The sequence below is a fragment of the Danio aesculapii genome, chromosome 19 (genome assembly GCF_903798145.1).
Source record: "Danio aesculapii chromosome 19, fDanAes4.1, whole genome shotgun sequence".
NCBI classification, from domain to species: domain Eukaryota; kingdom Metazoa; phylum Chordata; class Actinopteri; order Cypriniformes; family Danionidae; genus Danio; species Danio aesculapii.
This window is the reverse complement of record NC_079453.1, coordinates 27,612,123-27,866,307: the sequence shown is the minus strand read 5'-3', so window position 1 is coordinate 27,866,307 and position 254,185 is coordinate 27,612,123. Positions and strand designations below refer to the sequence as shown.

Genomic DNA, 254,185 nt, shown 5'->3' with positions numbered 1-254,185 from the left:
CAACGCCCATCAACAGCCCCACTATTCCACCATATTGGAGTGAAAGCGATCGGCCGTCCATTGGATCTTACTGCTGTCGCCATGGCAAGCAGCTGCTTTGTTTTTATTTATTTATTTTAAAAATGCATTAAAGCTGATACAACCTGAAAGATGACAATACAACACTTACAATCCCAATCATCAGCACTTTTAACAGTTTATTTTACAGACTTAATGTTTATATTTTAACTATACTTATTTTCTTGGAACTGTCACTTTAAGGTTAAATGACTTCAAGTTAAATTACTTTAATAGTTTACGCACTGGCATAATACAAATTAATACTGACATGTTCAATTAAATTAACATGACTTTTTAAAATGGGATGTTGATAACAGACTGACAGTACACTTTTTGTTGCAGTATTATGTTATAATTGTATATAGTATTATTTATAATAATACGTTATGTCAAAAGCCATTTTGTCCAATATGATTGAATTCTGACACAAATTCATCATATAAACACACATACATATCTATGGTAATATTATTATAAATATGTCTCCTGATATGAATCCAATTAAACAATGGGGAATTCTGAAGAGACATCATGTTGAGCATCTCTTTAAACAACTCTAAAAGAATCAGAATGGAAAAGATATGTTTAATACTCAAATCAGGGAATTAGGGGGATGCAGAAATAAGTAAAACTTAAAAATGTGTAATTTAAGTCATTTTGTTAACCTTACTTTAATAAGTTAAACAGATATATTAAACTTAGTCTTGTCAAAATTTTGGAAATAGTTTTCTTTTCATTAAGATATTGTTAAAATGTTGGGGGTGTATGAATATATAACATTTTAGCTCATATTTAACTTAAGATTTTAATCCATTCTGTCTAACGTTAGTTATCCGTGCTGTTATTCGATTGAAATTTTCATTTCATAATGGCCGCTGCGTGACACTAGCGGCATCTAGTGGCTGTTTCCCAAACAGCAACAGAGTGTCGCCTCTTGGTGATTCTGTGCTTTTTGGACAAACACAAAGCACCCAAACATCCAGTGCTTTTTAATTTTCTCCATAAATAAAACTTGTTTCAGAGCTGGAGCAATGTTTTGTTCGTTTGTCATCCTCTGAAAAATGGTTGATGGTCACCTAGCAACAACAAAAGAGCACAAATCGCATTGACAATGTAGAGGGAAGCGATGCACCTCGCACTTTACACACACTTGTAGATGCGATATGTGAATGACAGGTCTTACAAATTAGTTAATGTTTTTACTACTATGAACTGATAATGAACAATACTTGTACAGCATTTGCTAATCATAGTTGACATTGTACCTGGTTCTGCGATAAATCAGCCTTCCTGTATCCAAAGTAATCCCACACAACAGATGTTGACTTTGCAGAACTCATCATTCCTGTTTATGCAATGCATTTGACCGTCTCCTGTTCTTGCGCTCTGTTTACTGCGTTATGATTGGGTCAAATAGCATACTGCGGAAAATTGTGCTGTGAGGCGATTTAGAAATCGTGCATGTTTAAATTGCAATTTCGATACGACTTCAAATAATCGCACAGCCCTATGCTCGATTATGATTTCTTACTGAATTTCCTGTAACAAATACTGACCTTTAAACATTTCATACTTCGCAGATTTAGTGATAATTCCAACATTAAATAAAAACATTGTACAGATGACTTGAGTGTTTGGCTGTTTTTCTATATAATTCATGTTTAGGTGATCACTTTTAGCTCAAAGTCAAATCATTATATTTTTTCTTTATATTTTGAAATGATACAAATCCATATTTTTATGCAAAGAATAAATACTAGAATTTGCAGATTAACCAAGACTGTTGAATCACTAAAAAAAATGACAAGCAGCCAAGATCAACAAGCATTTGTGTTAAAGACTTACTTTTCTCTGCGCAACTGCAGCAGCAGGCATGACAGAGCCTCAGGATGCTCTGTGAGTGAAGAGAGAGGAGAATTATGGGAAATGTTGGTGGTGTTGGAGTATATGTAGAGTGCCGGGGAAGAGTGATGCTCACCTTTGTATTTGAGGTGTTGTAAAATGGGGATGATGGTCTCCAGAGGGATACTGTGTGCCAGGAAAAGCTGCCATGTGCTGTACTGCTCAAACGTCTCCCAGTCCAGAGACTGAACTGTAACACACAGCCAAACACAGCATAATGAGAAGCCATGGAGAAATGCTAACATGCTAGATTTCGATTCCATCTGTGTTTCTTGTGTTTGTGTTTTTCTGGTGCAACATACACTCAAAAAAGATTTTCGCTGATTGTTCAGACTACATGTTTTAAATGAGCTTTAACAATTATTGAGTTTTTTGGGGAAGAACTTAATTGATTTAGGTTTGATCCACTATGTTATTTGTTAAATAATTTGTTAAAACAATTAACTTAATCAATTTGTGTTGGGACAACATGAAGGAATTGTGTGAAACTAAGCATTTTTTTAAAGTGTAGTGCTGGGCAAAAAACATTCATTATTGTGATATCATTTTATAGAGGAAAAAAATGTAACTCCTGTTTGATAATAATGTTTATGAATAAAAGTGGAACCATCATTCCCAACAAAAGTCCAGCAAGATTTTAGCTTCTTTACATGATGACAGATCTTGAATCAACAGCATTGATGTTCTCCAAGGCACTGACAAACACTGAGCCATGATCAATCCAGTTAAAATGCGATTCATGGATTTACCATGGTTTCACCTTCGAACAAGTAAGTGCACTATAGTTTGTGGCAGGACTGGGAGATCTATGAATTCTGAGGAGCTTTATGCATAGGTTTACCTATACTAATAATGATCTGAATCGTTATGAATGACAAAGTATTAATCAATGAATTTACTTTTTGAAGATACTCTGTTTCACTATTAATTTACATCCGAGTCATTTGACCATTTAAACATGCAGGAACTAATTAGCAATTAATTCTCAGTTAAGATATTGGTCACAATTTACAATAAGGTTTCATTAGTTAATGTATTTACTAACATGACCTAATTGTGAACAATAATTCTACAGAATTTAATAATCATGCTTCAACCTTTACTTATGCATTATAAACATTCAAATTCATGCTTGTTAACATTAGTTAATGCACACGAACTAACAACTCATTTTCATTACCTATTATCAGCAAATAAGTGTACTGTTCTTTGTTAATTCATGTTAGTAAATGCATTACTAACATGAACTAATACAACCTTATTGTAAAGTGTGAACAAACTATTTTGTTAAGGAAAAGAGCTGGCAAATTATTTAAAATTTACTTAATAAAGCTTCAGAAATATTTACCATCATAAATACAACACCTCAGAATAATGAAATGTTCATCTGGTTAATGTGGGTTTGTCATGTTCTGACAATAAAAGAGCCATTTAAATGAACAATTAACTTGAACTCAAAAGCAAAAATCTACCATTAAATGTCCAATCTCTGTTTCATTTTAGTTTAAAGTAATAATTGCTGATATCAAAGTGTAATAATACAATTTGACTTAAACCTGGAATCCTTGAACTTACTGAGAATGTTGAGGACTGAGTCTTTACGAAACATGACCAGATTCCCCATCATAACATGACACATGAGCTCCTGAAGCTGTGAGGCAAAAACAAAAGAGGTAGAGGTTATTGGAGATTTGAATAATAAATCCTCCTGAATATAATCTGTGCCAAAGGTGTATATCAGAAACCTGTGCTGAATCAATCACAGCCACGATCATGTTAAGGAGCTCGCCACTACGAAGAGTCTCATCTGGAAACTGTACAACATAAACACACAGAAAAACTAAAGGCCTGTTCATATCAAGACACAACAAACATGTCAATGAAACTCTGCTAATATAATCTGCCAAACACCAATGTCTGAATGCCATTAACACATTTTTACCATGTTCTGATCTTTTTTTTTCCTCAATTACACTGCAATGAAAACTCACCAGCCGATTAGATTTGCACCAAGGGTTTCTTCTCTAAGCTACATGCTAAATTCTCTGACTTTTCCCTGACTAAAAAGCTGAATTTCCATGATCTATAATGAATAGAAAAACAGGCAGCTGTTGTGTTGAGCAGTGAGCAAGAAAAAAAACAACAGCCCCAGGTAGTATTTTAACAGCCTGGTGACTGCATTTGACTTAAGTGACTGCCGGTTGACAAAAAAAAAGATACTGAAAAAAAAAGCCTGGCAAAAGGCATTAAACAATGCAATAAAAAATACCACAGTAGAGAAAAATACATTTTTAGAAACGCAAAGTAAAATTGAAAACAAATTAAAACTAAAAAACTCCTTGACTTTCAGTTTCTGAAATATATATATATATTCTATGATATTTCAGAAATTCCATGACCAGTGGTAACCCTGTTTTATGGCATGTAGAAATAGTGTCCGTTCATCCCAAAATGAAAGTTCTGTAAGTTTTTCGGTCCCTCTATTCAAGGTCTATTCACTCTGATGCTACAAACCACTCATTAAAAGATTCAAGTCAACATGATGAATTTTACAGTATTCAAATTTGGACATGGAGGTTCGATTATGCTTGCTTGATGTGTGAGATCCAATGATAAACATTGACGTGCATCACACGGCATGTTTGAGATTCTGTCTGGACTGAGGAACTAAATGAAGATTTTGATCACTTGATCTGACAGATCTTACAGGAGTGTAAAAATGCAACAGCTCTGAGAGATAGATTATGGGCTATATTATGAAGGCATTTAAATACCAGTAAAAGCACTTTAAAATCAATTCTGAATTGGATGGGCAGCCAATAGAGGCCCCTTAGAAGAGGAGTAATGTGGTCATGTTTCCTACCATTACAGATGAATCTAGCAGAAGCATTTTGAACCAACTGACGATGAAAAATTTGTCATTTCAGTAGCATTTACATCAATTTAATCAAATAATCTCCTTTAAAAGTTTAAAAGTCATATTAGGCCATAATATTCTTTCATTTGCAAAAATATTAGCAAATTAATAATTACAAATGATTACATATTAACAAAAATATGTTAAAAACTGAAACAAAAGGCATTTTAAAAACCCAAGACGACCCTAATTTGGTCACAAGACCAGAACTGCTGCAGCTTTTAAATAGAAGCATAGTTTAGTTGTACTCTCGAACAGCTTTTGTCAAGAAAAGACTATCAGAGGAAAAAACAAAACAAACAAACAAACAAAAATCGATAACCAGCTTTATGTCTGAACAGTTTAGTGTTGTCTGATAAACCCCACAGCGAATACAAAAGCAATTACCTCTGAATAGATGGAGGGGGTCAAGTAGCACAGTAGTCTCACGTCATCCTCCTGACAGGCCTTCATGTCCATCATCAAGCAGGTGTGCAGGTCTCCCAGAGCTGTAGCCTGAGCGAACGATTCGTACAGGCTCATCTTCCCTGATGCTGCTTTGCTGTAAAGACATACAAAAAAGGGTCAACTATGAAAACACTAAGATTTCACAGCACAGAACTCGGCAAACAAAAGGAGAACAACAATTTATAAATGCCAAAATATCTATATAAGGCACTCAACAAATCTCCAGCTTTCAGTAATTATTGTCTGTGTTTGAAGATTGATTTCAAGCAATATTTCACCACAGGTCTAATATTATTTCTGTATAGATTCAGATGTCTTCAAAATGCATCACTATTCCCTCTTGAATGGATGCTGAAGTTTTACTGTTTTTAACAGCAGATGGTGATGTGTGCTTTTGGTACCACTGATGGGAATAACGGTGTAATAAATAGACAACGTTACTAAGGGAATTACTTTTTTCTTAGATAAGGAGTAATCAAATACATTTCTGGTTCCTCTGTTACAACAACATTACCAAGAATAAATTATATATTATTAGCAATTGAGTTCACTGGTCTGTCTACCTCTTTCTGTCTAAACTGCTTTGGTGTGCGCTTTGAGGGGGTGAGTGGGGCACATTACGAATAAGGATTATCATGTGTTTGTTGAGTGTGGGACAACCACATAACTGATGATGATTGGCTATAAACGCAGGTGACACTTTCACAGAAATAGATATAGGGCTGGGAGGTATATCAAGTTCTAGAGATATATTGATATGATTCCCCAAAGCGATGCAGGATTATCCAATATCTTTCATATCAATATGGCTTGAGGCCACACATGTGGTAAACAGACCACTCCAAGGTAGCACATGAGCTCCACCTGCACAAAGGTGCGCATGTGCCAACAAACCAATCACTTCCTGAGAGAACTCATCGTTCGAGTCATATAAAAGATTAGTTCAAAATGAATGAATTGTTCAAGAACGACCCATAACTACACGCAAACATGGAGGTACGTGTAGCCCCGGTCAACACAGAAAAGTGGCACGATATTCTTAATGCGGTAACGCATCTCATTTTTATTTGAACCCATGAACCATATGCTAAGTGTCAGTAGTAAATGATTGTTATTCTAGTAAAATGATTGTTTGCGGCAATGACTGTTTACATTTATAAGCTTAATCAGCATTTCATCACAGTACTCTAAAAATATGAGATGTAATGAAATAGTTTCAGTCTATTCGTTTTTATCTCTTCATTTAAATATTTAGTAAAACAAGTTTAGTCAAAAACAAACAGAAGTGTATGAGTTATGGTTTTGTTTACTTTGTTTTTTGCACAGCAGGGCTGTGTATAGTGTTAAGCCGGAATAAACCCTGTAATGTATTTATTTCTAAAAGATTTTTTATAATTTGAAATGTTGTGCAGCTTATAGTGTTAAGCAGGAGAAATACCTGTACTGTATTTTATTTTTTTAAAGATTTTGTGCAGCTGTTTATTTGTAAACAGGTTTGGAAACCCCTTTGTTTGAATTCAATTTTGCTCAAAAACAGTTTAATAAAGGTTCAATGAAGGCTTTGACTCAAGAAACCATTTATGGAGAAAAAAAAATTATATATATATATATATATATATATATATATATATATATATATATATATATATATATATATATATATATATATATATATATATATATATATATATATATATATATATATATAATATTTATTTTTTCTCCATAAATGGTTTGAGTAATAAATAATAAATATATATAAAGTATACCGTCATTCCTCCTAAAAATACAGAGATAAGAATTTGCCCAGCCCTAGCAACTAAAACTAGTTTAGTATTGCTCTGACATGCAGAAACAATCAATAGTAACAAAACAAGTCAATCATGTCAGTAAAATTTTGGACTAAGTACTTTACAATCACATTATAATATCATCAGTTTGCTGAGAATGAAGGAGGGATCCACAAATCTTCTGTGGACATGCATATTTAAGTCATTTAACCAACTAACATGACTCAGGTGTACTAACAAGTGCTCTTCCTTGTGGGCATTTGAAATGTACAATTAAAACTAAAACTAGCCTAGAATGTCATCTGCTGCTAAGCTCTGAATCGATTCAAGAGAAAATAGCCATGCACTTTGCAAAGCCAATAACTGGAAGCCAAATTGAAATCAAAACTGAATTTAAAATGCCTAGGGTCTCACTTGCAAACGTAGAATGTGCGCAGCTGTAAGTAAACTAAGTAAATATATTTAACTTAAATATTTATTTATTTGAACCACTTTAAAATTACCATATGTGCCATAATCATTCATAAATTAAAAAATATAATTCTGGTGTATGTTTACTTTTAGGAAAGTTTATACACAATTTTTATAAGCTAAATTCTACACAAATTTTATATAACGCTTAGTTTGAACCTGGCATAAGACAGATTGGACAAGCTAATTGGATACATTTCGGACTAAGCAATGAACATTTGCGTCTACCTGGCTTTGAGGTAGTACAACAGATGATATCCGATTTTCGGCTGTTTCTGGTAGAGCTCAGCGAGCAGGTCCAGCAGAACAGAAAAGCCGCTGTTGTCTTCCTGCATCTGACACAAGTTCCTGAAGATCAGGCACACCGGCTTACAGACAGACTCCTCCAGTGACCTGCAAACACACGCACACAGCAACCTATTAGCCTTAATCAGCATTTAGAAAAATGAACGGGGCAACATGGGAAGTCGGATCAGAGCACATTGCAGACAGAAACCAAAAACAAAAGGTTAACATCCAACCAGACGGGAAGTCAGACAGAAACATACTCTTCTGTGATCTCCTCAGGCAACACATCTCCTCTGAAGTGACTCTTAAACAGTTCAGCCAGACAGGAAGCCAGAGTGGACATCTGCTCAGAGTCAAAGTCCTCCTAAATGAAAAACAAAATACATTTGAATTGCCAGCCATATTTACAGTACAAATTGAAGTGTTGTCAACGAGCAAACAAACCTCTAAAATGAGATCCACAATTTCCTGCATGACCTCACAATGTGTTTCTGTGTCACTGAGAGAGAAAGAACAGCATAAATTAGGCTAAAGCAATTTAGGCTTTTATACAACCACAATACTATCATTAATCCTGTGTCTCACCTCCCCTTCTGCAGCAGCAGGACCCTTTCTTTAAGTGCCTCGTCCAATTGATCAACGAACGGTGTGATGTCAGCAGGTTCGTCAATGTACGTTTCCTTGAGCTGATGGAACCTGAATTCTCGTTTTTTACCTTGAGATAAACAAGGGTTCATATAATGATGGCACTAAAATGAGCTGAAAATACAAAAGTGGGTCACGGGCATCATTCAGAGCCAGACTCACTGATCTAGATCCTGAACAACAAAGCAGAGCACATGGGCTCAGGTGAACTAGTGCTTTTCTATTTAATTGGCTGGTCTAAAGTGCATCTGCTATTACTTGCAAGAATCTTACCCTTATTGTTCAGCTCCTCCTCATCGTCACTAAAGGTAGCATCTGTGTTGTCATAGCAACCATCCTCCTTATCGAGCACATGATTGTCCATCTCCAAAGGAACAGATTCCTCCATTTTTACTACAGAATATAAGAGGAGAAAAATGAAATGCTTTTAGTAATTCATTTCCACCGACTTCTGAGATCATAACTTGTTATATATTAATGCATTTGTTGCTATATTTTATATCTACATGACACACTTAACTAGGGGCTCTAAACCAGTAGAAGGCTTCAGCACAGGGCTGGGCGATTTGGTCTAAAATCAAAATCTCAATTAATTGAACATTTTAACTCGATTACGATTAATGAACGATTATTTTATTTACTTATTTTATGTTTTTGCCCTCATAGTTCACTGACAAGTTTTGTACAGTAAAAAGGCTCACATATTGCAAGTGAGAGATTTTTGAATTAAAGGTGGATTACTTGATTTTAAAATAATAAGTAAACACACACTATCTATTATCTATGATTATTTATTGAACACCAATGCTGAAATTAAAACACACATTGATTAAAACGCGGCTCTCTGCGCCGCACACCCTCGTCACCTATACCTAACTGACAAAATCACAAAGCTTGTGCTTTGTCATTGAGACGAGTAGTTACATTTGTTTTGAGAGGTGTGCAGGTATGCGAAGGCTGCGCCAGACTGTACATGTGCGCTTGGCAGAAGTATAAATTCAGAATAATATAAAAAGTATATATCATAATATAATAACTATAAATTAGCCATGTGACTCCACACACGGTAGGGAAAGAAATCGAAAAAAGTGAACCGGAAAAATTTGATTGATTATAGGTTCTAAATGTCGATTTCGATTACTTTTCGATTAATCGCCCAGCCCTACTTTAGCATAGATTCTAAGATGAAGCAAAAGGACTTAAATTGTTTAAAATAAATCATAGTGTTCTTACAGAGATGTTAATTATAATGTTTATAGCAGTAATTTACCCATTCGTAGACCCACAAAGAATCTGCGCACACAGAAATCCACAGATTTTTAGCCCATCATTGAGTCTGTATTTACTCGTGTAAATGTGTGTAAATTTATATTTATTCAGTTTTTAAATTCATTTCACTAATATTATTGTGATATAATAATAGTAATAATAAAATCATCATGATTTGTTTATAATACAGTTTGTTAAGTCATATTTTCTGTCTTTCAGTAGACATGTCATATGAGAGACTTGCTTTATTTAACAAATATGTTGATCTAATTGGATTTGCATTGTAAGCATTAAATAAAAGTTAAAAAGGTATTATTTTTTTTATTTCATATGTTAAGTTATTAGTTATGATACTCCCAAAATCAATCCGCATAAATCTGCAGATTTTTTACAAAATTCTCTGCAGAAATACTGTAGCTAAAAATGCCCACAGATTCTGTCTGGCCTAAGCATTAGTTACTACTTAAAGCATTAACTAACATTAACTAATAAAGATCATGTTAACATTTTCTCAACTTTCAGTTTCTATTTAAAGAATTTGTCAATTAGTGGTGTGTTTTGTCATTTTTTATTAATGGAATATGTCGATTTAATCTTTAATTCTGCTCGTCACAAATGCAACAAAGAAATGTTAGCAATCTTTGAAAATTTACTCTTAAAAAACAAAAAAACAACTGGTAACATTTTACAATGAGTTTGTAATAGTTAACGCTTTTACTAACATGAAACAACAATGAACAACACATTTATTACAGCATATATTCATCTTTCTTAATGTTGGAACTGTTGGTAAACTGTTAGTTCATATTAACTCAGTGCGTTAATGACAGTTGTTGAACTATGATCAACAATTAATAAATGCTGTACAAGTTTTGTTCATTTATTAAATTACTAACATTTGACAGTTTCTTCTTTTATGCTGATGTGTGTTAAATGTATAAAATATTGAATGATCTTGCACCACCACCTCTCAAACAACGTGTGATTGTCTGCAAGGACATTATAAGATGGACTAGGTCATCGGTTATAGGTGATTGTCAAGTTAAACTCAAAAGAACTGCCAGTCAGAGCAGCAGAAAGATGGAATAAAATACCAGTGCACATTAGAGAGAGCATCACTTTTAATAATTTTAAAACTGTTCTTAAAATTTGGCCTAAAGAAAATCAAAATACGCAACCACTGATTTGATTTCATTTTATTGACAATGATGTAGTGTATGTATTGTACTATATTGTACCATTTAAAAAATGGCTAATATAGCTAACTTTGCTTTATAGCTAACTTTGGCACAACATGTCATGCTGTACATTGTCCCTGTATAAATAAATAAAATAAATACAAATTAAATAAAATTCTTAGATCATGTTAGTAATTATATTTACAAATATTAACTAAAGAAACCTTATTGTAAAGTTTGACCAAAATGTCTTTGTTTATTTTAGTTAATGTTAAACTGAAATCATATCAAATGCTTTTTAAATTCAGAATAATAAATGTATACCTGGAATATGTGACAATTAAACTAGGACAGTTTTTAAATGTAGAAATTTTATAGATGCAAATTATACATCCTGAATTTAATGGAAATTAATAAAACTATTAAAAACAAACTTCCTTTTTCTAATAAACCTAAATATTTCTAGTCAACCTCCAAAATGTGTTATTAATAGTGTTATTAAAAATACCAAATTCGTTATTAATATAAGTGTAAACACTGAAAAACATTCAGTTACTGAAATTTACTATTAAATTACATTAAGAAAGTTTTTATTAAACATATATTAGTTATTACATATAATAACTACTACATGGAATTATATTAATATTAAACAACATTAGTGTTTATGTAAATATTTATTTGAATAAAATGTTCACATCTTGTTTTTGTAACTAAAATCTTTTGAAATGCTGTAGAAATTCCTGTGAGAAGCCTTCTACACTATTTTCAGTTGCATTTCAATAAAACACTGCTGGTATGAAGCAATATACATATTACCCTATCAGTATTGCTTAATATAAAAACTATTAGACAATTTCAGCTCCTCTTCAATCTCAGTATACTGAAAAGCATGCCAGAATGTGTGGTTTTTATGACATTCGGGTTTGATGTTTGATTGAAATGATGGTGTGCAGGTCTGACCTTCTGTGGGCGGTGAGGGGGAACTGCAGAACTCTGGGAAACGCTCTCTTAACATAGACCGCAGCTCACGGTCCAGTTTAGGGTTGTCAAACAGAGGTGCTAGATGACTGAGAGAGCAAGAGAAATTCAGGATACTTATACAGAAAGAATCTCTACACACGAGTGCTGTTCGTGACAAAGTGTGTGTTATACTCACGCTAGAACTCTCTTTTCCATGATAAAGTTGAGAGAGTTGAAGACGCCCTGTCGCACTTGACCCTCAAGAGGTGGGAAAAAGTGTGGGATGATCTAAATGAGAATAGGAGAGCAGGTGAGACTTAAAAACAATAGCTGCTATTCAAAATGCACTTAACTTGAATTAGGCTACTTATTTTTGAGTCAAACAGAATATACAGTAGAAAAGAATGTAGGGTGTAACTTTATTTGACAGGACTAGACTGGCCCTGCGACTTCTGTGATGTGGAAAATGTGGGTGGAATCAAGTCGTAAAAACAGAATTAGCTGTATAATGTGAAATGTGCTTCTCAAAGTAGTGATCATAATTACAACATTAATGAATTATATATACACACACACACACACACACACACACACACACACACACACACACACGAGTGTGTAAAAAAAATACATAAATACATACACAAACACACATACAAATATACATACACACAGTTGAAGTCAGAATTATTGGCCCCCATTTGATTTATTTATTTATTTTTCCCCAAATGAAGTTTAACAAAGCAAGGAAATTTTCACAGCATGTCTGATAATATTTTTTGTTCTGGAGAAAGTCTTATTTCGGCTAGAATAAAAGCAGTTTTCATTTTTAAAAAAACATTTTAAGGACATTTTTTAGCCCCTTTAAGCTACATTTTTTTTTCAATAGTCTACAGAACAAACCATCATTATACAATAACTTGCCTAATTACCCTAACTTGCCTAGCTAACCTTATTAACCTAAGTAAGCCTTTAAATGTCTCTTTAAGCTGTATAGAAGTGTCTTGAAGATTCTTGGTTAATATATTATATTATTATTGGTGTCTTGGTTATTATAAATGAGTTATTAAACTATTATGTTTAGAAATGTGTTGAGAAAATCTTCTCCGTTAAACAGAAATTGGGGGAAATAAACAGGCAGTCTAATAATTCAGGGGGGCTAATAATTCTCACTTCAACTGTATATATACACACACATATACACTTATTTTTGTTTTAATTTTGTTAAAATCTATTAAACAAATTTATTGAATATGATTTCCGAGTACTCAAATTTATGGTAAACATTACAATTAAAAACAGGAAAAAAACAATGCCAATTTAAGAAAATTATTCAGAATTTAGGGAAAATGGATTTAATAGGGCCCTAATTTACTAAATGTATTATTAAAAATCAAATGCTATATCGGCTCACATTATTTAATGAACCTGAGCTAAGATGAAATAAAGCCTGTTTACATTAGGGGTGTCAAAATGAATTGTTTCTTCGGTACACCTCGATGCAGACATGGACAATTCGGTATTGGTTCAGTAATAGATCATAACCGGTTTTTACGTACGGACGCCATTTATCTCATACGTGCTATATTACAGTAGCGTATTATGGCGAGGAAGATGAGGGTGAGTAATTAAAATATTCCAACTACTTAACGCAGAAACTCTGCACAATTCACTGTGTTAGTGTTTGCTGGACAGTCTGAAGTTACAGCAGAAGACCCTATTTCACTGCTATGGAGAAAATGAAAGTAACTGTTACTCATCGGTAGGGTCAGACAGAATCTGCGAACATGTTTTCCTATTTCTGCGAAGAATTTTGTAAAAAATCTGTGGATTTATGCAAAATTATTTTGGGAGTATCATAACTAAAAACTTAAAAAATAATTTTTTTTTAGTTTTTTAACTTTTATTCAATGTTTACAATGCTAATCCATCTAGATCCACTTATTTGGTAAACAAGTCTATCACATAATATCAACTAAAAGACAAAAAATATTACTTTACAAACTATATTGTAAATAAATCAAATGAACACTTTCATATTAGTCAATATTATTACTGAAATTAATTTAAAAACTGAATAAATATAAATTTACACAAATTACACAAGTAAATAAATAGACTTTATGATGGGCCAAAAATCGGCAGATTCCATGTAGGCCTACTTATCGGTGAACAGCGCCACAGCGTTAGAGCCAATTGCAGCCCTTTCAGTTGAGTGCGTGACCAATCACAGGTGTGTAAGGACTCGCTCGACAACACTCAGAAAGCAACTGGGATATTTACATTTGTTTATTTGCTATAAATGCAATCTGTGCTTTTAATTTTGTGTTTTTAAAAGGTACAGTTTAAATATCTGACTGTTTTTATTAAAGGACAAAATTGTATTACAAATAATATATAAATATATTTATAAACTTTAATACAAGAATTGTTGTGCTGTAAAGTAAAATTTTTACATTTTGTATGGACAGCATTGTCAATGCACCGTGATGTCAAATTAAACCGAATCCATGGCATGATAATCGTAACCGAACCAAACAGTTAACCAGTGTAGGTTCACGCCTCTACAATTCATATTGTAAAAAAATTAACTGCTTATTGTTACAAAACATGTATAAAAGTTTGAACATGTATGGATGAATTCTGCACCATTTAAAAAAAAAAAAAAAGCTACTGCTTAATTCTGGTGATCTTATTTTTGTGGTCATTTCCCACAGTAAAGTGAGTGAAATGAACAAGCTCCTAGATGCAGTAAAAAGTGAGAACGTGTTACTCACCCGACACATGAAGTCCAGTAGTGTGGCTGTAATGGCAGGATGTGGCTTCATGGAGTGATGCATTACCAAAATGGCTGGCTCTAAAAAAAGACAAAGAGATAGAGAAGAAAGAAAGAAAGAATCTAATTAAGAATCTGGGTTGAGGCTAAACATGTGGTTTATTCTTATCTGTTTATAAAGTCAAAGCTAAAATGACAAGAAGGACTTCCTTGCTCTCTTACCGATGTTCATTATGCTGTCTTTCTCTGGGTTGAAGAAGAGCCAATCATAGAACAAGGCCAGTTTGGCATTGGATGCAGCAACATTAGACTGCAGGGAGAGATGTGATCGCATTAATATGAACTCCAAACATAACGAAAAAGATGTGCTTTCTAGCGATTCTGGAGTAGTTGCAGATGTCGTATTTTTGAAATTGCTTTCAACAGCCTATTACCGTGCAGGTTGTCAGAAGCCAGCCAATGATGGCCCAGCGGGGCAAAATATCCGAGCTCAGCACTTCATTGGATGGATGAACCACGCCGCATATATAACGAATGAGGTCACAGCGCAGTGATTGGCTCTCAGCTGTGGACAGATACTGCCGTTGAAACCAGTCCTGATAGCGCTTCTGCTGACCAAACCTAACCTGCAGACACAGAAAGGAAGAGCGTTCGACATACAAGTCACAATTATTAATGTGTCAGTTTTTTGTGTGCATTTTTACCCGTGAGGTCATGAACAGCAGCTTGGTCTCCATGTCAGGGGTGAGTCGGCAAGCCAGAAACTTGCGTGAGGTTCTAGAGGTAAGGAGCTGCAATATACCTGAAGGATGGGAAATTTTTTTTTATAAATGTTCATTATTTTAATACTCAATAATCTTGTGTATTCTGTCTATGAATTGCGCTCTTGCACACCTGTGAATTGTGGGCTGAGGGTTTGAGGACTGTGCAGCAGGTCTCGCCACACCAACTCCATCTCGGGAATACGAGCCACATTCTGTAAGAGTCTGACCAGATCCCTCCCGATGATAAAACACTCCATGAACTAAAAATAAAAGAAGAAAAAGAACTTAAACACTTGAAACATATACAAAAATTAGTTTGTTATGGGGGCCAGTTCATGAAAAGCATCCCAAAAGAGGGTCCGAAGAGATGACTTGCAATATAAGTGATGAGATGACAACAGCAATATAAGAGCCCATATGCTGTTTTGACATAGAATATTAGGCAGAATGTAGAACAACATGTTTTCCCAACAAAATGGAGAAAATTAAATACGTGGCTGATTATTTAATTATCGAAATGATTGCACGCAGCCCTAGTGCGCTAAAAAGACCAAAGAACATTTACATAAGATTTGCAAGGTCAATTTTGATTCAATGTTGTCTTTAAATCTGTTGAATAATTGCTCGCAGCCTAATTTAATCACAGCTGGTTCAAGCCCAAGTCACAAGCTAAATCCCAAGTGTTCTCTTGGGAAGTGCTGACCCAGATAAAGACATCACAATCCTGCTTTAGTGCCCTTGAGCGAGACACTTCACCTCAGCCAGCTCCAGAGGGAGAGTTCTCCAAATTAGTGGACGATGAAAAAACTATTTATATTTCATTTTAATTCAGGCTCTTTCTTTTATCTTTTAGTACATTTGGTGAATTTGAAAATGTTGGTATCAAAGTGTTGTATCATGGCTCAATGTGTGTCTAAATCAATGCCAACGTGTGCAAATCTTGGCCAGTTTTTTTGCACAGAAAATATGTGCATATTGTTTTTAGACATCACTGTACTCACCCTCTCTCGGAGCAGCCCGATGCAGAAGTCCACCTCCCTTTGTCTGAGGGGCAGCAGGTTTGTTGTACCATGGTCCACTATGAGCCGCAGGTACGTGTACAAAGACATGGCCACTAACATCCCGCTCTTTAGCACCCACTCCCTGTCCATCACACAGACACAATCTTGAGACTGAATAATAAGCTCACACTGGTCGATTTGCATGGACGTAGTTCACTCCTACAGTGCAGCAGTCACGTCACATGTTGTTTAACTCAAAACTTCTCACCTCTGGTCCACTAAGATGTCCAACACATTCTCTGCCAACCACAGGTTTTTGCTGGAAATGTCTCCCCCTGCGGAGTGACGTATGTTAGATACGCACACATAGGAATACGCTGTAAGTACATAGCATGATTTGCATTTGTGTGTGAACATACCAGCGATCTGTTTCATGAGCGTCATGAGGACTCCATCTGCTCCAATGACTCCACTCTTCACTAGCTCTCTGACCAACCACACCAGCTGCCCACACATAGAAGACAAGCGTTAATATGATGTTTCAGATGTTGCATTTCCTGCATTTTGTGAATGTAAAAAGTTTCACAGATTAAAGTACACAATTTTAAACAGTTACCAACTCCCAAAAGTAGGTTTGAACTGCCTGAAACTTATTTATTTATTTAGGTTTTAATGCCATATCAGCAGCATTGGCTATATTCATGGCAAAAACATATAGTAAATATACAAAATATAATCATATCAGTTTCTTAACAAACATACTTTGTAAAAAATAAAAAATACACAATATATGTCATATACAATCTTTTAGTTTGATCAAAGATAAATACTCTAAAACTGCACCAGAAGACACCTTTTCAAACATTTCACTCGAATAAAAACGTTCTCTATTATCATTTAAAATACACATTCTATTAAAATATGCTTTATCGTCAAAATATTCTTACACAAGTCACAAATCATTTTTTCTTCCCCTTTCAATAAATATGCGTGTGTGAGTCGAGTGTCCAATTTCACATCTCATATGTACTACCTGGTCATGTCTGTTTTCAAAATTATAATCATTTTTTTCATTTACAAATTGATTCCCTTCATACAATTTGTTATTCCTACATTCATCCCATTCCATTAATTTCTCATTAATATACAGATTTAAAACAGGTTTAAAATCAGACACCGGAATTTTACATTCTGTTATCTCTAATAACAGAATGTTCTCTTCTGTTAGCTGCTTTGAACTGCCTGAAACAATTAATCAGTAATTCAATAGTATATGAAATGTATGGGGACATGCTCCCCTATTTTTTTTTTTTTTTATAAAAGATAAATTCCTCCCCCGCATTTTGTTATCGGACAGTTCATGATCATGTTATGCTGAGGTTTTCTTGGAGAAACGTATATAAATGCAGAATGATTTAAAATTCAAAGAGAGTCTATACATGACATTCACGTTTTTATGACAATCAGTCACTCAGTCATGACTGAGTCAGTCATGCCCTATCTTGCACCCGTGCTTCATTCACTATTAATAGAAGTACATTTGAGAGGAGTTCAAATCTGCAAAAAAAGTTCTTCACTTCTTATTCATGAATAGGTCAAGGAGCATAAAGTGGCATGTGGTTTGAATTACTTGAAAAAATACAGATTTTTTTAAAATTGTGGTCTGCCTTACAAAACAAAAAAAAAGTGGATTCATTCCTTTGTGCCATTTACAGTATACTGTATATACACAAAACATGTCAACTATACATTTTAATAAAATATTTGTAATAAACTGCACCTTTAGTGGTACAAAAGCTTGTCACTGGGGTAGTACCATTAAAAGGACACCTTATCCTTTAAAAACGGTAACACAGTAGTAAATTAGACTACCATTATTCACTTTAAAATTAAGCTGTGAAGCTTTTTGTGAAAATATATCATAAGCATACATGCTGATGTACCTCTAAAAGGTTACATTTTTTAACAGAATTCTTTTTTTTTGGAGAGTGCGAAATGCAATGTGCAGTATACAGTACAGAATGTCTATTTCTTCTTTTCTCCGGTTTTGATTCATATTTTTACATGATATTTCACCCCCCATTTTAAAATTATGGTTAAAATCCTGATTCCATACTTCCTTCCAGCATCATTCTTGTTAGTAGATAGCAAATTTGCATAATGCCAATGTCTACTTTGACCCTCAAACACAAGAGATTGAACTGATAGGAAAAAAAACACTGCCGTCATTACAGTTCATAGCACTGTGGTTATAGGTGCTGAGGAAGCATCCAGAGCTGAAATTCAGATATCAGATTTATTCAGATATTCACGTGTTGTAAGCACTGGACCAGACACAACAGACTGGCCTGTCAGTGCGAAGTAGGCTCTCAGTATTAAAATGACAATACAGATTTATGAACTGCAGAATATATTATTTCGGAATCAATATCGCAATGTGCACATACGCAATAATCACATCATAGGTTATGCAATATTGTGTCTGGATTATAGTTGTCCAGCAGCCACAGTTCAAAACACTTTAATTTTATTGAATTGCTTATACAATTAAGACTGTTTAGTGTTATTTTGATTAATTATTTCATTTATTTCTTTATCTGAATAGCAATACTCCCCAGAAAACCATAAAGCACTGTTCATTTTATTACTGTTTAACTTTTTTTATTTATCTACGCGTGTAATTTGCTTGCTATATTTTTTTGCAGTTTTTTTTTAATTCAGTCACCTTTAGAATCATTCTGAAAATAGTGAAATATTTTCAAACAGCACTACCTAAGCCATCTGGTCAAACTGTATTCATATTGCAGTGTGTATGTATGTGTACATGTATACATATATTCTAATATCTTGCACCCTAATGCATATACACGCATATATCGTTGTTTGCAAATATCATTATTAGAAATGGCATATAAAAGCTAATTAAATATATTAATACATTTTGTAATGGAACATAAAATTTTATGGACAATTTACATCAAGCCGGTTTTAAAATAAATCAGGTTTATCATTACAAACAAATCTCATTAGTTTAGCTGTATATCTATTGTAATGAGTTATTGGCACTATTATACAGCTCCTTGACACATAGGTAAATAATATAATATAATATAATATAATATAATATAATATAATATAATATAATATAATATAATATAATATAATATAATATAATATAATATAATATAATATAATATAAGGCTCTTTAAACAAAGCCAACTGGTCAATAAGAATAGAGCAATTTCAAAAGCCAGCTCATTTCTTCCCCACCAGTGCAAATGACATCCGACTGGAACCCACCTGTGTACGGCACACATCCTGCAGCTTAAGAAACTTCTCCATGAGGATCTGATTGATTTTCATGAGTACCACGTTCATGCCGTCACGATTCACCAATGTCAGGTCCCTGTAGCACTGCAGAACACAACGCCATATTAAAGTCATCATAAGAATCAAAACGGACAGGGTTTATGTTGTCAGCACACACTGACTTTCTTGAGGAGAACAATTTATCAGTGTTAATCAAGTTAACTCACAGAAAAAAAAAACGGATTATTTTTAATCAAATCTGAAAATTTGCTTCCACTCTGGAATAACATTCCTTCTCTGATGACATCAGTTTAACAGCTTGTTCAGAATGTCCTTAAAGTTTGCGTGAACAGGAAGCTGCTGAATTTTCATTACGTTTCAGTATGTTCAACTACTTCAAACTGAAACAGAATATTGAGTAGGGGGTGGGGCTTTCTTTGCACATCATTCACTTGTCGGGTGTGGTTAAAAATAATGTGGCTGACATAAACAGAGAAGGACCACCACTCCAAACGCAGAAGCGTATGGTCAAAGTTTGATTGAAGATCATTACCAAAACAAAAACAAAAAATAAAATCGAGTGGATCAACTTACACAGATTAATTATTCACCTAAAGCATAACAATGTGCCATAGCAAAGCACAAATTGTACATTATGCTTTTACGCAGACTTTGACCATTCTCTTAGTTTGCTGAGTGAGACTCTGAGGAATAGCACTAAAATAAAACAAGACCACTGAATACTAGTGAAGTCGTTACAAGCGATCCAGTTAACACAGACTTTAATAGTGGGAAGTGCTTTTATTGCATGTGTATGATTCAAATGTCATGAGCATACCCGCTGTGCTTGTGGAGACTCTGTGAGAAGAAGCATGAAGAGACCCAGACACACCTCCTCATGTTGCTGTGGACCCTTACACACCTGCACACACAATTAGCAAACGCTTTCATAAAAAAAGATTCATCATCATCATCACCATCATCATCATTATCATCACCATCGATAATGGTTCGAAACAAAGTCAATGCATGTAGAATTTTATCAAGTAGTTTTCAGCCACATTTTATTGATTTAATTTTGAATAGAAGACATCAGGGCAATAGCAAGTTACAAGTTTGATTGGAACTTATGTACCTCAAATGATCATCATCGCTCAAATTCATTATCCAGTAAGCCGTGGCTAAAGGTCATTCCGTTCTTCTGTCTAATAAGCCCTAGGCTAAATCTAATGCAGCATACTACTGTTTGAAACGTTTATCATTATATAATGGCCGCTGTTTCGTGTACTATTTTTAAACAGCTGCATGCAGCGTATAGGTCAAAGATGTGACATCACATTTATGGGCCACATCAAAATATATCTGCAAAAGTGTATTTATATACATAGAATATATATTAAATTTAAGTTTAAGGTTTCAAACTACTTTTGCAAAAAAAAAAAAAAAAAAAGAAAAGAAGAAAAAGGTTCCATCTTTTGTTAGCATTGCATGTAAAAACAAAACAGCGTACTTATTTTGACAAGTACTTGTTAAATATATATAGATAGTAATCAAGAGACAAAATGTATCATATGTAAAAGTACAACTAATTAGTGTTTTTTGGCTCCAAAGTAATCTTTAAATAAAATTTTTCAACAGTTCTTGTCCTAAATATGCCTGGACAGATTTTTTTTTTGGTATATAAACTAGTGTTACACAAAATTACATGTTACTTTGTGTCTTCTGTAAAGTCTAATATCCTTATTTTTGTTTATAAGAATTAAACAGGACACATTATTATATGCAAAAATTTGTAAGGTGTATTTCACATTGTTTTTTCACAACAGCTATGACAAACTATAATTGCAGATTTTTAAAAGTAATAATTATATTCATCTCGAATCTATTTGTTTAAAATATATTCAACATTTAGAAAAGATTAAGTGTCAAATCAGCATATAAAATAATTTCTGAAGATTGTAAAATTATCATTTAATAAAGCATTTTACTTTATTTAAAGTAAAATAAAGTAATGAAGTAAATGAGTTATTTTAATTAGTAAAATATTTTACACTATTACTGTCACCAATGTATTTGTGACCAAAAAAGTTCAAAAACATCTAGAAATCATACTGATAGTTAATTTCAAAATTCAAAGTGTAATAGGTATTTATTAAAACAAACATTGGTGACAAATCTTTGAGTGCTTCATAATATGTAGTAAATGTTTCACTGCAATAATCAATAATGCAGTCTGGTATGCTCTGAAGTGCATGTAAAACTAGACCCTTCTGCCACAATTATATTCTTAGTATGGTAAACTAATGTTTAAATTATAGCTGCATTCTATGCCAAGCAATAGTTATAGTACTTTTTATACGCATGTTGACAACACGAACATGCAGATATAGTAAGTTATATGGACAAAGAGTTTTCTCTATTAGAAACCAAAAATACCTTTAAGTAGGTAATTAAATATTTTAAAGGCAGACAAATAAACTAGAAACAAAAAACTATTCTACAGACATTTTTACTAACATCACATTTACCAACACTGGGTTGTTTGAAAAGTTCCCTGAAAAACATACACTAAAACATTTTAAAATGTTGAATATTCATTGATATTTATATTACGGTGTTGTATTCTGATTTTTTAAAGACTCATTTGTTTGATCTATTGTGTTTTCAGTTTGAGAAAAGTCCTTTATACATAAAAGTGAATTATTATTAATAAAATAAGTCTAATTTGAAATTCCATTTTATTTCTAGGTGTTTATGATGTGTTATAATAAGAAAGTATAATTGATAAACACTCACATGAGCAGTGAGGGCATCATTGGCTTCCCGCTCTGACAGTCCATTGGTTATAGATGTGGTGATGCTCATACACCTCTCCAAGCGCTGAAACACACACACAAACAGAGGTGAGCACATTGCAGAGCAAAATATGTGCAAACATGCATATTATGCCAAAAAAATAACACTGCAGATCTCAACAAATAATACATAAACACCCTAATCCCTGAGTAAGAACATGACTTTCTAACAGTTTAACAGCTTTCCAGGCAGATGCACAGTCAGTGACACCATCAGCTGTCATGTTCTACATGTATGACATGATAACATCAGCACACATCATGTTTACATCGCTTCCACAGCTCCTCTTTTTCCATTTAAATGCTCTTATGTGGTATTAAAAGGCTACAAAGGGCATTCCTGGAACTATGCTCCCTAGTTCTGACGGATCTTACAAGTCTGATAGTGTCAACTTCTCCATTCGGGCTGTCTCTTTTGTTATTGCACTTAGTTTTCGGTATGTTTTTCTTCGCAAGTGTGTGTTGTGAAGGACGAACTGACACATGTATGCTGATGGCCGATGGGAATGAGTCGATCCCTACCTCCTCCAGCTCATCTTTGGCGTCCAGGCTGGTGGACACCAGAAGGCGACCCTGCGCTTTACCCTTAGCCGGCGAGGGCTCCATCTCCTCCCGCCTCGCTGCGCCCACACACACGGGACCAGACGGGGGTTTAGGGCGCTGTTTGAACCCCTTCTCTCACTGTTTAGGTGGGTCTGTGGGGCTTATGAAATGGTTAACCCTCTCTCCGCCCAGTCCTAGGCGCCCACAGTGTGTTTACGACTCTTATTTCGCCACCTTCGCGCTACCACTCCAGTGTTTCCACAGTGTCCGACTGTAACAATTCAACTTCCGCAGGGCATGGTGGCCTAGCGGAAGTGTTCCGATCGCGGAGGGAAGGCGGAGCGATACGACTCATTTATACCAATCGCGTGCGGGATATTTTGATTGGCGTCGTCTTTGACCAATCTGAGGAACGGCTCTGTCAGAGAGACCCGTTAGACAAAAAGAAGCCCGTGCAACTTGACATGAACGCCGCTTCAGTATAAACATGTGGAAACAAACTCAGACAGACTCAGTAAACAATGAGGACAGGATGTAGTATCTAGAACCTGGAGAAATACGTATAGACTTCTAATTTTGTATGCAACGGACGTTTAATCGCAGGGGGTCTCCTCTAAATAGCAAGCAGTATTATTTGAATACTTTTTCATAAGAACACATTAACAACAAAATAAGGAAAATATATATCTATACTAATAATAATGTTAACATAAAATTTATTTATAGCCTAGACGACTATTTAAAGTGGTTACATAAAAATTATTGTTATTAGTAATTTTAATATATCTATACTGTATGCCACAGCTTTCTAAAAAATGGATAAATAAAAAAACAACAACAATATTCATCATCAATTATGTTTAATAGGCTATTTTTAAGTTAAATAGTAGGCCTAACTAAGACTAACTTTAAAACAAATGATATAAAAGCACTATATATCTAGTCTTGTGATGATGCCACTAAATATAAACATTAATATTAAATATAATCTACCTAATGTGCATATACTAATATTGTAACTTATGTATTAACAACAAAAGAAAAAGAACAATAATAATCATGTAAAAAACATGCAAACTCTACACAGAAACAATGAGGCTGGAAGTAGTATTTAGAACCTGGAGAAATACATATGGACTTGTAAATTTGTATGCAAGACATTTCATAGCACGGGGGTCTCCTCTAAATAGCAAGGAACATTATTTGAATACTTTTTCATGTGAACACATTAACAACAAAATCAGGAAAATGTATCTGTGCTAATAATAAAGTTAATATAAAAGTCATTCATAGTCTAGATGAATTGTTACATCAATATTATTGTAATTAATAATTGTGATATTAGTAACATTGTAAAATCTCTACTGTATACCACAGCTTTCTAAAAAAGGATGAATAAAATAACAATATTCATCATCAATTATATTTGATAGGCTATTTCTAAGTTCAATATTAGGCCTAACAAAGACTAACTTTAAAACAAATGATATAAAAGCCCTAAATATTGTGATGATGCCATTAAATATAAACATTAATATTAAACATATTGTGTATGTTTTTATACTGTAACGTATGTATTAACAGCAAAAGAACAATAATAACCATTTTATAACAATTACATGAATAGAGCTAATATAGAAAACCAATTGAAGATTTCAGATGCAAAAACCTCTACATGCCATCTGAAATCTTCTTCAGAAATTAGTATTTTTCTCAACATCCTGTGTTTATGTTCAGTTATTTCAATTTAAATGCAATGAAAATAAGCTATTTTTTGCCATAAAAGTGAAAATACTGAACCTACACACAGGAGCCTGAGAAAAATGCTACTTTTAGAAGAAAATCCGCATCTGAACTCTTCAATTATAAGCAAGTACATTACAGTTATTCCTGTACATCAATATTGCAATGAACCAATGTGATATCAAGACAAAATTCCATACATCATTCATTTTCCTTCGGCTTAGTTCCTTTATTCATCAGGGGTTGCCGCAGCGGAATAAACCACCAACTTATCCAGCATATGTTTTACACAGTGGATGGCCTTCTAACTGCAACCCAGTACTGGGAAACATTCATACACACTCATTCACAAACATACACTATGGCCAATTTAGACTGTAGGGCAAATGGAAGGAAACCCATGCGAACTCGGGGAGAACATGCAAACTCCACGAAGAAATGCCAACCGACAGCGACCTTCTTGCTGTGAGGCGACAGTGCTAACTGCCATCGCGTCGCTCCCTCTATACATCACAGTTTACTAAAAAACTAATTAATATAATAGATAATAATAATAATTTTATAAATACTAACTTATTATCTGCAGATATTTAATTTCAGTTAAATAATTCTGAAGCCACTAAATATAATATAAAATTTACAACTATATAAAGGCACTATAATCCTATAAATATAGACTTTTGCTGAAGCCACTAAATACATCTACAGTCTCAGAAATAAAGGTATGCGAGCTGTCACTGGGATGGTACCTTTTTGAAAGGTACACATTTGTACTTAAAGGGTCCATAATGGTACCTTAAAACTATTTTTTAGTACCTACAAATTTTAAGAGGAACACTTTTGTACTTTTTAGGTACTAATATGTACCCTTGAGGTATTAATATGGACCTTTTAGGTACAAATTTGTACCTTTTGAAAAGGTACCACCTTAGTGACAGCTCGCGCACCTTTATTTCTTAAAATGTATATATTTTTCATTCATTCTAATTTTAATGTATCTCATATTTTATAATTACATATATATATATATATATATATATATATATATATATATATATATATATATATATATATATATATATATATATATATATATATATATATATATATATATATATATGCTAAAAATCATTTAAAGTAACATTTAAATATAGTTCAAAGAAATTTAAATACATTTTTGGCAGTGTTCAAATGATAAAACAAGACACATTAATAACAAAGGTTTCATATATTAACAAATGTCAATGTCTCAATATTAACGGTCTCTCGCTTAATATTAAACATAATCTATCTAATGTGTTTGCACCAATATTGTAACTAATGTATTAAAAACAAAAGAAAAAAAACAATAATAACCATTTTATAACAATTACATTGACAGAGCTAACATAGAAAAGCAATTATAAGCAAGTAATACTTTACAGTTAATCTTGTACATCAATAATGCAATGAACAAATGTGATATCAAGACAAAATTCCATATATCAGTTAACTAAAAACTAATTAATATAATAGATAATAATAATAATTTTAATAACTTTATAAATACTAGTATATTATCTGAAGCTACTAAATATAAAAATAACAACTATATAAAGGTACTAAAGATCTTATAGCTTTTTGCTGAAACCACTACATAGACATCTATCTATATACTTTTCATAAAATTATAATGAATGTTTTTCGTATTATATAATTATATATTAACAGTATAAGATATATAATGTAAAATGTATTAATATAAATATAATATAAAATGTATTAATAATATGCTAAAAAGTGACTTGTAGTAACATCTAAATATAATTCAAATAAATTTAAATACATTTTTGGCATGTTTAAATGATAAAACAAGACGTATTAATAAGACTATAAAGAAAAAAGGTTTCACATATTAACAAATGTCAATTTATCTCAACTTTAACAGTGTCTCTCTTTATATCTTAAATGACCAGTACTTACCTTCTTAGATGTTTATTTTCATTAAAAGAATACAACTACCACATTAATGTACGCCACTGAACACACACAAATCTTTTAAGATGGCTCAGTGTTTTTAATGTGTTTATTTTACATAAACCCTCCAACATAAAAAACAATAATCAATTTAAACTTCACTTGAAGACTTTGTAGTAATATATAGCAATATCACCCACAGACCCAGCAATTCAAACCGCGCACAGAAGACAAATAAAACAAAACAATCATACATATATATGCCTTCCCAACAGGAAAGCAAGAAGAGCTGCTTCTTAAAGACTGTACACCTGATATGTAAGGCAAACAGTTTAAGACCCAAAATATTCCTAGATTTACTCATCATAATTGCATTTTTAAGAATTAAAGTAACAATTACAATAGAGATCTCAGCAGTTTTTGCTAGTAAGAGTGCAATTTAGACAGCTTTACAAATCAATTATACTAGTAATTCACTGCTCCACTTGGCTTGTACTGTATCTGGTTAACTTTTTATATTCTCATATCATGTCTAAAACCACGTTTCTTGATGAATTTAACACGTTTGTGAGCTTGCGATCCTCTGCCGTTTGTCGTTGCTATGGGCACTGTCAGCTGTATCTACATATATGCGGTGGTCAAGTTTCAAAATAGTTGAACCACACACGTTTCAGGCACACACAATAGCACACACGATGGTAACTAACTAATTCCTAAGGAACATTATTGCCACATATTGAATTTCACAAATATGGTTTCCCATTTCAGTCATTTCATTATTATATCGTAACAATCATTTTAAGATCTGTGCAGTTTTAGTCATTGGTTAAATGACTTTATTCAGGTGTCCACATACACAAAGAAAACATAATAGACCGTCTAATTGTAGGATTAAGTGTAATAAACTTAGGATCTTAATATTATCATACTTGGCTTTGTTGTAAAATATAAAAGCAAACAACATTGCGTCACATTAAAATTAATTACTATAGTTAATCATTTAAACAATTTATAATATAGTTATAAACTGATTATCTTAACTGATTATAAACTACTATGTTTAGCTAAGCTGTAGAAACTGTTAGTAATATATATATATATATATATATATATATATATATATATATATATATATATACACACACACACACAAACACACACACACACGCACGCACGCACGCACGCACGCACGCACGCACGCACGCACACACACACACACACACACACACACACACACACACACACACACACACACACACACACACACACACACACACACATATATATATATATTATTAACAGTTGCTACAGTTTAGCTAAATATAGTAGTTATATGTTATATATATATATATGTATATATTATTATTATTTTTTTATTATTATTAATTATTAGCAGTTAATTTGTTTGTATTGCTAAATTTATTACAACTATAATTATAAAAAATTACCAGTACTTTATGGTTTAAAAACAATATATTTCTTACTATAAATGGCTATAGTATTTAATGTGGAAATTGGGAAATCATTATTAAAAAGTTATTAGGAAATTAAGCAAATAAATACTATTAAATCACTTAAGTAAAATATTAATATATGTTATTTATTACATGTAAAAAGATTTTTATTACATATAAAGATGTATTATTGCCTATATTAACTTGCTATCATTTCCTTCAATATAAATGAATCCATTATATAAATTAAACCAGTCCAAATGAGATCGTTCAGCAAGGTCAGCACACGAGTATCTGCTATATTGACTCTGTCAGATAATAATGACTGATCATATGATGACTGAAAGAAAACTGTTCAGTCATATTGAATGGCGATCGGAAACAACGCTCCCCATTCGCCCGTCTAGATCGCAATATTTGTGAAATAGTAAACACTATTGTTTATTGTGCGCAATATTTATTAACAGTATATATAAAAATATATTGATGATGATGTCTGAGAATACGTTAATAACATTAACATCCGTCGTAACCATATAGGGTTTGCCTAGATCGTGTGTGCTTGATTGTGTGTGCCTGAAACATGTGTGGTTCTGCGGGCCTGCAGCTGGATATTATTGGGGAATAGTTTAACTTTTGCCACTGTGTGGATTCTGTCTCATGCTAAACGCAGTCGACCAATTTCAACAGACCAATCCTGCAGATTAGCATCGTGCTAAGGAGGTGTTTGGGAACAAATGAATTGCTGAAGAAATCATATGAGAATCTTTGGGATAATCAGGTAATACATGCATATTGTAAGACAATGAAAGTGTTTTTTGACCTTGCATGCATATCAGCCTGTTGTTGGAGACCCCTAAAACCAAAATTATCAATTTTTAATGCAAAACAGGGGCTCTTTGAGTCAACGAGTTTACTCACTTTTTTTTTTTTTTTAAGTAAAGCATCTAATCACTTTTTACAGTGTCAAAATTCCAATTAAATTACAATTAAACAGTAATCGTTATAATTAGAGAGCTCTCTAAATTAATTTGTATTTATATTAAGATCTATTAGACTTCTCCATTCATTAATTTCAGTTGTTACCAGTGAAAATTCTAATTTCACAGCTCAGTTCTTACTAGTGAAAACACAAATACATTTGAATTAATAAAAACATGAAATATATGAATATTTGCAGAGCTCTGTACCTGAATTATAGAGCGCTTAAATTATAATATAGTTATTAATAAGTAGGTATGCATCAAATAATTATCATCTGAAACCTGAAAATGGCCAAATAATCATTTTTGGCATCAGAAAATTAGGTGATTCCATACTTATATACTCTAAAGCAGTGTTTCCCAACCCTGTTCCATGGAGACACACCAACAATACATATTTTGGCTGATCTGATCCATTCATTTCAGGTTTTGAAGTCTCTTCTAATGTTCTGATGAGTAATTCAGGTGTGTTTGATTTGGGAGAGGTTGAAAATGTGTACTGTTGTGGTGCCTTCAGGAACAGGGTTGGGAAACACTGCTCTAAAGAAGATAAACAGCCGACAATATAAGCCTAATATAAGTACATCGTCGAAAGTTTAAAATAGCTCAATATTCTGCTCTGTGGATATTCCGCCCATACTTATCTATGCAGGAAGCATACATCCCGTAAAATGACACCTCCTGACTTGAATAAAATATTGTTTTTATTTGTTTATAATTTAAGTTATTGATTAAAAATTTTAAAGTCTTACAAAATTACTTTTATTATCATTATATTTATTATTAAAAAAATTTAAGAAAATATTAAATAATTATTTTTTAAATTTCAGAATTTTCAGTTTGGCCCAGAATTTTCATCTGGGTGCATCCTTACTAAGAAGAATTGATTTTTAGAGTTCTCTAATTGCCATTGTTACTCGGAAGAATTTGATTGTTAGGGTCTCTAATTTAATTCTTACTAGTAAAAATGCTGTATTGACAAGCAACGCTATGAACATTTTAGGCTAAAACGGCTTGTAATAGACATGATCAGTCAGAATGCTCATGACACTGAATGTCCATACGGCGCATTGCTACAGTTTGACTGACCGCTGAAGATAAATGATGCGGAAATAAACAACAACATTGTTTTTATTTACATCTGGGCTAGACGTTCATGTTTATTTCAAAAATTGAGCAGCGTGATAATCAGAGCTTTTTTAAATGCCATTGGCCTGTTTCTAGGGCGTTCTAAAAATGGATCAAAAGGTTTGGGATTGTGAAAATGTAATGGTTCAGCTTGTGTCATCGCAACTGGAAAAAGTTTCTGTCTGCATCCTCATTATCTGGTGGATTTAGACAGCACAATCTGTGAAAGGTTTTCTGAAATGTGCGATTTGACTTGATTTTAAACTTGACATTTGCTTTGTTCTGGATTGAGTTTGGCATTGCTGGGATTTTATGAAGCACACTGCTGTGAAATATTAAGTGCATATACATGTTGATTTGATAGATGATCTACACAACACAGTGAGCTGATAAATGTTGAAAAGTAAGGATGTTTTTGATGATATCATACTGCCTTTCAAGCTCTGAACCAGAACCCTGATATTTATTATTATTAAAACTATGTATCACAAATATACTGAATTAAAGTGGACCTATTAGTCAAAAATCCCTTTTATAAGAGGTTTAAGAGGTTTACACTTGATAAAAACAGTCTGTAAAGATTCTCCCTTTGTACATGCCATCAGAGGGGACAAGCCCCGCCCATTAGTGACTATGCTTCCCTCATTAGTAGAGGATGTTAGTCTTGTTTTTGAATCTGCCCCTATGCTGACACGTAAGCTTTTGTAGGGCTGGGAGCACAATCTCATTTGAATTTAAAGCGACACTCATCAAAATGGCACCATTAGGATCAAAGCCTAAATGGGGCAGTTTATAAGAGTTATAAAACATAGTTTGTGTGGTATTTTGAGCTGAAACTTTACATACACACACTAGGGACATAGACTTATTTTACATCTTGTAAAAAGGGGAATAATAGGTCCCCTTTAGGGCCTGTTTACATCAAGTATGATAATTATTAATATTGAAAAAGTTTCACAAAAGTGTTTGAAATGTTAACGTAAGAACACTGTGAGTCAACAGCTTGTTGTAAACTTTAAACAACCCCTAACTTTCTGTGAGAATTTGTTGTTTTGTATTTAAAAGACTGGGGATGTAGCTGGAAAAATCTAAATGATAATTCAGTTTAATGACAATAAAATGAAAGCTTATGCAATCCTAATGATAATGCCAAAAGAGCTATTCAGTATTAAAGGGGATAGTTCACCCAAAAATGACAATTTACTCACCCTCAAGTGATTCCAAACCTTTATGAGTTTCTTTGTTCTGTTGAAAACAAAAGAAGATGCTGGTAACCATTGATTTCCACAATATTTGTTTTTCTTACTTTAGAAAGTCAATGGTTACTGGTTTATAACATTTTTCAAAATATCTTCTTTTGTGTTGAAGAAAGAGACTCAAAGAGGTTCTTGAAAAGTGAAGGGTTTGTAAATGATGACATCATTTTCCATTTTGGGTGAACTATCCCTTTAAATGGCAATGTCAGTGCAAAGAATTATTTCAAAATGTTGAATCAAATTAACTTTACAAGAAATGTCAACTGACATTGCACTTAAATATCAATTGTTATTTCATATAACTTAAAAATTAAGTTGAATGATGATTTACTCATTTCTTTAATCATTATTGTTGTCTATATAGTTATCGTTTTTTGTGTGAACAGGCATTAACTCCTTCAGCAAGTAATAACTGATCATTGGTCCTTTATGTACATATAATTCTAAGCAATAAATGTGGAATTTGAAGAGACAAATGTTCAAATGCCAGCAGCTTTAACAGATAAATGAAGTATACATTTGAATTGTCTACACATTTTGCTGTTTGCACCATTATATTATTTTAATATAGACTGTGAATCACATACTTTTTTGTTCTTGATATTTAGAAATAGATTAAAGTGATTTTTTTTAATCACAACCGACACTATTGTTCAAATGTTTGGGCTAGGTAGGATTTTTTAAATCTCTACTAGAATGCATTAAAAGCAAAACTGTAAAATGATTACAGTTTTCAGTTTGGATATACACTGACCAGCCACTTTATTAAGTACACCTTACTTTATTAAGTACACCTTACTTTATTAAGTACACCTTACTTTTGCCTTCAGAACTTTCTTAATGCTTCGTGGCATAGATTCAACAAGGTACTGGAAATATTCCTCAGAGATGTTGATCCATATTGACATGATAGCATCACACAGTTGCTGCAGATTTGTCGGCTGCACATCCATGATGTGAATCTCCTGTTCCACCACATCCCAAAAGTGCTCTATTGGATTGAGGTCCGGTGACTGTGGAGGCCATATGATTACAGTGAACTCATGTTCAAGAAACCAGTTTGATTACTAGTCCAACATTGGCTGCCTCCACATAATTTGGACACGTACAAGTGGTTGGTAAAACTTCAGGACATTATAATGTTGGAATTATCCACAGCTCGAGTGAACTTGGTAAAAATGAGTACATTAAAGATCTGGACTTCAGCTGCTGACAAAATCTCCTTGTTTATTGCACAAAGCAATGATCAGGATCCAGAATGATAGCCTTACTTTCTGTAATTGATACTTGAAACTGTTTTTAGTTTTTCTGTTAACTTTTATTCATTAGATACCCCAGTTTCAAGAGACCGCAGGGGAGGGGGGTGTGGGTATTTGAATTGATATATTTCATTATATAGCTTTTTTCAACCTGGATGTTTTGTTAACAATTAAAAAAAAAAAAAAGAAACCAGTCTGAGATGATTCATGCTTTATGACATGGCACATTATCCTGCTGAAAGTAGCCATCAGAAGTTGGATACACTGTGGTCATAAAGGGACGGACATGATCAGCAACAATACTCAGGTAGGCTGTGGCATTGACACGATGCTCAATTGATACTAATGGGTCAAAGTGTGCCAAGAAAATATCCCCCACACCATTAAACCACCACCACCAACCTGAACCGTTGATAGAAGGCAGGATGGATCCATGCCTTCATGTTGTTGATTCCAAATTCTGACCCTACCATCCGAATGTCGCAGCAGAAATCAAGACTCATCAGACCAGGTAATGCTTTTCCAATCTTCTTTTGTCCAATTTTGATGAGCCTGTGTGAATTGTATCCTCAGTTTCCTGTTAGCTGACAGAAGTGGCATCCGGTGAGGTATTCTGCTGCTGTAGCCCATCCGCCTCAAGGTTCAATGTTTTGTGCGTTCAGAGATGCTCTTCTGCATACCTCGATTGTAACAAGTGCTTATCTGAGTTACTTTTTATCAGCTCAAACCAGTCTGGCCATTCTCCTTTGACCTCTGGCATCGACAAGGCATTTGTGCCCACAGAACTGCCGCTCACTGAATATTTTCTCTCTTTCGGACCATTCTCTGTAAACGCTAGAGATGGTTATGCGTGAAAATCCCATTAGATCAGCAGTTTCTTAAATACTCAGACCAGCCCGTCTGGCACCAACAACCAAGCTACATTCAAAGTCACTTAAATCCCCTTTCCTCCCCATTTTGAGGCTCGGTTTGAACGGCAGCAGATCGTCTAAACCATGTCTACATGCCTAAATGCATTGAGCTGCTGCCATGTGATTGGCTGATTAGAAATTTGCATTAACGAGCAGTTAAACAGCTGTACCTAATAAAGTGGCTGGTGAGTGTATTTTAATGGAACTTTATTCCTCGGATGCAAAAAGAGACAGTTCACCCAAAAATGAAAATTCACTGACTATTTACTCACCCTCAAGTGTATCTAAAACTTTATCCTTTCTGACAATAAAGACAATATTTTGAATAAAGCTGAAAACTGTCATCCATAGCAGAAAAACAGATATGAATGTTTTCCAGCTGTCTTTAAAATATCTCTTGTGTTTAACAAGAAAAAAAAGGTTTGCTTACTTAAATGTCTAACACAGATGGATTTTTAACTAAAACTCTGCTGACTTTTAATAAGAATTATAAAAGAACAAATAAAGCCTAATTTGTTAACTTTTGGAATTTGAAAAGGTTCAATTTTAGCAGATGATTTTACCATCACTGTCACTATCTAAACATGCTAATCCAGTGCATTCAGTATCTAGTTCACATTCGTGATTTTACCACATACTCTATATGTTTTAATATCACAGACAGCTTCTTCCCTTAATCAATTATCATGAAACAATGACATGTATATTTGATGATGCATAAAAATTGGTCTGCAGTAAAGTTATTCAAGCCATTTTAAGTTTTGCTGATGATATTGTTTTGTCTTATGACTTTGATAATTATAAGTGAAACACCACACCATATGTATCAGACATTTCTACAAACAGGAGTAAGATGATTGAGTCTTCATTAGCTATGTTTCCATCCAAAGATGCAAATTTAATTTTATTTGCAAAACTGGAATTTAGCATAAAAGAAAGCAGCGTTTCCATTCAATGAGTCAAAGAGAACTAAATCGCTACTTCCTGATATTTTTAATCTAACTCAGTTAAAAAAAATTTTTGGGAAACAAAATATTGAAAATGCGCATTTTTTTTAAATTTAGGAGTCTCTTGGATTTTCCATCAAGCATTTTCTTATGCGCTTGGAAAACTAAAATGCTTACACTGTTACAAACATTGGGTCGCTAGAGCCTACATAGACTTTTTACACAAAAATTTATTAGGAATCAGACATTCTTTAATGACTGGATTTTTAATATCTTGTTTTGTTGTTTATAATAAAGGAATTGAGTAATACTAAGACGGTGAGTGTCTGAAAAAAAATAATGATAAAGATGCACAAGGAATTTATTGGTTAGTTCCTCAAGAAACATTACTACCCTTGTAGAAATCACATATTCCACTTAAAGGTGCAGTATGTAAGTTTGATACCCAGTAATTGAACTAGGTATTGCATTCTCAGATCAAAACAAACCAAGTGCAGGTTGCCAGATTGAGGACCAACAGGAGCATTTAAATCGTGTTCTAAATAAAAGCTAAGGTACATGATAGAAGGAATATTTTACATATCAAAAGGAGTTTTTGACCTAACCAACACCTGGAATATTAGAAACTGCTTCTATTTCTTGCAGCTGAACAACAGGATAAATTGATAATGATCCCCTCAGGTACACCTCATGTGCTTTATTCAGTGTTAAATGCTAATAATTTGAGTTTGAATACCATTTTACAGGACATTTATTGCCATACTATTGAAAGCAGCAGCAGATAGTTCACCTCAGATCTTGAAGATAAAATAAACCTTTTGAAATGGAAGTTTAGAACTTTAGACACAAAACTAACAGATATCAGTGATTCAGCATCTACATTTAATAATGTTAAGGAGGTTTAATATGTATTAATTAGATTATAAACCTTACAATTCGTTGGAGTGCAGTAAGTGCACTATTCTGTGCTTCTAAATGGCTGTATTTAAATTTCTGTCCTGATCCGTCTGGTGCAAACAGCACAATTGCTTATTACTGCAAATCTCGTCACGTAGCATGTTGTTAGGACACGAGGTTACAATGTAACATGCTCACATAATGTTTAGATTCGTAATATTTATATTATTTGCTAAATAACCACCTCATGTGGAACTCTGAATCTGCGTCTTATTTCAGAGTCTGCTACTGTCCACCGGTGGAGGCATTTTAATCGTGGAAGCATGCTTTGTGAGCCTTCCTGACTGAATGAATCAAATATGTGGTTTTCCAACAAGGCAACCCAGGGTCCTGAAATATAATTGGCTAAAGTGGCAGTGGGCAGGTTAAAAGAACCAAAACAAAGACAGCATTCCGGCATATAACAGACATTTTCAAAGCAGAATATCTGACTTCAGCACTGTTTTTCAGATAAACAAAAATGTTCACTTGGCATGTTTCTTAAATATCTGCAAACATATTAAGGTATTTTTCTGTCTTTAAAAGAGTCAAAAACTTACATACAGCACCTATAATATTTTAGTGGAAATTGTGATCCATAAATCAAGAAAAAACAAAACAAAACGAAACTTTATTCGAAATGAAATATTAGATGTAATATTAAAAGTGATATAAACTTCCAGCTTTTACTGATGTAATGTATTGACTTACAAAATTTTACTGACCTCAAACTTTTCAGAGTGAAATTGTAATTAATCCCAATGTCCTGAGACATTTGTTTGTCTTCAGAAGACAAATGAAGATATTTTAGATGAAATCAAAGACCTCCATAGACAGAAACGATCTTGGGATGTTCGAAATTCAAACACCAAAAACAATCCTCAAAACAGAGCTTATGCTTTCAGTGCCTTAAGCCGCCTTTCCACTGCACACGACAAACCACAAGCGGCAGATCGAAAGTGATTCATTTCCAATAGAGAATAGTCCAGGAGCTGCGTGGAGTTCCGATCATCTCCGTATGCAGAAAATTCGTATTGGATTTGAGCTGCGGATACATTGAAATATTATATAACTCCTGCGACTAGACCGTATGCAACCAGCCAGATGTGATGTATTCTAGTGTTGTCCAAGCAGGTACGAGCGGGAGAGATAAGAAATAGGAGTTTTTGTTATTTTTGGAATCAGAAAGCTTTTCAAAAAAAACTTTTCAATTCATAAATGAGTAATACAATTATTATTATTTTTAATCTTGTTTCCACATTCCCTCCAAAATTTTTAGCAGTCTATGATGAGTTTATAGTATTCATTCATTCATTAATTCAACCATGGTAAACACACGGAGAATAAAGGCTCTTGCTTTTGCACTCCTTTATTTTAGACACCACTTGAATCAGCTTCCTATGGTGCATGACAAAACTGAGTATTCTGTGCGACTGCCACAAGGGGGCATATTCTGACAGTCGTGTCCGAATGTCATGTGCAGTGGAAAGGCGGCTTTATAATGACACTGAGGAAAAAAAGAAGACATTTTTTATTTCTATGTGCACGAAAGTATTCTTATAGCTTCATAATATTCTGATTGAACCACTCAAGACACATGGACTGTTTCGATGATGTTTTTTGCTTCTTTGAACGAGACGGGAACATTGCTGCATATGGAGAATAAGAGAGCTCTCAAATTTCATCCAAAATACCTTCATTTGTGTTCTGAAGATGAATGAAGGTCTTGGGGTTTGGAACAACATGAGGATGAGTAATTATTGACAGAATTTTGAACTAATCCTTTATCATTAATCACTAGCATTAACGTAATCTAATAATGATGGATGGAAAAAAATCTAAACAAAACTCCATTTGTCTATTAACAAAAAACAAAATCAAGCCTGTGCTGGTTTCAGCTGAAACACTATTGCAACATCAATACTCGTGTGTGGATTTCTGCAGGGATTCTGAGAACAAAATCCATCATTGCACACGTCTAATCATACTTGACATGTATTATTATTTCTTCTAATGTGCGTAACTTTCATCCCAAAACCCTCTGGATCAGATTTGGCAGAGAAAAGAGTTTCAAATTGACCTGCGTCCCAGAAGAAGAATCCAGAACATTTTGCATGGCTAAAAAAAAACTACAGATCTGTGTCTCTGTATGAAAAATAAACATACCCAAAGGACTCCTGACGGAAAATCTGGATGAAGACCTACGATGACGAAACAAAAACTCCTACAAGACCCGTAAAAACACTGGTTGCGCTCATCAGACCTTCATCTGGCTCTGTGTTATACCATCTTCCATTTGTCTAAAGGATTCTGCTCAAGTACTGTTTCTTTTCTCGTGCGTTTACTTGGCAAAAAAAAAAAGTGATATTCCTGTAAAGCAAGAATGTTAAGCTCTGCGTGATGACAGATGAACAGGACCCAGTTTTTTAAAGAATTACTGGTCTGGTCTTTCAGTCCCAGTACTTGTTTAGATGTGTTTGTTTTGTTGCTCTTTCTGTCAGTAAGTCATTCAGTTTTTTTAGGCATTGTTAGAGCTGATTTCTCCTAGCAGCCAGTACGTCCTCATCCGACCCTTTCCCTTCATCTCCACATCTCCTCTGAGCTCCAGCTGGAAGCAGTTGAACTCCTGCAGGACGGCCCGTGTGGCTTCTGACACATGGATCTTTAGAGCTGAATGAAGAGCAGTCAGTGTACACAAGATTATAGTAACACACACACTCCATGAAAACAAAACATAACAACAATAACCGCTTGTTAACCACCTCGCTGCTTTTGTGGAACACTAGAAATTCCACTTTTCTTTCAGAAATCTTTGGTGAATAGAAAGTTAAAAGAACAGCATTTCTTTTATAATAATCTTTTATAAGAATATCAATCAATAAATGTCTTTACTGTCAGTTTTGATCAAATAAACGCAACCTTTCTGAATAAAATGTACAAATATCTTAAAGTAGTTTGTCCAAAAATGAACTTTCTAAACATTGATGAATTTCTTTCTTCTGCTGAACACAAAGCAAGACATTCTAGACAAAAACTGCCACACGTCAATAAACAATGACAAAAAATGAAAGTACTATGAAAGTCAATGGTTGCATTTTTCCACCATTTTAAGTAGAGGTGTAACGGAACTCAACCCACAGTTCGAAACGCATGCGATCTGTGGATTAATAACTTTTTTGAACTTGAAGGTTAATCCAACATTTATAACAATTGCAGAAAGATCGCCTCCTGAGTCATTCAAATCATGTGTATGAAAGCATTTTGGCTTCCCTGTAAAATATAATGATGATGGAAAACGTTGTGGTGGGACCTAAAAGCTTTCTTAGGTTATTAATTAAAGGTGTTTTCTGCCACTGCTTGTTTAGCCTGCATTAATGCATTCAGTGTTAAGCTGCACAATTAAACATTAAAAGATTGGGATCTCAATTCAAACCCGCTCAACATGAATGATAAATGATAATGATTTGCATCTGTTTATTAATCCTTCGAAGTGCTGCGTTCAAATCTGCGTTTGATTGAGAAAGATTTATTTTTTCTTCACTTTTTTAGTTAGTTACAAACAGTTAAATAACATAGAAGTACTGGGATAACAGTTTATAGTTCAGATATATTCACTGATGTTTATATGATTATATGATTAAAATCAACATTTAATGAAACTTGACGCTGGTGAATGTTGTAGCAATTACACTGTTTAACCAATAGATGGCGACAAACTATCAAAATTATATCACTGAATATGTTTTCAAAAATAATTCACCGATAATGAAACGTGAAGTTTTGTGTGTGATTTGTTGAATCATTAATTGAAAACAAATGTGATCTGTTGTACAAAATGTTAGATTTCTATATTTAGCATTATTAGCAACAGTAGCAAATATAATTTTTCTTATTGAATATTTTCCTTTTTTTCAGCTGGTTCTTTCTTGATTTGTACATTTATTAAACTTACAGATTCTAAGTTCTGTTTGTTAAAACCAATGTTTTTGCAGTAATATTTTTGCATAAATAGAAAGCAAATGACATTTGTCTCCTCCCTTTTTTGCTGATTCGAAAAATGGTCTGATCCATGACTCAAAAACAGTAGTGTGATCCGAACCGTGAGATTTGTATATCCTCCTTTGTGTTCAACAGATGAAAGAAACTCAAACTAAACAGGTGAAACTAGTGGAGGGTGAGTGAATCATGACTGAATATTTATTTTTTGGATGAGCTATCCCTTTAAAAAGACAGTGACCCACCACATAAATATAATAACAGCTATTTAGAATTCGAAACTACTTGAGGAACAAGTTTTCTAGTAATTTGTCATGATTGAGTCATATTCATTCATAGACTCATAGACCACAGACTCTTGTATGGTGTTTCTATTCTTCATTTTTTAAAATAGAAGTTAGTACTTGATTATTAAAAAATTTGAAAAATCTAAAGTCTCAGTGAAGACATAGTAATGTTATAAAATATTTCTTTTCTACTTATAAATATCAATAATAATAATAATAATAAATAATAATAATGAGAAGAAATATTAGAAAATTAGAATGATTTCTAAATGTTGATAATAAAGACTGGGGTAATAGCTGCTAAAAATCCTGCATGGTTCTTTTATTTTACAACACATTTTATTTTAAGGTGTCTGTGTTTCAGTATGAATATTCATGTAACTACAGAGTAATATTAATTGCACATTCTTATGGTTCAGGTTAGAATGTGGGTTAGGTTTAGGGTTAATCACATGCAACTATGCATAATTAATTGTAAATACTATAGTACGTACATGGAACATGTGCAACACGGACACCTTAAGATAAAGTGTAACCCAATATATTCAATTAGAACATTTTAAATCATAATTTGAATTGAAGATTAACAATGTTTTCACTGTATTTTGGATCAAATAAATACTTCATTTTACAAGATCGAAATTCTCATCAACCACAAACAGTGGCAACTATTACAGTACAAAACAACAACAAAAACAAAGGCTAATATTATAAATCATATGTATAATTATATCTAAATAATATAAATAAAATTTCACAAAATTGTAATACAATACACCTGCTTCATTACACTAGATGCTTCTCACCTTCTCCATTGGATTCCATGCGCGAAGCTGTGTTGACTGTATCACCAAACAAACAATAACGAGGCATCTTTAAACCAACCACCCCCGCACACACAGGACCTGCACACACACATAATAGTCAAAGAATTTTAAGGAGGGGTAGCCTACAGCGAGTACATCACTCCACAATTCTAACAAACAAATAAACATGAATGAATGAATGTTTCCAATTTTGTATACAATACACTTGTATTTAATTAGGAGTAATATGCATGAACATATCCCTCTGCAAAACCTTCAGAATGTATATTAACAAAACGGTTTGGTGCTGCTGAAGTGAAGATTTACAGCTCATGCAGACTAAAAGGACACATTGTCTGAAAGCTGATTAAGCAAGCTTTCCATTGATTTGTTTGTTAGCATCAGACAATATATGTCTGAAATAAATACAAAATGTCTTCATGTAACATGATCTGTACTTAATATTAAAGACTGTTTGGTATTAACGTAAAATGCATCATTTTGACTATTTTTTCCCACAAATATACGCATGAAACAAGATGGTTTTTGATGGGCCAGGGTCACATTTTAAGAGAACAGCCTTTAAAAATATTGTAATTCAAATTTACAGGCACAAATTGATGAAATGTGACAAAAGAAACTCTTAAAGGAGTATTTTTGTGGCTTTTTGGTGACTCTTCAGTGTTTGGACTCTCAGCTGTGAATATTAAAACACATTGAACTGAACTGAACGAATCTAAACTGAACTTAAACTCTGAAAACTGAACTTACACTGTTTCAATTCACTATAATCTTCTATGTGAAGCTGCTTTGACGCAATCTACATTGTAAAAGCGCTGTACAAATACAGATGCATTGAACTGAATTGATGATCCTCACCGCTGTGGATGCCGATGCGCAGACGGAGCTGCAGGTTTGGTCGGTGGCGGATTCTAAATGAGTGAACGGCCTCCAGCAGAGCCAGAGACATGCGGGCGATCTCACGGGCGTGCAGTTTGCCGTTCCTCACGGGCAGACCTGACACCACCATATACGCATCGCCGATGGTCTCCACCTGGGGGCGCCACACAAAAACACATAATTCCCCTTGTGGGAAACAAGTGTGCTTAATTCAACAGATTGTAAAAATAAGATTAATAATAAAAAAAATAAAATAAATAATTAATGCACATTTTTGTACCTAATTTTTATTTACTATACTTTAGTTGTAATTAAAATGTAGTTACTATACTTTTATGCAATAAAGTAGAATAGTACATGATACTTTATAGATTTATTACACTATTGTATGTACACTATTGCACTATTGTTTTATTATTAGTATGATTACTAATTTTTCATTAGCATATGTGCAATGCAATACTTATGTTTTGAAGTAATATGCATAGACGATACTTATCAGGCAGGATAAGCGTATTATACACTTATGATACACTTTTATTTAAATTACAGTTACAAGACTACAAAATGTATTTGCACATGGCATGTGCCTAATAAAAGTTCAAATCAGAACACAAAAATTACACATACAGTTGAAGTCAGAATTATTAGCCCCCCTGTTTACTTGTTCCCTGTTTATTGTTTAACTGAGAGAAGATTTCTTCCAACACATTTCTAAACATAACAGTTTTAATAACTAATTTCTAATAAACTGATTTATTTTATTTTATAATTATTTTATTTTCACTATGATGACATTAAATAATATTTGACTAGATATTTTTCAAGACACTTTCATACAGCTTAAAGTGACATTTAAAGGCTTAACTAGGTTAGGCAGGTTAGGGTAATTAGGCAAGTTATTGTATAGCGATGGTTTATTCTGTAGACTATTGGAAAAAAAAATTAGCCTAAAGGGGCTAATAATTTTGTCCTTAAAATGGTGTTTAAAAAATTTAAAACTGCTTTTATTCTAGTTGAAATAAAACAAATATGACTTTCTCCAGAATACTTATGTACATCTGATTTTTCTGATTTTTATTTTTAATAAATTTGCAACAAATCCAAAAATATCTTTTTTCACATTGTCATCATGGGGTATTGTGTGTAGAATTTTGAGGAAATAAATTAACATAAAAAATGTGGAAAAGTGAAGATCTAGGAATATTTTCCAGATGCACTGTAAATTTAAATATAATTTTTTAACAAGTATTTTAAATGACCTACCTTGTATACGTCGAAATTGTCAATGATTGCATCAAAGCAAGTGTAAAGATCATTCAGCAGCGTCACCACCTGTGACAGATAATTCAACACAAGAGTCATCTATCTGAACTCAATAACGCACTTGTGATTGTTGCAGTAAATGATAAATTAGCCTGTAAAGGCAAGCGTCTAATTTTTTGTTGTATTATGTTGTATTAACTTGTATGAGTTTTTGATTACTATCTGGAGAAGTCGCGTGGAAAATGTAGATGCTCTAATGGCTCAGCTCGTACTGTGTGAAAGGAACTTACGAGCTGAGCCAAGCAGCTCACATCCTTTATTAAAGCTCACGATCATTTTTTAACATATTATAAAATGTTCGGAGGCTGTCAGCTTTAATTTGTCAGGTATATGCCGTTAAATGATCTTCAATTCATCTGAAGTTGACTAATCGGGAGGATAAACTCACTGAAAAGTGAACGCAGGATTATCAGAGATTAATTTACAGCAGACAAGGCTTTATATTTCAAACACATAGAATAACCAGGCATCCTTGTGCTATACACACTGTTGATGATTTTTGGAAATTACACAGTATTTAACTGTAATATGAACTCTATTTTACAGTTATGCGGTAGGTTACTGTATTTTAAAGTTTTACTGTGAAGATTACTGTATATTTTTAAAGATATACAATACTGAAATACATACACAGCACAAGATCAATTAAGTTGTAAGTGTAAATACAGTATTTTTGCTGTAATTTATTTAGAGTAAGTTAATGATGAACTGCCGCAAGTAAGTCTCTGTAGATTCTACAGGAAATTGTTAACAGTGTATGTGCAGGAAGCATTCATGGCTCATATCAATAGCTGTTATGCGAGAGAGAAAGAGATAGAAAGAAAGAGAGATTTGCTTTAAAAGTAATGTCTTCCTCTGTCCATGTTATTGGTGCAGAATTTCACACCGTTGCTTCTGAATTCTCCAGGTCATAAAATTGTGCTGTATATTACTGTGTTCTCATGACATATGATCTTCCAACCATTAGAATTGGCACTGTGTACATCCGCCTTATTTCATTCTGTTTGTCTCCTTGAGGAGTGTTTGAATGCTCTGGGTTTTCTGACCTCCATAGGTGTGCTTTCAGCGGATAATGCTGTGAAGCCCACGATGTCACTGAAGTAGATGGTGACGGAGTCAAAGGCTTCAGCCTGAACCATCTCTCCTCGCTTCAGCTGCTCGGCCACTGAGCTGAAACAAAACACGCACACACACAGACACACACACAGTCACATACACACCTGTGAAAACACATCTTCAACTGAAGACAATAAATGCACATCAAGTTCTATGAACTATTGAAAACATCCTGTTCAAAATAACAACCCTGAATCAGTACAAGAAGCCTATAATAAGTGTTTATATTTTAGACCTGTTGAGACAGATTTGGCAGAGATTACCATAAAATTGAAGTTGTCACACTAAGTGAGAAATATTGAACATGGAAACAAGTCAGCATGCAAAAGCAACAGCTTTAAAAACAAACAGACTCAGAATAGAGCAAAGTCTGAAAGCAAAGAGGGAAGAGTGATTATTAATGTATTAAAGTAAGCAAAATAAAGTAATAAAACATAACTCAACCTTGTTTTTCAGAGGTGACACAAAGTTTGAGATCTGTAAGAAGAGCTGAGCGAGTGTTATAACTATTTAACCTTGATAAATCAATAGCAGTTGTTGATGAATAATTGATTTGATGATGCTTCACTAAACAGTGCTGCCTGTTTGCATGCAGCAATTGCTGTTATTAGGCTACAGCATTTGTCAGTAATTGATGTATTCAGTCTAATGTTTTTAGAAACCAAATATAAATATTTCAACGTGGTAATGAGATTCTATCTGAGTGATTTTAACAATGATTAAGAAGATCTTACTGGTGACAAGGCTTTACCATGGTATGGTATATGGATGTCAATGTTGCTTCAATTTTATTACAATTAAATTCAGAGCATTTATACTAATTTGACAGATCATCTTGTTTTATTGAAAATAAAAATCTGCAGCATGTCCTCAAAAGCAGGAAATAATAACCTGCTTCACGATTTGATATATTATTATTACTGATATAATTTACAATCACCAGTAAGAACAAGCAGGAAAATAAATTATTATAATTTTTTTGTTTTGGAAAAAGTATTCCAAAATATTTTACATTTACTACATTTGTAATGTTCTGCTTTATTTTTAAAATTTTGACAACAAAAAAGTAGTTTAAATGAATAATTAGCTGACTAAAAATGTTATTGTAAATTGTCTGTTGGGCATATCCCCCATTTGAAAAAACTCACAACCTCGATCATCAGATTAGATTTTTTTTTTGAATCAGCAACTGTAAACCAGCATTTTATTATGCAATATATTTTGGGGCTTCCAACGAAGCGGCAACATCCTGCTCTCCCCCGTGAAGCTAATATTGAAGTAACTGAAACTGCAATTGATTGAAATTCCATTGTCTTGGCTCCATAATCGAGCAGATTTCTATTGACCACAATGTTAAAATGGCCAACTTTAGAGAAGACAAAGAGGTGTTTACAGCCTGGTACAAAAATGATTTTGGGGTATATAGCTAATATTACCCTTCATGACAACTGTGAGGGGGTGACTTTTTTTTTATAACTCATCGATTTAGTTTATATTAAGTTATATTAAGTCTGCATAATTGAGGGCGTGGCCACTTGAATGACAGCTAGGTCTCGCTGGTTCGTCATTTCTGCTGAATCCGGCTGATTAGCAGCTGAACTCGGCATATACATCGTATTTTTGTTAGTATAATGTGGCTTTACACAGTCAATTGCCTTTTGTAATTATTTCCAATTATCGGATAATATGGCATGCTGTGCACTTTATTGTGCTCACAAACTATTCACGTGGCCTCCATTCCCCAGGTGAGTGAAGTTATATACTTATATATCATATCTATAAATGTATTTGTTTTATTTAAGATCATTTATCATTTATAATTTCTTTAGAACTTGAATGCACTCCAGAATCTGACCGATTAATTAGCTTTAGGCTCTAGAGCAGTCATCTAAAATGTTGTCATACAGTGTTATGTCTGGATTTCATAAATATCCTTGCATTTACTAACACAGATTATATTTGAAGTATTTGGAAAGCAATTGCATTTTCCTCCTGTAAAAAAACATCATAAGAACAATGTTTAGTGGCTCAATGTGTTACAACAGTGTTTTTAAAGACTAAACACTTTATTGATATAGTGTACAACCAAGCACATGTGGTCAGAACACAAACGAGTCGCAGGTAATGAAGTATTAAGCGTTTCTCTCAAATAAAACCTGTCTAAGCATAAAATGCTAGCAGGCATCTGTAGCTCCGCTCACGCCTCTTTGCCCTTTTTTGGTAACCCTTGGTGGGCACAATGACGGCCGAAAAAAAGGGGATGGTTGGCTACGCCCACTTAGCTTAATTTGCGCTTTAAATAAACCCATGGGTGACATCACAGATACTACATCCATATCTTTTACAGTATATGCTTAGAACAATTTTTGAAATAACACTTATTGAAATATTTAAACACAAACAAACAAATAAAAAATAAGTAATACATGCATAAATAAATGGTTGCAAAAATAAAAGTGATTTGTAAATTTGCATATTGTAGACCGACAGAAAGAGAGACAGCATGCATGCACGTATACGTAATTTATCCCATAGGAAATTCATGCATGATGTGTGTGGGACTCACTGTGGGAGAATCTGATAGAGCAGAGCTTCAGCTTTTCGTTTCTCCTCATGGTATGCCTGTGTCCTCTCCTCCACCAGCTCCTCCAGGTTATTGGCATATTGCTCCATACGGGACAGGAGGTTATCCAGAATATTAGAACCGTATCCACTGAGGGCAAAACAGAGAAGGAGAGGCAGGGAAATGAAGTGTGAATCTGTGACTGACATGTGTGAGGACTAAGCATGCAGGTTTTCATAACCAGGTCAGCATATATCCACCCCCCCTCCACATAAATTACATAAATACTTTTTCTTCAACATAATTAATAAGTTACTATTCAAAACTATTATTATATTATAGTAAACTATTATTTATTATTTGTATTTGTATTGTATTATTTATTTTTATATCAATAAATCACTATAAATATTAAATTAGAGCATTTTTAAAACTGTATAACTTACACAAATGCTTAATGGTGCCAAGTATACTGAAAAGTCTAAAAATAAACAGTAAGATTTTACAAGATCTCCAAATGAATCTATATTCAATTTCAACCAAAAATGTTGACGTTCCTATTATTTGTTAAGTCAATTAAATTGCTGGGTGTGAAATGATAATCACTTGATTGTGCGTGTGTGTGTCATGTACCAGTTGTTCTTGCGGAGCAGTACTTTAATCTGGCTGAAGTCTGGCCTCTCGTTGACGTCCTCTGACCAGCAGCGCAGCATCAACTGTCCCATCTCTTCACTGTGACTCTGAGAACACAGCAGAGGACGCAGGTATGGCCAGCGGCCCTCCACAACACGCTCGATGATCTCTGAAACACAGAACCAAGTCACAACATGTAACAAACAGTCCCTCCAGGATTTCACAGGACATTTTTATGGATTTTTGTGGCCTAAAATGACTTTTCTTTTTCATTGTTCTCAGCTTTTCCAGAGAGTCGTAGGTATGTTTGCAGCAGTTCTTGTGTTGTTTAGCAGTAAAAATATACAACCACAATATAGTAAAATTTGTAAATCGTGGAGAGAAGCAAGCAGGGAAACTTAAGGGCTCTTTTTTAAACCATTTTACAAGATGTAAGATGTCTAAAGAATGTGTCTGTAAAGTTTCAGCTCAAAATACTCACTTTATTATACAATGCAGAATGTGCCCATTTTAGGCTGAGAGCAAAATGTAGTTGTTTTTGTAGCCTGTGCCTTTAAATGCAAATGAGCTGCTTCTCCTCGCCCACTGTTCCCACATGCATGTTTGCTTCTCATGCGTTATGTCAGATAAACAGCAGACAGTGATAGAGACAGACATGGATGAAGCAAAAATAGCAAGTTAGTTTATTTTAAGTATTTTTGGTGGTGTTTTTTTCGAGCCTTTCTGAGCCACACATAAATGCCATTACAAAGTTCACAGTACACACACCCACACATTTTGGCACTGCTTTTGCTCCTCACATACTGTTGTACTGTTTCTTTGCAGATCCTGGTCTGTGGACATGTTTATATACATTACTACAGAGACACCTTAATATTTGAGAATCAGTCTGGACTCTCACCTTACTTATTGTGAGCTTGTTCAAAATGTCTATAAAAAGCTGAAACAAAAGCTATTTGTTTACGGGAAAATTAGGGCAAATTTGTGTTTTTCTGTTTCTGAAACTTACTTTCATGCCATAATTTTGTCCACATTGTTATACTGTTTGGTCACTCACAACAAATGATATCTTGGAGTCAATAGCTAGACTGTATAATAGGGCCTGAAAGATCCACAATAGACTTTCTGGATGGACACATCATTGTTTTGCTCTATCACTCTCTAATGCTTTATCGTTTTAAAATTATATTTTATGAACACAGGGTTTAAACTGCACTATCAAATTGTAAATAGTGCTACCTCAGCAGCCCTTTGTGCTTTGGTATCAAAACTTAATATAAGGACTGGTTGTTCCACCAGATCTGCAACAAATTGATGTTGGCCGTTACCAGCTTTTAAAAACTGTTATGGACAGATATTTCTTTTATATATTCACAAAAGCCTGGAATGCGATCACACAACGTTCTAAAAACAATACCAACACTGAGACTTTTTAAGAAATCTCATGCTTGTCATCTGATGGTCAACTATTGCTGTAGCTACTGAGATAGCCTGTTCCTCTTTATTTCGTATGTTTGGTGATTTTTTGTACTGTTCTCATGTGTTGATGGATGGGATGTTAAGGTTGTCAGTATGCAGGAACCTGCTGAAAAACAGCATTCATGCGGAGTCAGGCCTGATTATCTTTTAATCTTTTTCTGTTTAAAAATTATATATATATATATATATATATATATATATAATTTTTTTTAAACAGGAAAAGATTAAAAGATAATCAGGCCTAACTCCGCATGAATATATATATATATATATATATATATATATATATATATATATATATATATATATATATATATATAAACTTGTTATGTTTCTATCACTCCAATATGAATGTGGACAAACTATACTGTATCTACACACAGTTCTGTCCAAAAGATGATTTTGATTTTGCATCATAGGTGCCCTTTCAGTGTTTACATCCTAATCCTTTAAATGCTGAATCAGTGGAAACAGGAAAGACTTTTGTAAGCAAATTAACAAACAAAAATATCATCAAAAAATTATGCTAAATTATATGAATCAAATATTCTTTAAAGAGCCACTATTATGGGTTTTTGAAAATGACCTTTCATGCAGTGTGTAACACGGCACTAAGTGATTGAAAACATCCAGCTGAGGTTTAAATCTAAAAGTGCACTGTGTTTAAAACTAATGATTTATTAATCTTATTTTTTAATTCAACTATAGGGGTACGGCCAGGTAGGGGGCCTACAAGACATTGTGCCCAGGGGCCTCTGAATTCTTAATCTGGGCCTGCCCCAAAACTAAAATATGACCTTTTATAATGCAAAATAGGGGCTCTTTAATTAATGAGCATTGTAGGCTTGCTGCATTACATTGTGTTTTGCCCACATTTAAATTAGCATTTTATTATCATAAAACTAAGCTTTAACATTAATTTGACCATATGCAGATTATTAGGAGATTAAGAACAACAAATCATTTTAAAAGCATTCTATGTAGGTGTGTTATACTATTTTCACTATGTAATTGACTGATTTGCATATGTGGCCATATAAATAACAAGTGCAGCAAATTACTATTTTTGCTCCGTTTGACCTACTAAATAAAAGTCAGCTGCCTATTTTGCCATGTACTCTGTATCACACGGGTCATTAAAAGCCTGGTGTATCAAATATAACAATAAAAAACCAAAAACACTTTTTTTCTGGCATGGTTTAGTCCAGATTGAAATGCTTAAGTTTCAGCAGGAGCGGGTTTATAGTTTTACACTAACTGGGCCTGACAGATGCATATTAAAGCAAGTAGAAGTGTAGCGACTGATTCAAAGCTTATTTCAAGTTTGGCTGAATGTGCATTTCGTTAACACCAAAACGCATCTGGCTACTACAGTGGCTGAGAGAGCTCAAACTCAAATAGTTAAGAAAATTGCATACAGAAATCAGAAAAACACATTAACACTTTATTTTGATGGTCCATTTGAGTATTTAGTATCTGTTGATACTGCTCCTTTAACAGACATTTAAATGACTATAAGAAACTTTGCAAGTACATGTCAACTTACACTAACCCTAACCCAACAGTTTACTTATAATCTAATGAGAATTAGTTGGCATGTATATGCAACGTAACCTAATTCAACAAACAGACCATCAAAATAAAAAGTGTGACCAAAAACACTAACAAATTGAGAAAACATGTTCATCAGTTTGACAACACACGCGCAGACAAATTCTCCCAACACAGAAAATATTGTAGTAGTGCATTCCACAGTGGAAACGTGTTGGTGGATCCCAAAGGGTGATGAATCCAGCTGTTTCTGTTTAGAGCAAGAAGATTAAAAAACTCACCTCTATGATCTCTGACAACACAAAAAACAATCTTCAATTGATGTACAAATCGCACTTCCGGCCGGCCGCATATCTGATCTAGACTTTACCCCTTTTGGACGAACTAGGAAATATGACAGTCGTTTTTATGTTAGCTGAGTAAGATATATTAAAAAATTATGTGATTTTCAACAAGTGAAGCACGAGCACACATTGCTTTGCATCTTATAAACACAACCAAGCCTTAAAATTGCACTCTGGACAACCCCTTTAATTTCCTTAACAGGTTTAGTTACTTTTGAAAAAAATGTATTCTCAATTTGTTAATGTTTTTCAGAATTGCAAAAATGACTGTCAAAACAAGGCATTTCCAGACAGCGCCTTATCACAACACTCAGTGAATAACATACACAGATTAACATCCAGAGTTAGCATATCAAAATCTCACAGAAAACAGTACGAGCAACTGGAATAAGTGCTGGTGTGAAAAAAGAGAGAGAGATACTGAGAGCAAATATGTGAGAAAAAGAAAAAGAGACGAAAGTGTCATTCGCAAGTTTTGAGAAGACCTTGGATTTAACAAATGTCTTCACAGCAATCAAGGGGAGTGATGATGACATAACGCTCTCATGACCTTTCTGTCTCACTCACATCTCACTGCACTCACGATCATGGCAAAGATGAGCTCCAGCATCTTGATGCCTGTGCCTATCACTGAATAGATGTCACTAAACACTGCACCAAAATAGCGCCAAGCTACTACAAAAAGCCAGTTTACAGTTTTGAAATAATTTATTGTGAGTCTTATTATTAACGTGGTCTATCTATCCATCCATCCATCCATCCATCCATCCATCCATCCATCCATCCATCCATCCATCTGTCTATTAGAGGATTCAGATTTATACCATCCAATCCATCTCAGCATGAATCAACGTTTATCCTTTCCTCATCATCCTGTTTCTCATTATTTTTATGAAATATGTATATTTGAATGAGTATTTAACTTTGAATTGATTTGACTTTTTATTCAAGATAAACTTTATTCATTTATTTGAATCTCTGAATCTAGTCATTCTTTGGGTGAAAATTGTAAATTACCCCTTACACTATCTATCTATCTGGTATATATCTGGTATTCTCTCATTGCTCTCTTTGTTCTCATGGTTGGTCTGGCACTGCACCAGATCTGCCGCTTATGTTTTGTTGTCTCTCTTTAATGCAGCCGCTGGTATGTGTGTGCCGATTTGTTTATGAGTACGGGTGACTGAGCAGAGTTTGTGTGAGTGTGAATTTGTATCCACGTCTCTACATAAGCAAAACTGACACCCATAGAATGTAAATAAGACACAGAACACAGCTGAATATAGAAGTCCATCCCAAAACAGACAGAATGGTGACAGTTACTGTGTCCCAGCTGAAAGTGACCAGGACACTTTGCACAAGCAAAATAATACTTTAAAACCTTTATATGCAACATAACTTATAAACAATATCTTTATTGGATATTTTAATGGAGTGTGTGTTTAAACTGAAAGTAAATAATGTTTAAATAAGTAAATTGCATGAAAGTCTCTGAGGTAAATATTAATTAATACCTTTACATAACCTTTCATGTTTTGTATTAGTTTTTCTCAATCGATGTGGTGCATTTGTTGATTCGTTATTAATATTTGCAAAGAAGTTCACACATTTCTCTGATCGTTTCATACAAACAGCACAACACAATGGATTACCTGCAAAAAACTTTAGTTCATCTCTCAAGAGTAATTATTAATGCTAATGAACACCTTAGTGGCACCAAAATGAAAAGGCCTTGTGTTATTGTTCCTAAACAAGATGTCAAAATGTTTACTCACATTGTTAATATAACAGTGTACACTTTTACCATTACCTGATGTAAAATATGGCAATGGTTTAGAAAACAGTGACTGCCCAGCAGGCAAAGGATGTCAATTTGACGTCATATTGACTTTGTACCCCAAGGTCGTGGGGACATTGCATTTTGTTTGAAAAATTCAAATCGGGTTGATGTCAGAAGCCAATGTCAGGCAGATGTCAATGTGTAACATTCATTCATTCATTTTCTTTTCGGCTTAGTTCCTTTATTAATCTGGGGTCACCACAGCGGAATGAACCGCCAACTTATCCAGCACATATTTTACACAGCGGATGCCCTTCCAGCCGCAACCCACCTCTGGGAAACATCCATACACACTCATACACTACGGACAATTTAGCCTACCCAATTCACCTGTAGCACATGCCTTTGGATTGTGGGGGAAACCGGAGGACATGGAGGAAACCCAAGCGAATGAAGGAAAACATGCAAACTCTACACAGAAACGGCAACTGACCTCGAACCAGTGACCTTCTTGCTGTGAGGCGACAGCACTACCTACTGCATACAAACCTAAAATTCACCAAATACCAATGTCTGATGATGTTGTAGCTTGAAATTGTGTGGAAGTTACCACTATGAAGTCTATCAGACGTTGGATTCTGGTTTGACATACTTGACGAATAAACGTCATTATTTAACCTCATTATGATGTTGGTTTATGTTGTTGGCTGGACGTTGGTTTTTAGGGCACTTTCCTACATAACCAAAAGTCCACCAAATATCAATGTAATTTGACGTTGTTATTGGAGACAGCACATTAAATTTTGGTCACATTATGTCATGACCTAAATCTAACCTAATATTAACCTCTTATGACATTGTATGCCTGCTGGGTGTATTCAAATTTAGAAGGCTGCACGTCCAAGGCAAAAATATCAAAAATCTATAAATTTAAAAGTGCAAATTAGAACATTATTGTGTCTGATCTGATCAGAAATGGGCAATGTTAAATATATAGTTAAACTGGGTCAGAAATGTTTTGAGCTTGTTCACTTTTGACCACTTCCAGAGGCAAAAAACTGCATTTCTTTTAGATTGCTTTCATGGTGTACTCATATGGTCAATTTTTAATAAAGGCAGCAGCGTTTTTAATAAATTGGCCACAGTTGTAAAGAGATGGAGTTGACATAGAAAGAAAAGAAAATACAAGCAATGCAATTCGCCTTTGCGTATTACTCCACCCACATAGTGCCAAGCAAAATAATAAACTCTCTACAGTTTGACAAATATTGCAGCTGTTGGACAACATAATTTACATTTGAGGCTTTTTTAGGCGAGAAAGTAGTTGTTTAGATTTTATTTATAAGGATAGTGCCTATTTTATTCTTTGCTAAATCTTGGAGATTCAGCGCATCATATTGAGCAGAGTAAAGAATTTGAAGCCCTTAGAGGGAGAAAAACTCGATCTCTCTTTTTTTTATTTTGTACACTTTCAGAAATAAAGGTACACAAGCTGTCATTAGGGTGGTACCTTTTCAAAAGGTACAAATTTGTACGTAAAAGGTCCATATTAATACCTCAAGGGTACATATTAGTACCTAAAAAGTACAAAAGTGTTCCTCTTAAAATTTTTAGTTACTAATGTATACTTTTGAGGTACCAATATGGACCATTTAAGTACAAACATGTACCTTTTGAAAAGGTACCACCCCAGTGACAACTCGCGTACCTTTATTTCTGAGAGTGTAGTGCTGTATTTATACCATAGTAATCTAGTAGTGTTTGCTTTGGCTTTTTGAGGTTAATTTTTGTTAAATCCTGATTGCAACAGAGAAGTACTGGGAAATCTCTGTAGACTTCAGCGCTATAATCTTAAAATCTCAGCAAAATCACCTGTTTTGTCATCACTTTAGACATTACGCTAGAGAATCATTCAAATACTATAGCTCTAAAGTGATTTTTGTAAAGTAGCAACAGTTTCTGCTGTTCTGATGTCAACTGCAGATGTGAATGGCAGAAGAAAGTAGTTCCTCGTACAAAAGTTTTTATTATATTTTATTATACGTGAATATGCCGTCATGGCAACACAGTGGCGCAGTAGATAGTGCTGTCGCCTCACAGCAAGAAGGTCACTGGTTCAAGCCTCTGCTGGGTCAGTTGGCGTTTCTGTGTGGAGTTTGGATGTTCTCCCTGCGTTCGCGTTGGTTTCCTCTGGGTGCTTCCGTTTCCCCCAGAGTCCAAAGACATGTGGTACAGGTTAATTGGGTAGGCTAAATTGTCCATAGTGTATGTGTGTGTGAATAAGTGTGTATGTGTTTCCCAGGAATGGGTTGCAGTTGGAAGGGCATCCGCTGCATATAACAAATGCTGGATGAGTTGGCGGTTCATTCCGCTGTGGCAACCCCAGATTAATAAAGGGACTAAGCCGAAAAGAAAATGAATGAATGAATGAATATGCCGTCAAACTGATATATAAACGCGATATCACACTTGTAGCAGTGCGATATGGCTTTAAATCTGCACTGCTGGGACACTAAGGCCTGCGTCCTTCAGCCAACGCACGCTATTATAAATACTCGCGAGATTTCTCATCAAGATGAAAAATTGTCTTGTTAGTTGTGATGTTATGATAGAGCGTGAGGGTAAAATTAGCATGGAAAATTGGAGGCAGGATTGGATTTCAACCGCACACACCTGGCAACCCAGGCTGCCTCAGAGTTGCTCATGTCATTCAGTTGCTTGGGCGATGTAACCTTTTTTTACTTGTCACATCGTCATCACCAAACACGTTTTACCGTCATGGAAAACATGAAGTTTTTTCCATTCAGCATGCAGTCTCATTCATTCATTCATTCTCTTTTCAGCTTAGTCCCTTTATTAATCTGGGGTCTCCACAGTGGAATGAACCACCAACTTATCCAGCATTTTGTTTTTATGCAGTAGATGCCCTTCCTGCTGCAACCCATCACTGGGAAACACATACACACATACACGATGGACAATTTAGCCTACCCAATTCACCTGTACCGCATGTCTTTGGACTGTGGGGGAAACCGGAGCACCCGGGGGAAACCCACGCGAACGGCAAGGGAGAACATGCAAACTCCACACAGAAACGCCAACTGACCCAGCCGAGGCTCGAACCAGCGACCTTCTTGCTGTGAGGTGACAGCACTACCTACTGCGCCACTGCGTTGCCCGCATGAAGTCTCAAAATAAATTAAACAACTCTCTTCTATCAATCCTTACTTCACATTCTCATCCAGTACCTCAGAGATTGTCAAAGAGGCATAAAGGAAATCATGCTGAATGTAAGTGAAACTGCTAAAAAAATGTAACATTTTTATTTATTTTTTTGCTGAACTGATAAATTAGTGCATTTCTTTGTTGAAAAACAGGTTGGTGATTATTTGCAGTATTACACTGTGAGATCAGAAAACCCCCATATATAGAACAAGAGACTTGTTGACAAGGCAACGGAAAACCCTAATCAGAAAAGTGGTCACAAGTGGACAACATGTCAGATCAGTATCATATCTCCCTCGTGCACTTGTGATCCAATCAACCAAATTGCAATTCTCAATAGCAGGTGTAAACACTTGTACTTCTGTTCTTTTGGTTCACTTGATCTATCTACTTTAATTTCTACATTTTTTTAAACCAAACAAGCAAGCTTTTATGATATATATTTTGAGTTTAAATTTAACAACATCCAAAATAATATATATTTTGAGTTTAAATTTAACAACATCCAAAATAATCATGCTAAATATGCTTGTAAAGAATTTGTGCATATGTGAGGCTATTTTACTGCATTTACCACATCTATTATCATTGTTTTGTCTGTATATATTGTTGAACACTTACAGAGCTGGTGTCCGATGCAACTTTAAGAATCACAAGGACCACGGTTTTAGCTAATAATGTTTTTTTATGCTTTCCTGAGATTTTCTATTTTTTGAATGGCCTGAGGGCGAGTAAATTTAAGACAAATGTTCATTTTGAATAAATCATTCTCGTGTATTAGGGCACTGTTACTAATGCTTTGGCAAACCAAACTATTTCAATCTCGCAATCTCAGTATAATTAGCTGTTTAAATTGCTACATTAACACATTTTATTTAATGTAGTTTTGATTCACATCAAAACACCAAATGGGGAAGCACACTCACCTGCATAATGAGTTAATCATTCTCATCAAAGTGTAATACTGCAATATATTTATATTCACAAATAAAACTTCACTTGCAAGCATGAAATAAAATCATCTCCTTGCTGGTTTTCTAGGAATAAAGCAGTGAATAGCGCTATTAATTTTCTGTTGTAAAAAAGATAGGTGGTAGAAAAATCTGGCAAGGGGTGAAAAATACTGTAAGTGTGTCTGTGATGAAAGGGAACATGTTTAAAATACAGTTGAAAACACTTAACTAAAGTTGTTAGAAATGTACTGTGTGTTGGTTTCAGTGATGCTATTGTAACCTAAAGTAAAACAAAAATGATTGCAAACTGATTTTGGTAACTGAAATCGAATAGAGGCTGAAATCAACAGATGAATTCAAATAAAATTAAATAAAATACATTTTATAAACCTTAAACAAAAATAAAGTAGTATTACAAGACAAACTATGATAAATAAAAAACAGTGAAAGTCATATAGAAATCTAAAACAAATGATACAAATGACAATCACACATAATAATATTACCTAAAAAACTAAAATGAAACTATTAAAATGTTTTTAAGAACTGAAATAAAGTTAAAGATCAAATAAAAATATTTTTTAAAACTTAAATGAAAAGAAGTTATATTGAGTTGGCAAATAATAAAGGAATAACCTTAACTGAAGAATTAAAATGACGTAAACTAAAACTAAAATAAAGATTAATGTAAAAAAAAAGAAAAAAAAATATATATATATATATATATATAGCAACATAAAAAACACACGTCACATATGATATGATTTAATTTTCATTTAATTTTTAAGAATACTTATTTTTTTATTAAAATATTGAACAATTTTTTTTTTAATCATAAAAAACATTTATTTCTGAAGGGCCAGAGAAGAACTGTGTTATGAATACCAGCGATCAGGCGGCTGCAGATAGACTGTAAACATGCACCTTCTCCTGCCTGACAATTCTGTCACTTAACGAACTACAAATTCTTCTGTCATGTGACGCTGACAACAGAGTTGCGGATCCAATTGCAGGATTTATTAAGAGATGTCAGAGAGGCGATGTTCAAAACAGGGGCAACAGATACATGCAGGGAATCCAGAGTCGTGGTCAATAAGCAGGCGAATGGTCGGTACAGGCAGCAAGGAATTAAAACAAGAGAATAAGGCAAAGGGTCAAAACGCGGCTAGGCTAGACAAAGGAAATGCGTTGTAATGTCACAAAAACAGTTAAACAAGACTCAGCAAAGATGTGTGTGTGTGCGCTGTATTTAAAGTCTATGTAATCAGACCATAATGATCCTCCCGCTGTGTGTGTGTGCGCGAGTTAAATCAAAGTAAAACAGGAACCGGTGTGTACAAAGTGCATGAGGAATTTGTAGTTTGTTAAGTGACAGAATTGTAGTCTAGGTAAAGGTGCGTGTTTACCAACGATCTGCAGCCGCTATATCGCTGGTGATCATAACCCAGCAGATCCTGTTTTTTTTCCTTCACTTCTGTCAGTTGGTGAAGTTTGCCACTAATGCCACTGGGTTGGTTTGGGACTTGTGGAGCTGTGATTCATTGGATTTGCTTTTCTGTGTTTGGGCCTTCAGTAGTGACATTTACATTGCACTGAACTGAACTAAACTAAATTTTATCTGTAAAAACTAAAGGAGTTTCAATTTACTAGAACTTAGAGTTAAGCTGCTTTGACACAATCTACATTGTAAAAGCGCTGTATCAACAAAAATGAATTGAAGGGCTGAAATCCTTTTATAGTATACATACATTTCTTTTCTTTTTTTTTTTCAAATCTGGACAAAAAAGTTGCTGATTACACTTTGACAGTACTGTGTGTGAGCTCTGACCTTTAGGGCTGAGACAGGGGCCCTCGAGGTAGAAGACGCCCTTCAGCAGAGCCAGCTCCTGCAGGATGATGCCGAAGCTGTAGACATCACCCTTCTGTGTCCCACACGCTGGTGGATTATCAGCACGCAGAAGCTCAGGGGCCGTCCACAGCTGACCTACAAACACAAACCTCAAAATTAGAGAAGAATTTATAATTCTTTTTAAATGACATCAACTTAATCATTCATCATTCGATATAGTTTAGGTCATGGCTATACCATGCTGGTGTAAAAAAATAACCAAGGTAATCAAACAAAACCCTTTATTTAGTTGGAAAAATAATTATCATAGCAAATCACTAGTCCCTTACAAACAACAGGACAGCACTCACAGGACATCACCAATCCCTTAAAGACATCAGTAGTCTCTCACAAGACACCAATTCCTTACAGACATCAGTAGTCTCTTACAGGACTATAAAAGTCTCTAACAAACACCATCAGTGGCAAGGCTACTTAAGGGCCAGGGTGGCACTAGCCCACTCAGGGTTGACCCACGCAGACAAAAAATATTTTAAAGCTGAAAACTGAAAAATCCTGCATGGAAAACATGTAAGGCGAATATAAATGTAATTTGATAGCAGCACCCTTTATTCATTGTAAGTTTGTCAATCAAATGTACAGTCCCAATCCACTTCACAAAAATGGAACTGTGCAACTGTTGCTCCGCACTTTGTGCTGATGATTGAGTGCTTTTGTATTTGACTGAGGCAACAGCTCTGAAACCAAATCTAGAAGTGCTGTAAAGTAAGTACAGTAATAAAATGAGTAAAATGAGCATTATGAGAAGTATGACTATTGGGCCGTTTCCATTGAGTGGTACGGTTCGGTATGCTTTCATGGCCGTTTCCACTGTCAAAAGGTATCTAAAAGCGAACCATACCGTACCACGTCTTGGTTACCCTTTGCAAAGGGTACCTAGCAGGACTAAAGGGTACTAAGGACTAGGCAGAGCTAGACGAGCAGCTGAACGCTATTGGTTTACAGAGAAAGGTCACTCACTCGTGGAGCTAGCCAGAATGAAAACAAAGGAACCGCCATGTTTTGAATATATATATATATATATATATATATATATTCTGGTTTAAATTGATTTTAGAATTAAACTATATGCATTCTTCTTGCAATTTATTTATTTGTTTGCAAATTGAGGGTTGGATTATTAAATGCCATCTCACACCTCAATAAATAATTACCATATTATCAGAGATCATAAACATTTGAAACTAGTTATTATACGCAATTTAAGAGTAGGCACCAAGGTCCACGTACTTAAAAATTTCTGGCCTTGCCCATGGACACCACGGCTGCGTCCGAAATCGCATACTTCCATAATATAAAGTATGCTAAAATCAGTATGTGAAATGAGTAGTATGTCCAAAATTATAGAATTCAAAAAATAGTATCTGAGAAGTACATGGATGACCTACTACTTCCTGCAAGATTCTGAAGTGCGAATTTGATAGACGCTACACTCTCCCATGATGCACCATGAGAGAATTCATGAATGGGACTGAAGTGAAGCAACTAGGTCATGATTATCATGACAAAATGGTGAATGTAGTACGTCCAAATTCCTTTTATACTACTCGCATTCATACTTTATAGAACATACTTTTTTAACGGTCGAGTTAATGGACTGAGTAGTAGGCAATTTCAGACGCAGCCCACTAGTCTCTCGCAAGACATTACTAGTCTCTCTCAGACATCAATAGTCTTTCATAGACATCAATAATCTCTCTCAGACATCACTGGTCTCTCACAGACTTCATGGTACAGACATCAATGTTATTTTAAATGAAATTAGAACATTCCATTCACATTGTATTATTGTTCTAAGAACAATTTTCTATCAATATTACAAGAATGTTCCAAAAACATTATTTTAATAATATACGTGCTAACATTTACACAACTTGTTGGTTATGAAATGTTACCTGGGCAGTTAAATAGAACTTTCAAAGAGGACTATGGAAGTGACCTCAAAATTGAGCAAACTGTAGGTCAGGGGGTGCTCAACCCAGTTCCTGGAGATCTACCTTCCTGCAGATTTCAGTTGCAACCCATATCAAACACACCTGTCTGTAATTATCAAGTGCTGTTCAGGTCCTAATTAACTGGTTCAGGTGTGTTTGATCAGGGTTGGATCTGAACTCTGTAGGAAGGTAGATCTCCAGGAACAGGGTTGAGCTGTAGGTTGATCTCTATTCTTGTACCAGTACTCACGTGCATAGAAAGCATGCACGTCATCCAAATTGCTGTCCTTGTGGAAACTTTCCAGCCCATAATCGGTAATTTTCAGTACGAAGCGACTGTCCACCACGCAGTTGGAAGACTTCAAGTTGCCGTGGGAGATGATAACGCTGTTGTGCAGGAACGCCATTCCCTGAGTGATGAAAAGATGACACTCTCACAAAGACATCTGACAGCATCTAGTGTATTTATTAACACCACGCCACAAAAATATTAATTACTGACTCTGCAATATGCATTCAGGGGTTATAATTTGCCTGTCAAGGAATTGACATCCCTTTAAATTACATGTTTAGAAACCACCCATATATGATGTCACATGGAAAACTGTATTTTTCAAAATGTAAATCAACTTGCAACAGATTCAGTTACATTTCAGTAATAAAATCACAAAATCAATGAAGACATTTTTATAAATATAAAATAAAATGTAAAAATATTGAAAAAAATCTAACAATTATTATAAATCCTTTATGTGTGACAAAATTATTACTTTTTTAATCCATGTGTGTTCATTTCTTTCATTAAAATAAGCTTAGTAATGAAACTGTCGACTGGAATTCTGAATATGGGTCTCTCAGGTGGTCAGGACCAAATGGCACTGTGTTCCTCTTTCCTCTTCTGTTTCTCCTTTTTCTTCTGTCTCCTTTCTCTTGCCTCATCTATCCTTATTCCCAGGTGCGGCGGCTGCTGTGACAGTGGGCTGGGTTGTTTGTTGGGGCTGCAGAATGCAGTTTGGGCACATGGCTCTGGCAAGGTTGGTGGAGCTAATGTTAATGAGAGACACCTGTGTGACCCACCTGTCTCAAATCCCACAGAGAAGCTCCAGAAGGATATAAGGTAGAGCGACGACAGTGACTACGTTTACAGGGACATCAGTAATCGAATTATTTTCCTTAATCTAATTAAGACAATAATAAGATTAAGGCGTTTACATGAGTTGCTTTTTGAATGTTTCTTTCATGATCCTGTTTTACATGTTATAGCACATACTTAGATTAATGTCATTGCATCACCGCGCTGTCTGCATTTCCTCTGGAACTATAAACTGCTGGAAGACTGTTGTTTTAATGTGAAAGTTCATACCGCATGCTGAATGGAAGAAAAGAAACCTCTGCATTTCACGATGCAGGTGTCTTTGGTCTGCACTGACTCAATAGGCACAAATAGTGTGAAACAGCAGTGTGTGGGTGTGGGTGTGTGTGGACTTTCCAGTCGCAAAACGCAGCGAAAAGCTGCGCATGACGGTAATAGTTCGATTAAGGTGTTTACATGTCTGTATTACAGTTCAATAAAGCGACTAAAATCGGCATACTCCACATGTCTTAATTCGATTTCTCTTTAGTTTGATTATGAACTTAATCTGATTTAATTAATAAAAAAAAAATCACTGTTTCCATAGTAGACTCTTAATCAGAGTATTGTCACAATCGCATTAAAATCGAATTATTGGTGTCCATGTAAACGTAGTCAGTAAAGGACGAGAGAGGACTAGTCCTGGAACATGTACAGTGCTGCCTTTGGTTCATGAGGAGTTGCTGCTTACTTTCATATTGTTGTTAAATTTATCTTGTGATTAAATTTAGATTCAGCATTTGTCTGCAGTGTTGAGGAAAAGGTACTTTTAATGCAATAAAATCTTGTGTAACTTCTTAAAAAAGTAAATAAATGTGTTGCTTAGTTATATTTTAGCGCATATAACCATATCTCCAACAAGACAGGATGTGCACAAAGCAACTGGGATTAAAAGATCTGTTCAGCTTGCTGTGATCATCAATCATCATCAAACGTGAGTTTTACAAGTTTGAAACATTTTTAAAACAGTGTGTGTTTGTACTAAAGTCAGTAAAATCTTGTGTAATTCATCACCAAAGCCGCATAGCGTCAGTCCAATTATAGTGAAGATGCTTCAATCCCGGTTTGTGGACGTTAACTCAGGTTTATATTGTCAATTAACATAATGGACGTCCATACAGTGGTGTAGATTAACATGTATCCTGCCACATTTGCTATGCAAAGTTAAACATATGTATGTGTGTGTGTGCGCAAACTTTGTAACGACACAGTGTGTGAGACTCATTGTTGCAGAAAGGCTTGAATTAACTCCACAACAAATACATCAAATAACCACTGGGAAAATTAGTAGTAAGGGACATCTGCTTAATTTGTGTCTGTCACTGTGCTGCTTATGCATCAGACGCAGCAGGTTAAGGCTACACCCATCAGAGCTATATCGAGAGATCTCTGTGGCTCTGACACGCATGTGGGAACAATGGGCAGGGAGAACCAGCATTTGCATTAAAGGCACAGGCAACAAAATCAGCTACAGTGTACTAACATCTCAAATTTCCCATATTCACAAAGGTATAATAAATAATCTGATAGGTATTATGTGCTGAAACTTTACAGACACATTCTGGAGACACAAAAGGCTTATATTAAATCTTTAAAAAGGGGTAAAATAGGTGCCCTTTAATGGAAGTAATGTGTTGTGTTACTTGTTCGTTGTGTTTTTTTTAATCTCATCTGTGTAATGATATCATTATTTTACACCAAAAGTGAAATGTGAAGTGAAAAACATCAGGATGTTTCAGCAATAAATATTTTTAGTTTGTATTTCAAGATTTTTATTAATTTTAAGGGATACTAAGGCCCAATCCCAATTCTATTTTTGTACACCTACCCCTTTGAAACAGAGTGTGAAGGGGAAGAGCTTCAAATTTTACCTCTAAGAAAGGGGACACCACTACAGTACAATGTCATCGCGATTTCTGGCTTCATATGAGATCATATGAGACGCCAACGATATAATGTTATCATAACAATCTAATGTGGCAATAAGATTATAGCTGTACTGTACATTTACACCATGGCCATATTCATCTATGTAAACACACCAAAAACAACATTTACATAATTTAACAGACACGTAATTCCTAGCAACTAGACTTTTCTGACAGGGTATTCGAGTGTCATCGAGTGTCATCGAGTGTCAGAATGTTGTGGGACTGCTATTTAGGAGTTATTATTATGGATTATAGATCGCGAAATTTATCGTTTATTTTAGCAATTTTTTAAAAAGCATGATGGTAAAACACGAATGCGATAATGAATGTATAAAAACATCTGCTTGTTTGTAGTAAAAATATGCAGTAATGACAAAAAATACTAATTTGTGCATCTCCTGACTTCCGTGTGCAGCCATGCTGCCGTTGTAGATGGTGTATTCTGCAAAGTTTTCGTACCCCTTGATTTCCAGTGTGGTCCAGAAAAATCTCAGTTTCGAGGGCTATATAGCTCTTCCTCTTAGCCCTATGCCTTCAAGCTAAAGAGAATTTGGACACTTCTACCCCTTCACGTAAAAGCGCAAAAAGAGGGGTAAGATGAAGGGCTAAGGGGTGGAACTGGGCATAAAAGTGTTTTTGTGGAAGCAAGGAGAGTTCGCAATTTACACAACATATCTCTACATATTCTTGACTTCTTTCAACACAGTGTCAGGAAAGCCATTAGTCTATAAATGGGAAAAGTAACTTTTTTGAAAAAGTAACACAAATATTTAGTTTGAAATGAGAAAAAAGTAATGCTTTACATTATTAGTTACTTGAGATAAGTAATCTGGTAACTCACGTTACTTTAATGCACAGGTGTTAAATCCAGTTCCTGGAGAGCCGCAGCTCTGCACAGTTTAGCTTTAACCCTAATTAAACACACCTGATGAAACTAATTGAGTCCTTCAGGCTTGTTCTGGTAGTACCTAGAACAGCAAAGTCAAGTAAAGGAGGTCGAGTCTTCTCATTTATGGCTCCTAATGGATGGATGGATTGGCTCTTTAATGATTGGACTCTCAGTAGTGAATATTAAACCACACTGAACTGAGCTAAACTGAACTGAACCTAAACACTGAAAACTGAACTGACACTGTTTCAATTTACTATGATCTTCTATGTAAAGCTGCTCTGACACATACTACATAGTAAAAGCGCCATACAAATAAAGGTAATTTGAATTGTATTGAATTGTTTGAGACCTACAGGTAAATGTGTTTAAATAGGGTTGGAACTAAACTGTGCAGAGCTGCGGCTCCCCAGGAATTGGATTTGATACCTGCGCTTTAATGCATTACACCTCAAACACTGTTTGTCAGTTGCAGCTTCAATCAAATTTATCTACAGTCACAAATTCCAAGCATTTAAAGCCAAAACTGTATTTCTACTGCATGAGGAACAAACACAAATGCAATCACAGATTCTGTAAGAGGTAATGAGCAAAACACAAACACATTAAAATGATGGATTATATTAGGTTTGATTTTGAAATGCTGTTAGCTCTTGCATATCGTGTGACCGATTGCATCATGCTAATATTTGTATTCTTCTTTTAAATAAAAAAAATCATTGTGTTAATGGAGCTTTCAGAATACATGCAACACGAAATGAATCTTTTGTAACACTTTCATTGTTTCATTATACTGCTTTCTAGTCAGTTTTTAAAATAAAGGCCTGTTACTGTACATGTAGTGGTAGAAGTGTTTACATATAGGATAGAGTGCTTTGGGTGCACTAGAATACAAGTGAAGTGTAATATAAATGCTATAAATAAATGATGCCAAGTCATCTTAATTAAGCATCTACATGTCAGTTAGTGAGAGTGTTGTTTATACATCACAATAAAGAAGAAGCATGTGTGACAGATGTTAAGTGCTCACCTTAACAATGTCGTTGATGAGAGAATAGCGAAACATCCAGTCCAGCGTGATTCCTTCACTCTCCATCAGATCCTATAGTTCACAAAAACATCATATGGATTGTGAGGAAAGTCTGTGTGCTGTGTGTAATGTTGCTTGTGCAGCATTAAAATAACTGTAATTTCTCATATGACAATGCATCCAAATGGTTACAAAAACATTATTTTGAATTGCTGTAATGTTTCACTTTTTTTTTAACTATATTTTTGATTAACGCAGCCTTGTAGAGCCTAATATGTGTTTATACATTAAAAAATAAGTTTTTTTTAATAACAATGGGTGAGTACAATTTTTTACTTCTTCCCTGAATACATGCATGTCTGCAGAAAGCATCCTCAATGTTCAGTCTATGTTAGCGTAACAAAAAGTGTGGCATTAACCTGAACCACATGAGCTGGTCTCTGTTTCTCAAACTCATAACTTTGCACTCCATAAAACGTTTTATTGCATATAAACATATATTTATACTCAGCAGACACTTTATTAGATAGACCTGTATAACTGATAGTTAAACAAATGTTTATTCAGACAATGGCAGCAACTTGGCATTCAAACATGTAAATGATCATCTGCTGAACTTTAAACTGAGCATCAGAATGAGAAACAAAGGTGATTTAAGTGTTTGACGGCTGATTGAGTATTTTAGAAATGGCTGATGTACTGGGATTTTTACACAAAACTATCTCTAGAGTTTATGGAGGAAAAATGCAGGGAGCTTATTTTCTGTAAGAACATTGCATTGTTGATCCCAGAGGTCAGAAGAGAATGGGCCGAGTGGTTTGTAAATGAAATATATTTTAACTACTTGTTGCAATTGAGCATAGTCTGCTTGGGAGCATCATTGAATTCACAAAATGTCAAACTTTGAGGTAGATGAGCAGAAGAAGAGCTCATGTTTCCATCCACTTATTTTTATGCACATTTTGGATTATCGCATTTTTTTTTTTTGGATGGAAATGGGAATATGCGCATAAATTAAAAATAAAACCTCACAACTGAGTAGGATGAATGTTTTATTCGATAATAAAAAAATTGCATAAACTTTGATGGAAACACTTTTACAGACTAAATTCTAATTTGTACTTAAAAAAAAGTCCTGTGATATTGTTAAGAGATCATGCGATGATAAAAATTTGTGCGATGGAAAGCATTAAAGGTTCAAGGCACCTTTAAACACTTAAAAAAAAAATGTTAACAGATTTGTGTGTGTGTGTTGAGCATCAGTTAAAACAACGTTAGCACCTGTCAGCTTTAATTGTGGGGACAACTTGATAATTTTAAGCTTTTGTCAGCTAATTTTATCTTCCGGGTTTAAAATAATTTTGAGAGTAGGGTCAAAATTGGTGACAGTGCCAATCTGCCTGTCCAGTGATGATGTGTCGGCCAAGCTGTGAGACCACGTCCACGCACGGCATGCAGTATTTAGCCATTCATGAAGAGTTGTATGTGTTTGTTTTCATCATCCACGGGGTTTGTTGCATGTTTTCCCCTGCAATGCTGTCAGGGCCAATACCGCAAAGCTGTTGGTTTGCAGCAAGCATTTTTGTTGGGAGAGCTGTACGAGAATTGGAGAATGGTGGACTTTGTCTTTTATCAGTTGAGTTCCTTACCATTCAGACACATTGAATATTTGTGCTGCTTTGTTCACCTATGTAATAATACCAGGGCTAATAGTTGAAATAGATAGGGCAAGATACCTGCAGGAGGAAGAAAAGTCCTCCTCATTTATAGTGTTTATATAAACATGATTGTCTTTATAATGACTTAACAAATTTGGTTATGTGTATATGAAATTATAAATAACAAATGTAGCAGTGCACTAAATTACTGTTTATTTCTTTGCATTTTAACTTTGTACTCTAGAAAATCATGCATCTCCTCATGGTTTGTGTCTCATTTTGTGAGCCAACTGACATTTATTTGCTCCCCTCTTTTTCCCGTTCTGCTGGCCACGCCCGCTCCTCCCTCTGCTCTCATTGCTTCACGCCAATCATGAAGCATTTTTTTTTTAATTCTGAGGTAGACTCGAACTGAAAGAGGGGGGTTTTATGGCCCTTTAATTAATAAACCAGTGGACTGACATCATTGTAAAATATCTGAAATGCTGTTTTGGGCATTCTATGCCTTAACCAAAGTCTGGCAGATCATTCATTGAAGCATTAATTTTCAAGAAATATAATCAGGCTTATTCATTTATTAAAAAAATATAATTTGGTGTTGTTACAATGTGCTGATGCTTAAGAAAGTTACATTTTTGCTTTCTATAATATTTATTTCATGTTTTAGGATGAATATTTTTTCTTGCTCAAATTAGGCATGCAAGGTAAAATATTTTGCTAAATATTTTGTCCAGTGCAGATGTTTATTTTATGTAATTAAAATGGTAATATTTATTGAATTTTATGCTTTATATTATTATTGAGTTATATTTATTGAATTATATTTCCCATTAACTCAATTAAGTATGTGCCCTTCAAGGTTTAATAAGAAAACACACATTGAGCAAATGAGTTATAACAAACACTGAAAATGTTTTACTGACTATACATACACAAATACAAATATTTCTCATTTAATATATACATTTTTTAAATAAATAAAATAATAAATAAGTTTCTTTTCCAATAATGTAAAATTTAACGTTTCATCTCAATGTCAAAAAATACTTAAAAAATCACATTTACACACATTTATTTAAATTTCAGGTTTCTTCTCAGTTTTGTATGGTGCAGCATTATTTTGTATTTATTTGACTCTGATTTTTTGTGTTTCTTTGTGGTCTTTCCCGCTGTCAACTGGCGAAAAAACAAAGAAAGCAGATCCTGATTGGTTCTCGTGCTGTGCATTCGAAATGCTGATTGGCTCACACAAAGAACCTAGAGCCAAGCTAAAGCTTGACTGTAGATAAAACCTTTTTCATTTATTAAATAAAAAGTTTTAAAATGTAAATAACTTATAAAAAAACATCACATAATGTAAATAAATTGTCAAGAATATGTGAATAACTCAATTTTGACAAAAATGTCACATAGAACCTTATAATTCTAAGGTGACGATATGGTTTACGCAGCGGACGCCCTTCCAGCCGCAACCCAGTACTGGGAAACCTTGCTTTCTTATTCTTGTATTAAAGACAAACTGTTTTGTTAAACAAAAGCAAAAATTTTACAGTTTTAAATAATGTTTTTTTCATGTTTCTATGATCAAAATTAAAAGAGAAGCCTTTTTGCTGGTAATGACAAAATTATTAATTGTGTCTGTATGTTTCATTTTCATTTAGACAGTTTGACTTTCACGTTTTTTTTTGTTTTTTGTTTTATCACAATGAGCCAGGATAGCACTGCGTCAGATGGCCGTTTCAGAAAGTGTAAACTTAGTGCTTGAAGAAAGGTACGTTTTAAATGTGGGACCTATGTAGTTTACATAGCTGATTTTATGTACAGTTGAAGTCAGAATTATTAGCCGACCTGTTTATTTTTTTCCCCAATTTCTGTTTAACGGAAAGAAGATTTTTTTTCAACACATTTCTAAACATAAAAGTTTTTATAACTCAATTTTTTTATCTTTGCCATGATGACAGTAAATAATATTTGACTAGATATTTTTCAAGACACTTCTATACAGCTTAAAGTGACATTTAAAGGGTTAACAAGGTTAGTTAGACAAGTTAGGGTAATTAGGCAAGTACTGTATAACTATGGTTTGTTCTGTAGACTCTGTAGAAAATATATAGCTTAAAGGGGCTAATAATTTTGACCTTAAAATGTTCTTTAAAAATTAAAAACTGCTTTTATTCTAGCCGAAATAAAACAAATAAGACTTTCTCTAGTAGAAAAAATATCATCAGACATACTGTGAAAATTTCCTTGCTCTATTAAGCATAATTTGGGAAATATTTAAAAAAGAAAAAAAAATTCAAAGGGGGGCTTGTAATTCTGACTTCAACTGTAAACGCATACAGCTGTTTGCACTTCTGGATATATTCTAACTACTTTTTTACTTACTCTGCACAATGACAATAAAGCTGAATGTAATCTACATGAATAAATGTACTGTAAATGCAGTAACTGAGCATTATGGCGTATAAAGCAATGGTGTGCTCAAATGTTCACCTGTAAGCTTCCTCGAGGGCAGTACTCAGTGAGGATGCAGATGTTTGGTGGGTCGATACATGCACCGATAAAGCGCGTCAGGTGCTCATTCTGGACATCACGCATCTATAACAGGAAGAGAAAAGAGCAGAAGGGAAAGAGGAGCGAGAGAGAGAACAGTATTAGGTGGAGAAGACAAACAGAGAGAGCTGCATGTTTAGCCCCTCTTTTCCATCAGACTCCTATCTATTAATATCTCCCAGAACATCATATAAACTTAATTACGATGAAGGCACCTGGCATAAAGCAGCGAGCGGCATGGATGCACACTTACATGTTTGAGCTCAAACAGCACTTTCCTGGTGAGCTCGATGCGTTTCTTGTTGACATACTTAATGGCTGTTATGTTTCCCTGGAAAAGAGGCATCAACGCACATTAGTTTCTCCATGATTGCTGTCGTGGGCTCGGCAAAGAGCCAGAGCACTTTAGAGATAGGTAAAAAAATCATTCATCAATTAAAAGGAGAAAAAAAAGCAACATAATGTGTTAATTAAGCACCATCCTAATGAATGGGTAAAATAATGACGTGAACATGAATGGTGCTCATCCTTAGGGGTTCTTCTTAATTGGAGAGGCGCTGGATCATCTGATGAAGAACTGGCCATTAGCCAGGGCAGCGTGATGGTATTATTGGAGATCTAAATATGAGCCATGTTTCCAGGCAGGATGTGCAATTTACTTTAGTCTAAAAGACATGCACATAGACTTATTACAGCATATAGAGTGAACAGGTATAGCAGGGCTGAAAAATCTGGCAGTTTGGGCCAGAGCGGCCCACTACATACAATCAAAATGCTACCCACTTGTGCACGCCCTTGAATATATTTACCAACTCCTATTCTGTAAAATCTCAAAAGCCATATATAGGAAATAATAAGAGTTGACAAATTAAAAACTTTAAAAAAAGATTTTATTATTATAATAAAATTATAATCCACACTGGAAGTCCATCTTGTGTGTTTTGAGGGAGCCTATATTAAATAATGAACAACAAAAAACTACCTGCTGACGCACACAGTTAATGGTGATGAACAAAATAAAGTTAAACAATAAAAGCAATGTATCAGAGACCCTTAACAGACTAAAATGTTTAACTCAACCGTGAAACATCAAAAGGTAGCTTAAAGATTTTATATAATCAATTAAATAAACTTAAATGATTAAAAACAGCAACACATATTTATTTGGGCCCAAACTACAAAACCAAATTTAAAACAATTCCAGTACTAGTTTTGCTTGTTGCACACTAGTTTGATAATGTATAAATATCATTATAACTATATTGTATAAATACTATTATAGCTACAAGCCTAAATGCTGACAATCAAAAACAAAATTACTTGATATCACAGGTGATTGTCTTCTGACACACATGAAATGACATGAATGACACTCTTCATAGAGCGTGAGAGGCATCGTTCTTTAGGACCTATATCATTTGAAAAATAAAGACTTGCAGGTTAAGGAAACAGCATGGGAGGAAGTTGCAGCGGGCTTTGGTGCAGATGAAAAGTAAAAATAAAAAGTGTATTTATAGATAGATAGGAAACTAGATAGAATAGATGGAGATAGATTGATGTGCAAGAGTCTCCAATCCGCTGGGTGCTGCTGACGCAGCCCATGTGAAAGGCAAACGTCTGCGCGCTGCTTCTGTTCTCCATACGCGATGCGCAAAATAGGAGTTTGTGATTGGGTCAGCCCAATGTCAATAAAGATAATAACCATTGGGCTGCAGATTATGTCACATGGGCCGGTCTGTCCAAAAAAAAAAAAAAAAAAAGGACTTTCAGAGCGTCACAGATCACAGCATCGACAATTAATTAGGCAGAAAAAAAAACGATAGCCTGCAAAGCGTTTTATGTGCCGATCATATCATAAGAAGAGGATCAGCCTGGCCCAAAAAGTAAGTCGGCCCAGCGGGAACCTCCCCGGTCTGCCAGATGGCCAGTCCACCCCTGGATATAGCAATTAGTACAGTTAAAAGTGGGTGGGGTTTAGAGAATCAGAATTGTGTATAATTGGCCAGAATAAACAGATCCAAATAATAAACCTCTTACGATAAGTTTGGACTGCACGATTTTCAAAGCAGTCGTTCATGGATGTTTTCACACTACATGACTACTTGGGGTAGCGTTTCATCGCTGCTTTGTTTACACTGCAAGATGAATTGGCCACAGGGGGTTTTACACTGCATGACTTTATAATAAGGAGAATCGCCGACAACTTTGTCTCGGTCCACAAACTACGTCTCACAACCAAACACACTGAAGAAGTGACATGGAAACAACGTGAGGGCATGTAGTATATCTTTTGTTATTAACTACATAATGAGAAAGAAGCCTTTAGTGGGCTAGTAAAATTACTTATTTTGCTCATCTGGCTTTTGAAGGGAATTGTCAATTTCTCCTCCACCTTTTTTCTGTTTCGACCCGGTTGTGGTATTGTCAGAATGACATGTCAAACAGACATGGGTGCTCCTGCCAAATTTACACTAGTTTTTTTCTGGGTCTCTTGGGTCTCCCAAATAGACTGAAAATAAGCACTTTTAACTTCTCCCCCAACCTCCCGCTGGCCTGCAGGTAGCCATACTTGTGGATGCTGCTCTCTCATTGACTGTAGGTAATCGTTGATGTTATTTTAAATCAGAACACATTTCACATGGCATGATTTGAATCGGCGACAGGTCCAGATTAGTGATGCTCAAAAAAATTGATAAACTGTTAACCGAAAGGGTGCGTTTTTAACCGATTAATGGCATCAGTTTAAAAATTTGACTTAAAAAAAGATTGTAAATATTATTTTATATATTTTTTAAGTCACAGTCAACACACTTTTTCCGTTGTGAGGCGCATCTTTTGAATTGTCTACTAATGTGCTGCTGGGAAATGAAAACATATTTAAAAGTTACCAGGCTCCTATCATGAGTGCTTTTAAGAAAAACTAATTTCAGGGTCTGCCAAATTATCAGTATCAAACCTTCGAAATGGCAGAGTAAGTTCAAGAGCAGGTGTGTAATTATATATATTGCTATACAATAATGCTTATACAGGGTTTCTGTGGGTTTCACCAAATCAAATTTAAGACTTTCCAAAGAGAATTATGAATGAAATGTCAGACTTAAACATAATTAAAAACTATAAAAAATACATTTACATTTACATTTAGTCATTTAGCAGACGCTTTTATCCAAAGCGACTTACAAATGAGGACAAGGAAGCAATTTACACAACTATAAGAGCAGCAGTGAACAAGCGCTATAGACAAGTTTCAGGTGTGTAAAAGTCTAAGAAGCAAAACATTAGTAGAAATTTTTTTTTTTTTTTTTGAGAGAGAGAGAGAGAGAGAGAAAGAGGGCACAGTTAGTGGTATAGCCAGAGAGGCAATTGCAGATTAGGAAGGAAAGTGGAGACTAAACAGTTGCGTTTTTAGTCGTTTCTTGAAGACAGCAAGTGACTCGGCTGTATATAATTATATAAATATATAATTGTACATAATTAAAAATGAAATGTCAGACTTAGACATAGTTAAAAACTAAGTATTGACAACAGTCTGTAAAGGTCAGTGTCCTTACCAGGTAGCTATAAACAAATGTTATTGAAAGAAAGATTAAATGAAAGAATTTTTACGTTTGTAGTCCAGATTAGCATGTAAAAATATTAATGTTTGGAAATAAATCTCCTATCAAGTATTCAAGCCTTTAGTGCTGTAATGAACAACAAATGCCCACAAAATCATCTGAATATTCTTAAAAGCTACTCTAAAAGGTATTCACTGTATAATGAAGTGCCCACAATATTGATATTGTACATAGGGCCAGATTAACATAAGGACTAGGTGGGGCTGAAGCCCCAGGGCCCACGGAAGGAGGGGGCTCTTGATTGGCTGAAGAATTAATTTGCATCATGACATGGGAAACGCCTCTTTGTGTTATGCTTTCGCATGTTAATAAAGTGATGTATTACTTTTGGTTCGCTGCTAATTAAAAACAGTGACACCACTAAATTGGGGCTCGAAGTGGCTTTAACCCAATCAAAATATTGAATAGCTCTGTTTTAGCCCTCCACAATGGTGATCAGATGTCCCATTTTTACCAGGACAGTCCCTTATTTGGGCACTATCGTGAGACCCTACCTGCAAAAAGTAGGCTAATCAAGCTCGACGTGAACAAAAAATACAATTCAAACAGTATTCATTAATGATTAACTTGTGCATGTAGTAACAGAAGCTGGGATAAGTGGAGTCATCCTGAATGGACTGAATGGATAACTGAAGCGCAATCTCGGCTGCATGGCTGTTACAGCTGGATTTAAGTAACTGGTTTGGTCTGGCCATCTTACCATCACATAATATAACCAAGACAGTGTGCGAACAAAGCAGATAGCCTACACAAACAGTTATCTAATGTCCATCATTTCAGAGTATCTATCTTAAATACACTGGGTTGCGGTTTAGGTCTAACTGAACTGAAACTTTTTTTATTAATGTTTACTTTGCCCCTTTTTATAAAAACAACTAGAAACATTAAAAACATGGATTTTATAGATATCCTATCATTAGAGATTTATTCTCAGCTAAAGTTCTAAAGGAACTTTTTATAGGTAAAACCCTATTTAAAGAATTTATTATACAGTAAAGCACATTTTAGGAAGTATTGCAAACGTTTTTGTTTTGGTTTGCTGATTTTGGCAACCTGTTTGAATTTTCATATTATTATTATTTTTTTTTTAATTAATTTTGTATACTTGTAGGCCTACTTTATTAAAATAGAAAATTATAATATAATAATCAAGTATAAGACAGATGGTGGGAAATCAGATAACATTAATTAGTAAATTAATAATAATAAAATTAATAATAACAACAACAACAACAACAACAACAATTATAACAGCAAAAATATATACTTCTGTGCGGCAATAAAATAAAAATAAAATAAATTGTGTTCTTAATCTGGCCCAGATTGTGCATATTCATTATGATGATATTGAATTATTGATTTTCGCCATATGTCTACTCAATACCAAACCTAAAATACCTTGTAGTAGCCAGTCTTGGCGTAGATCTGGAAGTTTCCATCCATAGTCAGCAGTGAGCCGTAGTTAGAGCCTCTCTGTGTGTAAAAGATTGAACTGGACATTAGTATGTTTGAAGTTAAATTATTCAGTTCAATTCAGGTTTATTTGTTTAGCGCTTCTCACAATAATTATAGTTTCAAATCAGTTTCACAAAAGGAGCACATGACTGCATTACAATCAAATTAGGAAAAGTTAAGAATATTAGTTACCATAACTTTATTAGTTACTAATAACTTATTGAAAAATAAAAAAATTGGGCTGTAACAAATCACAGTAATTTTTTAAGCTGGTTTAATGTGTCATTTTTTACAATGCTCTGCGTATATGTGTGTATGTGTGTGTATGTCTGTGGGTGTGTGTACAGTATGTTTGCCCTCACCAGGGATATGGTGAGTTTGCTGCAGGCTCTGCGCAGGACCTTCTCCATGTTGCTCATCTGGATGTCCTCCCAGTGCACACGCCACAGCTGAGCGGTCAACTCATTCTCCAACTTCAGCTTCCTGATGGCGGACAGAGAAACACGCCGAGAGACAAAGAAAGAAGAGTATAAATAAGCCGAGGACAGGGACAATGAGCGGTGTGAGCAAAAAAAACAAAAACCATCAGATGAAAAAGACAAAAGCAAGCCAGTAGAACAACAGACCCAAATAGAAGAAAGCAAGTCATAAATGTTAAATAATAAATGTTAAGCAAACCAATTTAAGCTGATATGTTACTGTCAGCACTTAAATATATTAAATGTTCAGCAATCAACATCTGTAAAACAACTTTGAAACAACAGACGTCCTTCATTTCATTTTATTATTGATGCTTTGGTACTAATATTTACAGGATTATAATAATATCATGATTAATGCATGCAGACATTCAAAGAATAAATACCGAGCACAGCAAAGTCGATATAACAGTCTGTACTGTACATACACTACCTGACAAAAGTCTTCTCACATATCCAAGTTTTAGGAAAAACAAATAACTTGGCGAGTTCTAGTCGAACATTTGGTATCAGAAGTGGCTTGTATGAAAGATAAAGGCCTCTAGATTACACTTATTTTACAAAAATAAAATATGATCATGCTTTGATTTTTAATTATTTAATTAGGACAGTAAGGTTTGACTTTGCTTAGACAAAAGTCTTGTCACAGAAATAATGTACAGTATAGAATATAAAGTCATGGTGCAATGGAAAAAGAATTATTATTGTGTATGACTCCTATGAGCTTGGAGGACTGCATCCATACATCTCTGCAATGACTCAAATAACTTAAATAAAGTCATCTGGAATGGCAAAGAAAGCCACCAAGAGCTCATCAAGATTCTTTGGAATCATCTTCAATGCCTCCTCCTTCATCTTACCCGAGACATGCTCAATAAGGTTCATATATGGTGACTGGGTGGGCCAATCCTGGTGCACCTTGACCTTCTTTGCTTTCAGGAACTTTGATGTGGAGGCTAAAGTATGAGAAGGAGTGCTATCCTGCTGAAGAATTTGCCCTCTCCTGTGATTTGTAATGTAATAGGCAGCACAAATGTCTCAATACCTCAGGCTGTTGATGTTACCATCTGCTCTCCATATCTCTCACATGCCCCCAATGAATGTAACCCTAAACCATGATTTTTCCTTCACCAAATTTGACTGATTTTTGAGAGAATCTTGGGTCCATGGAGGTTCCAAAAGGTCTTCTGCAGTATTTGTGATAATTGGGATGCAGTTCAACAGATGATTCAATAGTAAAAAAATCGACCTTCTGCCACTTATTCGAATGATCAACTTTAAGTCAAGTTATTATTTGTCGCTCTTACAACTGGGATCGACAACAAGATGACAAGACTTTTTTTAAGTAGTGTAGATGGGCTATTCTACAACAGCTGTGCTGTTTCTAACAGACTTGATACAGTAACATTGGTAGAACAATTAAAACAATTTTATTTTCACACAAGGCCACATTAAACATATCTAGGATACTAGAAATAATGTCATTTTGCTTTGACAGAAGCCTCTTTTTTTCAGTGATGTTAACGGTGTGTTCACTTACAGTTTAACGGTACTGTATATGCTCCTTTTAAAATGATTTCCTTTTACATTTTAACACAATAAGTCATTTTACAATAACTGTAGAATTGTTTTTACATGGTAATATTAATTAATGATCAAATATGTGGCATGACCTTAAACTTTATGTAAATATACAAAATTATATTTTTTCTTAAAAGGCACAGTTTACCCAAAAATGAAAATCTCCTAACCATTTACTCAAATGATTCTAAAAATTAATCAATTTCTTTCTTCTGTTGAGCACAAAACAAGAACATTTTGGGGAAAATGTCATTGACATGCACATTAGGAATTACAAAGTCTATGAAAGTCGATGCCTTTTTTATACTTCAGTATATTCTGAAGTGCATTCTTCAGTATATTTTCCTCTTTGTTGAAACAAGTCGCGGTTGAGAACATGAAGACAGAATTTTCATTTTTGGGTGATCCTAGGAATAGGAATAATAACTAATAATATATCAACACAGGAAAGAAAACTAAGCCTGTCCAGCAATTTCATAGTCTATTTAACGATAACAGAATTTATTAAAACACATTAGGTGTTTTATATGCAAGATGTGCACATTGCAATTGAACTTTCTGTCAGTCTGGAAATGCATTTGCCAGATCAATTGTAGAATAACCCACTGGAGAATCTGGTATTCATCAAAAAATGACTGCAAAAAAGGAAGGATAAAATTACAGAAGGAGAAGATCATCAATGCACAGATAGCTGACAATCTAAAGCAGTCTCCAACCTTAAATTCAGTGAGAGCTATTAGAAAAGATGAGATAATTATGTGATTGATATCCCATCTGTGCCATTGCATTGTAATAATTCGCTGTTATCATGTTCCAGTACTTTCACCGCACTTTATATCATGTTCATGTCCATGAAACTCAAATCTGAAATTACTTTCAATTTCTGCGGAAAGCACAGCCATTTTAGCAACTGATAAGCTGAATTGGACTAATGTATAATACCAATGAGTTAGCTTAGAAAACTCTGACACTATTTCCCAAATGTACTTTGAAATATGTTTGACACCATATATTATTCATTTATCACTTTTAAATGTTAAATGAAATTTTAAAGTAGCTATATTGGATATTTACAGTTGCATGCGAGCATTATGAAATATTAGTGCAATTAAAGTGTCCCTATTATGATATTTCAGAGGGTTCGAATTTTATCTTGGAGCTCATTATGGACACTTTCATTTCCTTTAAAGACAGACCTCTCTTATATTCTGTGATTGTTTTAGAGCAACCAAGATCACTTCTCATTTCAGACTGAGCACCAGGTTAAACTGTCAAATGACCGAGATATGCAAACTGCATCTTTCAGCTGGATTTGACAAGTTAGTGTCGCATCAGTCATTTGATGCATGTCAACTGTAAGCAAATTAGAATTTCTATATCATTATTATTAGATAATTAGATTATAGTGAGACACACAATAGACATGTACCATTATTGATGTTAAAATAAACCATGCGCTGTGCAATTTTGGTCCACTGATAAAAATATCCCCTTTTGCATGAACACATTTCAATGTGTGTAGTCACCATAATGTACGTTCTATAAGCATTTTAGGATGGAAGCTGGCAGAAGAGGCATGTTTAGATGATGCAAGGGTCATGAGTGGCATCACAGCTTGATTCATTCATTAGCAGAAACAAATGTGAACTTAAACTGTGTTTCAAGGTCAAAAGGTCAAAAGTAGACATTGTTTATGACTAACCAATAAAACCCTTATACTGGCGGTGCATTCAAGTCATGCTAAAGAAATTGTAGTTACAATTTGAACTCATTTGAATTCAACGACACATCTGTATTACTAGTGGGAAATTTTACATTTTCTTTAAGCCTGGAGTTTTTGAGTTGGTGGCGTGTCAACAGCCATCCTAATGTGAAGTAAATAAAAAATAATCAAAGCATTTCCTTCAAGCTGACTGTAGTATTGGCAAACTGATAACTCGAAATAGGGCAAGCATAATGGAGACAGATGATTAGCCACATAGGTGTAAAAATGAGTTCACTATGTTAGAGTTTATTTGGCAAATGCATTTCCATTTCCCATTATTTACATTTTTCGCACAAAAAAAAAAGCTTGTAAATGTTAAAACTTTTTTGTAAATTAAGGAATTTTGATTTGACATTTGCCATTTCTATCACGTATTTCTCATGTGATACTTCAAAATGTGCATTACTGGGACAATTGCATTGCAAAAAGCAATACCGTAAGTTTAACTTTAGTTAAAAAAATTTCTTTACTTAAAAAAAGTGAATAAACTTATTTCCTAAAAATGACAAGTAAACTTCACTTAAAAATTGGGCTACCCATTGTAACTTGAAATTGTTAAATTGACTTAGTGCATTTATGTAATTTCGTAATTCATCTTTTATATATATATATATATATATATATATATATATATATATATATATATATATATATATATATATATATATAATTTTTAAAGATTAACACACCTGATGATTTTTTTCTTGCATATTCTCTGCTTTTCATTTTCTAAGAGCAGTTTTAACAAACCCTGCAGTAATTCTTAGCTTATCAAAAAAGTTATCTTATGTCGAAATAAGTGACTTGAATGCACCTCAAATTAGGGCTTGTAGGTACAAACTTAAAGCAAATGTATAACAAACCTATGCAGGTTTGTACAAGAACTAAAACTGGTATCTGATGACTCTTTTTAGGCAGCTTAGAACTGGTTCACTCAGTTATACTTAAAACTAATAGTAAATTAGTAATGTTAGTTTTTGTATTTACCAACATGAACTAAGTATGAACAATCTTTTACACCATTGTATTGAAGTTCAACATTTACTAATGTGTAAAAACCAAAGTTGTGTTTGTTATCATTAGTTAATGCAATGTGCTTTGCAGTAATAAGAACTATCAATGAACGCCTTTAATTTCATTAACTAACTTTACCAAAGACAAACAAATACTGTAATAAATGTTTTGTTCATGATTTGTTCATGATGGTAAATATATTAACATTAACTAATGAACCATTATTTTAAAGTTTTACCATTCTTTAATCTAGAACAGGGGTTCCCAAACTTTTGAGCCTGTGACCCCCAAAATAACAATTCCATTGACTCACGATCCCCATTAGCCTCAGAGGTGGTTATAAACACCAATAGGCCTACATAAACACAAGCATATCGACAAAACAAAAAAGTACAACAGTCTAACATTGTCATTTATTAATTTATTTAATTTAATATTAACCCATTTGTGCCCAAATTTTTTTAAATGGTTTCATGCATGTAGCCTCAATGGTGTCCTATATTAATATGTTTTGCATTTACTTTCTTCAATTTTTTCACTTCAACATTTTTTGCCCATGGGCAAATAGGTTGTAAGAACCTTTCGATGTAAAATCTGAATAGGAGAAAAATATTCGGCATTCTAACTCAAAAAACTGCTTTCAAAAGATCAATTCATATTCATAAACACATTAATTATGTTTAAAATTACAAAATCATTTGATATGAACTCCCTGAAAACTATCTATCATATAATTTCATGTATATGAAAACACAAAGAACGAATTCATTTTTCTTAAAGCGCTGAAACACAGTAGTTTCCCCAACAGACTACTGTGAAGATAAATGAAAAAGTTTAATACAATAGTTAAATACAATAATTACAAATATTGCAATAATTAATTAAAATTATTAATTAATACAAATATTAATATATTCCCTACATAGCAAAATCCCAAGAGTAGAGAGTATATTTGGTCCCACACTACAGAGATCCACTTCTAAAATAAAACAAGAGTCAAAAAGTCAAGTAAATACTGGTGTAAATACACAGAAGTAAATACATATCGCAATGGTGACATCCAACAAAACAAGTGTTTTCAGTAAATCTCACTACAGACTTTTGTAGACATCTGACAGAAAAAGCCAAACAGCTTAGTAATAAGTAAAGCTGCTGATTCTGTTTGTGGAGTTGTTTAATGATGAGCTGAGATTTTGAGAGACTGGTTGAGTTTTTAGTTGAACACAGGTATTTTTAAACAAAAACATTTTTTCTCAATTTTCTAAAAAACACAGACCCTGGCGCTTTTGAAAATATTTACCCTGACAAGAGTTTTCAAAATATTGGGTTTCAGTGACCTGACACTGTGTTTTTGTAAAAAAACACAAGTTTGTGTGGACAGCAGGGCCCAAGGTTGTGACTAAATTTGGTTGTAGTTTTGTGTTTCTTCAGTGATTCTGCTTTTTAACAGCATGTGTTCATTATTCTCTGTTCACTCAGCACTTTAACTCTACTCCAGTGTTATTTTAACTCTTTGTGGGAGTGGGACCAGTAGGAGAAGTTAATTTTACTGTGAGGATTTTGCTGTGTATCAAATTGTATATCAAAAAAGGATACTTTTTGGCTACTTTTACTATAGTTGCCGCTTGAGCTTTTGACAAAAATATACAAAAAATATAGCTCTCTTGAAAGATTTGCTTTATTTGAATGAATCTAGAGACATTCATGATTATGTTGATATACATTTGTGAACAAAATTTATTTTCAATTTTAAAATAAATTCCTTTTAATTCCTTTAATTAAATTCCTTTAATTTAAAATAATTCCTTTTTTTCTTTCTTGAAATATTTTATTTGGTTGTTTGCTTGCATGTCATTAAGAAATTAAACTTGTATAACATGTATAAAATTGCTTATAAAAGGAAAATGGCTACTATGAACTTCGACAAATATAGTTGCCGTTGGGCTTCAATATGTTAACCTCATCTAATGAAACTGGTGGGCACCATGTTTATCAAGTCTATTCTTGGTTTAATTTTGGAAACTGCCACTTGGAGATTGTTCTCCATGTTCAGTCACGTATGTTTTTTTTTTTTATTCTTTAAAAAATCATTTATTTTAAATGTATGGGAGTGCTGTAAAGGTGTCATAGTTTACCATGGTACCGTGACTAATGCTACTAATATTAAATATTAAAATTAATATTATTACCACCCCAGGGGCTGCAATTCAAAGGAAAAAAAAAATCAAAAGGCTGATGGCTTATTAATTGATTGTTTTTTTATATAAATACTATTTTTTTTATCTTCAATAGGGTATAAATAAAATAAAATATGGTAATTTTAATAGTTTAATCAAATTTATTTGATTTTTGAAAATCACCAAGCGACCCCACACCCCCCCCCCCCCCACCCCCCACCCCCCACATTGTCCAGCATCCCTCACTTTGGGAACCACTGATCTAGAAGACAATAACTCCATTTATTCTCCACTTTGATCTTTGAAATTTTGCAGACTTTTTATGTTTACAAACAGACTAATATTCAAAAAAAGCATAACAGAGACACTTTAAATGAAGTAAAATTACGGTAATAGTATGTGCTTGAATAGACATCGCTAATCTACAGGATAATTGGAGAACAGCTGAAAACTTGTAATAAAGCACAACCATCACCGGCTGCAATCCTCTGCATGAACTTTACAGAAATCATATGCAGTTCATTGTCATTGGATACATGGTCACATATAAGTGATGACGCCACGTGGACTGAGTTGCTATTTCTGTCTCTGTCGTGGTCTGGCAGTAAGTTCCCTAATTAAACATCAGATAGAGGAGAAAGACAGAAAGAAAGACAGACAGAGAGATAAAATATCAGACCCAGACCTCAGCATTCGAATACCTGACATCTAGTGTTACACCATATCTAGAGTGCAAGTCAATAACATAACAAAACAAGACTCGAAAAACCTTTATTAAAGCACTTTTGTCTTGTCATGTCATGTTGCTCGCTTTTTAATATAGACAGTGTCTATCTGCGAGGTTTTTTTCATGTACTGACCTGTATATGAAGACTGTGACTGTAACAATGATGATGAAGATGAAGCACACCACTATGGAGATCATCTGGTGCATGGTGACCGTCTCTGAGGAACAAAAGACAGAAAACAAGCTACACATATTTGCATTTCATTACCTTTCACAAAGACAGCAGATTTTGGACAAACTAGTGTTATGTCTAGTGTTACATCGCCACTCTGTTGCCTGGCTGCCAGATTCTCCGTAACTAGGTGGAAGAGCGCTACTTTTTTTTTTAATTTACTTGTTGTTTTTCAACAAAGTAAATATCAGTAAATATCCATGTCACTGTTTATATTACACTCACAGTTGAAATCAGAATTATTAATCCCGTTGACATTTTTTTTCTTCTTTTGCAACTATTTACCAAATGATGTTTAACAGAGCAAGGAAATTTTCACAGTATGTCTGATAATTTTTTTTCTTCTGGAGAAAGTTTTATTTGTTTTATTTTGGCTAGAATAAAAGCAGTTTTAAATTTTTAAAGAACATTTTAAGGTCAAAATTATTAGCCCCTTTAAGCTATATATTTTTTCGATAGTCTACAGAACAAAACATTGTTATACAATAACTTGCCTAATTACCCTAACCGGCCTAATTAACCTAATTAACCTAGTTAGACCTTCAAATGTCACTTTAAGCTGTATAGAAGTATCTTGAATAATATCTAGTCAAATATTATTTACTGTCATCATGGCAAAGATAAAATAAATCAGTTACTAGAAATGAGTTATTAAAACTATTATGTTTAGAAATGTGTTGAGAAAATCTTCTCTACATTAAGCAGAAATTAGGGAAAAAAATAAACGGGGGCTAATAATTCAGGGGGTTTAATAATTCTGACTTCAACTGTGTGTCAAATAAAAGTTACTTAAAAGTAAATCCGCTTTGAAGATTGTCATATTGTCATTTTTTATCTTAACTTGTGCCTATCCTAAAATGCTGGACAGTTAAATGTAAACTGGGTCCACACCATGTACAGTAAAACTAATTTAATGGAGGAAAAACTAGCTAATACTTTAAAGCACTATATGGAATTAATCAATATCAGTACTGAACCAAGTTTTTTTTGTTAAAATCAATATTGTTATAGGTCAAAAAATAAATAATTAAAATTAAATCCCTGTCCGTGCATCCCTAATTAAAATGTACTGCACAACAAAATGTGCTTTTCTAACTGAGGCTCCTCACTTGGCCTTCTGAAAAACATTTTCAGGTATTGAGATGCAAAGTTCCAGTAAATGAAGCTCTCACAACAATGATCAACTGCTGTATGGTATTTTTAGATCTGTTATTAACCTAAATTTAATGAAAGAACATTGCAGGGCATCATTAAAACAACATGAAACATGCCTAGATTTCATTTTCACATTAATCATTAACTCCATGTGCTTCATCCCACTTATACTTGCACATTTTTGCATCTATTAACTCACCACTCCAGTCCTCATTTCAAAAGCAAAATTATCAAATTACACTTAAAAAGCATACGCTTCTGTACATAATCTGTGTATTGCAATGTTTATTTAAAGTGCCAGGTTTAAAAAGTACTCTTCCACATCAAAGCTACATCTAAAGTGTTTAAGGGTCAATGTAAAGGTTGTTTGCAGGCCCCTAGTCGAACTCATGAAGACTTGTAATGATTCATTTTAAATCAACTGTTTCTTTTGATAAGTTCATTTAATATGAATTTGTATAGTTGAAACTTGGAAGATGTTTACATTTCCAAAAAGCTATATAACACACTACTAAATCAAAAGCTATATGCAAAAAACTATAAAATAATGCATTCTAGAAATATTATTATTTATATTTATGTATATGTATCTCAAAATATATAATTTAAAGACAAATCTCTGCATAACACACACTGGCCATTAACAGAAAAAGCAAATATGAGGACTAATAAATAAATACAAAACATTATTTAAAATAATACAATATTTAAAAAATGTATAGATAATAACAATTATTAAAACAAAGATTATTAAAATAATCTAATACATCAACATAATAGGTGTATTTTGGACTTAAGTAAACATTCCTTAATCATTAAATGGGCTGTTTTTTCTGCTTCAGCTTTCCACAATTATTATGCAGCAACAATCAGAAACATTTTATTTATTTTATCAAATTTTATAATTTTTATCATTCAGAAACTTTTATTTTCTAACTTATTAAACTATTTTAATTTTGATTGCTCATACATATTTCCTATTATTACATTTTGTAAAACACAATTAGCCTTTTTATTAGCAACAGTTACACTCACTGGCCACTTTATTAGGTACACCTTACTAGTACCGGGTTGAATCCCCTTTTGCCTTCAGAACTGCCTTAATCCTTGGCATAGATTCACAAGGTACTGGAAATAATCCTTAGAGATTTTGGTCCATATTGACATGGTCAGCAACAATACTCAAGTAGGCTCAATTGGTACTAATGGGCCCAAAGTGTGCCAAGAAAACATCCCCCACACCAAGGCAGGATGGATTCATACTTTCATTTTGTTGATGAAAATTCTGACCCTACCATCTGAATGTTGCAGCAGAAATTGGGACTCGTCAGACCAGGCACCACTTTTCCAATCTTCTATTGTCCAATTTTGGTGAGCCTGTGTGAATTGTAGCCTCCGTTTCCTGTTCCTAGCTGACAGGAGTGGCACCCGGTGTGGTCATCTATCTATCAGCTCGAACCAGACTGGCCATTCTCCTCTGACCTCTGGCATCAACAAAGCATTTGTACCCACATAACTGCCGCTCACTAGATATTTCTCTTTTTCTGACCATTTTCTGTAAAAACTAGAAATGGTTGTGCGTGAATATCCCAGTAGATCAGCAGTTTCTGAAATACTCAGACCAGCCTGTCTGGCACCAACAACCATGCCACGTTCAAAGTCACTTAAATCATATTTCTTCCCCATTCTGATGCTCGGTTTGAATTGCAGCAGATCGTCTTGACCATGTCTACCTGCCTAAATGCATTGAGTTGCTGCCATTGGTCAATAACAATTGTTTTGCAATGATATTGATACCAAACAAGTAGCTTGTGAGTATTGATATATCAATACTGCAGTATAGATGTGCTTAACTCTAAAATATACAGTACATAAGCAGGGTAAAAATGAAATAAGGTTGGCTTCCTATGTATTCAGGAAACTATGTGGGAAGACAAATTTTGGCTGAGCATATAGTGGTTTTTGATACAGGTCTATAATTGCGTGAGTTATATAGGGCTGCACTTACTTGCCAGACAGGCAGGGTTGTCATTTTTGAAGCCACACTCAGGAATATCTGGAGGCGGCCTTCCCTTCAGCCAGTGCACCTTCATTCCTGGCTCCAAAATCATCTGCTTCTGACTGCCGTTATACACTGACACAATCTAGGACGCATACAGTGGTGAGGTTGTTGTCAGTAGTGTATTGTAAATGTGGAAACGTACATGTGATCAGATGAAGGCCTTTGTACCTGATAATCTCCTGTCTTCGTGTCGGTCATGTCCCATAGAGCAAAGTCAATCTCCCGATCGCCATTCTCATCCAGCTGAACAAGTCCGGTAACACCTGTAAAGATGACAAAACAAACACTAGATATTTAATATTTTACAAACAAGGTCTTTTTAGAAAATTTTAATAATGCATTAGCTAAAATCATGTTCCAGAGGTTACATTAATGTTATGTTCAAACATTTTGAGCTTAAAAAAATTTAAGTTATTAGCTTCATTAAATAAAACTGTAATCATTTTGATGAGCTATGAACAAACAACTAAAAAATTATCATCATTAAAGAATTATAAAATATTTACAAGTAATTTCATCACGTTTATAAAATCACTCATTATATTGCAGTTTAAATATCATTGATAAATAAACACAAAGCAAACACAGTCAGTCAGCGACAGATGTACAGCACCTGTCTTGGCCAAACCACACAAGGGGACGGAGGCTAAGCGATAATCACACCTCATTTATCCAGTAGATTTTCCCATCATTGATGCAGTAAGCACTGAGCAAGCACACTATGCTTCTTGCCAGAAATGTGACTCTTTCCCGGCACTCAGCATTAATGCCCACAACCTGACTGTGCTTTTCTGATGCCTGGCAGCGAGCCGAGCACACCTGACTTCTGCTAGCACATGCAGAGACATTCAATAGGCTGTGATTTAACAAGCCATGGTTACTTTCTCTTGGCTTAAATTCCCCAGAGCCCAAAACAAATGGCTTCAGACATATATCGTAGTGTTTTTTGAGGTATATTAAAAACATTTTTATTCTTTGTTTAGAGTTTCAAATACCAGTTAGTAATGTTTTACATCTTAGCAAAGATTGGAGACATTCTCTCCAATGTGGCATTTTTTTTCGGCTTGCCAAAGAGAAAGGTTCACTTTAGTTGATAAACCTTTGAAGCACACTTTCAAAATACCATTGGTAAATGGTGATTACGTAACTAGTGGGTGTGGCTCCGAGGTTCCGCCTTTTTGCATGAATATTTTTTTTCTGTTCAGTCAATGAAAGTCTGACTACAATATTCTTAACATGCGCAAAAAGAAAGCCTCACTCCCTACTCAATATACCTTTTCAGTTTGAAGTACATCAACATACTTAAATAAAAGTAAATTAAAGTATAAAGTATAAAAATAAATTTTATACTTAAATAAAAGTCTCAGAACCCCCCCCCCCCCCCCCAAAAAAAAATGTAAAAAAAAATCCTAGATCTGTTCACTGTGAGCAAAACAACATGGAGCAAAGCATCATTCACTCTAGTTTGGGATCTTTAGGATGTCTTTCGGCTCATTCAAATTTTCTACTTGAGTTACATTTACATTGACGTGATTGAGGTCACTTTCGAGTTTGAGGTCAATTTGGAGGCTTTTGAGGCAAATGCATTGTGCATTGCACTGACTTTGTATGTAATTTACTTGTGCGAATACTAACTATAACCCTAACCCAGCATAAATTATAAATAAAGGAAATAACAAACGATAGAATCCATTAAAAAATGCAGTAACACTTTATAATAACTACACACTACGAACCATTTAAGAATTAGCAAATAGTGAATTCATCATCTGTTAAGCATTAACTCTACATTAATAAACGTTAGTAAGCAGTTTATAACTGGAGATACAAATGCTGTATTCTTGACTTACAAACGCATCTATAATGTGCTTAATAATTGTGTTTTCATACTTTTTTAATGATTAATTTTTTATTCCTAAATTAAGTGTTGCATTACTAACAAGCCAGTTATTTGAGAATAGCTGGTGTTTTTTAAGATCATTCAGAATGTGTAAGTAAATGATTAATAAACTATTGAACTCAATGTTTATATATCTCATTATTCATGCATATAGTAATGGTCACTATGTATGTTAATAAATGCTTTATTAACTCAACTTCATGCAGTTTTGAGACAATCTAAAGTGAGGACTAGGCTTTGTAAATGCCTTATAAATGACAGTTAAGGGGTCAGTTATATTGTAAACAGGAAAAATTATTAGTTTCTATTCATTTGAAGATACACAAATGAAACTGTATCAAATGAAAAATAAATCCTTGTAACCTTATGTAAAATAAAATTACTGTACAATTTAAACATCGCTAAATAACATTGAAATGTTGTATCATAATATATCGTAAACTTATTATATTGCTCTTATTTTATCCAATTTTATGTTGAATTTTGACACTCCTCTTATTCTGCAATGTTTAAACTTAACAGTAATTTTATTTTTTCAACAGTCTGAGGTATCAAGACATTCTAACTGCCCATTACAGTCCAAACCAAAAAAGTTCCTGAAAGCAAATAAGTTTAAAGTGCTCCAGGATTGGCCAGCGCAGTCACCATACATGAATTTTATTGAGCATGTCTGGGTTAAGATGAAGGAGGAGGCATTGAAGATGAATCCAAAGAATCTTTGATGAACTCTGGGAGTCCTGCAAGAACGCTTTCTTTGCCATTCCAGATGACTTTATTAATAAGTGATTTGAGTCATTGCAGAGATGTATGTATGCAGTCGTCCAAGCTCATGGAAGTCATACACAATATTAATTCTTCTTCCACTGCACCATTACTTTATTTTCTGTGCTGTACATTATTTCTGTTTCATGACAAGACTTTTGTCTAAGCAAAGTTAGACCTTACTGTCCTAATTAAATAATTAAAAATCAAGGCATGATCATATTTTATTTTGGTAAAGCGTATTTTAGAGGCCTTTGCCTTTCATATAAGCCAGTTCCCCTTCGGATGGGGAACTCCAATGCTATGTGGAAACTTCCACTATGGGGATTTCGTCAGAATCCAATCATCTGAAAGAGTATAAAAACGGGCCAATGAAATGCCAATGAGTTGGCAGCGTCAGCGTGCACAGCTGGCGTCAATGACAATCAGTCATGCTATAAAGACGCAGCCAGTGCCATGCTCGACATCCTTTCGCTTTCAGAGCCTTTCACGAAGCTTCTGAGAGAGTCTTTGAGGGTATCTCCAACCTGTGTCTACAGAGAGAGATCGAGAAGCAGCTTCTCCCGGTCCAGAGCGCGTATACGCAGTGGCAGATGGTCGAGCTGGGTATTTCTCCCTTGCCTGGCGTCCTTTGGGTCCGGTCCTCCAAGAGCGGTTTGTATATAGGAAAAAAGCTTTCCTAAAAGAGCAACACGGTCGTGCAGCGCGTCTTTTTCAAGACGTCACTCCGACCGTGCGTTTCTGGATGCGGTGGTTTCCTATCCCCGGATGATGGGCACGAGCACAGCGTTTCATGTCTGGGGGTCCAGCATGTTAATGCGGTGCTCGCGGGCAGTGCATGCCATCACTGATGTCATGTCTGTTGCGCAGTTAAGATCGCGGCTCGCTCTTGCAAAAGAGCCACCCACCCCAGTTGTCCCCCGCACTGCGGTTGGCACTCGGGCAGATCTGAGGGTTTCAGTGAGAGTAAATCCGCCGCCCCCGGGCCGTGGACCTCTCGCTCCTCCACGCGCTCCATCCAAGCTTCAGGTGAAGAGAAGCGCTCCGTCCTTGGATGGTCGCTCTCTCACCTGATGACACCGGGGGTCAGATGTCCATCGCTGCATCGGAGGATGGGCTGTCATTGTCTGATGAGGATGCGAGCCCGCTCGCTCCCTCCCTCCGGGGTGGAGAGCGCGGCGTTAGCATCTAAAAAGCAGACGTGATGGCCGTGCTTTCTCGGGCTGCTTCGGCCGTGGGTCTGGTGATGGTTTATCCCCCAGCCCCGCGGCCGGACCGACTAGATGGGTGTATGTGGAGGATATAAGGAGGCAAGACCTTCAAAGCCTCCCGTCCCCTTCTTCCCGGAAGTGCACAGTAAACTCACGCTGTCCTGAGGGCACTTTTTTCTGCCCGATCTGCGTGCGCTTCCATCCTCACCATCCTTGGAGGTTGGGCTGTCAAGGTCTGACGAGGATTCGAACCCGCTCGCTCCCTCCGGGACTTTGAGCGCGGCGTCGAATCCAGAAGCAGACTTTGCGGCTGTGCTTCCCCAGGCTGCTTCGGCCGTGGCTCTGGAGATGGTTTATCCCCCAGCTCCGCGGCCGGACCGATTAGAGGGGTGTGATGTGGAGGATGAAGGCGAGACCTTCTAAGCCTCCCCATCCCCTTCTTCCTGGATGGGCACAGTAGGCTCACGCAGTGTGCTGCGTGCGCCTTCCCCCTCACCATGCACGCTATGGCCACCTACCAGCGCTACCAAGCGCAGGCGCTGGCCCGGCTGCACGAGGATGGTTCTGACCCAGGACTGAGCATGCGCTCCGCACCGCAACCGACTATGCTCTTACAAAAAAAAAAAAAAAAAAAAAAAGTCGGCTGTGTGTGCCCTGGGAAGGACGATGATCACATCCGTGATCCAGGAATGCCACCTCAGGCTAAACCTGGTGATGTGCGTGACGTTGACAAAGTTCGCTTTCTTAACTCACCCATTTCCCAGGCTGGCCTGTTCGGCGACACTGGCAGTGAATTCGCCCAGGAATTCACGCCGGTGAAAGAGCAGTCGGAGGCGATGGGCGAGGTCTCTATCGGCGGGATTGTATGACCGCTGCTTTTTCGCCGAGGACGCCCGCCCGCAGCTTTGCTTCGCCGCCCCGCCTGCGCCTCCGGCCACGCGGCTGCGCCGAGCATCGCGCAGGCAACCAGCGTCCCCCGCCCAGGGTGCCGCTAAGTTCGGTAAAACGGACCGTGAAGCGTCCCTGAGGCGGGCCATCTGGGGAGGAGGGAATTTGCTCTTTCCCCGCTGGAGGGCGGGGCACGTTATTTAAAGGCGTAAAAAAAAAAAAAAAAAAAACGCCATCAAAATCCTCAGTGAAAGAGCACTTTTCCCCTCCTCCGGATGTGACAGCCCGAACACTGCCAGTCTGGGACGCTATGCCTTCCAGCTCGCAGGATCGGTGCATTTCGCCAATGGCTCATGGAGCACGAGAGAACGGTCTCCTTTCTCTCCACTCCCAGCCCCTCTCCTGGAGTTTGAGTGCGAGACGAGAACATCTCCTCTCCTGCTCTCCTGTGGGACCCCAGCGCTCCCCGGATGAGCCCACTCCCTCCACGCTGCCCCGCCGCTGGCACGTCAGCGATCGTGCGGGTGGGACCATTTGCGGGGGCTCTGCCTGCCTGGTTAGCGCGGGCCAGCCCATCGCAATGGCTCATCCATACGACCAGACTCGGCTATGCGATTCAGTTCGCTAAATGGCCTCCCAGGTTCACGGGCGACCAGGGTCAGTCCTGCGTCCGCCCCTGTCTTGCGAGAGGAGATTGCTGTCCTCCTGGCGAAGGATGCAATCGAGCCGGCCCTCCAGCCGAGATGGAGCGCGGGTTTTACAGCCCGCACTTCATCGTGCCCCCCAAAAAAAAAAAAAAAAAAAAAAAAAAGCGGTGGGCTATGGCCAATCCTATATCTGCACATTTTGAACCGCTGCCTTCACTGGCTGCGCTCCGAAATGCTTACGCAGATGCGCATCACGCGATGCGTTCGTCCTCAGGATTGGTTTGCAGCAATAGATCTGAAGGACGTGTATTTTCATATCTCCACACTTCCACGCCACCGGCAGTTTCTGCGGTTTGCGTTTGAAGGTCGAGCGTGGCAATACAAGGTCCTCCCCTTCGGGCTCTCTCTGTCTCCGCGAGTTTTCACCAAGCTCGCGGAGGGTGCCCTCGCGCCCCTTCGGCTCGCCGGCATCCGCACGCTCAATTATTTCGATGACTGGTTAAGTTTTAGCCCACTCTCGGGACCAATTGATTATGCACAGAGACAAGGTGCTCCGGCACCTCCGCCCGTTGGGGTTTCAGGTCAACCGAGAAAAGAGCAAGCTCGCCTCCGTGCAGAGCATCTCCTTTCTCTGGTCGGAGCTGGACTCGATCACTATGGAGGCGCGCCTCTCACGAGAGCGCGCCGAGGTAATGCTGAACTGTCTGAGAGAGTTCGACAGGAAAAAAAGTGGTCCCCCTGAAATTATTTCAGAGGCTCCTGGGGCATATGGCATCCGTAGCCGCGGCCACGCCGCTCGGATTGCTCCATATGAGACCACTACAGCATTGGCTTCACGATCGGGTCCCCAGACGCGCATGGCACGCGGGCACACACCGAGTGACTGTCACTGCGCTGTGTCACCGCACCCGCACCCCCTGGAAAGGACCCCTTCTTCCTACGGGCCAGTGTGCCCCTAGGTCAGGCGTCCAGGCAGGCTGTCGTTTCGGCAGATGCCTCCAGTATGGGGTGGGGGGGGCCATGTGTAGCGGGCATGCTGCTGCGGACCTGTGGAGGGGAACCCAGCTGCATTGGCATATCAACTGCCTAGAGCTGTTGGCAGTGTTTCTCGCTCTGCGCCGCTTTTTTCCGGTGCTGAGGGGGCAACACGTGCTGGTCAGGACGGACAGCACGGCCGCGGTAGCGTATTCCATCCGGATGGGGGGTATACGCTCCCGCTGCATGTCTCAGCTCGCTCGCCGTCTGCTCCTCTGGAGTCATACGCGGCTGAAGTCGCTGCTTGCTATTCATACCCCGGATGGGCTCAACCGTGCGGCCAACAGGCTCTCACGGCAGCTCCTTCCCCGGGAGAATGGCGACTCCACCCCGAGTCATGCGTAAGTATGCACTCCCCCCAGTGAGCCTACTCGCGCAGTTTCTGTGCAAGGTCAGGGAGGACGAGGGGCAGGTCTTGCTAGTTGCGCCCCTGGCCCAACCGGACCTGGATATCAGAACTCTCCCTCCTCGCGACGCCCCCCCTGGCGAGTCCCTTTGAGAGAGGACCTACTCTCTCAGGGACAGGGCACCATCTGGCACCCTCGCTTAGTTCTGTGGAACCTCCACGTAGGGTCCATAAGACGTGACGAGGAAGACTTAGGTAACCTACCGGTGGCGGTGGTTAATACCATCACTCAGGCTAGTGCACCCTCTACGAGGCATGCCTACGCCCTGGAGTGGAGTCTATTCACTGAGTGGTGCGCTTCTCGCCGAGAAGACCCCCGATCTTGCCAGATCAGTGTTGTGCTTTCTTTCCTTCAGGACAGGTGGAGCGAAGGCTGTCGCGCTCCACACTGAGGGTTTACGTGGCCACCATCTCCGCTCATCATGATGCGTGGATGGCGGCACCGTGGGGAGGCATAACCTCATCATCCAGTTCCTCAGAGGTGCGAGGCGGATGTTTTCCCCCGCCCCCCTCTCATACCCTCTTGAGATCTCGCGGTAGTGCTACGAGCCTACGTGGGGATCCCTTCGAACCACTCGACTCAGTATCCTTGAGATTTCTGTCCTTGAAGACAGCTCTGCTGGTCGTGTTGGCATCGGTTAAGAGGGTTAGGTACCTGGAGGCATTTTCGGTCAGTGACTCGTGCCTAGAATTCGGGCCGGCCTACTCTCACGTTGTCCTGAGACCCCGGCCCAGCTATGTGCCCAAGGTTCCTACCACGCCATTTAAGAATCAGGTAGTGAGCCTGCAAGCGCTACCCGTGGAGGAGGCAGACCCAGCCCTTTCATTGTTGTGTCCTGTTCGCGCTTTGCGAATATATGGGCACCACACTCAGAGCCTTAGATTCTCTAACCAGCTCTTTGTCCATTACAGTGGTCGGCAGATGGGAAGTGCCGTATCTAAACAGAGGTTGGCCCACGGGATAGTGGATGCCATCTCCCTCGCCTTTGAGCCAGGGTGAGCCGTGTCCCCCGGGGGTGAGAGCGCACTCCACTACGGAGCATCGCATCCTCCTGGGCGTTAGCACGCGGCGCCTCTCTGACAGACATTTGTAGAGCTACGGGTTGGGTGACACCCAATACATTTGCAAGGTTACAATCTGCGAGTGGAGCCGGTTTCCTCAAGGGTATTAGGCAACCCTTGGTGATTGAGGAAACGATTCGGTTGAGGTGTCGAAACACGCTTGCTGCGCCACTCTCCCTAACCCGGAGATACGTGCGCTTTTTCAGCTTTGTCAGTTTAGTTCCCCATTCTTTGGCGAACCCTGCAGAGTTCCTCCGAGGCCCCCAGCACCTGACTCAGCGGAGGAGTCAGGTGTTGGCCCGTTACGTTGTCGGCATGCCCGCTGGTCAGCCCGCGTTCTGGGTATAGGTGCCTGCTATGTGTGATCCCCGCTGGCGATCCCATACGTTCACTCAGCCACGGTATAGTCCCCCCTTCTAGGGCAGGCTCGTGTCTTCCCTCCCCGCTAACCATCCTTATGCAAGGACTCCCCATCTCTGGGCTAGTCCATAGGTTGTCACCAGGTCTCCCCTCTGGGTAACAGGTGAGCTCCGCAGCGTCCTCCCTATCGGGACTGAACGCTTTCCCAACGTACTGTCGTATCAAAACCTATTTTACTGGGTTATTGCGACTCCCCGAAAAACATAACTGGAACAGGTAAGTGAGGGCCAGGGGACACGTTGGAAGACTGTGTCTCGGGGCGTTGTAGGTGCGCTCGCTCTACTGCGTGGCACACCCTTCGCCAGGGACGCAGTAAGGTTCTTTCGTTGTGGCGTTTTCCATAGATTTCCCCATAGTGGAAGTTTCCACATAGCATTGGAGTTCCCCATCCGAAGGGGAACGCTACGGTTACTAAAGTAACCCTTCGTTCCCCGAGGGGGGGAACGGAAATGCTATGTTCCTTCGCCACAACGATTGTCCCTTAGCTGTTGAGCGTGAAAGTCTCTTCAGCTAGAAAAGGATGTCGAGCATGGCACTGGCTGCGTCTTTATAGCATGACTGATTGTCATTGACGCCAGCTGTGCACGCTGACGCTGCCAACTCATTGGCATTTCATTGGCCCGTTTTTATACTCTTTCAGATGATTGGATTCTGACGAAATCCCCATAGTGGAAGTTTCCACATAGCATTTCCGTTCCCCCCCTCGGGGAACGAAGGGTTACTTTAGTAACCGTAGCGTTCTGATACCAATTGATCAACTAGAAGTCAAGTTATTATTTGTTATTCCTACAACTTGGATGCTAGACAACTTGGATGGTGACAAGAATTTTGTCAGGTAGAAATTTTGTAGAAATACAAAATTAATTAACTATTTTTAAAGTTACCAATAACAGATCTTAATAACAGATATGCCACTTTAAGATCTAATGCACAATCCATTTTGACATATTTTGTGTGTGTTCATCTGGGAACAGCGTAACTATAATTATAAAGCGAGTCCAACAATCATGTAAACGTTATGTGATTTGATGATTTGGAGGTTTACATAAGAGTGAAGGTGTATATCTTTAAAGGAATGGAATGCAGCCATTTTCTTTATATTTACGTAGTGATTTCATTATGACCAATAGCCAAATTAAATATACAAATGAATAAATTCTCTTAGACAGCTCTTGTCATTGTTTCATCTTTCATAGAGGGCCCTCTGGTGGTTCGGAGCTTGTGCTTTTTCAGTATTTGGAATTACTTTTTCCCCTAAATGATGAAGTAATAAGAGTATATTGGGAGCTTCAGTTTTCCTCTGAAAACGTAGAAGCATGTGTGTGTGATCAAAACAAACTGGCCACTGAATGTTTGATGTCTTGAATGTTTTGATCTTTGATGCGCTTGGCCCATCTGTTGGTCTACCACTTCTACCAAGCATGTGTGATTATGGATACAGATCTGCTTTCCTGCACCATATTCAAGACTCAGACCCTTTATGTCCTCACAGCACACTGATTCAATAAAACCTCTAAATATAGCATTAGCCATGTAAAACCTGCCGCCATGATGTTGGAGTGTCCTGTGTTGTTGAGCGTGTGTTGTTTGGTTTTCAATTGGGTACATCACTTTACAATATTCTATAAGCTGTATTAAAATAATGTTAATTGTCAATTATAATGCAGGAATCAAGATGTACACCAGTAACTTAGAATTATATCTCTTTAAGGTGACAATACACTGAAAATAATGCTTTACTTGGACAGTTTCTGATTATACCCGACTGCAAGCTTATTTCCTCATGCATTACGTCCAGGTTTTGTTCAGAGAAGGAGCGGCTGCATATAATGAATCGGTTCCTGTTTAATTTAGGACCTGTTCCCATCAGGTCATTAAAACAGAGAAGTCAGAGATGTGTTTCATATGGATTATTATTAATAAAATAGCCTTAGTCACACACGTCTATGATTAATACCACAGAATTAATCACATTTCTTCATTTTTTTATATTCTGTATTTTATACACTCTTCTGAAAATGAAATACACCAAGACAATTTACTGCAGAAATAATATACTTGAATATAAATTGAATGTCACATTAAATTGCAGTTAAATAATCTTATTATATTTTAAATGTATAGGACTGTGTGATATGTAATTTCAGAATTGCTTCTACTGTCTATGAAATATGATTAAAAAGCACTGCTGAATGTAAAAGCAAGCATTTTAGGTGAACTTTCAAATTAAATGATCATCATTTACTGACATTTATTTGCAGAAAATGACAAAAGGTCAATATTAAGTATTCTAAACTTGCTGACCTTAAAATGTAAATAAAATAAAATTAAACAAGATAATTTTAAGGATTTTTTTAACCCCAGAACAAGGTCAGAACAACAACCAGGGTAATTCAACCAAATGTGGATTTCTAAATTATTTTGGCTAAAGAACTGCATGAATATAAACATGTCTGAAAAGATAGCATATTTTGATATTTTGTATAAAAAATTCTCTAAATAACTGTTGTTTTTACATTTAGCCATCAGACATTTCCAGTACCCAATAAAACATAGTAAGTTATACTCAAAACACACACATGTATTTAAGGTAAAATATTTTACATACAGTAGAAAATTTTAAATTAATATTTTATATTGACCTGTTAATGTACACTTACTGGCCTCTTTATTAGGTACTCCTGTCCAACTGCTTGTTAATGCAAATTTCTTATCAGCCAATCACATTGCTCAATGCATTTAGGCATGTGGACATGGCTAGATGATCTGCTGCAGTTCAAACCGAGCATCAGAATGGGGTAGAAAGGTGATTTAAGTGACTTTAAATGTGGCATGGTTGTTGGTGTTTTTCAGAAACTGCTGGTCAAGTGGGATTTTCATGCACAACCATCTCTAGGGTTTACAAAGAATGCTCTGAAAAAGAGAAAATATTCAGTGAGCGTAAGTTTTGTGGGCACTAATGCCTTGTTGATGCCAGAGGTCAGAGGAGAATGGCCAGTCTGGTTTGAGCTAATATAAAGGCAACAGTAACTCAAATAACCACTTGTTACAACCGAGGTATGCAGAAGAGCATCTCTGAATGCACAACACGTCCAACCTTGAGGCGGATGGGCTACAGCAGCAGATGACCACACGGGGTGCCACTCCTGTCAGTTAAGAACAGGAAAATGAGGCTACAATTCACACAGGCTCACCAAAATTGGACAATAGAAGATTGGAAAAACGTTACCTGGTCCGATGGGTCTCGATTTTTGCTGCAACATGCAATCAAGTCAATATGGACCAAAATCTATTAGGAATATTTCCAAGAAGGATTAAGGCAGTTCTGAAGGCAAAAGGGGGTCCAACCCGGTACTAGTAGGGTGTATCTAATAAAGTGGCCGGTCACTGTGTCATTTCAGAACTGTCTATGAAATATGATTAAAAGGCACTGCTGAATGCAAAAGCAGGCATTTAGGTGAACTTTCAAATTAAATGATTATCATTTACAGGCATTTATTTGCAGAAAATGACAAAAGGTCAATATTAAATATTCTAAAATGTCAAATTGAAAAAAACAAACATATATAAAATTTATTTTATATATGAAATAAAATAATGTTGAGGATTTTTATAGCCAAGAAGATGCAAATTGGTCAGAATAACAATCAAGGTAAAATCTATCAAGCTATTTTGGCTAAAGAACTAGTATAGAACATGAGTATAGACTGTCTGAAAAGACAGCATATTTTGATATTTTGTATAAAAATTACTCTAAATAACATTTGTATTTTACATTTAAAAGAAATGTCATCAATTATTCAGATATTATTTAGGTATGAGGTATTTAAGGTAAAATATTTTACATAAAAAAATGTAAAAGAAATATTTTATATTGACCTGTTAATGTATATATATCCTTTTTCTCTTTTAAAACACACTCACACACACACGCACGCACGCACGCACGCACGCACGCACGCACGCACGCACGCACGCACGCACGCACACACGCACACACACACACACACACACACACACACACACTTTTGGAAAAGCATGGGCTCAAGTAAAATAATGACAAAATGTTCCATTAAATTTTTGGATGAACTATTACGAAGTCATGTTTAAAAATAACTGAATTTGTGGTGGAACTTGGCAGTTTCACAACAGTCTGATTCTTGTTATAAGAGTTTTCAGAGAGCTGCTATTCCTGAAATCCTTAACCCCATGTGTCGTTCCCCTTCTAGACCTTCTTATTTCCCTGTCAAACTGATGTGAACGGGATTGAATACAAAATGACTTCGTGTATCTAATCGAACTCTTTCATCCCGTGAAGCTGAAGCATATCAGTTCATTGAATATCACTTTCAGCATCAGCGGGTAAAGAATGACTTTTTACTGCTTCGGCTTGTTGATACTGATCAATACAGCACACCACAGGAAGTGAGAGAAAGAGACAGATTGCAATGGAGATGAGCAAGATGTGTTAATGACTTGAGAGAGAAATAATAATGGAGCAAACGCAATAAAAACAAAATCAGCCAAGACTGCGATAAGAAATCAATGTAGAATATGGAACAGAGACACTATAAAAATAGCTGTCTTGAATGCACATGTATTTCAATGATAATGGTGATTTGGGCTCCCAGGGTCCCAGTGGAGAGCCAGGTTCAGTGGGCAGCATAGAGTTTCATGCCTGACACTGTTTCCATTTGAGCCACACTAATAGGGCGCCGATATAAAATGTGTGTGCGTATATGTGTGTGTGATAAGTGGGGTTACGTGCATGTGTGCATGTTCAGGGGGTGTTTGTCTCTCCTATCGAGGACACATTTCCCTCCCTCCTCAATATCTGAGCTGTACCTGTTTTTGCAGCGTCAAATTGAATGAATTAGGAAAGTGGTTACTGGAGCCTGCAACAGTGTGTACTCTTTAGTCAGGCTGATCTCAGAGGAAAACATATTTTTTATGAGGTTATATCTATTTAATTAGACAGCGGTGCTAGTGTTCGTTTGACAACCTCCCTCTTGAGCAAAGTGGCAACAGAAAAAAAGCAACGCCGCCGTGACTGGCATTGCTTTCTTTCTTTAATTTAAGCTCTAATTAGTTTGGTTTTTACAAATAGCAGCAGTGAATGGAGAGGAAAATCAGATGCAGGTTTTGTTGTTACTGAAAACCAAGGAGCTTATGTTTGAAAAGAAAAAAATGAGCTAAATGGATTATTTGAAAATACATGTTGAGAAAGCATGTATATTCTGATTACAATGTAATTAAAAACACATCTAACAAATATGAAAGTAGAAAAATGACAGTGGGAAAAAAACAAAAATATAAATACTGTATAATCATTAAAACGCATAAAAAAGTATGGTTCATTAAAGTCATAACATAATTATATCACATATATTATATTTATATAACTATATTACAACATAAACATTTCAGAAGAGCCCTGTGTTACACAAATTACAAATGCATAAATTCATTCATTTTCTTTTCGGCTTAGTCCCTTTATTAATCAGGGGTCACCACACCGGAATTAACTGCCAACTTATCCAGCATATGTTTTACACAGCGGATGCCCTTCCAGCTGCAACCCATCACTGGGAAGCACCCATACGCTATTATTCACACACATACACTATGAACAATTTAGCTTACTTAATTCACCTATAGCTTATGTCTTTGGACGGTGGGTGAAACCAGAGCACCTGGAGGAAACCCACGGCAACACGGGGAGAACATGCGAACTCCACACAGAAATGCCAGCTGACCCAGCCAGGGCAAATCCATGATGCGAATCTCTCATTCCACCAACAACCATGCCACATTTAAGTCACTTGAATCCCCTTTCTTCTCCATTCTGATGCTCGGTTTGAACTGCAGCAGATCATCTTGACCATGGCTGTTTCTCAATAGGCATTCTTCAGCGGTCTTGCGACCTTGTGTTCTCCTGAAACGTCATCATCAGTTGCCAAAGTTCAGTTCCAATACTCAAGACCGCAAGAACAGAGGATGCGTGAAAGTTCCCGGATGTGTTCTTGATATCGAGGATGCACTGATGCAGACTTGAGCACCGATCTCGCTCTAGTCCCAGAAGTCATTGCGACTGGAGGTGGGAAGTGCAGCATTTTATTTAGATTTATTATTAAAGTTCAGATACATAACTTATTTATCTCAAGAGTTTCTATAAATGAAACAGTAAAAGTAAACATTACCATGGACATCTTAATAAAGCAATAAACACATTAAGGGTGTTTGTTTGCTAAAAATTCGCATTAAAATCGGTCTTATTTATATTGTGCAACGTATATTTATAATGTTTTTATGCATAGTATATATTTTGAACAGGGGAAAACAATAAATCGTTGTATGAATGCTGTAATGTTTAAATAATTTTCCATTAAAATTGCGTGAAGGTCATGTGACCATCAGGAAGAATGGAGCATCTCATTTCTCAAAGGATGCGTTCTCTGTTCTCGTGGTCTCCCGAGTTCGTTCTTCCGAGGACACCTGGCAAGAGGCACCGGTCTCCACAAGAACGCAAGTTCGTTCTCTATATTCTTGGAATTGAGAAACAGCCCATGTCTACACGCCTAAATGCATTGAGTTGCTGTCATGTGATTGGCTGATTACAAATGTGCGTTACTGGGCAGTTGGACAGGCAATCCTAATATAGTGAGTGAGTGTATATTAAAATGCTAATAATTCTGTTAATAAACTGCATAAACACAGACTGAATGGAAATGGTAAATGTAGTTCTGCAACACAGAATGATATTTGTAATTCAATATTAAAGAATTCTTTCCAGATTTGTTTCTTTTTATTCATATCTGGTGTATCCTAAGAGTAAATGCACTCCCTCATATGTGTTCAGACTGCAAATCTTGTATTTAATTATATGGCACACCATTTAAAGCTAGGGACACAGAGTGCTGAAAAGCTTTAAATAGGGCATTCCCTTGGTAATCAAAAACACAAAGCATATGTCTGTACAATTGAACATGTGGGACCATGTGGTTCAAAAATACATAAAAATCATAATACAACAAGACACAAGAACTTCATATTACCACCAAAGGGATTGTGGACAACTGTTGAATCATGGGAAAAGGCTTATCGAACATTCAAATGCTTTGCTTGGGTGTGGGAATCAACTAAGTGGGGTCTTCTCATCTCAAGACCCAAAAAATACATGAAAATTTAGAAATCTATATTTTTTCTACTCTGACCAAATTACATCCCATTGGTCCTGTTCACATGATCTGCAAGACCAGTAATAAACATCTAAACTAAAGCAACAAGCTACCCTGTCTGACCTTCAAATAAGGGTTACTAAAGGTAACAGCAGAAACATAAAAAAATTCTGAATGCAAATATTACTTGCAATCAATTATTTTCCAGTAATCTCAGCACGAGTAGCTATATAATTTTTTTTATGTAATATCCAAAAAGACAATATATAAAATGGCAATGTCACGATCACCAGCAATCTAGCCTATGCAGATCGCTGGAGAACTACACATCTGCCAATTTAATGAACTACAACTCCCATCATGCACCTCACACACACCAGTGCCTGATTCCCCCTGATTACACACAGCTGGAAGCCCATGATGGACCAATCAGATGGACCATAAAGACAACACACACACACAAACATACACATCAGTCTTGTTTGAGTCTTGTTAGTCTGTAACACCACAAAGGGTATCCTTGTCTATCTTTCCGTGTTTGATTCAGCCTTGTTTTCTCGTTACTGATTCTTTCCAGTCTGTGCTGACCATCTGCCTGTTTTTTGACTACAATATTGGATTACCTTTATGCTCCTGATTGCTACCTGTTTGACCATTGCTTGCCATACTACTTTTATTAATACACTGCGAGTGTATTTAATTTAAACTAGTGTATCTGTATTTAAATTAGCAGCCTTCATCATGTGCATAAAGTATGGTGCGAAATGAAAATGCTTCTTAAATGATATAATTTACATTGACCATTTCCAACCCAAGTTTTAATATGTAAATGACATACTAATTTCAATGCTTTATAAGTTGCACAATTAAATTGAAAATGTAACACCCAGTTTGTATTGATGTGTGTAACATGTACAAGCAGAAATGGAAGGGTGACTATTAAAATGTTATTTGGCCTATTTTTGTATTTAGACTTAGCAAAAGTAGGATTGCATTTTCATCATAACACATTGCAGTAAAATTTAGTGTGCATTTCAAAATACATTCTCAGCTAAATGTATAGCAAAAAGGTAGCATAATTATGAGCTTAATTTCTTTTCTTTGCATTGACACTCCTATTAAAGATGTTTGAAAAATCCATTTTCAATTAATACATTGGGATGAATGTTAAGTCAAAGTGTTTTTTTTAAAAAAGCATTCTCGTGATGCCTGATTCGCAAATCATTCAATTGATCAGATTCTTCATTTTTAATTTGTATTAAACTTTTCACATCATGGAAAAAGCTCACTTAAATGCAAAATACGTTGCCATTGCATTGCCATTTTGCATATTACAATTTTAAAAAAAGAATTTTGCTACTCATATGCTTCTATATGGTTCAAAATTATTCAAACATTACAACTCTTGACCTGCAAGGAGATACAGCTGATCTTTGTTTCCATATTAGTTTAAAAGATCTTCAAGATATGAGAAGGGACACAAGGACTTCCATAATGACTTAGCATTTGCCTAGACGACATAATTATTCCATGATATAAAGTCATTTGCAGCTCCACTGAAACTGCAGATTTGAAGTACGAACCACCAAGCACCACAGAAATCCAATTTATGGAGAAAAATCCTGAATGTGTCAGGTTCTGTGTGTTCATCATGTGACTTTCCTCCATGTGCTCCTTTGTTCTGATTTCCCGCCACCAGTCAGTCTTATGAGTTTCACCTGTGTTCATCCTCTGTGTGTAATTATTGTCATCATTTCCCTGTGTATTTATACCCCTTAAGCTGCGGTCACACTGGGCTTTTCCTCCCATAGACTTCCATTCATACGCACGCGAATGCGTCAGACCGGAAACGCAAGGTCATGCGTCAAGTTTCGCATGTTGCTGCTGTGCAAAGTTTAAGCTTGGTGAACTCTGACCTGCGAAATCGCATCACTTGACCGCGTGAGACCAATCGAGGATCAAAACAGGACCTCTCTGGACAGGAATTTAAAACATGGAGCAATCGCTCGCTTTTTTAATGTCTAATCATCTTGTTTAATCCCGCCCCCTTTCGTAGCGCCGCACGACAGAATTTCGCACACACAAAGCCCAGTGTGACCGCAGCTTAAGTCTAGTTTAGTCATCGTCCGGTATTCTCAGTTGTGTCTTGTCGTCACCCCTTGTCGTTCCTGTGTCTCCAGTAATATCGATGTTCTTCCAAGTGAGTATTAGTAAATAAATCTACATGTTTTGATGATCCTGCTATCCTCTTTGCCTTCCTGAGTGAGTGAAGGTGTTACAGTATGTTTACCCTGAGAAAAAAAACCTTAATATCTTTTCGACTGAAGAAAGAAAGAAATTAACATCTTGGCTAACAAAGGGGCGAGGAAATTAATTCTGGAATTGAACTAATCCTTTAATAATGTCTTGTAATGTAAACCAGGCATGTAGTATAGTATCTCATCACATCCCAGCTTTTTCAAAATGTAAAATTTGGCAAAAGATGGATTATAAATGTATTTAGTGCCCCAAAGAGACAGAAGGTCTGTTTAACTGTATCCCTTTCTAGTTGTGTATAGTGTGAAATTGACCATGCATGTTTGTAATGAGGCACCAAACACATGTAGAATATAAGAGAGAAATAACAATACACTTATTAAAACTCATTATAAAACTAAGAGGTTGATATTTACTCCTGCCTTTTGTTTTCAAGTACATTAAGCTACAAAATACAACACTAATACATCTCTTTTCGGCCCTTTTGTGAAGCATAATTATAATTTATCCTATTTTATTCACAATACTACTCTGGTGGCATAAAGATATCTCGCTCACTCCTTCTAGCTGAAAAACCCACTTTACCACCTCAGTTGAAAAGACTGCAATTTAATCTGGTCAATTTGTTAAATTCTTTTGACAAATGATATATGATTGTCTTGTTGACATGATTTACTTGCGTCTACATGGCACTAAACAGATTTTTGTGAGCTAAACATGCTTGTTAAAAACAAAATGAAAACACTCCAACATAATTAACAATCCTGCAAATTAAGAACGTGAATGAAAATAAGACAATAAGAAGTGACAAAAAAAGTAAAGACTGAAATATCCCCCCCCCCCCCCCCCCCCCCCCCCCAGGTGCTAATCTCGAGGTCTCCAATAAAAGCTTAGAGAAGGACAGATTTAATGGTTTGTGACTGCTACAGTCAGAAGTATATAGCAGTCACAGAGAGCAAGCACTAATACTTTGGTTCTCAATTGGTTAAGAGCAACATATTTTCGTCTTAAAAAATATCTTTTCGGTCTTCGCTCAATATCAGGTAGATTTGATTACATGGTAAGAACTTCACAATATGACAGCTACTCACACTGTCGATATCTTTTTTCAGCTAGTGAACAAACTGTCAATAATGCTTCTCGCTGCAGGAAAATATAGTGGTCTTACAGACAGCGGCTGTGAGCGGAGTGGCTTCTGCTGCTCACAGATTGAATTATAGATAAAGATGGTGCTCTTTTCATGTGTAACTGTTATCAATAGTGCTTTTGAGAATGGCCCGACTGCATATGTCAGGAAAGGTTCGACTGTAACCAATATCTGCCTTTATATTACATGCACTCAAAACATTTGCCAAGCTTTTACAGTATGAGACAAAAAACATTGTAAGATGAGAAGCATTAAAAGCTTTTTAAACATTCATTGATGGGTGCAATTCTTAGGTTCTGTTTAAGTAACTGAAATAGGACCACTTTAAATGTCCCAAACTCACAACTTGAAATGTGCCAAAAAATGAAAATATGAAAACATCTTGGCATAGCTGAATATTTAGTACATGGAAATGACATATCATGTGAGTATAAAGTCCAAGTGAAAAACAGGCCAATCGCAACAAAACACTGACTCTGAAGATCCACACAGGAAGATTACTTATCAACCAGGCGGCATTTGATTGGCTATAACCAGGGCTGGCCGGTGGCATAGACAATGCTAAGGGCGCCGTACATCAAATGTATGCTAGAAACGGGGGAAGAAAAAAAAGCGTCATTCATTCATTCATTTTCCTTTGGCTTAGTGCCTTTATTCATCAGGGGTTGCCACAGCAGAATGAACCGCCAACTTATCCAGCATATGTTTTACACAGCGGATGCCCTTCCAGCTGCAACCCAGTACTGGGAAACACACACACTCTCACATTCACACACATACACTTTGGCCAATTTAGTTTATTCAATCCACCTACAGCGCAGGTCTTTGGACTGTTGGTGGAAACCCATGCGAACACAGGGAGAACATGCAAACTCCACACAGAAATGCCAACTGGCCCAGCTGGAACCCGAACCATCGACCTTCTTGCTGTGAGGCACAGAGAAAAAAACTTTCACTATTCTTAAAACTAATTGGTATTATGACTTCAGAAAAGATCAAATCCACATTAATTTAACTGCATAGCAAAGCCTACTAAGTAGTAGTAGTAGAAGTAGTAGTAGTAACAACAACAACAACAACAATAATAATAATATAGCATACTTGCATAAGACACCCCCCCTTTCCTGAATAAGTAGACTTGTTACACGGTGGCCATTTTTTTGATGGGTCAACAAGCACAACACGTCAAAACTTCCCAAACTCTCTAATGCCCAATGTCACCATCACCAGCGATCTAACCACCAGAGATCAGTGGAAAACATTCACATTCACACGAACTACAAATCTGCTGGTTTATGGACAGATCCCAGTCATGCAACACACACACTCACCTGCTCCAATTCACCATTGATTAGACACAACACACTTCCTTTGTCTTGCTTTGCCTTGTTTTGATCCTCGCCTAGTTTATCTATTTATCTGTTATCTGCTATCATCCCGTTTAAGTATTTTCCCATATTTCCCTTGTATTTTTTAATCTTTCAATAAAAAGTGAAAGCACAGAGCCGATCTCAAATGTGATATAACTGTAAGAGCTGTTCAAGAGAACTGCGCTTTTGCTTGATTTTGGCTTGAAAGCATGTTGAAATGAATAAAAAAAACATCTACATTTACTTTCTTTCAATTAAAGCTGTCCGTCAATCGTCGCAGCCTCTGAATCAGTGTATGCATGCTGACTGATGGACGCGCTCCGTATGATAAACTGATCCCAGATCAGCTTCTGTACATGCAATTTAAAGAGGAGAGAAAGTGGACACTTTGGGATTTGGGTGTTTGTTTTAACAGTCAAACACACTTAATAGTATGTAAACATGTCCGTCCTGCGTGTTTTACTTTAAGCACAACTAATTTTCTCTTAAATGAGCATAAACAGTTACTAAAGCGATCGAATGCTTTTGTTACTAAATAATGTATATTTTATATATATTTTACATATATCTATTTGATTGATAGATATATTATTAATGTTTAATAAACCTGCCACTTTTTTCTTTAAGTAATAAATAATTAAACAACATGTTATTAGTATTTAACATCTGAAACAATTATAAAAAATACTGCCTATATGCCAATGTCTTTAATTCATTCAGTGACTACACTGCTTGTGCACTAGTGTAAATTGATCGTTTAAATTCTTTCTTACACGATGAATGAGATAAAATGATTGATTTGCTTTAAACGGTCTTAGCTACCACAGCGGAAGTGGATTAGATCTTCACAGTCACTGAAATAAAGTTAAAGGATATCATTAATCAAATGAATGAAAAAACAGGTTGTTTTGAGGGGTCTGCTTTGTGTTCCTGTCTTGTTTCTCATTTCTCTTGTGGTCTGAGGTCTTTTCATAGTGGAATAGATTTCCTTTTTCAGCTGTCTCATAGTAGAATGAGTCTTTTGAGTGGCTCAGAGGTGTTCAGGCAGGTCTGGTACTCAGGTCGATAAGGATAGCATACCCACTGAATAGCCTGTATTTACTGCTGAATGCGGCTGATTAGCTTGAGACTTGAGTTCGACCAGGAGGAAAACCAACACAGACTCAGCACAAGTGAGGAGAATAAGTGTGTTGCTGGGGACAGACAGCTGCTACAGTAGATGACATAATATTACATAGTAAAAAGCTCATGGTTTGATACAAATATTTCTATACATGCATAGTTAAATAGATACATAAAGCTCATTCAGTCATATTCTAAAATATTCCACTATGCCTAGCATCTGTTTCCTATTGTTTATATTAGGACTTGGTTATAAAATTGTAATCAATCATCAATAAACTGAAACATATACTGTACATTTTGTATATATTCTTCTTGTAGACGCTTTACTTCAGAGGATGTGATTTTTTTTTTTCTGAACTTTGGCTTTTTTTCTGAAAATGTTACCGTCTTTTGAGTTCTCAACTTAAAAACAAAGAAGTAAAAAGTAAAACAAAACACAGAGGATCATGAACGTCATGATAGACGACTGAAGCCAGTGCTGACTAAACTATAGTCTGATATTTGGAAATATTTCATGTTCAATAGAGATGGAAGTAAAGATGAGGTTGACCAAGACATTTACCTTGTTTGCAAGTTTTGTCTTGTAGCGGGTCTAGGTGCAAATGTAAATAATAGAACTCACTATAATACATGATTATCTGTCTATGAAGCTTGTTGCAATTGATTTGATGAGGCTCCAAGTACTACTGGCACAGAGGAGAAATCTGTTGGTGTAAATGTGCATTTCATTAGTATTAGTTATTGAATCTATATTTAGATATGGATTCTGACTGATAACTAATTAAAAACTGAAACTGTATTAATGTCATTTAAATAAATATTGAATTGAGGTTGGTTGCAATATCCAGCCAAAGTTAATATTGTTGATGCTGCTACTGTATGTGTAAAACTGTATATGTGGAAAAATACACGTCAAATCACAATAGATCTGCATATATTGGCTACCAGACATAAAACCATACCAATAAATAATAATAATACCAATTTATTCAAGTTCTACTACAATTTGCTTTGACTATCAATATAGTGAAGTTAACATCTGCGTAAATATAGCATAAATGTCAAAGAAAATATGCATTAAAATTTAACTATGTACAGTTGAAGTCAGAATTATTAGCCCCCCTTTGAATTTTTTTCTTTTTTAAATATTTCCCAAATTATGTTTAACAGAGCAAGGACATTTTCACTGTATGTCTGATAATACATTTTCTACTGGAGAAAGTCTTTTGTTTTATTTTGGCTAGAATAAAAGCAGTTTTATAATTATTAAAAGCCATTTTAAGGTCAAAATTATTAGTCTACAGAAAAAAACATCGTCATACAACAACCTGCCTCATTACCCTAGCATGCCTAGTTACCTAATTAACCTAGTTAAGCCTTTAAATGTCACTTTAAGCTTTATAGAAGTGTCTTGAAATATATATAGTAAAATATTACAGTATGTACTGTCTTCAGGGCAAAGATAAAATAAAATCAGTTATTAGAAATGAGTTATTAAAACTATTATGTTCAGAAATGTGTTGAATCTTCTCTCCGTTAAACAAAAATTGAGGAAAAATTAAAACTCAACAGGGGGGCAAATAATTCAGGGGGGCTAATAACTCTGACTTCAACTGTACATTGAATATAGAAAAAATCTGATCAATAAAATTAAATGTATAACATGAAACTGCAGAATACTATTTTTAAATACCCACATTTCCCCTAGGGGGAACATAAAGATATAGACAGCTTAAGGTATATGCAAATACATAAAAACATATACACACATACGTTAGCCATGAAAACACACACACACATTGTCTGTTCACGGGAAGCAGGGGTCCATCTGGGGAAGTGACATGACAGCAGCCTCAGCTGCGCGTAGCAGATAATGTAATAGCCATGAAGACACAAGGAGTATGATTGACAGGTTCATCCCCTGATCAAATTGCCTCTCCTGAAAGTGGTAGGATTTTAGGTAGGGGATCACATCCTTCAACAGTGACATTCAGATTGAACTGAACTGAATCATCATTGAACTAACCAGAACAAACCAAGCATACTGAAACTGCTTCATGAAGTGAACTTGATGAATCTCCATACCTGACTTTAGATACTTTTCTGTATACATTGTAAACTGATTCACTGTATAAAGCCTTGGTCACATTTTCCCCTGCTTTTAAATAATGCGCTGCAGTTTCAGTTTGAGTAAATCAATTCAAAAGAACTGAAACAAATCATAATAAAGATATGATACAAATGATCCACAAAACGTGAAAACTGAGTGAGAGGTACATTTAGTTTAGTGCTTTATTTTCATCCATCATAAAAATCTTGTAATGCTTGGTATTTTAACATGACATTAGTATTACAAACCTATCTGTGGCCAAAACTCAGTTCAGTTTTGTTTCTCCATTTTTTTTCTTTTTCTCTTTCTACAGTTTTCCTATGGTGATAGGCAATACATGTGTAATATTGCAGCACAAAGATTACTTCTGATTTTTTATGTTTATTCATGGTCTGCTAAAAGTTAGCTTTTAATATTTGATGGCTGACCTTTTAGAACTTGGCTGAAAGGGTTGGTCTAATGATATTTCATGCATTTAGAGTCATTTACACTTTTAAAGAATTGAACTCTCATGCTCAAGGATGAGTCAAGTTTTAAAATATGATTTGGAAATACAGTGCATCTTGAAAGTATTCATAGCGTTTCCATTTTTCCACATTTTTTAATGTTACAGCCTTAATGGATTCCAAAATCGATTAAATTAATTTATTTTCTTAAAATTCTACACACAATACCCCACATTGACAATGTGAAAAAAAAGTCTTTTTTGAAATTGTTGAAAATTTATTAAAAATAATAAAAAGCTGTAAAATCACATGTACAGAAGTATTCACAGCCTTTGCCGTGAAGCTCTAAAATGAGCTCAGGTACATTCTGTTTTCACTGATCATTCTTGAGATGTTTCAGCCGCTTAACTGGAGTTCACCTGTGGTAAATTCAGTTAACTGGACATGATTTGAAAAGGCATACACCTGTCTATATACCTGTCTATATACCTGTCTATACACCTGTCCTGGGGTGGATAGTGTGACATGTCAAAGCACAAACCAAGCATGAAGACAAAGGAACTGTCTGTAGACCTCCGAGACAGGATTGTCTTGAGGCACAAGGCTGGGGAAGGTTACAGTAACATTTCTGCTGCTATGAAAGTTCCAATGAGCACAGTGGCCTCCGTCATCCGTAAGTGGAAGATGTTTGGAACCACCAGGACTTTTCTAGAGCTGAGTGATTGGGGGAGAAGGGCCTTGGTCAGGAAGGTGATCAATAACCCGATGGTCACTCTGTCTGAGCTTCAGCGTTCTTCTGTGGAGAGAGGAGAACCTTACAGAAGGACAACCATCTGTGCAGCAATCCACCAATCAGGCCTGTATGGTAGAGTGGCCAGACAAAAGCCACTGCCTGCCTGAAATTTGCCAAAAGGCATCTGAAAGACTCTCAGACCATAAGAAACAAAATTCTCTGGTCTGATGAGACCAAAATTGAACTCTTTGGAGTGAATGGCAGGCATTACATTTGGAGAAAACTAGGCACCGCTCATGACCAGGCTAATACCATCCCTATGGTGAAGCATGGTGGTGGCAGCATCAGGCTGTGGGGATGTTTTTCAGCAGCAGCAACTGGAAGACTAGTCAGGATAGAGGGAAAGATGAATGCAGCAATCTACAGAGACATCCTGAATGAAAACCTGCTTCAGAGTGCTCTTGACCTCAAACTGGGGCGACGGTTCATCTTCTAGCAGGACAATGACCCAAAGCACACCGCCAAAATACCAATGCAGTGGCTTCGCAACAACTCGGTGAATGTCCTTGAGTGGCCCAGCCAAACCTAAATCCTATTGAACATCTCTGGAGAGCTCTAAAAATAGCTGTACACTGTCGCTTCCCATCCATTCCGAAGCTTGAGAGGTACTGCAAAGAGGAATGGACAAAAATTCCCAAAGCCAAATGTACCAAGCTTGTGGCATCATATTTAAAAAGACTTGAGGCTGTAATTGCTGCCAAATGTGCATCAACAAAGTATTGAGCAAAGGCTGTGAATACTTATGTACATCTGATTTTTCAGGTTAAATTAGCAACAATTTATAAAATTTTGGAATATGGCTGTAATGTAAAAAATATGGCAAAAGTGAAGCGCTGTGAATACTTTCCGGATGCACTGTAACAGTATTTCCCCCCCCAAAAATCGTACTTGTTCTAACAAAAGTTGTAACTAGTTTCTCAATTTTGTTTTAGAGACTAGGTGTTGGTTCCGTAACCAAGGGCAGATATCCCTTCATGGGCTCTTTTCCCAGAAAAGCATGTGTGTGAGAGGGCACCTATAACCCTGTAACAGTACCCAGGATTTAGAGAATAAGTGCAAAAATGCTGATCTTGTTCAGACAGTTAATTAAACCCTTTGACATGTAAGTTTTAAATACTTCAGCTGACCCCCTTCGTGAGTTATTTAAAATGCATCACTTTTATATTTGATGGCAATGTGTCTGGTTTATTGCATGACATGCAGCAGCATTACAACACGTCAAGTCACTAACTTCTCCTAAACTAAATGAAAGTAAGTGCGAGTTGGGAGAACAATAGACCAAACGCTCTACCCAAACAGTGTGTGTCTGTCTTGAGTAGCACACATTGTCAGAGTATGTACACTATGATTAAAAAGTATAATCATTGCTGTCTTCCATAGACATAAACATGCCTTTCACAAAGCACAAATGTTTGGTTTTGCTAGTAATCCATGTGTTGTAATATCTGCCACTTACCTAATGTTATTTAATTGAAAACACTGATAAGTTTTGATTTTTTGGTCTTTCTCAGGCTAGGCATCAGCCATTGCGGGGGTGGCAGATTTGAATTTAGCAGCTGATTAATGAAGCACTATTATCGTTCGCTTCAGGAACCACCTAGCACTGATTACACCACTCTGATTATATGCTTCAAAGGATTGCAAATTATACAATGAATGTCGTTTTATTTACAGTGATATGATAAGATATAGTCGGTCACTAAGTGGAGGCTGATGTTGATTCACCCATGCCATGCCTATAGGTGCGTCTTTTTTCTCCAGAGGGAATCAGAAGGCAGTAACTTAAAGTATAAAAAAAAAACTTTTTGGAGAAAAGTCTGGATGCAATACTGCTCTATAGGTACTCAAGATTAATATGAACATGATACATCCCCTTTAAAGCGAATAATGACACCTCATTATGTGAATATTATTTATAAACTAATTTCGAGAAGATGACGTGCTTATGATTGATCGCATTAGCTAGCGTATGATTCTCCAATTGGAGGATTCCTAACTCACTATAAACAAAGACTATAGAACACTCAAGACATGTCACTCGTATAGTTTTGAATGGGAAAAAACTAACTGTCAATATGGTGACTGAAGACCCGCCTTCTAGTACAGGAGCCGATCAGCGATCGCTATAGACTGAAGATTCTCTTCTCCGGGGCACGGACTAAGACCAGAAGTGAATTTCTGACGATTTTGTGTGATTTGAATGTTTAGAAATAAACTAAAGTGACAGTTGTTGTTTAGTTTTATAGTTGTTTCCTAAAATGAAAGCTGTGTTTTTATACTTCTGCATGCTGTTTGTGTTGCTCTGCAATAACACTTTCGAAACGCTAGCTAGTGTCAAGTTTCTTTGTGGGTGTTTTGTTTTTTTCTGAACGCTACAAGTAGCTCGAACTCGCTCATTCAGAGGTGGGAACCAGAGGACGTGCAACAACTTCGATCATAAGGTAAACACAAAACAAAAGTTTCCATCTGGAGCTCTGTCACAGGACTCGTCGACTCTTGTAAACACTCACTCAAAGCTTGCGGCTCCTAGCATCGCCCACACTCATCACCTACCAAGCAGACTAATCACAGAGCTTGTGGTATGCGTCATTGCGACATGTAGTTACCTTTTTTAAGAGGTGCGCAACAGCGTCGCAGTTAGTCAAGACAAGGGCTATGCGGCCCTGCGCAGGCTGCGCCAGAGCCTACGCGTGCGCTTTACGCAGAAGTATAAATCAGTCTTAAGCGTGAACTCTTGAAACTCAGTTTTAAAAAAAAATCTTCACTGACTGTTCAGTTTAACAGAATTTACCCATAATTCCTAAAAAGCTTCATGGGGTGTCGAAGAAAAGGTGGACCGAAATACTTGGAATTTGCGAACGGGAAGATGAGCCCCGGAGAGAAAGAGGATGTCAATAAACTCTTTGCATGGTATAAGTATGTCCTCATGGACTCTGAGGGGGGTGAGATGCAGGGATGTGGGTTTTAACATGAGCACCAAATGGCACTAATTTGTGGAGAAATTTGAGAGGCCAGGGAGCAGAGCTAGAGGGATTACGCCAATGGGAAGATGATCTCTTTGACTTCAGTAAACCCATGATGCAGGAAAGGAAAACTGAGAAGTCACTCCGATGGGATGTGGAGAATGGGGCATGTTACAATGCAAAGTGGACATGTTTATGATCTTGGCCTCAAAAAGAAAAAAAAAAGTTTGCTTTTCACATGGACTATATAGAGCTCTGAGGGAAACTGTAGGGGTATGGTTGAGATGTGGTTTCCTCTAAAAAATATGAAGAATTCTTAAAAAATGATTAAAGTATTATGTATGATAGTATGTTATGCTTGATAAAAGTATGATATGCTTGACAGCACCCCTAATAAAATAAAATAAATAAAAATAAAATAAAATAAATAAAAATAAAATAAAATAAAATAAAATAAAATAAAATAAAATAAAATAAAATAAAATAAAATAAAATAAAATAAAATAAAGTTCATTAAAATTCATTAAAAAATCTTCTTTTGTGTTCAATAGAAAAAATAAATGAGCTTGGAACAAGTATAAGTTATCTAAATGACTAAATGATGACAGAAAGGATATAAAAATGATGAAAAATTCCCAACCACTTATTAAAAATAAAATCATTAAAAAAGTTGATTAGGTAAGGCCTTATAGATAAAGAATTGAGTCTGTCGAGCCTGCAGACTAAAGCTCTCTCCTGTGCTCTCAGTGTAACACAAAGCCACGTGACGCAGCACCAAATTCAGATCAGATTTCCACACTGCAGCGGTTATGCTTGAAGGAGCATGCGTATCAAGCAACTTTTATGACTCATTGCAATTATGTCTTGATTAGCACAACATCAACATATTCAAGCGAGCTATTTTCAAGAGTATGAATGCTAATCGGTTTACACATGACACCAAAGCTCTGCTTCAAAACTACTAATTTGTTTCCCTACAGCGCATTTAAAGAAGCACAGATGTGCCGCATACACTGAGGCTGTTAGCACACAGCAACACAATGTTATTGCTAAAGTATCCCTGCTTTAAAATGTAAACAACTCTTGTTTTTGCATAGATATTGTGTGAGATAAACATAGTTAGGCTTTTAAAAAATGCCTTTGGCTTAAAACATTAGCCAATGTAAATTATACTATTATTATTCAAAATATATAAAATTGAAATATAATCAATATTTAAAATGAGTAAAATATAATCAATATTTATAATCAATCATCAGCTAAGTGTGAACTTATGAAAACATGGCGAGCGCCGGTGAAGTGAGGCAACAGTACAAGGAAGCGCTTTCAAATCCCCAGTGTGGGGACATTTCGGTTTTGCCGTTGAGTATAATGCCGAGGAAGAAAAAACGGTGAACAAAAAAATGGAAAGCCTACCCAAATGGAAACACTTCCAACATGACTACACATCTACGGCTCCATCACCCAGCAATATCCGTTCCGAAAAGACACATAAAAAATAACAAAGGCAGTGTTAAGTTTAATTAATATGGTTTATTTATGTTTACTAAAGTACAAATATGTTTATTTGAAATGGTCAATTTATGTTTATTAACTTCACATGTATGTTTATTTTCAAAATGTAGGAATTTATGCGTTCCCAGTTTGCTACCAGCAGCCTTGAGATTCATTCATTCATTTTCATTTCGCCTTAGTCCCTTTATTAATCCGGGGTCGCCACAGATGAATGAACTGCCAACTTATTTAGCACTTATCCAGTTTTACGCAGTGGATGCCCTTCCAGCTGCAACCCATCCCTGGGAAACATCCATACATACTCGTTCACACACTTACACTACGGGCAATTTAGCCTACCCAATTCACCAGTACCGCATGTCTTTGGAATGTGGGGGAAACCGGAGCACCCGGAGGAAACCCACACGAACGCAGGGAGAACATGCAAACTCCACACAGAAACGCAGCCGAGGCTTGAACCATGACCTTCTTGCTGTTAGGCGACAGCACTACCTACTGCGCCACTGCATCACCCCAGCCATGAGATTTCAGTGTTAATTTGTTTTAATTATACAATACACTAGGAACTTGTGTTCTCTTCTTGGCTTTGAAGTAAAATAAAGGAGTATTGCAATAAATAGGTTTTATTTTTTTCTCCTTAACCTCTTACTGTTCCCATTGCCTAAGCATAGAATAACAAAAAAACCCACAATGTGTCAAGCTATCAGAACCGAACTGAACCGAAAACCGTGTTACAAAAACCAAGGTATGTATTCAACCGTAGGCTAACTGTATTGTTGCATCCCTAGTTGCAGATGTTTAAAATGTATTAAAAAAGTTGTTAAATACTTGCAAAAGATCCTAAAATGGACCATTAAATATCATCTGTAGGACACAAGCTCTAACTCTAATAAGTCTTCCCATGAATCTCAATCAGCCTCTAGCAGGATTTACTCCACGCCTTCCCACACCGATATGAATACTGATCTGAGGCCTGCAGCTCCTCAAAAGAACTTCATCGGTAACCTCACGCCCTCTGACCCCGGCTCAGGTCATAAGTAGCACACTAGGATTTATGACCTGGATCTCCTGGGAAATAATGTAAGGGTCAGCAGGGACATTGAGAGCCAGGCGGAAAGCACTTAAAGTAATGGAAGTGAATGCTGCTTCAGTGTCATCATTCCTCCCTATGGGATCTCGGCCGCGCAGCCATTAATGCCGCTATTAGATAAGTGTGCTGTGTGCACCGACACTCTTATTAAATGCTCTGCTCTGCTGCCTATTAACTAAAGTGTAAAATAACTCAGGGCGAATCAAAAAGATGCCGGCGTTAAACATGGGAGCGCATGGACTGGGTGTTCTCGTGGGTTAAACATCAACAAATGAAGACAGAGTTATTAATGTTATGTATGGAGCAGATGTTGTGTTATCCACGCAACGGTATATTTTACGCCACGCTTCATCTCCCATGAGTCACCTGAGGTTAAGTGCCTCGCTAATGTGTAACTCTTCCTGGGGTTTGAAGCAACAAGCGCTCCAGCCAAGATTATTAACTACACAATCGCATCACTGACATAAAGAGGAGGTTTTTATAAAGAGTTCAGAAGCAAAAACCTCTAAGCACCATCTGTAATTTTCTTCTAAAATTTGCTTTTTTTTTCTCAGGCTCGCGTTCAGTAAATTCATTTTAATGGCAAAGAATAGGTTCTCTTCATTGCCTTTAACGTAAAATAACTAAACATAAACATATAGGGTTGAGATAACTGCTAATTTTAGAAGAACATTTCAGATGGCACTGTTAAATTTTCTTTGTTAAAGAGCAAAATTTTCAATCTTTACACTAGAGTCAAGGAACTATCAACTCCCAGCAGTGTCGATACGAGTTTCAATACAGTGTAATAAATTTATAGTGTAGTACAAGTAAACCTCTTAATAGTGTCATTTTAACTCTGAAAATATTGGGACAATATGTTCGCTCATTCGGAGTTGATTTTAACTCTGCTAGCGTTGAAATAACACCACAAATTTGGCAGTATTATACTTTTTGACAGACAGGTTAATTCTAGTTGCCTGATTAATATAGGCAAAGTATAAAAATATAAAATTATAATTTATTAGTATTTTTTGGGCTGCGTTGTGATCTTAAATATAGTCATCAAATTATAATTATAAATAAAGAGAAGGTTTTCATGAAGAGTTAAGAAGCATAAACCTTCAAGTACCATCTGTAATTTTCTTCTAAAATGAGCATTTTTTTCAGGCTCTTGTGTTCAGTAAATTCACTTTTATGGTAAAGAATGTGTTCTCTTGATTGAGGTTTTTTACATCTGAACTCTTCATATAGTGAACGTTTTTTATATACTATATTTTTGCACAGTACACTGTGAAAAAATATCTCTTAACCAAGAGTTTTCAACCTTATTTTGTGATTCAAATGTTTTCCGTTGGTTGTAAATTGGATTATGGAACCTTGATATCTGCTCTGTCGACTTTTGATGTTTAAAAGTGACATTTATTGACATTTTAGTAGTTTGAAATAATATACTAAATAAGAAATAATACATAGAGAAATAAGTCTGTAAAATAACAGAAAATGTACTGGCAGAACTATATAGTTTTTGTACTGCCAACTCAGAGAATTAATCAATTTAAACTACTAAAAATGTTCATAAAAGTCACTTTTTCCAACTTTTCAAGGTTAAAAGTTATTGGAAGAAATATCAAGGTCCTATAATGCGATTCAAAAGTTAAAAAAGTATAAATAAGTGTAAAAAGAGTAAATAAACTGGAAAAAGTAAAAAATAAAAACATCAGTTACAAAATATGGAAAACACATTTACCGATATTTTTTACAGTGTAAAAAGGAACACTTTCAAAAAAGATAGACTACGTCCGTGCAGTAAAAGCAAGTAATTATAAAGTTATACAAATTTGTTTAATAAACCATATTTCATCTTTAATTTAAAAATGAATGCAATTAATTACAGGGTTTTTGTACCATATTATACACTGCCAACCCAAACAATATATTACTTTAAACTATTAAAAATGTTAATACTTTCAACAGGAATTGATTAGGTTTGTGTAGTAAATGCCAGTAATGATATATATAATGGTATACACATTCATATTTGAAGCAATTTTGTATCTTTTTAACACTAAAATTGTTAAGCAACAGTGAAGCTTTGTGATCTCTTCACAAATCTTCACCAAATAAATCTACTGTAATGTTCTGATAGACTATGAGAAAATTCTCAGTAATAGTTATGATTTAGTGGCAATAAGAAAACAACTACTGAACCAAAACAAAGCTATTAAATAAAAAAGATAAACAACAGCAAAATAAAACTCTTCAAAGTATTGTTTTCACTCTTTGGAAAGTCCTAGATGATAAATGTATTCATGAAACAACAGATGGTGATACAGGTGTAATGTGTGTAATGGTACAGTATACAGACATTAAATATGCATTGATCAATGTGATAATTTAATCAACAAATCTGTTTTAAACAAGACTACCACAAGCCACCACGATGATTATACCTTACTGTGACATTCATGAAAATATGAAAATTCAATGTCTATACCAGTTTGTTCATGGTTGCTCAAAATTCCTTTGTAATGATGCTAAAGTTTTCTTGTTGAAATGATGCTAAAGGTTTCTCGTCTTTCATAAAAAATATATATATATAATATATATATATATATATATATATATATATATATATATATATATATATATATATATATATATATATATATATATATATATATATATATATGGGAGTTTTTGGTGAAATAGATGCACATTTTCATGTCACAATATCAGTTTGCACAATTTGAAGGTTGGAAGGAATGGAAATGCACCCAAGTATTCAATATATAAAAAGACTAGAGTGAGAATGTGTTTAATAAAGCGTCCACTTTTATCTGTTTCTGAGAATCTCAAACGTTTTTAGACCCACTCACTAGACATTTCACTTTAAAACGATCATAAATAGTACAAGACACAGTATAGTTTTGAAATGTAGTCACAGGCATGTTTTTTTCATGACATGCATAAATAAATATCTCAATTTATAGTCCACATCAGCATGCAGCCTCTATACTCAACAATTTCTGCAAGACATTCAGCCATATGCAACACAAAACTGATGTTTCATGGAGATAAAAAAGGTACACACTGAGAAGCTGAGATAACCACGTCGAAAAAGCATCCTACATCAAGTAAAGCAACCAGGAAAAAAATACAAGAGAATGAACGCAACACGTCCATGATTGAAGACAAATGATAGACCTCTGGAACATTGAGTGAAAACATAACAGTGGCAGAGGAGGTTGATGGGTCAGTGGCAGAGGAAGAGAGGGCAGAGAGGTCAAGGATAGCAATGTGAGAGGAAAGCAGGAACGAGAGGCTGAGGAAATGGACAGAGAAAGAAAAACAGAGCCTGCTGGGTGGGTCGGCAGATGACAACCTCTGAGAGGAGGACGCAGATGTTACAGAACATAAAAACAGATGACCTTGTTTGTTTTTATGGACATATAAGCTGTTCTGGAAACACACACCTTCATTAACACACCCCAGATGATGAAGCAGAGAAACAAGGAAAGGCAGAAAAGTGGATAGCATGGACTGCATCACAAGTAGTTGTATAAGAATGCACCAAATTGAATTTTTTAACACATTTCTAAATATAATAGTTTAATAACTCATTTCTAATAACTGATTTCATTTATCTTTGTCCTGATGACAGCACATAATATTTGACTAGATATTTTTCAAAATACTAGTATTCAGCTTAACGTGACATTTAAAGGCTTAACTAGGTTAATTAGGTTAAAGTTAGGGTAATTAGGCAAGTCATTAAGGATGGTTTGTTCTGTAGACAATCAAAAAAACATTGCTGAAGGGGGCTAATTATATTGACCTTAAAATGGGTTTAAAAAAATTAAAAACTGCTTTTATTCTAGCTGAAATCAAACAGCTGAAAGACTTTCTCCAGAAGAAAAAAGTAACAAGTAACTATTTACTTGAGTATTTTTTTCATAAGGTACTTTTTTACTCTTACTCGAATAACTTTTACGAGTGTTACTTTTACTTGAGTAAAAATTTCCGCAAGTACTTCTACTTTTACTTGAGTATAGATTTTAGATACTCTACCCACCTCTGTCAATAAGTGACGAAAGATTTTGAAATTCTAACAGTAAACAGAGCTACTGTAAGGTCACACCTGCTTGGTATAAATGCTTGAAAATGATTTAGTTGAAAATATTCATTAGAAACCTAAAAGTAATCAAAAAGTAATCAGATACAATCAGTAACTTTACTTTTATCAAGTAATTGAAAAGGTACACTACCTATTAAATTTTAAATATGGTAATTTGTAATCTGTAATCTTTTCCAAAGTATAACCTCCCCAACACTGGACAGGGAGTCAGGCAGCGTAATACAGAGAGTGGACCAAAGTGCATCAAATGATTGTTAATTAAAAAGGAAAAAAGAAAATAAATGTATATATTTTTTATATTAGACATACATCTGTTGCTTGTATTTGCACCAGCTCCATGTCCACAACTTTACTCATTGGGTTAAATTAGGCTTCGCAGTCTCCGTGTTCAGTCCATTATCATTACTGTATCTGTTCATCTGAGGGAATGGAACCAACCCCGTGACATCCGACACAGCAATATTCCAAGATGGCGGTGCCCTAGGTCTAAAAGCTATAGTAAAACATGCCATTTTCTTCAAAATGGTGACATTAATCGAGTTTGTGCTATATATTTTCATTAAAGTGGGAATTAATTTATAAAAGAATAATTGAGTGCTTCACTGCCACTTCCAGCTTATAAAATTAAATAGCAACTTAAAAAAAAATACAATTATAGTAAAAGTTTCTAGATCAACCCCCAAATATGTGCACCTTACTTTATCTGGCAAGCGAGAGAGGAAACTTTTTTCACTGCAGTTAAAATGCTATTTTTGAAAGCTTGTAAGACAGATCTGAAGTAAAGATTCATTATTATCATTACTATTTTTTTTAGCAGAAAGCACAGATATACCTAGCTGATGTTGCAATGCATGTTGTCAATTTGACTGTTGTGGCCATTCAAGGTAAACACTCAGAACTCTTTTGTGTTTTGTAATTTTAATAAAATAAATATTCTAAAATTAAATATTTAGGAAAAGGACAACATTTTAAAACTGATGGCTCTTGTGAGACTATGACTGTTTCTCAATATGCATCTTTTAGTGTTCTTGCATTCTCGTGTTCTTGTGTAACGTCATCATCAACGGTCATTTCCAGTTCAGTTCCAAAACTCAAGACCGCAAGTTCCCGGATGTGTTTTTGATTTCGAGGATGCATCGATGCAGACTTGAGTGCAAAACTCGCTTGAGAAGTCCCAAAAGTCATTGTGGCTGAATAAAGGAGGTGGGAAGTGCAGCATGTTACATTATTATTAAAGTTGATATATGTAAATTATCTATCTGAGGAGTTTCTCTAAATGAGATGGTGAAAGTAAACAATTTAAGGGTGTTTATTTTTTTGAAACTCCTATAAAAATCTGTTTTATTTGTATTGTGCAAAGTATATTTGTAAGGCTTTCATGCATGTTGTATATATAGAAAAGGGGAAAAACAATAAATCGCTATATGAATGCTGTAATGTTAAATAATTATCCGTTAAAAATGCCTGAATGTCATGTGACCATCAGGAAGAACAAAGCATCTCATTTCTCACAGGGCGCGTTCTGTGTTCTCATGGTCTCCTGTGTTCGTTCTTCTGAGGTAACATGGCAAGGCCGCTCTCCATGAGAACGCATGTCCATTCTCTGCATTCTTGGAAATGAGAAACAGCCTATGTATTTTTTTATAAATAAAGAGGCACTTATAATGTGCAATAAAAAATAAATGTAAAAAATATATTAAGCACAAGATGTGTTTCCAGATTTTTGCCACCGAACTAAAGTTGAAATTTTAAGATTTCCTAAAAGCTTTAAGTTTTTACAAGACTTAATTACAGTAAATGGCTCATTTACCGCAGAGTGCTTTTTCAGCACCTAAATGATAATTTTCGTTTTGAAGTTTTGGTTACCAGGACCTGATGGAGGTTTCACTAAAAATATCTTAATTTGCATTTCAAAGATGAACCTGAGATATACAAGTTTAAAAGTGCAAGAAAATTATGAGAATTCTCATAATTGGGTGAACTACTCCTTTAAAGCTAATGGTAAAACAGTAAAGACAAAAACAAGTAAAGTACAGACTTGCTGTCTTCAAGAAACGACTAAAAACGCAACTGTTTAGTCTCCACTTTCCTTCATAATCTGCAACTGCCTCTCTGGCTATACCACTAACTGTGCCCTCTCTCTCTCTGTGCCCTCTCTCTCTCTCTCTCTCTCTCCAAAAAAAAAAAATAAATAAATAAAAATTTTTACTAATGCTTTGCTTCTTAGACTTTACACACCTGAAACTTGTCTATAGCAATTGTTCACTGCTGCTCTTATAGTTGTGTGAATTGCTTCCTTGTCCTCATTTGTAAGTCGCTTTGGATAAAAGCGTCTGCTAAATGACTAAATGTAAATGTAAATGTAAAGCTTGTGTACAAAGTTCTTTTTTAAATGTGGATGTTATGCTCTCTTGAAAAGCACCAGGACACATGTATAAAGGTATATACAGTGTTCAAAATAACAGAGAAACAGCTTTGCTAAAATGTTAATGTGTCATGCAAAGAAAAGGGACTAACAAACTACCCATTTTATATATATATATATATAGTATAAATTAGGGCTGCATGATACTGGAAAAATTGAACATTGCAATATTTTGTTTCACCGTGATATTGTTAGTGGTATTACTGCAATATGAATACTGTTTCACCAGATGACTTGAATATCTCTATTTGGAAAGAATGAATCATTTTAGATTAATTGGTATGATTCTGTAGGGTAGTGATGCATAAAAAAGCAATTTACGAGCATATTGTAGATAAAAACAATAGAGCAAAAGACACATATGAAGTAAACAGTGTTTTATATATTTTTAACAGTATTCAGTTACAGTAATTGAATAATCACATGTAAAGTAATACTGCATTGTCAACATTGAATAAATAATTCAATAAAATTATCCATTATTATGAAGTAAATAGTGTTTTATATTTTTTAACAGTATTCAGTTACAGTAATTGAATAATCACATGTAAAGTAATACTGCATTGTCAACATTGAATAAATAATTCAATAAAATTATCCATTATTGATTTTACAAATGGTACTATTTCTTTTTAAAATCATCATGCCTCAAAAACACATGCAAATAATAAACTATAATCCAGACTCAAAATTGCATAAGCTGCCATGTAATTATTGCGAATGATCACATTGCGATATCGATACTGATACCGATATATTGTAGCCATAGTTTAAACAGAAATAGTATATTGATAGAACACTTTATCTAGCAGAATGTGTTATTAAATGTATTTATTTAGAGGAAACTGAGCAGCTCAAATTTAAACATTCATCTAAATGTTTCATAAAATAAAACATTTATTCTCTTGAATGTTATTTGTCTCATAGACACCATGGTTTTCTGAATTTCCTAAAAATTAGGTCCTTGGGTAAACTGTAAGGGCCCTATCACACACCTGGCGCAATAAGGTGCAAGACGTGTTTGGTGCGATTTGTTGCAATTTTCAGGCCAGTGCAACAGTAATTTTCACGTTTTGCACCACATTGTTTAAATAGTAAATCCGTTCTGGTCTAAAAAGGAGGTGTGTTAAGGCGCATTGTTGGTGCGTTGCTATTTTAAAATAAAAAGGATTAAAATTTTTACAAAAATTACATAAATATAAAAACCACTGCCTCCATGCCTCATCTCGGGGGGCTTTTCTCAGTTTATTCATCACAATTTGCATTTGTATAATGTTATTATTATTAGTAGTATTATTTATTATATGCATATTTATATTTGTTCTAATAAAAACAAGTTTAGATTTGTCCACCTGTCAGGTTTTGGTGACATAGCCTAATGCAGGGGTCACCAATCCCGTTCCTGGAGGTCCGGTGCCCTGCAGGGTTTAGCTCCAACTTTCCTCAACACACCTGCCTAAGTGTTTCAAGTATACCTAGTAAGACCTTGATTAGCTTGTTCAGGTGTGTTTGATTAGGGTTGGAGCTAAAATCTGCAGGACACTGGACCTCCAGGAACAAGTTTGGTGATCCCTGGCCTACTGAATGCATCACCATATGGGACAATATACAAGTGTTTGGATGTAACTCAGTCCACCGCACTCCGTTATTATAGTTCATTTATTCGTTAGCTGGAGATTAGAACTGAATTTAAAAAATAGTTTTGAAACAAATATTTGTGCTTAAAATGAAATATATAGGCTAATGGATGTCTTCAGTTAAGTGAGTACAACACCGTTTCCTTATCTACGAAAGTAAAGAAGGTAAAGAGTAAAAGCAAAGCAAAATAAAGAGAAAGTAAAGAGGTTGAATGGAGGTTGAACGTTCTTTATCCTCGCACAGAAGGTTTGTTTAACTATTTTCTCACTAGTGAAGCATTCAGTTTTCCCACATACTGACTCTTAAAGGGAATGGAAGATGACTCTGATTAGTTTAATCCACGTTATGCTCAAAACACACCCATAACTCATTAAGAGAATAAAATAGCAAAAGTGGATTCAGACACACCCTTAATGCTTTTGCATTATGCGCTTTAGACGTTGCGCCTAGATCGTTAAAAGAGAGCCCTAAATATTTTTGATTTTATGGACAGTCTTTCCACAAAAAATGTTTCTATCAGTTTGTTTCTAATGTTTTTATTCCCTTTTTCCTTTATGCTTTTACTAAACTGAGCTCTGATGAAAGTTAAGTTAGTTTTAGAATAGCATGAATAAGTCCCCTGTGATGGCTTAATGAACTGGACTTTTTACATTTTCTGAAGAAAGAGTGCCTCCTCATTACAAAAGTTGAATTTTATGAGTTACTGCCCTCTGCAAAATGTTATCCACAAATGTAATTTTCACATATATAAAATGTCACAAAGTTCTCTCAAGAGCTTCAACATTAAATACAAGCTGCAGAACGAGAGAGAGAGAGAGAGAGAGAGAGAGAGAGAGAGAGAGAGAGAGAGAGAGAGAGACTGCACACTTATTTTGTGTTCAGCTGTGGTCTGAAAGATTTATTGGCCTGTTGGGGTGTTGCTGTGGTTTTCCTCCATGAATGGATAAGCAGTAGGAAGACAGACGATTGAATTTGTCTGTGGTAAATATCGTGAGATTAAATTTATTCATAGCAGGTCAATGGAGGGAAAGAGGGAGAAGATAATGGGTGTTTCAAGCGGATAAATGGAAGGGTGGAGAAAGAGAGAGAGCAGAAAGGTGAGGGTGGGTGTGAAGAGTGTTTGAACAGGGGAACAGGAAGAACAGGCAATTTGAGGAGCTCGGCGGCATTTGCGATAAAAAATTGAGGACATTCTGGGTCCATACAAGCTGAAGTGGGAAGATCATCCAGTCACAAGCAATTTAAATAGGATTCTGACATTCAACAGCATGAGGAAATTTTGCTGTGAACTTTTATTTAATCGCACAGCAGTGACTGAATATGCAATAATATTTTGGATTTACTAAACGGAAGCCTACTTTGTTATGCTGTAGTTATTCATTCATGGTTTTTTATTAATAAACAAAATATGTGTGTTTTTAGCTTAATAATTCCTATTTAGCTAATCACTAATACACTAAAAAAATCTGTTAATTAACTTGGTGTTTTTCTGTTTATTATAGTTATGAATTGCATTATGAGACCTTCATCTCTGCTTTGTCAATTCTTGCATGTTGAAAATTCAACTGTGCAGTTTACTGACCAGGCTCAGCCCTGCTTAGCTTCAATGAGTAACCAGTTTTAGGCTTCAGGGTGATATGGCTGTGACAATATGTTATTTGGAGAAGATTTTTTTTCTTTTTCTTAGTTTTAAATAATTGTTATCAAAGTAAATCAAATGCTAAATGAATGATATATCTTCTTTTTTACTATTTGAAAATGGGATGAACTGATCGAAAGATACCCTGATTGCTATCGATGCATCCATTAGGTTTTCCAAATAGCTCACTGGAATGTGCTCAGCTCAGATGTGACGACATTCCCATTTTTGACATCTGACTTAAGTTCAGCCTCAAATCCAACACACCTGCCTGCAATTTTCCAACAATCCCAAAAGCGTTCATTTGAGCATGTTCAGATGTTTCATTAACCTTAGAGCTAAACTCTGCTGTACACTGGCATAGGCAGTGAATCTGAAGAACCCCAACATAATTTCTCCTTTTCCTTTCCTTCATTCTGCTCTTTTCATTACTCAATTCTATCTTGAGCCAAATAAACACAACATACAAACACTGACACATCAAATCCGCACTGCAGCTCTTGTGCATGTGTGGGCTCAGGATCGATTTGCTATGTATCCTGTTATCAAGCACATGCAAAAGAACGTGTTGTGCAAGCTAACAAGTTATATAACATCTAAACCCATATAACTCACAACGCCGACAATAAGGGTCTAAACTGAGCCGCGGTTTTCCTCTAAAGCCTTTTCCCTTTCTAACTGCCTTCCTCTGATCGTTCAGACGTACGGCTCCGTGATTGGAGTGTGACTTGATTGTGGGTGTTGAACCTTGTTGTAAAGACGGTTGGGATTGCCAATTGGCAGTGTGTGCCGTATTTAGACCCTTAAGGGGATATATTGAACACAAGTTGCAGAGCGAACTAAACGCAGCTTATTAATGAGCACAGTATAACAAAAGAAAGAAAAAAGACACAGCCTTTAATTAGAGAATCGCCAGCCACTTCTTTTTACCCATTAGTGTCCTGTTTGCTTTTTAAAACAAACTCGCTCTTGGCCAGAATCTCATTTTTTGGAGCTGAAGCTTTGGCGCAGAATGAAACACCTGCGATTTACAGATAAAAACACCTGCAGGAGCAGAACATCGGCGCACGGCTCAATCCCAGGCGATAATAATCTCTGCGTTGATCACAGTGAGTGCTGACTCCAGTGGCAAGCACCAAGAAAGATGCATTTTAAAGACTTTTAATGAGCAGACTGGTTATGTGGTATTCAAACACAACATGCCGCGTGCTGATCTACTCTGCAGAGTGTTGCTGAAACATGAGTAATGGACTTTCTATTCAGCGGTTTGTGCTTTCAGTTACACTTGCCATATAAGAGCAGATTGATACACACGAGCTGTAAAAATAATAAAGAGAAAGGTGTTTTATACCAAAGACTGAGTGTGTGGATAAGCTGTTTAGGTGACTTATGGTGTGAGCTGTGAAGTGAGTCATCCTGCAGTCTGGGAATTACACAGAAATCAGGTGTAAGGTTAGACACGGTGCTTTATCGCTTTACCAGTACAAGTTGTGGTTATATGGAAGTGGGTAAATTAAATAAGCCCTTTTAAAGATTTAAATAATCACTTTGTCTGGAGGGGCAACATTCATGTGGGTGTTGATATATTTTTGATATAATCAGTAAAATTGCTAAATGCTAAATAAAGTTAAAGGTCCTGTGAAGTGCTTTGAGATGTGCATTTTTATTCAATGATTGACATAATCTCAACCGAGAAACTAAGAGAAGGCAGGGCATAATGTAGCTCCTCCTCTTTAAAAAAAAGCCAATAGTGTTTTATCACCGCTCTGCTAGTGAGTGTTTTTGAGCTCAAGCGCATCAAATAATAAGCAAACAAGAAGTGTCTTGGAGAGGGCGGGGCATGTCAGATACTAGAGAGCATTTGATTGGTTATGATGTGAAACTATAGTATTGGCTGAGGTGAATTAAACCATTAATTCATTTAGGCAGACGTGACAAACTGCAAGCTTTATATGTTGATATAAGTTTTATATCTTCTAAACACAAATTTTGTCACTGCTTTGGAGAAACAAAAAGTAATATATATATATTTTTGCCATAAATTTCATATAAATACAATGATTAATAAATACAATTCTGTAGCTCCAGGTTAACTATAATTCAGACTGGACATTGTATATCTTTGCGATGTGACTATTACGGATGGGCACATTGCGATATCAATGCTGACACGATATATTGTGCAGTTCTAGTATGGTACTATACCAAAAAAGCATATATTTTTAGTGCAATGGTATAAAAACATGACAATAAAACATGATGACAGACACTCAAATCTTAATTTATAAATCTCAGTTAAAGTTTAAAATAAAAATATGATATAACAAAAGTTCTGTTCAGTACAGTCTCATTTGATCGACCAATAGGCATTCATACCAGATGCGGATGAAGCATCAATTGCAAGTGATTTACATGTTAAGTCAATGCAAAGACGCGAATAGACATCCTGCGATGCTAATTGCATGAATGAGGTGACGCAAATGACGTTATTCATGCAAATGAAGCGCAGCGCATGACACGATTCACACCAATAAATCGGCGCAAATTGAACATTTTGCATGTTTGATCATGAATTCCGTGTTTGCATGAATCTCTCGAATTGGAAAATCTTTGAGTTGGAGAACTTCAGCGAACATTTGCGCCACATTAACCAATCAGGAGCTTGCTCTTGTAGGGGCGTGATTATGATGTACCACCTGTTGTTTGTGTCCCGAGGGGAAATCCTCCTGCCAACATGCTCATCAAACTGGGCTTGGCTCAGTTGGAAGCACTGCTGAAAGCTTCCATCATCCAGGTATAGTTTCTGGAGGAGTTTATAACCTCACAGAGCTGGGTGCACATTACAAAGATTCTAGTGGACTGAATGAATCTATGCTGTTTTTCAGTCTTCCTAAATCACATAAAGCACAGCTAATCTCTCGATAAAAACCATGTTAGATATTTAGCAATGAAACTAAAGTCATGGGACCGTAGGGATGTAACGGTGTACGGATCACAAACCACAGTTTGGAACGCATGCTATAATGAAACATGAAATTTTGTGTGAATTGTCGAATCATTAATTGAAAATAAATATGATATGTTTATGATATTTAGCATTATCAGCAACAGTAGCAAATTTTCCGTTAATTTTTCATATTGAATATTTTCATTTTTTTCAGCTGTTTCTTTCTTGATTTTCATATTTATTAAAATGACAGGTTCTAAGTTCTGTTCTGGAAAGCAAATGACGTCTCCACCCATTTTTGTTAATCCAATAAATGGTCCGATCCGTGACTCAAAAACCATAGTCTAATGCGAACCGTGAGATTTGTGATCCGTTACACCACTACCGGATAGACATAAGCCCCGCCCATGATGCAAATCCACATCTGTTGTGAAGTGATTCAGGCAAGAATGCAGTGAATTTGACGCGTGAATGAAGTGAGTAAGCTCAAAATATTCTATTTTACGTGCAAATAGCATGATTTATTTGTGCGTTTATTCTGGTGTGAACACCCCGTAAGGCCATTCTAGTAGATATAGAATTCTTGTAGTTCCAGTGTTAAAAGACAGAGCAAAACAACAACAAAAAAGCAAAAAGTAAAAAAAATGTAAACAAAAGGCCAACAAAACAGGTAGAATTAATGTGATCTGAAAGTAAAAAAGTGCTTGGTCATTTGACATGTTTGTCAAATGCAGTTTCATTGTTCAGAACACAATGTAGTATAGACCAGACCTTTTGTCATTTAGCCAGAAATGTGTCAAATTTGAGCTTGTAGTTGAGTTTGAGCAGGACTGACCATGATATGTGCGATTCCACATCCTCTTATTGACCACGTCTCCTGGAGGTCTCGAACCCGACCGATCCATAGTTTCATTCAAGGCATGAGAATAAAGCATGACTCCATCGTGGAAGGATCCAGAAATCAGATTCATCTGCAAGTCAGGAAGAGAACAAATTACACACTAGCACAAATTATATACTAGCATGAAATCTTTTAGTAATTGAGGCTCAAATTGGATTTGATTACCAGATCTCTAGATACCACACTGGCAGTGTTTTTGAAGAAACTTCATCATTGCAAGGTTGTAATTCGATGACCCACAGGAGAGCGAAAAAGAAAAATGGCAGCGTTCCTAATTCTGTCTGTCATTCTCTTCTGCTTCACTGTTTAATATCACGCATTCCTTCTGTCTTCTTTTAAACATGATGAAATGCAGTTTGTTTGTTCTGCTCCAACGTGTGGACTTGAGCACATAGGGTTCATATTTTCGATTAGAAAAATAAATTACAAAATGGTGATAAGGAGTTGCAAGTGAGAAGTATTTCAAACTTGCTAGTCATTTACTGTACATAAAAAAGCACCATATTACACACAAAATAATTTAATAACAGACTGGAAGTCACAGAATATAAAATGTCTAAATAGTCTCATTTGCATCTGATTGACTGAATTTATTAAAGATGTTTTGCAGTGTGGATGCTGTAACCTGTTAATATGGGCACAGACATTAAGAAGCAGCGCTAACACAGGCAGTGTGAAACAGCCGTGATGAAAACCTGACAGGTCAAAATTTTATTGAATAAAAATGTTGCATTAATATCAGTGTGTTGACATTTACTTGGGTTGGTAAGCAATAATTTAGCATAACCCAGAAAACTGCATCAACTGCTAGATTTGGCCAACAACAAGCAAAATAACCACATGCAGATTGAACCACAAAAGAATCGCTGAGTCAAAATTGACAGGGAAGCAGTAAGCATAAAAGAATCAATATTGACAGGGCCAAAGAAGAAATGCCAAGTGATGTCGTTATAGTTCAATGCAATTTAACTAGACAGTTCGATAATGTTGCTTTAGGGAAACACACCGCAGATCTATCTAGTTTGTGAATCATTCACACTGATATACAAAAGAAATGATTCATTTAAGATTGACTTAAAAGAATCATGCATAATATTCTTAGAAAAAAGTAAACATACTTTAAATGATAACCATCCAACTTTCAAAATATAAGAAAATTAATAAACTAGTTACTGGATACATTCAAAAAATAAAAATAAAACTACCTCATGCTATTTCAGAATAGATATGGAATCCTTCTGTGGTGATAAAAGTTTAATGTGTTTTATTGTGATGTCGGGTCGTTTTTTAGATAAGTATAAACTGTGTTTCCATGAGAGAAACTATGGATTATAAGTTTTGAGCAAAAAAAAGTAATAAAATGCATACAATAATATAATATAATATATATATATATATATATATATATATATATATATATATATATATATATATATATATATATATATATATATATATATATATATATGTATGTATGTATGTATGTATGTATGTATGTATGTATGTATGTATGTATGTATGTATGTATGTATGTATGTGTATGTATGTATGTATGTATGTATGTGTATGTATGTATGTATGTATGTATGTATGTATGTATGTATGTATATGTAATGGAGAGAAGATTTTTTTTGAACACATTTCTAAACATAATAGTTTTAATAACTTATCTCTAATAACTGATTTATTTTATCTTTGCCATGATGACAGTAAATAATATTTTACTAGATATATTTCAAGACACTTCTACAGCTTAAAGTGACATTTAAAGGCTTAACTAGGTTAATTAGGTAACTAGGCAGGTTAGGTTAATCGTAAGTTATTGTATAACAATGGTTTGTTCTGTAGACTATTGAAAAAAAATGCTTAAAGGGGCTAATAACTTTGACCTTAAAATGTTTTATTTTTATATATATTTTTAAATTAAAAACACTTTTTGTTCTAGCCGAAATAAAACAAATAAGACTTTCTCTAGAAGAAAACATATTATCAGACATACTGTGAAAATATCCTTGCTTTGTTAAACATCATTTGGGAAATATTTAAAAAAGAAAAAAATTCAAAGGGGGGTAATAATTCTGACTTTAATTGTATATATAGAATTAAAGCAGTTTTTAACTTTTTAAAAACCATTTTAAGGTCAAAATTATTAGCCCCTTTAAGCTATATATTTTTCCAATAGTCTACAGAACAAACCATCATTATACAATAACTTGCCTAATTACCCTAATCTGCCTAGTTAACCTAATTAACCTAGTTAAGCCTTTAAATGTCACTTTAAGCGGTATAAAAGTGTCTTGAAAAATATATTATGTTTTTAGAAATGAGTTAATAAAACTATTTTGTTTATAAATGAGAAAATCTATTATATATATATATATATATATATATATATATATATATATATATATATATATATATATATATATATATATATATATATATATATATATATATATATGTATATAAATAAATTGATTAGTATTTGAAAAATGTGCCAAATTAAACAACTTCTAATTACAGGTTTTCTGGATGTTTCACCATGTCAAATCTAAGACTTTTATTAAAGACCATTATTAAAGAAATATTACACCAATATTTCACAATGTTGGTCTCATTTGTAGTCATAATAAAGTTAAAAACTCATTTAAAATAAAAATATTTGCACTAGCAACATAAAGAACTACAAAATCATGGGAAAGAAAACACATTTTAACGAGCATTATGTTACACTGACAGGAAAATTAAGAGTTTAAATTATTTAACACCCAGAAAACAATACTTTATACTTTAAATTTAAACTTTATATTTATATATATTTTTTCAGAACAACCCATTCCCCATCAATTTAACTCCTTACAGATGAGGGAATACATAAAAAAATATAATTATATAAAATAAAAAATTAAATAAATAATAAAAATAAATAAATAAAAGGTATAGCCATAAATACTTTTCAGGGGATACATTTGTACATCAAGTTACATTCTGTTACATTGTAGTTACCTCAAATTAGATTGGTGATAGGTTAAGTAACCTCTAAATATACATATCTAAATATGTTGTAATACTCTTCATTTGTTGACATGCAGTCATTTTTTCCATTATATAGACCTGTTTAAGTCTCTGAATACAAATTTGAAGACTTTTAAATGCGTAAAATTTTGATTTAGAAAAATCTGACTTTTGTAGACCTTTTAAGACCCCTCAGTATCTCTGAATTAATGTCATGCAACATGCAAATCCAGGTTTCTATAAAACATGTAGGTTTCATACTGCATAATATCTTTGATAAAGCTGATTTTAGCACTATTTTACTGTACACAATTCTACTTAGGCTAAAACCCTGTGTTACTGTAAGCCCGTTCTTTCCTTCCTATCACCTTTGGTGCAATCTACCAACTTCCAGTAACTCTGAGAGGACAAACACACACCCAATAGCACGACACAAGCAAGGCCACTAAATTACACAATGGCATGCTTTATTACCCCTGCATGACGTTAAGCCATGATTACAACCACCCCACATGTGTGAGAAAACCAATGCTGTTTCCCAGCAGTCTTTGGGGACAGAGGTTTGACTGGGTAAACATGTACATATATCAGCTGCTGTGATGTTGGTATGTGAACATGTGCATGAGAGACTGTTTAGAAAGCTCAGACTGACGTGTGATTATTCAAACCGTGGGGCTACACTGCCATTTATCACCGCTATATATTTATTTGAATGAAAATCGAACACAATAATTGCCTGCAACAATTTGAACTATTTGGCCACGTGGTATAGTCAAATTCAATAGGAGCTGCATATTCTGGACACAGCATTTAGACCCACAAACATCAAACAATGGAGAAAGTTGAGCATTTTTCCTGCTTCATTTATTTTTGGTATACTTATTTACTATTATATGTTGTGTAATAATTTGCAGTAACAATGAAAAAGTGTTTACTAAAATATTTTTAATTAGCTTTTTTGGTGTTTTTACTTTTGGCTTTTATTTAGATGTACTGTACAATTTTCACTATTAACAAGCTGTTAACATTGACTTTTGCCTCAAAATCATAATTAGCTGGTTATTAATAGTTATTAAAGTATTAATTAGATTTAGTTGTATAAGATATTAGAATATGTTCTTGATAAGTACTAATAAACATCCAATATCTTAATACTAGGCAGGTAATAAGCCACTAGATAATAGTAAGAATTGGTAATTGAAGTAAAGGACTCTATTTTAATGATCTAGGCGCAAAGTCTAAAGCTCATGGCGCTAAAGCATTAAGGGCGTGTGCGAATCCACTTTTGCTATTTTACGGAAGGAAACCAGTGAAAGTTTGCACCGCGACACATGGTCTAACAGGGTTGTGCTTATTCTCTTAATGAGTTATGGGTATGTTTTGAGCATAATGTGCATTAAAACAATCAGAGTCTCATCTCACATTCCCTTTAAGAGTCAGTTGAGTCGCACCATCGCACATTTGCTATTTACATGGCGGACTTTGTAAGTGGAAATACTGAACACTTCACTAGCGAAAAAACAGTTAAACAGACCATCTGCAGCATGAGGATAAAGAACGAGCCTCCTCCATTCGGCCTCTTTACTTTCTCTTTACTTTACTTTTACTTTTCATTGTTGTACGCACTCCACTGAAGACATCCATTAGCCTCCATATTTAATTTCCTAAATAACATGAAAATTATGGGGGAATTATGGTTTGCATTCAATTAAAAATTAAGCATTGCAGTAAGAAATATACTGTTTGCACTATTGTTTATATATGTATTATATGTCAGTTGAACTAACAAAAGTTTCTGTTACAAAACATACATATGTAAGATTATCATAAATCAACTTCAAAACTGAAAACTGCAAATCACACATCCATAACTAAATATACAATTAATATGCATCTCAAGACATAATGACCAAAATAGAGGAAGAAATGCCTCTTACTTTGGTGGAAGGTTGCCTGAGAGTTGCTATAGAATAGATATTATGGATTGTTGCTAGAATGTTGTAATGCAGTTTGCGGTGTGTGGGTTGCTTTCAAATTTGTGCGTGTTTATGTTTTATCTAATATTTATATATTATTTGAGATAGATTTCAACTGCTGAAAATTATTTCAATAGTTTTTAATTGTTTCTCAACAAATTGCAGGACTTACTTTATGAAAATTTTATAGAATCTTTGACAAAAACATTCCAAAACACTTACAATCATTAAGTGTCTTCAGCTAGGAAAACACAACTCTTAATGAAGATCATTTTCCTCAGATTTTTAAGTATAAAGGGAATCGAAAAGACTTCTCATAAAAAAACGAATCTGGCTAAAGCTGAATTGAAGATTGCTTTATTTTAATTGTAAGATCTACCGAAAGTATGAAACCATTTTAATTAATACAGCTGTCATCCTGAGCTATTGCAGTTATGAGAGAACCAGATAGAAGCCAGTGGTGCAGAACCAGATGGTTGCTGGCAAAACTGAGCTCTGACGTACCGTAATGAAAAGGAGGGGAAAATGTTCCAAAAAGTGAAAGGTGTACAAAAGTGTGGTTGTCATAGCAACCATAGACAGTCCGTGGACTCATCAATACGAAACATCTGTGAGTGACGGTGGATCTGGAGATTATGGAAGGAGGAAAGGAGATTGCTAGGGTCCTAAGAGAAAGGAAACAGTGCAATGAAATGCAAATTTTGAGTAAAAGGTTGAACAGACTGAGAGATTGGAGATGGGGGAGGACTAGATGAAAAAAATGTGATCCAGGCCAAAAAAAGCAACAGGCTGAGAGAGATGGAGAAAAACATTGTGGAGACAAAATAATAGACTGAAAGCATTACAGATTCAGACTGTGAGAGATGCAAAAAAATAGAGCAATATATATCTTATTTTAATATGCTGTGCCTGTGAGAAACAACAACAAAAACCCAGAAACAAGAAAAAAGCTGCAAGTACAACAACAGAAAATCTAATGTAAACGCTAATCTGGGAAAATCAATCAATCGATTAATCAATCGATCAATCGATCAATCAATCAATCAATCAATCAATCAATCAATCAATCAATCAATCAATCAATCAATCAATCAATCAATCAATCAATCAATCAATCGACATCAGAGTTGGGTGTAACATGTTCCACGCATTACTATATTGCAATTAAATTTTTGAGGAACGCAGTAATGAATGACATTTTAAACTTGTGTAATTGACCCTTCGCTAAGCCACACCTAAAAAGCGCCACACACCAATCGTGGCTTACCAACCGTAGCTATGAGGAAAGAACGGGCTTACAGTAACACAGGGTTTTAACCTAAGTAGAATTGTGTACAGTAAAATAGTGCTAAAATCAGCTTTTTCAAAGATATTATGCAGGATGAAACCTACATTTGCATGGTGTATGACATTAATTCAGGGATACTGAGGGGTCTTAAAAGGTCTACAAAAGTCAGATTTTTCTAAATCAAAATTTTACACATTTAAAAGTCTTCAAATTTGTATTCAGAGACTTAAACAGGTCTATATAATGGAAAAAATTACTGCATGTCTACAAATAAAGAGTATTACAACATATTTAGATATGTACATTTAGAGGTTACTTAACCTATCACCAATGTAATTTGAGGTAACTACAATGTAACACAATGTAACTTGATGTACAAATGTATCCCCTGAAAAGTAATTATGATGGCTATATCTTTTATTTATTTATATTTTATTTTTATTATTTATTTTATTTTTTATTTTTACATTATTATAATTTTTTTGTATTCCCTCATCTGTAAGGGGTTAAATTGTTGGGGAAGGGGTTGTTCTGAAAAAATATATATTGAAAAATTTTAAATGTAAAGTTTAAATTTAAAGTATAAAGTATTGTTTTCTGGGTGTTAAATAATTTAAACTCTTAATTTTCCTGTCAGTGTAACATAATGCTTGTTAAAATGTGTTTTCTTTGCCATGACTTTGTAGTTCTTTATGTTGCTAGTGCAAATATTTATATTTTAAATGAGTTTTTAACTTTATTATGACTACAAATGAGACCAACATTGTGAAATATTGGTGTAATATTTCTTTAATAATGGTCTTTAATAAAAGTCTTAGATTTGACATGGTGAAACATCCAGAAAACCTGTAATTAGAAGTTGTTTAATTTGGTACATTTTTAAAAATACTAATCCATATATATATATATATATATATATATATATATATATATATATATATATATATATATATATATATATATATATATATATATATATATATATATATATATATAAAAAGCAGCAACTACAACAACAGAAAATCTAATGAAAACGCTAATCTGGGAAAATCAATCAATCAATCAATCAATCAATCAATCAATCAATCAATCAATCAATCAATCAATCAATCAATCAATCAATCAATCAATCAATCAATCAATCAATCAATCAATCAATCGGTTGACATCAGAGTTGGGTGTAACGTGTTCCGCGCATTACTATATTGCAATAAAATTTTTGAGAAACGCAGTAATGTAATGAATGACATTTTAAGTTTGTGTAATTGACCCTTCGCTAAGCCACACCTAAAAACCGCCACACACCAATTGTGGCTTACCAACCATAGCTATGTGCAGGAGGTCTGTCAACCGTTCGAGCGAGGGAAACAAGCCAAAGCTTTGTGCATGAGGATTGTGCAAATCTGTAAGTTTTGACGGGGTGGTGGAATTTTTTTCCCTTTCCAAAACCTAAAAGCCAGGGGGAGAAATGCCAGTGGATCAAGCTCTGTGAGGGGCGCTAAAAGAGTGGGGTTAAGTTGGTTTTGTTTTCGATATTCCTGGCACATTCAGTGATAGACGGCAATAACTCACACAACTCTTAACCCTAAAAAGATCTAAAGCGTTTTCTACAAAAATACAAAGCAGGTTATGTTTCCCAGCTGTCTTTTTCTTTTTTCACTCGATATTATGAGCGCTGCTCCGTTTAAGCCCTTGCCATAGTAGTCATACTAATAGCAATCATATTTACATCTGTTTCAAGCTACAAATATTTAAAATTACATATCAACAGAACAAAACCGAGATGTGATCACTATATAATCACTTGCGATCAATATACTTCACCTGCAGCTGTTTTTCAGTAATTTATAACCCTCATGCTCATGTCAGAGCTATAATTCACTAATGTTTTTGCCGGTCTTTTAGAGATTTAGTCATTGGTGACGACGTTATATCGGGTTAGTGTCTGCTTTTATATTTGGTGTCGGATTAATATTTGCTGGTAGGGAAAATCTATTTGTTCACTTCTGCTATTTATACTTTGATATGCATATTAATTAATTTTTTTCCACTTAACTGCAAATTAGAATAGAAACTATAAAAAGCACACAAACATAATGACCGCTATAGGTACTGTACATTGTTATGGGTCAATGATGCTAATGTTCAGCACAAATCCATTGATTTCCCCTTTCTGGCTGTTCTTTCTATGAATGAATTATGTAGAAGCACTGTCCATGCTTGTTTCCTCGTTGGTTAGTAACGCTATATTCATTGCACAACAACAGTCTATTAGGCTTTTGGCAAAAAAAAAGGGAAATCACGGTTTAATTTGTTATTATTAAATTATTTTTAAATTTCACCACTCCTGCTGTGCATAAACGTGTTGAATGGTCAGCGTATGATTTGGCTAGGCTAACCTAGCTTCAATTTTGATTAAATTATTTTCTAATTGGTTGCCTATTCTGTCGTGAATATACCCCTGTAATGCATACTTCAGTCCTTTTTTCGTTTGGCTTTCTCAGATGTCTCACCTGTTTGCCAAAAAATGACTAATTATATCCCTGGGAATGTCGAAAGCTTGACAGGCGTAACGACAGTAACTAAGGAGGGTGGGGCTTAGAGAATGGTCAATTTGATTACAGTTACTAAAGTCATTGTAATTGCATGCACTTTTAAATAACTAAAGAACGTGAGCTGAAATGGCTGCTGTCGAGAGTGGTTGCTTCTTCAAGTGGAAATACAGACATTACTTTGTTTTCATCGAGCATAAAAACAAAAATATTGCTGTGAATGCAGTCTAAAGAACTTTTAACTCGACCAACAACTTGTTCAAGCACTTGAAATAAAAGCATTCTCTGACAATACTCGTCACCGAGGAGAACGAGTATTTCTAAGTATGCCCAGAAACACGGCAGCCAAACTCAGCCTAAACAGGCTAAATTGAATTTTTGTGCAGGATCAGGAGTGAAGGGATCTTCAGAATGTGAAGAGAAGCATAGCTGCTTATGGGGTGGTTCACGAATGCGTCTTTTGCGCGTGAGCATATTGGGAGTGCATATTGCACGTGCTTGCATTTTCCAGGGGAACCCAGTTAAAAAACGCTAGTCACATGACAAGAACGGACCGAGCAGCTTCATACTTTGGAATACACACATTTCGGCAGACTAATTACCTCAGACAAACACAGAACACCCAAACACTGCAGTGCTTTTTCATACTATGGATGTCAGTGTTACAGGTATTCAGTTTTCTTTATGTCTTCGTTTGTTTTTAAAAAAGACAAACAGGTTTGGAACAAGTGAATGATGAGAGAATTTTAAGTTGAGCGAACTCTTTAAGTCTGTTGAATATGTCAAGCTCATCCTGTACGTATGTGTTTATTTTGCCACAAGCCAGCACAATGCCATTCTGCTTGATTTATGACACAACTGGAGTTGTAAAGAATGGAAATGTGAAACGCCATTATGAAACAAACCATGGACATTTTGAACGACATGTATCCACATAATACTAATATAAAGACAGCAAAACTACAACACTTAAAGTTTTCATTATATACCTTTTGTATTATTCACTTTTTTTGGAGAGAGGTCTGGATTCAAACCTGGTGCAGTTGGCCTGCATACAATGCTTTTTAATGCCCACACCTAACCCTACCCCTCACTGTGACGTCACTAGCTGTGCTCCATTGAGTGCATTGGGTCTGACATTGCATCTCTGTGATATGCAATCTTAGCTTGCATCATCATGGCTGCATCCAGATACTATTGGCCTACATTTTGTTGTGTTTTGTACAAAAATGCATTTATATTAGTGGTTTTGCCACATTTGCATTGTATTTAATGTGTTTTGAATGCAAATGCCACTTTATCCATTCATTTATTTTTTTTTCAGCTTAGTCCCTTTATTAATCAACTTATCCAGCATATGTTTTACGCAGCGGATGCCCTTTCAGTCACAACCCATCACTGGGAAACACCCATACACACTCATTCACACACATACACTATGGACAATTTTAGCTTACCCAATTCACCTATAGCGCATGTCTTTGGACCGAAACCGAAACACCCGGAGGAAACCCACTGGAACACACGGAGCAAATGTCACTTTTTTTAAAGAAAAATAAATAGTTTTGACTTGTGATGCATGTTATGGATGTTTATTAAAAACAAGTTATGTAATATCAATTGTTCCAGACCTTTGACCTTAATAAAAATTCAGATTTGGACCTTTTAATGTAGACATTGAGAACCTCTGCCCTATACCAACCGTGACAGTAACCTAGGTTTTTCAACTTGATCTTTGGGTTGTTCATATTGGTTGTCTAGGTGTTGATATGCAATTGCAAGGGTGTTCCCGGAGCAGTGGCCATGATGTTGTTGCCAGGTGTTCTGTTTGGTTGTTGCACAACAGTGGCTGGAATGTTCTGGGTGGTTTTGCTAAGGTGTTTTTATGTTGTTGCCAGTGATGGTTCTGCAATTGGATGGTTTCCAAGGTGTTTACTGCCTTAAGTGAAAAAGAGTCCTTCCAGTCCTTTTTGAGTTTTTTTTTTTTTTTTTAATATTCTAGATTTTATATGGCTCATGTGGCTTTTTGTGCCATGCAAAAATCATAAGTGTGATTCTGGAAAATAATAATAAGTAGAAACAGTAATATTCTTTAAAAATGTATCACAATTTATCATGTGCAGCAATGGGCATGGAGTTTGTCCTTCCTCGCCCATAATTACAGCACCAGCTCATTTTAAACGTTTCTGTCACCTCTGATGGATGTCTGCCCTTTTTGTTCCCACCATTGCAACCTTCACGAGAACCACCATTGTGGATTAAATCACCAAAAAAGGAATACGCTTTAAGCATCAGCCACATCTGCCTCCATTTGCTCTTTTTGTTCCCAGTGCAAAGTCACACAGGCCATCCAATCAGAGAGAAGTGTCCCTGTTTAACAATACCTTGGATTAAAGGGGGTATTTATGGAGAAATTAGCTCTTGGTTGATGAAATAGGATGCGAAACTTGAAAGTGGATAGTTCAAGATAGCTCAGTGAAGCACAAGGACAGAGAGAGTGTGTGAGCTAAAGAGTAAGAAATGGAGAGAATGTGTCTTGGCTGTAATAATGGTGGCAGTGAAGGGAACAACTAATTGGAGAGACAGACATGTGAGATGCGGGCAGAAGGAACCTTCCAAATGAGCTCACTGCCCTGGGGAAATGGATGGATGCATCAGGCTAACAGACTAGAACAACAGACGGCAGAACAGTGAGAAGAGTTGCAGACACCTTATTAGACTTCAGGAAAATAATTTGACTCTGCACAGAGCGTATAGCGTATCTCATCTAACAGTTAGCTATGGAAACACAGCTGAAACTCATTCCAGGCATTGCTAACAAGTATGGTTATGCTGGTTTCAGTCCTGGCTGTCATTCGTTCATAGGGAATGTTTGCTGCTGAAAGTTACAATAAGCTACATAACTCTTGCACTGATTTCCAGTATAGAGTTATGCTAGTTGATGAAATCTACACCAGTCTGGAGAATATATAAAGCTGAAGTTGACACATTTCAGTGAAAATGTCCTAACGAATGATGGAACAATTCTTTTAGCTTCATACTATGATTCATTTTTATTAAATAAAAAAAAGTGTCATGCTGTACATGCAAAACTTCAATAATACATAATAAGCCATAGCCTGTTCATAGCTTAAAAGTGTAGTAGATAATCTACCAAAATGCTAACCATTAGCATAACAGCTTTGAAAACACATTCCCTCCCCTGCCATCCAAAGCCACGCCTCCTTAAAATAACAAACGCGCACCTTAAAGATGACACTATGTAACCCACTAGATCATGTCATTCGCCAGTTAGAGTACTTTATAATACTACAATTCCCAATGAAATACTGTATTATATCTAGCACGTTTTCAGTTGTGTAGCAAGCAAAATGTGTCATCATGTGCAATATTTCATGAATGTAAGGATTGCTGGTCTCACTCTAAAGCGACTACTGTATGCTTAGTGCTTGGCCGGCAGGGTGCAGGAATTGCACTTATTACTAAGCCATACTTGCATGCTTTTTCAGACCGAATATTCAAAGTAGCATGGTAAACAATATAGGGAGCACATCACAGGATGTTAAAAAATGAACCATTTTAGACCAGAAAGGGCCCTCATGAAATTAAAGATGGTCACATCAATTTTTCGCTGGGAGATTTCAGTGGCTGATCAAAACTTCTGTGTATATAACCCATTTGTAAAACAATATCTACATAGGTTTGTGTCACTAAAATAGTTTTAAAACATAACATTACCTGTCTAAAAGAAATACTTTAGCCAGTACTTCAGAAATTCTACTTATCAGAATTATGGGAATTGTTGGCCAGACTAATTTAATTGGATGAACTTTTTTTAGTTTTATGCTTTACCCAGAATATAAAAATACATATAAATACATTTAGATCATTTACTTTAATCAGTACTATTGGAATGTGAAGAGACCTTCAACCAGCACAACAAAATGTTTCTGAAGACAATCACCTACTGCACCTTAAAACTTGAATAAACTAAAATAAGCAAACAATGGTTCTTCATTGTTATCATTCACACAAAATGCGTAAGCTTATGTGTCAGTTTGCACAGCTAGTTTATTCTGAATATTGTGGATGTGCTCAGGACCAGTTGTGAAGACTGTGGATTATATGCAATAATAAAGTTCTACTGTATTTCTTGTATAAACTGATCATTTAACTTCATAAGACCTTAATGAGTCATCAAAAGCCATGGTTACTAAATTTGTTTTGCCTGCATATATACAGTTGATTTCCCAGTGATGGGTTGCAGCTGGAAGGGCATCCGCTGCGTGAAACATATGCAGGATAGTTGGCAGTTCATTCCACTGTTGCGATCCCAGATTAATAAAGGTACTAAGCCGAAAAGAAAACGAATGAATGAATATGCAGTTGAAGTCAAAATTATTAACCCTCCTGAATTATTAGCCCGTTTTTTCCCCCAATTTCTGTATAACGGAGAGAAGATTTTTTTCAACACATTTCTAAATATAATAGTTTTAATAACTCATTTCTAATAACTGATTTCTTTTATCTTTGCCATGATGACAGTAAATAATATTTGACTAGATATTTTTCAAGACACTTCTACAGCTTAAAGTGACATTTAAAGACTTAATAAGGTTAATTAGGTTAACTAGGCAGGATAGGGTAATTAGGCAAGTTATTGTATAATGATGGTTTGTTCTGTAGACTATTGAAAAAGAAATATACAGTAGCTTAAAAGGGTTAATAATTTTCATCTTAAAATGGTTTTTAATAAATTTAAAACTGCTTTTATTCTAGTCGAAATAAAGCAAATAAGACTTTCTCCAGAAGAAAAAAATATTATCAGACATACTGTGAAAATTTCTTTGTGAATATTTTTTAAATATATTAAAAAAATAAATAAAATCAAGGGGGGTGGGGTGGGGCGGTTTGTTTGGGGGGTTAATAATTCTGACATTTAATGAACTGCTAAGGGCAATAGTTACTACAAAAATGTCTTCTCTAATGCTCCATTGACAAAATAAACGTTACCTGCATCTTGGATGACCGGAGCATGAGTAAATTTATAGCTAACCAATAAGAGTTCGTTGAGAGAGGGTCTTCGTAAAACCAGATATTAAGACAATTGTTTTGATGCTAGTTGAATAATCAGTGTGCATTTATTTTAAAATGTGTAAAAAATATGCTGCTGTGCATGCCATAAGCACAACCAAAACTTAAAAAAAACATTATACCACCCATTTAAACTGAAGAATATCACATCAGAATAATTTCCTCTTGATGGTCATTACTAGGTGTGTTGTATAAAACACTCAGCAGAGCTTTAGAGGATGGGTATTCAAGAGGCTCAGGCAGAGCACGTCTTTAATAGCCCTGAGCAGAACTCGAACTAACAGACTCCTCTGTGGTGACAGACTCGCATGAGGTGACCTGCGGCTAAGGGTAATTACCACTCTTCCCCACTGTCAGAGAAAGGTTACACATCCCGCACACATGCATCTGGGTTTTTCTGGGTAAGTACCGGGTGACATTTACTGTCAGTAAACAGACAAGCAAAAGCACCAACTTCAATCATCTCTGACTAAGAACAGCCATCTCAGACTTTCGCAGAACCTGAATTTAAATCTCCCTCCAATAAGGGTGAATTAATTAAACTATTGGATAAGTTTAGTATATGCAAAATCTTTAGTTTTAGTGGATAAGTGGATAATTTAGTGGATAATTTAATAAATAAATTATTAGTGGAGAATTTAACAAATAATCCAAAGTGTTCTTTGCACAAAAGCCTCAATCTCCCAACAGAACAGAAGGCATGGACTCCTTTTTAGATTATATTGGCCAATGACTGCTTAAAAGACTCCAATGTTTATGTTCGATATAATATTAAAGGATTAGTTCACCTAGAAATCAAAAATTCTGTCATTGATTACTCATCCTCGTGTCTCTCCAACCCTACTGAGACCTTCATTCATCTTCAGAGCACAATTTGTGAAATTTTAGATGAAATGTGAGGGCTCCCTCATTCTCCATAGACAGCAACAGTTCCTAGAAGTTCACAGTCCAGAAAAGAAAGCAAAAACTTTGTCAAAATATTCCAAAATATGACTTTGCGGGTTCTACTGTAATAAAACCAAGCTCCAATAACTCTTTTGTGTGCCAAAAGTGAGTAATTATTAATAGACTTTTAATTTTTAAGTGAACTAATCCTTCAACTGTAAGCCTTTCTACTCACCGCGTGAGTTCTGCTCGTTCATCCTCGTCAGTGTTTACAGAGCAACAACACCCGGACTCTGTTTTAAATCATTCTCTGGGATTTTAAAACTATCCCGTGAACTGCCAAAATATAGACAGCATGTTACATGTCCCACAAGAGACAGTGACGTATTGGATCACAGCTATACCACAATAAAGGATGCAAACTGCTCTGTCCAACGAGCAGCTTTGGGGCATTCTGACCATTGTTTAATTCATCTCATACCAAAATACAGGTAGAAACTGAAAACAGCCAAAACAGCCAAACCTGTATTAAGATCTGTGAAAAGATAGACTAATGAAACAGAGCGGGATCTCCAAGCCTGTTTTGACCTCACTGACTGGAGTGTATTTGAAGCTGCTGCAAATTATCTGGATGAGTTCACAGAGACTGTGACATCTTATATCAGTTTCTGTCAAGACGTGTGCGTTCCTACTAGGACTCAACTCACATAGAACAATGAAAAACCATGGTTCACTGTAAAACTCAGACAGCTACGTCAGGCCAAGGAGGTTGCTTACAGGAATGGGGATAGGGCCTTGTATAAGCAGACCAAATACACACTGAAAAAGGAGATCAGAGTCGCAAAAAGGAACTATTCTGAGAAATTAAGGAATAAGTTCTCTTCCAGCGACTCAGCATCCGTGTGGAAAAGTTTGAAAAACATCACAAACTACAAGACACCATCCCCCAGCACTGTAGACAATCAACGACTTGCAAACGACTTGAATGAGTTTTACTGCCGGTTTAAGAAAACCCCCCACACCCACTCTGAACTGCTCTTCACGCCACTATTAACACCTCCACCACCCCCCGCCTCCCCATACCTGCACTTCAGTTCAACGAAGAGGAGGTGCGCCAGGTCTTCCACAAAAAGAAGAGGAAAAAAGCACCAGGCCAAGATTTTACAACACCAGCCTGTTTAGAATCCTGTGCTGATCAACTGGCCCCCATCTTCACCCTGATCTTCAACAGATCACTGGAGCTGTGTGAAGTGCCCTCCTGCCTCAAACACTCCATTCATTATTCGCATCCCAAAGAAACCCAAACTTACAGGACTAAATGACTACAGACCGGTGGCACTAACATCTGTGGTCATGAAGGATTTTGACAAACTGGAGCTGGCCCACCTGAAGGACATCACCGAACCCTCACTGGACTCTCTTCAGTTTGCCTACAAAGCAAACAGGTCTGTGGATGATGCAGTAAATATGGGACTGCATTATGTTCTGCAACACCTAGACAGAGCAGGGACCTATGTGAGGATCTTGTTTGTTGACTTCAGCTCGGCGTTTAACACTATCATCCCAAAACTTCTCTTGCCCAAATTAACTCAGCTCTCTGTGCCCCCTCTGTCTGTCAGTGGATCAACAGCTTCCTAACGGAAAGGCAGCAGCTGGTGAATGTGGGAAAATTCTCATCTAGTATCCGCACAATCAGCACTGGCGCTCCCTAGGGGTGTGTCCTCTCCCCACTGCTCTTCTCCCTGTACACGAATGACTGCACTTCAAATGACTCCTCTGTCAAGCTCCAGAAGTTTGCAAACAAAACCACACTTATCGGCCTCATTCAGGATAGTGATGAGTCTGCTTACAGACCTGGAGCTCAACACGCTCAAAACAGTGGAGATGATAGTGGATTTCAGGAGAAACCACCCTGCTCTCCCCCCCACTGAGCATCATGGACAGCATTGTGGCAGCAGTGGAGTCATTCAGGTTCCTGGGCACCACCATCTCTCAGGACCTGAAGTGGGACACTCACATTGACTCCATTGTCAAAAACGTTCAACAAAGGCTGTACTTTCTTCGTCAGCTAAGAAAGTTCAACCTCCCAAAGGAGCTGCTGAAACAGTTCAACACCATCATTAACATTTGCACGTCAATAACTGTCTGGTTTAGCTCAGCTACCAAATCCGACCTCCGAAGACTACGTCAAATAGTTTGGACTGCTGAGCGAATCATTGGTACAACCCTCCCTACTCTCCAGAGCGAGCAAAAGGGCTGCCAAAATCACTCTGGACCTCTCACACCCAGCACACTGCCTCTTTGAACTTTTACCTTCTGGTCGACGCTACAGAGCCCTGTGCACCAGAACAGTCTGAAACAGAAACAGTTTCTTCCCTCAGGCAATCCATCTCATGAACACTTGATGATAATAATTGTGGAACCAACATCACTACTTTCTTTACACTTTTTATACATATTTACACTTATTTAACAACACACTTTACATGCCAATTTGCACATAACAGCTGCACATATAACGCTGTATATAGTACTATACCTGTACATACACTTGTCAATTTGTATAATTGCATTCACTACTTACTTCTATTTTTAAAATATATTTATTATCTGTTTATTGTCTTGTCTCTGTAATTCGGTTGCACTGTAGAAGCTCTGTCACGAAAACAAATTTCTCGTATGTGTGAACATACCTGGCAAATAAAGCTCTTTCTGATTTACGGTGTGGAAATGTAAACTCAATAACAGGCTGGTGGGCAATCAATAAATAAATTTTTTAATTCAAGAATGTTGGTGTAAAAGTCTATGCCATAGACTCCCAACACATGCTTTTTTAAATTCACTCTCCCACTCATTGTTAGAGATTTGTTTCAATGTAGACTGTTAAAAAATGAGGCACACAACACATCTCCAGGACATCCTGTAGAATTCAATCAATGTGATGAGACTGAAGCTCTAAAAGTGTTTCCATTTATGCATTGTGTAAGGATGGGAGTTACTCCAACACTACCTGCAGTCAAAGCCGGGTGAAAAATAAGTTCTTTTATTTTTCTAATTTACGTATCCTGAGCTGATGCTGTGGTGGTCATGGAGGAATGGAGTGCATGACACTGATTCCTGAAAGACCAAAGTGACAAACGAGTCCCTGCATTGATCCTGTGGGCCTGCCTGACCTTCCGCCGGTGCCATACTCACACCTGCAACATCTCAACAATAGACGTCCAGCTTCACACAGGAAGTTTGGCCAAAAGAATAATGGTCATGCCCAACAGAGCCTGTTTTCTCTCAAGGCTTTTTTCCCTTCACTTCGTCAATTGGTGAAGTTTTTTTTTCCTCTCCACTAGGTTGCTTGGATTGGAAATTTTGGAGCTGCGCTTCGGTGGATTTGCTCTACAGTGTTTGAACTTTTGCTGTGAAATTTAAACCACACTGAATTAAACTGAACTTCAAGCCTGAAATTTGGACTTTACTAGAACAATGTTATGCTGCCTTGACATTATCTACATTGTGAAAAGCGCTATATAAATAAGCATGAATTGAAATGAATTGAAATGACTTGCTTCCACTAATAAGAAATACTGATTTTTCATTGATGCTGGGCCATTATTGGCATTAACATGCTGCGTTAACACGAGACTCTTATCGCGCGATAAAAAAAAAATATTGCCGTTAATCTATTCTCAAATTTGGGTTGGGAGCTGGGTCTATTCTACGCAAGCTATGATGACTTTCACCTTGATATTTTAGCGCGGATGTATACCTGACCGGTAAGCCGTCTCACAAAAAAGTGCCCTTCTGAATCAAATCAGCAGGATGCCTGACTTTAACTGCAGTTTGGCAGTTTCACTTTAACTCATGAACATTTAATTCATGCCGTCTTGACAAACTAGGGTATTAGACGCAAATAAGGAGCAAGGACTGGTGAGAGTGTTATAGAATGTAATAACGCGCGCCAAACGGAAAGAAAAACTTCAGCATTTCGCATTGTGTGTGTGTGTGTTTTGTGTGTGTGTGTTTTGTGTGTGGTCCTTTACTGACAGTCGCCTGTGTCTTGGATCTTGTCGGAAAATATGGCGAAAAGTCCTACATGACGATAATAGTTTGATTGCCGTGTTAACTTCAGTAATGCCACTAATATCTGCATACTCCACATGTCTTAATTCCATTTCTGTTTAGTCCAGTTATCACTTTAGTCGCATTAAGGTAATCAAAAACCGCTGTTTACATGGTAGACTCTTAATCAGAGTATAGTTTAAAGTATTGTTGCCCATGTAAACATACTCAATGTTTGACACACCGTCAGGGCCTTGTGAACTTGGCATTGAAAATCAGCATTTTCTGTATGTACGGACATCAAAAGCAAGTATGAAATCGCTGTTTGGAGCTTTTGTAGGCCTACAGTTCAACATTCATGTTTAACTGAATAAACCGTTAGTAAACACAAATACATCTTAATGAACATAATCTATTTTCGTCACCAATTATCATAGTAGATCAGTTTCTCAAGCAGTTTGTGATGCATTTTGTCGCCGCTTGGCTCGAGAAACCCGTTCTCAAAGATTTATTATTTGGGTAGCACACATATTCTAAATGCCTTCGGCAGAAATCAAATGAACCATTTTAATCTAGATTAATTTCAAAATTTATCTAGATTAATCTAGATAAAAAAAATTATCTATGCCCACCTATATTTTCCATGCATACTATAGCTGTGCTCATCAAATTTTCTGACCAATCAAATGCCTGTTAGAACCTGAAGCATTGCATGCCCCCTATATGACACTAAGCTCCAGCATAAATTGGTTAATTATTCACATGTAATCAAGTACTTGTACATGATTCGCCTAAACACTTAATAAGAAAATAACATACGTTTACACAGATGTATAGTAACGAAGTAAAACTACTTCACTACTGAACTTAAGTACTAAAAGGCTGTATCTGTACTCTACTGGAGTATTGTTTTTTTCTCCTACTTCCACTTTTACTTCAGTACATATTTTCGATAAGTTTAATACTTTTACTCCTATAGATTTTTTATGTGCTGCAATGCTACTCATTACAAAATTATTGATATTGGTTCAGTAATAGATCATAACTGGTTATTACGTACTGACGTCATTTATCTCCTATGCGCGATGTCGCAGTACGATATTGTGGCGAAGGAGGCAAGGGCGAGTAAATAACGCTCTTACTACAATGAAGGCGGCACAGCACACGAGCCGCTATTTCACTACTACGGAGAAATGCTGTAAAACTCCATCTCTGCCTCTCTCTCACTTTGAACATTTGACCCGCTGGCCTGCTTGTGAGGTAACTTTTCCTCTACTCGTGGCTGTTAAAGCGATACTTGTGGATCCAGACACGAGCATGCAAGTTTTCTCCACTGTGTCTGTTCTGGATTACCTGTGATAACCGCGTATTTTGCGCATATAGACTGTAACAGCGGCTGTTCTTTTCGCCATCGGTGAACACCGCTTTCATTTCTAAAGCCGATCGCAGCCCTTTCTGTTGAGTAGGTGAAGACAAAAACTAATCATAGAGGTGTAAGACCTCACCTGTCAGCGCTCAAAAAGCAAGCGGGATAATATTTACATTAGTTTATTTGCTATAAATGCTCATGCTGTCTTCTGTGCATGTTTTGGAGTTTTGATTTATAAATTCAGAAAGAGTGTTTTCTTTGAGCAGGTCAAATTAAGGGTACAGTTCATATATCTGACTGCTGTATTAAAGATCAAAATTGTATTGCAAATAATATTTAAATATAAATATATTTTTAAATTTGAATAAAAAAATTCTTGTGTTGTGAAGAAAATTTTTTATTATGTATGGAAAGCATCGTCAATGCACCGAGATTAATGATAATCGTAACCGAACCAAACTGTGAGACCAGTGTAGATTCACACCCCTACTCATTACAATTCTAGACCTTTTTCTCGGCTACTGCATGGACGGCGCCATAGTGACCAGTGTCTTCTGTCTTTTGACTGCTTTCTTTAATAACTACATAACACAATACTTGTACTTTAAACTACTTGCAATACTTAAATACAAAAAATGTTGAATAATTTAGTACTTCCACTTAAGTATGGTGCTTAAAGAGCACTTCAACTTCTACTCAAGTCACTTTATGATAGACCACTTGTACATTTACTTAAGTCTGGGTCTCTGGTACTTTATACATCTCTACATTTATTAGTCATAACAATGAGGGAAGGAACCCTAAAAAGCCAGGATGATTAAAAATGCTGTGTGCATCTACACTCACCTAGTCGGGTTACAAAACATACCAAACACATGAGAGGTATGACTGTACCAGGAAAACAACATAATCACATGACTTTTGTCCAAACTTCGCAAGATTGTCGTGAAGTGGTATTTTTAAATAAAGACACTAAATGGGTGTTTGAAAAGTTACTTAGCAACAAAGCTGTTAAGTTCACAAAACTGTTTACAAGGCTCTTCGGGGGTCACATTTGTTGGATATTTACAGACACATATTGGCCTGGATGTATGAAGCTTGTTCAATAACTACTGCTTTACAACAAAGTATGTATTTGAGTTTTCCTTTTCTGCAATTTTATTCTCATTTCATCAACACACACCCATGACAGACATCATTTCAATGGACATTCTATGATTCAAACATTTTTTCTGAGGCTCATGCTGGTTGGTGGCTGTATCCAGCATATGTTTTGCCTGGCAGTTGATGCTGCAGCTTATATTCTCAGTCTGTAGTGTGAAAGCTAAAGGTCATTGAAGTTTTTCTGCACACTCTCCTGCTTTTACAGATATATATTTTCCCACTCCTTATCAAGGTGAATCACACACATGCTGATGCATACTATCACACCCACTAATTTTGACTTTTAAAGAATCAGCGGTGGTGTATCATAGTGAAGGAGTGCTGCTGCAAAATCACAATACGGTAAACCTGATCGTTAAAGTTTCTGTTGTTTTACTGTTGACTGAGGCTCTGTTTACACTAATACGTTATAGTCTAAAAATGCATACGTTTTGCTATGATTACGCCTTCCGTCAACACTACCCCAGAGTTTTCGAATCCAGAAAAGCGAGCGTTTTGGAAACGCTGAAGAGGCGGTTTCGTTTAAAAATGCTGCAGCTGCGTGTCAGTGTGGATGAGGGAAAGCGGAGACATCTGAAAACGAAGGTGTGGCTGCAGACATTCGCACTACCTGATTGAGGCTTTTTCTCAATATTAAGTACACAAAGTTCAGACTTGCATCATTTCCTTGTAAATTGTAAACTTCGCAAGTTTAAATTGTAAACTTCGCAAGTTTGATATAGAAAACAAACTCCCGAGGACACGTCGGGTAAATCTTCAAAGGGAACAGTGTTCTTTATAATGTCACTCACATCACCCTGGCTATGTCTTATCTTAACAATAAAATGAAAACATAATATAAGAAACTGTCAATTTTCATTCTGATATTAGCAACCTAACAGACAAAAAAAGTGTTGAGGCATCGTCTAGCTACATATTTATAAGACAGTCATCTTCACTGTATGCATATTTATAACAAAACACAGCCTATAACATAACTGCCTCCTTTCATTTTCAGTGAATAATACAAAACATACCCTGTCTCTTTTGCCGAATATCAGTTTTAATAACCAATAATAGCCATTATAGAAGTATAACATACAATACGTTTATACAGTATAGGCAAGCAATCAAGCAGAATCTGTGTACGTGTAAATTAATATACTAACGTATCTTTACGCTCAGCCAAAACAAGTAACAGATTCGTTAGATAGAAACCACATGAATTAAATATTACGTTTAACAACTATAGTGAGATGAGATCCAGTGGTTTATCCTTGATTAATTGTCCAACGTGCGTTGCTCTCACGTGGGGAGGTGTGCCAAAGTGTGTGTACAGTCACATGATGTGCGTTTTCAGCTGTATAGTGTGGACATAGATCTTTTCAGAAACGCTATGTAAAACGACAGCGAGGATGTGGATTGTTTTTGATCTAAAATGCCATTTAGAGTAAACGGGGCCTGAGTTGTTTGCTAAATCTACAGTACCACTTAAAAACTTGTTATTATGCTGATGAACTGACTCTATGCAAATAGCAATAAACAGTGTTTTTTTTATCTATGACTTTTCCTGCTTTACATAATTCCTCAAATTAACTGGGTGCAAGAACAATGCCAACTGCATGAAAATTACCAATGTTGCCAGCAGGTACAATTCATTCATATTGTCTGAACTTCGGGGTAATTCTTAATAAGAAACATCTCAAAGGTGAACTGAGAGTTAGTGTGCAGCTGTAATCCATTAAGACAGGGTGACATCTACTGCATCTGGGAGAAGCCAGAGAAACCATTTTCATTCTTGCATAAGCTTCAAAGTCACTGGGGTCTTGTATGTGCACTAGACTAACATTCCTTCAACATGGGAACCATGTGGTCCTAACAAACTCATCAGGAATGATTTTCAAAACAGGAGTCACATTTCAGAGGTTTGGTCTCTAGAGACGATGCCTAAAAAGCTGTTTACAATCAATATAAGGCTTTACTGCATTTTCAAGGCTATCTAGTTTCTTAAATGCTTTTGGAAATGTAAATAAGCTAAAGTTGTGTGCAAAATGCTCAGCAACAACATATAGATAACAAGTTCTATGTTCTAACACGTTTATTACCGTGCTTGCCATAGGTTTGAAGTATACTTGCAGTTGTAGCCGGAAGTTGATTGATAATTTCTGATGGTGTACATATTTTGCAGCCAGTTTAGATATCATTTCGTGCTCTCCAAGTATTTAGTAAAGTTTTTTTTAATCGTTTAGGTTAAAGAATGTTTTATTTACTTTTTCTCTTCGTCTCGTGGCTCTGCGTGCTGTCAGCTGTGAAGCCATGCAGAAAGTAGTCTTTAATTAAAGAGTAATGCAAAAATGCAACAACTTTAGAAAGCGAATCAAAAGACAACTTCTGTCCATTTTAGGAGATTTAGAAACACCGGCCAGAGTAACCGGCCGCATTTTTAAGCCTCAAAAAGGCACATTTCTGTAGGTCTCTGCAGAGCACGTCAGACTGTCTGAGGAAGTGTTGTGAGACAGTTCTCGCAAATACACATCGAGCAGTACGAAATGTGTAGGGCAAGAGAAGATTTTCCACTGGCTATTCGAACGCAGACGTTTGGTTATCTTTGGCGGATACAAAAAAAAAAAGTGTAAGAGGATGATAATATTGGTAAAAAAACAGCCATCAAATATACTTGGGCATCCCTTAATATACATGGGGGCCCGCCAAAGTGAAGTCTATGTGTGGAAAGCACTGTATTATTTCAATTACGGTATAGCTTTCTAAAAATCTGTACTTTTAGAAAATAAAAAACTAGAAGTCAGCTGTGTATATATTTAGTTAGATTTTCTTCATCTTTTCTTAACACACTTGTTGTGGCTCGGCATGGGACGATCACAGGTTTCAGACTGCACAATTTTCAAAGTAGTCACGTCACAGATGTATTCACACTGCATGACTATCTGGGGTAGCGTGCTGTCGGTGCTGTGTTTACACTGCATGATGGATCGGCGATAGGGGGTTTCACACTGCCTGACTTTACAATAGGAGGAATCGCAGACAACTTTGTCCAAAATAAGTGTCACAATCAAACACATGTTAGAAGTGACATAGAAACAAAGCGAGGTCATAGAGTTTATCTTTTGTTATTAACTACATAAAAAAGAGAAGCCTTTAGTGCGGTAAAAGATGTACTTAGGCCCAATCCCAATTCTATTTTTGTACCCCGACCCCTTCCCATTCTCTTCCCCTTGGCCCTTAAAGCAGAGTGTGAAGGGGAAGAGCTTCCAAATTTACCCCTAAGAAATGGGACACCATTAGCTTAATATGAGATCAGTTGATGGCGACTGCTGTAGTTATTCTAGCTGCGTTTCTTTTTGGTATTTATCTTCATGAAATCACTGAAGGCATATACAGTATCGTGTTATCATAAGGATCTAATGTGGCAATAAGATCGTAACTATACTGTGCATTTACACAGTGGCCATGTTTGTATGTAAACACACAAAAAACAACAGTTACATTATAGCAGACACTGTAAAAAGGTCATTCCCCGCCACTAGACTTTTCTGACAGGGGATTCGAGTGTCAGAATGTTGTGGAACTGCTATAGAGGGGTTATTATTATGGATTATAGATAGCTATGTTCAGCGGTTTTTATTTTAGCTGTCTTGTTTAAAAAGCATGACGGTAAAACACAAAACGGCATTATGAATGTATTAAAACAGTGGTTCTCAAACTGTGGTACGTGTACCAATTGTGGTACGCAGGCAATTTTCTAGTGGTAGATGGAGGAATCGCTGAATAATTAAAATAAAAAATAAACACACTTTTAACCCTTTGATGTGTACGATAACACTGATGTGATAAGCAATCTAATTTTAATCTAAACCTTTTATTTTAGTTTCAATTTACTAATGTTTGTTATGAAAAATTTGAAGCTAATTTCCTCCCCATATTTGTAACAGTTGTTGGGGGTGTATCCTGTATTTTTATATCCCAATGTTGACAGGTAGTTTAATCACTTGCTTTTCTGACACAAATAGCCTACTCTAAGGTGCTGTAAGCAGATCTAATTTCTAATTTAAATATGTAAATTCAATTCATATATCTAAAATACAAGTTAACGTTTAGATTTCAAAAATATAGAATTAAGTCACATATACATGCATCATATATTTCAAAATTTATCAAAAAGAGTTTATATATGAATATGATGACATATAGCTTATATTTATGAGGTCCAAGGAACATTTCTGGGTTTTGATGAAAAGGCTATTTTTGTCATGGATTGGTCAGGCTCTCACGACCCCCACTCACGAAGATCACCATCACCTGACTTCTAATGAGCACACAGCTGCATCACATTCACGAGCACCAGATAAAAGCACAGCACTCCAGTCGCTCATTGTCCGGGCTCGTCTCGACGAAAGCGGACAACTGAGCGACCACTCAGCGTAGTCATCCTCAGCTAAAACAAACGATTTACTTACCTGTTCTCTTTGTATTCCTCCTAGTCTTCCTGGTCCTCCCGAATCGTCCTGTCTTCCAGTCCTTCCAAGTCTGTGTCATCCTCTGTCAGCTGTATCTGGTGTGTGCTGTCCATCCTCGTGTATTCCTGTTACCCAGCCACGGAGGAAAAGACCCCAACATCATTCCTGATCCTCCTGGCTATCCTTCATGTGCTCCTTGTTGTCATTTAATAAACACCCTAACGTTTCCTTACCTCTGTCTCCTGTCCGCTTCATAACAGAAGCCCGGACCCATAACGACGACAACATGAGCACCCCCGATCACCTTCAAGAGCTGGTGGACCAGTTGAAGCGGATTCTACAGCCACCAGCTCCACTTTCCAATCGCCTGAGTCAACAGCCTCTCCAGAACCAGAACCCATGATAATAGAGTCTGGAAGACTGACATCAGCGGAACGACAGAGGAGGCTGACCCGGGGTCTGTGTCTATACTGCGGTGTCAGTGGACACACCCGTATGGAGTGTCCCCTTCGTCCCATTCGGACTTCAGTGAGTGTATTCAGTACGAATATTGAACAATGTAAACCACTTACTACCACCGTACAAATAACTACTGCCTCTATTTCTCTCCTTGTCACAGCCCTCATCGACTCCGGGTCAGCAGGGAACTTCATCTCCCAATCCCTCTGTCGTCAACTCCACCTCCGTACTGAGGCGTCCTCGCATATATACCAGATACAACCGATAACCCAGTGCACTCGATCTTCGACCCGTATCCATCGACAATGCGAAGACATCCTTCTTCAAGTGGGGTTGTTACATCAAGAGAGGATTCAATTTCTGGTTCTGGAGGGTGCAAATATGGACATCATTCTAGGGCGCCCGTGGCTGGTGAAGCACGATCCCATCATCTCTTGGGGCACAGGAGAGATAAAGAAATGGGGATCTGGATGTACACCTGCCTGTTTTCCAAATCTCCCTCTTCAAGGTCGGAACCCCATTTCTTTGTTTGCAACATCGGTCGAGAGCCCTCCTGAGAAGCAGTCTATCCACATTCCTAAGGAGTACAGCTCCTTTCATGATGTCTTCTGCCCCAAGAGAGCTTCCCAGCTACCGCCGCATCGGCCATGGGACTGCGCGATCGACCTAGTTCCAGATGCCCAGTTGCCAAGAGGTAGGATCTACCCGCTCTCGCTTCCAGAGAATCAGGCAATGGAAGATTACATAAGGGAAGCTCTGAGTCAGGGGTACATACGTCACTCAAAATCACCAGCCGCCTCAAGCTTCTTCTTTGTGGCCAAGAAGGACGGAGGGCTGCGTCCATGCATCGACTACAGGGTCCTAAATAACGGTACAGTAAAATACCGATATCCCCTTCCTCTGGTACCAGCCGCTTTGGAACAGCTCCGAGAAGCTAAAGTCTTCACTAAATTGGACCTCCGCAGCGCGTATAATCTGATAAGAATACGTGAGGGGGACCAATGGAAGACAGCATTCGTGACCCCTACTGGCCACTATGAATATGAGGTCATGCCTTACGGTCTGGTCAACGCCCCCTCCGTATTCCAAAACTTCATTCATGAAGTCCTCCGGGAGTTTCTTCACCACTGTGTAATAGTGTACATAGATGACATCCTCATTTACTCCCGGAGTGAGGCCGAACATCGCCAACACGTTGCGGAGGTCCTACACACATTGAGAGAACATCACCTCTACCTCAAAGCGGAGAAATGCTCATTCCACCAGAAGTCGATTCATTTCTTGGGATACATCATTGACCAAACCGGTATACGTATGGATGGGAAGAAAATTGAGGCTGTTCTATCCTGGTCAGAACCCACTTCCATTAAGGAGCTCCAGAGGTTTCTTGGGTTTGCTAACTTTTATAGACGGTTTATCAAGGACTACAGCAGGATTACATCACCTCTCACTAATCTCCTCAAGGGTAAACCCAAAGGACTGGAGTGGACCAAAGAAGCAGCCGCAGCCTTCCGCCTTCTTAAGAAGGAGTTCACAAGGGCCCCACTCCTGACTCATCCTGACCCAAATCTTCCTTTCGTGGTGGAAGTGGACGCATCCACCACCGGCGTCGGGGCAGTATTATCTCAACATCATGATACACCGCCCCGACTGCATCCCTGTGCCTATTTCTCTCGGAAGTTGAGCCCGGCGGAGCAGAATTACAGCATAGGAGACAGGGAGCTTCTAGCAATCAAGCTAGCCTTGGAGGAGTGGCGTCACTGGTTGGAGGGAGCCAAACATCCGTTCCAGGTGATCACAGATCACAAAAACCTCCAATACATCAAAGAGGCCAAGAGACTATGTCCACGTCAAGCCAGATGGTCACTTTTCTTCTCACGTTTTGATTTCTCCATTTCCTATCGTCCAGGACCCAAGAATCTAAGAGCAGACGCTCTCTCTCGTTTACACGAGCATCACGATCATGAAGAACTCCCAACGAAGATTCTTCCCGAACACATCTCCATTTGTCCGATCACCTGGAACGCTCCTCCAGTCGTTGCCACTCCGGAAGCCCCTGCTCCGCCGGGATGCCCTCCTCATCGGCAGTTCATACCACCTGAACACCGGGTAGATCTGATCCACTCCTTACATACCTCGCTAGGCACTGGACATCCAGGGATCAACAATACTCTCTCGCTAGTATCCCAACGATTCTGGTGGCCAAACATGGCAAGGGATGTGAGGCAATATGTTCAGGGCTGTAAGGACTGTGCCCAATCCAAGAGCCCACGTCATCTACCCGCTGGAAAGCTCCATCCCTTGCCGATTCCGAACCGTCCCTGGTCACACCTAGGAGTGGACTTTATCACTGACCTCCCTTCGTCAGAAGGTAATACCTGTATTCTAGTCATAGTAGATAGATTCTCAAAGTTTGTCAAACTAATCCCTCTGAAAGGTCTTCCCACAGCCTTTGAAACTGCCGACAATATCTTTAATCAAGTCTTCAGGTCATTTGGTATTCCAGAAGATATTGTGTCGGACAGAGGTCCACAGTTCATCTCACGTCTATGGAAAGCCTTCTTCAAGCTCCTAGGTGTGGCCGTCAGCCTCTCTTCTGGATATCATCCCCAAACCAACGGGCAGACAGAGAGGAAGATTCAGGAGGTGGGACGGTTCCTGAGGACCTTCTGCAGTGGTCACCAGAACTCCTGGAGCCAGTATTTGGGCTGGGCAGAATATGCCCAAAATTCACTGCGGCAACCCTCCACCGGACTCACGCCATTCCAGTGCGTCCTGGGCTTCCAACCACCGCTCTTTCCCTGGGATGGCGAACCATCTGATGTCCCCGCAGTGGATCACTGGTTCCGGGAGAGCGAGAGAGTCTGGGACGAGGCTCATCAACATCTGCAGAGGGCAGTCCGTCGAAGCAAGGTAACCGCCGATAGGAGAAGGTCTGAAGAACCCAGATACACACCCGGACAAAAGGTGTGGCTATCCACCCGGGACATACGCATGCGACTGCCCTCTCGCAAGTTAAGTCCCCGATTTGTTGGTCCCTTCACCATCGTGGAACAGGTTAACCCCGTCACCTACAAACTACAATTACCCTCTCACTACCGTATTCACCCTACATTCCACGTATCACTCCTGAAACCCTATCACGATCCTGTTCTTCCCTCCACAGAGCCTGACCACGAAGAGGAACCCCCTCCTCCACTGCTCCTAGAAGAAGGAGCCGTCTACGCAGTGAAGGAGATCTTGCGTTCCCGACGTCGTGGTGGCCAGTTGGAGTACCTGGTGGACTGGGAAGGGTACGGCCCCGAAGAAAGGACATGGGTTCCCAGAGCTGATATTCTCGATCCTAGTCTCATGGTGGAGTTTCATGAGAGCCACCCTGAGTTCCCAGCGCCTAGAGGCAGAGGGAGACCACCACGGCGTCGGAGGTGTCGGCCCTCAGGAGCGGGCCCTGGGGAGGGGGGTACTGTCATGGATTGGTCAGGCTCTCACGACCCCCACTCACGAAGATCACCATCACCTGACTTCTAATGAGCACACAGCTGCATCACATTCACGAGCACCAGATAAAAGCACAGCACTCCAGTCGCTCATTGTCCGGGCTCGTCTCGACGAAAGCGGACAACTGAGCGACCACTCAGCGTAGTCATCCTCAGCTAAAACAAACGATTTACTTACCTGTTCTCTTTGTATTCCTCCTAGTCTTCCTGGTCCTCCCGAATCGTCCTGTCTTCCAGTCCTTCCAAGTCTGTGTCATCCTCTGTCAGCTGTATCTGGTGTGTGCTGTCCATCCTCGTGTATTCCTGTTACCCAGCCACGGAGGAAAAGACCCCAACATCATTCCTGATCCTCCTGGCTATCCTTCATGTGCTCCTTGTTGTCATTTAATAAACACCCTAACGTTTCCTTACCTCTGTCTCCTGTCCGCTTCATAACAATTTTATGATAATACTTCACATTTAAGAACAGGAGTTTTCTTTTTACTTTTTAAGAGCAGTGTCATTTTTAATTAACTTTTAAAAGCACATTTTAATTTAAACATTGACCTTTTATTTCTTTTTACCTGTAAGCACAGTACAGTGTTAATGTTCAAAATATTTATTATGTTTAAAGTGGCTGACAATAATAAATATTCCTAATAAGAAGAATTAATCTGCCACGTTTTTGAACTGTGCAGTGCTGTAGCTGCTTAATTAGACCTACTACAAAGAGAATATGCGTGTGATTCGGCGTACGCAGTGTTTCATACATCTGAATTTTTTACTGCGTACACACATTTACAGCTTTGTGTTTTAGTATAATTTCAACGCAAGTCTTCGTACATGAGGCCCCTGGCAATTTATTAGCAATTTCTCCTCAACTTTTTTTTTTCGAGCCGGTTGTGGTATTACTCAGATGACATGTCAAACAGACACAGGTGCTCCTGCCAAATTTTGCACTTTTTAACCCCAACCTCCCGCTGGCCTGCAGGTACCCATACTTCTGTCTCATTGGCTGTAGGTAATCGCCTAAGTTATTTTCAATCAGAACATATTTCACACAGCATGATTTGAATTGCCAACAGCATGCCAAATATCTCACGGATGTTGATGACTTATTGGCGATTCTCTCAGATTGCGTCTTTGAGAGTTCACACTGTGTGATTGGTACTTGCGTGAACGAGCACTGATTTGCCTGTGATTTCGGGCATTTGTCGACGATTTCTCAAAACCTGTCGTCGAGTTTCACAACTATTTTATTTAGTCTTTTAGGGCAACAGTATTTCCAAAAGGAACTTTTACATCAAAAGCTATTGGTCCAAAATATTTTAAATGTTTCTTAAAATAAAATATATTGTGTTCAATGAGGGAAAAGTTCTTGTTTTTTAACCCAGACATTTAAAAAGAATTTATTTTGGAGCAGTAATCACAAAACAGTGATACAGTGAAACGGTGATATTTTTAGCCAAAGCTATCATACTATCAGAATCTTATACCAGCCCATGCCTAGTTGTGGCCTAATGGTTAGATAGTCGGACTTCTAAAGTAAAGGTTATACAGTAGGTTTGAGTCTCAGGTCCGGCAGGGATTATAGATCGGGGGAATGAATAACCAGTACTCTCTTTCACCTTCAAAACCATGAATGAAGTGAGACCCCTCAGTAAACTCACTGAACCCCCAACTGCTCCCTAACAATTGCCCTGGGTGTGTGTTCACTGTGTGTGCAATTGGATGGGTTAAATGTTGAGTACAAATTTAGAGTTTGGGTTACTATGCATGTGCACGTTATATTAACTTCTTTTGATATATGAATTTATGCGGCTGGAAGTGCATTCGCTGCGTAAAAACATGTGCTGGATAGGTTGGCGGTTCATTCCGCTGTGGCGACCGTGGATTAATAAAGGGACTTAGCCAACAAGAAAAAAAATGAATGATATTTGCAAATTAAATAGATATATTCATTTTAATAAAGAGAGCAAACGTATAATTGAATTATTCTGTTAATTCTATTCAGTGCATATATTCTTTTATTATTTCTGTATACAACCTTTCTTTTAAAAGTCTTTTTAAGTCATTTAAGTTCATTTAAGTCTTTTTCACATATATTTTGCTTAATGGAATTTACAAACAAACATTCTTGTTTACAGTTTTTTGTTAACTACTATCATTTTTTTTGTTTGTTTGTTTGGAATCTTAGTGCAGAAATAAAATAAGACTATATATTGGTACATTGACACATTGTGTGCTTCATTACTTTTGAAAAAACACTAGTACTAATAGAGATGTCTTACCAGAGAATCTTCCACATTGAAGTTAAACATATCCATGGCTTCAGTCTTTAGCTTGGAAACAAAGTCCTTGTACTCTGGGTTCTGAGGCTCTCTGTAGGTCAGGATCTTCACACTCTGTGGGTATTCAACACAAAGACAAAATTTAGGCTTAAAGTACAAGATACTCTAGCATGCTCACTCACACTCACTGGTTAAGATATACCGGTAGGCATCACAAGCAAAAAGAACATCTCAATCTATCTAAACTATCAAATCAACAACAGAAGAGAGTCCCTATAGATTTAAATAAAATATATATTTTACTGATAATTTATATGTTGAAAATAACTAACAATGGGACGTAGAGTAAAAAGTAAATATCCAGTACTATGATTAGCTATATAATCTTGTGACTCCTTTTGAATATTTAAAGTTTAATACATTTAAATATTTACATTTAAAAGTTCCTTAAATCGCTGGATGCTGTAATTTAGGTTTAAAAAGAATAAACACTCCAATCTTATAAGATTGCAGAGAGAAGAAGGAGAGTTCCAGCTCCTTATCAAAGTGCTGCAGGATTATCCTGAGAGATTCAAAGTTGATTTCAGGATGTCAGTGGCTGGGTTTGACACAAGAGTCAAGCTGTTCTGCAATCATCTGTCTTTAAAATCTGTATCTGTGTATTTCACACATTGTTATTAAGTTCTCTGAGCTGCGTGTCTGACGACATTCTGGATTTTGACTTGCTTGCTTGCACGGTGGCTATGAACTGTCAAAACACATCTCAAAATACTTGCTATGGATACAAACATTTAACTTGATCCTTAAGCCACACTATGATGTAACTATTTCACTATGTTCAGAAAAGAGACACATTCAAAACCTTTTTCATTTTTCAGTGTTTGGACTCTCAGTAGTGATTTTTAAACCACACTGAACTGAGCTAAACTGAACTGAACTTAAACACTAAAAAACTGAACTACACTGTTCCAATTTACTATGACCTTTTATGTGAAGCTGCTTTGACACAATCTACATTGTAAAAGCGCCATACAAATAAAGGTGAATTGAATTGAATCATTTTAGCTGAATAGCTTCAATATAAGCTGTGTTTTGATTATTGAGTATTTTTGAGTTGTAAAACTTACAGGATGTTTTTATAGCACAATGAACTCTTATATGTTTTAAAGACCGAGGGAGTTTTCATTTCTCAGCTTCTGACCCTTTTAGAAATCATTTGTTTTGAGTATAGGCATGTTCAACTCAACAATTCAACTTTGGTTTTGGCTGATGTTGTTCAAAATTATGAAATACCACCACTTTGTTGGTGTTTGAAGTATTCCAAGGCCTTTAGGAAAAAAAAAGATTGTTGACAGAAAATTTATTACAGAAGTTGCACATTTTTAGCAAAGTTTTGATCATGTTAGTAATTTAAATATTGAAATGTGTTCATCAACATGATATGGTACATTAAGCTTTACAAGGTTAGATCTAAATTAGTGTGTTTATTAGGATATGTGTGTATGCCTAAATTGATATAACAAATGAATACGAATATCATAAAAAAAAAACTCTGAGACAAATCATTCATAACAAATCCAATTCTGTCTGTCCAAGGTAGGAAACAACAAGCAAGACAGCAAACAGCACTACTGAAAATTCAATAATTAAAAAGCCTTTTACTAATGCTTATTAAAAAGCACTTATCCTGAGTAGTGCCTTTTCTTTTGCCTTGTTTGGGAGTCTGCTTTAAAAAAATTTATATATATTGAGCAAGTGAACAACAGCTCCTTCACAAAGCCTGTAGCTTTTTTGTTTTCGCTCTTTCATGGTCACCTCCTCTGAGAAAACATTCCCTCTTGATGTCCATTTTCACAATAGTTCCAACTGCCAAAATGAATCTCATGAACAATTTTCTTCTGCATCTGTGCCACAATCCGAATGAAAAGGCTTTTGTCTAAAAATTGCGATAGATGCTTTCTCAAATCTTCAAGCTCAAAAAAAGCCACCACGACATTTCACTTTGTGTCCATCCTCTGAGGAATTTCAGATTTGTGTATTACAAATTATGATTCGTGTGAAGTGGATGGGGATAATGGAAACTGAAGTTGATGATAACAGTGTGTGTCTGCTTGCTTTCCAATAGCACAGAAGGACCAAACAGCTAGAAATCGTTAAAGTGACGTAAATTTGATTCATTTTCAGCAAGAGCTTTTAAAAAGATTGTCTTGCCTCACTAATGGTGCTTCCTATTTCTTATTCTTAATGCTTATTTTGGGGGGATTTGAGCAAACCTGAATCTTGAACTTACATATGACTCAAGCTTTATTACATTATACATACAGGCAATAGCATGAATGATGTTGCTTGTTGTGGAAGGCGTTAATACTTTTTGGAGATCTGAATATTACAGAAGTACCAATTGTATTTTAAAGAATCTAGTATTTCTATTCATTGTCTTTAGTCTGGGTTTAATGGTACACAGAGGCTATGTTTTGGTATGTGCCTTGGTTTTGGGGTCACAGTTCAATACGGGTAGGTACAACAGGAATTCTGTTTATTTTGAACATGAAATAGAAAGTACTACTATACCTGTGATGCAAAAGTACAAAACAAATAAAATTTTAGAATTAGACTGCCAATTAAACTATTAAACTTTCAAAGGCTGAGCCCACTTCTTTCCTAAAAATATTTAAACACCAATTGTGCAAAGATTTAGCAAGCTTCAAAACTGAAATCTCTATTAATAAGGAAAATACTAGCACTGACTGGAAGTCCATTCATAACAGTGAGTGAGGTAGACAACTGCTCAATCGTGTGTGTGTGTGTATGTAAAGAAAGGATTCAGACTTGCGTGAGCCCGAGATGAGACAGAATCTTATATTTACATTGTTTTTCAGTGCCAACACAGTTGACAAATGTGCATGACCACCATTATTCTCCCGCATTTTCTGCAGCACCTAGCACATGTGCACCACGTTTTTAGATGGTGCATCAAGCTAAAACAGTTTCAACTTTTACATGCAGTGGTGCTCATTAATGTTAGTTACACAACAGTGGACCAATCAGAAGAAATCGAAGACAGGGCAGGAGTTGTACTTCTGTGTACCAAGTTGACATGACCGCGGCAACATTGCAGAACCACTTCTGAGCGCTGCAACACATGTTTTCAGATGCAAAGAGACGTTCTTTGTGAATGGCTACTACTGTTACACTCCTAAGGCCCTATCATACACCCGGCGCAATAGGGCACAAAATGTGTTTGGCTCAATTTGTTGCTATTTTCAGATGAGCGCAATCCTGATTTTCACGTTTTGCACCACATTGTTTAAATGGCAAATCCATTTGCGCCACTTTGTGGACTCAAGTGTGTTCTAGTCTAAAAAGGAGGTGCGTTAAGGTGCATTGTTGGCACGTTGCTATTTTGAGTAACTGAAATAGACTGTGCTACTGACCATGTGAAAGCTGGTCTAAAGTCCAGCGCAGAGCACGTTAGTTATGCGCCTATGCAGTTCCAAAACGTGTACACATTGCTTAATACACACAGGACGTACAGCAATGTACAAATTTCTTCACAAATAAAAAAAATTAAAGGATTAAAATGTTACAAAAATTTTCTACATAAATATGAAAACCACCACCTCCATGCATTTATGTTAACATATAATAATATAACTCATTTTTGACCACACTTCGTTATTATTGTTCATTTATTTTTTTGCTGGAAATTAGAACTGAATTTAGAAATCGTTTTAAACCAATCTTTGCGCTTAACAAACAAAATTAAATATGTAGGCTAATGGATGTCTTCAGTGGAGTGAATGCAACACAGTTTCCTTGTCCACAAAAAGTAAAGAGTAAAAGTAAAGTAAAAAGGCAGAATGGAGGAGGCTTGTTCTTTGTCCTCGCTGCAGATTGTCTGCTTAACTGTTTTTAACTGTTACAAAATGTAAATAGCAAATGCGCCATGGCATGACACAACTGACTCTTAAATGGAATTAGAGATGTGACTCTGATTGGTTTAAAACCTGTTATGCTCAAAACACACCCATAACTCATTAAGTGAATAAGCACAACCCTGTTAGCATATTTTTCCATCCTTTAAATAGCAAAAGTGGATTCGGACATGCCCTTAATTCTTTTGCGCCATGCATTTAAGATTTTGCACCTAGATCATTAAAATAGAACCCTTAGTCTTTAGATAAATCAATATTGCAAAAGTAAAAGAAAAAAAATAGTGGTAATTGTGGCTGTTGGTAATTTGTTATTGTTATATTGTTAGTCTATTGTAAATATACTAATATTAATACTAAATTAATACTAATACTAATGTCTAATATGAAAAAGCTCATTATTGCTTTTATAAGCATTCTAGCACTACTTTGTTAACTGGGCACAAATGTCCCACAAAGTGAAATACTGTTAGGGCTTTTTATCCTTTTTCCTGTTAATCAATGAAAAGCGGTTTGACAGAATATACACTGTATAAAGCTCTATAGATTTAAAGATGACTTGACTTCACTTTGATTTTCATTATATTTAAAACAACAACAAAATAAATATAAAATAATTTTGAGCGTTAAACAAAACAAAACAACTGCAAGTAAAACTTTTTCTTTTAGCAGCTTATTTTTCTTTAAGTATTTTCATGAATTCACAGTATTAACTGCTGGAAAATGGCTGGAAAATTCAAACAAGACTTCATGTAATATTGACAAAACTCTGAGGTTAAGAAAAAAGCTGGCTAATACTGGTCTTCACTGAACATCCGCTGAAGTCGGCATGACACTGATTTTGTGGAAATTAGGGAATTCACAGAAGTGAAATGGTTTCTGAAAAGAGAAACAAAATGTCTGGTGGGACTTGATTTTGCCCATGGAGAATTGATTAGATTGTTATAATTTGCTAAGTGCTGCAATTTCATTTGAGTGACAGGTTGAATTAATGTTTCTGATTACAAATTACGAGGACATATAAATAAATAAATATGATTATGTGTACATTTGAATAAATTTACTTTTAATGACTTTAAAGGGATAGTACAGCAAAAAATTAAACATTCTCAGACCATCCAAGATATATATCCATTTTTTCTTTAGCTGAGCATAAAATAAAATTAGCTGAATCCAGGATCCTTGATCAATGTCAATGCTTATGAGCTGAAATAATCATTCTGTGCAAAAAATAAAGAAGGTCTATAAATAAATAAAAAATCTAGACTAAAGGGAGATGAGTCCACACTAAAGGTATATATTTAGTTTAAAAAGACATATCTTTTCGTGAATTAACTCATTGAACTATAAGCTTTGCATTTATCAAAATTTGATTATTAAATTATTTCCTCATCAAGAAATTTGACTGGTTGGGGAGGGCCAAAACAACAAAAACGTTGTCAGTCTGATATTTCTGTTATATCTGAGCATGTAAAGGTTCTGCGTGATCCTCTTGACCAATATTCTGGGCTCAGATTGATTAAATTGTGCATTATGTGATATTCAGATCCTGAGATTTCCATAAAAACAAGTATCCTGTTATTTAATCATCTTAATAATGATCATATTAGTTGTTTAATGACGTACTGTAGGTGGGCGCCACCATGCTAGTCTGCACTGCAGTGGAAAGATTAGAGCTGTTGGATTTACAACACATAAATTCATTAAGTTCTCACCAAATATATGGAAATAAGTGACTGTTATAAATAGTGTGTACATAAATTATACTGTGGAGAGATGTGAAAAATTAATGTGACAAATAAACCACCAAGCATGAGATTATGTTCTAGTATACCACTCCAACATTTGTAAATAAGTAGGACCGCTTTAAAATTATTAATAACACTGTTACCTTTAAAAATTCCTTTAATGTTCTACTGTTGATCACCTACATCTTAAATGGCCCGACAGTGAGTAAATTAACAGCAAATCTTTAATATTAAACTAAGGAACTGAAGCATCAAACGGTACCGGAGATGACAAGCATAAACACAGTCATTGCTTTGTTGTCAAATTATTTTGCACTGCAGTTTTCAGCTTTTATTAGCTAAACATCCAAACAAGAAAGTCGCCTCTGACACAAACATTTGATGAAATCATTTCAGTACCAACGGTTAGCTATATAATGAGCCTAATAGAATGATTCCTGTCTTTGAGTGAGTAAATGTCAGCTCACCACAGCTGTTGGTTAATACCACCGAATGTAAATAAGACCCTCTCCGAGTCTGTGTGAGAACTCATTATAATGTGGTTTCTTAGAGTTGTAAAACACCCAGTTCTGTCAAGCACAACACATATTTGGTATCAAATATTTCAGGAAATGTATTTTTCCCCATATTGTTATCACCTACTTTACTTTTGATTGCACATGAATGTTAAATGGTTACATTTAAAGTGCTACTGTACATTACACTTTTTTTGAATATCGTCTTTCACATAGTGTGCAATAGAGCTGTTTGTCAAAGATCAAATTCACAACAAATCAGGCCTTCAGATGATATATGGTTACATTTTTCTCTGTCAGTGCAGATAAACAGTCTTAGAGGTCATACTGGTGACATGAACTGAAAAGCAATGACATAATATTGTGTGAGATACATTGTCGAAAGAACGAAAAATTAAACAAAACAGCTTTTCTTGTTTGAACTGCGCAACATGAGGACAATTTATTAGAAAACAGCCAACGTAGACTTATTCTGAAAACATAGCCCTACAGTATATACATTTCTGGAGATCGCCAATTATGTACCCAGAGCTACGCATGGGTGCATTTCATCTTTAAAACAAACGCTACAGGGCTGTATGATGCCGTTCCTTTTTCCGCTTACCAGCTGACTGCTTACCTCCGTATGAATGGCTATTCTTCTGTTGCCAGTTTGTCTGGTAGCTCGACATGTATGTCGATGGACTTGAGCTGCAGATCGAAGTTGACCATGACAAAGGAGTTTGAGTCTGGTGAAGAACGGTTTCAGAAAGCAGGTAAGACAAAAACAGAAGCCAAAAAATAAAATAAACAATTAAATAACAGGGTGAGGCAGGGAAGGGGGTGGGCAGGTCAACTGGTGCTTTTTAAAACACTTTTGGTTGTGTGGGGGGATCGATCGGTTGGTCAGTCAGTAAGTCAGTCAATCCACTGAGGCCTCTGGTGGGTTTTCGAAAGAACAGCAGTCGTGAAATTTAAGATCTGAGAAAGCATACACAGTGGCCTCTGGTGGATTCGCGAAAACAAAAACTGCAAAAATAGTAGCTCCTGGGACGTACTTTGCTCTCTCCAGAAATGTATATAGGTGTACGTAGTCAGAATGAGCCTGGCTTGAAAACAGCACTGCGAGCTAGGGTCAGTGTGTTTCCCTAGACCAGTCATATACATGATCAGATCACTAAGCAGTTTATTTCTATGGTATTTAGGTTATTTTATAGTTCCTGTGTTTGTTGTGGTATACAAATATATAAGATGGGATTGTTAGAAAAATAATAAAATCTTTATTCAAATTAGGATTACCAACTGTCCTATATTGGGCAGGACATCCCATATATTGGACTCATTTGATTTGTCCCTTACAGGACCTGCCATGTTGCATTTATTGACTGCTATGCTGATTTTAAAATACAACAGCACTTGAGAATGATGTATCCATAAGAGATGCTATGGACTCCTTTCACATTTCTGGGTTTCTCAGAAGTCGTCATAGTTGGGTAACCTCAGAGCGCAGTGAATGGGAGAGTACAACAAACCATTTTTTACAATCCTATTTGATGAAATAATAAAAGAAAAATGTCAAGATGGTGTTATCAAGACTTTCAGAAAAAGGAAAAAAAAAAGGGTGAGATTGACGATAGCAGCCAGAGGACAGAATAACATCAAAGTTACTGTCAGCACCATAGACGCTGCATTAGAAACACCTAGCATAAACAGTAGTTTGCTGTTTTTGTTTTTTATTTGATGCAAAGGTGATATAAAACATACATAAATGCATTTAAATCTTTAATCTCTCTTTTTTTATTAAATATTTAAAACTGTCAAGGATTTAAGATTATGATGACAGTTAAACGTGTCATAACAGTATTGTGAAAAGAGTCTATTTGGATGGTATTTTATGAATATTAAATACCACATGAGAATGTTTATAACAGTAACCAAGGAAATGCCATTATTCCTGCTGTTCTTTAAGCGCCGTCTGCTGGCAGAGAGTGAAGATTCATTTTCATTTATTCTGCCTGCTGTTTTTTGTTTTGAACATGACATTTATATTTCGTGTCGCATAATTGCATAAAGCTAATGTCGGATCATTATATTTGTACTTAATTATTTTCAATTATACAATATAATTTGGATGAAAGTGCAATAGTTATAGGTAATAGGTAAAGCAAATCTATCTGTACAAACACTCCTGTTTGTTGACCACTCTCTAGCTTTAAACATTAAAAATGTGTATCAAATTTGGCCAATTTGTTTGTAAAAAAAATCTGCAGACAGAATCGGGCATGAGAAATCAAGATCGATGCATCACTAAATATGTCCCTGAGGATTTTCAGCTTAGTCCCTTTGTCCCTGCATGATACATTTGTCAACCCTAATCCAAACTCAATCTCATGTGCCTTTCTGAAAAACAAAATTTGTGATATTATGAATATTGCATCTGCAGATGGTGATGGTGTCACCATTTGTAGAACTTTTTTTGTCTCCCAAAAGAAAACAGCAATTCTCAACTTCCTGAAAGTCATCAGTAATGTCAGTCTTACTTTCTGCACACACCTATGTAGGCTTGTAACAAACGTTCATAATGCCAGTCTATGGTCTTCATTGACTGCCTGCAAACATCTACTTTGCCTATGTCAATATCAAATGTCTATTAAACATTGTACTTGAGGTCAGGAAGAGTATCTGTGCTGCAAAACTGAATGCACTTTGCATACAATTCAATTTAGGTTCAAATTGATACATCAAAACAGACACCATCCCTCCTGTTCATATCTCATTTTTGAGTGTTATGAAGTGACTGTAAATATAGTGGAGTTTTCCCAATAAGAGTTTTGTAAATGAACAGAAACCAATGAATTTGTCGACGTGACTGAAGAGAAGGCTAATTCAGTAAAGAATACAGTTGACAGTGATGAGTATTAAATGGCGCACCAGTAACAAAACTAATTGCTGCATGATAAATAACATCCAGTTTGTGAAGGAGAGCTTTTGAAGCTGATCTGTAAATCAAATCACCATAATCCAAAATTGGTAATACTGTTAATTTGACCAAATCCTGCTTTGAAGAGTGCATAAAAGAACATTTGCTTCTGTAAAGAAAACAGAAAACAGGCCTTAACCTTTTTGAACAATTCATTTATGTGAGACTCAAATGACAGTTTACCATCAAGATATTTGTATCAGGAAGAGGAAGTAGAGGAAATTTTAGGTGGAAACTCAACTCAACCCTGTGTATCTTAGGTCTCTGGATATTGTTGGGCTGTCTTGGCTGACACGTGTCTACAATATCGCATGGAGGTCGGGGACAGTACCCTTTGGACTCGGCAACTGGGTGGTGGCTCCCATTTTTAAGAAGGGGGACCTGAGGGTGTGCTCCAACTATAGGGGGATCACACTCTTCAGACTCCCTGGGAAAGTCTATGCCAGGGTACTGAAGAGGAGGATCTGGCCAATGGTTAAACCTAGGATCCAGGAAGAACAATGCGGTTTCCGTCCAGGATGTGGTACACTGGACCAGTTCTATACCCTCACCAGGGTGCTCGAGGGTTTATGGGAGTATGACCAACCAGTCCACATGTGTTTTGTGGACTTAGAGAAAGTATTCAAATGTGTCCCTTGTGGCATTCTGTGGAGGGTGCAGTGGGAGTATAGGGTCAGAGGCGCACTGTTAAGGGCTGTCTCGTCCCTGTATGAACAGAGTAGGAGTTTGGTTCGCATTGCCGGCAATAAGTCAGATTTGTTTCCAGTGCATGTTGGACTCCGACAGGGCTGCCCTTTGTCACCAATTCTGTTCAGAATTTTTATGCACAGAACTTCAAAGCGCAGCCTTGGGCTGGAGAGGATTTGGTTATGGGACTAGAGGATTTCATCTGTTATTCGCAGACGATGTTGTTCTGTTGGCTTCATTGAAGAAGGAACTTCAGTGTGCACTGGAGTGGGTTGCTGCAGAGTGTGACACAGCTGGAGAATCAGCACCTACAAGTCCGAGGCCATGGTGCTCCACTAGAAAAAGGTGGTATGCCATCTCCAGGTAGGAGGAAAGACCATACCCCAGGTGGAGGAGTTCAAGTATCTTGGGTTTTGTTCACGAGTGAGGGAAGGATGGAACGTGAGATTGACAGGCGGACCGGTGCAGTGGCAGCAGTAATGCAGTCGATGTACCAGTCTGTTGTGGTAAAGAAGGAGCCGAGCCAAAAAGCAAAGCTCTCGATTTAATGGTCAATCTACATTCCTACTCTCAACAATGGTCATAAGCTTTGGGTCTTGACCTAAAGCACAGGACCTCAGATACAAGCGGCCGAAATTAGTTTCTTTCGCAGGGTGGCAGGGTACACCCTTATAGATAGGGTGAGGAACTCTGTCACCCGGGAGGAGCTCGGAGTAGAGCCGCTGCTCCTCCACATCGAGAGAAGTCAGCTGAGGTGGCTCGGGCATCTGTTTCAGATGCCTCCTGGATGCCTACCTAGGGAGGTGTTCCAGGCATGTCCTACCAGGAGGAGGCCTTGGGGAAGACCCAGGACACGCTGGAGGGACTATGTCTCTCGGCTGGCTTGGGAACGCTTCTGGATTCCCCTGGAGGAGCTGGAGGAGGTGTCTGGGGAGAGGGAATTCTGGGTCCCAGACAAGCGGATAAAAATTAATTAATGTATAAATGAATCAATGAATCAATGAAACTCAACATGTGGTAAATTTCTGTTGAAAACCATGTCATCACATGTGTTTGTAAGTGCTGAGAATGTCTTTAAAGATGAAATTCAGATATGATAAAGGGCATTTAATTTCTGACACCTATTATAAACAGTACTAGAACAATCAAAACAGACTGAGCCATCTAACCAATCAGAGCAGAGTAGCACAATTGACACCGTCCTATCTGTTCATATCATAATTGTAAGTGCTGAGAAAGTCTTCATAGATTAAATTCAGATACGATAAAGGGTGCTTAAGTTCTGACATGTATTATCAGCAGTACTAGACCAATCAGAGCAGAGCAGGCCCTCAAAAAACAGAGGAATTTTCAACCAAATAACACTAATAAATTAGCTAATGTTGAAATGTACATTATATTATGATAAAAATTGTTAACTTGAATGGATGGAAGCTTATTGTAGGGTGAGCTCCAAAACAATAGCATAATAGGCAAGTCAAAAACCAAAACATTGTTTTGTTTATATGCGCATTACAGAAATTGACTGACTCAATCAATCATATAAATAACTATTTATGGAATCATCTTTTCATTTTAAAATGAGCTTTTAATAGAAGCGTGCACACATTTCCACCAGATCTCATCAATTACACTAACGCACACTTCTCCAAAAATAAGGTTTCAGATAGCTAAAGAAAATAATCGCTTCAGCCTAAATAAACATGTATAAAGTTCATTTTCAGCCTCAGTAGGGGGTGAGTGTTGGCACTGAGCCATATGAAGACATGAAGCCATGTGACAGCCTTCACCATGCTGTCATATTTCCGCATATTTCAAATATCCAGTCATATTTCTCGTGACTCTGAGCCAAACACAGCACATTCCTCAGTGTGTGTCTATCTGTCTGATCTGAAAAGAGGAAACACAGCTGCAGCTGCCTGCTAATCACCATCGGCAAAGACCTGCACAAATATGGTTTTACAGTAAATATGCCTATGCATTTCCCTTTTGAAATCTGTGGACAGTGTCTGGTGTTTTTTTTAAGATTCGACATGGTTATTGTTGTGTTGGTACATTGAAAACGTCAGTGAATAAAATAATAAACTTAAAATAAATACGTATTCAAAACATCCCCATTTTTCTTAGAAAACAGATTTTTAAAGATACTGTTGACTTGAAATTTTCACCAGATGTTGATAACAAACAAAATAACACATTTATAAAAAGAAAACAAATCGAATTAGTTCACAAATTAAGTTATGAGTAATAAAATTTTTTAAAATAAAAAGTATTGAACACATGAAGAAAGGGAGATGTAAAAAGGCAGTGAAAGCCCAGACAGCAGCTGAAATCTCTCAGTAGCTATTCAGCAAGCCTTTGCCATTCCTCATTATAAATTAATGCTTCAGTCCAACATCTACATTTGCAGGATGATGAAGATGAAACCATAGTGGACATTTTAGCAAGACAATGATCCAAAACACAGCCAAGGAAACTCTTAAATGGTTTCAGAAAAAGGAAATCAAGCTGTAGAATAGCCCAGATTTGTTTTCTTTTCATAAACTGTTGCAAGTCAGAATTATTAGTGCCCCTAAATTATTTGCCCCCCTGTTTATTTTTTCCCCATTTTTCTGTTTAATGGAGAGAAAAATTTTTTCAACACATTTCTAAACATAATAGTTTTAATAACTCATTTCTAATAGTTGATTTATTTTATCTTTGTCATGATGACAGTATATAATATTTTGCTAAATATTTTTCAAGACACTTCTATACAGCTTAAAGTGACATTTTAAGACTTAACTAGGTTAATTAGGTTAACTAGGCAGGTTAGGGTAATTAGTCAATCATTGTATATCGATGGTTTGTTCTGCAGACAATCGAAAAAATAAAATAAAATAAAATAAAATAAATAAATAATAATAATAATAATAATAATAATAATAATAATAATAATATATAGTAATATATATATATATATATATATATATATATATATATATATATATATATATATATATATATATATATATATATAGCTTAAAGGGGCTAATAATTTTGACCTTTAAATGTTTATTATATTATATATATTAATAAATTTATTCTAGCCAAAATAAAACAAATAACACTTTCTCCAGAAGAAAAAAATATTATAGGACATACTGAGCATTTCCTTGCTTTGTTAAACATTATTTGGAAAATATATATATATATATATATATATTTTTTTTTTTTCTTAATTGAAAGGGGGGCTAATAATTCTGACTCCAACTGTATGTATTTCTTTGGTTGTCAGGGCTGCATAAGAATAAAATATAGTAAATATAAATACATTTTAAGATATTGTTAGATTTTAAAATAACTATACTTTATATTTGAGTATTTCTTTAAATGTAATTTAATTCTGTTATTCAAAGCAACATTTTTAGCATGATTACTTCAAAGACACATTATTCATTCATTCATTCATTCATTTATTTTCTTTTCAGCTTAGTCTCTTTTATTATTCTGGGGTCGCCACAGTGGAATGAACCAACAACTTTTCCAGCATATGTTTTACGCAGTGGATGCCCTTCCATCTGCAACCCATCACCGGGAAACATCCATACACTCTCATTCACACACACATACACTATGGTCAATTTTAGCTTACCCAATTCACCTATACCACATGTCTTTGGACTGTGGGGGAAACCGGAGCACCCGGAGGAAACCCACACGAACATGGGGATAACATGCAAACTCCTGTGCCACTTTCTTGCTGTAAGGTGACAGCGCTGCCCACTGCGCCACCGCATCGCCAAGACTCATTATCTTATTTATAAATTGTTATGCTGCTTTGATGTTTAAGAAAATTTTCTTTTAATTATCAATTACTTTTGTATCTTAATATCTTTGTGATCTTTTTAATAACGCACATAAAAATAAAAAGTGATAGTAAAGTCACTTTGTTGACAGTGCATTATTATCAATAATCATTTTTGAAATAAATACTTTTTATATATTTTTTTTAAATTTCATAAATATATTAAACAGAAAAACTATATTTAACGCTGATTAGACCAATACAATAATAGCTGGTGATTGATCATGTTAATAATTAGTATTATCAGCAAATTATATTTGAAAGATTTTTGAAGAATATTTTGGATAATATTTTCTATATTTTAGAAAAAGACACATCTGGGCCACATCTGAAATTCATCTAGACCCCTCTCTGTAGACTCTAAAGTCTCAATCTGGTTATTATTTCTATTCCCATCAGCACATGTAGACCAAAACTCACTTTAAAGGCCTCTTTGGCTGCATTGTCATCAGCATCTCCTCTTGCCCATGGTCTGGCAGGATGGCTCTGCAAACTGCGTCCAAACAGGTCGATGAAGAAGAAAGCGTACTCCTCCTGAGGAAAACCCTGCCTCCAGAACTCCACCATCAACTTGCGAAACGTCTCCCACTTGCAGCAGACATACACCACTGCAAACACAAGATAAACAAACTCAATTATCTGCCTTAAGGGTACTCATGGATGGAAGAAAAAACGGTTCAGACTTAATGAGAATTCAGTCCCGCTTATTAGAACGGAATGTGCTTGTGTGGCGAATGAGATCGGGTATATAATGCAAATGCAAAAGCACCTGAAAACATCTGACACTTTAATTTGCAATTAGGCTGGAGGTTATTAGGTTGACGAGCTGAAACTCACTCTAAGAGCTGAAATGGAAGCAAAGCTTTTGTGTTTCCTAGGCTGTAAAACATAGGATTTCCTGCTTCTACATTGTGAGTCACTGCTGAAGGTAATTGATTATACTGCTGTACAAGTTTTTTGCTCGCTTCAGGGGTAAAATGTGCTATTTTTTATGTATTTTGATGTACTGAATTCCAATACGACAATTAAAAGAACAAACCTGATAATAATGATAACAAACAGTGATAATATCCCTTATGTACTGCTCAAATTTACTACCTTTTTGTTAAACATTTACTGAATTAAACATCTGTAAAAATGCATCAGATAAATATTTTTTTGCATGAATCTGTTACTCAACTTCAGTCCTAATCAAAACTACTAAATTGTTTAGAAAATTACAGTATTTTAACTATTTAATTGCTAAGTTCACAAATGATGTCACTTATTTGGTGAAAAAAATGCTCAAAATGACGTATTTTCAATATAAAAAGTATTTGTGGACAGAATTTTTTTAACCTTTTATCACAATCTTAGACATGTGAACGATTACTTACAACATTGGCTTTGATGCACTGTTAGATTTAACTTTTTTTCCCTAATTTAATGTTGGTGGCTGTTTCTGTCCTATTGACTTCCGTTATAACCACATTTGACGGTGCATATTGTAAATACAGTCTTTGCTTTTACTCACTCCATGTAGTTCTGAGAGCTGAAATGCACATTTTGATTTTCTCAGACACATCAAGGTAAGTGCATAAAGGTCACTCTCACAGACACACATACACACACTTTATTTGCTGTTATACTCCGTATAAAATCCAGAAACTAAGCTTTTTTTTTGCACAGGCCTGTCTAAAGGGTTAATGGTGCCAACTGATGATCAACAGTAAAAATTACCAATTTTACCTTTCCCCAACAGAGAAAACCACCTACAATCAAAAATGCATTATAATATGGTGTCATGGTTTTGCAATCAAAAAATATGGTTACAATGGAAGTCAATGGGGCAAAACAGCCAGCAAAAGTAAATTAGGATGAAACAAATAGCAAATTAATCAAAAACTGTGCATCAAAGGCAATGCTGCTTCACATGTCCAAGACTTTGATAAAAGCTAAAAAAAAATCCAGTCCATGATTACTTCAAATATTGAAAATAAGTCATTTTGTGTGCTTTTTTTGACCAAATCAGTGACATCATTTATGAATTTGGCATTTAAAGAGTTAACATCCAGTAATTTTCTAAGCAACTTAGTAGTTTTGATCAGGACTGAGGTTGATTAACAGATTCATGCAAAAAAATTAGAAAAAAAACTTAATCTGATGCATTTTTACAGCAGTTTAATTTAGTGGATGTTTTCAAAAAGGGGAGTAAATTAGTTTATCATTGAGTTTTTTATAAATTCTGAGCGTTTTCTTAAAATAAGAGTTGTCACCAAAAACCATTCTGCTATCTGAAACACAGAAAAAGGTATGGCTACATTAAGACACATCATCACGCCAGAGTGGATGAAAACATCCCCAATAGTACATAAGGGATTTACACCAATATAATATTACTATTATTTTTGACAGAGAAATAAAACAGACCAAAATCATATGAATCTACGCAAAACATTCATTTTTATCTGAACCAAAATCACATAATTTCATAATTACAGTATCTAGACTGATAAGTAAGAAGATTTGCAGGCAGCGTTACATTTTGAGGTCTGAACAACATTCATAACAGCCTATAATTTCCCTCTGAATCTGTGACGGGGTTGTGGCTGTAATTGTGTGAAAATACTTTCAGGACCAACAAAAGATGTTTATTCAGGAACATGTACTTAAGTAAATCATGTTGTGCAAGGAACATCTGTCATGATCATTTTACCAAGAACTACATGTTCCAAAATGTAATGTGTTAATGTTTGTTTTGTTTTTTCTCGACAGTTAATAATCTGCAGATACATTTATAAAAGATTACTGAAATAAGAACATAACAGTATTGTGTATAACAAGCTGAGAGTGACATAACACAATTCTTTTAAAGCTGAAATGTGTTTCAGAAGCACTGGCATCACTACAGAAGTGCAAGATTTGATTTCAGGTTTAATAAACACTTCCCTGTTTGCTACTGGTCACCCAAAACGAAAGTCCTTGCCCATCCTCGCTAGCAATTGGTTGAGCCAGTTTCATTTCCAATTGGTCAGAAAAACTCAGCTTTTTTAAAATAGTGCCTCACAGTTATCTCCTCATCTTAATCTGAGATAAGAGATGGAATTTTGAACAAAATTACAGCAGGGAAAATAAGTATTGAACACGTTATGATTTTTCCTGGGATTAAAGGAGCTTTTAACATTTAATTGAACCAGATTTTGGTAAAAACCCAAACAATACAAACATAAAAAAAAAAAAATAAAAAAAATCTGAAAAATGACATTGTTAAACTTAGACTTAAACTGAGTGTAAACATCTTGATGGTTCTGGGGTTTTGTCTATCCAACCTGATCTTTATTTAGTATTTTCTATTGGATTAAAATTAGGTGATTGGCTGGGCCATTCAACAGCTTGATTTTCTTTCTCTGAAAGCATTTGAGAGTTCCCTTGCTGTGGTTTGGATAATTGTCTTGCTGAAATGTCCACTCTGGTTTCATCTTTATCATCCTGCTAATGTAGATGTTGGACTGAAGCAGCGAATATTAATTTACAACGAGGAAGGGCAAACTGAGAGATTTCAGCTGCTGTCTGGGCTTTCACTACCTGTCTGCACATCCCTTTCTTCGTGTGTTCAATACTTTTTCCCTTAGTCATTTCCTTATTATACATAACTTAATTTGTAAACTAATTAATTTAGTTTTTTATGCATTTATGTATTTCTTTGGATGCTATCAACACCAAGTCAACAGCACCTTTAGAAATATGCTTTCTGAGAAAAACTGTGACATGTTCAATACTTATTTTCCCTGCTGTAAATTGAAAGTTTACTCAACAGATGTAAATGAATTCATTGTTTAAAAATGAGCATTTGTGTTAGTCCATATAAATGGCATTACACATAAATTAGAACAAAGTATCACAGACTGGTCACATTAAAAATGTAATCTGCATCTGAAATGGTATAGTATTGTGTGGGTACTACATTTAAATATGACCATACTTCATGACCATAAGAACAGTGCATTATATAGTATAAATGTGGGTATGAATGGAATTCAGACATACATTTATTATTACTACATTATCACGTGACCAATCTGCATCAGTTGTATATGGGATAGTAAAGTGTCCATTAGCAGTACATTTTAGATTATCACCAGAAGAAGTGGTCCATCCAGGTACTTCTCACCTACTGTGTTTTCGAATATTATGAATTCTGATATACTACTCTGCTTGCATACTGTTTTTCATATAATTATCCATTCCTTACAATTATATAGCAGTTTTCTGGACACTCAAAGCGCTTTACACATTCTTGGGGGAAACCTCCTCATCCACCACCAGTGTGCAGCATCCACTTGGATGATGCGACGGCAGCCATATTGCGGCAGACCGCACACCAGTTGATTGGTGGAGAGAAGACAGAGTGATGAAGCCAATTATGAAATGGGGATGGTTAGCAAGCCATGATGGACAGATGCCAGTGGGCAAATTTGGCCAGGATGCTGGGGTTAAACCCCTACCCCAAGGACATCCTGTGATTTTTAACGACCACAGAGAGTCAGGATCTCGGTTTAACATCTCATTCGAAAGATGCCGCTCATTGAGCAGTAAAGAGTGCCCATCGATATATGCTACATTGTAGGGAAGTTTTCGATTTTGTTCGCAATGATGCTGAATATTCCAAATATTTTGGTGGTTTGTGAGTTTGGTAAAAATAAATGAGCGGCACATTTATTTTTCACCAAACTCACAAACCACCAAAATATTTGGAATATTCAGCAGTGTATTACAGGACTTTTACATATTATTTTGGTTTATTTTCTCTTAGTCCTGTCATGCACCCAAAGACCACTTCAAATATATGGAAAGTGTGACAATCTGTGTTACTATTAACGCTTATGTATTGTTTAAATTGACTACCCTTTCATTATGTTCTTGGTTGTTTTTGCCCCAATTGACTTCTATTATAACAACAGTTTGTTGATTGCATAGCTATGACACCATATTATAATGCATTCTTGATTGTTGGTGGTTTTCCCTGTTGGGAAGAGGTAAAATTTGTCATTTTTACTTTTGATCATCAGTTGGCACCATTAACCCTTTAGCTAGGCCTGTGCAAAAACGTTTCTGGCTTTTATATGGAGTATAACAGCAAATTATAGTGTGTGTGCATAAATACACTTACTATGTTCTCAGCTTTTTATTTTCTCAAAAAGATCAAGGTATGTGTGCAAAGGTCTTTCTTACACACTCTCTTTTACACACATACAGTACATACCCAAACACACACACTATACTCTATTTAAAAGCCAGAAACTAAGCTTTTTTGCACTGTAACTGATGAACAATGGACAAACGGATGAATTTACAAATGGACAAAGGACAAATTTCCAAATTGAAAAACCACCAACATTAAAGAACGCATGATTATACGCATTCTCATTAGAAAATGTCATTATAATGGAAGTCAATGGGGCAAAAACAGTCACAAGCATAGCGGAAACCCTTCATTGTTAATTTGGCCAGAGTGTATTGTTGAATTTTCAAAGTATTTTCCCAAAATATGCTTCAAAATAAGATTTGTCACCAAAAAATCATACCCATTTGCTGAAACAAAGAGAAAGTTGTGGCCAAATTAAGACTCAAAATCAGTCTAGAGTGGATGAAAACATCCCCAACAGCACACAAGAATAAAATCTGTGTTGAAGGCCTGATGCTGGTCACTATTCACTGCCATCGCATGACCATGAGAAACGATATTTTCATGAAAAAATTTGAGGGTAACTATCACTTTAACAGTGAAGATTCAGTTGTTTCTCCTCATTTCCACCAAATATCTTGAGGTCAACACATTGCAGATGCTATGTGATGGCAGGTACATTTAAGTGGGTCTCATGCATAACATATGAAGCAGTGAGGAATGCAAGTGATGCGCTTCACGTTCCTAAATGCCAATGAGATGTCAGATTGCTATGGCAATTACCCATAGACCCCGCTCATAATGATCAGCTTGATGAGGAAGAGAGGTGAGATGTTAATTACAGCAGTACCATTAAAAAACAAAACAAAATGAGAGACAAAGACTTACGTGTTCGGAATGGAATATTACTGCCCTAGGGAATGTGCTTTCTACTGTCTAAAACAGATACTTTTTTTCCACCGAAAGGTTTGGCTGAGACAGTTTAGTCTGTTTACTTGCTTGAAGATAAACCATTAGGCTACTTGTACGAAATATCTCGCTGGTTCTTGCTGAAACTCTAATGTGTTGCCACAACACACAAAAAACAAGTCTGCACAGGTTTTAGTGCATTAGGTAAGAATGCTTGAGAGCTATTTGACCAAATTTGGTTAATAGATCAATGTTTATGTAAATAAATGCAAAAAACTAAATTAGCAATCATAAGTGTTTAGAAGATTTGGATGAAAGCACTCATTTGCATTTATTTTTATTTGATTTTTAAAAATCTCTTTACAGACAGCTGGAAGCATCAGAGTTTTGAACTGACTTTTATTAAAAGGACAGAAATCTCTAACACAGGCTCATTGGAAAGATCTACTTCAGCCTAAATTTTTGTGAAACAACAAAAACTTCAACACACATTTGACTGCAGTTTCTATGTAAAAAAAAACACTTGATTTCTACAGAGTCATGTTATTGATGAATTAGGGATTATTTTGTGCAGTTCATTGCACAACATCAAGTAAACACCACAAATCAACTTTACAGTGTCTATGAATTGTAAACTAATATGTTTGTCAGTTATCCATCTTCAAAAGGGCTATTATTCCAGTGTACTCAGTAGCTCACATTGTTTGTGGCTGGTGAACAATTTTACAAAAGAGTTATAAAAAGCAATGTAAAAAAAGTAAAGCTACATGGTCGCAGTGCACTCTATTGGTTGGGTTTAGGAAAAGTCCCTTATAGGAAAGCAATTTCACTAGGGGGCGATGTTTGAATTGCCTCTCGAGCAGTGTGTTCAGACACTCAGCAGCAAATTCTCCAAAACTGTTTGCTAAGCTTACGATTACATTTCATATTAGGAACCACAAATTAAACTACAGAATTAAACTACAAGAATTAAACTACAACTGTCTCATAAGTTTAGTTTCTAAAGTTTCGAATCAAACCAAATCGCCATATTTTCAGGTTGCCCAAACCAATGCACATGCGCACTTGAAAGGAACGCGATCATGACACCAACCTCGTTTATGGCCATTCTACACATTATCGTCCTCTGAATAATGCTTCGACAGGTTGCGCTGGTCTTCTGAAGTAATCCACAACTTGGTCTTGATGATAAATCTCTTCCAGAAATGACAGCTACTCTGTGTTTACACGTTTTTGGGTGTTTGAGTAGTTGCTGTCATGTGATGTGCGCTTGACAGGACTGACTGTACCTCGCGTTCGTTTCATACAGATTACAACACTAAAAAACTGTTGTTTTCAAGTGCACTTGGTTCATTTAAAAGTACAGATTTTAATCTTTGTTTAGATATATTTCTTTTGTCTGTGAGGCAAGTATTTGCTAAGATTCCAGTGCGTTTGTTGACCACCAAATTGTCAAAAAGCACGCGTCTAGTTCGAACCCCTCCCCCAGAGAAACGTCAGTCTATAACTATCGATGATTAGCTCCTGTTCAAGTAGGCGGGGCTTCATTCACCATATGAGTGACATGTCTTGTGTATTCTATAATCCTTGGATTAGGTCGGTGGTTCACAAGGTGATCTGTACAACAAGCTTTCTCCTGGACGTGAACACGACGAATCTGTATCTGAATCATGCAACAAAAACGTATCCTAAGTAACATATTTCAGATTTGCAAAATTGTAGACAGCACACTCTGGATTTTTATTCTGAAACATGCAGCAAAACATACCCAGAGATTCAGTATTGAATCTCTTTTTATTTATATTCCAAAGGTGAATAAAATGTCTGTGGGTTTAGAACGATGTGAAGGAAAAGAAAACGATGAGAGAATTTTAATTACAGAGTGAACTAAGCCTTTCACCCTAGCTTTTTAAAGTATCCATCAGGAGAGTGCAGCTTTCAGTGCCAGAGAATCAGTGCAATATAGTTCAGGTGAAAATAAAGTTTGAATACATTTTATTTTAACTACAAAGTCTTTGTCAATTTTAAGCTAAAGCTAAACACATCAGTCTACTTTGTTAGTTTCACATGACGGATGCTGTACTATTTTAATACTAACATATATAATATTATTAATAAATATTAATAAATAATAGTATTATTAATAAATAATACAGGGTCTAATTATTTGGAATATTTAAAGATGCTCTGAGAACTCAGTATTGTTTTTTATGTGCCAGTTATAAGGAGTCATGACATCTAAAATGGAGAGAGATGGTTTGAGCACCAAACACTGACATTAAAACCACCACACTTTCAGAGAAAAAAGAAGAGGAGAGAATGTTCATTAGGCTTGAATTAAAATGCTACAGGTTAATATAATAAAAAATAACAATAAATATATACAATTAGGTCCATTAATATTTGGAAATCAACACAATTCAAACATTTTTGGCTCTATACACAAACACAATGGATTTGAATGAAACGTACAAGATGTGTATTCATAAATGTCCCAATATTTATGGACCTAACTGTATATATACATTTGAAGTCAGAATTATTAGCCCCTCTTTGAATTTTAATTTTCTTTCTTAAATATTTCCCAAATGATGTTTAACAGAGCAAGGACATTTTCACAGTATGTCTGATAATATTTTTGTTCTGGAGAAAGTCTTATTTGTTTTATTTTGGCTAGAATAAAAGCAGTTTTTAATTTTTTTGTGAACCATTTTAAGGTCAAAATTATTAGCCCCTTTAAGCTATTTTTTTCGACTGTCTACAGTCACACTTGCCTAATTACCCTAACCTGCCTAGTTAACCTAATTAAGCCTTTAAATGTCACTTTAAGCTGTATAGAAGTGTCTTGAAAAATATCTAGTAAAATATTATAAACTGTCATCATGTCAAAGATAAAATAAATCAGTTATTAGAAATGAGTTATTAAATATTAAAAAGTTTAGAAATGTGTCGAAAAAATCTTCTCTCCGCTAAACAGAAATTGGGGGCGGATATATAAAATATTTATATAAATATATATATAAAAAATATACGTAGTTTGGTAGTTATAGAATGATAAAGAATATATAGAGAGAGTTTTAAGGTAGATTTTTGCTCCCGTGTTAAAGCCATAATGTTAAAGTTTTTTTATTGTCAAAACATGACAAACACATCAAGCAAATAAAACATTTGCAATCTTAAGTACAATATTTATAAAAATAAATATTTATAAAACATGCACTAGGTAAACTTAAAATCATTTAGCAACCTTTTTAACAGAATATCTTGCCAATTAGTCCATGTCTGTTCTAACAGGGAAAATTAAATCAAAAACTAAATTTTTGTTCCATAATTTTAAAGGCATGATTGAGATATTCAATTTACTAAAACAATATCATCTGTTTAAACCGCTTAAATATAAATTGTATTCATATTTACATTTAAATCCATAATATCTCACATCACAATCACAGTTAAAAGCCATATAACACCTCATTGCCACGTTGAAATGCAACTATGGGGTTTCTATGACAACCGAATACATTAAGCATACATATCAATGCACATGTCACAGTTTAATACCAGCAATTGCTGTAATTACATTCCATTTAGCCTTTAATACATTTGATAAATGTCTTGGTTGGGGCCGGTGGAGCTGCTCTTTGGTGGATTAAAGTAGTAGTAAAGTAAACTGAATTATTTCAACAGTAACATATAAGCTATACTGAACTGAACCAAATTTAAATGTGACTAGAACTACACAAATATTCTACTACTCTCCTGCATACTTGATTTGGATGTTCCACTATCTCAAATATTGTTGGCTTTTTATTCACTTTTCTCTATGTTAAGCTGTTTTGACACAATCTACATTGTAAAAGCACTAAAGAAATAACGATTAATTGAATATATTTATCCCAATCCTGCTACAAAACTAAGCTCTACTGGTACTGCAGTAAACCCATGCTAAATGAATTAATGGCAGTGTTTTTCCTGTTTTGAGAGTGCTGTTGAGAACATCAGGGATTTTTCATCTGACTTTAAACGAAATAACAGAGACACTTGTGCTTTACACTTGTCAAGTGACCGATTCAGGACACATCTGCATGTAAATAAGCCTGAACTGTGTTTTTCTTTCACCTGTTCAAAGCTTCCATTATTGTGTAGTAATTTCATAAATAATTGATCACAGTGGAAACTCTTCTGACAGAAGATAAAGTGCCGTATCTGTTGCTATGGCGCGTGGAAAAAGACTTTGATACCCGAGTGGAACAGAATGATTTATGTCCAAACTCAAAGATGTCATAAAACCTAATCACATACCGCAACAATAACAGAAAGCGTGTGTGTCTCTCAGGTATGGAGCATCAGCGATGCGGTGATGGATTCGCAGCAGGAGGAGCTTAAATAACAGTGACAGATGTGAGGGGGCTCGTTATTTCGGATGAAAAGATCACCAAACAGGACCACACACTGCTCTTCATTTACGATGGACCCAGGAAGCACCCAGAAGTCATTATCCACCAAAACGGCTCTGGTCTTCTCACATATGAAACTGAATGGAGCATAAGAACATATATGAGAGCTCTACAACCATACTTATGCACAATGAGCAGAGCTGAAGTGTGGACTCTTTTTCTATTTGATTTTGTGAGGTAGACTGCGTTGATGATTTTAGTAGTGGCTATCCGCTTCCAATTGTCAGTAGCTTTTCTCCAGGGTTAATATATTAATTGGATAGAAGAGATTTTAGCTATGCTCTGTACACAGCTTCTGTCTTGTTCATTTCACAATAGATTTGCTTCTTTTCTAGCAACCTGATTTGCTGACCACATTAGCTATGTTTCCATCTATTTATTTTTATGCGCATTTTGGATATGCGCATAAAAAACGGTTGATGGAACGCCAAGATGTACATACATTTTGAAAATGCGCATAAAAATGTATGGATGAACATTTTTTACAATAAGAAAAGATGTGCATAAACTACAATGGAAACACTTTTACCGAACAAATTGCAGTATGCGCATTAAAAAACTCATGTGATTTTGTTATAAGAGATCATGAATGTGTGTGAATGGACAAATCAGCAGGCTGCGCACACTGTAATACATCTGAAATGTTGTTTTGGTCATTCTAAAACGCCTTAACCATTTCAGTATTAGTGTTACTATAATATTAATTACCTCAGAACTGTCAAGAGCATCTGTGCTCCGCGTCTGACGCCTTCAAACGCCACCACACATTCATTGCATATCGGGATTGTCTACTGAGGCGCAAGTCATTTATTAAAGGTTCAAGACACCCTGGTATACTTTTTAAAAAATTTGATCAGATTTGTGTGTGCTGAGCATCAGTTAAGACAACGTTAGCACCTTTCAGCTTTAATTGTGGTGAAAATTTCATAATTTTGAGCAGTGTTGGGCAGCAGCGTCACTACAAGTAGCTTAACTATATTTCTCAGTAGCGTGGCGGTAGCATCACTACTTCTAAATCAAATAGCTTTTCAGTAGCGAAGCTTTTTTATTAGTCAAGTAGCGCAGTAGCGTCCACACAAGCTACATTTACCGTTCACGGATCAATTAGTGACGGCACTGACATTCACAGAGCTGTGAGGCCGGTGTCTAGCCGATGAAAGTAAATCTATATGATGACAAGAATGACAAATGAATTTCTTCCAGTGTTGCAAACTATTTCCAATGAAAAGTAGCTAAAGCCTGCCCAAAAAGTAGCTAAATGTTGCCAGATTACGTCACGCACTAATTTACATATCAGTGACGTCATCATGTAGTACCTGACAAGCGTAAGTCTGTCATGTCTCTACTCTCTGAAGCGCCGTGTGTTATATTCTATTAAAACATTACATCCAGATGCACAATAAATAGGTTCTTATTAACAAATTACTTTGCGTGATGACGTCATCGCAACTCAAAAACTACATCTTTATGTAGTATACAAAATAATTTGTTTTCTTAAACTGACTGGCCATCTCAGAAAAAACATTATTTGAAATATGTCCATTTAGATTTGTATAAAAAAATTGAGTTGACTATTTGTAAAACACAAACACTTTGATAAGAATTTTTATTTTTAAATATAACACCAATAATGAACAGTTACATTCTTTTAAACAATCACAGCTTGTGTGCTTACTCTTTTAAACTTGTGAAATTAACACATTTGTGAAAGTGACAACGATTATAGCACTATTGGAATTTATTGCTACCTAAATTACCAACAATCGCATAATAGCAACACTTATCAAGACAAAACATGAATTAGGGCGTACTCACACTATGCTATCCAAACTGTGCCCAGGCCCATTTCCCGGATCGTTTGAGAAGTGTGAATCTCTGAATCGGGCTCAGGCGCGGTTCACTTGGCGGGCCCTGGCCCGGTTGGAAAGGATGTGCCTGAGCATGGTTCACCAGGGCTCAAAGCGCGCCCGAGCCCGAAACTGAAGATGAGACGTGACTTTTAAGGGACTGTTTCATATGTGTTTATTAATCATTCTTACTGTTCAATAAACGCAAACTGTCATAGTTATTAAAGACGCAAACCCCTCACTGCACGACAGCTACACCTTCAGAAAACCTCCTAATTCCTGCAGCACAAGGACTTTATTGTTATTTATGATTGTCAAAAGTGGCTGATCTGTTCTGTGAAATATTTGACTGCATGTCACTGTACGACTAAAACGATATAACTAAAGAAATTTCCACGGTGCTAAGCGAGACCGCTCACTGAACAGCGCATCATTGATGACTTAAAGGGCACCTATGGTAAAAAATCTACTTTTCAAGCTGTTTGGACAGACATATGTGCATGTATGGTGTATAGACCATCATATTGGGGTGATATAAGCACACTCAGTGCTTTTTTTTTCAATTTAACAACATAAAAAATGGTGGACCCATTGGAGCGGTTTTCAAACCGACCGCAACTTTACGTAGGAGTGCGGTCCCCCCGCCCACCAATATTGATTGACAGGCACGTCATCATATCCTCAGTTTGTTGATTCACGTCTGCCATTTTCAGCGTGAGTCAAAGCAATATCACTAAAGGAACACGCTAGCTCTATTTTTAGATGCAAGGCTCATTGGGCCTTATTCTCCACAATATCGCTCTAATCGAGATTATTGGTTGTATCTTTAGGTAGGTTTGCAAACATGTGTACTTCTCATCGAGTCTACCTTATACTTCAACCGATTGCATTTCTTGCGATCCCAGAAGCTCCCTGTGATCTTAACTAGCATGCGTTTTAGAATTCTAAACATAGGTTTCTATCAGGGTACACTCAAGTCGACGGCTGGGCGCCGCGGACCGCTGCAGACTTGAATTGCCGTTGTGTGTACCCTGATAGAAACCTATGTTTAGAATTCAAAAATCCGTGTCGCGGCTTCGAGCGGCGCATCCGGTGCCTCAGTCAAAGTTAATTCAGTGTGCGTGGTTATTAGTTTCTGTGTACAAGCTCGGCACTTGAAACTAGCACACAGTTGGCTGTAAAACTGTACAAAGACACATATGATTTTGTACTCTCTGCTTGGTCTGTGTCCGAGTCGTACATGTACGACTGATTGCTGAACCTCTCACTCCTGCTCCTTCTCTCAGTCTGCCTGTCAGACTCTGTTGCAAACGCAGAGCGGGTGAGCTCATGGCCCCGCCCCCTTGTTACGTTGGCGGGAAGCCGAAACTAATATACATGTGAAGCAACACACCCATAAATCAGCGAACTGTGGACGCGCCCAACATGACACTTTTTAACACATTATAATAAGAAAATCTGAATTGTGTTTTAAACTGATCCTAAACTGACACACTCAGAAGAACCATAATATTAATATTACATCATAAAAAAGAGGTAAACTATGTGCCCTTTAACACAAGAAATAAAACATTCACAAAGCTGTATCTTATGAAAAAGAACAGTTCACAGGTGCTGCTTGAGAGCTGCTGTTGAAGAGAATGAAGCATTTACAGCTTACTTTAAATATAAAATTTTAGTCAAATGCGTATTTTATTCGCTCTGGTCATGTGCATGCCCACGTCTGGCCGTGCTTGGGATTTTCGATCCGGTCCTGGTGTGCGTTGTTTGTTTATGACACAGTGATCGCTCTCAGAACTCTAGTCTAGTTGGTGTCGGTTTCGGTTAGCGCTGGGATGAAACATGCACGTTGCATGTGTGAGTGCACAGTAAGTGTTTTTATTTATCAAGTGCTCGTGTCTTGCGTTCTGTTTGTGTTGGAGTCTGTAGGCACGTGGCTTCATGTTTACATTGTAGCTGCGTGCTGTAGAGTTTTGTTTCATGTGAACATGTGGTTAATGAGTTCTCTCATTGTCAGCGTGTTCTAATCCTGTTTTCCTGTGAGCACATGGCTTGTGTTGTCTCTTTGTGTCATGTGCCCTCCTGTATATTGTCTAGTCCCACCCTCCTTGTTATTCTATGATTAGTTTATTCAGTTCACCTGTTTGTTTAATTCTCTCTCTTTATAGCTCCCTCGTCTGCTGTCCTGTGCCAGTTCATCATGTCATACTTCATGTTCCTGCCGTGTCTTGTTCTGAACTTTCCTGTCAGCCCAGCCAAGTCTGTTTTTGTCTCTTAGCTACGTTTTCCCCCCTCTTAGTGGTTTTGGTTATCTTTTTGTTTTATTTTTATACCCATTTTAGTTCTGCAATGGAGTCCTCGTCCTTTTCCTTAACCCAACTGTGACAATTATCATCTACAAAGTTTAAATGTGTCTCTCCAGCGTGCTTCTACAGAGCATACCATTTTTTGTGAATGAACTCATTAGATAGAAGAGAAGAGCGGTTCAAATGTATTCAACCACATGTGCATCCACACTACAAGAGCAATCCAGTCGAATGCATTTTTGGCCACCTATGAAAGCTCAAAATGTTTCTCACCCCATTCACACCTACAGTATACTAAGCGTTGCCCACTTGGGATCAGATTGACAAAAATGCATCTTAATACCACGTGTGAACAGGGCCTAAAAGAGAATGCTGATCCAGAGCTGTCAAAAAAAGCCAAATGGCCAAGGGTTTGAGATAAACTCTGCAATGCAGGACCAGCTTACAGCGAACACTGAAGCAGACTATTCAAATGTTGAGCAATCAATGACATTCAGTGCAGAAACAGCAGAGGCAAATCAGTCTGTGTCAATGTGATTGCCAGCAGACTGCTTATAAAAGGACTTATCAGAATGTCTGACTCAACTAGACATATATAAGGCTGTGCCTATGCAATTCTGTATGCATTTAATACACAAAAGACCACACCTGATGCTGGTTTTATCATGGGAAAATTCAGCTTTTAGAAGATGCTTTTACTGGATGCTAACCTTGACTTAAAAATAGAGACATCAATGGCTATTCAAGTGCCATATATTGTACTGGTAGATATGCAGGGCCAGAAAGGTTATTTTTAAAGTATTTCACTACAGATTATAAAATACATATCTAAAAAATACATTTACTAATTGGATTTGTGCATTTATAAATTGTGTTTTGAATGTATGAATTAAATTTTATGAATGTGAATGTATTATTTTTGAGACTGATCTGGCTCCATAAATACATGCTTTAAAAATGTATTATTAATGTATTTTGTTAGATTACTCAGGTTTAGTAACTTAATCAAAATACTTTGGATTACTTTAAAATACTTAAGCTATGTAAAAAAAAAATGAATAGTGTTTTGTGATGTTTCATGCTGCATCCAAGCTTCAAAATGAATCCAAACACACCAAACATGTAATAAAAGTAGCCAAAACAACTGTGACAGTTCTCCAAGTCATACAATAGATTAGTTTAATGAATGGACCAAACTTTAAATTATTTTTTTACTGATAATCCTATGGAAAAGGGATCTGCACAAAAGAATCGCTGACACTGACAGGGTCAATGTAATTTAACAACCACAGTTCGCTAATGACGCTTTAGGGAAACACCTCAGATCTATGCAGTTTGTGATACATTCACCTTGGTTTGGTTTAACAAAAGAAATTATTAATTTAAGATTGACTTGAAAGAATAATCAGCTCATAACCAATTGGACCATGAACTTGCATTACTGCGAAAACATTTTGAATGATTATAGACCTCAAGTTGTAACCTGTAATGCACACAATCGTTTGATTTAATAGCATTTTATTTCAGGTATGATTCATATGGATCTGTCCAATGAATACGAAATGGAGTATCAATTTTTTTAAATTAAATTAGTAGGAATTTTGAACGTATGGAATATTGAATGTATTGAACGTAATGACGACTATTCAAAATAAATGAGAATATGATGAGAATACGACTATTCAAAATATGAGAAAATTGATAAAGATTAAGAACAATTTACCTCAAGATGCTTTCTTCAGATTGGGCATTGAATCAATCAATGCTAATAAATGGCTTTCTGTGTCGTCTCATCATATTGTGATGAGAAGAAGTGCGTTGTTAAATAAACAGATTGCATGCAGTTTTTTTTTCTAAAAAAAATGGAGAATCAGTTAACTTATTTTGTTAAAATCCCCCATGATTACTTAAAGATTGAATTAAATTACATTACAATTCAAAGTAATCACTTTGGTAATTAAAATACTTTTTGGATGTCACTGTAATTTGATTACCAACTATTTAAAATTAACTTATAATGAAATAGTTATCTAAATTTTGGACTATAAATATGTATGTGCGATTTATACTGGAAGTGTGTGATATATTAGATTTATTTATATAGATATGCTTGTTATACTGTGTTTGTCTGCTTTGTGCAATCTTTTTTTTCATGCAAAATATGAGGGACATGGAATAGTGATCAAATACAACCTGCGCACAAGTAAACTGTAAGGTATTCTGCTAATAAATCGACAGAACTGCAGTAGAGAATAGAGTATTATATCTATCATTTTAGTGAGTTTTAATTATGAGCTGTAATAATAAGCAGATCGATTTTGTAAAATACATAATTTTCTGATGTTTCAGTTTGGAAAAAAACATGCAAAAGGCTTTAGTGTGAATGGAAAGTGTTTTGATACATGCAGATCTGAAAGCATCTGGATTGATGTAGATGTAACCTGTTTTTTCCGGTGATCATCTGGTCAAAATCACTGGGTGACAAATTAATTACGGGGAAATCTCCACACCTCATTCCACTAATCAAGAGGCAATCAGAATCGCAGCCTAGTCAAATGCATTCAACAAGCGATTGTGGTGTCACTTCCCTAATGGTAAAAATCTGTTTTGTTTGTTTAATTTTAGTTTAATTGTTGATTCAGACTCAATTTCCTTCAGCTTAGTCCCTTTATCAGGGGTCGCTACAGCGGAATGAACTGCCAACTATTCTAGCATATGTTTTACGCAGCAGACGCCCTTCCAGCTGCAAACCAGTTCAGGAAAACACCCATACACATTCGCAATCTCACACAAATATACTATGGCCAATTTAGTTTATTCAATTCAGCTATAATCAGCTGTACCTATTTTGACTGTGGGGGAAACCGAAGCACTTGGAGGAAACCCATGCGAACACAGGGAGAACATGCAAACTCCACACAGAACTGCCACTGGCCCAGGCAGGACTCGAATCAGCGACCTTCTTGCTGTGAGGCGACAGTGCTAACCATTCAGGCTCAATAAATAGAGAGATGTTATATATACTGCAGGATATATACACATGATACTTATACTGCATAATTAGCACATTTTATTTAATTTGATATAGTCAAATCAGAGAAAAAAGCTAACAAATTTGGTTGACAATATGCAATATTTATTTACAGTATATACTACATGTTGCACTGTAAAATGCAGAATTAGATACTCTGTATTTCCAATTTTTACAAAAGTTATTTGATAAATGTAATCTGTTTTCTAGTTATTTCAGGCATAGTTTGGGGTCAGTAAGATTTTTTTAAAGATTTTTTTTTTTCCAGCAAGGACAGATTCATTTATTCAAATACAGTTTTTCCTGAACATTCTATTCATCAATGATTTCTAACAAAAACATGGCTTCCACAAATACATGTGGGAACATTAATATAATAATAATAATAATAATAATAATAATAATAATAATAATAATAATAATACAAATAATAATAATAATAATAATAATAATAATAATAATAATAATAATAATAATAATAATAATAATAATAAGCGATGCGGTGGTGCAGTGGGTAGCGCTGTCATCTCACAGCAAGAAGGTCGCTGGTTCAAGCCTTGGCTGGGTTAGTTGACATTTCTGTGTGGAGTTTGCATGTTCTTCCTGTGTTTGTGTGGGTTTCCTTCACGCGCTCCATTTCTGCCACAGTCCAAAGACGTGGTACAGGTGAATTGGGTAAGCTAAAATTGTCCCTAGTGTACGAGTGTGTTTGTATCTTTCCCAGTGATGGGTTGCAGCTGGAAGGGCATCCACTGCGTAAAACATATGCTGCATAAGTTGGTGGTTTATTCCGCTGTACCGACTCCAGCATAATAAAAGGACTAAGCAGTATACATCGCCCATACCTAAAAACAAACGTCAGCAACATTTTAGCCGATTGATCAGCCTCTGTCATCTCATCCAAACTCTATTGAAGGTGTCAGTGTTAGTATAGTAAAAAAACTATAGTATTTACTATATAATTATTTACTATAAATTATTATAGTATACTGGATTTGGGTGCCTATCAACTGAAAACAGATCTGGTAGAGGATGTGGCCTGTTCAGCCTCTGTGTTTAAAAGTCTAAATTGACTTTGTTAAACATGTCTTTTTCCCTAGTTTTTAGTGTCTTGCATTTTTTGTTCATATTTTTAATTGATTTGTTTAGGAAATATACATTTTCACATTCTGATTGCAATGCCTATTTATTAAAGTTGCTATAGTTACAATAAAAATTCTTAAGAATAAAATATCATCTGTTCTTTGAAAGAGTGTAATTCCATTATGATGCTATTATGTTCATAATTGCATTATATAAATGATTTTAAAAGGACAATAATATCATTTATCACAATAAATTGTGGTGCAAGATATTGTACAACAAAAATGTTATATCGTGACAGGCCAAGCTGTTATAAATATATTTTAATATTCAGTATATCATATTCATGGCAGGAAAAAATACATTTTAAAATATACTACAATAAAAACAAATACTTAAAAATAATACATATTATTTTGATCAAATTAATGGACCCATATAACATAAAAAATATTTTCCCCACACAGCAATAATAAATATAATAGTAAGCTATTCTCACACACAAAAAATAATAATAATAATAATAAATCTATGAGAATTTAACCAAAGCTGGCAATCCCGTCAACTCCCTTTTTATAAAACGATCCAATTGAATCTCTTCATGCCCATAAATGCTTGTGGCAGAATGGACCTCTCATATCTACTGGGAACTATTTAATATAGCCCTGTTTTTCCTTCTTAGTCATGTAATGCAAGAAGACAGGGCTGGACATGACTGACATAAAAATTACCTCTCATTGTTTTGCTCTAGATTTCTTTTTTCCACACTGTCACTGTCAGATTGCTTCACCTAAACAGCTATTTTTGCATGTTTATTCTCATAGATGGATAAATCTGAATGAGTAGACCTAAAATGGCCTCCAAAGGTAAAACGATTAAATCAGGTCTGTAAATCTATGCCAGACATGTCATGTTTGCAGTTCCTGTGAGATCGTGAAATAAAACAAACAAACCAAAAAAATATTACCAAGAACAAAAATGTCTAATGTAATATTTTACATCAAGCACTCTCCTCCTCCACAATAATTGTGTTCCCAGGCCATAAATGAGCCTTTATATGCCGATGCGGCTAACCAAATCTAATATTTATATAAGTCAGTGTTGACAGATTAATGTTTGGGGGAGTGTTGTGTTGTCAGGGTTGTTTTAAAGGGCTCCTTATTGTAGATGCCAGACTGTGCTCCAACATATCAATATTACTCATATTATGGCAAGCCATTTTAACACTTAATCTATAAAAGCTTTTCCTGCTACTAGTGCTTATTATTAGATACTAGTATCTTGCCAATACTAGTAGATACTACCACTTCTCTTAGATACTTATATATTTAATACTTACTTATTAAAGTACATACAGTATTACCTTGTTAAATTGATGCTAACTTTTATCACATACTATTATTTAATCATTAGATACTCATTCATTAATTTTCCTTCGATTTAGTCTCTTCATTTATCAACTCGTCCAGCATATGTTTTACACAGCGGATGCATATTCAGCCACAACCCAGCACTGAGAAACACCCATACACTCTCACATTCACAACAGCCAATTTAGTCTACTCAATTCACATATACTGCAGGTCTTTAGACTGTGGGGGAAACCGAAGCACCCAGAGGAAACCCACGTGAGCACATGGAAAGAGGAGAACATGCAAACACACACATAAATGGCAACTGACCGGTGCTCAAACCAGCGACCTTCTTGCTGTGAGACAACAGTTCTAACCACTGAGCCACCACGCCAGCACCTTCATTACATACTAATTATATTTATTAGATATTTATTGAGTGTTTTAAATAGACACCTATTAGTTTTAACAGATATATATATATATATTAAATAGATACTAGATTGTATTAATTATACACCAGTACCTTTAATAGATAATAGCAGTTATTTACTAGATACTAGGGATTACTCGCTATAGTATATTTTGTAATTATTACTAATAACAAAATTTTTACTTACTAGTCACAAAATTGTACTCATCCTATGTTATAAATAGGCATGTGGCGGTATAACATTCTGATGGTATGATAACCTTGGATAAAAATAGCACGGTATCACAGTATTGTGTGATCACTACTCAAAAAATATTCTTTTTGAATGTCTGGGTGAAAAACAACAATTTTTTTCCCCTTTGAAAACAATATATTTTATTTTTTGAAAGATTTTAAATATTTCGGAGCACTAAACATGTCAGGCTAAATAATTAAAATGAATCACTGACTTCTGCCGTCTTTATTAGTTTCAAAAACACTGATTTCTTTACATTTTAAAATGACATCTTTGGATATCTTTGCGCTGGAGATACTGTTGTCCTAAAAAAAACAAAAAAATCTTACACATACCTTTGGATTGGAATTACAGAAAATTTTGGCGGTTTCAAAACCTTGACTTTTCCAAAACCGGGCATACCTTGAAAACGGTTATCGTCCCATGCCTCGTTATGAATATGTATGTTATAATCTAAATGGTCAATTTAGATTGGTATTTTTTAAAAAAAGTCTAATAAATAAGAACAATGTACTAGTACCAAAGAACTAGAACTAGAACAAAGTACTATTAACTTAGGAATAAACAATTGTATAGCTAATGAGCAAGTACTAGTAATAATTAGGATGTAATGATTCACCTGACTCGATTCAATACGATTCATGTTATTAATCTCATGATTTACGATTTGGTCACGATTTTTTAAGAAAACTATTTGAAACAAATTTAAAGTAAAAAAAACCCTTTAATTTTTTTTCTTAAATGCTGCACATTTTGAGCAAATACAAAAAATCTGTCATATATACAAAAAATAAATAAATAAATAATATATATATATATATATATATATATATATATATATATATATATATATATATATATATATATATATATATATATATATATAGTTTATATTGTTATTATAAACAAACTAAACTGTCAATTTGCTGGGATTTTACATTCTTAAAAGAAATATCAGGTTATCTCTGTTTTCTGGCATAAGTTGAGGTCTTTGCACATTTACAATATCCCCTGCTAAAAAAACTCTTTCACTGGAGACTGAGATTGCTGGTGTGGAGAGGTGGTCAATAGGCCCTCTGCTCCAGGGGACTGGTTACTGGCATAAAAAACTGATTATAAAATTAGGATAAAGATAGGAGTTGAACATAATTATGAAGGTTAATAATTAATATTACTTGCATAATTAATTAGTATGAGTATCAGCGTGATACACTTAAGAAGAGATCATCTTGAACATTTTAAATTTCCAATAATAATAAGCGAATTACTTAAATATGCATAAACTATTTTGAAAAGGAGAGGGTAAAAATAATCTAATACCTGGCTTTGTAATAGAACAACTTTCTTATTTAGTCTGAAAAACAATCTTCACACTTTCACGATGAAAACACTGATGTGATGATCTCCGTAGCACTCCTTGATCCAGTCCTTTTGGTTTGGCATATTAATAGTGTTTTTGCGTATAGACGTCTGTGACAGTAGTTTTTCTCTATGATGATGGTTAATGTGCATTATATTCGTTGTTCTGTTAGTGTAAGTACATGTCTTTTTGCAGTATTTGCACACAGTTTGTTTTTTGTCTGGCGCACTTCACTGCTGACATTTTACTCTGCTGCCCCACCTCTTGCTCGCTGCTGATGTGCAGGTAAAGCAAGCTTGAGCCTCCGTTCAAAAAATGTCTCACGATTCATTCAACATTTCTACCGATTTGAATCATCACATATTTGAATCGATTTTCAACCAGCTAACAGTAAAACATTACATCCCTACTAAGTAACAGAAAAGATACTAGTAGGTAATTTAAAGCATAAAAATAGATATCATAACATGTGAATGCTTAAATGTTAGAACGGCTTGCCATTTCAATATAACTTGGTAACATTAATACAATATCAAGTTCCCATCCAAACCACAATCTTGGTGAAGACTGAGATTTCAGCGTTCAAAGAATATCAGAGCAGAACTGAAATTTTGATGAAAGCTGACAGCACACATCTGTGGAGATGGGCCTTTATGAATTTAGCAAGTCGACAACACAGCCACAATTCTCCAAACACATCCCCTCATTGTCCTAATAACAGCAACAACAACCAGACAAACAAGGAATAATGTAGACATCAGATATAAAATTGGATATTTCACTAGTGGGTATTAGACACTAAAGGTAATTTATGTACAGTAAGTGAGGATAGCAAATTACAGTTATACGTCACAATTTTTCACATAATAGACTAAAAACCTGCTGAAACCTACAGGAAGTCTGGCAAAACACTGAACCTGGATGACAGCATCAGGAGACTACAGAATGACATTGAGGCTAATGCCTTATTCACGCTAGCGGCGACTTTGTAGCTGCCTTTCACCATGGTTGGAGATTGAAATCTCTAGTGGGTGTTCCCACCTCCAGGTTGCTTGGGTAACTTTTACGAATGACATTCATTGACAGTGAATGAGTTCTTGCTGCTGAAAATAAACAATGTAAAAGGAAAAGCACTAAATATAAATTGAAACGGTACATAAACTGTGGTGGCTATTTATTTGTTCTATGTAGGTCTACAGCACAGAGAATACACCGACTGGTGCAGGAGTTGAGAGAGGATAACATGAGCTTTACTGATGCTCATATTGGCTGTTGCTTATAAAAAGTCACACCTCATTTGCATAAAGTGGAAGGATTCTCAACTTTGTCGCTGTCGCTCATGTAGCTGGAGATTGCTGGAAGTTGCTAGCTCTCCACTGAACTGAATGGTCGCTGCACGTTGCTGGTAGTGTAAACCAACAAATATTAATAGAAGTAAATTTTGTAAATTATAAACAACTTGTAATAAGAAAAAAAGTAGCGCTACAGCAATTTACTTTCTGTGCTAACACTGTCAAACATACCGGGTTCCACACAATTCCTTCATGTTGTCCCAACACACATGTTGTCCCCGCTCTCCCCTAGTATCTGGTCCTGTCCAAGCGGCAACATCCCCTCGTGAAGCTAATATGAAAGTAAAAGAAACTGCAATTCATTGAAATTCTGCTAATCGAAAATAATCGAGCACATTTCCATTTACCCCAATGTTGAAATGGCCAACTTTACAGCAGAAAAAAGGTGTTTACAGCCTGGTACGAAAAAACGATTTTGGGGTATATAGTTAATATTACCCTTCATGACAACAGTGAGGAGGGTGAATTTTTTTATTCTTTTATTTATATTAAGTCTGTATAATTAAGGGCTGGGCCACTTGACTAACAGCTAGGTCTCACTGGTCACCGTCACCTCATTCCTGCTGATTAGCTGCTGAACTCGGCATATACATCGTATTTTTGTTTTGTTTTATGTGGCTTTACACAGTCAATTGCTTTTTTTAATTATTTCTTACAATTAGCAGATAATATGGCATGATGTGCACATAACTGTCCTCACAAACCATTCAAGTGGCCTCCATTTCCCAGGTAAGTGAAATTATTTACAGTTGAATTCAGAATTATTAGCCGCCCTTTGAATTTTTTTTTCTTTTTTTAAATATTTCCCTTATGATGTTTAACAGAGCAAGGAAATTTCCACAGTACTGTATGTCTGATAATATTTTTCTTCTGGAGAAAGTCTTATTTGTTTTATTTTGGCTAGAATAAAAGCAGTTTTTAATTTTTTAAAAGCCATTTTAAGGTCATTATTAGCCCCTTTAAGCAAATTATTTTTCGATTGTCTACAGAACAAACCATCGTTATATAATAACTTGCCTAATTACCCTAACCGGCTTAGTTAACCTAATTAACCTAGTTAAGCCTTTAAATGTCACTTTAAGCTGTATAGAAGTGTCTTGAAAAATATCTAGTCAAATATTATTTACTGTCATCATGTCAAAGATAAAAGAAATCATTAGAAATGAGTTATTAAAACTATTATGTTTAGAAATGTGCTCAAAAAAATCTTCACTTTATTAAACAGAAATTGGGGAAAAAAATAAACAGGGGGGCTAATAATTCTGACTTCAACTGTACTTATATACCATATCTATAAATGTATTTGTTTTATTTAAGATAATTTATCATTTATAATTTTCTTGAATGCACTCCAGAATCTGACAGATTGATTAGCAGTAGTCTATAGAATAGTCATCTGAAATGTTGTCATACAGTATTATGCCTGAATTTCATAAACAGCCTTGCATTTACTAATACAGATTATATTTGAAGTATTTGGAAGTAATTCACATTTCCTCCAGTAGAAAAACATCATAAGAGCAATGCTTAGAGGCTCAATTTTTTACAACAGTGTTTTTAAAAGACTAAACACTTTATTGATATAGTGTACAACCAAGCACATGTGGCTTAACACAAACGAGTTGCATGTAATGAAGTACTAAGTGTTTCTCCCAAAGAAAAGCCTGTTTAGGCAAAATGCTAACAGGCATCTAAAGCTCTGCTCACGCCCCGAGTCTTTGCCCTTTTTTGGTTACCCCTGGTCGGCGCGATGATGCGCACTCAAAATAGCAACGATTGGCCACGCCCACTTGTAGCTTCATTTGCGCTCTTCAGAAATCTATGGTTGACGTCACAGATACTACATCTATGTTTTTTTACAGTCTATGGTCCTACCCAGCAAGTAAATGGCTAGCACACCAACTAGGGCTGCATGATATTGGACAATCTGATTGTAATATTTTATTTTTCTGCAATAAATATTTCGATATAAATACAATTTTTACAAGATAGTATAAATAGCACTATGTGACTATGTCACTATGTGGAGTCTAACAGCATTCAGGTACAGAAATTGGACAATCATAATGCAAAAATATTTTTTTTACTTTGCTTAGCCTCATTTCTAGTCCAAATATCTAAAAATTCGTAGATCAAGTAAAAATGTTGTTAAAAAAAAACTTGTTTTTCCTTATAACAAGTAAAATTATCTGCCAGCGGGGTGAGTAAAATAATCTTGTTTTCACTTTGAAATGTGGAAATAAACAAGACAAAAATTCGAAGTGTGAAAACCTCTTTTTTTGCATAAATCGTATAAATTCTGTATAAATTCAGCAATTAAATACAATTCTGTAGGTCCTGTTATAATTCAGTCTCAAAACTGCATATCTTGCATATTGCATATCTCCTAATCGAACACAATTCAGATTAAATAAAAACATAAACTTGGCCCAAACAGATGCCTCTCATCCCTCAGCCACAGAGCTGTCAGTTTTCATACTCCTAATAAAGTCCTGTGACAGATCCTGATTAAAGAGAAGCCTTTGTGACAAGCGTGTCCAGGCACGTAGGAGAGATATATTTAACCGTCTGTTAGCGTGTAGCCAAGCAATGTCAGTACTACTGTAAGGGAGCATATTCATCCTGTCCTCTGCTGTCTCTGTCTTCAAGGTGGTTGATGCTCTAATGCACTGGGAATGCCGTTCATTTCTCCCCGTGATGAATAGCTGTCCAGCGTCAGACCGTCAGAATTAATGATGCACTGCAACATTTACCGGAAAAGCCTCAAGCTTTCAGAGAAAACAGAAACTTTGAGTTAATTAAACCTGCTAGGTGGGCGGCTGAGCAATGTTTGACTAGCATGCTACATTCATCATCGGCACGTCCTTGAAAAAATCTTTGCGAAAAGAAAACTAAGCACATTCATGTCGCACAGACAGAGAGACTTCATACATAAAATGGGTTGCAATTCAGACTTTCCCTAAGTATCCCCAAGTATTATTTGAAATTTAAACAGCTTATTTTTATAGGGGATTAGTTGCTGCAATGTGTTTTTTTTGTTTGTTTTTGTTTGTTTGTTTTATAGCTATTGCACAGTATTGGAATATGTGCATGCTCATTTCCAGTATTTTACATTTACACTCACCGGCCACTTTATTAGGTACACCTTACTAGTACTGGGTTGGATCCCCTGTTGCTGTCCTAATCCTTCGTGGCATAGATTTAACAAGGTACTGGAAATGTTCTTCAGAGATTTTGGTCCATATTGACATGATAGCATCATGCAGTTGTTGATCACCACATCCCAAAGGTGCTCTATTGGATTGATGTTCTGGTGAATGTGAAGGCCATTTGAGTACAGTAAATTCATGGTCATGCTCAAGAAATCAGTCTGAGATGATTCGTGCTTTATGACATGGCGCATTATCCTGCTGGAAGTAGCCATCAGAAAATGAAGGGATGGACATGATCAGCAATACTCAGGTAGGCTGATTATGTCCAATTGGTACTAATGGGTCCAAAGTGTGCCAAGAAAATATCCCCCACACAATTACACCACCACCACCAGCCTGAACCATTGACACAAAGCAGGATGGATCCATGCTTTCATGTTGCTGACGCCAAATTCTGATCCTACCATCCAAATGTCTCAGCAGAAATCAGGACTCATCAGACCAGGCAACGTTTTCCAATCTTCTATTGTCCAATTTTGGTGAGCCTATGTGAATTGTAGCCTCAGTTTCCTGTTCTTAGCTGACAGGAGTGACACCTGGTGTGGTCTTCTGCTGCACCAGGTTGGACATGTTGTGCATTCAGAGATGCTCTTCTGCACACCTCAGTTATAACAAGTGTTTATTTGAGTTACTTTTGCCTTTCTATCAGCTCGAACCAGTCTGGCCATTCTCCTCTAACCTCTGGCATTACCAAGGCATTTGCGCCCACACACCTGCCGCTCACTGGATATTTTCTCTTTTTCAGACCATTCTCTTTAAACCCTAGAGATGGTTGTGGGTGAAAATCCCAGTAGATCAGCAGTTTCTGAAATACTAAGACCAGCCCATCTTGCACCAGCAACCATGCCACATTCAAAGTCACTTAAATCAACTTTCTTCCCCATTTTGATGCTCGGTTTGAACTGCAGCGGATCGTCTTGGCCATGTCTACATGCCTAAACCCATTGAGTTGCTGCCATGTGATTAGCTGAAAAGAAATTTGTGTTAACAAGCAGTTGGACAGGTGTACCTAATAAAGTGGCCGGTGAGTGTTTAATTTTCATTTCTCATCATCTAATGCTCACTTACAGAACACTAAAAATTTTAGTGCAATCATTAGATGAAATATAAAACAAATCATCACTTAGCGACTATAATATGAACAAAAAGTATATGTTAAATACTAATCCATGCCTAAGCACTAATAATTGAATAATTGTTAAATGTTATGTTTTGCAAATCTACTTGTTTCCATATACTGTTAATTATGTTGCTTGCTTTTTAAATAACATAAAATATATTTTTTATCTATTTATGTTTTTACTTAATCAGAGCAAATAATATTATTTACCTAATATTTATATTATAACATTATGGAGCACAACATGGAAATAATTATCAGCATACTTTAAGTCTAGTCCATCCCTAATATTTAATAAACCCTACGAATAAAACAACATTGGTCATTCATTTTGGCGATCCTCAAAATTAATGATTACATTTTCATAATTTATATTCTTACACTGTGTTGCTTAAATTAACTTTCAGACTGCTGAATTTTGCTTTTAATTTAAATTTCACAAAAGACATATGATTATTATTTATCAACCATAATATGAAAACTATTATTGGTATAAAGTTAATACTAGCCCACCCTAATCTTTAATAAACACAAAAAAGTTAATTTTTATTGTTGATCAAATCTCAAAAAGAATATTATTTTATTAATTATTTGTTTATTTATATATTTTTAACAATGTAATGTGAAGTTTAAATGAACTTTGGTGATAAATATTGATGAATGTCATTTTATCATTTTATTTTTCACTATAATATAATATAATATAATATAATATAATATAATATAATATAATATAATATAATATAATATAATATAATATAATATAACATAATATAAATTTATTAGTCATGACAATGCTTATTAGCTTATCAAATCAGCCAGAATTTTCCATTAGTCCTTCTCTAATCTTTAAAGAGCCAAGAATTTGCAAACATGTACCCACTGACCTTATAATGGCATCTATAATGAAGAAAATCTGTTGTTACGGAAAGCTTCTCTGTAATCAGAACATACCAGGCATGCAGGCAATTTGCCATTGACCCAGGACTGAGCTCAGGTGGCAGAAGGGCGAGTGGCTCTGATGAATTACACCTCCAATCAGATCTGACTGGAACTCCAGACTGTCTGTTGGCACAGAAGGCACCTCTTCTCCTTTCTCTGAGCCTCTCATGGGTCTTTGAGGGTTTTGGCAAAGACCAGAAACCCCAATGGCTGCTTTTTTGTGCCAGTCACCTTTTGTTTACAAACAGTCCTCTGAAACGGGGGGTGACAAACTCTACTTGTCTCAACAACCGAGCACAATTACCATTCGTTCATTCTGGGCCCACGGAGGTAACAGATGGGCTCTTTTATCGGAAATGACTGAAACCACAGGCGTTTGCCCAATGACTCCCTAAACGTGAGTAACAAACAACCTTATCAGACGTTATAAATGACAGAGATTACAGGATACATCAGTGATGAGGCCAGAACTTTGAAAGCGAGTGGACTTTGGTGAAATATGAACCGACTTTCATACTAAAAGTACAACATGAGATGGAAATAAGGATGCAAATTTCAATTGCTAAAAACTGTATTAGTAGTTTTTGGCAGAAAGAGAAAAAAAGGTCAAAAATGGGAGCTGAAAAAAGGTCATAATTTTTTTAAATAGTTCAGTGGGCTATTGCATGTTTTTACAGGTAGTATTTAAATATCACGTGAAGTGTTTTAAATTTTGCAGTTTTGTTCAATATTTGATGCAATTTGAACTGAAAAATTAAGACAGTGACAGTGGTTGAGCTCAAGCGATAATCGAAATTAGCAGCTTGAAGGGGTGGAACATATCAGTTAAAGGTGCAGTGTGTTAGCTTGACACCCAGTGGTTGAACTAGGTATTGCACGCCTGGTTCAAAGCACACGCAAGTGCAGGTTGCCAGATTGATGACACCAACAGGAGCAAGTCTGACAAATCGAACCTAAAGGCTGATTTAAATTGTATTCTAAATACAATAAAATGGCACACGATACAATTAATATTTTCCATATTAAAAGGAGTTTTTGTTGTAACCAACACCTGAAATTTATATTTTAGAAACAGATTCTATTTCTTGCAGCAGAACAACAGGACAAACTGACAATGATCATCTCAGGTACACCTCATGTGCTTAATTCAGTGTTAATGCAAATAATGCAAGTTTGAATGCCATTTTACATGACAATTATAGCCATACTACTGAAAGCAGCAGCAGATAGTTCACCTCAGATCTTAAAAATAAAATAAACTGCTTAAAATTGAACTTTAAACCTGTGAAATAATGCAAACCAACACATATCAGAGATTCAGCATGTACATTTAATAATGTTAAAGAGATTTAATATGTATTAATTAGATTATAAACCTTATCATTTTGTTGGAGTGCAGTCAGTGCACTATTCTGTGCTTCTGAATGGCTGTATTTAAATTTCTGTTGTGTTTAGTCTGGTGCAAACAGCACAATTGCTTATTGCAAATCTCACCACCTAGCATGCTGTTAGGAGGCTTTACAGTGTAACCTGCTCACCTTAATGTTTACGTTTGTAATATTTATATTATTTGATACTTAATAACCACCTCATGCTACTGTCCACCAGAGGTCGTATTTTAGTCTGACTGAATGAATCAGACCAAGGCAACCCTGGGTGCATTAAACTGGTGGGTTAAATGACCAAAACAAAGACAGACGTTGTAACACGTAACAGACATTTTCATAACAGAATAGCTGCCTTTAGCATTGTTTTTCAGATAAACAAGAACGTTCACTTAGCATGTTTCTTAAATATCTGCAAACATATTAAGGTATTTTTTATGCTTTAGAACAGTCAAAACCTTTCATACAGCAGCTATAATAGAGAGCATTTGATTGTTTAGAAGATTTGATGAGAAACTGATGTATGAAGTGACGTTAAAAAAACTATCCATTTAGGTGTGAGTGACAAACTGCAAGCTTTGGATGTTAATTTCCTCTTAATGCAAATTTTGTCATTATTTTGGTGCACACTAGTTTATCCTTATGACTGACAGACTGATACTAACATTAAAAACTTTATTTTGATTTCACAGGGACTTTAGATTGCTACTGTTAGCTGCTTTGTGAATGAGACATATCAGGACTCAAGTTTGTAAATAAATGTGGTTGTTAATTTCCCAAAACTGGCAGAGTTAACATTGCCCTATGATCATAATCATCACTTTTTCACTAGATTTGTAATCGTCATTGAATGCTTAGGACACCTTTTTATCCTAGCCAATAATAAGAATGAAGAACAGACCATGGAATAAACTGACAAACATTGTTAGTTTAAATCTCATTTAGATATGGGACTTGCTGTCACTTATAGCATTGTATATTTTTCTAAAACAGGCCAAAACCCACCAAGAAACCAGCGCACACACACAAAAAATATTAATATTTATATATAAATAAATAAATAAAAAGAAAAATCAAGAGATATGACTATTTTTGTCTGAACGATCAATACAAGGCTTGAATTATCACACACAAAATGGCAATGATGACGCAAAAACATGTGTCTGAAGAACGACATCATCACCTTAATGTGAGAAGCTTGGCTCATCCTGCTGCTGAATGTCACCAACCAAACCCAACCCAAGCCATCATTAGCAGCTGCATCTCAATGACTGACATGAGCTTGGAGCTCCAGCTGGCACAGGCCTCAACGAAACGCCATTACAGTCCAGAATCTGAGATCTGCAAACGTCAGTTCACACTTATCAAGCTGCAGCTGCTTTTGTCTGGGATGTTTCTCTTTTACGTTGGAGAAAAAACAGAGTTATGACAGCTCAGTGTCACATTAAAGCTGCAGTCTGTATGGTTTGTCTCTTTGTCGCCATCTCTGTTTGAAACATGTAATTGCAGTTATTTGTAGATGTATATTCATTATGTGCTTTGAAAGTTGGCGCAGCTCCTCGTTGTGAAGGAATCTAATGTTTTGCTGTGTATGTGTGGCCTGTCAACCTCTGCACTGGTCTGGGAACTGAACTTTGGAGTACGAGATTGCATGTCTTGACAATAGAGCTGGGCGATACAGCAAAAAAAAAAAAAATTATTACAATATCATGTTTCATATCATTCGGAATCGATAATTATTGAATATTTTTTAACAATCCAATTAGAACTATAAGGATTTTTTGTTTAACCACTTTATTTTAAATTTAAAAACATTACTAAGGCAATTAGTTTTAATAGTCAAAAACAAAAATGTATTGAACAAAAATATCTCATCTCTTTATAATAAAATATAAACGTAAGTGATAAAGAGACTCCTAAACCTGATAAATAAAATGCTATAAAGTGTGTGCAATGGTAAAGTGTAAAACTGTACAAAAGCACGCTCATCCCTCTTAACTGGGCGCTTAGCCAAAAAACGCAAAAGGTGCAAATTATATATTCAACAAAGGCAGGAACACCAAAGCTCCAAAAATGCAAAATGTATTAAATTAAAAAGGCTGACACAAAGCGTGTAACGTTGCGAGCCACACGGCTCTTCATCAGACAGTGTTCAAGGAGGTGCTCCTTTTAGTACACTACCGGATCACATGATATCCTATCGCATAACAAGAAAAACAAATATATATATATATATATATATATATATATATATATATATATATATATATATATATATATATATATATATATATATATATATACATATACATATACACACACATACATATACACATACACATACACACACACACACACACATACACACACACACACACACTAATAAATTATACAACTATGATATTTCAAGAGACAATACAGAAATAAACCATAATATTACATCACAAAATTATAGAAAACAGAATGTACCAGGATACAACAAAATATATAACAAAATATAGCCAAAAAAACTTTACCCAAAACCTAATTAACCATTAAAGAATTATTAAAGAAAAGGATAAATGTCAAACTCCTCGTTTAAACCTTTTGAAAACAGAGTATCTAAAGTGAAAATCCAAAAGGCTTTAAGTTGTAACAGCAATTTGTTAAGATCACCCGCCAATGATACAGTAAACCTCAAACTCTGTCAACAACAAATTATGAAAATCAAATCTGAGCTTTCAAGTAAAGAAACCAAGCATCATTATTCAAATACATACTGCAACATTACAAATTGTTGGAATATTGGATGCCTACATTACCCCTATGCCAAAAAAAAGCAATCAACCATTAACTCAGAGGATAACAAACGGACAAACCATTGCCGCAGCTCTGATACAAGTTCATAGAGAAAATGAAAAAGTGCTGCAGTGTTTGGGTGCGCCGTGTTTGTCTGAGGTAATTAGTCTACCATTATTACTGAAATGTGTAGTTCTATTTACATGAATTGCAGTGCAAACGTGGCATTCTGGAAAGTTCAGATGTTTTTCAACTAGGTGCGCCTGAAAAATGTGCGCACGTCACGACACCACGCTGCCTATTTGCACACAAGTCCAATAGGACTTGGACCAAAATTACAAACGTACACCCATATCGCTTCATACCGACCTTTTTAACATACTGTAACCCAACATTGACATATAATACTGATACCGTTTTTTTTCACCCAGCCCTACTTGACAGTTTGACCCAAATAAAAAAATTAATTGGAGAATGTGATCAGTAACATATGAACAACTTGGTTCTGTCAACTGAGGGGAAAAAGTATTACAATAAATCAGGCTACATGCTGTACGTACAAATGCATGCAAATTATTTGTGTTATACTTGGTTCTGAAATTGTTAGCCTTAACATCAGCATTATGTACTGTAAATTTAGTGGTATTAGCATTACATTGAGATTTTAATATGTGTAGTCTGTCATAACAGCATTCCAAAAAAATGCTTATTCAAATGACTTATTTAAAATGAGCCTAATCAACAAGTTTTTTGGGGGGGGACAACTTCATTGTTTTATGTTTAATACACCTTAATTAAAAAAAAAACAATTATGTTAACGTACTCAATTTGTGTTGGGACAACATGAAGGAATTGTGTGGAACCTAGAATTTTTTAAAGTGCTTAAGGATTTTTTCTTTTAACACAAAAAGCCAACGTAATTGCTTTGAATTCTATTGCATTTCACAATCTGTCATTTATTCCTGCTGCTGCGATAAAATGCTATAATTTATATGCTACCTACAGCTCGTTGTATGTGATACAGCCAGAACTCTTTCTGTGTGGATACAGATGTAACGTAATGATACAAACATAAACAACCTGCTCATGTTTCAAGCGAAAATCTACCAGTAAGACACAAATGATAAAACATTACAAGCTATTATGAATCAAGCAGAGTAAAGACATTCGACATTCAGAGTAAAGACATAGTAAAGACATTTGAATTCAGAATTATTAGCACACCTGTTAAATTTTAATTATTTAATATTTTTCCCCCAATTTCTGTTTAATGGGGACAAGATTTTTTTAAACAGGTTTCTGAACATAATAACTGATTTCTTTGATCTTTGCCATGATGACAGTAAATAATATTTTACTAGATATTTTTCAAAGTGCTAATATTCAGCTTAAAGTGTCATTTAAAGGTTAACTTCACAATTTTAATTAGGTTAACTAGGCAAGTCATTGTATAACAGTGGTTTGTCCTGTAGTCAATCGAAAAAAAAAATATTGCTTAAGGGGGCTAATAATATTGACCTTAAAATGTTTATTTTTTCAAACTGTTTCTATTCTAGCTTAAATAAAACAATTAAGACTTTCTCCAGAAGAAAAAATATAGGAAATACTGTGAAAATTCCTTGCTCTGGTAAACATCATTTGGGAAATATTTGAAAAAGAAAAAAAAAATTCACAGGATGGCTCATAATTTTGACTTCAACTGTAGTTATTTGATTATGTACTTGCTCAAATATTAATTTACAGTTATTCTAACCGAAAAAAGTATCCTGCAGCTTTAAATCTAGCACCTTCTTGTAAAAGCTGTTAAATTTTATTGAGTCATAAAAGCAGTGGTTTTATTAAGTGTCGAGATATCACTGCAATAGTAAACAATTCGTGTTTTTTTTGCGGGCATTGCAGCATGTGGAAGTACTTCTGTTGTGAGTGGATGGGTGGCATCTATCTGTGGGTATGTGTGGTCTTCGTTTTTCTTTTTTCGACAGCTCTGTTCTCTGTTAAATGAAAACGCGCGCCTCAGTCGACAGGTGACGGGTCTCGTCGCACCCACTCGCCTGTGTGCGTTCGGACAGATGCTCCCTGTCGCGATGGAAACAACCTGGTTTCTGTTCAGCAGCGTTCAATCATGGTGGATGAAGGAGATTGTGAAAGTGTTAGTCCAGTTGAAGCAGAGTGTGGAGCGCAGCCCATCTCTGAGGTCATTCCTATATAAGAACTCCAGACACAGTCATGCACGGAAAAGTATCTGGATTCTTGGATTTAGTGAAAACAGTAATATATATATACATTCTTTCTATCTATCTATCTATCTATCTATCTATCTATCTATCTATCTATCTATCTATCTATCTATCTATCTATCTATCTATCTATCTATCTATCTATCTATCTATCTATCTATCTATCTATCGATCTATCTATCTATCTGTCTATCTGTCTATCTGTCTGTCTATATATATATATCTATATATATATAATATTTTAATATATAAAATAACATTATTATTTTATTGATTTCTTAAAATAAACGTTCAATTATTAATAAATTATTTTCATTTCACTGGAGAATAAAACACAAGAAATCTCAAACATTATTAGTACAGCAGCAATATTATTGATTATAGTAATTGCAATATTTACATTTTAATTTTAGATTTGTAGATTTCCACATGATTACCAACAATAACAAAAACAACTACAACAATAATAATGACAAAAAACCCCCCCGCAAATTTCAAAAACAACATGCATGACCACAACATCAACAAAACTCAGAAATTCTTAGCAACCATTTAGCAACACACTAACAACCGCTGTCACTGTCACCACGACAACTGCTTTCATCTTCTTTCAGCTGTGCACCTTAGTGGGTTTCACTAAATTAGCCAGGTTGCCACATGGGAACATTTATTTCACACTCCCGATATCATCTGTAACAATGCGAGACAAAACAAACATTTGCAACCAGTATTAGTATGTAATTACAATAGGAAAAGGAATTGATCTATCTCTACTATAATAGGTGATAAGAGCACATATTCCCTCAGGATACTATATGCTGGCATATTTCTCTCTTTACACACAGATCGCTGCTTTGATTTAGTAAACAGTGCTCTGGGGGTAAACACTGACGCAAAAGGCACACATTCAGGATGTAATCCAGCTTTTGGACACAACCATGCTGTTTGAATTAGCTCTATGCCGCCTCCTCAGCCAGAGCACTGACGCTCACAATGAAGCTCTGATAAACCGCCAACACCAACCCAAATCTCCAGTATAACTGATGTATTACTACTTTGATACCTCAGAAAGACATAAAATAGACAATTGTGCAAAGATTGCAGGCTTCATCTCTCTCTCGCTCTCTAAAATATACAATCGATAAGTCTTAATATTGGTAATTCTAACCTTGATATGATACCGTACAAAAATATCGATACTTGATACAAATTTTGATACCATAAGTTTAAATCAATTGACAATATTTATACGTGTCTTAACTTCTTCATTTAAAACCTCAAACATGGTTACGTGTTAAGAATTTTTACTCGTAGTTTGGTCAGGCCAGTTGGTTAGACTTGCCCTGCCAAAATAAAATACCTGTTGATGTTTTGAATTGGGGCAGCACAATTTATCGTTTCAGCATCGGCTTCGCAATGTGAGAATTATGCAATAGTCACATCGCAGGATCTGCAATGTCAAGTTGGGATTATAATCAACCAGAAAACACAGTTTAGAACATACAAATATAATACCTCTAATATAATAATGTGAAAGACTTTTATTTGGATGTGTTTTTTAAAGACCCGTGACTGTAAGATTTCAAGTGAATTTAAACTATTTGGGCACAAGAAATGATAAGGTTTGCCACTTTAACTAAGATTAATTGTGTTTAATTACTGAATACAATAAAGTCTATATGCAGTGTTATATTTTACATTTAACATGTTGAATTTCTGTACTTCAATACTGTTTTGCCTCCACCGAAAACCATAAAGTACTGTTTAATTCATTTTATCTTTGTTCTGCTGTTTTCATCTGTGCTTAAATTATTTTATTTTGTTTAATTTTGTTTATGCAGATGCACTCCCCTGCAAGTCCTTCTGATTAATATAAAATAAGTAATTCTTTCCAAAGAGAGTAATTTTGTGAAACTATATTCCTATTGCAATATATAATCGCAGAAAAATTAAATATCACAATGTCAGTTTTTTCCAATATTGTGCAGCTCTATTTTGAACCATGCAATATTATAATTAATGCATTTAACCTTTTTTATACATTTCTTGATTCCAAGTTCAATATTAGAGAAGAATCTACTTGCCTAACATACATAAATTAAAAAAATTATACAAGACAAGTGTGCACTGATTATGAGGCACAATATGTAAGATTGTTCATTAAAATAACCAAAAACCACTACAATTGGGTTATATATTTTGTTAAGTTATGTACTTAAACTATCCCAAATATTTTGAAAAAGTTACTGACATCATGAATCCTCGAACCAGTTTGGTTTAATGGAAAACAGGGAAACACCAAAGATGCATTGTGTGATATGTGCGTTTTATTAGACTGGACAGAGCAGCATTATAACAGAACCTTTAAATTATTTCATGTTTTTAGAATGATAAAACAGCGCTGATTCTTCCCCATGTGATCAAGAACCATAAACAGTCAACTGTGGCATAACAAAAGCTCTGCTGCTTCCATGCCACATCTTCTGGCCTATCATCAGCAATTGCCTTGAATGCCAATTTGATGACTTTTAGCCTTACTCTACTTCATACTACCTTGATATTAAGTTTTGAATACTGTAGCTCATCCAGGAACATGATTTCTATAGGAACCCCTAATGCTGCGTTCACACCAGCCGTGGAAAAAGTGTCAAGCTCGAGTGATTTACATGTTAAGTCAATGCAAAGACACGAATAGACATCCTACGGTGTAATATGGACTAATGAGGCGGCGCGAATGATGCGATTCGTGCGAATGAGGCGGTGCAAGTTGAGCGTTTTGCGCAACTGACGTGTGTAACGCGCATTTTACACGAATCGCTCGAGTTGGAAAATCTGAACTTCAGCGGATATTCGCGCAGCGTTAACCAAACAGGAGCTTTCTCTTGTATGGCTGTGCTTATGACGTAGCTTCAGTGTCCCGGGGGGAAATCCTCCTGCCGACACCGGACAACAGTTGATCAAACTGGGCTTGGCTCAGTCGGAATCACCACTGAAAGCATCCATCATCCAGGTTAAGTTTCTGAAGGAGTTTATGAACTCACAGATCTGGATGCACCTCTGAAAGGATCTAGTGGTCTCGGACACGGCTCCAAACGAATTGATGCTGTTTTTCAGCCCTAATAAAGTGCATAAACACAGTTATTCTCTCAATAAAATCCATTTAGCAATGGAGCTACAGTCACCGGGCAGACAGAAGCCCTCCCATGACGTGAATCCATCTAATGAAGACAACTCCCATTACTCCCTACTCAGTCAGCACGTCACCAAACTACACCTTTGTTTGTTGTGAATATGCACCTTCTAGCTGCAAACATTACATACTGTGCTTTTAATAAAGAAATAAGCCAATTGTCAATTATTGATTAGTGTTACTGAAAACAACAGGTTGCTGTTTTTAAGACATTTCTTATGCAACCATGTTCACTAGACATAAGTATTTTGACATTATTGGACATACATTTAGCCTGTTGGTGTGCAAGATCATGTAATTAGCAATTGTGGCACAAGTTTTGAGGGGTTCACATTGTTCTAAGCTTGATTCTTTAAGCTATTTAAATCTGAAATGCAGAGTTCACAGCATCAACATTGGAATAAGCCACTCTAATAGAGCTGTGGTGGGACAGGGTACACTATGGTGTGCAGTTACATCATAACAAAATGCTTCAAGTGGTCTGAATGAGAATGTGACTGATAATTAGTGTAAGCTGCAGTGCGTTTGAACTCTGTCAAGGGTTTTGGAGAAAAATAACATTGTATTTTTCAAAATATTTCGATATTAATATATCCATATTATTATATCCATATGTATTGAAATATTGATAATTTTGGCAACATAGTGTCATGAAAATTGCGCAGTGACTTTAGCATGCATAATAGGCATTGTAATGCTTGCTATAATAAATAAGAAACTCAGGCTGGTGACATTCACAATACACTCACCGGCCACTTTGTAAGGTACATCTCACTAGTACCGGGTTGGACCCCCTTTTGCCTTCAGAACTGCCTTAATCCTTCATGGCATAGATTCAACAAGGTACTGAAAATATTCTTCAGATATTTTGGTCCATATTGACATGATCAGGACAAAGTTGCAAGTCTCTTTCTCAAATGTACCTCTGCTCTTTCTGTACCAGCTAAGTCTGCAAACTGATTGATTGCCTGCTCGCAAAGAGAAATGGCAGGGTGACAAGGTCAATAAAAGTAACGGGAGTCATACAAACCGAAATAAAATCATAAACCACAGCCAACAAGAACAAAAGCCACAAGGGATTTTGTTTATGTGGCAATACATGGACTGTTTTGCTTATTTATAGCAGACATTTCAATCATGTTTAAATTTGAAAATGCAAGTTTAGGATTAAAATTTTTATATAAAAACTGTTTAAATGTTGGTATTTAATACAATCAATTCCCTGGCTTAGCAAGGAAAATACACACAAGTCTGTCATATGTGTGTGTGTTTGATTGTGTATGTGTGACTTTTAATTGAATGCTTCTTTAGATGCATTTGTGTTTGTGTGACTCTGAGATCAAGGAATGCAGAGCCCTTATTAAAAGTATGCCATGTTCTGGTTGACATCTAAAAGCCTGTCCTCAAATGCCTGAACCCATTTATTCGCCTTCACACAACAGCAGCCGCAGCAGATTTAGACCCCGTCAGAGCACATAGTGGCCCAGCAGAAGGCCGTTCACACTCACACACTGCTTTGACTGCTCTGCTATCACTCCAGAGAGACAGCAATTACTCACAAAGATAGGGAGTCAATATTCAGACGCGCTGCAGCTATTTCTCGATTGCATGCGGCAAGATAGGAAAAGCCTTTGCTGCGTCTAATGGCATCTCAGACATGCCGTCTGGAGAAATTCAGATTCAGTGCTTAGTAAATTCACATACCAGCCATTCTAAATAGCATGCACAATCACAATTGTTGCATCTCAGATTACAATGCATTAAATCTAGCGGACATATTGCTTTCTGTGGTTGGAGTATGTTTCATATAAGATATTTATAAAATATGTTTATATTTATATTTTACTTTTTTGCATAGAGTAAACCCAGTGAATATCATCTTTGTTTGATTATTAATAAGTATATTTTCTTTATTTTTCAATTAATTTAGCTATGTTTTACTATTGTTTAAATGAACAAAATTATTATAATCTTGTGCCTTCTACATTGAAGAAATTTGTTTCTCTTTGTACTGACAACATATGACAACTAGAGCTTCATCAAGAGGTGATTGAGTTGGCCACTCTGCATTTTCTGAGAGTTGTTAATATTTGGAATATTCTACCAATTAACATTAGTTAGTCTGACCTTAGCACAGTTCAAGCTGCATCTGAAATGCTCTGTAAAAACGCACCAGGAGTGTGACCATGAGGGGTTTAATAATTTACATTTTAATATTATTTATTTTATTATAAATGTGTTGATATTTTTGTTTTATGATTTGTATTTTTCTTCCCATGGACTGCAGATGAAATTTAGCTACACATCTAATTCTGGGGCAGTTCTTTGGCTATCTTTTTATCCTGTTAAATAAAGAATTTAAAAAAATATATATAGAATGAAGATAACTTAAAATTAAATTACTGTTTTTATATATTGTATCATCTTTTGATTTACATGCAGTATTAATATTTAGTTAAAATTTATGAACCAGCAAAACACTCAACTTAATCACAGGGGTCCATTCTTCATACATCACTTAAATGATCTAAGATGATTTGGCATGATTTGGATCTTTTAATCTTGATAACTGATCTCTGGCTAATTTGGTTCTTCAAATAAGTTCACAACTCAGATTAAAATGTCTGGATGAACTGATTTGATATCGCTGCGTGTGTTGTGAAGGACAGATCTACCGATCCTCGAAATCATGATCAGCAGTGCAACGATTAGCTTAAGGCACAGCAGCGCAATGACATCATCTGATTAATATTCAGTTATCCATGTGAGCAAAACTACATGAAATTCGTAGTAAACGTTTTGTCAAATATGATACACAATAACTTTCTACTTTTACTGTGGGCTGCAGGCTTTACACTTTCATGTGTCAAGAGTATTTAGCAATTTATTTAATTTTACTTTTAGATTGGACTTTCTTTACTATAGTTCCTTAATCGGCGTAAGGAATTAATTGGCTTCTTAAATTCATTTTGCTTTAAAAAAGCATTTTGATATCGGTAAAGGTGTCTACACCTTTTGTGAATCATCAAATCACCATCATAATAGCTGTTAAAATGTGCAATTTCTTAAACTATTTACTATTTTCCTAAGATCCTGGATCGTGTCAAATCATTAATAATCAAATCCAGCTAATTGAGTAATCCACGTAAGAAGAACGGACACCAAGTGGCAACAGTCTGCTAATTCAAAAGTGACTGAAACTGCAGTTCATTGACTGACCACCGGAAGCTGGCTCCAGTACGCAGTTCATCTCATAGTCTCTTATGATAAATGTCCAACTTCACAGCAGAAAAAAAGGTGTTTATAGCCTGGTACAAAAAATGGTATTAGTGTACATAGCTAAAATATTACCCATCATGATAACTGTTAGGGGAAGTCATCTGATGACTTCTTATTTACATTATATTACACCACAAATTTTGACATAATAAAGAGCATGGCCGTTTGAGTGACAGGTATCTGCTGCTAATTCCAGCCGATGAACATGGCATATCTGTTGTATTTGTGCTTATATTGTTTTATGTGGATTTAAATAGTCTTTTGATTTTGGGCATTATTTCTTATACTGCGTTCACACCAGATGCGGGTGAATTACATGGTAAGTCAATGCAAAGACCCAAATAAACATTCTGCAGCATGATTTGTGCAAATGAAGCTGCGTGAGTTTATGAACACACAGAGCTGGCTACACATATGAAAGTATATAGTGGACACAGAGCCAAATGAATATACACTGTTTTAGCCTTCCTAAAGCACATAAACACAGTTATTCTCTCAATAAAATCCATGTTAGCCATTTAGCAACAAAGCTCAGTTTTGACAAAAGAGTCACCGTGCAGAAAAAACTCAAAAAAAGAAAGTTCAAATTACTTATCAAGGTTAATTAATATAAACTAATTGTAATGATTTAATTTAATAGAACTCAGTTCAATTAATTACTTACAGCATTAGGGTTTACAGTGCACATGACACAAATCCGCATCTATTGTGAAGTGAATTTGATGTGCGAATGAAGCGAGAAAACTGAAAATGTTCACGCATCTATTTCTGTGCAAATAGTGCAATTTATTCATCTGGTGTGAACACAGCATCACAATGATCAAATAGTTTAGTAGCTGTGCAGTTAATTGTGCTCAAAGACCATTCAAGTATAGCCTCCAATTTACCGGTGAGAGATATTCTTATTTAATTTTACATATGTAAATGCATTTGGATTTCATAAACAGCAAAGCATTTACTAGAACAGATTATATTTGAAATATTTGGAAGTCATTATGGTTTTTCTCCTGTTGAAAAACCTCATAACACTTAATGTGGCTCAATGCAATGCAATGCAGCTGTAAAAGACCGAACACACCAAACACATATTATTAATATAGAATGCAACCAAGCACACCAGGTCAGAACATAATCGAGTCAAGTTTCACCCCCCAAAAAAACGCAATAAAAATGCAACCAGGCATTTCTCACTCCAGATACCTTTTCAGACATAAACTCCCAATCCAGAGATAAAAGGTAGAATTACAAGATATAAAACACTGCAATTTCAGATATGAACTCACAACTCAGCGGAAAAGATTGGAATTGTGAGACATACACTCATTTGTGAGGCAAAATTTGTCATACTGCTCCGTAGTGCTCATTTTACCCAGAAACTGCAAGTAAACCTATATTAAAGTACATTTTTATAGTTTTAAAAAATGTACACTAAAGCCCGCATTTCCAGTTAACCTGTGTTGCTTAATACAAAGTTCATGACACCCAACACCGGCTCATGGTTTTCTTTAGGATGTTGTAAATTGCATCTCTATTCATGCTTTTTTCTCCTTTGCTGTAGCACTCACAGTATCTGAAGGCTAAAGTTTATGCTGTCTAAATGAACCTTATGCCTGATATAAACGCATAAGTGCAACAGATGCTACAGAAGCATTCTAAGTGAAGTCTTCAGAGTTTTGCACACATCCTTTATCCATAAAGTTTTGCCCTGCATGCACTTTTGAAAATAATTCCTAGCACTGAATTAAACATTCTTGCCAATCGATCGAGTCATTTGAGACAGAATATTGATGTACAAGTACATCATTTTCCTCCCATCACTACTGAAAACAGCACAATAAGAGTATACTCTTATTGTATAACAGTATACTCTTGCCTTATACGGGCCACAGACAGTGAAGCACAAATCCATTCTCTCAGCTCTTTAATTCTGTACATCTATCAATTTTCACCTGTCTGTCTGCTTTTTTGCATTCAATCCCTGAAGAAGAGTCGAACTTGCCTCTCATGTCTCTTTCACCTGGTGTGTGGAGCCAACAGAAGTGCATCAATTTCCTGAAAATATTCCTTTTTCACTCTTTCCCCTCTTTTCACGTCTGTATATCTCTGTCTCTCCCTTCATGTCACTCTCCAATTTTCATATTCTCAGAATTTGATTACCCGTCCAAGCTTTTATGAAATGCTCAACTGTTTTTGTCAGGCCCTGGGAATAAGGGCACGGGGACGAGGTAGAGCGTCTCTCTTGCATCTCGTCTGAGTTAATTGTTTCCAGAGCTGTGCTTCAGTGAGCTCATTTCTGAGCCTCAGGCACAGATGAGCTCAGGGAGCTTCTGCTTCCTGTTTTTACTCACCTGTGCAGGTCCTATGGCAGCTCGCAGTAATAAATCTGCACTTAATAAAAGTCTGCAGGCTCTAGTTGTAAATCTGTAAGTCAAATTTCTCTCAATATTTGCATTAGAGCTCAAGTAGATTGTTGTTGTTCTGTTGTCATTCAAGAACATTCTGATAGAATGGTGTCATTTGTAATTGTAATCTTATTCAAACAGTTACATATGCAGTGAATGCATTTTGTATTTTTAAGCATATTTTTGAGAGGCATAACTCTGGAAAAAAATAAAAAATGAAGTTGACAAACGCAGGTTGACAGATTGACAATACTTAAGCTGTTCATTTTTGATATTATTTGCTCATTTAAAAAAAAAAGATTGGCTCAAAGCCATGCAATATTCTGCAATATCAGAACCTGTACAGCCTCCTCACCCTTCTGGATTACTCTGTCCGCATAGAGTGACAGCAGATCAATAAACTCCCTAAAGTATCAGTTTGACAAATATTGCAGCTGTTGGACAACATAATATACTTTTGAGGCTTTTTTAGCCGAGATTGCAGTTGTTTAGATTGCATCTATGCAGTTTATTTATAAGGTCAGTGTCTATTTTAAATATTTTTTTAAATGATTTGGCTTTCTCTTGGTTAATTATATATTAATATCCTGGTTGCAACAGAGAAATACTGGGGAATGTCTCTAGACTGATGGCAATTCATGCCGTTCAGCCTTATAATCTTAAAATGTCAGCAAAATCACCTGTTTTGTCATCACTTTAGATTTTATGCTAGCAAATCATTCAAATACTAGCTCTAAAGTGATGTTGGTGAATTAGTAACGGCTTCTGCTATCCTGATGTCAGCTACAGATGTGAAAGAATGGCGGAAGCAAGTAGTTCCTCATACAAAAGGATTATTAGGCTCTCTGTGCTGGATTTTCTTTTTATATACATGATTATCACATCAAACTGTTGTATATACACAAAATCATACTTGTGATTATCCCATCAAACTGCTGTATAAACGCAATATCACACTTGTAGCAGCGATATGGCTGTACTGTTTATCATCACTGGTGGGACACTAAGGCACTTGGCCTGCTGCGGCCTCATGCCTTTGCACGCCTCTCACCAGTGCCGATATACAGCCATCTCGCACTGCTACGTGATATTGATCATATATAGGCTGCTATTGAAACAAAGACAGGAATTCTGGAGAGACCAATCAGCCTGATCTCATTAGGAAACGTAAATTTTTTTTTTTTTGTAATTATTTTTATCAGTTTAGTGGCTTATTCGTACAAACTAGAGTTCAGTCGTAAAAAGGAGACATGGTACCCACCCCGCTACTTCACCCAACCATCATTGGGGGTCGGGCCAATCATACTAAATTGTATGAATAAGATCGTACGAATTCACAAATGCCTACAAATAAGACACTGAATAAAAAAGTTACAAATTGCTGTGAGATTGTGTTGCAATAACTGACTTAAGCATTGTTTTTCAGATAAACAAACATGTTCACTTGGCAAGTTTCTTAAATATCTCCAAACATTTTATGGTACTTTTATGTTTTAGAAGAGTCAAAAACTTACAGGACCTTTAACATGAAACAAATGTTAAAGGTGCTGTAACATGAAACAAATTGTCAACTAATCTTGTAGGCATATTAGCTCAAACTGACAAATGAATGGCACTAGAATTAATTAACTACTAGATAAACACTAAATAAACATCAGAAGAAATGTGAAAAACATATGGCACAACTTGTATGTAGCCTCTCTATGAGTGTTTCAGCAGAGAAAAAAGTAGCAACAAAACAAGAAAGCTATTCAATGACTCTGAAGCCTAAAAATCATCAATGTCCCATCAGAGTCCCGATGAAATTCAAAAAATGATATGAAAAACAAACTGTCCAAACCTTAACGTATTAAAGTATAGCTTATAATGACAACATGTATGGAAGGTTTTTTGAAACACAGCCAACACCACAGCGCGTTTCAAATGATTATTTATATATACACATATTATTTGGTTGCTTGTAAACATATGGAATTGACGACCAGCTTAATTATTTTCCCCTTGTATCTTTCTCAAGTTGCCATATACATTTAAAGGACAACAAGAACAGATAAAATAATATCTGTGTGGACAGGGAACTGAATTCAACATTCTTATTTAATTCATGAATAATTCATGACACTGTAGAAAAAGAAAACTATTTAGCCTACTACATATATAATGTATTGCTGAATTGGACTACTCTAAACTGTTCGAAATCTCAACAAAACAATATTGTTTCCATTTTTTTTATAACCTCAAAGAGGCTGAAAACTCAAACATCAGTGAAGGACAGAAATGCAACATCCATACTTAAGTAATGCACGGTGACATGAATGTAAGGCAATGTGACATAAAATTGCAGTTCCATTCATAAAGCACATAATAAACTGAACATGCTGTGACTTATATATCCAGTAGCAAAGATCAAAGAGTTTATTATCGAACAGGCTGTCAATTAAAATCAGAAGTAAGGCAAGTAGAGGACTGAAAATGTGCTTCTTTGCATGTAGAAATGAATAGCGTTTTTTTAATTCATGTAATTCATGTAATATATAACTTATATAAATGTAATTTGCAATTAACGGAAAACCTGAATACTGTACTGTATGTACACAGCCAGATTTTTTCTAACCATGAATATGATGCAAGCAGGTTGCACATGTGCTTTGAAATGATTTGCACTAATAAAATGAGCCATTGTTTGTTTCACCCTGCAGAAAGAAACAGAACAAGAGCACTACTAAACATAGAAATAACCATGGACACTATGAGTTAACATGCATGTGTGAAGGGAATAATGGATTAGTACGATGTTAGACTTATAATAGATTTTTTATTTTTCTGATGTTCATTTTACTGTTCCTTTTTGACATTTTGTTAAAGGTGATGTATAAAACATTTTAAAAATCTTACAATAATTAATTAAAAATATATTATTATTATATTTTGCACTTTAAAATAAACAAATTTAAATAAACAAATTTCAGTGCAACTGTTTTCAATTAAAATTGCCACATCAAATAAAAATATGACGTACCACAAGCCTCAAACTAAATGTAATATGATCAAAATTCATTAGACAATTTTGTTATATTAAAAAATAGTGCACCCAAAATGTGTATTTACTCACCATTTGCTCACCCTGAAGTGCCAAACGTTTATAAGTTTAATTTTCTGTTGACCACCATAGAAGTTATTTTGTAGAATGACATCAATGGTAGAAATGAAATATACCATGGAAGACAATGGCTACTGGTTTCCAGCTTTCTTTAAAACACCTTCTCTTATGGTTAACAGAAAAAAAAACATACTCAAACTGGTTTGGAAGAAGTGAATAAATGATGACAGAATTTTAATGTTTGAGTGAACTATTGCTTTAACTCAAGAGTGTCCAAAATCGGTCCTGGAGAGCCAGTGTCCAGCAGAGTTTAGTTGCCTAAACACACCTACCTAGAAGCTGCTAGTATGACTAGTGTAATAAGCTGGCTCAGGTGTGTTTAATTGCAGTTGTAGCAAAACTCTGCAGGACAGAGGTCCCTCAAGGACCGAGTTTGGACACCCCTGCTTTAACCCCAAGGTGCCAGCGTGCCATACATACTTTACATTTCTTCTCCACTCAACTGCATGTCACTTACCGCGGGCTTTGTGGCTGATATCACGGAGAAGTTCATCATAACGTAGGGGTTCTTCATCCTCATTAAACACCAAGTCATCTGCTGTGATGTTGTCTTCACGCATCTGTGTGTACGGCCCCTCCACTGCAAAGTAACATGGCCGGTCATCATTTTTATTATCGTTAAACATGAGCATGGCGTGTTTGTCCCAGCCAAAATGTCGGTGCATCCTGAGCACAAACTCGCCCAGCTTCTTGTGTGTCGGGCCGATGTTGGTAATGGAAGAGTACAAATTGAAACCCAGTGCTCTTGCCCCACTGGTGATCATTGGAACCTCCCAGTGTGTGGTAAAACGGGCCACAGGTGACGACGAGTAGTCACAACCTGGCCCGATGAAGGCCCAGGGGTTGTATGAGAACTTCAGGTCCACAGCCACAAGTGGAGCCACTGAATCGGAACACACTCCTTCCTTGTTTTCGCTGCTATTGAAAACCAGTTGTAGATGGTAACCTGCCAGCAGGTTGGGGTCAGAGTTCACCTTTTCCAGGGCCCAATACAGAGCAGGGCCTACACGGGGCCAAGCCCAAGGGTACTCAGTGTTGTGGAGAGGCAGGATAACTGCCAGGGTGATGTTCTTTTGAGATGGATGGGGACTGGGAGACTGAGGCTGGTTTTCAGACACAGGCTCCAGTTCAACTACTCCAAATGACACACCACTCAGCAGAACGAGAAGAGTGAGCCTCAGCGGCCCCATCCGAAACAATTCCATTTTCAAAGTGGATAGAAAGGACTAAGAATCTGAAATCATCAAGACAGAGACACACTTGAGACACACTTTGGACAGAATTGATAAGGCTCATCACTCACAAAAAGACACAGAAAATTAAATGAGAAAGAAACTGAACACTACTAAAGTGTTTACTATTCATCTCTTTGATTTCAACCTTAAGGAATATTTCCATATTCTTAAAAATTTTGTTTGTATTTTAGTTACAAAGTACTTTTATCAGTGAAACTTTAAATTGCACCAAGTTTCTTTATTTGTGGAAAAGGGGTCTTTAGATCATTAAAATGTTCTTTACATTTAGAAGATAATAGCTCTTTTAAGAAATAACATGTGAAAGAATCTTTAGGTAACAAAAATATTTGTCTGTATCACTGTTAAAATCCATTTTTGTAAACTTTATTTTTTAAAGAGATGACAAAATATTTACTGTTTAAAGATTTTAAAGATTGTTGTTTAAATTACAAAAAACATATATGAAGTGTTTATTTCAGAAGCAAAAACTTCTAAGTGCTTCTGAAATTTCCATCAAAATTGAATATTTCTCTCCCCTCCTTTGTTTATGTTGAGTTATTTCACTTTAAAGTTTATGAAAAGGATTAATTCTTTGCTAAAACAGAGAGATTTCTGAACCTAAACAGGAGCCTGATTAAAATGCTAATTTTAGGGGAAAATTTCAGACGACACTAAGAGGTTTTTGCATTTGAATCCTTCATATTATCTTAAATATTTTGGGGGAATTCAACATGGCTTTTAAATGACACCATTAAAATGGTTTATGAATAACAGGTCTACATTATATAAGCATTTTATTCGCAAATTAAAAGATGACACTAGCTTATAATAAACTGGAATAATCATTCAGTGTATTTCACTGAGCCGTTCTCAACAGTGTTAATGACAGTGTCAAAAACATCAAGACAAACTGAATAAAACCACGTGCTTTGGAGAAGCATTTTTAATCACATTTAAAGTTTAAACTCCACTTTCCTCACATTAAAACACGTTAACTTCCAAGACGTGACGCATGTGTACACAGACCAACATTTACCCCAATTTAAACAAAATTTGTTTTTTATAAGATATCTCATAACAGAAAATAATACTACGTTTCGTATTTACCCCAGTTTAGGCCGTCATAAGGTGTCATAATTCCTCTGTAAATCCGCGCCGTTGTCTCTTATCAGTTGATTCGTGTTTCGTGATTGCTGAGGCAAAACTCTTGTTTCCGCGTCGAGTTTCACAGCTCAAACCATCTCAAACAACTTAAAGAATGAGAACTTTAGTCAGCTGAACCTCTCAATTGAAGCCAGCAGGATTTCTGAAGCCCCCTCTATCTATCTAATGTGCGGAGGAAACGGGAATCGCAAAAAGGAAATATTTCCCCTTCCCGAAGCGTCTGTGGATTTCTCCCAAACTATGCTAATGAGTATTGAGTCTTTAGTTTAAATTGTTCAGCATGTCCTTCTCTCCCTGACGTTTTCCCGACTGGAGAAGATGGTTAAATAAATCTCAGCGGGTGTAGATTTGATTCCGTGCGCGCGCGATGTCAACACAGTGAAGTGTAAGTAAAAAAGCGCGTTTACTTATGCATCCACAAACTCGATTTCTAATTAGAAAACCCAAATGAAATGCAAAGTACAGGTCTATAATCAGGCACACTCTGTGTTTGAAGGCAGTTCTGCCCTCATCATCCTAATCCAGTGAGTGTTTGGTCAGTGCGATGTGAACTCAAGGTGGGAGGAGGAGAGAACTGAGAGAGAGAATGACACAGTGTGCGGATCTGAGAGAGAGGATGAGGAGGAGGAGAAAGAGAGAGAGAGGGAGATACATGTAGAAAGAATGTTTACAGCACTGTTGCGCAGCCATGTGGCATCACTACCTCATTCTCTCATGCAGAACCTCCAATAGATTGATAGACAGAGACAGACAAAAATATAGACAAAGTTATGACAGACTTAATGATAAAATGGTAGAACAATAGTGTATAAAATGATAAAATTAACAATCATCTAATGTTACATGAAATAAACTATTGAAAATGATTAAAAAAAAACTGTAGAAGATTGACCGATAAGATCAAACTAATAAGATACAATGCTAAATTGAACAAAAAAGACAGACAGACAGACAGACACTATGAACATATTAGCAATATTACAAACTATAAACAAATGAACGACATAAAGACAGATCAACAGATAGATAGATAGATAGATAGATAGATAGATAGATAGATAGATAGATAGATAGATAGATAGATAGATAGATAGATAGATAGATAGATAGATAGATAGATAGATAGATAGATAGATAGATAGATAGATAGATAGATAGAATAAACGAATGAACCATACCAAACAAAATAAATAAAGACAGAATGAAGGAATAAACTAATAAGAGAAATTGCTTAAAACAAATTGACAGACAGACAGAAAAATAGACAAAATAAATACAGAATAGACAGAATAAGAGAATGAACTAATGAAATGTAAAGAAAGACAGCCAAATAAACTGATAGATTACTCTGTATTCAATATACACAGTTACCGCCTTGGCTTTTTTAAGGAATACTGAATGATAAGGACATTTATGCTTCAGCAAATCTGAATGAATCATTTGTTAGGTATTGCACCCCCCTGCTTGACACACGTTTGTTGTAGCTACAAGATCAGCATGCCCCACACAGGATGAAGGGCTACTTTATCATTGTACAACAATGACATGACCTCTCGCATGGGAACGCACAGGAAAAACAGCTCGCCGGAGAGATGAGAAAGCAGGACTTGTCGTGTTGTCCCCGTTTGGTGTGAGGTGTGTCGAGGTGGAGTCCCTCTCGACCTCCGGCATTTTAATCACATGCCTTTCTTCCTCCTCATTGTTCCAGTTTTTCGCCCACTTCCTCCCAATTAAAACATTCTATTTTGGTGCAGTCCGCTCAGCTTTTATTGGCCTCTCCTCGGCCCTGGTCTTCATTTGGCTACACCGAATAGCGCCTCATCTTGTGGCATCTTCTCAGCCTGACAAACAACTTCCAGATCAATAAAGCACAGGGAGGACCCACGACCGCTGGCTTCCTGTAAGCAGAGCGTCCTGGGATAGACATGCTGTGCTCCAGGCCAGCGGCTCTTGGTTATGGTTGGTCGTAAATAAGAAGCGTAGGGGGGAGCTGATACACTGTGCGATGCATTCTCTTTTCCCGCCTCCACGAGGGTCGATGTGTTACTCTCAGATTCTCCCAATGTCCTTGTGACCCAGCTGGCCAACTGGCCTTCCATTCACTGCCTGACTGCCCAGGCTGCTTATCTGAACCCTCCTTGCACCTTTGACCTCATCCGGTCAACCACACACACACAACAGTGGCTGTGCTTTCCAAAACAGGATATGTTACACTTTTACTCATTCTCTTTCTCTGAGTATGCTCAATGCAGCATTCTGTGTTACTCTTACTATATACCCCTGAAGGGTATATTATGTCAACTGTCAGCAGTATTATAATTTTCTGTATGAACGAACAAGACCTCCTAAATTTTCAGTATAGATCAGATGATCACACTGCACTGTAAAAAATGAAGTCATGAGCAAATATTTATATGTTGCTTTAACTTATTTTAATAAGTTAATCAGGTTTCGACAATTTTTTTAAGCTATGAAATGTTTAACAAATAAAGTTTGATTGATACAAGTTGAGATGACTAGAAAAAATAATTAAAATCAACACAAAAATGTAAAACAGGAAGATTTTTTTATAGTGTGAACTTGGGCTGTGCGATTTGGGGAAAATATATAAAAAAAATTTTGACAATGCGATTTGATTTACGATTTAATTCAAGCTTCAAGCTAATTTTCAATTAATTGAAGCTTCAGCTCAATAATCTGTAAGCCGTGGCAACAATTCTGACAGCTCTTAAAAATTTCCTTGACGTGGGTTGTCTTGAAGAGTCGTAAGCGACAAATGGGCATTATGATTAGATTCAATCGTTTCTTCTTGTGTAATGCCATAGTTTACGACAACAGATACCATGTCTGCAAAGCCTCACGACACCATTGCAGAAAATCTGGCATGTTATATTTTCTGATGCATAACAGATTGGTTTTGAAGCACTTCACCTCAGATGTTATTCTGTATTTTTGTTTATGTATATATATATATATAGTATATTGAACCCTCTTGCGATTTACTATTAGCAACTTTTCAAATTGCAATTGCGATTCGATTTGGATTAATTGCACAGCTCTAGTGTGGACAACTTAGTATCTTACAATAGAATTTGCTTGTTTTCTTTAATCAAATAATAATAATAATAATAATAATAATAATAATAATAATAAACAAAATAATAATAATAAACAAATAATAATAAACATAATAAACATAAACATAATAATAATAATAATAATAATAATAATAATAATAATAATAATAATAATCAAAATAGAATTGGTCTATATGGCCAAAAAAAAAAAACAGTGTTAGTTAAAAAAGGTCAAATGTTGACAAAAAGATCTTTAGAAAGACTAAAAATTTACAGAATGAGTTTTCAAAGAAATAAAATAGGTAATACTAAATACACTACCTGACAAAAGTCTTGTCGCCTATCCAAGTTTTAGGAGCAACAAATAATAACTTGACTTCTAGTTGATCATTTGGTATCAGAAGTGGCTTATATGAAAGGCAAAGGCCTCTGGATTTTGCTTATTTTACCAAAATAAAATATATTCATGCCTTGATTTTTATTTATTTAATTAGGACAGTAAGGTCTGACTTTGCTTAGACAAAAGTCCTATCACTTGACAGAAATAATGTACAGTATAGAATATATAGTCATGGTGTAGTGGAAAAATAATTAATATTATGTATGACTCCCATGAGCTTGAAGGACTGCATCCATACATCTCTGCAATGACTCAAATAACTTAAATAAAAAATCTTTAATCAATAATTAATATTACTTTAATTAATAAAGTCATCTGCAATAAGGTTCATTTCTGGTAACTGGGCTGGCCAATCCTGGAGCACCTTGACCTTCTTTGCTTTCAGTAACTTTGATGTGGAGGCTGCAGTATGAGTAGGAGCGCTTACCTGCTGAAGAATTTGCCCTCTCCTGTGGTTTGTAATGTATTGGGCAGCACAAATGTCTTGATATCACAGGCTTTTGATGTTGCCATCTCCTCGGCAGATGTCTTGCACGTCCCATACTGAATGTAACCCCAAATCCTTATTTTTTTCTTCACCAAACTTGACTTATTTACTTATCTTGGGTCTATGCGGGTTTCAATTGGTCTTCTTCAGTATTTGTGATGACTGGGATGCAGTTCAACAGATGATTCATTAGAAACATTTACCTTCTGCCACTTTTCCAAATGATTAACTAGAAGTCAAGTTATTATTTGTTACTCTTACTACTGGGATCGACGACAAGACTTTTGTCAGGTAGTGTAGAACAAAACTGACAGACAGACAATTAAAAATTAAAGCAAACAAAATGAATAACAGACCATGATGCTGATGCTAAAAAACCTTTAAATGTGAAACAAATTACATAATGAACTGAAGAAATCCAAAGAGAATTAAGCTATAGACTTAAATTAATTCCATTTAAATTGGTCAAAATGTTCATGATATTTACATATACATTAAAAAAGGTTTCACAATTGACTGATGACTGAATATGTCATCCATTTTCCATCCATACTTATATCTTATACTGAAGGACACACCAATGCCAAGCATGTTTTCTTGGAGACAATACAGGTGAATACCATAGGCTTATTGTTAATTTTACTGCGTGTGTTTGTAATAAACTTCAACATCCATTTCTGCAAGAGGACAACCCCTTATTATTGTATGCTTTTGACTGCATCCAAAATTGCATTCATCATATATGATGAAAAATAAATATATTCATGAGGCCAAGAAAAGAGAAGTGAATAGCTGCATTCATGCCATGTAGTTATTACTATAATTTCGAGATGACAACACATGACATTCTACTCGGATCTTTTCATGTCCTCGGACACAGAATTATGCGTTTCTATGGCAACATTATCAATGCCTAAACAGAATGCCTTTAAAGCGAATCTGCTGCGGCACAGTGGTCACGAGGTACAAGTTGGAGCTCTCTGATTAGTATCCACTCATAATTAGTCATAATTATGAGTTCTACATGGACATAAACCTCTAAATCTCGTAAATTATAATATTTCTGATATATTGTGAATGCAGGTCATGTCAGTAAAGTTACACCCAGTGCTGTGTTATTTGTGATTATGACAACATGGTAATGCAGCACATTACATCAAATTACAATCATATTGACAGCATATATAACATACATTTTTAGGGTTGTTAAATAATTATGCATGCAAAGTTCCAGATGCAACTGATGCAGAGTGAATATTAGAATGGAAAATGATATTTTTTTTTATAATCAGGATCTTTTTTTTCGGTGCAGACTAAACTAACCCTTGAGAAGCACAATTCTAACTTTGAAAAGCACAATATAAAAATCTCAATCTGAATTTCATGACAACTTTTTGGAAAGTTGAAGTCGCTCAGTACGTATAAAGATCATATCATAATGTACCATCTCATAAAGGTTAAGTAAGTAACAGATTTGAAGCAATACTTTATTCAGATTTTCTGGTCAAAGATTTAACTTATTTTTACATGATTTCATGAATTTAGATATTTCAATTGATTTAGCTAATTTTCAAACAAAAAAAAAAAAAATTAAAGTATGTGCATTGATATGAAAGTACTGGTTAAATAAGGAAATTACATGAGTTGGTTGGTTTGAGGAGTAAGTTTATGGTTAGCACCTAGTAATTATATAATTTTTTGTATAGCGCAAGAAGTATGAAACTGAATTGTAAAATGAAGTGCTACCAAAAAAGATGATCTTTTAAGAAACTACAATATTTTAGGGGTGATTTCAAGTCATACTGTATAACATCATCATCAAATATTAAAATTATTAGTATTCCTACAATGACCATCAAATTAAGAATAACAGGAACAGAGTACTTGATGATGAATTTTACTGCATGCTAAGCCACAACTGGCCATAATCACAACTGACGCTACAGATTATTTTTGTTTGTGGTCACCTACAATTTTAAATTTAGCATAATTTCCTCACTGCATAATCTTGTATTAATAACACCTGAAATCCCCTAGTGCAGGGGTCACCAATCTCGTTCCTGGAGGGCCGGTGTCCCTGCAGGGTTTAGCTCCAACTTGCCTCAACACACCTGCCTGGGTGTTTCAAGTATACCTATTAAGATCTTGATTAGGTGTGTTTGATTAGGGTTGGAGCTAAAATCTGCAGGACACCGGCCCTCCAGGAACAAGTTTGGTGACCCCTGCCCTAGTGTGTCACGGCAAAGGTGTGGAAAGTTTTCATGGGATTTAAATTTGGAATATTTTCCAATTTGGAAACTAAGCACCAAATTTAAGATAATTTTTAGGAATTTATGAGAATCTATGAGAGGGGTCTTGCTGCAGACTGGGGGCAGCTCCAATATGAGCTGCATCCAATGTTTTTTAATGTGCTCACCTAACCCCACCCCTGACCTTACCCCTCACAGTGACATCACTAGCTCCACTAAGAGCATTGTGTCTGACATTGCATCTCTGAGCAGTGCACTCTCAGCTTGCATCATAAATGCCGCAACTTTTGTTGGTATCACAGTGGCGCAGTGGGGGCGCAATGGGTAGCACGATCGCCTCACAGCAAGAAGGTCGCTTGTTCGAGCCCTGGCTGGGTCAGTTGGCAAACCGGGTGCTCTGGTTTCCCTCACAGTGCAAATACATGCGCTATAGGTGAATTGAATAAGCTAAATTAGCCATAGTGTATGTCTATGAATGCAGGAATGTATGGGTGTTTCCCAGTGTTAAGTTGCGGCTAGGAGGGCATCTGCTGCGTAAAACATATGCTGGATAAGTTGGCGGTTCATTTAGCTATGGCAACCTCTGATTAATAAAGGGACTAAGCCAAAAAGAAAATGAATGAATGAATGAATAAATAGACATTTTATTTGGTCATACATGCAAACTAACTAATACAAATACAGAAACAATGCTATCTTACATATCTTACATTTAGTATATGTGATATACTGGCTGGCTAGCTAGCTAAAATTTACAAACCCCATTGCTATTTAATCAAGTTTTATCAAAACCTACTTAATTGGATGTAATTTTCAGACTCATTTGAATAAATGCGTGTTCAGTATTTCTGTCATAACCTGGAGGACTAAGGAATACCCCTCCCCCAGATCAGGGGGACACACCACACCAATTTTATTAAAATTGCATTAAATTTGGTCATTTTAACCAAGATATATGCAAGTTCATTCCCAGTTATATGCTAATCTGCAATTTTGAAACATTCTAAATTCTATTCCCATTTATTTCCTGTTAATTTGTATATTTCCCCATTAATTTCCACATTGTCCGGTTAATTCCCACAGAAATTTTCCAGCTTTGAAAACCAAACCAATTTGAAAATCACTCAGCTTATGCAGTATACTATAATGCACAGTAGCACTCTCTTTTTTTATCATCTCCCGATTTGTTATTACGGGTAACCACCTCTCATCTCTTCCTTCTCCCTCTCCTACATTCTTCTGTATTACTCACTCAAACTCAGAGGAGTTCAACCTCCAATAAATCCCCCACATAAAAACTTCTCTCCTCCATGGCTAGCACACAAGCACAAACAAGAGAGGTTTTACCAGCGATGTACGTAATCGCTATATGGCAGAAACGAAACAGCCTACACACATTCCTGCGTGCGCAAAAATACACACAAACTGCTCTTGCTTGTTTTGATTTGATCTGACTTCTTCCACGGCCCAATGAAACGGCTTCCTCCCTCTGTGCTTTCAGGATGTTTGATGTTTGGAGTGATCTCTAGTCCTTTTTTGTGGTCTTTGGTCACTGCCCTGTAAACCTCACGATGCGGCGTGAGGCGCTCCGATTTCACGGTGCGGAAATGAACAAGGAGGACGTGCCTTTTGTGCGCCACTGTGTCAAGTGTCCTGATCTTAATAGCTGTGTAAACATTTCATTTGCAACTCTCATCACTGGTCTGGATGGAGAAGTGGTCTGATGCATTACCTCAGCACAGATAAGTCAGCCTTACTAATGACGCCTTGCATCTGCTCAGCAGTGACTTCCTGCGTGTGTACGTGGGAGGAAACTCTCGACTCCCTCTCCCTTTTCCTAGCTCTCTTTTTGTTTTGCTTCGTTTCCCCTCAAAGCACCTATACTAGGTTGCTTCATTGAAACAACACTACGATTTTCCTGTAGAATAACATCCTCTCTGATCCTCTGGCTGTTTCACGCTACCGATTTGGTGTTTGGTGGACGATCCAACATCTTCATTCATTGTTCTTTTGGTAAGAGATCATTAGTGAGAAATGGAAGTTTGGGAAGAGATGTCAGCAGCTCTTGGTGTAGTCTGAATCACAGTACACAAAAATAACCTGTGGCCTATCTAACTGCACAAGTCGTACTCATATTCAAGTTTTCCATGGCAACCAGTATCGGCCAGTTGCCTTGTAACAAACCAGAAGTGATCAGATTTGCAGATAAACTCTACAAATGCCTTCCTGCTGTGTAATAATAATACTAAAAACAACTCCCGGAAAAATAACTAGATTGCTACATTTTCTGAAGGCCATTATTTTTTGCGGTATTGAGAACAAACGTCATGCGATTGTTACGGTGGCTCCCCTCAAAATATGATAATCTGAACTCTAAATATGATTTCCCTGTTTAATAATGACATGACATTTACATTTTTTTGTATTGGCCCTTTTCATATAAACAACATACAAAATTTATCTATTTAATAGATTAATTTAACAGATTTAAATGAATGTAAATGTAAAAATCTGTAAAAAGGTTTCACCTATGATGAAAGCCATCTTTTGTAAGCTGTTTGGACAGAACTGTGTGTGGGTATAGTGTGTCCACAGTCATACTGGGGTGAAATAAACACAACAAGTCTATTTTTTATATTTTCTGATGTTAAAATAGGATCTAAATCCCTCCTAATTTGAGGCCGACCGCAATTAGATGTAGGAGTGTGGTTCCCCTGCCCACCGAATTGATTGACAGCCCCATATTAACATGTCTCTGTAGTAGCGCGTATAATCATATCAACAAGACAGGACGTGCACAAAGCAACTGGGATTAAAAGATCTGTTGAGCTCGCTGTGTCACATCATCATCTGTGATCAAGAATGAGTTTTACGAGTTTAAAACATTTCTAAAACAGTGCATGTTTGTAATGACTTACCGCGATTTACTTCAGCTTTACTTTATCACCACAGCCGCATGTCAGTACAATTGTAAAAGAAGATGCTTCCTGGTTTGTGGACGTTAAATCAGGTTTATTTTGTACATTAACACAACAGATATCTATACAGCAGTGGATATTAACATGTATCCTGTCACATTTGCCATGCAAAAAGAGTGCAAAGTGAACTTTGTAATGACATCGTATGTGAATCATCATTACAGAAAGGCTTGAATTAACTCCACAACAAATACATCAAATAGTAGAATAGTAGAGTTACATGAACAGCAAGTATTAAGGGAAACTCAAAGTGTGGTAAATGATTACTCACATCCTCTGAAGCCTTTTTTTGTTCTGTTGCCCTCTGGAAGAAGGTTAAGAAGCATTAAATGCTCTTCCAACAGATATAAATTTACCTTTGTTCCAGAAGCAATAAGGCTTTACAACATTACATTTTATCAAGTTTTAAATTTACATTTCTAATACATGTGTCCTACCAAGGTTTTGTTTTATTTATTAATTTTTTTACTATTTATAAAGTTATTTATGAAGCATGCTGGATTGTTTTATTTTTATTTTTTTTATAAACACTGTTTGTAAGTGATTTGTCTCTTTTATGTGTTCGTTGTATCATGAAATGCTATTACCCTAATCTAATTGCCCCTGGTGGGATTAATAAAGTTGTTAAACTCATCAGATAATTATAAACTCATCAGATAATTATTGGGAAAGTTCTTACTGTAGTATTTCTCACAAACGTTACGTCTGTGATCTGAGATCTGCTTTTTTCATGTCTGTCACTAACTTTGTTTCCATCCACCTATTTTTATGAGCACTTTGTATATGCACGGTTGACGAAAAAAAAAAAAATCGGTTGACGGAAATACCAAGATGCACATAAATTTTGAAAAAGCGCATAAAAATGTATGCACATTTGTGTAAGATAAAATTTATTCAATAAGAAAAAACTACGATGGAAACACTTTTACCGAACAAATTCAAGTATGCGCATTAAAAAAAGTCATGTGATTTTGTTATAAGAGATCATGTGATGATAAAAATGTGTGAATGGACAAACCAGTGGACCGACCACATTGTAAAACATCTGAACTGTTGTTTTGGCCATTCTAAAACACCTTAACTGTTTCAGTATTAGTGTTATTATATCATTAATTACCTCCAGAACTGTCAAGAGCATTTGAGCTCCGAATCTCATGCCTTCAAACGCCACCATTGCATGTCAGCATTGTCTTCTGAAGTGCAAGTCATTTATTAAATAAGGAAATGATTTATGCAACTTCTCCTACCATAGCAAATTACTTTTTTTACTTTTGATATTTGGCGCCAGTTAATCAGAAAGTGACAATATTGTTCACATAACACACATTATGTTTTGCGCATAAATTTAATTAGCATCTTTGGATGGAAACATAGCTACTTTGCCATTTATCAGACACAGCTAGAGATTGAGGCACACTCTGACAGGCACATGGTTACGTTGGGCGGGAGAACTAGCATTAAAGGCACAGGCAACAAAAACAGCTATTATGTTCAGAACAGAAAATTCCAATAATCTTAAAAGGTATAATAAATCATCTGATGGGTGTTTTGAGCTGAAACCTTACAGACAATTTCTGGAGACACAAAAGACTTATACTAAATCTTTAAATAGGGGTAAAATAGGTGCCCTTTAAACTTTTTTTTTTTACAAAAAAGGGAAAAAATGTCTTCTAGATAATAAAAATTTTAAATAATTAGTAAAAAAAAAAAACTACCAGTTGTTACAGCCCAATATCACACCGAAACATTTTACATATTATCAGAAAAATGGTTAATTCATATCACAAATTATGTATTATCTTATATAAATAGGATTTTTAAAAGGCGGTGTGCCCTCAAACCTCACCCATAAACCTACCCCTCAATGGGGGATGAGCAAATCATACTAAAATGTACAAATGAGATCATAAAAATTTGCCACTAAAAAATATATCACAAATTGCAGAGAGATTGCATTGATTGTTATTATACAAAAAGTTATTTTCTGATTTATGCTTGTTACCTTTATTTCAGGCCACCAACTTATTGAAATTTAGCATTTTAGAGAGCGGAAAAGATGTGAATAGCAATAATCGAAGAATGAAAGACTTGTTTTGCTGCACTCTCACAACACATCCCATAACAATGACGTTAAGTGGAGAATAGGTGGTCTTTTTGTTACTGTCTGAGTGCATTTGACCACATAAGCAGACTGTGAAAGCAATTTGAACAAATGTGCTTTTTGACTTTCTCTGGATGTTGTCAAAAGTGATTGTGACCATTTCTCAGGCCCAAAGTTTTGAAGTGAGGTTTTATAAGAACCATGTTTGATCACTTACATTCACAATATTTTATTTCATTACACTGAAATGTCATAATTACTGTAGTCAAATGCTAAATTATGACATTTAAAGATCATTTAATTAGTGAAACTAAATTGTGGGATTTATTTTAAATTAAATCTAGTGGTATTTTTCTATAATAATAAAAATACAAATTGTATCTTTAATAGTTTTATCATTCCGCAGTCAAAAATCACAAGTCTTATTCATTAAAGACTGTTCTCAACACACTCAATTTCCAGCATCATTAACATACAAAGCACATACTTGGGTTTAATGAAATAATTTGATGTACTATCATGTAAAAAGAAGTGATGGGTGTAATTTAATGTTCTAATAAATATATCAAGTACACCTTGAGTCATAAATATGAGAAATTCAGATCAGATCACTCCTGCCTTAATGTTTCATTTTCAGAATTTCTAATCATACAGCTTGATGAAGTAGTGACTATTGATTTATGTTGAATAGAGAATTAATGAATTGTGGCTGTCTCTATAGTGATATAATCTGATAAGTCAGCGGCATGATCATGAGACAGAAACCTTGGTCTGACCTAATTTTCTAAAAGGAACATGCACAAAGCCAATTGAAGTGAATTAAGAATGGATTTCTATGAAACAAAAATTACCACTGAAAATGAAAGATTTGTTAAGGACATGGTGTTCGATTGCTAGGCTCCAGTTTTTTTAGTGTAAACCCACTTTCTCTATATGACCTCCGTGACTGCAAGTCTTTTCTATTTCTGAAAATACCGCTTCCTTATCTGAGAGAATATGTTACTTATTATTTTTTTACCATCATGTTTAGCAGCACTGTGGAGTCGCTGATCATGGATGACTATCATGTAACTGTCCAAAATTATCCAGGAAATCTGAGCAACTCCATGAGACAAGAACAGTATTACTACTCAAACTTAAATCTAAAAAAAAAGATTATAAATGTAGTGAAGGAAACTTATATCATTCCACAATGCATCAGTTCAGTACAATCTTCATTTGCAGGTAATTTTTGTGTCTGTGCAGACTTGTGTATGGACAACAGTGCATGTGTAGGTTATTAGAGTGCTCAAAATCAAAGATCAGAAACTGAATGCCTCCACCTGTGCTCGCTGTCAAAGGAAAATGCCTTGAAAAGCTAGCACACTCAACTGTGCTAAGTGGAGCATAATGCATTAAAAAAGTTACCTTGCCCTTTTCATTTCAGACCTTTATTAATTACAGACTCTGATCAAGTAAGGTAAAAAGAGTATGTATGTAATGTCATTGTGCACTAAATGATTTTTTGGAGGAGCAAAAAGACTGAGGCCCTGTTCACATGACAATGGATTTAGGTCAATGTGTAAAAGTTTAAAATCATATAAACTTTTTGTCCACACAACACTGACATTTTTTTTAATAATGTTTTTTAGGGGTTTTCACTTTTTTTTAATAACAGGACAGTGGAGATTAACAGACAGGAGAGTGTGGGGAGCAGAGAGAGGGGAAGGATCAGCAAAGGACCTCAAGCCGGGAATCGAACTCGGGTCTCCGCAAGCAACTAGGTGCTATATGTCGACACACTAACTACTAGGCTATTGGCGCCGACCACAACACCGACAAAACACCACCCGGCATGTAGCTGTGTGGACAGGCAAATCACATTTCGCAAATGTTTGTCAAAGTAACATGTTCCCTGAAAAATTAAATATGTAACAACACTTAACACGTAACAACAACGTTGTCAGATTGTGTTTTTGCTGCCAAGTTTTTTAGCACTATTACAACAAAACCTGGTGTGCTATATTTACTAGACAACCAGTAGAGACACAGTTACACACTTCAGATATTTTAAGATGTACGTGTGTTCATCATCTTCTTGTTGTTGTTTTTATGTCTGTTCTCAAAGTGCTGAAGAAAGGCTTTATGTGCATGCTAACTACATTCTACTGTACTTTCAGTGGATCCTGCAGCTCCGTCTGTGTTTCCTTGCAGTGTGTTGACAGGAAATAAAGATAGAGAGATGGAAGAGGCAAAGGTTTGCAAATCGGGACTTGAACTCAGGACGCACACAATGATAAATGAATAGAAAATAAATGTAAAAAAGCACTTGCTCATTGTTATCATTGTGGTTTAGTATCAAATCTGGCTAAATTTAATTCAATTTTACTGGCAATTTTACTGCTTTTTTGACCAGTCATTTTTTAGAATTTTTTGCCACTCTGCGGGTGCGTGAGGAAAAGTGATGTAAGTGCATAATATACAGCATAATAAAATGTTTCACAAATTTTATTCATATTGAGACAACACGAAGGAATTAAGACTAATTAGTTTTGACAATTGAACACAAAATTTACTGGCTTGAACACAAATCAATTAAGTTAATTAAACCCTTAAAGAATTGGGTTGTTTTAGCTCATTAAAAAAAAGTAGTGAGAAAAAAACAGCAAGCGTAGTTTTTGAGTGTACATAATTTTGCTTGCTAAGGACGTTTCGACTGCCCCTAAAGCAAGGTTTTTAATTCCTGGTCCTGATAAGACAATGGCACAATTTCAGATGCAGCCAATGTTCTGCAGTGTTTAGCTTCGGCTATCTTTAACACACCAGTTTTACCAAAACAATCTCATGGCAATTCGTAACTTTTTGATTTAGTGGCTAATTCGTATGAATTGGTACGATCTAATTCGTACAATTTAGTACGATTTGCTCATCCCCCAATGACGGTTGGGTTTAGGGGTGGGGTTAGGTGCCACGCCTCCTTTTTAAAATCGTACAATTTTGTACGACTGAACTCGTGCGAATTCGTACGAATTAGCCACTAAACTGACAAAACATAAAATACTGACGTTTTCTCATGAGATCAGGCTGGTTTTACACAATCACAAATACCTTAATTAGCAGGTTCAGATGTGTTTAATTAGGGTTTTAGTTCATCTGCAGACAATTTAACTGGATACCCCTGCCCTAAAGCATAATCTTCTGAAGAATTCTCAAGCACTTTCCTACATGCATTTGCTGTCTTGCACACTGACAATAGCCACTGAATGGATGTGTGCATTAAGTCCACAAGTGTGAAGGGTGTCCCAGTCATCAGTTCAGCATTCAGTAGGGTGTTAGTGAGAGCCCCCTTCACAGCCATTATTTGGCCTCATTGCACACTTCTGCCAAGTCCACATTGGGGCCCATTCCCAAATGGATCAACGCATGTGCACTAGTGGTCTTGCAGATTTACAATAGCCACTGCAGTGGATGAAACCATAGGCTGTCCCATTCATCATTCCAGAAAGGTGCTTGCAGGTTCCCCCTTTGTGGCCACAATGCACCCTTTGCAGAGCTCACATCTACCCAACAGTCAAAGTGAGATTCTGTCTCAACAGTGCAGACTTAGAGGAAGGCCACAAGGGTTTAAGGTGCTATCTAAAATTGGACCTGAGGTGAACTCTGCAGGGTACTTCTACCAAACAGTTGAAGTGTATTTATGATGCTTGTTTCTCTCAACTGACCCATTAAAAGACTTTGGTGGTGAGAACAAAATATTAGAACAGCTTTTGTGTTCGTGCAGAAACGCCTTGAGTGTCTGCCAGAAACTTTACTACCGGTGACCGGAGGACAAATATTAAAGCAGTGACAGCCTCAGAAAAAGTAAAGGCTGAAAACTAGCACCACACATACCCAAGCAAAGGGGCGTGGCCAGAGGTGCTGTAATATCACAGCAGAGAAAGCTAAAATGCTGTCCAAACCCTCCTATTTCCACAGAGCTTGTTCTGTTTCCGTATTTGTGCATCCAAATGACATGACACAAAGAGAGCAGTGCTTACAAATTAATTTTAATTATGTTCCAGAGAACTATAAAAAAAATAGCTAGCATTTGACAAAGGAAAGCTTCCAGAATCTCTCCCAGTTCAGTGCTGGATTTGGCTAAAAACTCCTCAAAGGAGCAGCTCCAACAAGTAGAAGCTGTGGATTGTGAGCCACAACCTGTAAGTATTTTTATTTATTAAAAATTGTGTTGTAGCGAGAATTTAGCTAGAAATTCATATTTATCAATCAAACTGCTGTTAACACACACAATCTTCAGCAGCACATGCAGTGTCTCTCTATGCTGATAACATCTCAGATAATAAACTCGCAAGAGATATGTGAAAGTTTTATATTACTCACACATGCTTATTCTGAATATAAGTGAAAGACATGTAGCGTGTTGAGTAAGGTAAAAAAAATCCAGGATAGCTTTCCTAACTCGTGTTGCAGCAGAAAAATTAATCAAAGCTCACATGAGTCACATCCCTCATCGTGTGCTTTATTTTTTTTGTCAAAAGCGTATATTACAGAAAAATAACTTAATTTGAGCATCAGAGAAAAAAAAAAAAAATCGGACCTGCACAATTGCGGTTCTCATGTTACATGCGTCTACAGACTGTTCACACGCATACACACATAGATAAAATGTCGATTCTCTCTTAAAGGAGCCACACCCTTTTTTCTCTTGTTACAGACACAAGTCTGATTTTATTTCAGAGAGCAGGCCTGAGGTTCATCCTTTTTATTTTCTGTCTGATTCATGGCTCAAACTGATACGGCTAACAGCTACTCTGATTGACAGTATTTACACAGCACAGGCAAAGTGCGTGCTTGTGGAGGCCGGATGCTTTACTAGTGACATGGAGCAGATCCGCGAATCACAGTCGTTTTCATGTTAGCTGAGTAGCTGTATATAATCCAAGTAAGATGTATGAAAAAACAACATGATTTTTTTTTTTTTTCAAATGAAGCATGAACACACATTGCTTTGCATCTTATAAACACAACCAAGCCTTAAAAATACACCCTAGACCACCCCTTTAATACCTACTTATATACAATTTTGTGATTTCCAACTGCATTACAGGCTTGTGGAACTTGTACAATCCATGGAAAACACATTGAGGTTGTGAGGGTGGTCAAAATGCTATTTACATATGTCTCTAAGCATCTGTGTTGGATGAAGATGTCAGAAGGATGAACTTTATTAAGTGTCGCCATTACAAACATGCCTGTCTTCCTCATTTTCCAATGACATAAAGAAAGCAATGCCAGATTCCATTACACAGAGAAGTGCAGCGACTGTCTCATGGAAAAAATCCTTGTTCATCTATTTGATTTGCAGGATGAGGTGAGAACAGTTTTCATGGATTCGTAGTTCAATCTTGTAAACCACCTCTATGATTTCAGCTGGCTCTGCAAGTCGGCCTACTTGGATGACATTTTCAGCTAGTTGGTTTGGCTTTAAAGCTTTCACTATAATGCATGCTGTAATACAAAATCCAAGCTACTGAGATAGAAGGGCATAGGCAAAGATGAGCCCTTTAAAACTTAATGTGTTGAAAAGACCAATCATTCTGCTGTAGGCCTGCTATTATCACCTTCAGTTTTAGAAATTTCAGCTGCAGAACTTCGTGCACAGTGGGATATAGAGTCCCCTTGTTTGCCAGTAAAGATGTCATCGTGGATCTCAGTTCCAGATAACCATGGCTTTACAAAGTCCTCTGATATGGGGGTATAAAAGCTGCCTCTGTGAGCTGTTTAGGTGGTTGCTAGAGTGACGTTTCCATCTGGCAAAAACACATTTCTGCTCCTTTATTAGTAACTCTCAGCTCCACTCTGCCTGTCCTTACTATTTGCCAACAGTACCTTCAGACATCATTATTCCCACAAGAGGCAGCATGACAGAAAAATGCAGTGGAAAAGACTCAGCTGCTCATTTGTGGAACTTGAATTGACTTTGAATAGAATTTGACTTTTTCCCACTCAGGCTAGAACTGAAACCATCATTCTTTAATGAAAATAATACTTTTGTTTATGAGTTAGGGCTGTTGAATTCTTGAATCTGATTGGCTGATAAACATTCATAAGTGTTTTTTTAAAAAGCATGATGGTAAAACATGAACGCGGTTATGCATATATTACTGCATGTGTTTGTTTGTCGTAAAAATTTGTAATAATGACAAAAAAAAAAAACACTAGTTTGTGGATCTCCTTACTTCCGGGTTCAGCAATGCTGCCGCTGTGGCTGGTGTATTCTGGGAAATTTTCTTACCCCTTGGTTTTGAGTGTGGTCCTGAAAAATCTTTGTTCGAAGGGCTTTTCACCCCTTCGCCTTAGCCCTACGCCTTCAAGCTAAAGAGAATTGGGACGCCCCTACCCCTCGTTTTGCGTGTGCACCCCAAGGGGTAGGGGTAAGGGGTAGAATTGGGATTGGGCCTTACTACTCACTACTCTTGAGCACTTACTTACAATAGATACTTTTACTCTACTTACACTACATTTTTAGGCAAGTAATGGTACTTTTACTTAAGGTACTTAAACCATTTTACTTAATGGATTTTCAGTACTCTTTCCACCACTGATAAAACTATATCACTACTCTGAATGATTTTATTTATTTTATAGCCTATAAAGCATGGGATGATAACTTTTTTTTCAAGGTTTACCGCCAAACTTTTCTGTTATAACATTCCTATGGCTTTTCCATAGGACAATTTCATTTCTTATGGTCCTTAAGTTTATTTGTGTGTTCTTTTACAACTATTTTATTTAGATTTTTAGGACGCCAGTATGTCCTGCAGAAAATGACCCTCCATATCAAAACCTATTGGTCCGCTCAAGATTCAGTAAACATTTGAAAAATAAATGGCTTATAAACCAACATCCAAGCTCTAGACCTGAACAGTGCAGTGGCTTTACTTTATATCCAAAATAAAAGAAACATACCCAAAGATGCCTTTTCAGGTTGTAAAGAAATCAGTGTTTTTGAAACTAATGAAGAAAGAAGAAGTCAATTATTTATTTTAATTATTTAGCATGACATGTTTACTGTTGCAAAGTTTTTAAATGTTTCTTAAAATAAAATATTTTGTGTTCAAAGGGGAATGTTGTTTTTTACCCAGACATTTAAAAATATATATATTTTAGAGCAGTAATCACAATACCGTAAAACTGTTACATTTTTATCCAAGGTTATCATACCATCAGAATCTTAGGCCCATGCCTAGCCTATAACAATAAAAATCAAAACACGAAGCTTTGGATGAGATGTGAAACTAGTCCTGCACACATTAAACTGGTTTGAGAAAACAATCCCTGAAAATGTCCTGAAATACAACATCTGAACGATGTCTTTAAGTGTGGTCACCATATAATTTATGCTGAATAACTGGATCCACAACAAGAGCCTGATATAAACAAGGAAAAACAGAACTGAGCTACAAATAAAACTGCCAAAACCGGACATGACCCAAAGAACAAAGCAAACACATGGGCTTAAATACACATGGAAGATTAATTTGAGACACAGGTGGAACCAATCAAAGACTAACAAAAACTGACTAAATAAGGAAAACTGAATCTCTTTGTACACTGCTGCACGTGCATGATTTTTACATGCATTTTGATCCTAGGTCAATTTCTGTAAATGTTCTGATGACTGGTTTGACATGTTCACTGACAGACGATTAATGGCCACTGCAGTCTCCAGTGAAATTCAGGTAGTGTAATAAGAATTGAAGCACAGACCTACAGTCAGTCAAGTAATCAATAAAAACACAGAACCTATAATGACATGATAAGTGTGACAATAAATCAACACCTGTCCACACACATCCTCTTCATTTCTCCAATTTTCTTTTTTGGGACAACCCATGATCGAAATTGAACATGAACGTGGCTCAATGCCACTGAATGTGTCATGGATTGATCATATAAAAACTCTGCAGGGGTCTTCTCGCTTGGGTCCATTTGTAATGAACACTGACTGTTGTACAGTCTGGCATGAATGACAACTGAGATCCCACAGAGTGACATGCATAGCTGGGAACATGTTCTTACAATGTGATAAACACAAGCGCAAATTACTATTATAAATCATCCAGTGTGAACCTGGCCTTATGGTCTACAAAAAAGCACAAGGAAGGAACACCACTAGAAAATATATATTATATATATATATATATATATATATATATATATATATATATATATATATATATATATATATATATATATATATATATATATATATATATATAATTAAAACATACAGAAAGTCAATTCAATGATGATAAAAGTAGTAACAATCAAACTTTGTGAATTGTTTCACTGATTAGTAGAAACCAGCCAGCAAGTCTCCAACTGTTGATTACTGCTCACCTCGGGGAAATGATGAATAATTAAATTAAAAATGATATGTTGATGTCAGAAGCAGACAAAAATGTAGCAACACATCTGAATGATTAAGATGTGCAAGTGACTCAAAATAAAGACTGGAGATTAAAGACTATCTTGGTCTGATGCCATCTTTTTCTGAAATCGATTTCAGATTTGCATGTTTCAAGTCTACTGGAGTCTAGCTCAGGGGTGTCCAAACTCCAAGTTCCAACCACAATTAAACACACCTGAACTAGCTAATCATCAAGTTCTTTCTAAGTATACAAGAAACTTCCAAGCAGGTGTGTTAAAGGAAGTTGGAGCTAAACTGTGCAGGACACTGGCCCTCCAGGACCGAGTTTGGACACCCCTGGACAAGTTAATCTACTAATTTTCCTTCCTATTTTTTTTTTGGATAAAATAGCAGATACCAATAATAATACTGATGCTATAACTAGTCAAATTGTCTGTCAATCCAATTCACTTTGAAGGGTTAGTTGGCAGCTAACATTGGTTTTAAAATGTAAACAGTCATTAGTTAACTATATTGGATTTAAGTAATATGATAAGTTGGACTGTTTGTCATAAGAGTCCCCTTGCAGCCATGCTACTGTACTAACCTACTGTAATCCATAACTAACATTCATAATTTTAGCCATAAACATAACTTGTATACAAAAATAACAAAAATCAACCAGTTGTTTTAAAAAGGAACAACATACCAATTTTTAAGCTTTATTAAAGATTATCGCAAATGTGTAAATGATTTTTTAGCATTTAGGCAACCCCTGATAAAGAAAAATATAAGCCGAAGGAAAATGAGAGCTTAATTCATCTTACAAATAAAAGAAAAACAAACCCTGTCACTCCTCAACCAAACACTTTCATAGAGTAAATAATTCAGTCAGTGACTATAAATACAATATCTTCATAACAGAAGTCGTACTTCAATTGAAAATAATGCATGATGCTACATCCACACCACTAGGTGTCAGTACCTGTCATACTGCCAGAGCAGTACACAAATTTGTTGGTTAACTGCTTGTCAACACAATTATTTACTCAGCCAATCACATGGCATAAACTTAATGCATGTAGGAATGTAGATATTAGCCCCTTTCACACATACAGCCTTTCTGAAAAAAGGCATCATGTGTAAACAGGTTCATTTATTCATTCTTTTTGAAAATACCGGTAAATTTTCTATAAAGAGAAGTTGTAACATTGCTGGTAATCTCTCGGAATGCTGCTTTGTGTGAAAGCTATAGGAAAATTGGCAGAAAGAGTGCATTTATTTTTAGAACTCGCTGACGTTCACGTCTACGAATTCACATCCACGCTGTTTTTGAAAATAAACAGCTTTAAATCCTTCTTCAGACACATTTAGCTGCTGTTTGTTAGTCAGATACGCTTCTATGTTGCGTCTCAGTGCTAACTGTGGAAAAAATGATCGATAAATGCTTATTATAAACTGCTGTGAGCTTCCCTGGAAGCTCTGCGTTCAGATGTGTGATGCACATGCATGTGAAGGAGCGCTGCTAAAGTTTAATGGCCCGTTTTCACTGAGTGGTAAGATATGGTACGCTTTTATGGCTCTTTTCACTGTCAAAAGGTACCTAAAAGCGAACCGTACCATACCACTTTCAAAAGGGTACCTAGCAGAACAAAAGGGTATTAAAAGGCGGAGCCAGATGTGCAGCTGAACGCTATTGGTTTACAGAGATCTGTCACTAGCTGAGATCTGTCACAAAAGGAGAATGAAAACAAATGAAGCGCCATTTTCAAATACACAGCCGAGACATTACACTGTAATAATATATACATATAATAATAAGCCATGATCGATCCGAGCTTAAACAAACCTTGTCGTAGTCTTGATGAACAGCCACAAAGCCAAGAAGAAGAGCAGAATTTACCCTGTGCCCCATAGTTGTTTACAAGACCTTCTAAAGCGCAAGCGGTTTCGCTTTCTCGCATGTGTTTGCCGCACATCTGTATTTGAAATAACAAACTTTTTGAGCTCATCAAAATAACGCATGCATGATTATTGAAGTGCTGCTGACACTCGCTCCTTTCAGAAATGGATAAACGTGATGCACTATAAAACAAAGGAGAAGCCAGAAAAAAGGAGCAAATAATTCTTTCAGCAACCTAAAACATGAACAAACTGCCATGTTTAACTTTTATCATCACCCTTTGGACTATTATGAACTCGCAATGACGGAATTACTTTCTAACAGAGGTTACATGTGCTGGTGAAGATTAAAGAAACAGATGAGAGGCTTGCACTGACTCTGGCAAACAAAAGCCAAATAAGGCAAATAAATTAATACTGTGTGTACAGTAGGCTGTTTTGCAATATCACTGATCTACAGTTATAATCAAATAGGTTAGTAATGAACATTTATGCACAAGTATTTATGCGTATAAAGCATCTGTTTTGTGAGAAGTGCTTCTCATATTATATGTAATCAACCTGTACAGCTTTACTTGGACATTTCCTCGAGTGACTGAAACTTTGTCGTACACCACACCCACCATTGGTCCCCTTTTGGCAGTGAAAACGCAAGCCTGATAAAGGTGAACCATACCGTACAGTACCACTCAGTGAAAACGGGCCAAAAATAAAAGTTAAACCATCAAATGAAAGACAGACCCCCTTCATGTTTAATACACGTGCGGCTGTTTAGAGCTCATTTCTGGTTAATGATATCAGAATTTAGGGTATTTTGGAATGGATGTGTGAAATTCTGGAACGTCCTTGCCTGTGTGAACAGCACATATTTACCGGTAAAGTCGTTCTGGAAATTTTCAGGATATTTACCGGTATCACTGTGATAAAAGGGGCTATTGTCAAGTAATTATCAAAATTAGCATCAGAATAGAAAACAACCGTGATTTAGGTGGCTTTGAACAAGCAATGGTAGCTTCTGGTTTCAATCTGAAAAAGAGAAAAGAAACAGTGAGTGGTGGTTCTGTAGGGAAATGGCTTGCCGATGCCAGTGGTCAGAAGAGATTGGTTCCAGCAAATAGAAAAACAACAGTAACAGTAAAGAGCATATCGGTGGCACTCCTGTCAGCAAAGAATAAGACACTGAGACCATTCACAGGGCTCACCAAAACAGGACAATAAAAGATTGGAAATAAAGTTACCTGGTTTGCTGAATCTAGATTTATGCTGTGATATTTGGATGATGGGTCAGAATAGGGGGTAAACATAAAAGCACGGAAGGATGCTGCCTTGTATCAGTATAGTACAGTCTGGTGTTGGTGCTGTAATGGTGGGGAATATTTTCCTGGTTCTGACACACTTTGGGTCCCTTAAGCATCAAGTGGCCAACATTAAACACCACAGCCTACATGAAAACTTTCAATGATAGACTCCATACCATTCCGATCACAGCATCCCTTGTGATGGCTACTCACATCTACACACACATACAGTGTCTCATAAGGTTTTTAAACTCAACAGGGATAAAAGGAGTTGTTTCAACAGTACAAAAGTAACTTTTCTGAGTCACTTTTTCTGTTACCCTTCAGAGGGATTTTTATTAGCTTTCAGCCAATGGCAATAAATGTTTATAAGGCACTATGACTAGACAATGCTGTACACACAGAAAGCACTAAGACGTGATGTAATTACTGTATTTTTATGTTCATTGTGATGCCTGGCATGTGAATCTAATTAAGATTGATTTGTCTTAGTATTTGTCCTTGCCTTGTATTTTAATTCAGATTTCATCTGGACACGGTTAAGCCAAAAAGTTTGGCCATGCATATGAAAGGCTCTAGTTAGTAGCAGCTGCTAAGGCAACCATTGCTATTACTTTTCCTCATAGGGAAAAGGATTCAAATACATGAGCCTATAAATACAGTTTGATACCTCAAGTCATAAGGCTTTTGACACAAGAGGTGTACAGAAGAACACCACCTTATTTTGTATTTTATTTTGGATTCAAGTCAGGTGATTAATTCTACAGCTTGATTTTCTTTTTCTGAAACCATATGAGAGTGTTTTGGATCATTGTCTTGCTGAAATGTCCACCCTGGTATCATCTTCATCATCCAGTAATGTAGATGTTGGACTAAAGCAGCTGATATTAATTTACAACGACTAAGGGCAGGGGGTTGCTGAATTACTACTGACAGATTTCAGCTGCTGTCTGGGCTTTTACTGCTTTTTTACAGCTCCATTTCTTCATGTGTTCAATAATTTGTTCCTGTATCATTTTATTACACATAACTTAATTTGTAAACTAAGTAGTTTTTTATATATATATATATATATATATATGTGTGTGTGTGTGTGTGTGTGTGTGTGTGTGTATTTCTTTGGTTGCTATCAACATCCAGTGAAAATTTCAAGTTAACAGCACCTTTAGAAATATGTTTTCTAAGGAAAATGGTGACGCATTAAATATCTATTTTCCTCACTGTGTGTGTGTGTGTGTATGTATATGTATATATATATATATATATATATATATATATATATATATATATATATATATATATATATATATATATATATATATATATATATATATATATATATAACATTTATTTAATTTTTTAAATAGATTTTTCTAGGCTTCATGCTTGCTTGCCACATGTCATAAAAGGCAAAATCACCCCAAATATACTGAAGGAGGATCTGAGTCACATTTAGAGTACAGAACATCACTGGCACAAGCAGCTGCAAAGAAACTTTTAATTAAAAAAAAAAAATAAACAACTTGCTAAAAAAAATCTGAACACCCTAGCAACCACAAAGAAATGTACTAAAAACAGCACACAAATATTTCCATGTAAAAGTCCCCTTTAGACCCCTAAATTATTAACATTTATTCCCTTTTTTTTACCATGATCAAAATTGAAAAAAGACAATCCACTATGTTTCCTTCTGTCCTCTCAAATCTGTTTTGGTAAGTAATAGAAACATGTCCACATTCAGGTTGTAGTGTACAGGACTTTTTGCTTACTAAAAAATAAAGTGCATTGAATACTAATAATAAATGCATTGAATTTACATTTACAAATATGAAAAGCAAAGCTCTTTTAAATAAAAAGCTTTGATCAGAAAAATAGTTTATCATTTAATATTATTGATATGCATTTATACAAAGTAGTCTGTTAAAACTGATTTATAGTGCAAGCTATAAGAGTTTGCAAATCTGGGGAAGAAAAACAAACATGATTCCAACATTAATGTACTGTAGAAGTTGTGATGTGTGGCACTGTGGCACAGTTGGAAAAAGCAAACACTGAAAAATCTAACTACAGACTAATATCTCACCTTTTGGTCGATATATTCTCATCAGAAGTTCACCAAGAAGTGAACATAACATTTAATTAATTAAAAATTGGAATTAACCAATAACAAATAGAAAAATATAATTGGAATTCCATAAACTTGTATTATTATTTTGTTTAACATTTCCAATGAACAATTCCAGAAACAGGCTGTGATGAACAGGCTTTGTCATCAACAATACACAATCATGTATGACGAATATTTTGTCACAATTCACATAGAGCTGGGCCGCTACTTACATCCTCCTATAGCATCCTCTTTACTCATGCATGAAAGTGACTTGCTTTCATTATCCACAATCAGAGCACGTCACATGGACTCTTTGATGTGGAAAAATACACTTGAAAAAAGCAATAGCTGTACAGTGACTCATTTCTTCAGGCTAATTTTCTATGATTGCCTGAGCTGCTCCTCAGTGTGTGGTGGAACCCACTACACAAATTACATTGGCACGGTGTACAGTATTATGTGGCAAATAGCAATATTGACCAAAGAAATAAAAATAAATCTGTGCAGAGAATATTTTGGGCTAGTAGTGAAATAAAGAAAATATGAAGAAAAATCACTTTAGAAATGTTGCTTGTAGCGATAGTTCTACCAGGAAGACCTAAATGTCACGTCACTCATCACAACCAGTTCCAACCAATAGCCATGAGACACAAGGAATACTTAATGCCACGTCACTCATCACAATCGGTTCCAACCAATAGCCAAGAGACACAAGGAATATATAAGCTGTCCATTCATTTGTGGAGGGGCTCTGCCCCTGCCTTCGTCCTTGGCAGACGTCGCTGGATCTAAAACTTCCAAACCAAGCTATGGACGGGGCCTCCACCAAAGAAGTCCTGTTTTATGATAATCTTGTCAATTAATACTCATCGATAAATGTAATTCAGTATCATAATTATCTCCCTGGTCTTTCTGGTAGAACTGTCAGTCTCGGTCACTGAATCATTTATTCATAACTAAGTTACAAAAGAAGCAAGTAAATTTATGAATGGATCACTGAAGCTCACTTAATTAATTCAAAAACAGATTCATTTAGAAACTAAACATTATAGTGTTACTTTGAGATGCACAGATGTAGGGATGCAACAACTAAAGATTTAGTTGTATGATTATAGTCTGAGGAATCACGGTCATCACGATAATTATGCTTTCATTAATTTCAAAACACTACTAGTTTAGAAAATCACATGACACCTATGAATAAATAAATAGTATTTGTCTAAAGTAAATCTATGATATATTAGCACAGTATTTAAATGAACTTTTGTTGTCTTCTGTGTTCATACAAACATAATCATTTTAACAATTAGTAATAATTTGTCTAACATGTCTTTTGATTACATTGCACTGACAGCCGTTACAGCGTAAAATGTTTTCAACCGGATACGCCTTGAAAACACGCACCTCTATTGAAATAATGAATTTGTGCACGGAAAAGACGTGATATGTGAACAGGCCACTACTGCTAGGTGTGTCAGACATAGTTAATCCAGTGTGCGTACGTATTAGCCTCAGTGTACAAACTCAGAACTAACGCATAGTTGGCATAACTTTGTTTAGATGCAGCAGTTTCATTCCACGCAACAGAAAAGTAGTGTTGAGAAGCCATAACGATTAATCACCATGACGAATAAAAGCGCGGTTAATAGTGAAAACGTTAACCGTTGCATCCCTACACAGATTTTGTGTTCTGTTTTTGTTTGAACTTCTTTTATTGGCAAAAAAGAAAACGTATAACAGATGTCACTCAGGGTCAGCTTGCTTTTTTGAACTGTTGTATAAAATAAATTTTACATTGATTGCATTTTACACCTTTTAATATATATATATATATATATATATATATATATATATATATATATATATATATATATATATATATACACACACACACACACACACAAAACCCATGCGGATTTTTGCTTTTGTAACTATAATTATAAATTAAACCAACTTCTTTATGGGGAAATTCAATATCAAGAGTAAATTACAATTAGATTAAGAAGTTAAACTCTGCCTCACACAGAAAATTCAAAAAGACATGGCATAGTTTAGCAGTAACACCACAGAAAAGAAATGTCCACCAACTGAAGAGAAAATAACTTTCACGGGGCATCAGTAAAGAGCTGAATAAAACAAAAAAATATTTCAAATCCTTTTAAAATAGCTCTTTTAAAAACTTTGTAAAATGTCTAAAACGTCTTCATAGCTGTCAATCTTAAATGCTAATAACTTGTCATTATTATTATTTTGGTTAATAACTCAGACAAATTACAAATCAAACATCAATTGACCACAAAAAAAAAAAAAAAACGGTAAAAACAGATGCTATGGTTAAAAAATAGCTTAACAAAACAAAACAAAATACAAACAATAGTTCAAATCACTATATTGTTGGAGTCAAATGTAATAATGCTCAATATTAGTCAAATGTAAATAATAAAATGCTCACAGAATACACTCCTTGGAAAGGTGAATGCCGGCGAATTATTGTAACGTTAGCCTACCATCGAAAGTTTGTAGTTTCTACTGAGATGAATGACGTGAGTGCCACTGTCATGTCCTGTAGTTGAACTTCTGTACAGCTCCTGCTCCATATCCCAAATGTCGCCGTCGCAATTATACAACGCTTTTCTTTACTAAAAATATGCCATTTTGATAACAGTGTTTATTACAATCAGATGCAACATGACAAGAGACACCGCCCTCAGTTGCGTTGTGTGCGTTGTTCTGCCACGCCCACTGAATTCTCATTGGTACAAAATCTCACTTAGGCGAGAGCATAGCATACAATTAAAAAAATATAGAAAATCTAGAAACAGAGAAAAAAATAAAAGAAAACGGATTTAGTGTACAACTCACAAATCTGAGATAGATAGATAGATAGATAGATAGATAGATAGATAGATAGATAGATAGATAGATAGATAGATAGATAGATAGATAGATAGATAGATAGATAGATAGATAGATAGATAGATAGATAGATTAAGGATTGTGAGCTTGCATGTGGAAATTGTGAGCTAAAATGTCAGTATCTTGTGTTGTTTCTAAATTCTTAAATCACTTTTTCTCGCATTTACAACAAAAGTTCGATCTATCTATCTGAAACACTGGCCAATTTAGTGTTGGAGATTTCATGGTTAAATTTGATTGACAAAATTATGGGTGACATATCAAACTTCAAATAAGGGACAAATTGTTGGTGCACGACTTGACAGCAAGTCTTTGAGATGTATCAAGAGCCACAGTGTCCAGGCTAAGGTAACTATACCACCAAGAAGGGTAAACAACATCCAACAGGAGTAACTGTGGACCAGGATGTCTGGGTGCTAACCAGGGGCATCGCTAGACCCAATTTACTGGGGCACGTGCCCCAGTCAAAATCTCCAGTGCCCCAGTAAATGCATTGAGATATGATTTACTTAATACTCAAGTGTATTTATTAAGAGTGGTAATTCCGAAATAAAGACGTTATTCTCTATGTGCGCGCTGCTCTTCTGCTGGTTCTAGTCCCGGTAGTTAACATGCTCGCCAAAAAAGCAGGCTACTTCCTTGTCACGCGCTGCTCATGCATTGTAAAACTGCCGTAACAGCCTTTTTTGTTTTGCAAGTCGAAAAAACTAAAGATTAAAACATAATGACGGTGATCTCACTAAGCATGCCTCCTGATAGATTTTTTGTATGAAGCAAAAAGGAGCGATGTCAGGGAGGTAAGACTTAATAAACCTAATTCTCTGCCATGTGTCAAGTCTAAGACAACAGATAATTCTATAACACATCTTTTTTGTAT

The 254,185-nt window shown here is 35.9% G+C and overlaps 2 protein-coding genes across 2 annotated transcripts in view; both read right to left on the bottom strand.

Annotated features, from left to right (window-relative positions):
• ints3 (integrator complex subunit 3) overlaps positions 1-23,479 on the bottom strand; it is a 30,293-nt gene extending 6,814 nt beyond the window's left edge. Inside the window, exons 1-24 of the mRNA XM_056480021.1 lie at positions 23,158-23,479; positions 22,577-22,660; positions 20,619-20,702; positions 19,772-19,885; positions 16,891-16,975; positions 16,740-16,806; positions 16,472-16,613; positions 15,601-15,730; positions 15,411-15,508; positions 15,141-15,332; positions 14,929-15,016; positions 14,708-14,787; positions 12,127-12,218; positions 11,931-12,037; positions 8,794-8,913; positions 8,461-8,590; positions 8,320-8,374; positions 8,136-8,239; positions 7,816-7,980; positions 5,267-5,420; positions 3,708-3,776; positions 3,538-3,613; positions 2,039-2,152; positions 1,906-1,954 (exon numbers count right to left, since the gene is read on the bottom strand). Of these exons, the coding sequence (XP_056335996.1) occupies positions 1,906-1,954; positions 2,039-2,152; positions 3,538-3,613; positions 3,708-3,776; positions 5,267-5,420; positions 7,816-7,980; positions 8,136-8,239; positions 8,320-8,374; positions 8,461-8,590; positions 8,794-8,913; positions 11,931-12,037; positions 12,127-12,218; positions 14,708-14,787; positions 14,929-15,016; positions 15,141-15,332; positions 15,411-15,508; positions 15,601-15,730; positions 16,472-16,613; positions 16,740-16,806; positions 16,891-16,975; positions 19,772-19,885; positions 20,619-20,702; positions 22,577-22,660; positions 23,158-23,241 (2,483 nt within the window). The 5' untranslated portion in view covers positions 23,242-23,479. The remainder of the gene's footprint in view (positions 1-1,905; positions 1,955-2,038; positions 2,153-3,537; positions 3,614-3,707; positions 3,777-5,266; positions 5,421-7,815; positions 7,981-8,135; positions 8,240-8,319; positions 8,375-8,460; positions 8,591-8,793; positions 8,914-11,930; positions 12,038-12,126; positions 12,219-14,707; positions 14,788-14,928; positions 15,017-15,140; positions 15,333-15,410; positions 15,509-15,600; positions 15,731-16,471; positions 16,614-16,739; positions 16,807-16,890; positions 16,976-19,771; positions 19,886-20,618; positions 20,703-22,576; positions 22,661-23,157) is intronic.
• A 12,939-nt stretch (positions 23,480-36,418) lies between these two features.
• npr1a (natriuretic peptide receptor 1a) lies at positions 36,419-225,949 on the bottom strand. The gene is made up of 22 exons (XM_056479373.1): positions 225,342-225,949; positions 223,457-224,233; positions 176,186-176,373; positions 162,078-162,191; positions 129,936-130,071; positions 86,179-86,273; positions 85,957-86,092; positions 82,695-82,779; positions 75,181-75,301; positions 74,762-74,836; positions 70,000-70,077; positions 69,687-69,791; positions 65,536-65,607; positions 60,804-60,963; positions 58,539-58,694; positions 47,379-47,547; positions 46,749-46,895; positions 44,113-44,236; positions 43,007-43,075; positions 41,720-41,894; positions 40,841-40,939; positions 36,419-38,421 (listed from the first exon to the last, which is right to left on the bottom strand). The coding sequence occupies exons 2-22, from the start codon at positions 224,202-224,204 to the stop codon at positions 38,270-38,272; spliced, it is 3,204 nt and encodes a 1,067-aa protein (XP_056335348.1). The 5' UTR covers positions 224,205-224,233; positions 225,342-225,949; the 3' UTR covers positions 36,419-38,269.
• Positions 225,950-254,185: the final 28,236 nt, after the last annotated feature.

Bases quoted from the DNA above. Each gene is read 5' to 3' on its own strand.
- npr1a (XM_056479373.1), bottom strand. From the start codon at position 224,204: ATGGAATTGTTTCGGATGGGGCCGCTGAGGCTCACTCTTCTCGTTCTG. The intron at 162,192-176,185 runs GTGAGTTTTGGT...GAATACCCACAG, and splicing joins CAGCCAAAGAGGCCTTTAAA to AGTGTGAAGATCCTGACCTA. The intron at 46,896-47,378 runs GTACATGACACA...TTTTGCCCTCAG, and splicing joins CTGCTCCGCAAGAACAACTG to TGGATACGGTTCTAATATTC.